Here is a 288,358-nt window from a genome sequence, read left to right on the forward strand (position 1 = left end):
AAAAGGCCTGTGTAATTATGCTTAGTGTATAATTCATTTATCTTTTCAAACATGACTAAGTGAAGATCACTTAATACAACCTCAAGTTCTGAATGAAAACTAATGGCTTCAGTATCTTTTAATTCAGAACAAAAATAGTTATGCATTATTGAAAAATAAAAATTGCTTCTACTTGTATAATCTTAAACCTGAATACAAAAGCAGAAACACAGAAACAGAGACATTTTGAGAATCCATTGATGGGCTTCTGGCTTAATAGAAAATGTCTGATAACCATACTCATTTGGTTCTCTTTAATAAACATATTTGTCACTGGCAGAGGACCTCAGGTGCTGTAGTGGTCATTATTATTTGTATTTTTTTTTTAAAGGCAGGATAATTGCCCTGAACTTTAAAGCCTTCAAAATGTCACTGCATGTGTGAGAGAAAAAAATATATAATGGACTGTACTAAAGCAGTGTAACTTTACATTTTGTTTACAGTGTACCCTAATACTGCAACATGCTTATAAAATGATAACTGACCCATCATTATCCTTTTATAACCATGTTTGTGGTTGCATTCGACATTCTCAGCATTGCATCGTCATTATAACACAAATATGCACATCATTTGAAACTGCTAAATAGACAAAAATAATTTAACATTTTATTTGATGAACCTGGATATTTGAGTGAATATGATACCTTGTACCTGCAAACTGTGACACAAAGAAAATGTCATTGATTTATTTTATTTTTTTTCTCTTGGGTTAAAGGTAACCTGGATCGTTCTGCTCAAAGGAAATAGACAAGTCATATCAATATCATCCAGTGGCCTCTCTCCTCGGTTTCTCCAGGATTTCCTCCTGGCTGGCAGCTGCAGCCACCTGGATGAATTTTTCCCTGGATTTGAAACCCTATGGTGAGATTGAAACCACTAATTAATTATTCAGTGGGGTTCAAAAGGCTGAGTCCACATTAATAATCTGGGATTCAAAATCTAATTTAAACCTGGAAATAAACAGAAGGTTTTAGGATTTAGTAAAATAATAAATAATAATGATAATAAGAAGAAGAAATGTTCAGACAAAATGAATAAGAAATATTACTATTTATAAATGTATATATTTAAGTATATACAGGGCAGAAAACTTCTACATAGCTACTGTATGTTGGTGACACACAGTGAGTGTATGTGGATGCAGACCTTCTCTAAGAATATTTCACTCTTCTTCAGCTGCAGGACTTTGGATAAATAGCGCACCAGCTCCGCATTGACCTCTCCGTCTGTCTGTGGTGCGACAATGGCGACACCCACCGCCTCCATTGAGACATCTATCACAAAACAACAGGGGAGATTATGCATGCCTCATGACACACAAGGGCTGGATTATTTCTTTATTTTCATATTTATAATATCTAACCTGTGATTGCATTCTGTTTGGCCCCGGGTTTGGCATGTATCACGATTGCAATTTCACCGCCGGGCGGTGTCTCCGGTTGCTTTGGGTAGCTTTTGCTCTAATAGAGGAGGAAAATTTAATATTTTAATCTCATTAAGTAACGTAATTAAATTATATTTAGCGCGAACATGACCGTAAAGCGCATCAGAGCATCACATAGTTACTTAAATGGAGTACTTGAGATATTATTAAACAAATATATTAATCATATGCATGAAAAACACAATGTAATATGTAATGAGCCCTACCGTTTTGTCCTTTTTAGGCATCGTGTTGTATTGTGAGTAAACGCCCCTATTAGAACTGTGTAGCGCGATTTGCCTAGTCAAAAGCGTCCGACTAAACAATACGAGGTGTAAAAGTGGAAATGAAGATATTCGTATAATAATGGAAAATATTGGAATGCATGAGCTAAAAGATATCAAAATATTCATACAAGGATCGTGAGAGAAAGGCATAACTTCAACTTGCTTGTGAAAACAGCAGTTCACATCGCACACGCATGACAAGAAATGTAAATACATTTGGAGCGTCAAATAAGCGCACTAAATGCGCAGAAAAGGAAAAAATATTTAAAATAAGACTTTATTGGTTCAAATATGATGTTAAATGTACATTTTTATTTACTACTACTACTTCTTATGATAATAATTGGCTAATAATAACGTATTATTATTCATATTATCATCACCACCTACAGCAGTTGCCTGTTTCTCTTGTGTATTTGGCTCTCCTCTTTTAAGACAGCGTTATAAAAATGCTAAATATTGAATACTTTTTAAAATCCTAAAATTAAATATTTGTATTTAATCATGATTAGCCTATTATTATTGTTATTATTATTATTATCATCAGCAGCAGTTGCCTACTTGTAGTAGTAGTAGTAGTATTTTCTCTTGTGTATTTGATAATAATAAAATAATTATTAGAAAACATATTAATAATTTTGGTAATATTGTTTATTTATTTTCTTTAATTATTGTTATTTAATATTTATTTATTTATTTTACTATCAACAACAGCAGTTTTGTACTTGTAGTAGCAGTAGTATTTTCTCTTGTGTATTTGATAATAAAATAATTATTTTAAAATATAATAATTGTTGTTAATATTATTTATTTATTTTCTTTAATTATTGTTGTTTAATATGTATTTATTGATTTATTTTTATTATCAACAACAGCAGTTTTAAAATTGTAATAGTAATAATAGTATTTTCTCTTGTATTTTTGGTTCTCCTTTTTTGTTACAGGGTATTCCTTTCCAAAACAGTAATCCCTCCTCCAAGATACAGTTAAGTTCCTCCTATTTTTATCCAGCTAAAAACTGGCTATTTACACTGAGACGGGCTCAAACTCTTTGTCTGACTGTGTGCACTGCCAAAGACTCATCTGCACAGTCTCCAGATGTCGGACAAACGACGTGGATTTCTTAAGACTCAGTGATGATCGGAAGTTTTATCATGGAGAACAACTTCAACCAAGAAGCTGAGGAAAATCCTCATCTGTGGTAAGACATTTTTTCCTTTAGAATATACAGAAGTCAATTATTTTTGTTACTCCAAAATATATTGTCATTAAGCACTTGGACAAATCTTTTAGATGAGCTGACAACTGATAGCAGATTCAGAACTCACACAGATGTTTCTCACAGCTGAACTGCTCTTCCTGACTGGACTTGTCTCTATAGAGACAATCTTGCTTTGATCCCAAGGTCCTATTTCAGTGTATCCACAAAAAAGTTAACTTTCAGAAATCATAATCAAGTAGGATATATATATTTTAATGCCTAAAGGCAAGTTCCCTGTTGAAAAAAAAACATGCGTGTCTGGCTTGCTGGTTTTAGACACTTTCTAGGGGTTTTGGGCCAGCTAAGACCAACAACAAAAACATTGGCTGGATAAACTGGTAAAAGCATACTTTTCAAGTAATGCATACTTAAATACTTTTGGTTATGCATACTTGAAATGAAACAAAAAACCTGTGCGAGCAGATAATATTTTTTTTTTCTAGTTTCCAGAGAACACCATCTCTTAGACGCAAATGGAGAAAACGTTATGGAGGCCTTGATGGTAACAAACTACTGGAGCCAAACAAGGAGGAGGACACCAGAGGTACATCTACAAAACATTACAACATTTTAACATTGTGTGGCTGTGCACTCATAGTAGCCTCAGTTGTTATTGCTCTGGGAAAGTGTTCCCATTTTATACTGATCATGGTTCATCCAACACCTCCCAAATCCAAAGTCTAACCACTGTGAGAGAGACTGCAACACTGATCTCATATCAGCTCTGGACAACTTTCACCAACTTCAGTGCTCAAACTAGGCCAACTGAATGGGACAGTTTTGAAGACATTCTCATTTAACTGGGCTTGTGGTCTGCATCTGGGCCATAAAAAAATGTGCAAAGGCAGAGGGTGTGATTTGGAAAGAAGTGATGTGGCATTTGTTTTTAGTGTGACTGAGAAACACATCAGCAATATAAATCTTTTGAACCTTTGTTACATTGTTTCCTCTTTAATTTACATTGATTTGTAATTGACTGTAAAAAAACATATATATTTTAGTATAGAAACGAAGATTGCATCAGCACTAGTTCAAAGATATGTAGCTAATCACCACTCAACTGTCCTCAGAAAGCTGATGACATATTATGAAAGAATTTAATTTAGTGGAATAAAACTCTAAGGGGGAAGTTTGTTCTGCAAATTATACCACTCAAGCTGTGAATACAGTCCTTTAACAAATTTTTGAGCCTAGTTTAGACAGTGATGGATTTCATTCCAATATGCCCTGACTGTTTTGTAAACCATATTTATTTTATGTGGGTTTCCTTTTAAAGAAACCTCATTCGGTGACTTCTGTGTTTCACATTAAGGAGTGGTTGTGCAGTCTGCATAACTTTGTCTAGTATGTACCACCCCAACTGGGCAGAAAATCAACTTACTGATAAGAGGAGGATGTCTCTTTATTATAATAATTTTACTCACAATGCTTTAAATCTACGATCCCTCAAAACTGTGCAAAACCCTGTTGTTACAAAAATTGTTTACATGTCTACATGCTCTTCATGCTGTAGCCATCTTGTACATATATATACAGTACATATTTATATACGATTTAGTTTATAGGGTTTTTTTTTTATTATTGAAGATTGTGAGTAAAAATAGAAAGATTGCAACCATCCCTATCCAAAGCACCATGTTTTCAAATGTTTTAGCTCTCCACTCCAAGAGTGTTACTGTGTGGTATTTGCTGAGGTTTTGGGCAGAGAGGACAACACAACACAAACAATATCTTAAACCTGCTGGGAATTTAGTGTCCTAGATTCTAAAATAGCCTCATGTACATTCTTTACTGAGGCAATGCTTAACTTAGTGGTTTTCAGTTTTGAAAATCCTTTTTAAATCTTGCACTTACAAATAAGCACTAATCTTAATCTTTAAACCTCTCTCTAAAGTCAGCAAAGGAGTATCTTTCTCATCCTGGATTTTTATTCTTTTTTTCGCCCCAACTCATTTAGAGAATGGAGAGATGACAGATGCTCTCCCAAAGAAGAATGCCAACCCTGTGAAGTTTACTGCAACTCTGGTACAAGCTCGGTCCTGTATTACTCCCTTAACCACACCCACACATACACAGTACACTATAAAGCAAACCTGGGAGTGGAGACTACAGTATAATGACCACCCTGGGGTGGACCACAATTATTACAAAAACTTAGCAGTACAATATCAGCACCTGTCAAGAGATGAGGGACATTTCAATAGTTCTGGACTGTTTTACTGCTCTCTGAAATAGGACTTTTAAACTGAAGTGTGTAATTTCTTCAATGTTAAAACTCTTTCTGCTATCCCAGCTTAATATGCAGAGACAATTAAAGAGATAGTTCACCCAAAAATGAAAATTCTCTCATCATTTACTCACCCTCATGCCATCCCAGATGTGTATGGCTTTCTTTGTTCTGCTGAACACAAACAAAGATTTTTAGAAGAATATTTCAGCTCTGTAGGTCCATACAATGCAAGTGAATGGTGACCAGAATTTTGAAGGTCCAAAAAGAACATAAAGGCAGCATAAAAGTAATCTGTTGAGTGGTTAAAGTGGTCCAGTGGTTAAATCCATGTCTTCAGAAGCGATATGATAGGTGTGGGTAAGGAACAGATCAATATTTAAGTGCTTTTTTACTATAAATCTCCACTTTCACATTCTTCTTCTTTTGTTTTTGGTAATTTGCATATTTTGTGCATATCACCACCTACTGGGCAGGGAGGAGAATTTATAGTTAAAAAAGGACTTAAATGTTGATCTGTTTCTCACCCACACCTATCATAACGCTTCTTAAGATATGGATTTAACCACTGGAGTCTTATGTATTACTTTTATGCTGCCTTTATATGCTTTTTGGACCTTCCAAATTCTGGTCAACATTCACTTGCATTGTGAGGATCTACAGAGCTGAAATATTCTTCTAAAAATCTTAATTTGTGTTCTGCAGAAGAAACAAAGTTATAAACATCTGGGATGTCATGAGGGTGAGTAAATGAGGAGAATTTTCCTTTTTGTGTAAAGTATCCCTTTAAGTAAGTCGTACAGTAGGTTGATTTCTCCGAAAAGTTTAAACTTTTGAGTGTCCAGACCAGCCCAACATAGCAACATTGGCTCAACAAATAGAGTTTGGGGCAGGACGTTTTGTTTTTCTGACCAATTGCAGACTGCGCAGTGTTTGGGAAACCAATATTTATTTCAAAACAAGCATTATTTTTGCAATTCCCTTTGGTGACGCTAGTGGCACAGAAATTACACATTTTAAAAATACCTTGGAGTTTCAGTTGACATTTCAAAAAGTGCTGCTTTGATGTAATCACAGAGGAACTATGTATTGGACATAGAAGATATATTGTCTCCGTTGCTGAATGAACTTAGCATAACATGTCTGTGCAAAGGCAATAAGTAGATAATAATTTAATATGTACTTCACCTGTTATAAAATACCAGCCCTCCAGACGCTGTTTCTGCTGTGGGCCAACATCTCACATTTGTTGGCTGCCATGCTGACATGAGAGGGTAATATGTCTCAATATGTTTCCTTGCAATGCTAAGCACCTGCAATTAGTTAGACATCAAAGACACGTCTGGCACCAGCATTAAGGACAATTTACTGTGTACGTTGTATTTCATCAGGCTTCAAAAGCTGTAAAACACTTACGAATAACACAAAAAAGCTAGTTCGCTTTTGGTTAAAACAAACAAGAAAATATTTAAAAGACAAAATCTGAATCGTTTATAAAAGATAACACTGTTTGCTTTATAGTATATTTAGAATAGGTATGTAGACCTATATTTAGATAAATATTCGCAACTAAGCTTTTAATGTTTTTATGTTACTAGGAAACAAAAGCCCCAGGGAACATTCCACAATCAGTGCCAAGAAATACCTTTCCATCCCAGAGGCCAGTCAATTACGTTCTTCCAGGCTCCACAGGTGAAAATAAAACAACATGTGCACTTATCTCCAGTGGCACACATTTCATACTGTTCAATCCCTGTCACTTTGATGTACCTTTGTACTTTGTTCCTTTTGTATAAACTATTAATAAAATACTTAATTAATGCCCATTCTATTCATAGGCTTGTCATCTTTAATAAGCAATGGAAGCACAAAGAGAGCAGTACCAGAGCAGGACAAAATTCATCAAGCCAGCCAACCATGGCAAAACTTGGGCCAACAAGAGGCCCAACAAGGTCATTTTAAGAAAAAAGTGTGAGTCTCAAACATACATTGAAATACATAAGGGCAGCTTTTGCTTAACATAGGCTATGGACCCTTTTCACATTTCCTGATTTGCAATGTGAAAGTAAACTAGAGCAGGGTGAACTTCTATAGAGTGAGACCATAGCAAATATTATTTTTGCGTTCCCATTTCCTCCAACAAAGTATAGCGTTCAATGTACATTAAATTGTTGAAAAAATGTCAAATAAAAAAAAGTTTGCTAGAATTACGCTGCTAAATGAAGGCAGAAATGCATCATCACAGTCTGTGAAAAGGATCCATAGGCACAGTAATCAGAATTTTTTCCATTCAAATGTAATTCATCCTAATTATGTAATTATGCTTCAAACTAAACTATGAAGGGTAAATTTACCTAACTGTTACGGAATTTTTGCGATTGGCCTTTCAGCGCAAAAACCTGCATCTTATTCACTGACCACTTGCAATTTAGTTTAAGCAGGTGTAATGGTGGCCAGCTGATAGATAGCTGTGCAATGTGTATAAACCTCACTCTCCTGACCTCAAGAGATGCACTAGCGACTGACGCTAGAGGCTGTAGCCTTTAGCCTCCTTGTTAGCACACCCGCCTCCCATGCCGGAGACACCAGTTCAGGTACCATACGGAGCGGGTAGAACAGGAGTGTCACAATGGTGCCGTGACCCGGATGGGAGTGAGGTTTAGGGGGGTGAGTGTAACGGTGGCCAGTGATAGATAGCTGTGCAATGTGTATAAACCTCACTCTCCTGACCTCAAGAGGCGCACTAGAGACTGACGCTAGTAGCTGTAACCTTTAGCCTCCTTGTTAGCGCACCTGCCTCCGATGCTGGAGACGCCGGTTCGAGTCCCATACGGAGCGGGTAGGATAGGAGCGTCACACAGGCGCAATCAGTGCTGAAATAGCACTGCGTCTTTAATATTTAAATGAAGTCTTTGACAATTCTTTCCACGTAGACACGCCTCCTTTTTATGTAAATTAGGCTCATTACAGATTATACTTCATTCACAAAACTCCATGCTATTTGCCCACCGCAATTAACATCTCGCTATAACCGCCTGAGGAAAGCAGTCGGTAAACGTATTATTTATTTATTTTTTTATAACTATATAGTACTCAAACCGGCTCGCAAGATCGGGATTACTTTGGGCAAATTGCGTTTAGCACAGACATTGCGGGTTTTGGCATGTTTGCAGCATTGCCTTATTTGCATAATTTCTTTAGTGAATCAGGTGCTAAACCAGCGAATAAAAAAAATAAATAAAAAAACTCATTCCATTCTTAGTAAATTCCCTGCTGAATATCTTTCAAATGGTATATATATCCAGTTTTTCAGTTTAGTGTGCAATATGCATCACACGGTCAGTAAACAAAAATGGTTGTCTAAAGCTGAGTTTATATTTACACTGACTGTATTTACTTTATATATGTTGTCCAAATTGCTTTCCCAAAAGGGCTGCAGATGTGCTCTTTGATTGTTTTGCCTCTGGGGGAAGAGTCAACACCAATCAGTTTTTTGAGGTACTTCAATCAACAATACTTGAAATTCATCAATGCCTAATATACATTTAATGACGTGGGTTGTAAGGGTTATCTGGGGATCTCCGTGTGAAAGGGGCTTGTCTGTTCTTTGGTAGGCTTTGTGGAGCTCAGGAATCATTCGAACAGATCCACGTATTAAAGACTGCTACAGCCTGATGCGAAAACTGCAGGAAGCAGATGGCACAGTTGACAGAAGCACCTTTCACAGGCCAGACAGGATTTTGATATCTAGAGTCTAATTTAGAGCATCTTAAAGGAATATTCTGGGTTCAATACAAGTTAAGCTCAATCGACAGCATTTGTGGCATACTATTGATTATCACAAAAATCTATTTTGACTTGCCCCTCCTTTTCTTAAAGCAAAAATCTGGTTTCCTGTGAGACACTTACAATGAAAGTGAAAGGGGCCAATTCGTAAACATTAAAATACACACTATTTAAAAAGTATAGCCACAAGACATAAACAATATGTGTGTTAACATGATTTTAGTGTGATTAAATCGCTTACTAACCTTTTTTGTGTAAAGTTATTTCCAAATTTACAACTTCGTTGCCATGACAATGTAATGCCAACAAACCCTGTATCCCTAAAATGACTGTAAAAATTGCGATTTAAACTACTTTACTGCTCAAAATAAAATTTAATAAAATTATAAGCTTCACATTTCTGCCTTTAAACCCTCCAAAAATTGGCCCCATTCACTTCCATTGTAAGTGCCTCACTGTAATTTCGATTTTTGCTTTTTTTTTTTTTTTTTTTTTAAGAAAAGGACGAGTCAAAATTATTTTTTGTGGTAATCAACAATATGCCACAAATGCTGTCGTTTGAGCTGAACTTGTATTGAACCTGGAATATTCCTTTAAAGGGAAAGTTCACCCAAATATGTAAATTGTGTCATTATTAATTCACCTTCGTGTCCTTTTGTGTCCCAACGAATAAAGACAGTCATACAGGTTTGGAACAACATGACAGTGAGTAAATGATGACAGAATTTTCATTTTGCTTGAACTATACTTTAAATAACATAATAAAATGCCCCTATTCTTTTGTGTTGCTAATATGCTTCCCTTCTGAATGTCTTGCAGATGTGTTACCGGCTTTGTGTCTATCGTTCTGAAGGCATTACAGGGAAGATTTGTCATTCCAGATTTTTCAACTTTCGCAGAGGAAACTCAAAAGCAGTTTATTAAATGTAAACAGCTGTCTTCTGTAAAGGTGTGTTAAATCTGTTTCTGTCATTGTTGCTATTTCTATATAACAGTCTAATGGAAGACACACTAAAAAAATGCATTAAAGTAGCATGGGTTATTTTCTAATTGATTGTTTAAAGAAAAATATCACAAAATGACTCACATCCTGAGTATCTCTGAATAGGAGAAAGATCATGTAAAAGAAAGCAGCACACAATGGGGGATTTCAATCTGTACAGTGGATGGACAGAGGTACTGAGATCCCTCCATTTCTTTTTCAAATGAACATCAAACCATTTCATGCACTAAGCAATGCCATTTTTACATGCTACAGAGAAGCTTTAAGTATAGTTATAATTGTTTAGGTTTGACATAACCAACATACTGATATTGTACATATGCACCTACAATCAAAAGGCAAAATAATGCATGACGAAAGAAAAAAAAATGCTTTTAACAACTTAGGAGTTAATTGTATAAAACCAGTTGGTCAAGAGGTAGTAATTTTGATTAGTGATGAAGAAGACCCACTTTCAGATCCTGACAAATTTGTAATAATAATAAAAAAAAAAATCCAAGCTAAATTGCAACTGAACTTGACAGCCAGTGAACACCAAGCATTCCTGTCGTATTGGAAATAGCAGCTTTTGACATTTTGATAATAGCTCTTTTATGTTCCATGGGAGAAAAGTCTTTGGAGTTTCAAGGGACATGAAAGTGGGTAGATGATGACACAATTATTCAGTTTAAAACAAGTGATCTGTGGAAGGTGTGACTCGGTTAGACTGACCAAATTTAGACATGTGAATTTTTTGCCACAGTTTTAGACGAACACTTTTGGCCAAAGAGCTGACTGTAATTCCTCCTAGAGCTTTCAAGCTATATCCACCAAATTTGGCACAGTATTTCAGGCCGTTGACTTAGTAGGCTACATTTTTCTAAATTGGTCTATGCAGTCAACTCAGAACACCTTAACAACCACTGAGCATCACTCTAGAAACCACCAAAAACGTCATCACAACCGCCTAGCACCCACATAGCTTTCATCCTTCAAATCTCTTTCTTTAAATTGCCAAATAATTAAACTAAGGCCTAAATAACTTTCAAACTTCAAGGCTTTTTCCAACTTTCAAACTAGGCTTTGTTGAGCCAACATTAAAATTCTCTTTCAGCACTCAACTTTAATGATATGTACAAATATGACTATAATACTCAGACACACCTGCCTGTTGAAGTTTAGTTGAGATGCTCTTGTTTTTTGGACCCAAAGACTTTCTTTAGGAGACTGGGCAGAACCTTGCATTCTTGGAGAGATATCTTGGCCTCTCATATACAGTCTTGCAGTGGACCATCAAGGTGCTGACTATGTACACAGATTTGTGGGAATGGAGGAATACTCCAAATATGAGTCACCTTTTACCCTAACCAAGCAAGGTAAACCAGGTCATTTATTTACACACATTCCACTACACTTGATTTAGGCCTGGTTCTGGACTTGAAGATTGATGTTCAGTTCAAAGACTTTTTGGTATTCACTTCAAAGATTTTCAGGCGCAGCAAGTGCTTCTTAAAATAAACATGTGTTACAAACCTCTTCTGTTTGCAGGTGTACCACACAGTCCACTGATTGAGACAGGAGCCATAATCAGCAGCTCGTTATTACAGGTAGCATTTGTTAACAGCAAAAGCAATATTCACATTTCAACATTCACAAAATTCACTAGAAAACAAATAATTTTATTGACTGTCCTAAAACAGCTGGCAACCAGACCAGTCACGGAGGAAGAAGAAAAGTATGAGTCTGTAAGCATTGCTTTTATAGTTAGCAGCAATGTTTGATAGAAAATATGAAATACAAGCAATCAGTTTTTATCTTTAACTATTTTCACACAGGTTCTGAATATCATCAGAAGACTGTGTAACAAAGAACATGCAAACTTAAACTGCACAAGGTATGTAATCTAAACTGACGTTTTTATGAAGAAAAAAATTATTTTCGAATTGTGCTGTTCTGTCCATTTGGTGACGATTGTGACTGTCAGCATTGCTGTTGCAGCTATCAAAACTTGCGAAAGGACATTATTCGACTACACGCCCTTTCGTTTTACCTGCAAGAGAAGAAAGTTAGTTCCAGATAATTCCATGTAGAATAAAAAAAATATATTTTTGCATTCAAAAGTGTCCGATCAACTCATTTATTTTTGGTAACTAAATCCTTCCAGTGCTTTCCAGAAGGTGTGGGGATCAATGCCACGTTGGATTTACTCTTACAGGTATTCAGCTTTACATACTAGATTCTTTATCCAGGTGCATTCAGAATTAAATGTTAATTTTGCACATCTCAGTGTTTATCGACAGAAGTCACTTGCGAGTCTGGAGCAGCATTGGCGGCGAGTCTAGCTAATGGGGGTCTGTGCCCTCTGTCAGGTGATCAAGTACTGTCTCCTCACGCCATCCGCAGCACCCTTTCCATGATGCAGGTGGCTGGCATGAATGATTATTCAAGGACTTTCCATTTCAGGGTGAGTTCTATGAAATGCTGCAGTGGTTTGTGACTAAGCTTGTAAGTAATGAGTCATATTTTGTTATATATTGCAGGTTTAGGATCATTTTCATGTAATTTCCGCAAATCTGCTCCCACATCTCTAGGAGGATTGTTCAAATAATTAATTTGCTCCCCTCTTCAAGTAACTAAATAACTTGGCCTTTTCCCTGCCATGTTAATCACCAATAATGCTAATGATTTTCAATAATGAATAGCAGAGGAAGTGTCCATAAATTGAAAAATACTTAGTTGAGAATTATGTATTACTCTACTGCCCTCTAATGGAGAGAGTCTAGGTTTCTCTATATTACCTGTATTAATGTCCTACATAGATGACTTACAATTTTGAATGTGTATAGTTCATAATGGCTGGATTTTTAGGCTGGATAATATAATTATATTCAGTTTTACTCTGCAATGCAGACATCTGTACCTGGCAAGTCCAGCCGTTCTGGTTTGGTGCTAATAGTGGTACCGGGAGTTCTGGGACTCATGTGCTGGTCACCTGGACTGGATTCCAATGGGAATTCCTGGAGGGGTGTCCATTTCTGTGAGGTAAATGCAGTATGCCCATTTTCAAAGAGTCAAAGGGATAGTTCACCCGAAAATGAAAATTCTCTCATCATTTACTCACCCTCATGCCCTCCCAGATGTGTATGACTTTCTTTCCTCAGCAGAACACAAACAAAGATTTCTAGAAGAATATCTCTGCTCTGTAGGTCCATAAAATGCAAGTGAATGGTGACCAGAACTTTGAAGCTCCAAAAAGCACATAAAGGCAGCATAAAAGTAATACATAAGACTCCAGTGGTTAAATGTATATCTTCAGAAGTGATATGATAGGTGTGGGTGTGACACAGATCAATATTTAAGTCCGTTTTTACCTTAAATTCTACTCCCTGCCCAGTAGTTGGCGATATGCAAGAATAATGCTAATCAGCAAAACAAAAGAAGATGAAAGTGAACAGTCATAGTAAAAAAGGACTTAAGTATTGATATGTTTCTCACCCACACCAGTCATATTGCTTCTGAAGACATGAATTAAAACACTGGAGTCAAATGGATTACTTTTATGCTGCCTTTATGTCCTTTTGGAGCTTCAAAGTTCTGGCCACCATTCACTTGCATTGTACCTACAGAGCTGAAATATTCTTCTAAATATCTTAGTTTAAAATAAATTTAATACACATCTGGGATGGCATGAGGGTAGTAAATGATGAGAGAATTTTAGTTTTTGGGTGAACTATCCTTTTAAGCTTGACTTACTAACATGGTTGCTAATCTTCTGTTTTGTCAAAGGACCTGGTTTCAACCTTCCAGCTGCACAGTTTCGACATTAGGACTCCCTTCAGACAGGTGCTGTCCTACAGACAGTGGAAAGTGGAGTCAGAGGTCTGGTTAGATATTTAAGTACTATTTAAATAAGTAATACAAATTAATGATGCTGTTGGAGATATACAAGTAAAGATATATTTCTCTCTTGCATTACAGGGATACCAAATCATGAATCTCCTCTTGGCTGCTTATAGAGGGGACATGGTGTCTTTGCGCAGGTAGGGTCAAGAGGGGCATTCGTAATAACATATTTTCCCAATGTTGAGAACATCAGTATAATCTCACTAAACATGTTCAAATCATATTTCACAACAAAATTAAGAAATTAATAAGATATTTTATTTTTGCATCATGAATTTAAAGCCTATTTGTGGACTATAAGTGTAATGTGAGAAATCTCATTCTCTTTATTGTAATGCCAAAAATAATCTTTTTTTTGTTTTTTTTATTTAAAGTTAGGTATTATAATGTATTTTTTATTTATATAAAGTTAATTATGTATTTAAAGTATTTATAAATCATAGTATCGTGTTGTACTGCCTTTAATTTATGCTAAATTAAATAAAAATATTTTTTTCTGTAATACAATGTAATTACTGTTTTGCACTATTGAAAATGTAATGAGAATCACCTTTCAGTATAATGGGAATTTTAAAAAACATTTTCTTTATGCAAAACATTGTTTATTTTCCTTTTTCCTTTATTTTAGGGTGAAATGTAATCTGAATTTTTTTATTATTATTATTAGAGTCACACTGCAAGGCTTTTAGCACTGAATTAAATATATTGCTGACCTCCACACCTGGAGTCCTAAGTTTGAATCCAGGGCGTGCTGAGTGACTCCAGTCAGGCTTCCTAAGCAACCAGTTGGCCCGGTTGCTAGGGAGTGTATAGTCACATGGGGTAACCTCCTTGTGGTCGCTGTAATGTGGTTCTTGCTCTCGGTGGGGCGCCTGGTGAGTTGTGCATGGATGCTGAGGAGAATAGCGTGAAGCCTCCACATGCGCTAGGTCTCCACGGTAACGCGCTCAACAAGCCACGTGAAAAGATGCGCGGATTGACTGTCTCAGATGTGGAGGCAACTGAGATTCGTCCTCCGCCACCCGGATTGAGGCGAGTCACTACGCCACCACGAGGACTTAGAGTGCATTGGGAATTGGGCATTCCAAATTGGGGAGAAAAGGGGAGGAAAAAAAGTATATTTCTGACTTTCCTAACCCTTCCTCCACCCTGAACTTATATGGTAAACTGCATTTAAAAGGATAATTCACCCTAAAATGAAAATTCTCTCATCATTTACTCACCCTCCTGCCATCCCAGATATGTATGACTTTCTTTCTTCTGCTGAACACAAACAAAAAATTTTTGAAGAATATCTCAGCTTTGTAGGTACAATGCAAGTGAATGGTGGCCAGACCTTTGAAGCTCCAAAAAGCACATAAAGGCAGCATAAAAGTAATCCATACAACTCCAGTGATTAAATCCATCTTCAGAAACAATATGATAGGTGTGACTGAGAAACAGAACAATATTTAAATCTTTTTTTTACTTTAAATCTCCACATTCACTTTCAGATGTGAAAAAGTGAAATGTAAAAGTGAAAGTGGAGATTTATAGTAATAATAAAAAAAAAGACTTACATTTTGATCTGTTTCTCACCCACACCTACCATATCTCTTCTGAAGACATGGATTTAATCACTGGAGTCGTATGGATTACCTTTATGCTTCCTTTATGTGATTTTTGGAGCTTCAAAGTTCAAGCCACCATTCACTTGAATTGTATGGAGAGTTACGAAGAGTTATTCCACTTTCCTAGATACCTTCTGGCAGGAGCAGATGTGAATACTGTGGATTATGATGGACGATCAGCATTGCATGTCGCAGCCTCAGAGGGACGTCTGGACGTCATCAAGTTCCTGGTGGAGAATGCAAATGCAAACTGCACACTCAAGGACAGGTGATATTATGAAGTTGTGTATGATGTGGCACTTATGTTTTGAGCATGTAGCCTTTACAGAATCATTAGGACTAATCTGTGTTCTGGTGCATTGATATTTACAGGTGGGGTAACACAGCTTTACTGGAGGCCATGAGATGCAATCAAGACCCTGCCATCCAACTTCTGAGAAAGTACACCGATTATGAAGAGAGTTTATGATCAAATATTAAAAATACATTGGATGGGATAGTTGACCCCAAAATGAAAACATGCTATTTCAAACCAGTGTTACTTTCTTTCTGCTGTGGAACAAAAAATGGACAATGTTAGCCTCAGTCACCATTTACTTTCATTGCATCTTTTTCCCATACAATGAAAGTGAATGGTGGCTAAGGCTAACATTCTGCCTAACATCTCCTTTTGTGTTCTACAGAAGAAAAAAGCAATATGGGTTTGGAACTACATGAGTGAGTAAATAATGACAGTATCTAATACTTTCAAGGTTCACATAGAACTACATTTTATTCAGAACGAAGAGGAGGATACTTCTCTACTTGGGTAGAAAACATTAGCCTGTATTGCTGGCAACAGACCCAGTCAACCACTCACTTATTAGAAATGATTAAAAGAGAAATAAACCTTTTTTCTTCAATAAATGCTTGAATAGAAAGTTCAAGTTCAAGTTTACTGTGTTTACTGATTCAGCACTCAAACATAAATGTTTTAATGTGCCACATAGACTTGCAGATGGAAGTATTTCTGTAGTCCAACTGGTAGTTATCCTAGTGACATCAAGATCAGAGGTCAATTTCCAAGGACATTCTTACTGATCAAATTTATACCTTGAATCAGGGCCATAGCAACTAATTCTGGGCCCCCTGACTATATACACTGCCCTGGGCCTCTTACCTTTTAAAATAATACAGTTTTGAATTTGTTGTGGGCCCCTCTGGACCTTTGGGCCCCTAGAATTGTTACTGCCTTAATCCCCACTAGCAACGGCCGTGCCTTGAATGCACTATGTTGGATAAAAGCATCTGTCAGATCTGAACAAATGGATATTTCGATTTAAAATAAAAACAATCGCTGCTCATATTCTGTTATATAGGCTAGCTATTTAGAGAAACAATACGTTTGAGATGCCTCTATGTAGGCCAACACTACGTTTTGCCCTATATCTTCAGAATCTGTGCTCTGAATCACCTTTTATGTCCATGAAAGTAAAATTCTTGCAATAGACACATTACATTTACCGAGTGACCTCAAGGAGCTGCAGGATCTCAGTACAGCCCCACCAGTCAAATCTGGGCAATGTCCCAATGTGCTTATAACAGGATACATTGCGACGGACGGAAGAGGGTGGAGAGCTGTGTGCACTCACGAGGAGTGATAGTACACAACCGCACACTGAGCCATCCCGACACGCAAGTTAATATTAAACATTTCAGGTTGAAGGATAAGGATGTCAGTGGCCGGACTGAAGAAACAGTTTCACAAAGCCAGTCAGGTAATGCGAAGCTTTCGTTTGACGATTCAAAGCAGATATATGTCACCGTGTTCGAGTCATTTCTTTAAACTGATTCAGCATTAAGAACAAACATTATTAACAGTGATTTAATTCGCGCTTAAAAAGACTTTTAATACTATTGCTACGTTTGTTGACGGTGTGGATATTTTAGCTAACATTTCTCAGTGCGTCACTTTTCAGGCTGTTTCAGTATCTAGAGCGACTGTACTGAAGCCAACTATGTATGACCTAATGTGATGGTCCAGTTAAAGAAATATTCCGGTACTAATAAAAGTTAAGACCATTTGACAGCATTTGTGACATAATGTTAATTACCACAAAAATTATTTTTGACTTGTCCCTCTTTTTCTTAAAAAACAAACAAACAAACAAAAAAAGCAATAATCTGGGTTACAATGAGGCACTTACAATGGAAGTGAATGGGCCCAGTCCGTAAATTTCAAAATACACACTATTTAAAAAGTATAGCCACAAGACGTAAACAATATGTGTGTTCGCATGATATTAGAGTGATAAAATTGCTTACTAACCTTTTCTGTGTAAAGTTAGACAATTTTGCAATTTTGCTGCAATGGCGACAACTCTGTAAAACCTAAAACCCCTAAATTGACTAAAAATTATGATTCTAACCACTTAGCTCAAATAATACACTAGTTCTAACAGAAGAATTCATGGAAGTGCTTTTATAAAATTATAAGCTTCACATTCTGCCTTTTAAACCCTCCAAAGATTGGCCCCATTCACTACCATTGTAAGTGCCTCACTGTAACCCAGAGTTTTGCTTTTTTTAAAGAAAAGGAGGGACGAGTCAAAATATATATATATTTTTTTTTTTTTTGGTAATCAACATTATGCCACAAGTGCTGTCGATTGAGCTTAACTTGTATTGAACAAGGAATATTCCTTTAATGCTGGGTTGTCTTATAAGTGTTCAGAAGCACTAAGCAGTGACAGTCATTTAACAGTAAAAATACCCTTAAACTTGTAATCTCCAAAAAGAGGTTCTGGACAGTAAGTTATGTGCAAGAGTTTTCTAATTGTTTAAAAAATACCAATATTTGAAATTATCTCTGAACTCATGTAAAACATTTGCATTGTGCATAAAAACCTCTTACTTGTGGGAAAATAAATCACTGTAACGCTCGGACATGAGTGGCTTACCGCTTTTTTTAAAACAGCGGCAACAGCAATATGATGAAAGACACCAATACAGTTACAGTGAAGCACTTATAATGGAAGTGAATGCGGCCAATCTGTAAACGTTAAAAACTCACTGTTTCAAAAGTATAGACACAAGATATAAACAATATGCATGTTAACATGATTTTAGTGTGATAAAATCGCTTACTAACCTTTTCTGTGTAAAGTCCTAGCCAGTTGTACAACTTCATTGCCATGACGACATACCGCTGTAAACCCTAAAACGACCATAAAAAATGATGATATAAACAAGTTTACAGCTCAAATAATACACAAGTTTTAAAAGAATTAATGTAAGTGCTTTTATAAAATTATAAGCTTCACATTTCTGCCTTTAAACCCTCCAATAATTGGCCCCATTCACTTCCATTGTAAGTGCCTCACTGTAACCTCAATTTTTGCTTTTTTTAAAGAAGAGGAGGGATGTCACAATTAATTTTGTGGTAATCAATTATGCCACAAATGCTGTCGATTGAGCTTAACTTGTATTGAACCTGGGATATTCCTTTAAACATTTGTGCACTTAATATTTTTAGTATGTGGTAACCATTTTTTGAAAGCAGTAAGGCACTTGAGGCTGTGCAATATTGTGAATATATTCACGGCTGAAGGGGTTATTCTGCTTTACGTTGTGCTTAACAACGCCCTTCAGACGTAACTATATTCACAATATAGCACGGCCTCTCGTATTGTTTAAATGTGCTATGCCAAGTGTGCTTTTATATTCATTTTACAATGCTATGAACACTGCTCATCTAATCAGAATTCAGGGTCGCAAACTATCTGTTTTATAAAGAGAAATTGCAGTACTGGCAGGCTAGAAGTCTGTTGCTCAGCTCGCCTATGAAATCAAACTTGCCCCCGTCACCTTGTATTGCTGTGTCAGGCCTGTTGGGTTGAATTACTGCAGAGGTGAGGTGAGCTGCTAGAAGCTAGGAGTTTGCTGACAAGAAAGCTAGTGAGACACACGCACAAGGGTGTTGTCTTTTTCTTGGATACAAAGTCCATCTACTATCTGCTAATGTTTTTGTTCATATCGAGTTTATTGTGGATAATAAATTCTCCTGAAATCTCTTGCAGAGCCTGAGCAGTCACTCCTGCATAGTTTTTGTTTACAGTGCATTAGGGACAGTTTAGGTCCCAAGCCACGAAGTATGATTATTAAAAAAGTTTCCAAGGTCACATTCTTTCTAGTCATTCATGGCTGTTTTAATCCTCTTAGTGTTGTAGAAGCATTGGCCAAATCACTGAACTTGATAAAGAGTTTTTTCTTATGGACTAGAGGAAACAGATTCTCAGTCATCACAATGTGTTAAAAATGGCAAGGTCTGATTTCCTGGTTTTGTTTGGGAATGTATCTCTGTTCACCTGAATTGTGTTGTGGTCAAACTATCATTCTCGTAATCATGTAAAGATTGCAGTTAAACCATTAAGGAAACTATGATCCTAGTCTTTTTGTATTGTTCTTGATACCATTATGTCATAGTTATGAAGAATACTTATGTAGTTGGACTTTGTGTAAAGAAAAAGAAAAAAAAAGGAAAAAAATAATACTGAACCCTAAAAGCTCTGAAAGTGTTTTTAAAGATGTCCTGTTTTAGTGGCATGCCAAAAAGGATTATAACTCTACAAAAAAACAAAACAAAAATAAAAAAACAAAACAAAGAGGGTCAATTGTTTGGTAGTCTTAAAGAAAACTTTTCATATTTTTAATTAAATAGATTATTATGAATTATGAGATTCTCAGCCTAAGAAACTGCTGAAAAATCAAAAAAAAAAAAGACTTCCAACCATACTTTTTTCTCTATTTTGCTAATGTGACATTATGTTTCTCAGGGTGTAAATAATGTAGCTCCGAAAAACTGTTTTTGTTCAGTACCCAATCATGTCACATGTAACTGAGTAAAATTTTGTGTTAATACAACAAAGCAATCAAAAGTTATAGCATTATAAAAATTATCCTAGTGTCCAAAAACATTTCCAAGTGTCCAAAAGCCTCTCCAAACAAATAAAACATAATAATTGTACATAAGAACTAATTACAGATGCAAATACAACAATGACTAAAGGCTGCTTTCACTCCAAAGCATGAAGGCATGAGTAACAAGATCCCATTCTATTCCATTCTGTGTCATTTGAGCCATCATTGAATCTGTGTCATGTACTTGGCGCCATCTCCTGGTGGCCATATGTAATTAGAGTGAACGATCCTCTCTGCCCATATTTGTATGACTTTCACCTCTGGTTGCATCGATCTGAATCCTAAAGCCCAAAGTATACTTAAGTCAGATGCGGACACTCGTACGGGACGCGTGACACAAATATCGTCAACAGCAGAGTGCACAATCACTGAACGAGCGCAGCCCGATTCTTCTAAATGCGCATCTTTGAACTAATATGTGCGTCCGCAAGGTGGCATCACTTACATTTGAGCCATTGCTGTTATGAAGAAGTGCTAGAAGAAGATGAAATTGCTGCTAAACATCAGGAGATGAAGGTAAAAACAACAACAGTGGATGTACAAGTCAAGAGCGCATGTGTGAGGAGGTCTGGAGATACCTGCATTTGTATAGCTGGAGTCTGAAGGAATATAAAATCATCTTTATGGTTCTAAACTCCAGAAGAGAAAGTCCAGTGTCTCATAGCAGTCGTAGCCCGCATGCACCAACCACCTTTGTATGCGCGCATAGTTATATGGAGTATACTTTGACAGGCTCGTGTTTGACCAGATGCTAAGCGTTCACGTCAAAATGAAAGTATACCTAAGGCTTGATACGATTGGTTTAGCGTTCCATGACGTACTACATAATTTCGATTAAGTCACCTGCACCAGGAATGCTAATGTGTTTATAGCCAGATAGCACATTATGTGCTATGTGCACATTGTACTTGGTGTGGATTATTATATGATCTATACATCTGATTATGTTGTATGTGGGCTCGTTGTAACAAATGGACTTGAGTAAAAAGAAAAGCTGGTTGTATTCAACTCTCTGAGAGCTTTCCAACAACACAAAATAAGGCTATTTTATCAGTTTGATGTTTTTACAGATTACAATAATATGTACAGTACAGTGCAAAATGATTAACAAATTATCAAAACAGAACACTTCTGATTTGTCTACAAATTTTAAACCACTTGTTCAGTTCTGGTCATAATGCCTAAATGTTTAAAACCAGTGGGCCCATCCGAGCTTAAGAGTTAAAGCTTTTGATTCAAATCACCTAACCTGTTGATGTGCATGCCCCCTCCCCCCAGAACTGATGTTACTTTGCTTAAATTAGTTCAAATACACTGTATAGTCTAGTCAAAAAAAGAGTTAATAATGTTGACATATTATAAAGATGTATAATTTGTCAACATTATGAACAATTTGGAACAGCACACTATATGGTAAATGTGAACTAATTTAAGCAAAGTAAAGTCAGACCCATGGGTGGGGTCAATGAGCATCAACAGGTATGGTCAACTGTTTAATTTCTGAACCCATTTTCTTAACTTATTGCCCACTCTGTGCTGACATATTGATAACAAATAAGTTGTTTCTTTTTTTCATCTTTGTTTATACTTCCAGTTACTAAAGGAAAAGATCAATGGGGTTGAAGGGACAAAGCTGGATGAAGAATTCCTCAATATGGAAAGGGTATGAATAATACATGGATAATGAAAAAATAATGTTAAATTGAAATATTAAGGACTTTGTTGCATCAAAATGCTTTTTCATTGTGTATTTTATTGGTTGCTTTATTGTAGAAAACGGATATTACTCACAAATTGATTCTTGACCTTGTTCCGAAAACAATAGGATATCTTCAGCCAAACCCAGGTATTAAATAAACCATGTTTTTTAAAGGTCATTCTTTAAAGTTTAGTTAATATGATTTTTTTTAATCATGCAATTATTATTGACTTCTAGCCTACAGAGCAAAACTCAGCATGCTCAACACAGTCTCTAGAATACGCGGGCAGATGAAGGCTGTCGGTTATCCACAGACTGAGGGCATTCTTGGAGATTGTATGCTCCGCTATGGCAGTGAGCTTGGAGTTGAGTCTGGTTTTGGTATGTTAGAGACAACGAATGAAACAGAAATGATGTTTTTGAATATAGATTTCAAAATAGCAGTTTTTATGTTTCTACAACTGTAGGTTTTGCTCTGATTGAAATGGGAGAGGCATTGAAACAAGTAGCCCAGGCAAGAGACTGTATGGATGTCCGAGTGAAGCAAACCTTCATTGATCCTCTGCAGTCACTACAGGACAAAGAACTGAAGGAAATTGGGGTATGGGGTCATAATGTTGTTAAATAAGCATAATGTAACTTGGATTCCTCTTTGGGTTAATTCAAAAAGTTGAGATTTCCTGTTATTTTGCAGATGCATTTTTTTTTTCACAGCATACTAATTGCAGGGACAGTTAGCCTGGATAAAAGTGTTGTTAAGTGCCTTCTTCAAAACATGCATTTATGTTTGGGCAGGGTTACCCAATCAGGGCTTTTGAACCCCTATAGGGGATTATGAGATTTACATTTTGCATTTAAGCATTTGGCAGATACTTTTATCTAAAGTGACTAACAGTGCATTCAATGTATACATTTTATCTTTTCATCAGTTTTTGTGTTCCCTGGGAACTGAACCCACGAACTTGGCATTTCTAGTGCCTGGAATACAGGTTGTGATAGAAAGATTTTAAATACATTTATAATTACAATATTAAATATATATATATATATATATATATATATATATATATATATATATATATATATATACACTATATTGCCAAAAGTATTCGCTCACCCATCCAAATAATTGAATTCAGGTGTTCCAATCACTTCCATGCCCACAGGTGTATAAAATGAAGCACCTAGGCATGCAGACTGCTTCTACAAACATTTGTGAAAGAATGGGCCGCTCTCAGGAGCTCAGTGAATTGCAGCGTGGTACTGTGATAGGATGCCACCTGTGCAACAAGTCCAGTCGTGAAATTTCCTCGCTACTAAATATTCCACAGTCAACTGTCAGTGGTATTATAACAAAGTGGAAGCGATTGGGAATGACAGCAACTCAGCCACGAAGTGGTAGGCCACGTAAAATGACAGAGCGGGGTCAGCGGATGCTGAGGCGCATAGTGCGCAGAGGTCGCCAACTTTCTGCAGAGTCAATCGCTACAGACCTCCAAAGTTCATGTGGCCTTCAGATTAGCTCAAGAACAGTGCGTAGAGAGCTTCATGGAATGGGTTTCCATGGCCGAGCAGCTGCATCCAAGCCATACATCACCAAGTGCAATGCAAAGCGTCAGATGCAGTGCTGTAAAGCACGCCGCCACTGGACTCTAGAGCAGTGGAGACGCGTTCTCTGGAGCGAATCACGCTTCTCCATCTGGCAATCTGATGGACGAGTCTGGGTTTGGTGGTTGCCAGGAGAACGGTACTTGTCTGACTGCATTGTGCCAACTGTGAAGTTTGGTGGAGGGGGGATTATGGTGTGGGGTTGTTTTTCAGGAGCTGGGCTTGGCCTCTTAGTTCCAGTGAAAGGAACTCTGAATGCTTCAGCATACCAAGAGATTTTGGACAATTCCATGCTCCCAACTTTGTGGGAACAGTTTGGGGATGGCCCCTTCCTGTTCCAACATGACTGCGCACCAGTGCACAAAGCAAGTCCATAAAGACATGGATGAGTGAGTTTGGTGTGGAAGAACTTGACTGGCCTGCACAGAGTCCTGACCTCAACCCAATAGAGCACCTTTGGGATGAATTAGAGCGAAGACTGCGAGCCAGGCCTTCTCGTCCAACATCAGTGTCTGACCTCACAAATGCGCTTCTGGAAGAATGGTCAAAAATTCCCATAAACACACTCCTAAACCTTGTGGAAAGCCTTCCCAGAAGAGTTGAAGCTGTTATAGCTGCAAAGGGTGGGCCGACGTCATATTAAACCCTATGGATTAAGAATGGGATGTCACTTAAGTTCATATGCGTCTAAAGGCAGATGAGCGAATACTTTTGGCAATATAGTGTATATATATATATATATATATATATATATATATTTAAAAATAAAAAAATTATAGTTTAAAACAAAAAAATACTAAGAAAAATAACAAGAAATATTTCACAAATGTACATTTCTTTTTATTTGTATTCTACACTCAAAAACAAAATAGCTCTTTGGCTGAACTTGATTCAGTCGTGGACAGTGGTTTCTCGTGTTTGAAATTAGTTTTGTTTTCTTAACTTAAAACTGCTATGTAATCTCAACACAACACTTTGTTTAGAAGGAACCTAGTTGAATTGGGTAAACTCAACAAAATTAGACATCTCAAAGTAACTCAAATAAATCTCTTATTTCTTTATGTGCTAACTAGTAAAAGTTAATGTTAGCTTAGCATGCCAAATACATGCTGGTTAGAAGCACTACAGAGTATAGTTTAGTAACAATGCTATGGTTAGCACAGTATTTGCTCAATGAAGCAAACAATCATTTCGTGTGCTACTTCTACCTGTCCTCATCGTTACCATAATGGTAAACCCCAAAACTTTAACATAACAGAAACTCTTCTAAATATCAACATAACAAACCATTAAACACTAACAAGAATCCCTCTTTATATTCATCTTACACAAAAACACATAAAATAACACTCAATTTTAACATTTACTGTCTCTCTATCGAGTCCCCTGCAAAGCACCTGCCCTGTTTCATCAGTGCTACATTAAGATTTATGTAGTCCCAACTCAAATAGATGAGGTTTTGTCCATTTTACAAATTTAAATGGATAGAACGCAATGAAATCAAGTTTTGACAAAATGTTCTAGAATTGTGTTGCTTTAGTTGATTTTAATTAAGTAAATTGAACAAGCTGCAAAAATCCTTTTTTGAATGTAATCATTCAACATGAATATAAGTGACACATGCATTTTGTTTAAAGAAATTATTTTTGTACTGAACGAAGAACTTACCTTCTTTTTCTGATTGTCAGTACCATTTAAGAAAACTTGAAGGCCGTCGTCTAGATTTTGATTACAAGAAGAGGCGTAAAGGCAAGATCGCAGACTCTGAGATAAAGAAGGCATTTGAGAAGTTTGAAGAATCCAAAGATCTGGCTGAGAGAAGCATGTTTAACCTCTTAGAAAAAGATGTAAGCCAAAATGACATTTTGTCCACCAAATACAGTTCTTTGTTTACAGTACTTACAATACTGCTTTAAAAGCATTTGTATATTTTTAACTTAGTCAGACCTTGTTTTCCAATGCATTGTTAATGGCATTTATTGTGTTTTAGGCAGAACGGATGCAGTATCTCTCAGGTCTTACAGAAGCAGTAATAGACTACCACCGCCAGTCATGCCAGATTCTAGAACATCTCAGGAGCAATTTGCAGACCAGGTCAGAATCATGATTTGTTCATAGACCTCAACTCATATTAATTAAGTTCTTAGATCTATTTAATTGATTACGGTGCCCTCTTATTGTGTCCCTGTCTATAGGATAACAGATGCAAGCAATCGACCCAAGAGGGTATTTGCATCAAAATCAGTTGCAAGCACAATGTGCTACACGGATATTTATGGTTTTTCCACTTGCTCTTCCGGACAGTCATCAGGTGTAGTGTTTAGTTGTACTCTTATGTAGACTGAAAGAGTCTTGGAACATGTAAATGCTTCTTGGTCTGAAATATTATATTATGTACCACAGCTACTGAGGTTACTGAAGCTTTGAGTGAAAAATGTAAGTATTTTAAAAACCGTATGATACACATCTGTCACTTAGATGTACCACACAGCCTTATATTTAATAGACAGGAAGGCCAAGCTACAGTAGGTTTGCTACTAATGTCTGTCAACGGTTCTTTGCCAGATGCTCCTGTTGTTATTCACCCCCCTGACAAGGAAGCCATGAAAACCCAAACTTCAGTGAATCCAGTCAGCAACTGTGAGTAAAAATCATTTTGACACTTAAGCAGATGTCAGAAATGGCTGCCGCTATGAGGGTGTATAGTGGAAAAGAATTTGGACTCATAGCCACCTCTTTAAAATGTCTTTGCATTATTTAACTTTTCAAGCAAAACATTGAAAAAAAAGATATGCTTGTTTCAAACTATAAAACAATAGATATATTGTTCAAAATTAAGATCAAACAAATTTTTACATTTTCTTGTTGTCAAACTAGTGAAACATAGTTAATGTGATGAACTACACTTGTGGTTACTCTTGAAAGTCCTTAAACAATGTAAAATAGTTTTGAGAAAAGGTCTAGCATTATTTGTTTGTAGATGCCACTTTGTTTGATATTTTGTTATCTAATGCAATTAAATTAATACATTTTAATTGTTCCTTAGTTGTCTAAAAGTGTCCAAAACTTTTTGGGTCCACTGTATAGATTTTTTAATTTTGCTATATTATACGTTCATTCTATATATACTATATTGGCTCTTTATGAACATTAAAAACTTAATAAAAGTTGGAATGTGTCAATGTTTGCTAGATGACAGTGGTTCCCCATTGGATCAGCCTTGCTGTCGGGCACTTTACAATTTCCAGCCAGAAAACCAGAGAGAGCTGGGCTTTAAGGAAGGTGACATCATCATTCTGACCAGCCAGATAGATGAGAACTGGTATGAGGGTATGCTCAGAGGGGAGTCTGGCTTCTTTCCCTTGAACTATGTCAAAGTCCTTGTACCTCTGCCACAATGACAGCAGGTTGACATTGCAGCTGGACAGCATGAACTATTCCTGGTTTCAGAGATTCAGAAACTTTAATTATTTGATGAAGTTTAATGAAGAATATTTAAGCTCTTGCTGTATTATCTACGTATGTTATCACTATGCAAAGTCATGTACCTAAACCTTGTATTCCTCTATTTCATTATTTTTTTTTTTACAAATATCTAAATGCAATGTACATTGGAGCGCTGCTATATTAAATGTTTATCATAAATATCCTCGATATGTTCACACACATGAATGTTGCTATGAACCTGCCTGTGTTTATTTTTTTACTTTTTATTTAATAGCACTTGAAAACTTTGAACATATTCCTTCTCAGGAGTGCTTACCATTGCCTTGTATTTCTTTTTACTTCTTTAATGTTTTAAATAAATCCCAAGATGTAGTATACACTAAAGCTGTATTATAGCAATACTGGGTGATTCTCACAAAACCTGTCAAAAAATATCCTAAAACAATACAAAAAGATTATGAAATTACATTTTGCATAAAGAAAATGAAGCCTACATTTAGGGACATTTTTTGTGACATTATTTCCAGGACACTCTCTAGTTCTCATTAACATGTCCAGAAGTTTTACTTTTACTATTCCCATTGTATTCAATGATGATTCTCATAACACCGTCATTAGTCACAGTCAGTAAAATAATTGAAAATTAAATACTTTACAGATTAAAATATATATATTTTTTTATTATTATTGCGGTAATGAGAATATCACTATGACCATCTTTTTTTCTGCATTGTGGTAATGAGAATTGGAGTGTAAAATTTACAGAAGTGTCATGAAAATAATGTCAGAATGTAAAATAATAATAATAATAATAATAATAATCTCAATGGCCCCAAAAATAGGCTTCATTTTCAATAGGCAAAATATTTTTATATTTATTTCTATTGGTTTTGGAGTAAAGAAGAACTAGGAGATTTTCTTGACAAGTTTCGTGATAAACACTACTATCTTTAAAGCATAGCATCACATAACCAGGGGTTCAATTAAGATTTTTGTGGAGGGACCTTTCCTACTCAATTTAAAGGGATAGTTCAACCAAAAAAAAAAGACAATTCTGTCATTTACGCACCCTCATGCCATCCCAGATGTGTATGACATTTTTCTTTTGCTGAACACAAACAAGGATTTTTAGAAGAAGCTCTGTAGCACCTTACAATTCTAGTGAATTTTGACCAAAACTTTGAAGCTCCAAAAATCAAATAAAGGCAGCATAAAAGGAATCCATATGACTTCAATTGTTTAATGTGTGTCTTCTGAAGCGATGCAATCCATTGGATGAGAAACAGATCAATATTTAAATCATTTGTTTTTACTATAAATCTCCATTTCACATTTTTTAAAAGCGAAAGTGGAGATTTATAGTAAAAAAGGACTTACATATTGATCCGTTTCTCACCCACACCTAATCATATCGCTTGTAAAGACATAGATTTAACAACTGGAGTCATATGGATTACTTTTATGCTGCCTTTATGTGCTTTTTGGAGCTTCACAATTTTGGTCACTATTCACTTGCATTGAATGGACTTATAGAGCTGAGATACTCTTCTAAAAATCTTCGTTTGTGTTCTGCAGAAGAAAGAAAGTCACACATCTGGGATGGCATGAGAGTGAGTAAATGATTAGAAATTTTGGGTGCACTATCTCTTTAACCCCAGATCAAAACTATCCTGTGTGTTCTCGCTATGAATGTTGATCTAAAAAATATAAAAGTGTGGGCTATGAACCTATTTAAATTTGTACCTGCAATTTAACAGCGCTACAAACATTTAAACGCATATTCTTTCTCAGGAGTACAAACTTAGACACTCAATGAATTGTAACTCCTCTCTTCACATTGGCGTTGGTGTATTTCCGAATGTTTCTTGTTTTTTGAGCACAGCAGCACGCCGTAGTGGCGGTTCCTTACTGGAGCCACGAATTTTTCAAACTTTGGTGATATGACAAAGTTTTACACTTAAATAAAAGGACACATTTATTCAGTCTCCGTGGATGTCTTGTGAAGTTTTTACCAACATATCCTCCTGAATTTCCACTCTTTTTGTAGTCTAAACGCAGGGTAAGTAGTTAGCTCTTGCTAATCAGCTGTTGAATACAGGAACTGTTAGCATAACAATATAAACAAAAAGTAGTACATACGCATTGGAAGCAAAGCCAGTTAGATAACTAGCGTTTTAATGGTTTATTTCAGACGTTTTTGTTCAGAATTAGCTGTTGAAGTCACCTGCGTAAATAAATTTTATTATACTCTAAAGTTGTCTTCAACTAGCTTCATTGCTGGTTTGCTAACTTGGTTTCATTTAATAGAAGTATTCAAAAACATTTATACTTGTTGTTAAGGCATAATTCAGACTAAGAATTGACAGTTATCTAAACAAATACGGGTTTCATCTTTCTGTGAGTGTTCGTACAAGTAACAATAATATCATAGCAGTACTTTAATGTGCAGCACCATAAGATGTCATGACTATTTCAGACTAACTGCCTGTAGAGCTTCACGTGAATAGGAACATTATAGCGTGTACGCCTGACAGATGTCCATCTTTTGTCTTTTGGCAGCTGTTGCTATGGAGGACGTCACACGACTGGTGTCGTCAGGTGACTGCCTGAAGATCTGGGACTCGACCTCCATGACGGTGATGGAGCAGTTCAACCCGCACAGTGCCACACATCCGGTGGCTCAAGTGTGCTGGAGCAGCAGCAGTATCCTCTGAAGTTGATGGGCATTATTGGCTTCATATGTCGACAGCATATTTGAGCATCATAGGCATTTTACACATATTTACAGAAAGGGATTCCCATGTAGTTATGTTTTACTTAAAAAAGATCAAGCCCAGTCTTGTAGTGTTGAGGTTCTCAATTGAAATTCCTCTTATATCCAACATAAACAGGACTGGGTGGCTGTTATACATTAAACAGTGGGATAAATTGCAGGTGTATTAATAGAGGTAGTATTTAGTGGGTTGTTTTTACAGCTAAAAGATCTGCCTTAACGATGTTCAGATCAGTACCTGGTCAGTGCCAGCAGTATAGGGGACAAACTGGTGGTTTCCAGTCTCAAGTCCTCACCAGCTGTAGTGATGGAGCTTGGGGAAGGGGTGAGCTGTCAACCTTTTGTTATTAGCTGTCTCAAAAATAAATTGTAATGTGTGAAATTTAATGCTGAGTATGTCTCATAATGGGCTTTTATTTTTAAGAAAAAGCAAACCCGCGTCAGTCTGAACTCCACGTCACAGTTCCTGGTCAGTGGAGGCCTGGATAATACAGTTAATATCTGGGACCTAAAGACGAAGAGATTGCACCGTAGCCTCAAGGTTTGGCACATTTTCAAACAGTGTTTAGCTGTATAGCTAATGAAAGATAACAAGCGTGTCTGCCTCCAATACCATCAAGGAAGTTTCAAAGGACACTCAGAGGGGCGGTTTAGATCTTTTTGACACAAGTTTTATGTGTGCTGATCATTCCGCTTAGGATTGAGACTAAAATCTAAAAACAAATAAAAAAATAAAAAAACTGAAATCTGTGGAATCAGCCACATCCTAACCCATTTCCTTTGCGTCTTTCTGGTTAGGACCACAAGGAAGAAGTCACATGTGTGTCTTTTAATGGAGGAGATAGCTACATAGCATCAGGCTCTACCAGTGGAGATATCATCCTCCACAGTATTACAACCAACCTGTCTAGTAAACCCTTTGGTCATGGGCCAAATGTGGTGAGTTTGTTGGCACAGGACATTTTCTTCAGCCATACAATAAAGCAAGTATACTATACCAGTCATGTAAAGCTTGTGACTGTCCACTGTTAAACTCTTTTTAGAAAGCACAATTTGTTTTCTCTTTAGCCCATTCATGATCTGAGATACTCACTGGTGAAAAGGTCTCTCCTGGGCACCGTGTCTGATAGTGGCTCGGTGGCACTGTGGGATGCCAACACTCAAAAGGAGCTGCACTTGTTTGAGGGGGCACACAAAGCCCCATGTTCAGGGCTGGCGTTCTCTCCTGCCAATGATTTGCTCTTTGTTACTGTGGGGCTGGACAAGAAGATTGTCTGCTATGACACCTCCAGCAAGATGTAAGGCATTATTGTTCCATGCTTGGCACTATACAGTTTGGAGATTACAGCCATTGGAGGTTAATGATTGAAGTATGAATGTCTGTGAAGAATGAATTTCTACATTCAGATTCAGTTGATCAGATGCTAAAGCACATTTGTATATGTGTGCATGTCTCTACAGGGTCTTTCGCAATAAGCAGGTGGAGTCTCCGCTCACAGCCATCGACTTTACTCCAGACGGGGCTGGATTGGTTGTAGGCTCCACACAGGGCAGAATTTACCTGTACGATTTGCGCAACCTCAGTGCACCGGTCAAAATCACCACAGCTCACAAGACTTCGGTTACCTGCATTCGCTTCCAGAACTCTACGTCCAAATTAAAGGTACAGTTGCCGCTGTGACATGTATATAAACATTTGTACCAGCTCACCCTCTGTTACATGTTACGTTGAACTGACTTTTCACCACATCAGTTATAGTCAGGGTCAGAAAGTGGCTAGAAAGAAGATGGTACAGATATTCAAAATGTAGTGGCAAAAACTGCCCCTGTAATGAATTCGGGGTTCCCACAGTCATGGAGTACCTGGAATTTTAACTCTTTAAAACCTGCAGATGTTTGCCACTGAGACATTGGTATGTTATCCGTTAATGCAGCATTGTGTATTGAATAAACAATGAAATTGCGATATAGCCTATGATTACTGCTTTTCTGCTTTTTTGTTCTTTTTTTGCCGATCAGATTCCTGAATAAGGATGACATGCAGTTTGTTTTTATATGGTTGGAACAAAATGTCCACTTAAAGCTGAACAATGGCCCTTGAAAACCAGTTCTAGGGGCAAATATTTTTAATACATTTTTACTTAAAAAAAAAAAAATAAATAAATAAAAAGTAATTTCTGACCCTGGTTATAGTGCATATTTAAAAACAAGCCCTTTTTCCATAGTCCACTAAAACATCATCCAGCAAGTCTTCCCAGTCAAATAAGAGGGTCTCTGTAAAGCTGGGCGGTCAGCAGATGGGGCCTTCCACTCAAACATCTACAGTACCACCTAGTGTGGCTGAATTTCCTGGAGAAAGAGGAGATGGCCAAGCCCAAATCACAGGTCAACTTTTCCTCTTTAGGGCTATATAGGATTTAGCTCCATACTCAGTCATAATTGGTTTGTTTATAGCTTTTTGTAATGTTTTTGGTTCTATAGTTACTGAATGTGTTGTGTGTCTGTAGGTACTGCCGGGGAGTTGTTCTCCCGAGAAGCAGAAGGCCAGCACAGTCAAGATCAGCTGCCGAGTGTGGAGAAGTTTAGTAGTATCGGCCGAAACAGCCTCAACCTGGATATTTTTTCTCCTCTTAATGATGGTAAGTCATCGTAGTGTCCTTGATTTTTAATTTTATTTCAAATCATTCTCTTGTCATCTTTCTTTCTCTGCCTTTTATGGTCTCTTAATATGGTTTTCCATTCACTGTACAGGTTTCAAGACACATGGATTTGGTGATACCCCAACTTCAAGTAATGGTTGGTATTTTCTAAAATATTTACGATGTTCAGTCATATACGGCAGAGTTCAAAAGGTTTTGAATATGTTGTTCAGTAATTACATGGCTAAATGGTTGTTTGACATTAACTGTGAGGTTACTCTATTGTTTCTAGGGGGCAGTATAGATGTGTTCTCAAGGGAGGCAGAAGGGCAACACAACACAGACAGGTTCAGGGTCGGCCGAAACAGCCTAGACATCTTCTCACCTGTGAGAGATGGTGAGAGAACATTTCTATTTTGTGTTATATAGCAGCTTACCATCTGTTTTTAATAATCAAACCATAATTTTATCTCAAATTATTCTTATTTTATTACATATTTATGCATTTATATTCAATTATAGACTGATGTACAGTGACAAGAAAAGTATGTGTACCCTTTGTAATTACCTGCATTTATGTATAAATTTGTCTTAAAATATGGTTTGAACTTCATCTAAGTTACAATAATGAACAAACACAATCTGTTTGAACTGATGACACAAATTATTGTATTGATCTTGTACATATTGAATACATTATTCAAACATTCACAGTGAAGGTTGGAAAAAGTATGTGAACCCCTAGGCTAATGATGTCAACATAAGCTAATTAGAGTCAGGAGTTGGCAAACCTGGCATCCAATTAATGAAACGAGGTTGGAGGAGTGGGTTAGAGCTCCTTTGATTTATAAAAAGCACTCAAACATTTTGAGTTTGCTTTTCACAAAAAGTATCTGCTGACGTGGACCATGCCTCGCAAAAAGGAGATCTCAGAAGATCTATGATCACGAATTGTTGCTTTGCATAAAGCTGGAAAGGGTTACAAAGTTATCTTGAAGAGCTTAGATATTCATCTGTCCTCAGTTTGACAAATTATCTATAAATGGAGACGATTTAGTACTGTGGCTACTCTCCCTAGAAGTGGCCGTCCAGCCAAGATGTCTCAAAGGGCACACCGCAGAATGCTTAATGAGGTAAAAAAGAACCCTACAGTGACATCTAAAGACTTGAAGGTATCATTGAAACTGGTTAACATCTCTGTTCATGAGTGTACTATACGGAAAACATTAAACAGGCATGGTGTCCATGGCAGTACACCACGAAGGAAGCTGCTGCATTGTTGCATCAACGTAAATCCACTACAGAGTGGCTTAAAAAAAATCCACCTTTTGGAGTGGCCCAATCAGATTCCAGATCTTAACCCAATAGAGATGCTGTGGAATGACCTCAAGAGAGCTGTTCACACCAGACCTCCTAAGAATATGGCTGAGCTAAAGCAGTTCTGTAAGAAAGAATGTTCCAAAATTCCTTCTGAACATTGTGCAGGTCTAATCTGCAGCTACCAGAAACACTCGGTTGAGGTTATTGCTGCCAAAGGAGGATCAACCAGTTATAAAATCCAAGAGATCACTTACTTTTTCCACTGCACTGTGAATGTTTAATGGGATGATAATGAAAGATTATAACTGATTGTGTGTTGTTAACTTAAGCGCATTTTTTTGTTTGTTTTTTGTCTATACTTGTGACTTGGATAATGATGAGATCACATTTTATGACCAATTAATACAGAAAACAAGCTAATTCCAAAGGGTTCACATACTTTTTCTTGCCACTGTATGTAGTCTTCAATGCATTTCACCAATGTTTGACCATTTTTCAATAATATCCTTTTAGATTACAAAGGCCACAGACTGAGTGATGCATCGAGTGGAAAGAAAGGCAAGATCTGTGTCTCAATCTACTGTTGTGTACATAAAAGGAACATTAAAACATGATTCATACATGACAAAACAGCACTGTTGTATTCAGCAATACAAACACTTGTATTTACTGTGTTACTAGATTTTGAATACCTGCCTAATTTCCCGGGTGGCTCGTCCCAGCGGAAGACCCCACTGGGCACTTCAGGCAGTCGCTGCTACAGTCCGTCTGTGGTTCAGACTCCTCCACCAATAAAAGAGGAGGAGCCCATCACTACCCCACCACAAGAACCAGATATACAGAATGGCACAAAGGTCCATTTCTTTTTGTTCATAATTAAAAAAAACTGAGCTGATAGGAGTTTTCGGAAGAATTACTGCTGTTCTGTCCTCTCGTATCTATAAATTCACCTCACTGTCTCTGGATTATTGACAGGTGGAAAAGAATAATGACATTCGGCAAGAGTATGATACCATAACTTCACCTCCTGCCTCTCAGAGCACACATGTTCAATCAGTGCATCCATTTAACACACCTGAGCCCACTCTGAGGAGAGATCTGCCCACCCAGCTTACCTATGATTCACCGGTCATTAGATCCCCTCTTGCTGCTGCACCAGGTATGTTTTAAAGGGTGGTAAATTGGATTCATATTTGTTTTTTTAATTGGACATAATGTGTGACTGATGTTTTGAAGCTCCAGCAGCAGCAGCAGCAGTTAATTCTGGAGCTGAGGGCCGTGAAGCTCCACTCACCTCTGTTCAGATGAACTTTGTTCGTAATATGATCCATGAGGCACTGGAGGACTTCAGGTGAGCCACCACACATCCATTAAACTGTAATCTAGAGATCTTAAATGTGGTTGATTGCAGTGATCCAAAGTATCTTGTGTAAACTGATGAAGTATTTTTGTAACTCCCTCCAGGGACACCTGTCATAGAGACATTATCAATCTACAGGTGGAAATGGTTCGGCAGTTCTATATTCAGCTTGTAAGTTTGTTTGACCGTGTCCTGTTGACCAACAAGTATTACAAAAATGAGTCATAAAACTAAAGTTCTTGTGATATGCTAACATTGCTGAATAAAAATCCAGTTTAACATTGTTAATCATTTTTCAGAATGAAATCCACGGTCTGATTGAGAGGTACTCTGTGAATGACACACTTGTCGAGGAGATAGAAAAACTGAGAGAAGAAAACAAGCGACTACGAGCCAATTATTAACAACATTCATGGACATGCTTCTCTCTCTGCATTATGAAGCCTGTGACAGTCCGGGAATACTGACCGAAGTGAAAGAGGGCGGAGAGTAGCTTATTTGTTTCTACTAGTGCCTTAACTCTGCACACCTCGCCTCAAGACCATAGCCCGCCTTTGCATTTGTTATAGTGGCACACACTTTTGTATTTGTTTTCAGGTTGTTTTTTAAGATTTCCTTGCATTTAAAAAACAAATAGCAAGGAAGAGAACACACTTTGTTTTTTTTTCTCAAAAGTGTGTGTTTTGTATGCTGACTATTTTACAGGAAAAAAAATAGATTACACATATTGGCACTTAGGACCTAAAAGCCAGAATGTGGTATAGTGACAACATCTTAGTGTGCATTTTCCCACATATGGATTTTACTCTTTTGTAAATGTTGTCCCAATTATTTTTACAAACCATAAGCCAAAAATTGTATTGTTGAGTTAGAGTAGGTATGGTATTAGATATTTCTTAGCGTTACGTGTATATGGGGATTATTTGAATGCCCTTACTTCTGGTTATAGATCAGCAGCAATACTTGGCATCTCCTTTGAATAAATTTCATATGATCTTGGCAATACATTTGAAATTGAAATGCAAATGACTGACTTAGAATCATTATCCTGTATACTGTGCTCCTAATCCACTTTTGTAGATGTCTTCCTATGGACTGGCCTGAATAAATTATTGCATTTCATGCTTTGCTGTGGTTTTCTGTTGAATAGCTGTACACTCCAATAACTTTGTACTACTAAAAGTATGCCGGTAGCATAATATAAGCAGGGTTGGAAGGGTTACTTTTGAAATGTATTTCACTACAGATTACAGAATACATGCTGTAAAATGTAATTTGTAACGTATTCTGTTAGATTACTCAAGGTCAGTAACGTATTCTAAATACTTTGGATTACTTCTTCAGCACTGGTAGATTTTTTCACTTGTTTTGACTATAAAAACTCTGCCAGTACAGTAAGACAAAATACACATTAAAAATTAGTTCTCTGAAAAACCTAAATATCTTATGCAGTGTTGTTTCTAAAATAAATCAAATTGATATTGTTTTAAGGATTTTTAGATATTTTTACAGGAAAACAATATCAAAATTATTATCAAGAATAAGATTTTTTGCCATAATATCAAAGGTCTTACTAGAAAAAAAAGAAATTATGATCCAACGTGAATTTTCTTGATTAAAACATATGATTGTGCCTGGTAACGTGCATGTAAAATGGCTAGAAATAGCATTTTAGCTTAGCATAAAGCTGACCATTTACACAAGGTTTATTTCTATTTTCTTCTGCTCCAAACTTACTTCAAACATACTTCTCTGTCTGCTCGTATGAATGTAACACTTCATAAGAAATTGTTTCACCGCTGTTCAAATGCACTTTGGATCACATAATTTATATGTATAAATGTTTTCCATCTGAAAGGACTAAATATTAAATGAAACAAATGACAATAAAATGCAAAGTAATCTCTTCAGTAATCAAAATACTTTTTGAATGTAACTGTATTCTAATTACCAATGATTTAAATTGTAACTGTAGTGGAATACAATTACTTATATTTTGTATTTTAAATACTTAATCCTGTTACATGTATTCCATTACTCCCCAACCCTGAATATAAGAATAAAAAACAATTGTTTTTGTTCAATGCACTTTAACTGGATAGTTCACCACGAAATTCTCTCATCATTTACTCACCCTCACGCCATTCCAGATGTGTATGAATTTCTTTCTTCTGCTGAACACAAAGATTTTTAGAAAAATATCTCAGCTCTGTATGTCCATACAATGTAAGTGAATGGTGACCAGAACTTACAAGCAGCAAAAAGTACAAAAGCAGCATAAAAGTAATCGATAAGACTCTAGTGGTTTAATCCATATCTTCAGAAGCGATATGATAGGTGTGGAGGAGAAACAAATCAATATTAAAGTCCTTTTTTTTTTATTTTTAACTATAAATCTCCACTCATCTTTTGCATTTTTAAAGTGAAAGTGATTTATGTTTTTTTTTTTTTTAAAAGGACTTCAGTATTGATAGATTACTTTCATGTGACCTTTATGTGATTTTTGGAGCAAAGATATTCTTCTAAAAATCTTTATGTTCAGCAGAAGAAAGTAAGTCACACATCTGAGATGGCATGAGGTGAGTAAATAATGAGAGAATTTTGTAAAGTGGCTTTTATTTTTGGCTAGGAAATAAATGAACTAGTATTGTTTAATATTGTACGTAAATATATTGTACGGTGCCTGCCTTTAATTATAGCAATAACAATTTGTAAGTATAACCATTTAAAAAAATAAAAATAAAAACTTTTTAGAGGACATTTATTTTTACTTTATGCTTTTCAAAGACCGCTGAAGTTGCAGTACTGATCGTTTTCAATATGACACGGTAACAGGTATATTGAAATTAATGTACGATTATGCGGTATTTACGTGTTACAATTTTAATCTTCTCAGGATGAATCACTGTTCTTGGCTCTTAAACCCAAGCATGGTTGAGTTTTAACAGGTCAACTGAAGAAATGGCCAACCCGCTCCGAGGAGATGTAGTGCGACTATACAAAACTGTGAGTACGCTGCCCTCTTCTGCTTACAAATTCAGTGGGTTTATGGGAGATAAATACTCCGTACAGAAGAGACCTCTAAATGGAAATAACACAAACAATTGCTAAATTATATTGTAGGGTGCTTAAAGGTATAGTTCACTCAAAAATGATCATTTTGTCATTATTTACTCACTCTCATGTTGCTCCAAACCCGTTTGACTTTCTTTTTTCCGTGAAATACGGAAAAAGGGCAGGCAGTATGTTAGTCTCAGTCTATACTGTTATTATACTATTCAGTCACAATTTTCAATTATGATATTGTCAGAATAACACATTAAAGTATGCCATATTAAAATTCCATGCTTCACACATCTGTGACTCTAGGGCTAGGCAGTACAAAATCATAATCCTTTCTTTCAGGTTGCTTTTTCTTGAACGTGAGTACCCAAAAGGCGCAGAATATTTCAGAGACAGACTGAGGGCCGCTTTTGCCAAGAATAAGGATGTGCGAGACCCAGAGAAGATCAAAGAACTCATCAGCTGAGGAGAATTTGTGGTGAAAGAGCTGGAAGTGCTGTATTACCTACGAGTGATTGCTGAATAAAATCACTTTGTAATGCTTTGCCTGTAATTTCCTTTAACAACAGGTTAAAAGTGGTGGTAAAGAAGCTGTGAACCCTAAAGATATCTTTACATTTCTATGCAATAACTTCACGAATGTAAAATCTATTGTAGTATAAGGGGAAATCAGTCTATTTAAAGGGATAGTGCACCCAAAAATTCACTCATGCCATCCCAGATGTATTTTACCTTCTTTCCTCTGCTGAACACAAAGATTTTTAGAATATTTCAGCTCTGTAAGTCCATACAATGCAAGTGAATGGTGGCCAGAACTTTGAAGCTCCAAAAAGCACAAAGTCAGCATAAAAGTAATCCAAAAGACTCCAGTGGTTAAATCAATGTGTTCAGAAGCGATATGATAGGTGTGGTTGAGAAACAAAATTCATGTCCTTTTTTTTTTTTTTACTACAAAATGTGAAAGTGGAGATTTATAGTAAAAAATACTTTCAATATTGATCAGTTTCTCTCCCAAAGTGGTTGCATTGTTTCAGAAGACATGGATTAAACCACTGGAGTCTTTTATGACATGGATTACTTTTATGCTGCCTTTGTGATTTTTAGAGCTTTAAAGTTCTAGTCACCATTCACTTGCATTGAAAAGGACCTACAGAGCTGAGATATTGTTAAAAATATATATTCTTCAAAAAAATCTTCCGTTTGTGTTTTGCAGAAGAAAGTCATAAACGTATGGGATGGAATGAAGGGTAAGTGCTGAGAGAATTTTCATTTTGGGGTGAACTATCCCTTTAAATGATAACATAAAATATAATATTTTTTACAACATTATTGTCAAAGAATGGTGCTTTAAGAAAATAGACAAGCAGATTTTTAGAAATTGAATTTATTTGAAAATCAGAACAAAATGCAAGTTTTACTGTTGCTAACTATTTTAAAGGGTTAATTCACCCAAAAAATGAAAATTATTTAGTCATTTATTCAGCCTCATGACGTCAAAGAAAGTCAAATGAGTTTGGAAAAACATGAGGGTGAGTAAGTGATGACAAAATCTATTTTTTTAGGTGAACTATGCCTTTTAACAAGTTCATTGCTACTGGTGTGATACAATATTGCTGTGTCTGATGTGTTTTAAAAGGATCTTTCTAAATAATAAATCAGCTTCTTGGCAGTGACTTGTTTAATGTTTGAACCAGCATGTTATACATTTAAAAGTGTTTAACAATACTCCAAGTAAGACTTCACAGTAACATTAAAATTCAGATAGGGATCACATGACCAGCTCTGAGGTAGCTCTGAGGAGTCCTGAACTTGTGCGTTCTTAAGAAAAACCTCCACATTTTGATATATCTGCTCTGCAGATGGGGCAGGTGGCATTCTCCTGTGAGCAGAACACAAGACAGGATGGTAGGATTGTACATTTAGCAAAATACTGTGATTGTAAAATGAATTATGGTATTGTGTTTTCAAAATGATCCACACCTTTAACCAGCGGTCAATGCACTTCACGTGGTAGTCATGGAGACACGGAAGCATTCGGAGCCGCTCGCCTGCTTTGTACTCACTGAAACAGATCTGACAGCTGCGAAGAGACAAAAAGGCCATCAAAACTTCCCTTCTATGGACAACAGTTTAAAAGAAATACAGCTGAATGCTGTTTAAGATTGAAACATTATAGTATGGTAATCCTGGCATTCTGTTCTTTGACTTACTCTGTCTTTCCTGCACTGTGTGAAGGATCATACGCTTTTGTGGGCAGCCTTTCGATCTCTGCCTTGCTCAGAGTGTTTTTGGCTACAGCACCTTGTTGCTCCTCAAACGCTAAAAGAGCCTTTAAAACCAAAAGAGAAATGTTGAGAAAACACATGTTGCGAAAGACAGGCATATTATTACTTTCAACTAGCATAACTGGCATTCATAATTAAAACCTCGTAATTATTTCCCTGCGAGTCATCAAACATGTCCATATGCAAGTGAGAAGGTTGGCGGCGACGTGAATTACGAGTTCTGCCAGTCTGACGGTGTACCTGTTGTCTTCCTGTCCAATGAAATAATTACAATCAGGGGCAATAACACGGTAATGACATTTAAACGATCACTGTTGAATTTTTAACAGTGGACAATTAACATTTTGTAATGGAAAATCATGGGTCAAAAAGGATGGGATACTGGCAAATTACATAATCGGGACAGAATCAAGTGATTTTTCAATCCGAGCTGATATATTTGGATTATATGTGACAATTAGAGATGACTTACGGGGTTGCTCTCCAAACATGAGCTGCTGCAGCTCTGAAAACCCAGAGGCTCCATGTGAGAATGATGCCGAGTTGATCATTGAGGCCCAGGGAGAGATCCAACCCAAGCCAACATAAGGATCAACCTGCAGGAAGTGTATAAAACAAATCACTTTCTTCCTGAAATTCCACAAAAATTATCATCACACAATCATGCTTCAATTCTCTAAAGAAAACTAGCAATAAGAATACCGCAAACAACTCAACTGACCATTTGGTTGGTGTTATTTCTACTTGGTGATCTGGACTGTTGCCTCCGCTGCTCCTGCTCCATTTGCTCCTCTATATCAAATTGTTCCTGCATACACAAAGGGTAACTCAGTTGAATTTAGAAGATAATAGCACACTGCTGCTCAACAAGTCGCATGATTTCAGGTATCATTCAAGTTCTCAGCAAAAACAGTGCAGGATAAGTTACGTGCCCAAGTATAATACTTAGGGTTGGGGGTTTGTTTAAAGAGCAGCTATTATGGTTTTTAAACATGCCTAATTTTGTTTTAAAGGTCTCATACAATTGATTTACATGCATCCAAGGTCAAAAAACACTTTAATTTGCTCATAATTTAAACTGCAGCATTACCTTTTTTTCCCAGTGTCAAAAATGTCTCGTTCAATGATCCGTTCTAAAGGATTCATTCTAAACTGAATTCTAAACTAAACTGCCTACTCTGCTCTGATTGGTCAGATGTCCCAGTCTGTTGTGATTGGTCTACCGCTTAGTGTAGCGTTTGAGGGCGGGTCAAAGTTGTTCGAAAGCAGCCAATAAAGACCAGAGGCGGGTTTTTTGTTACCAAATTACGTAGGTGAGTACAGGAAGTAAGTCTGGAATTACTAAAGACTCGTTTCAGGTGTTCAGAATCGGTTCTTTCTTTTGGGAGTCAATAACTCCATTTGTCGTGCACTTTGATTTTTGAAACTTTGCAGACTTTTTTACATTCACAAACAGCTATATAACACACTACATGAAAGGTAATATTTGAAAAACCATAATAGGTGCTCTTTAAATCCCTAACCCTAAGAATGAGCAAAAATAATGCTGAAGTATATAGTAGTTAAAGACGCCTAGTATAGTGGGTTCAAAATATCTTTATCAAAATGTCTGTGTAAACACATCACTTGCAAGAATCTGTTCTGTTAAAATGAAATGATCATAATTTGGTAACACACTGCTGTGGGCAGTAAATCCAATAAGAACTGCATTTCTTGTTTCCAAATATTTATTTCTCAAAAGTACTAAAAGAATCATTGCTGGAGCCATTAAAGCATTATGAGGAATCAGAGCCAGAATCATTATATTCATCATACAATTCCGATCCCTACATGCATGTATGTGCTCAACCTTTCCATGTTTCTTGAAAGGTACTAGGAAAACAAGTCCTACCTGAAGGCTTCTGGCGTATGCCTCATCCTCAGCCATCTGAACTGAACGGACCATAACATCACCTGCAATATCATCAGCGTCATCCTCTATGATGACAACATCTTCTGGTATCTGACATATGGACGTATTTACTGGTCCTCGTATTCTCTCCGCTGTGGGTGTGATCACCAAATAAACAAACAAAGGTTCATAAAGGAGTAAAAATGTATTAGCAAAATCCTGATCTTTAAACCTGTGTATGAAAATAAACTGCAAATGCTGATTGAGTGCAATGCACAGCACAACCATTATGACGTCACAACAAATGAGCAAACGTAGCAATTACACAATTATGACCGACTGATATCGTGCCCTAGAAATCTGTCCTAAGACAGACTGGTTTGGCTCAACTATGCTCGGATTCAGAGAAAACGAAGTGAGACTATTTTATTATATAAACTGTATGGACAACCAAATAACTTTGAAGCAAATTACAACCTCTCGAGTAAAGAAATGTCATTTATCTCGCTCTCTCATTATGGTGCTACCACTATACTCATTAGGTGATACATACCTGCATCATGCTGTAAATTATGTTCCTCTATGGCAAGTAAAGGGAAGTCTGTCTTTGACTCCGCTGATGTAGTTATAGAGGCTCTAGATCGATTCATGCTATAGATAGTCTTTTTGGATCTCTGTTCCCTTCCATTGCTGGTGCTAATCGTCTTCTGCTTAGAGGTGCGACCCATTCCTAAAAGCTCATTTAAACATGTCTGATCACTAATTGGATCCAGTGCACATGCTGAAGACCCAGCAGAAGAAGAGGGTTTGGAAGAAGCGGGAGGATGGGAAGCCGAGGAGGTTGCTGGGCGTGGAGACTCTAGCCATGTAAAATGAGATGGTAAAAGAGATGAGGCAGTTACAAATCCATTCACTTCTGGTGTAACGGTGGAGTTTCCATGGACTGCTGTGCCTGCATTTGAATCCTCCAGTTTACGTCGCTTGATTGTTCTTTGGGAGCTTGGAGGCGTACTGAGGTATCCTGGAACATTTTCTCGTCTTTCCCATTTTCTACCATCTGAATGAAACGATGTAGCCTACAAATAAGGACAACATGGTGAGAATTTGTTTTCATGTGGCACTAAGCATAACAACATTTATGAATATAATTTCAGAGCTTGGATATTTCCGGAATGGAATATTAGCATACTGCTTACTGTATTACTGCCTCCCATTAGGGTTGGGTATTGATACAGATTTCCCAATTCGCTTCCGATTCACAAGCTCTTGATTCGATTCCGCTTTCAATTCGATATTGATTCATATGGGTATATTTCAGTTATAAATTCCCTTTTGCTTACATTTGACAGAAATTATCTCCCAGCTAATGCTGTTAATTATACAGGGGACCAGGGGGGCCTTAGTAGCTCAGTGAGTAAAGACGCTGACTACCTCCCCTGGAGTCACAAGTTCGAATCCAGGGTGTGCTGAGAGAATTCAGCCAGGTCTCCTAAGCAACCAAATTGGCCCGGTTGCTAGGGAGGGTAGAGTCACATGGGGTAAACCTCCTCATGGTCGCTATAATGTGGTTCTCGCTCTCGGTGGGGCGCGTGGTGAGTTAAGCGTGGATGCCGTGGAGAATGGCATGAAGCCTCCACACGCGCTCTCTCAACAAGCCACGTGATAAGATGCGCGGACTGACGGTCTCAGATGCAACTGAGATTCGTCCTCCGCCACCCGGAATGAGGCGAGTCACTACGCCACCACAAGGACTTAGAGCGCATTGGGAATTGGGCATTCCAAATTGGGGAGAAAAAAGAAATTATACATGGGACCTTTTAACTAGGTACATTATGAAAATTAGATCATTTTGGTCATATTTTGCCTTCTTAAAAATGAACAAATACAAGTATTTAATCAATAAATAAGATATTATATTTAATATATAATTTTCTGTTGCGTGTGTATCGTTTAATTGCATAATTGATACGATTTGCAAGTATTTACATTGATTTGTTGAGAACGTGCTAAAACCGGTACTGTCTCTTTAACAAAACCGGCAGTTCTGTAAACAGCATCTGTAGATGAATGCATGTTAACGAGAGAGACTCTGATAACTTTATCTAACCTGTGGCATGCATTATTAGAATTAAAATGTTATTTTTTGTCATTTTTGATCAACAACTGACTGCAGAGAACAGAAAGGGTATTAAAAGAGACATTATTTAATGACAAATGGGTGTCGTGGATCTCGTCTTTGGACACAACTTTTACTCTCATCACGCAGTTCAAGGATCTCGCTTCTGAATACTCCATAATACTATACAATTACTGGTGAGTGAAATGTAAACACTTACCAGCTAGTTGCGATATAAATACATTTTAGTTGCATAGCGTGAAATTTGGTTGTAAATGCGAGTGATTTCCTCATTGTAGTGGAGGGTTGCTGCATTGATCTTGGGATTTAAGAATTGATATCGAGATCGTTCAAATGCATCAGAAAATCTATATATTTACCCACCCCTACCTCCCATATTTTTTTTTAAATGGTATGTGAAACACTATTGCAGTATTATGCAACAATAAATATTTAAAACTGCAGTATTCCACATTGTTGTCACTTGATCTCATTGAGTTGCATGTTTAATTCAGTGAGTGCCGCCGTTATTATTCAGTTATTCTGCAGTTTATTTCCAATTTTGTGTAAAACTCTGTTAGTCCGATTGAAAAATTAGTCAAAAAGTAGATGTTAAAAATTGCAACTGATATTACTTTGTTTATTCGTCAAACTGGAATATAAGCTAATCATACAGAAAATGTGCGTACTGTGCACAGTAAGTACACATTATGCAAACTACAGAAATAGTAAGAGTAGTATGGTAGTATGCCAACCCTTTTCTCTTACCACGTCATCATCTTTTGGGGAATGCCATTTTCTTCTTTGAGTCATGGGACTGAAAAGGAAAGCTAGATACTTGTCATTGCGGCCATTAATGTGAAAAAGTTAACAATGCACAGTGATAAAATCTATTGCGTGTCAAAAACAAGTTCCTGCTTATAACAAACATCTCCACAATATATTTTATATATCAGAAATGATACCTAGGGGTTTCTGGGATGATAGTGGAGGACAATTCATGAGAAAGCCCAGGGTCTTCCAAAAGAAAATCGCTGTCATTCAACAAACAGGCGTTGTTGAGGGAGTCTGGAGTGTCTGGCTCCATCCAGGGACGGTAAAGAGGACTGCTCGGCTCTGAGTTCTCCTGTACGTGATCCATCACTTCTGATTATAGCTTAATGAATTCGTCCTTTGGCTACAGTTGACAGCTGATGTGCTGATAAATGTAGAAAGAGAAACATAAGCATTATAGATACATAAAAGCCTTTATAAACCCACAAAAACCATGAGTTAGGAGGCTTAATAGTTATATGCTACCTTTTTAAAAAATAGCAATCCAAATATTTTATATTTTAGTTTTTCGGTAGTGAAACTGTTTTTATAATATTTGTTGACATACAATCGTTATCAATATGGTGTTGGTACAATAATAAAATTATTGAAGTGTTTAACCGATCTGTGAAATGTTGGATTGAACGTTGAATAAGAGAAATTGGTGACCGGTTAGCAAGCCACATTACATTAAGATCGTTTTAAGAACAGAGTTTAACACAAATCTTCGCCAGAGCGCAGTTTTTTAATGAAATGAAAATACATTTCTTTTACTTACCATCTTGCCACAATATAAAAACGTAAAACGCATTTATTTCGCTTAGATACCGCATTAGCGATGACTGAAATCACTCTGGAAAACACCGCCATAGAGCTTTCAGTTTATTCCGGTTATGTCACTTCCGGCACATGGTTCGTTTGCCATATATTTAAAGGGATAGTTCACCCAAAGATCTAAATGTTCTCATCATTTACTCACCCTCATGCCATCCCAGATGTCTATGACTTTCTTTCTTCTGCTGAACACAAATAAAGATTTTTAGAAGAATATTTCAGCTCTGTAGGTCCATACAGTGGTGAACAGATTTTTCAAGCTCCAAAACTCACATGAAGTCCACATAAAAGTAATCCACATGACTCCAGTTAAATTCATGTCTTCAGAAGTGATATACAGGTGCATCTCAATAAATTAGAATGTCGTGGGAAAGTTCATTTATTTCAGTAATTCAACTCAAATTGTGAAACTCGTGTATTAAATAAATTCAATGCACACAGACTGAAGTAGTTTAAGTCTTTGGTTCTTTTAATTGTGATGATTTTGGCTCACATTTAACAAAAACCCACCAATTCACTATCTCAGAAAAATTAGAATACATCATAAGACCAATAAAAAAAAAACATTTTTAGTGAATTGTTGGCCTTCAGGAAAGTATGTTCATTTACTGTATATGTACTCAATACTTGGTAGGGACTCCTTTTGCTTTAATTACTGCCTCAATTCGGCGTGGCATGGAGGTGATCAGTTTGTGGCACTGCTGAGGTGGTATGGAAGCCCAGGTTTCTTTGACAGTGGCCTTCAGCTCATCTGCATTTTTTAGTCTCTTGTTTCTCATTTTCCTCTTGACAATACCCCACAGATTCTCTATGGGGTTCAGGTCTGGTGAGTTTGCTGGCCAGTCAAGCACACCAACACCATGGTCATTTAACCAACTTTTGGTGCTTTTGGCAGTGTGGGCAGGTGCCAAATCCTGCTGGAAAATGAAATCAGCATCTTTAAAAAGCTGGTCAGCAGAAGGAAACATGAAGTGCTCCAAAATTTCTTGGTAAACGGGTGCAGTGACTTTGGTTTTCAAAAAACACAATGGACCAACACCAGCAGATGACATTGCACCCCAAATCATCACAGACTGTGGAAACTTAACACTGGACTTCAAGCAACTTGGGCTATGAGCTTCTCCACCCTTCCTCCAGACTCTAGGACCTTGGTTTCCAAATGAAATACAAAACTTGCTCTCATCTGAAAAGAGGACTTTGGACCACTGGGCAACAGTCCAGTTCTTCTTCTCGTTAGCCCAGGTAAGACGCCTCTGACATTGTCTGTGGTTCAGGAGTGGCTTAACAAGAGGAATACGACAACTGTAGCCAAATTCCTTGACAGGTCTGTGTGTGGTGGCTCTTGATGCCTTGACCCCAGCCTCAGTCCATTTCTTGTGAAGTTCACCCAAATTCTTGAATCGATTTTGCTTGACAATCCTCATAAGGCTGCGGTTCTCTCGGTTGGTTGTGCATCTTTTTCTTCCACACTTTTTCCTTCCACTCAACTTTCTGTTAACATGCTTGGATACAGCACTCTGTGAACAGCCAGCTTCTTTGGCAATGAATGTTTGTGGCTTACCCTTCTTGTGAAGGGTGTCAATGATTGTCTTCTGGACAACTGTCAGATCAGCAGTCTTCCCCATGATTGTGTAGCCTAGTGAACCAAACTGAGAGACCATTTTGAAGGCTCAGGAAACCTTTGCTGGTGTTTTGAGCTGATTAGCTGATTGGCATGTCACCATATTCTAATTTTTTTGAGATAGTGAATTGGTGGGTTTTTGTTAAATGTGAGCCAAAATCATCACAATTAAAAGAACCAAAGACTTAAACTACTTCAGTCTGTGTGCATTGAATTTATTTAATACACGAGTTTCACAATTTGAGTTGAATTACTGAAATAAATGAACTTTCCCACGACATTCTAATTTATTGAGATGCACCTGTAAGTGTGGGTGAGAAACAGATCAGTATTTCAGTCCTTTTTTACTACAAATCTCCATTTTTCACTTTCTGAAAACCTTCTAAAAATGTATTGAAATATTGATCCGTTTCTCACCCAAAGTGATTGCATTGCTTCAGAAGACATATATTAAACCACTCATTGTATGGATTACTTTTATGCTGCCTTTATGTGAGTTTTGGAGCTTCAAAGGTCTAGTCAGTGGTCAGTAGAAGACAGAAAGTCATACACATCTGGGATGGCTTCAAAGTGAGTAAATGACAGAAAAAAATGAGGAAATTTTCATCCCAACTATCCCTTTAAATGACCCAAAACATCTTTCTTCCTTTTCATTTGAGGAAATTGTCTCATATTACTCACATCAAAAATATATCTTAGATCGATTTAAATATTCTTTTAAAATCAAAGACACTTAACAAGAAATGTGTGAGGCCTATCAATTCAGTCTTTTTCAAATTGACCGTTCAATTGCTATTTTCAGCATTCTTGAAGCTGGGGAAAGGAGTTATAAGTGAGTGTCATATTTTGTGAAGGCAAATACTGAGGTTATGTAACTTTGTATAAAAACACTGGGATCAACTTACAATCTTTATCAATAAGTAGCATGGGAGCATGTTTTGAGAAAGCTGACCTTGAGGCAAATGTTCTTATTTTTTCAATGTTATTTTAATGATTTCTACAAGCTATAAAATTAAAAAAACAAAACAAAAGCAATACCTTGAAGAAAAACATGGACTTTTTTATTTGGGTTGTAATGTGTTGGAAAAAATACAAAAACATTTTCTGGGGTATATTTATATTATTGCCTTTCTTAGGGTTAAACTGTAATAATAGGGAATTTCTTAGATTGGAGCATCAGGTTGAAACTGGAATTTGCATTAGAATGAAAAAAGAAAAAGAGAAAACAGTAGCATCTACTTCAATAAAAAATGTATATAATACAACAGGACAATTATTGATTTAAATTAACAAACTGATGCAAAAGAAACTCAGTATAGAGATAGCTGAGTCATATTAACTTAAAAAAAATATATATATATCAGATAACATTTTGAACGGCTTAAATCATCCACAACACCTGTAACATGTAATGGTAACATAAGAATGGAAAAACATTTTCAGAAGAGCATGGAATGAAGGGACTTCCGAACAGTGGCCATCTCCTGTTGTTGCTGAAAAAATAAAATAATAACAATTACTGTGTAAATCATTCATAAATCCCTGCATATGCAAATTGTTGCTTGTGTTTCAAAAGTGAGGCCCAATAACAAAACCAAGAGCAATCTTCTTATTAATAGGCTCACAATACCTTTTCAATTAAAAAGCTTTACAAGACAATGAAGATTACACCATATGTTACATTGAAAGACATCCAGAAGAAACCTATTTGTGGTGGTGTGAAATCTCCTTTGTAAATGCACTCACTATGTTTCCATCCAAGAGCTTTTTTGCGACAAAAGGCGTAGTGCATAAAAAAATGTACCGATATAGCTGATGGAAACGCAAATTATTGCTACAATTTCACAAATGTTGACATAATATTTTTCTGTTTAACTCTAGCACATAAAATCTATGTCGATACTCAGGGTTGGGGAGTAACGGAATACATGTAACAGGATTAAGTATTTAAAATACAAAATATAAGTAATTGTATTCCACTACAGTTACAATTTAAATCAGTGGTAATTAGAATACAGTTACATTCAAAGAGTATTTTGATTACTGAAGAGATTACTTTGCATTTATTGTCATTTGTTTCATTTAATATTTAGTCCTTTCAGATGGAAAACATTTATACATATAAATGATGTGATCCAAAGTACATTTGAACAGCGGTGAAACACTTTCTTATGATGTGTTACATTCATACAAGCAGACAGAGAAGTAAGTTTGAAGTAAGTTTGGAGTAGATGAAATAGAAATAATCCTTGTGTAAATGGTCAGCTTTACGCTAAGCTAAAATGCTATTTCTAGCCATTTTACATGCACGTTATCAGGCACGATCATATTTTTTTATCAAGAAAATTCACGTTGGATCATAATTTATTTTCTAGTAAGACCTTTGATATTAGGGCAAAAATCATATTCTTGATGATAATTGTTTTCCTGTTAAAATATCTAAAAATCCTTTAAACAAGATCAACTTGATCTTGTTTTAGAAACAACACTGCATAAGATATTTATGTTTTTTTACATGTGTATTTTGTCTTACTGTACTGGCAGAGTTTTTATAGTCAAAACAAGTGAAAAAATCTACCAGTGCTGAAGAAGTAATCCAAAGTATTTAGAATACATTACTGACCTTGAGTAATCTAACAGAATATGTTACAAATTACATTTTACAGCATTTATTCTGTAATCTGTAGAGTAATACATTTAAAAAGTAATCCTCCTAACCATGTCGATACTTCAAATGCTGCGAAAAACTGGTTTGGAAACACTTTTTGTTGATAAAATTGGCATTAACGCAAAAATATAGTGTCACATGACACAATTTACCCCAATCGTTAGCCTGTGTTAATCATGACAACAAGGTATATATCCTTGAAAGCCAATTTATTGTATGTGAAGAATTACTCGCACTGATATGGATTGGTCTTAATGCATACCTGCACAGATCCAATGCTGCAAACAGATCTGCGTCATGACACTTTCAGGAGTGCCAACACAAATATCTCGTATCATGCACCTGTCATCGACAAGTGCACGGAGAACAAATGAATGGCTACTGTTTGCGATTACTTTAATCGCGGTAGCCATCCGCTTATTTATTAAAGTTGCTTTTCCACACCATTCACAATAATAGACGGCAGTCACGGAATTAGCCCACAATACAAAAAAACATATAATTTCTGTGCACAAAGATGTTTTAAATAAAAAAAATAAAAAAAATACACACTAGGAGAAAAGCACTATCATAGAGCCCGATTCTATACAATTATTGTTTAGCTTAATTTTCAAAAAATGCCAGCAAAATGCCCTGTATTAAATTAATTACCAAATGAATAAAATATTAAATTAAAAAAAATAATTACCAAACGAAAAAATCATATTGTTAGGCTTATATAATTGCCTTTTCTTTACACAAATTAAATTAGCCTTACCCTGTTCTGTAGATGAAGAAGTCTGAATGACATTCTCAGAATGTTCTACACTTTTTTCAAGACTATAAACTATCAGAACTATTTGTCCAATGCTGAGCTCACTTTTCACTTTTGAACATTTTAAAACTTTTAAATATTTTAAATCTAACCCTCTTTACCTCGGATTTCAGATGACAATCAAGTTCAGTTGGTCGTTAAAAGTTGCTGGACAAATATGCGGGACATAATGCAGTTGTGATGATAATGCTTTAGATTAGATGATTATTCAAAATAGCCTATTGAATATCAGGAATGTATCATATGTAAACCCTGATATTACACCACATACATTTTTCTTTAACAGCTGTGCACATAGCATATACACATCGATGGATGGTCCTTATACTAAGATAGAAAGTTTCCTCCACTACTTGGTGCAGGTTGCCAGCTTGAACAGGGCCATGACGATTCGCTTTCGGGTCGGAACCGGTGACAACCTGCGATAGGCGCAACATCAGGACCAATATTACAGTCCTATCAGAAGGGCAACTGCTCCCTTTTGATTGCAATTCCTCATAAATTTCATTTATTTGTGAAATTAAAATGACAATAAGCTGGCTAATTTCAGTGAATTGTCTCAATACTCTCCCCATTTTACAAAGACTTTGGAGAAAAAAATATTAGGGACATCTGGGAGGCGAAAGGTACACAATTAGCGATAAACACACATTTCTGTATGGAAACAGCTTAAGGGCAGATTTATTTTGCGATAAACAAAAACGTATGCGACAAAGTGTTTTTTTAGGCATGACGTCATCACGCACACCATTTTTATCGATAAAAAGCCATTTGAATGGAAACAGGCAGAAGACGGCAAATTTCGCAAATATTTTTTACACATTTTCACTGTCGATAACAAAACAGCTCGAAAAGTGGATGGAAAATAGGTTACTGTGTCCATCATTATCTTCTTCTGCAGCAGGGCCATTTCCTTTTTAAGCTCCAGCTGAGTGCCCTGTAGGAAAGCTTCATGGCCTTTTTCCATCTCTTCCATGTTCTGCACAGAAATTGAAGATTTTATTTGGTCAGATGAAAAAAAAAATGTTGGTCATGCTTCAATTCCAAGTACTTAAATTGATAATGGCATCTCTAACCTTGACAAACTGTTCATACAGGTCTTTGATTGTTTTAATTTTTTGGTTTTGCACGACCCTTGCCTGCTGGAGCAGCTTCTGCTGCTGGCGAAACAAATTCTGTAAAAACAGGAATGATAAAAGTTCAAAGAAACAGTGAGATATTTATGTCAAACACCTCTAAATGGCTGCTCAATGTCATAAAAGGTTGCATTATATTCTACTCAGTGTAATGTGCCCGAAAATGATATGTTACAACTTTTAAACTTCTCGGCTACATTTTAATGAGGAAAACTCATTGAAGTCAATTGTTAATTCTGTAGTCTTTCATCTTATGTCCAGCACTCACGTTCAGTTTCTCCTCCTGTTCCTCAGATTTCTGAGCATCGGTCTCCCATTGCTGAAGTACAGAGAACACCTGCTGGGAATACTCTTGAGTCAGCTTCTGCCTGCAAAAGGGCAATCAAATGTTATGTTTCTGAACATCAGAGTGGAAGTGAATAAAGAAGGACGTGCCATTTTCCATACATGGAGAGCAAGAGCCACTGCTCATTTACCTCTGATTCTGCTGGGTTTTCCACATCTGCTCTAGTTTCTGAGTGCTACCCTTTAAAGAGTTTTTAGTAAGAGCCTCCAAGCGCTTCCTTTTACTCTGCATGGCCTTGCTGATGTCCGCTAAACAGCCAATCATGTGTTTTTGAGCATAAAACATTTTTTCTTGAAATGCTGTATTCATCTAGCAAATATTTAAAGACCTTAATACAGGAATACATGGCAATATTATCAAAGTGACATCGGTGAGGCATCAATGCATAGTAAACTTCACTTACCACCAAATCTTTCCAGCATTGACTGAACCTCATTTCTGGGATAAAGCACAGTAAATGAGTACATGTTTGTGATTTTTCTCTTCAGAGAAAGGGCTTTATAACTCTGGCCAAGAATAAATGTCTTAGTACTCACCCCACACCTACACTTAGGTCATCATCATCAAATGTATCTGCAGCTCGTTTCTTGGCCAGTTTGTCTATGATTGGAGTTTCTAATGCAACAAAATGAGAATTATAGGGGCAAAATAAAAAAAAAAAGCATATAAATGCTCCCTTGTCATATAACTAGGGATGCACTGATGTATCGGCTGCTGATATTTGTCGGTCAGTTATTGATCAAATTAAAACCATCATCATATCGGTAATTAATAAGTAACACACTTTGTAAAAACTCTGAATTCAAATGCACAATCCAGAAATAATAATAGCCACAATATACAGAAGGCTTGGCACTCTTAAGAACATGCAATATTTAATTTGTATTCTTTCTCGTTCTCACATTAATCCGGAAAAAACACCATAAACGGACGTGACAGTTGTGAAAGCGGCACATACCTATAGGTAACATGATGATGGAAACCATCTAAAATGCTTTGAAACTAACAGATTTTGACATCTCACATAAATATATTGATTCTGAAGTTGTTCTTTATTTATTTATTTATTTTTTACAAGTGATCTTATTATTTAGATTACATGAATATTAATGCATCTCACAAGCTTCGAAGTGGAAAAAAAGAATTATATTAGCGAACTGTTCGATGGCACAGGAACTATTTTTTCTTCTGCTCATCTTGACGTACAAAAATGCTAAAATACACTAGCAGTCACAGACAGCGTTCACACTTTCAGTCATAATGCTCATTCAAAGAGGGAGCAGTGCTTTCCTGAAGTAATGACAGAAAAACAGCATCTGGAGTTATTCACACTAAGTAATGACAAACCTAGACGTAACATGTATTATAATGGTCTAGTGTGACCATTTTTACAGGTTTATTTAAATTCAGAGTAGTTAAAACATGGGTAATGATCTTTAATCCTTGTTAATAAATGATACCCTTTTGAAAACTACCCATGGATTTACTGTAGTAATATTGTATTAACCAAGACTGTAGTAACCATGTTTTTTTTCTTCTTCTTTTTGGCAGTAACCAAGGTTTTGATACAATTAACCATGGTTTTACTACAGCATTACTGTAGTATCCATATGGTAAATTGGTTTTAGTAATAGTAACCATATAATAATGTCGATGGTTAATTCTGAGGTTTTATATGTTGCTTATACTTAATAATTTTTAAAGGGTAAACAAAGCAGCCTAATAATTTTCTGTTTAGGCCCATAAATATTTATAAAAATTTAAGTAATAATAAAGTTACTCAGTTTAATAGAGGTATCGGTATTGGTATCGATATCGGTGATATTGGCTTTAAAGTATTTGGTATCGGATCGAAAAGAAAATAAGTGGTATCGCCCATCCCTACCTTGTACTAAACCTTAAAAGGCTGCGTTTTAAAATATAGTCTGCAGTCAGGGCTTCTGTCAGCAGAAGAACAAAATAAAAAAAAAATCATATTTTGTTATTTTCTTTATCTTTTTAATATTCTATTTATCTTTCATTGTGGCTCTCTTACATTTTTTGGATCAGATCCAATACATATTCAATGGAAATTATCACTAGAACAGTGAGAAACCTTTTGTACCTCTTTGTAAATTTTTAAAGCATAATTCCTAAGTAAAAATATGATTTAAATCTGAAATATGTGGCAAAATATCAGTATTGGCCTATAGTTTTTGGTTAAAATCAGTATCAGTATTGGCCAAAAAAGGTCACACTGGTGCATCTCTAAATATAACACTTGTATTTTTTTTTTTTTTATTATTTCAATATTACTCAATCTGAGCTATTAGAGCTTAAAGGAACATTCCTGGTTCAATACAAGTTAAGCTCAATTGACAGCCTATGTGGCATAAAATTAATTACCACAAAAAATAATTTCAACTAGGCGGTTATTTTCTTAAAAAAAATAAAATCTGTGTTCCAGTGAGGCATTTACAATGGAAGCGAATGGGGCTCCAAACTAACAAAAAAGTACATGGTAATAATATGGTATTTAAATATGATAATTATTCAGTGCCATCTAATTACCATCTGATTCCATAAATGTACCTCGGGACAACACACACACACACACAAACTTGTTTTTATATAATTGTGGAGACTCTCCATAGACTTCCATGCATTTTATGGATTTTATACCGATTTCACGATAATTTCTATCCCCTAACCCTAACACTAAACCTAACCTTCACAGAAACATTTTTGCATTATATATTACAAAATAATAATAATAATAATAAATTTTTTAGTATGTTTAATAAGCCATTTCCCTCGTGGGGACCGCTGCCTGGGCCCCACGAGGTAGGTGATCTCATGTTTTACTATATTTGGTCCCCACAGTGTAGGATAAACATGTACACACACACCGTCTCTTGTATCATCGTCAGATCCACTTAGTACTTTCTTTTCCTCGTCTGTCTTGAAGTCAAACGCGCTGAGTTCTGCAGAGTTATCAGCGTGTTTGGTCTTCTTGTTCTGTTTCCTCCCTGATGTGGCCATAGTCCTGCGGTGTAATGAATATTTGGTGGTAGCCTGACCTGTTAAAGTATTGATAAACGTCAATAACAAATACCCACCTGTTAAAGAGAAAGGATTTATCATCGAGAAAAAGAGATTATTACCATCAGAGATTACCAAGAGTAAATATATTTGTGACAGCTTACCGTCAATTGCAAAAGTATTTGAAAACCATTTAAACGGGCCTCCTCGAATCGACGCGGTACCTAATATAGTCAGATGTTTTATTCACGAGTTAAAACGTATTTTAAAAATAGATTAGATATATTTTCCTGTGAGAATTCGCTTTACCATACCTGACAATCTCACGTACACACTCGTCAATCACTTCAGCCTATGAAACGATACAAACTTAAACTATTTACACTAATATCAATTTACTACGCCAACTAAAAAGAAAACACCTTTGTTAATCGTTTTACAAACGGAAACCTACGTTTGGCGTCGTTTTGTCAGCGCGAGTCTCTGAAGCAGTTTTCCCGCTGTTTTCAACCTGCGCGCGAGATCATTATTTACCGCGGGAATCTCTCGCGCTGACCAAATGAGACACTTATTTAGGCAAACGATTAAGGAACATTCCAGGTCGAGTACCACTTAAGATCAATCAACAGCATATGTGACTATGTTGATTACCACAAACATAATTTCGACTTTTCTTAAAAAAAAATAAAATAAAAATAAAATCTGGGTTACTGTCAACAAACCCTAAAATGACGATTTAAACAACTTTACAGCTCAAATAATAATAGTGTTTTAACAGAAGAATTAATGTAAGTGCTTTTATAAAATTATAAGCTTCACATTTCTGCATTTAAACCCTCCAAAAACCTGAAACATGAGCTATCAAGCAATTACAGAATCAAAACAGCAGCAAACACTTGGTTCAAGACGTTTTTGAGGTCATTTCTCACCATCCTTGTGGTTTCAGTTACTTGGTCTTACATGCATTTAGCTCACAGATTAGGTAAAAAGTACTTTTATTCCTCCAGTTTAACATTATTTGTATAATGTACAATATATGCAACAAAAGAGACAAGTTTAAAAAAATAAAAAAGGACACAAAGTTATCACATTCAAACAGAATAGTTCAAAGCTCAGAGGCTTCTTTCTAAACACCAAGTATTAATATGAATCAGTCAGTTGTTGACAGGATTTTAAGCGATTTGAGGACTAATTGTCCTACAAGTAGTATGAGCAGTGTTTATTCCATTTTCTGTGGCCATTGACAGCATTTATTAGCAGATTAAATATCAAACTTCTCCTCGCATACATAATGGCCATTTTCATCGTAATCCTCTCTAGTGACCACCATCTCTTCAAAGTCAGGGTTTTCTGCCAATAGCTTTCCTCCTTCCCACGGGTAGCAAATGGGACTGAGCACAAAAGAGAAATGAGGAGTCAACGACCAATATACAGACCAATTTTAAAAAAAATTTTTTTTACATTTTCAAAACGTACTTTTGTGGCAGCACGACAGAAACTTGATATTCTACGGGAGCGAGTGCACGGACTTCTTTGTAAACACGATCCCTGAATCCTTGGAACAAGGAGTTGCCACCAGTAAGAACAATGTTCTTGTAGAAGTGGGGCTGCATCTCTGGACATTAAGAACATACATTTAATAAAAGTATTTTCAAAACAGTACAATATTAAACCACAAATACATCTTATGTCATGAATGTGGATGACCCCTCCTACCTTCTGGCATGTTGTTAATGGAGTTGACCAAAGCCTCTGGTATGCCCATCTCCTGAATGCCAATGTCAGAGGGGTGAAAGAGCATCTCTGGGACAGCAAACCTTTCATTGGTTAGACGCAAAATCTGCTCCCCTGTCTTGTATTTGCCTGTGAAATTCATCTCCTCTCGTGGCTTTAAAAAAAAAAAAAAAAAAAAAAAAAAAGAAGAAATTGCTAGTTGAGCAATTCAGAGAAAAGAGAGACATGCTTTTACACCATAGCATAACTCTGAGAATCAAAAAGACTAAAAGCTTAAAATGGTGTAACAGAATTGAACTCTTATACACTGAAATGTTTACCTTACAAAATCCCTTTTTGATGGAGCTGAAGTCCGGCAGTACGTAGTCCCTCATCACAGTATTATCTTCTCCTTTCAATCTGTCAGATCACCAAAATTATCAACAGTTCTCTTCAATTATACAGGCTTTTCAATTATTTCACATCCAAAGAAGAACATCAGACATAACATAATGAAACTTATCAAGTTCATGGGTTGTTCACAAACTTACAATGCAATATCCATGTCCTTATAGAAATCTTGTGATACGTAGCACACATCTTCCTTGACCTGATTGATCACATGGGTCTCATCCATAACATGTAGTTGCCTTTAAGACAAAGAATGAAAAATAATAAGAGAAGGTATCAATGAGATCATAAATGCAATACGGTGCTTACTGTTATGTAGTCACCCCAGAGTACAAATCTACAGAAAGGTATAAAGAACTGTTCACTAAAACACTAAGCATTCCTACCTGTATGAAATGATCTCCTTCAAATGGTTGGTGAGCAGCTTTCCTCCAACATTTATCCTAGGATTTTGAGAAGGTATTGAAATCAATAAAATTATCTTCAGTGCATGACTATGCATTCAAATTTATATTAGCTCACCTGCAGATGCCCTCCTTCATTTTCCTTCCCCTGCAATACGGGACAATGTGTGTGAAGGAGAAGCCACTGTCCACCACAATGCAACACAGCTCTGAGTTATTCTCATGGAAGTATCGATGTGCACTCAAAGATCCAGCTGAAACAAGATATTACATACACACTGAGTCATATACTTGCATGGCAACCATTAATCCTTTGTCTTATTACATAATATGAATTTGAAAGTTTCTCTGAAGCAAATCAGTGGACTTGCCATTAATTCTGAGGGCTGCCTGGAACTGATATTCCTCAAATAGAATCTCATTCATCGTCTCTTGAATTGAGGTGAAGTTAAAATATGGTTCTGTTATAACAATATTGGTATCAGCAAAGTCCACCTGTAATCAAAGGCATTACAGTTGGCACAGAATTGATATGATGTACATATCAGATAAATCATTAGATGTTGAACCTGGTTATTTCATTCGTTTTTTTTTTTTTGTGTGTGCAGACTTACATGCCTTGCTCTGTATTGTCAACCAGAAAAATTATAGCTGGTCTTAAATGCTTCAAATATACAAGTACCTTAAACATTTCCTTTCCAAACAGGTGATCCCAGACTTTGCGCTGCACATCCCAATTTACAAGATACCCCTAAATTTATGCAGAAAAACTGAAGTGAGAAACAAAACTTAGTAAAGGAATATTCCACGTTCAATACAAGTTTAGCTCAATGGACAGCATTTGTGCCATAATGTTGATTACCACAAAAATCATTTCAACTTGCCCCTCCTTTCCTTAAAAAAGAAGAAAAAATCTGGAATCCAGTGAGGCACTTACAAAGGAGGTCAATGTGGCCAATACAGTAATACTTACTGCTTCAAAAGTATAGCCTCAGGACGCAAACAATATGCGTGTTAATATTAGTTTATTCTGATAAACCTTTTCTGTGTAAATTTATATCCTTTTTTACAACTTTGTTGCCATGACGACGTAACATCGGTTGACAAATAACTAGTTCATCTGTCTAGAACAGTAGTCTGACGCAAAAACAAAAATTAAAACTTTACAGCTCAGAAATGAACTAGTTTTAACAGAAGAATTAATCTAAATTAAATTAAAGAATTAAAGTTCTTTTATAAGGTTATATGTCAAATTTCTTTCCAAATATTGGCCCCATTCACTTCCATTGCGAGTGCCTCACCACAACCTCAAAAAAAGGAGGGACGAGTCTAAATAAATTTGTGTCGCATTTTTATGCCACAAATGCTGTTGATCAGTCATAACTTGTATTGAACCTGGAATATTCCATTGAAGGCGAAGTGAGTCATTTCTTTGCCACGTGTAATCAAAAGCAAAAAAAATTTGAAATAGCAACTGTTTTCAAACAGGTTTCCCAAACACTCCCCACCTGCCGTTGATAACACAAAGACATAGCCCTGCTCCAAACTTATGCCATAGGTTGAGCCAATGTTGCTGTGTCAGGATACTCAAACAAACAGAGCAATGTTTTGATGGCGCCACAGAGCAACAGTGTTTAAACTTTACAGGGGAATCAACCATTAATGAATTGCTTGCTTACAGTTGTCCTTGCATATTAAACTTGGAAATGAGGAAGTACGTTAACACCGAAAGCACACACTTCACCTTTAAATATAAGGCAGTCACATGTCTCTTATGTTTACAATTAATTTCGCACAATACCTTTTGAAACGGGAGGATATAGAAGAGCCCAGACGGGTCTTTGATTTCATCCAGCTGATTGGCTGTGAAAGTTTTCAGCCTGGAGGTCTTCGAACGGAATTGGCAATTTGGAATAACACTAAATAAATAAACAACTCTACATTTAGTTTAATACGAACACCAGAAACAACTTAAAATAATACGTTTGGAATAATAATAGTAGTAGTAGGCATAGCCAGTACATCTCACCTGACTTTCTCATGGCTGTACCCGATTTTAGCCAAGTAGGCACCATTGTCCAATACCAGTGTTGACATTTTTAAAATCTCAGTTACTCAAACACACTGGTTTAATCTCAGGATAAAATGGGCCTTGCCACTATCAAATATATTAAGACAATTTTAAGGTACAAAATGCATTTTGAATTGAGTTGTTTAAATAAACATCGCATCTACTAAGATGTTCATGCCGCTCGATGGGCGCCTTTCTCTACACTGCTGATGGTTATGGTGTAAAACATACAATGACTCAATACCGCCACCTACTGTATGGGAGGATATATTGACCTTTTGGCAAGGCTTAAACAAAACTAAACAATTACACATACAAATTACCAATGACAAAATAACTACTTTCACTACATTGTAAATTTAACACATTTATTTGTACCTTTAGGGGTGAAACAACAACATTCAGTTCTAAAAGATGAGCATAATTTAATACAATCATATAGGACTAACACAAATAAAATAATTTCACAATCAAAAACAAAGCACAGCAGCGTCCACGCTCCATCTTTAGATTTTTTTTTTCAGCAGTTTTTGAAATGTTCCAGTATTATTTTTTCATGCCATAGTTCACAGTAATTTTGCAGGTCGTTTAAAAAGACAAGTCAATCAGCGGCGCCACATTCTCAGTATTTTCCTTCTTGTCCTCTGGACTCCACTTGATAAGAGGTGAGCTCAGGTCAATTAACTGGGGGAGGGAGGGATAATTTGTGAACAATTATTACACATTTTAATATTTAACAGTATACATACTTGAAAGCAGTATGTTCAGAAATATAAAAATGTTCTCAAATGCTCTTTTAACACTTTATTATTTCATAATGTGTAATTAATAAATCTTTCTCTGTGTAACAGTAGAGTACTAATAATATCAGAACTTATCCTGTATCTATCCTCATACATTCCTCTCACCTGTCCACCCCAGGGCTTTGTAGAGGAGGTTTTAATCAGGTCTGGGGAATTGGAGAGATCAATTAATGACTTTTCCGCTGGGCGTAGTGCAGGTGCAGGAGCGTCCACTAACAAAACCTATAAATGCAACACATGCAGATTTGTTTAGCTTTTCTGCGAACTTGTGTGCCAGGGGTACATTATTAATATTCATACCTTGGGAATAAGGCTACAAATGCAATTTGAGATAACATTTCAAAGCTTGAAAGAAACTTTCAAAGAGACCTTCCTATTATATCACCTCTTTAACATCCTTCGTCTCTGTATTCTTTTGCAGGTAGTCGTCTTTGGTGTCCACCAAGTTTGGGAGTGTTGGGGGAACCATGTTGATCTGTGAAGGCTCTGGATCACATGAGGAAGGTTCAAAGGAATTCCCCACAACTGTTGGCTCACAGGAAGGAGGTCCCTCAGGCTCATCTTCCAGATTGAAAACTAGAGAGCAGGGTTGGAGATCTGCTGAAGGGAAGGTCTCCTCACCGGACACTGGAGATGGCTTATCTTCGTGATTCTCACTCTTCTTAAGGTTCGTTGGACTACATAAAGAAATACTGAATTAGACTTCAACTTCTATGAAAGAAAAGAAGGCCAATAGAATATGAAATGCCACTCTGTATATCTTATAGTTACATTTTGGAACTTGTATTGAAGCACTTGTTTCCCAAACACTAGTTTAACAATAAAATAATTATAAAACAAGTCACCTTGGATGCATGGCCTCTTGGCTGGAGACTGATGCGTGCTCCGTGTTCTGGTAAGGCTTGCTGAGGCGTGACACACTCCTGGGAGTGAACGTGGGGATGCCAGATATACGACGGTTGGCTGGGGTGGGAAGAGCAGAGGGTCTCCGCAGTTTACTGCCCATAGCCGACGGGGTCAGGAGGCCAATAGGTACAGGACCAGCTAGATTATCTGGAATACTTCTGCGAGATGAGAGTTAAGAGAAGCTTTTAAAATAAACCAATTGTTTTAAAAATGCATTGTAAAGTTTAGTGATAGACCGATATATCGGCCAGTCCGAATAATCGGATGATATTTAGCCATATTGCGATTACCGGCATCAGCCGATAACAGTGTTTGCTTGGCCCATTAACAGAAGTGTTAACTTTCCCTTGTGTCATTTCCAAAATCTACCAGTAGATTTGTCAATGGATAGTCAACACTTTGTTTTCAAGGTTTTTCTTTTCAAGTGCGCATTTGAGAAAATACTGCATGAGATATGTTTGTTTCACTTTAGAAAATTTGTGAACATCTGATTCGCGGTTGTTAAATTGTATCATGTTTATCGCCATTTATATACTCTTTACATATTGGTATCGGCCATTGAAAAACCCATATCGTTTGACCACTAGTAAAGTTACCTCTCCACACTGCATGCAGACAATAGTCTCTTCGGCTTCATGATACGAGAGACATCAGGCGAGGAGCAAACTATAAAAATCAATGGAACTTAGTATGTAAGAGAACAGATGACTCAATGTAATAATGTCATAACATGTACAGGTAACATTTCACCCCAAAATCAAAAGAAAATATAGTGTGCATATTGTGCATAACACAAAGAAAATGAAGCCTATTTTAGGACCATTAAGAATTTTTTTTTTTCAACTCAGCATAGTCCACCTCAAATTCTCTTTATCAAAACGCACCTGGACATTTTTTTCAGAAGTTCTTTTTTTAATAATTAGCATTATTTTCAATGATGATTCATATTACTGTAATACATTAAATGGATCACACACCTTTTTCTATTATTTTAATATATTCCTCGAGTTCACTTATAATATTAGTAAAGATTATTGCACAAAAAACAGCCATATATTTGTAAAACATGATCATTTTCCACCCTCATTCTGGCCCTCTGTCAGAAACGCTCAGATTTTGTGCTGCTTCTCCTTTAAGGCTTGAGAAATGGCCACTGTTATGATTGGCTCTCTGCTCTTGCCTGATCTGCTCTCTCTACTTGCCATCTCACTGCTCACCGCAGCTAGGTGGGCTACACAAGTGATAAGGTAAAGTAGGAGTTGATGTGTTGTTGTGGAGGTGGTCAGATGCAAATGTCTATACAGTGTGACATCACAATGTGGAGAAAGTAGAAAACGAGTCATTTTGGCAGCTTGGTTTCAACAAATGCTCTTTTTGCCATGAGGAGGAAGTTTTGAGTTCTGAAACTTACAGTATGTTTTTATAGTACAATGACCTCTTCTATGTCAAAAGATCAAGGAAACTTTGATTCCTCATGTCATGACTCCTTCAATTATTAGTGTATTACATTTCGACCAAATCATTGAAAAGATCTCAAAAGAACGATGGCTAGTGAAAAGTTTTTACTCTACTTAAGAGCACTATCTCCCTGATATTTCCAGGTTTTCCATTAACGTGGAAAACCTGTAAATATATATTTTTTTCAAATTACAGTAATGAGACTTTTTACGTGATGGTCCTAAAAAGATGCGTCATTTCTTTGAACAAAATATAATTTCTAACGCTATGTGGCCAAAAGTTAGTGGACACCATGTGTGCTTGTTGCACCAAAGTTAAAACCAAACAATGCCCTAGTATGCCATTGTATGCAGATGAATTATGATTTGTCATCACTGAATTTAACGGAGTAACCAAACTCGTTAATTAGAAGGGGGTGTCCACATACTTTTGGGCATGTAGTGCATTTCTTTTTATGGTTTTGGGGTGAGGTTCCTCTACACTAACATCAATAAGGTGTTCTCACCCTCTGATTTGCGCACTCCCTTCAGGTAGTTTATGGGTGTTGGCACCACTGGAGCTTTAAGTTTAGGGTTACCCCTAAGAGTACTTTCAGTCTTAGCAGCAACTGCAGGGATGTTGGATGTAGAAGTGGTCTTTTCTACAGTATTCTTTGCTGGAGTCTGGTGCGGAGTAGGAGGACCTGGATCCAATTTTTTAATGGGTGTGGCTTTGACAGGTCTAGGGAGAAGATCTGAGCCCCTCCGCCCCTGTGTCGAGATGGAGGTTCGCCTACTGACGGGGGGCTCTGGGTTTCTGGTAACAACAGAGGATTTTCGACTGGAACCTGGCAACCGACTCACACTGCTGTGCGAATGTCTACTGATGCTGTTTGTGCTGGAGTTCAGAGATGAATTGAGTTTGGCTGGTGAGAGAAAGGGAGTTGAGAGTAATTGGTAACATGACCACTAGATAGCAGCAGATACCCGAAAATGACTGCCATTTAAATGGGACAGGTCACCCAAAAATCTAAATTCTGTCATAATTGACTCACCCTCATGTCGTTCCAAACCTGTATTGTGTTCCACAAAGGAAAAAAAAAGTCATATGGGTTTAGGACAACATGAGGGTGAGTAAATGATAACAGAATTTACATTTCTGAGTGAACTATCCCTTTTAAGAAAGCAAATTTAGGGTTCAATGATGCAAAGGAGCGGTGTCTCGCAACATGCGTAATAGCTTCCCGAACTTATGTGAATTTGAGCTTCCCTGACTGTAAATAAAGCATTTTGAGAAGTAAAAACAATTGTTTGGGTTTAGAATAAGAATGACAGTCACCTTTGCCTCCTGGAGAGATAGTTAGACTAGAGTTGATGCTGGACACAGAGGAGGAAGAGGACGATGTGTTTCTCCTTCTGTCCATGACTCTCGAGTTCTGAAGTGAAGGAGCTTTAAGTGCAGACGGAGCTCGCAATTCTGTCTACATGATTACAAAGAAAATTGTGTGTTGAGTGATGAATCCCAATTTGTAGAACTTTAAACTACTTCGTATTTTCAAAAACCTTAAATTTGAGCAATGAAAAAAAGTTTACATTAAGCACACAGTGTAAAGCTAAAAAAAAAAAAAAAAAAAAAAAAAAGGTTGTTCATTCATCAAGATTCCCAAATCTATTGAACAATTAATTTCCATGACTTTTCTGGTCATTTATGATCGCTGGTTAAGCTCTTTGAATATTTTATAGAGACTGCCCTCACAAAGAGCAATTTCTAGCTGATGAAACATTTTACAGCTGAGCATAACTAGAAAACTGTTTATTCATCATGGAAATTTCCATGATTTTTCCATGACCATTTCCTTAACTCTTTCAGCCCTGAAAATCAACTGTAAAATGTCCTCATAATATCCACCTTTTCCATGAGCATGGGAATCCTAACTATTATCCAACTCTTGAATACAGAGTATTCTATTTGACACACTAAATACAGCAAATGTTTTGAAATTTTAAGCTGTCATCATTTTAAAAATACAACTACTCTTAAGGCCAAAGTATACTTTGGTCTTTATGCGTATGCTAACATATGTGCACATGTAACCCACATTTTCCTGTGTCTGAAATCATGTATGGTCACAGTATGTACTGTCTTTGATGAAGGACACACTTCTCAGCTGGTAAAACAGTATGTTCTTTAGGCATGCATGCTTGTAGTATGAATAGATTCTGGACATACTTCATCCGGGGATGTGCGTATTGTACAGTGACCCCAATATATGACATTATCACAACAATTATTTACTCTGGTTTTGTTAAACAATTTAAGCACAAGAAACAACTTTCTTGGTATATAATGTATATAATTTACAGTTTAGAAGAGCCGTTCGACTCATGGTTCTCCGCTGTTCTTTTAAATCCAATGTTTTGAACGTGACGTCTCCTCAGCTGCCGAGAGATTATGGGATCATAAAGTGTCCAGTCGAACCGCACTTCAGAATTTCGCCGGAAATAGTAGGTCAGCCGGGTATTTCTCGCTTCTGAGGATTCGGATATACGTCTCCATTGGCATACTGTTTGGCATTCTATATAGCAGGGAAGTATGGATATTCTGAGTTTCAGACGCAGCGCATTTTGAATATATTAGTTGGTCCTCATGGTGTCAACTCTCACAGTTGGGCTGTTGCTTTCACAAAGTTGTCTAAGAAGACTATGTAAATGCCAGTGAACAACAGGAGATCAAGGTGTCGACAACAACAGTGGATGAGCACGTCAAGAGCGCGTGTGATGAGGTCAATAGGAGAAACCTGTATTTATAGAACACGAGTCTGTAAAACAGTGCACTGTCAAATGGAGTATACTTTGAAATGTTAGAGTGTTTGACAGTACGAGTACACAAGCGTACGAGAAATAACCGAAGTATACTTTGGGGTATACACTGGTAGTATATTACACTGACTGACAAATAGTTTTGATTTTACATTTCCATTATAATGTATTGGTTTTATATTATGCTGTTATAAACAGTACTAGATAATGAAACGTTTTTGCCCTTTTTACCTTGCTCCGAGAAGGAATGCTGCTTCTGGTAGTCCAACTAGTGTTAAATGAAGAATCGCTGACATCAGAAGCGACACTGGTGTTATCAGAGAGAAGATCCTCAGAAGATCCTCCTCTACTTGTGTTTCTACTGCTGGGACTGCGTTTCAGCCCAAAGTTACACTGAAAGATATAAATAAAACCAAAGTTAAATCCTTTTGTCAAGTTCTTACCAACAACAAAAGCATTTTCTACAAAAAGGAAACTAGGGAGCCATACTTTGCTGGGAGGAGCAAGTCTAGTCTTGGTTGCAGGTGGTGGTTTTGTGCTGGAGGAAAATCGTGAACTTCCTTGGGCTGTGGGCTTGCTTGGTAACACCCCACTATTTGCCACAAGGGCTTTGCCTCTACTAGCCATCTTAGGCTGCGTCACAGCGGGTCTGACTGGACTTGACGTACTGAGGCGTGGCTTTCCAAACCTGGTTGCCCCGCTAGTCTTCAGCATACGCTTCTGAATAGCAGGTGGAAGCTGCTTCATTGGGCTGTCCTGCACAAGAAAGGTCTCACGTTTTATGGGACTGAGAACGTGGGCTGGTTTGTCAAACACACTCAGTTTGGCAGTGGTGTCCTCCTCAAATGTCTCAGTGTCATCAGCTTGGCTCGAGGAAACCACATTGGTATCAACAACAGAGTCCATGATGGTTTGCTCGAGGTGGCTGGCGAGTTGATGAGCCTCTTTGCAGATTTCTTCAAACTTCTCTCCTGTGAGTGGACTCCAGCTGGGCTCCTCTCCCAGAGACAGCCCACTGCTCAAACTCTCTTTCGCGTGAATCTCAACTCCATGGGAAATGCATTTCTCTTTATGACCAACTGGACCCAGGAAGACTTCGTCCTCAACATCTGGGTCTCCTTTGGAGCTATGAGGAGATATGTTTTTCAGAAGAACTCTGAAACATCCATTTGGGTGTACAATGCCATTCAAAAGTTTGGGGTCATTTGACTGAAATCGTAGAAATCTTTTGATCTGAAGGCGTAGTCTTAAATGTTTGAAATTAGTTTTGTAGACAAGAATATAATCGTGCCAACATATACATTTTTTCATTACACAACTAAAATAAAAAAAATAAAATAAAAAAAATTATTTGAAATTGATGACTTGGACCAAATAATAAAGAAAAGCAGCCAATAAGTGCCAAACATAGATGGGAATTCCTTCAATACTGTTTAAAAATCACCCCAGGGTGATACCTCAAGAAGTTGGTTGAGAAAATGTCAATGTCTGTCAAAATGTCTGTAAATTCTACACAAAGGGTGACTACTTTGAAGATGCTAAAATACAATATCGTTTTGATTTATTTTGGATTTTTTTTTAGTCACAACATAATTCCCAAAGTTTCATGTCTGTTATTCCATAGTTTTGATGACTTTACTATTATTCTAAAATGTGAAGAAAAATAAATAAAGAATGAGTAAGTGACCCCAAACTTTTGAACAGCAGTGTACATTGCCTAACTGACCAACTCATAATCATAAAAAAAGGCACTTTTATACCATTATTTAAAAAAATATATTGTATTTACTGTCCTTCAATTCCACTCTGCTGTAGATTTGGTAACATTATTCTAGTTTCCTGTTGCATTTAATTATAATTGCATTGCTAATATTGCTTGTTTTTCCTCTGTTTTTAAGTTGCAAGTTTAGATGTAAGTTAATATATAGGGGAGACCAGGGCAAGTTGTCACACTTGGGGGAAAAATGCAGTTCACTAAAAACATATTGCCCTAACAGCAGGGCATGTTGTCACACTATATGGGGTACATTGCCACAATGGAAAAAAGGTTTCTCGGCCAAATTTAAACAGTAAAAACAATGTGTGCCAACTAGCCCTGGTCTCCCCTAAGTGAAACAAACCTTGCTGGTGACAGTGAAACATCGAAGTCAAATTTCTCCTCAGCCAGTGAAACAAAATCTAGAAGAGAAACAGCCGCAAAAATAAATAATTTACTGTTCACAACATGACATATTAACATGCACTTAATGCTAAAAAAAAATCAGACTAGATTATGATGTGTTTATTCCGACTAGTTCAGATAGAAACATCTTTACCCCTATGAGTGAGTGATGCCATCTTCAACCAGGAAAACGAACGGAGGCCACAATCCTGCTAACAGTTTTGAGTCAAAGTGGGAAAATTTCGATTTCAGCACATACAATTTTATTCTATGGCAGTTTAAACCCTCGACACATCTATAAAAACCCTATAAAACAAGTATCTTTATCGAGGTAGCAATGTATAAAGATAATGAAAGTCATCGAGCTCGTGCAGTCATACGGTTTATTTGCCGATTCAATCTTAATTTGATAAACAAAACAGACTTTTGCCGCTACATATGACCAGACATACTCACTGTTTGTTTGTCAAAGTCGAACAGTTATATTTGTTGTTTGTAGTGTTGTCTGATCACAGTAAATAACAGGAACGACCGAGCTGTTTCCACATTTCAAATTTCGTGGGCAGGCTGAGTTCGAAGATCACATGACCAGAATGCTGAAACGTGATTGGTGTAGGACGTTTTGACGTTGACGTTGCGCATAATAAAAATAACATTTTTAAATCATATGGCAGGCGTTCAAAGATAGGGGTAATTAACCTATACCTGCCAACGCTCCGGATTTTTTAAGGGTTTCTCCCGTTTGTCCACCCCTCCTCCCGATAAACTCACAATTTTCTGCATTCACTTTGCTCACGAGTATGCATTACACCAGAGATTATTTAAATTATTTTGATAACACTTTACGGTCAACTACCGTGTTACGACTGTAAGTCACCGTTTACGAATACCATACAAATGAATGGGGAGAGCCGTAAACTGACACCAACCTGTCGCAAAATCGTCCGTGACTTCTCTTATAAAACATAATTTTATCGTTGTAAACTCCACACATAGTTCATCCCAAAAGGATTTGTAGTGTAAAACATGTTGAAGATTATCAGGCAGGCAGGCAGTCACTTAATTAAGTGATGAGCTGTTTCCTCACAAAAGCAGTTTATTCAGCAATGAGGCATCTCCTCCATAGACGTGTGTTGGCACCTGCAGGATTTAATCTGTGGGTACGCACAGAAATCTGCCTAGAGGTCTGCACGGGCCTTAAAATGAAACCCAACCCGAGACCGTGTGGCCCGACCCTACCCGGCCCGAACGATACCGTCAGATTTTAAGCCCCAACACGAAATCGCTTACTATCTAATTTCTTCTCCTAGTATAGCTGTATTTTATGTAAGCATATAGGCAATATTCTTAATAGTACTGAAACAGTAAACATACACAGTTTTAACAAGGCACGGCAGCCCCTTAGTACACTAGAGCAGAAGGGGAAAAAAGCATTGACTAACCATTTATTTGCTGAAACTTCACCTGGTGCAGAACAATCTGGAATAATATGAAAAAATGCAACAGTCCCCTCTATGCAACCTGAACTTGTTCATATTGTTGAATCTTCGTGACAACTGCTAAAACAGTCTAGGCGCAGCGCAAAGAATGAAACAGAGCGCAGATGTCTCAACTTGCGTTTTGAACTTGAAATGGTGTTTAAAATGTGCCGGTCCTCCACGAGACGCTGAAGAAAAAGCGAGACGCGGTGCAAATGTCAAAGACATTCGTCCAGCAAGTGTTTAAACAATGGGAAAACAGAAAAGATGTGCGCATAAACACATTCTGTGAGAACGGCCCCTAACTCCTCCGTTCGCGCGTGTCTATGAGCGAGAGCGTGTGCGTGAAACAAGTTAGGTAAACCTGTTTATTTTTTCATTAAATACAAACCTGAACCAGGGTTGCAGACCTCTAAAGCTGCATAATAAACATTATATCTAGGGGAGTCCTGGGGCATGCTCACCTGTGAGATTTTTATTTATTTATTTATTTATTTATTTTGCAAAAAACAACACCAAAGAAAAGAACCGACTCAGAAGAATTATACATTCGCAAATTGGGCATTGCTAGTTCTTTTAAACAGCCAACAGAAAAACGGGACACATTTCATGATTGGTGAAATATTCTGAGAGTAAATGTTTCTCATTTCAGTTGGAGCGCTCAAATATTGATCTGTTTCTCACCCACACCTATCATATCACTTCTGAAAGAATGGATTTAACCACTGGATTCACACAAACTCCATGAGCGGGGCGTGAGCAACGAGTCACATTTGGACTTTTATATTGGCCGTGCCTCGTTTCTAGGTTCCTATGGCAACGGTGGGCGGTCACTTACACTTGTTTATCAGCCTACTTGGAAGTGATATATGAAAGCCCCTTTAAAGGCAAGTCAGTCCACTCTGTGGTCATCTTTGAAACGCTCTCGGACAGGCTGGGCAGCTTTTTCTTTGTAAACAAGTGGCATAAATGCACAGCTCCTATCTACTTGAATGGGGAAAGACTAATATTTCCAAAATGGTTAGTCATGATTACGATCAAAGAACATATTTAAAGTCAGCAGTAAAATCTGACAACAAAAGTACATAAATTGTGCTGTTTTACTTCAGATTACGCTAAAAAAACGGGTTTTTTTCAGGCTAGATCGACTAATGCGTGAGTTGATTGACAGGCGATGTCTATATCTAAAAGGTGATTGACTCTTTTACCTGTAAGGGGGGCATTCCAATTTCTCCCTTTCATTGTAATACCAGTGGTCCATCTCTTGTAAACTGTCTCTGTATATATACAACACAGGCAAAAGTCCTGGAGTTTATTTATTTATTCTTTCCTTTATTTAGTTATTTTATGTTTGTTTGTATGTGGACCGAAACATTGTAGCATATAGTAGGTTCGGTTTAAATATTGGGTCTAATCTGTTAACATGGGCACCGAAACGAAAACGTGCTGCTCACGCCTCGCCCATGCCCTGCTCATGGAGGATATGTGAACCGGCGTTATGGATTACTTTTGTGCTGTCTTTATGTGCTTTTTGGAGCAAAGTTTTGGTCACCATTCACTCGCATTGTATGGACATACAGAGCTGAAATATTCTTCAAAAAAATCTTAATTTGTGTTCTGCAGAAGACAGAAAGTCATACACATCTGGGATGGCAAGAGGGTGGGTAAATGAGAGGCTATTCATTTTTGGGTGAACTATCCCTTTAAGGCCTTTTTTTTTTTTTTTTTACTATCTGAATGTACACAGATTAATTATTTTGGTAATTATTACACAATGTTGCTAATATTGATTAGGATCCTATTGTAGTCAAGATCTGAATTAAAACCAATAATAAGGTTAAGCTAAATATTAATTTTTTATTGTCAAAAACCATACACATAACTCAAAGATTTTCAAATGTAAATTAAACCAAAATAGCCATTTACATTTCTCAAGTTTAACAGACATTAATTACTTTATAACCAAATTTACAATAGAAAAAAAATCATAATCCATAAACAGATGGAAAAAAAAATGCATTCATAAAATGGGAATGAAACTACAGCAAAATAACCAAAAATGACCAAAGAAATCTCACCAATTTTCTTTCTTTCCTATTTGTTAAACTTATATTATTTAATGTGTATACATCCAAACGAGCCTACATACTAATTCTTGTTTAAATCCTACACCACACTCTGTTGAAATGATTTTTCATATTCCCACAACAAATAATAGCTCCAATAATGAATAAATACACTTCACATTATTATCACACTATTTCATAAAGTGGCATTTTGACTAAAAACTGTTTATGCTATGGTGTTTATATTATAATCTGTTGTTTTGGGGGGGTGGGGAGGATCAAAATGAATAAAACAAAAAAAACACTCTAAAATGAAAATACACTGCTACATTTTAGGCATGTGCACAAAGCTCTTAGTGTGCCCTCTGTGACCTCACTTGTTTTTCATTTGGTTTCATTCAAAAATAGGAAATAAAAAAAATACAAAAAGTTAAATATGTTTTTGCCAGAGCAAAATTTACAACAGTAAATCTTATGGACAGACAGCATTTTATTCCCTTTGCCTTATATTCCTGTCCAAATGCACACAATCACTCTTTATTAAACAAGAAGCCCAAAACCAATCTGCCATACCCTCTTAAGTTGTGTAAAGGTGAGGCATTGCGGGTATATCTTTTCCCATTTACTGTAAATTATTAGACCACAAGGCTTATCAGGTAGTTCTTCTAAGGATTCCTAGCTGCTTTCTAAAAAATAAATAAAAAAAAAACATACAACTTAGAGGCCAATAGTGTACCTTATGTTCAAAAAAGTGTGTTCATAATGAAACTGAGCAGCAACTAGAATAAATTGCTTTGAAGCAAGGAAAACTCACTTTAAAGCTGACTTCAATTTTTACCCACAAAAAAAACAAACTGGAAATTAGTACAACTATATGAAAAGCCAATACCAACATATCAAGCCAATACCACATATAAAAAAATATTTAATTTGAAAAAGGTAGACAATTTCATCTTTTTAGATGCAATAATGTCTATTATCAAACCACAACTTTTCCAGCAAATAAATAAAAAACAAACAAAACCAAGATTTGCCAAGTTTCGCTATCTTGCCAGTTCCAATTTCCAGACTGACAATGGACCAGAACTCCAGACCTTGTCCTTAACATTCCCAAGTCTCAAAGAATCACTGACATGGTCTTGACGCGTGTGATACTGGATTAGAGAGAGGTCTCCAGGCTGTGCAGTGGACTTCCAGGAGTTGGAGGAAGGATAGTCTTTGCTAGATCTTTATGGTGATGGAAGCTCCTGTTATCAGAAGCATTATTGTTTTGATTAGGAGAAGACAGAATTGGAGGCAGTGGGGGAGGGATTGTGTTGCGTTTAGTGGGGGCATCGTCCTCAGGGTCTGTGTCGTCGATAAGGGGGATGGCCGACTCTGAATCCTCAATACGGAATTCTGGGTGGCTCATGAAGTTGTGAATGGAGCTGCGAGACTCTGGTGTCTCCAGGCCTTCGTAAGGGGACATTGAATCCCGGAAAGCATTCACCACACGGATCTGAAGAGAAAAAGAGAAGATTTTTAGTGGTTCTTTGACAAAACTTCTCAAAGGAGAAAGATGAGTGAAGATGGCATCTTGTAAATCTGATGACAAATAATCTGTATAAGTCTTATTGTTCAGAACCTCATTAGAGTGGAGAGCATTACCTGTGTCTGGATTCTGTTGAGACCTCTACACCACAGAACCTGCCCCCTTCTCATCTCCATTTCGGCATGGTCAATTTCATCCAGGTCTTTCATCTCCTCCAGCTCCTCTTCAGGGATCTCCTCCTTCTGGGTTCCATGACCTGCTGTCATCAGGAATTTCAGTCGACTCGTGGGAATGGTGGTGATCAACTGTGGGACAGAGGGTTTTAGTGAGGATATATCGCTCTTTGAGGTATTATCATATGTCAACAGGGGTAAAAATGATCAAAGGGGTGCGTTTAAAGGCCTACCTGACCCCAGAGAAGACAACCAAATCCAAGGAAGACACACCACAGCCACTGGTCAACTGTGAGACCTACACAGCTAAAAGGCTTCCCTCCAAACTGCACAATTAGGATCTAAAAAGAAAATAATTTGCCAATGTGGTAAAAAAAATAATATTCTCTTAAAAAAAACTTGCTTCTCATGTGAATTGATCTTGTTTTAAGGATGTTTAGACATTTTTACTAAACATTTGGCATACCTGGATAACAAAGGTCCCGAATACAATTGTGCAGAAGACCAAGTTATTGAAGATGCCCTCAAAAACATTTCTCTCGCCGTGGATCTTTCGAGCATTGATTTCGTTGAAGAGCTGCATCATCACAAAGGTGTTGAAGACGATGGTGTAGTGCTCTGAAGGAGGGGCATGAAGAGGTGCATTCCTGCCATTGTCAATGTCAAAAATCTGCTCACCTGTGAGTTAGGTAAATAAAAAAAATATATGAGCCGATTTCTGTTTAGCTTACTCTGCTTGGATCCCCTAGTTACAGTATCTTGGGACGGTGCTCACCAGCAAACAGCAGAGTGAAGATGATGGTTAGCTGATATACAGCATGTCCAAGGATATTCTTCATCATGGTGCGGGAAATAAGGGGCTTGTTACGGCCGTAGGGTTTCCGCAACAGTAAAGCCTCAGTGGGAGGCTCTGTTGCCAGCGCCAAAGATGCAAATGTATCCATGATTAAATTCACCCATAGCATCTGTACAGCTTTGAGAGGGGAGTCCTATGTGGAGAGTTGGAGTATGAATGTTCAATTCAAGGGAACAAACAGCATAATGGAAAGTTAAAAAAAATAGTTAATACAATTTTGTATTTTATTTAACCTGTATGATGTTATTTCTGTGAATAATTACTTAAATACCAGTATGTTCCTCACCCTAAGCTATCGCTGACTTCAGAAGACTTGGAATAAAAAGACTGAGGTTCTTTTATGGTGTTTTATCGTTCTTTTTGGAGCTTGACCAATGTGGTCACTATGAACTTGTATAGAAAAAGCTACGTAAACTCTTAACTCTTACGAAAAAATAACTATACTCTGAAAAATAACAGCATATAGGTTTGGAAAAACATGAAGGTGAGTAAATAATGAATATTTCATTTTGAGGTGAATTATTCCTTGAAAGGAATGGGAAAGACTTAGGTGTTTGGGCACAGACACAAGATACATGGAAGAAGTATTGGAAAAGTTGAAACAACTAAAGGCCCAGCATACTCCAGGGAAGTTCTTTGTTCTTCGCTCAGAGCCAAAGACACTGGCCACACCACTGTGGGAGGCGTTTTGAAGTGCATTTATGTAATTTGTCGTTTCATGTAATTTGTCATGTTTACATTCTACATTCATGGTGCTAATGTGCTAACACTCTATACGCTGCCATAATATGCACTGATTACACTCTGTAATTGTATTTGATGATGACACTGATACCAATGCAAAGATGGTTTTATAAAACCATCTTAATGGGCAGAATACATACAAAATAATGATGACAGGCATACCTTACTATGGGCAGAGGTGTGAATGGCTTTCACTGCAGATGGCACATTAGTGAAGCAGCATATAAAACAAATGGGCACTTAAGAGTAATTGAGTAGATTTGATTCCTTTTGTAGACTATTTAAACAAAAAAACTGTATGACATGTTCTTGGAAAGTCTCTCTACGTGAATGATTGTACAGATGTAGGAAAGTTTGCACCAGTTAGCTAATAAATGTTTATGTTTACTGACTTAATGTACTATTGAAAAATCTGTCTGCCTCAAAGTAGGTGGAGCTTCAGGTCACACCAACTGATGACATGGACCAATGGCAGTAAGAAGGTGCTTAGCAGCCGGTACAAAGTTTTCCTGAAAGTTTGCACTGGCGAGCTGTAACAAACCACCGAAACAAACTCAAAAACACATTTGTTTTGGCCAGATTTATTTAGAAATGACATCACACCCGTTCGTTCTTCGATTTCGTATGAAGTGTGCTGGGGCCTTTAGACTGGAAGAGGAGAAAGAAATTGAATTCTAAGGTCTGACCTGTGTGATACAGGCTCCAGTAAATGCCACAATCACAGCCACAACATTGACAGTCAGCTGAAATTGGAGGAACTTGGAGATGCTGTCATAGACGTTCCTTCCCCACATCACTGCTTTTACAATGCTGGTGAAATTATCATCTGTCAAGATAATGTCTGATGCCTCTTTGGCCACATCTGTACCAGCAATGCCCTAAGAGACAAATCACATCAAGCTCAACATGACACATCACTGTCAAATTTGATTAACAATGTGTCATGTGTTTCTTCTTTCACTTGTCATAGCTTCAATAATCATTTTCATGTGCATCTGTCAGGTCTATTACAGTGTTGGTTTAGTAATGCAAATGTAAGTTTTTTTTTTCCCCACCTAATTTGGAATGCCCAATTCCCAGTGCGCTTTTAAGTCCTCATGGTCGCATAGTGATTCGCCTCAATCCGGGTGGCAGAGGACAAATCCCAGCTGCCTCCGCGTCTGAGACGCCAGCCTGCACATCTTATCACGTAGCTTGTTGAGCGCGTTGCCACGGAGACATAGCACGTGTGGAGGGTTCATGCCATCCACCGCAGCATCCACGCTCAACTCACTACGCGCCCCACTGAGAACGAACCACATTATAGCGAACACGAGGAGGTTACTCCATGTGACTCTACCCTCCCTAGCAACCGGGCCAATTTGGTTGCTTAGGAGACCTGGCTGGAGTCACTCAGCACGCCCTGGGATTCGAACTAGTGAACTCCAGGGGTGGTAGCCAGCATCTTTTTCCACTGAGCTACCCAGGCCCCCATGCAAACTTAAGTACTTTATGTATCTTCTTTGGATAAAAAACAGCTTTAGACAGCTTAATAATCTGAAAAGTCTTACCATTGCAAATCCAACATCTGCTTTTTTCAACGCAGGGCCATCATTGGTTCCGTCTCCTGTGACAGCAACTACTTGTCTTTGTTCTACAATGGTGCTATCGATTATACCTTTGAGAGAAACCAGAATGCTTCATATGCTTCAATCATTCAGATCATAATATACGTATATCACAAGAGTTAAAGGTATAGTTCACCCAAAAAGGAAACTTTTGTCACCATATACTAACCTTAATGGAGTTCCAAACCCGTATGACTTTCTTTATTCCATGGAACACAAAAGGAGATGTTAATCAGAATAATATACTAAGTCACCATTCACTTTCATTGCATCTTTTTTATTTTCATACAAAAAAAAGTGAAAAGTGAATGGGGACAGAGGCTGTCATTCTGTCTAACATTTCTGTTGTGTTCCACAGAAAAAAGAAAGTCATACAGATTTGGAACGCGATGAGGATGAGTAAATACATTTTCATTTTTGGGTGAACCATCCCTTTAAAATGTGATGCAGATGAGCTTATTACCTTTTACCAAAGTATGCTTATCAGTAGGAGAAGATCTTGCAAGTACACGCAGTTTGGGCCAGATCTTGTCAATACGTTCTTGCTCGATCTGAAAAGAGGGTGAGAGCTTTGCTGTTGAGCTTCCATCTCAATAAAGAGTACTAAATAAAAAGCTTTTGTTACCATCTCACCTCTCCCAGGTTATTGCGTATCCGCCTATTGAACTCTTTTCCTTCAATGCACAGGAAGTCATCGCCAGGATGGAGAATACCACACTTGGTTGCAATAGCTCGAGCTGTGTTAATGTTGTCCCCAGTGACCATGCGCACAGTGATGCCTGCTCGCTGGCACTTTTTAATAGCTTCTGGGACCTGTGATGATAATATCACCCAGGAGTTAAGTGTCAACAACCACATGCTGACTTTGAGCACCGAGGACTCGCTTAGGCAAACAAGTTTGTTATTTGGAGTTGAGACAAAGGTTGTCTCTATTTAAAGTAACAGTTCACCTAAAAATTAAAATTCTGTCATCATTTATTCACCCTCATGTCGTTTCAAACCTGTGGACATTTTTGGGTGAGCTATTCCTTTAAGGATCACTTTTACTGTATATTTGAAGCATATGAAAGAGAATTCGTCTGGTGAGCAGTTACCTCTGACCGAACAGGATCCTCAATGCCCACTATACAAATGCATGTGAGTCCAGTCAGTATATCTGTCTCATCGTCCCAGTCTGGTTCCCCATCTGAGAGAGGAAAGTCCCTGTAGGCCAGGCAGATGGTCCTCAAGCCCTCTGAGGCCATGGGCTCAATCACCTTTTTCACCACATCTTCCCGATCCCTGGGCTTAAAGACTTTGGCGTCGCCATTGGCTGACAGGACTTTACAACACCTGGGAAAATATTAAATGAATAGATAACAAACATCTATAGATATACACAGAATAATACAGTCTTCATTGATTATTTCAAAACAATTAGTATTACTGAGCTTTCATTAGTTAACCAGCATGCTATTATTTAGTGGTTCCTCTTTAAAGGTGAAGTGTGTAATTTCTGTTCCACTGGCATGTTTTTTTTTTTTTCTGAACATCTTCCATTGGTCAGCCAAGCAGATAGCCCCGCCCCGCCCCAAACTCAGGGCATCGGTTAAACCAATGTTGCTGTTTCGGGCTGGTTAGGATCCTCAAACAAACATGTTTTGATAGTGTCACAGAGCCACAGTGTTACCAATTTTCGAGGAAATCAACCTACAAAGCCCTTACTTGTAGTTGTTTTTGCATATTTAGCTGAAATAGGATGGGAGAAAGTATTTTAACATTGAAAAACTTACACACTTTACCTTTATGGAAAGAAATACTGCACTGTAGTTTCTTAACCAGAGAAACATTCTTGTCGAAAATGCATACTTACTTCTTCAGGAGGATTTCTGAGGCTCCTTTGCTGAACATACGGTAACTTCTGTCAGAGTTTTTTAGGACTGTGCTCATGGATTTCCTCACTGAGTTAAAGGTGTATACTTTGAACAGTTTTTCCTCTGGATATTCATTGCGAATCATTTGGTAATCTTTTCGTAAGTCAAGGGAAAACCCCAGCAAGGCACATTCTGTTTTGTTCCCAATTTGACGGGGCAGACCGCCGTCTTTCTCAGGAGGCTAGAGAAACATAAAAGGTTAATTTACAAAAGTCTAATCCTACAAAAAAAGATCCAAGGGGGCCTGGGTAGCTCAGCGAGTATTGAAGCTGACTATCACCCCTGGAGTCGCGAGTTCGAATCCAGGGTGTGCTGTGTGACTCCAGCCAGGTCTCCTAAGCAACCAAATTGGCCCGGTTGCTAGGGAGGGTAGAGTCACATGGGGTAACCTCCTTGTGATTGCAATGAGTGGTTCTCACTCTCAATGGGGCACATGGTAAGTTGTGCGTGGATCGTGGAGAATAGCATAAGCCTCCACATGCTGTGAGTCTCTGCGGTGTCATGCACAACGAGCCACATGATAAGATGTGCGGATTGATGGTCTCAGAAACGGAGGCAACTGAGACTTGTCCTCCACCACCTGGATTGAGGTGAGTAACCGTGCCACCACGAGGACCTAATAAGTAGTGGGAATTGGGCATTCCAAATTGAGAGAATAGGGGATACGTTTTTTTTTTTTTTTTAAAGATCCAAGTCCTAATATAAGACTATTAAAAAAAGATATCATATTTCTTTTTTGTTATAAAGTGGGGTCCAAAAGTGTGAGACCACACTGAAAATCTGGTATTCAAAATCGAAATAAACTGTTTTAGGATTTTTTTAATGTTATGACATAAAATATATAAGAAATATGTAAGATTCTGCACTATTTTTGTTCACTAATCAAAAGTAAGCAAATTTGTGACACTGACCATGTTAACTCTTTTGTACAAAAGGCCAGATTTTCATTGCTTCCATGGAACATTCACAAATCATGCTGGAATAACATGGATCATTAGGTTTTGCACAAATGTGTGGAGTTAATGCCAGCTCGATTGAAGCAAAAGGGGGGCATACCAAATACTAAGAAATTCTGAAATGTCTTTACATTTTTCGACTCATATTTCTGTGCAGAACATATAACAAAACATTTGGTTTTTTATGTGAAAAATGCTAAATAGAAGCATTTTCACTAATGGTCTCTTTTGGACCACACTGTATTTATAAATATTTCGATTTTAGTTTTTTAGGACTCAAGACTTTCACATATAATATTCACACAATATATAGTTTTTACCATGATATTGGAAGTGTATGCACAGTTGACACTGATGCCTGTTGTAAGCAGGTTCATGATTTTGCCTGGAATCAGATCAGGCTCTGGGACCTTCCTGTAGTGTCTGTCTGCAATATACACCTGAACCACCGTCATTCTGTTCATGGTTAAGGTGCCCGTTTTATCAGAGCAGATTGCAGTGGCATTGCCCATCGTCTCACAAGCGTCCAGATGTCTCACTAGGTTGTTATCCTTCATCATTTTCTACAGGGAATAACAAATGAACAGAAAGATATATTTACAATGCAAAATGATGAGAACATTTATTGATAGAAATGATGCAATCTATGTCAAAATTAACTTTTTCTTTTTTTTTTTTTTTTTAAGAAATATTGCAGGCTCAATACAAGTTCGGCTAAATCTGCAGCATTTGTGGCATAATGTTGATTACCATCAAAATTACCTAACCCTAACCTTTTTCTTAAAAAAAAATTAATAAATTGAAGTTACAGCGAAGGACAATGGAAGTGAATAAGACCAATTTTTGAAGGGTTTAAAGGCAGAAATGTGAAGCTTATAATTGTATAAAACTACTTACATTAATTATTCTGTTAAAACTCACGTATTATTTGAGCTGATAAGTAGTTAAAATCATTGTTTTAACAGTCAATTTAGGGTTTTAGGTTTTACGGCATTAGGTTGCCATGGCAAGGAAGTTGTAAAATTGGCTATAACTTTAATCAGAAAAGGTTAGTAAGTGATTTTATCACACATAAATTATGTTAACATGCATTTTGATTATATCTTATGGCTGTTCTTTTGAAACAGTGAATATTTTAATGTTTACAGACTGGCCCCATTCACTTCCATTGTAAGTGCCTCAGTGTAACCACAATTTTTACTTTTTTTAAAGAAAAGGAGAGGCAAGTCAAAATTAATTTTGTTAATGAATGTTATGCCACAAATGCTGTTGATTGATGTACTTATTTTAAATATTTGGGTCAGTTTTGTCACTTTATGTGGCATTTTTACCCAATTATATACAGTAGCTAGATTCATAGATTCAATAAACAAATTTGACATAATCACAGTCACACCAGTTCAGCAAGATCATTCCCATTAACACAGGATACAGAAAAACAGCCCACATACTTTGACAGAATAGGCTAATGAGATGGTGACAGCGAGGGGTAGGCCCTCAGGCACGGCAACAACCAGCACAGTGACACCGATTATGAAGAATTTAACAAAGAACTGAATGTAGATGGGAGTGCAGTCTTTGGTCCAGGGAAGCCCCTGAACCCAGAAAGTGTCCAACAAAAAGAGCGCCACAAGAATGAGGACCGTGATGGCTGACATCAAGAGACCTGGCAAATAAACATATCAACATACATAGCCGTAAAATACAAAAGTTTTTGAAACAAGGTAGCATTAATGAATCAAGACACCGATGCCAGGTCCAATGAGTACAAATCGTAAATCTATATTTTGTACCTGCTTTTCCAATTTGTACGGCTAGTTTGGTAAGCTTCCCTTGAAGCACAGATTTCTCTTTCTTTGGTAACTTAGACTTTTTCTCTTCTTCTGCTCCATCATCACTGTTGAGGGGCTCCATCTCCACCGTACCTCCATCCTTATCTGAATGAAACACAAAGTCAAAACTATCAATCTGACCTTTATACACGTGTTTAGTAAAGGTTTTACCATGCTTTAGCATTTCATGTGTTGTCTGACTCTATTGGGCCATTAATGAAAATGAAAAAACTCCATTACTTTATTCTATTAAACATGCTTTTATTGGTGTATTTGAAATGCATCTATCAAAACTGGCTTCCATTGTTGGGAATGCCAATAGCTCTGTGCATTTTAATTACATTTATATGCACAAATTAATTTGCTAACCATTGTACACTGAAATAATTTGACATTACACTACCTCTTTAAGGGATATTTCGGGTTCAATAAAAGTTTAGCTGCAATCAACAGCATTTGTGGCATAATGTGAATTACCACAAAAAATCTTTTCTACTCGTCCCTCCATTTCTTTGAAAAAAAGCAAAAATGGAGGTTACAGTGAGGCATTTACAATGGAAGTGAATGGGGCCAATTTTTGGAGGGTTTAAAAAAAAAGATTTGAAGCTTTTAGTTTCATAAAACCTCTTGCATTAATTGCTCTGTTAAAATGTGTGTATTATTTGAGCTGTAAAGTTGACTAAGTCATCGTTTTTGCACTGAACTACTAATTTACCAGGATTACAGGATTTTCGGCAGGTTTCCATTGTCATGGCAATGAAGTTGTAAAATTGGACATAACTTTACACAGAAAAGGTTAGTAAGCAATTTTATCACACTAAAATCACACTAACAGACATATTGTTTACGTATTATGGTTATACTTGTGAAACAGTGAGTATTTTAACGTTTTGGCCGGATTGGCCCGATTCACACTTCCATTGTAAGTGCCTCACTGGAACCCAGATTTTTGCATTTTTTTCACAGAAATGGAGGGACGAGTTGAAATAAATTTTTGCATTAATCAACATTACACCACAAATGCTGTTGATTGTGCTAAACCTGTATTGAACCCGAAATATTCCTTTAAAAGATGTATATTTGACAAAAAAATAAACTGGACACTTTGTCTAAAGCATAAGCTCAGTGAAGAACCAGTTTAAAATGCCTTCTCACTTTTTTTTTTACAAAGTTTCCTAAATCATAGATCTTGATTGAGATGTTGTTGATGAGACACACGTTTTATATATTTACCATTATACAATAATCATTATAGCACATTAATGTACACACTGAAATACACACTGGAGGTTTATGTGTCAGTCTGTCTGTAAGTGGACAAGAGGAAAAAGCAACACTGTCAGACCAAAGACGCTAATCTTCTTATTGCTAATCACCATGAAAAGAGTGAAGAGCACCTGTCATGTAGCCACTGGTTCCAGCCATATGTTCACAGGACATTCTCTCAACTTACACACTCAAGACACCATAACACAAGAAAGGCACAAGCTAAGGGCAGTACAGCAGCTACTGACTGAACATTGTCAATGAATGCTACTTCCTGTACTATTCTTACAGGTTATGAATGGTCTAAAGGAAATGTGAAGACGTCCAATTCAAGCACTTTAAGTGCTGATCCTCACCTTTATTTTCATCTGTTCCGTCTTGATTTTTGTCTGTAGGAAAAAGAGATATGTTGATAAGAAATCTACTATTTTAGAAATGTAAGAATCAGGAATGTGATAAGACTGAGATATACGTATATGAAGCTCCATAAAGTGGGTGAAGGGTATCTTAAACAGTTTTATGTTTGCAGAGTCACTCAGATCTGTTACACCATCCCTAGTCAAATAGTCTGCATCATTGATTTTAAAATTAATTTTTTTAAAAAAAGAGCTGAAGGGGGAACATGAGACTAACATGACTAAATCTTTAGTAATACAACGATAGTCTTTTGGAACCCTATTGGGAATGCATTTCAGAAACGTACGTTTCTTTTTTTCTTTTTCATTATTTTTCCTCTCATTTTCTCTCTTTTTCTCTTTCCTCTCTCTTTTTTTCCTCTCCTTCTCTTCTTTTTTCTCCTCATCATCATCATCATCATCTTCACCACCTCCAAGCAGAGTGAAGATGATGCCAGTCTGAGAGTTCACCCCTACTGCAGTGACCAGCATTTTACCCGAGCCCTCCATCACATGTGTGCCTGAGGTAAACATGGTAAAATGGGGATAAGAGCAGATAGTTTGGACAAATAACTGGACTTAACATGACCATATAAATAACACTTAAAGCCAAAAGAGTGACATATTGTAGCCTCATTTTTAATAGGGGTGGTAGGTACACTGCAATGTCTTTTATTAAAGGAATATTCTGGGTTCAATACAAGTTAAACTCAGTCGACAGCATTTGTGGGATAATGTTGATTACCACAAAAAATAATTTCATTGTATCCCTCCTTTTCTTTTTTTTTCTTCTTTTTTTGGATTTTTCCCCTTTTTCTCCCAATTTGGAATGCCCAATTCCCAGTGTGTTTTTTTTTTTTTTTTTAAATCCTCATGGTTGTGTAGTGATTCGCCTCAGTCCAGGTGGCGGAGGACGAATCCCAGTTGCCTCTATCATGTGGCTTGTTGAGCATGTTGCCATGGAGACATAGTGTGTGTGGAGGCTTCATGCCATCCACTGTGGCAACCACGCTGAACTCACCACGCGCCCCATTGAGAACGAACCACATTACAGCGACCATGAGGAGTTTATCCCATGTGACTCTACCCTCCCTAGCAACTGGGCCAATTTGGTCGCTTAGGAGACCTGGCTGGAGTCACTCAGCATGCCCTGGGATTTGAACTAGCGAGCTAGCGAACTTCAGGGGTGGTAGACAGCATATTTTACCACTGAGCTACCCAGGCTCCCATCCCTCCTTTTCTTTAAAAAAAAGAGCAAACATATGGGTTCCAGTGAGGCACTTACAATGGAAGTGAATGGGGCCAATCAGTAAATGTTAAAATACTCAATGTTTTAAAAGTGTAACCACAAGATATAAACAATATGCGTGTTAAAATGATTTTAGTCTGATAAAATCGCTTTCAACCCTTTTCTGTGTGAAGTCAGCCAATTTTACAATTTTGTTGCCAAGAAGATGTAATGTCAACAAACCCTAAAACCCTAAAATGACTGTAAAAATGACAATTTAAACTTTACAGCTCAAATAATACAGTAGTTTAAACAGAAGAATTAACGTAAGTGCTCTTATAAAATTATACGCTTCACGTTTATGTCTTTAAAACCTCAAAAAGTGTCCCCATTCACTTCAGTTGTAAGTGCTTCACTGTAACCCAGATTTTCGCTTTTTTTAAAGAAAAGGAGGGACGAGTTGAAATTATTTTTTGTGGTAATCAACATTATGCCACAAATGCTGTCGATTATGCCTAACCTGTATTGAACCTGGAACATTCCTTTAAGGGGCAATTTTTGCCTCCTGGCATTTTATTACAACCATTTATGTTACAGTAAACACTTCAATTAGTTATATTGATTATACCAAATTAGATGTATAAATTAAATAAATAATGGCTATTACTTATAAAATCAAATCATCACCAAATAAAAAGGTAGCAGTATATAATGCACAAGATATCATAACACAATAAATGCTCTGCTAAAATAGATGTTAAATAGTTGCCCGTTCCCTGTGTTAGATTATACAGTTCTCTACTATCTACAGTCATGCCAGCAATAACAACATGAGTATATTGCACTTTAGTTTAGATATTTGATCAACTGAAATGTATCAAATTTACATGGTGTACTGTACACTTATTTATGTGTAACATGCTGTGTATTTCATTAAATAATTCAACAAATGTATAGCTATAATAATGTCAAACTTTTATTTAACGTTTTGATTGATACCAGAAATTTAACATTGTAATAAATGAAGTGTATCAAAACCTGAAAGCAGCATGGGGTCTTTGTCCAAAGTTTTTTTGACATGGTCTGACTCTCCAGTGAGCGAGCTCTCATCAATTTTGAGATCGTTCCCTTGGATTAGCAAACCGTCAGCAGGAAGGAGGTCACCTGCAAGCACAGAGCATTGGACAGATGGTTTCGTCTGAGACACAACAGACAGATGTTTGCACTAAAGCACTGCCAATGCAACAGAATAAACAACAACAACAAAAACAAACCAACGACTAAACTGTATTTTACATACTTTAAAGGAATAGTTCACCCGAAAATTTTAATTCTGTTCTCATTTACTCAACCTGTAGGACTTTCTTTCTTTTATGGAACACAAAAGGAGTTGATAGGCAGAGTTGTATTCTCAGTCACCATTCACTTTCATCCATACAATGAAAGTGAATAGTGACTGAGGCATTCTGCCTAACATATCCTTCTGTGTTCCATGGAAGACAGAAAGTCTTTTAACATAAGGGTAAATGATTTTCATTTTTGGGTGAACTATCCCTTTAACAGTACTTTGAATTCATGTTCACAGGAAATACATAAAAATTCAGATTTTCTGTCACTTTAAAACAGGGGTATTCATCCATTTTGAGGCTATGCATGTATCCCTTGGTAAACAGAGAGAAGAGCAGGGACCCCTTGTTACATATTGTACAAAAACAGTTGCATTTTAAGCCTGGCCTATAATAACATTCATATTGTACCATATTTATGTACTTACATTGTTATGATGGCTACATCACAAAGTCATTCAAACAATCAATGATGTAGAGTCATATACTTGTACACTGCATTTTAATCATTTTACTTTTAATTCATTTTAATATGGGAAAAACACTGAAACATTTAGCTGAGCTTTAGCTTCTTTAACTTTGGTTTTTCTTTAACTTTTATTCAACTCATACTTTTTTCACAGAAATTTGTTTGAGTTCAAATAAGAATTGGTTGGCCCCTGCAGTACCACCATGGACTCCTTGTTGAAGACACCTGATGTTAAATGAAATATTGTTACTTTATTAAGGGGGAAAATATGCTAGTCTGATTACATGGTGTTTAGTTTAGTTATCCAAATACCAGAAATACAAGAGATGAATCTCAAGGAAGACTATATTGTTACCATATTTTACTTGAGCGATGTCTCCAACCACAATCTCGGCCACAGGAATCTGAATGACCTGTCCACCTCGGACCACAGAAAACTTCTGCTCTTGTTCAATGCGGTTCTGCAGCCCGCGGAACTGCTTCTCTTTGCTCCAGTCATTAAAGGCAGTGACTAGAACCACACAGATAACGGACAGGAGAATGGCAGCACCCTCAATCCACCCTGCCTCTGCCTCACCATCATCCTCAACTCCTCCAGCCGCGCTGCCACAGTCTGCACCAATAACACACACACTTGAAAATAGGCACATTAACGACTTAAAGTCTTAAAGGAATATTCCAGGTTTAATACAAGTTAAGCTCAATCGACAGCATTTGTGGCATAACATTGATTGCCACAAATATTATTTTGACTCGGTCCTCCTTTTCTTTAAAAAAAAGCACAAATTTGGGTTCCAGTGAGGCACTTACAATGGAATGAATGGAGCCAATTCGTAAATGTTAAAATACTCACTGATTCAAAAGTATAGCCATAAGACATAAACAATATGCGTGTTAAAATGATTTTAGTGTGATAAAATCACTTACTAACCTTAATTTAATTTATTAATTAAATTAAATTAATTAATTTTCTGTGTAATAGTCAATTTTACAGCTCTGTTGCCATGATGATTTAATGTCAACAAACCCTAAAACCATAAAATGACTTAAAAATGATGATTTAAAGAACTTTACAGCTCAAATAATACGACTTCTAACAGAAGAATAAATGTAAGTGCTTTTATAAAATTATACGTTTCACATTTATGTCTTTAAACCCTCCAAAAATTGGCCACATTTACTTCCATTGTAAGTGCCTCACTGTAACCTCGTTTTTTTTTTTTTAAGGAAAAGGACAGAAAAATCATAATCTTTTTTGTGGTTCAACATTATGCTACAAATGCTGTTGATTTAGCTTAACTTGCATTGAACCCGGAATATTCCTTTAATGTGGTCATTTAGGAGATACTGCTGTTTTAAATGAAAAGTTAACATTCCTTTAAAATAGAACAGAATATTGTGTCCACTCCACTCTTTTTCATATAATGAAAGTGAATGAAGACTGGGGCTGTCCAGCACCATAAAAGTAGTCTATATGACTTGTGCAATATATTCCAAGTTTTCTGAAGCCATATGATGGCTTTGTGTGAGGAACAGACATACATTTATGCCATTATTTACTGAAAATCTTGACCTTTGACCTAGCTCTCCTTGACGAGTTCATGAGAGAAGTTTAACTCACTGACTCAATGATCTGGTCACAGAGGTTAACAGCTCACTGGAGGGGAAGATTATCAGTGAACAATGACTTACATTTTGGTCTATTCCTCACACAAAGCGATCATATGGCCTACATTTTTTATACTTTTATGGTACTTTTTACCACTTTGGAGCTTGACAGCCCCATTCCTAATTCACACTGGCCAGTATATTCTTCAAAACTTCACCATTTGTGTTCCAAGAAAGTCATACATGTTTGGAACAACATTAGGGAGAGTAAATGATGACAGAATTAAATCTGTTTTACTTTAAGGACCTTCAGTTGCACTTGTAACTAAATAACTAATGTAGTGAGATTATAGGAGTATGATTTACTGAAAAAGAAAACTGTACAATTGAAAACACACTAAACAGCATGATTTACAAGATTTTACCGCTAAATATACACCAGAGCTCAGGTAAAAATATTTTAGAAAATATATTTTGCTAAAAAAAAAAGAAAGCCTGAGTGAACTGAATACATAATAGCATGATGTCCCCTCTAGGCCATGTTACAATTCCAAATTCATGGTCAACAGAAGCACTGAGCAAAAGAAATCAAGGCATATTATTCATAGCAACCTTAATGCCCCTGCAATACTCACGTTCTCTCTCTGCATCAGGAGGTTTATAGAAGGAAAGGCCTAAGGATATAATGGCTGCAACTTCCAAAATAATTAGAGTCACATCCTGCAATGCTTCCCACACTAACTGAAGGAATGTTTTTGGCTTTTTAGGAGGTATAACATTATTTCCAAATTCTTCTTTTCTTCTTGCAATGTCATCAGAATGACCACTTAACCCTAGAAGTCAGGAAAGAGCAAAAGAAACATTACTATTGCTTTGTTCACAAAAATATATTGACTTTAAGAGCAAATAACCTGAACAAATATGTAATATTTATTTTATATTTCTAATATATAATAATCTAATTTAATAATCTAATCTATATTATTAAAAGTCAAATAATAACGGTTCAAATCGTAAAAATTTTATACCACCATTGCAACAAGATGATTTTTCAATAGCTCTATTTAACACCCCTGACTTTGAGCTAGAGATGTCCATTTGATTCTTAGAACAGTGGTTCTTAACTGGTGAGTCGTGACACAAAAATGGGTTGCAGGCAGGCCCGGCTTCATAGGGGGGCATGAGTGGTCCTCAATAATGAGCTTGGCCCACATTGGCAACCACACCCCCACCTACCCCTTCAACTATTCGGCCAACCCGGAGGGTCCAATGGCCCACCTTAGATCTTAGAGCTGTAGCCGTGCCTGGTTGCAGATCTGTTCTGATAGGGTCATGAACAGGAGGGAAAATCCATGCTTAATGCAAATAATAAAGTGCATCTAACCAAATGATCGAGCAAAGTTAGGACAGCAAGATAAATAGGCTTATCAATTTTTAAAAGGAAGGAGAAAACACCATGACTTTGTTGTTGATGTCAAAGGATGTACGTCTAATCAAACTCTACGATATTTCTGTCACAAATTTTGCAGATGCCAAAATGAACAGGTTGCGACATGCCCTCATCTTAAAAAAAAAAAAAAAAAACATGAAAAAAAAAAGTGGATGTCTAAATATGAGTTTACTCACAACAAGGATAAACATACTGAGAGCATGAAACCATTGAAATTCAATTTTGTGGTACTGTGTTGGGTCACTATTTGATCTCCACTGTAAAATCTGGGTCTCAAAGCAAAACCAGTTGAGAACCATTGGTTTAGATCACCTAAACATCTCTTAATCAACTCGTAGTCATAGCTATATAGTTTGAGTTAGCAATTGTTACATACATTTTTTTTTAAATAATACAGGGGCTGTAAAACATGCTGATTGAACCATTTTCTAAAACGACAGATTAATGTGCATTATATTGCTTCATTATATCTCAAACCTAGAATTTTTCTTGAAGGATATAGTTCACCCAAAAATGAAAATTCTGCCATCAATTCATTTATGAAAAACATGAGGATTTAAATTTTTGGGAGATCTGTTCATTTTAACCAAAAACAATTGGATTGATTTTTTTTAATTTTCAACCCTTGAGTGACCAAGAGCACAGCATGAACAGCCACAAAGTGTAATCCCTCTCTTCCTCCCTTTGCTCGATTACGAAATGCTATTTCTCTGCCCCCACAAAGGTTTTACTCACTGTTGGCAAGGGCAAAAATTAATGTAAATTCTGTGCAGCAGAGATGCAGCCAGTGAGATTATAGCATGAAGCAGAGCTACAAAGAGCCTGTCTTAGCACCACAGTTTGAGGCGAGTGGGATTACATGAGGTAAATCAATCTGCTTCCACCTGTCACAACTACAGCTGATTGCTATGGCACATAACAGAGCTAAATGTGTCAGCACACAGGAATAAACCAAGGCATATCAAACTCACTGGAAAATATTGATGAGCTAAACAAAATCGAACTTAAATCAGACTTATAAACCAAAAATCAAGAGATACTGTATGATGTGTATTTATAATGCACAAGAGTAGAGTGTAAACATATTTTGCTGGAATTATCAAGGGAAACATAAGCTGATCATGGTGTTAGACAAATGATTGAAGTTGAGCATGCTGAAATCATATGAAAAGGGATTGATCTAAACTGGAAACAGTCAGCAGATGAATAAAATCAAAAAGGGTGAAATGTTATTAAAAAAAAAAGAGAGAGGAACTCTAGAATCCATGACATGATGGTGACCTTGATAACCCTGATAACTTGTTCCAAAATTAAAGGAATATTCCAGATTCAATATAAGTTAAGCTCAATCGACAAAATTTGAGGCATAATTTTGATTACTGCAAAACTTAATTTCGACTCGTCCCTCCTTTTCTTTAAAAAAAAAAAGCAAAAAATTACAGTGAGACACTTACAATGGAAGTGAATGGGGACCAATGTTTGGAGGAGGCAGAAATGTGAAACTTATAATTTTATTAAAATACTTACATTTATTCTTCTGTTAAAACTGATGTATTATTTGAGCTGTAAAGTAGGTTAAATCATCATTTTTACAGTTTAAGGTTTTAGGGTTTGTTGACATTAGATTGTCATGGCAACAAAGTTGTAAAACTGGCTATAACTTTAGACAGAAAAGGTTAGTAAGTGATTATGTTACACAACAATCATGTTAAAGCGCATATTGTTGCGGATACACTTTTGAAATAGTGAGTGTATTACTGTTTACAAATTGGCCCCATTCACTTCCATTGTAATTGCCTCACTGTAACCAAGATTTTTACTTTTTTTAAAGAAAAGGAGGGGCAAGTCAACATTATGTTTTGAGATAATATTATGCCACAAATGCTGTCGATTGAGCTTAACTTGTATTGAACGTGGAATATTCCTTTAAGCAAGTAAAACCGGGTTCACACAGTACAATTTTTGACACGACTTCACCAACTTGTTGTAGGGTAAAATGAGCAGACTTTGATCGCTTAGTGTGACTTGTTTACCAACAGCCGATTAATTGCGATGATTCTTATTCTCAAATGAAGTTCTGGCAATGTCAGAAAATTTGCACCACTGTCGTGCGGTAACTGCTCCTACAACGGTCAGATGAGATACAGTAAAATACCCAGTCAACGCTGTCAATCGGGTGGATTGGGACCAAAGTCTTGGCTACAATGTGCATTGAACAATACAGTCTGACATAATGTCGCACAGTGTGCCATGGTTTTTACCCAACATCTCACTGGGATTATATCATACAATCTGAAAAGCAACAATCATATAAGATTGTAATAATCATACGTGTGCACCTGGCTTTAGAAATAATTCAAGCTATACTGCCAGACTGGCAGTAATGTCCCAAACATCTTTTTGCAGACAAGAACAAGAACAGCTGTAATTTACCTAAAAGTTTATGTTCTAGTAGGGCTGCACAATTATTAGAAAAACTAATCGCGATTACGGCTGTCACGATTATGTCATCGTGAAAGCTGATGATAATTCAATTTAAGTCTACTGTTGCGTTAATGGTTTCTATTTAGAACGTGTTTTTGCAGCGGTTCAGTTTCTAACCAATCCCAGACGTGTGCGTTGAGCAATGAAACGGCAATGGCCAATCAGAGACGCAGTGAGTCTTCAGAAAATCAGTCATGGCAAACAATCCTTATGCACAATTTTTAAATAGTCTGATGTCCAGATGCTTGCTTACACTATGTTTCATCTCTGTTTGCGATGGCAGAAGAAACTTAGTGCTAAAGAAAAATCATCTGACACTCTAAAAGAAGCTGAAGAACAAAGGTGTGCAATTTTGAATTATTTTCAATTCGTTGCATGTAGGGTTGCCACTTTTGAAGGTTTAAAAAAAGGAAATTTAAATGGGGGGGGGGGATCACGGCCCCTAACCACATCCTCCATAGTTTTAGCAATAAATGCATTGATTTAATATGCGTTATTAATAAAAAATGTATATCCTTTCTTATATGCTAAAATGAGAACTTTCCTGACCCATGACTTATAAAAAAATACATCATTTATATGTTAAAAATATATTTATTTAAATTTGTTTGATTATTTGTCTTCTTTATCTTATTTATGTATACATTTTGGATGGTTTATACTCCACAGTTTTACCACCATTTGTGGACTTTTCAGACAGTCCCTTACCACCCTCCACAGTATTAGCACATTTTAGCACAATGTGTGGACATTTCAGACGGTCCCTTAACCACCGTAGGCAAATTTTCACCGTGACGCCATCTGACCAGCTTAAATACGGGACAAATCACGTCCTGTATTGATTTGCATTGATTCAAAATGGGACGCATCATTTTATCTTTAAATACGGGACGATCCCGTATTTTATGGGACGGGTGGCAACCCTATGTCGCACCGTTTTATTTACCGCAAACTAAAACAATCCCGACCGTTGTAATCGAGGTACAGACAGGGTCTAAATAACTGATTTATTGTGTTGTTTAAACACCTATATTTATTATGAGAGCATTTGTGAGCGCAGAACTCTGTGTCAGTGAGCTCCTGAACTGCAAGGCTCAAACAGTGAGTGACAGCTTCAGTCATTATAATGGGAGAGTTTGAATACTGTTGCGTTCCTTGATTTTTGTGTACAATTTATTAAAAAAGTATAACAGTTGTATTTATGTATTAAACAGCTATAAAGTTATAAAATGGCTTGTTTTGGACATAGAAAAAGTCTTGAACATCATATTTCATGGACCATCTTCTTTGTTATTGTGTCTGCTTAAATAAATACCTATTTGACACACAACTGCTGTTGGTAGATTTACATTTTAACAAATCACACAAACTCGCAAACCAGCTGATCTTACCTTTCAAAGTGCAACCACTGTGACAGATTTGAGGCCAGATATGATTTAACAATGATCTTATGTGAACAAGTTCACTATACGAGATTTTAAATGCAGTACCTTCAATCTAAATTGGCTGCTCAGTTTGACATTTTTCAGGCTTTGGAAGTGTGTTAAATGTGTGAGGATGTGAATACATCAACATGATACATGACACACAGGCATATTGACTGAAATTAAAATCTGGTTTGTCAATAGTTCAAAAAGAACCTACATATATTTCTTAACTTTAAATCATATATATACCTTTATAATAACCTTTAGTAACATTAACAAACATAATTAAAGTAAGTATTGCTTACTGCAGAAACTGCAGAGCTGCCCATAACCTGCTGTTCTGAAGAACCCGGAAGCACGGTTGCCTGCTTACTGACATCACAGTAATTTCATCAAATAAACATAATTAATAATCGCGATTACAATATCAAGGGCAATAACTGACTATTATGATTTTTGTCATAATCAGCAGCATTATGTTCTAGGTTAATCAGCCCTCGGATACCAATATATTGTGTTCATTAATCAATTCATTGAAACAAAATGCTCTTTCAGAAATCTCATTTTGAGATCTAGTTTGGGATCTAAAACACTGTGGTCAGTGTATCTTATGCAAAGACTGCTTAATAGACCTTAGTCAGTGCTGATGCCGTATATACAGTTGAAGTCAGAAGTTTACATACACCTTAGCCAAATACATTTAAACTCAGTTTTTCACAATTCCTGATATTTAATCGTAGAAAACATTCCTGTCTTAGGTCAGTTAGGATCACTACTTTATTTTAAGAATGTGAAATGTCAGAATAATAGTAGAGAGAATGATTTATTTCAGCTTTTACTTCTTTCATCACATTCCCAGTGGGTCAGAAGTTTACATACACTTTGTTAGTATTTAGTAGCATTGCCTTTAAATTGCTTAACTTGGGTCAAATGTTTTGGGTAGCCTTCCACAAGCTTCTCACAATAAGTTGCTGGAATTTTGGCCCATTCCTCCAGAAAGAACTGGTGTAACTGAGTCAGGTTTGTAGGCCTCCTTGCTCGCACACGCTTTTTCAGTTCTGCCCACAAATTCTCATGATGCCATCTATTTTGTGAAGTGCACCAGTCCCTCCTGCAGCAAAGCACCCCCACAACATGATGCTGCCACCCCCATGCTTCACGGTTGGGATGGTGTTCTTCAGCTTGCAAGCCTCACCCTTTTTCCTCCAAACATAACAATGGTCATTATGGCCAAACAGTTACATTTTTGTTTCATTGGACCAGAGGACATTTCTCCAAAAGGTAAAATCTTTGTCCCCATGTGCACTTGCAAACTGTAGTCTGGCTTTTTTATGGCGGTTTTGGAGCAGTGGCTTCTTCCTTGCTGAGCAGCCTTTCAGGTTATGTCGATATAGGACTCGTTTTACTGTGGATATAGATACTTGTCTCCCTGTTTCCAACAGTATCTTCACAAGGAACTTTGCTGTTGTTCTGGGATTGATTTGCACTTTACGCACCAAACTACATTCATCTCTAGGAGACAGAATGAGTCTCCTTCCTGAGCGGTATGATGGCTGCATGGTCCCATGGTGTTTATACTTGCATGCTATTGTTTGTACAGATGAACGTGTTACCTACAGGCATTTGGATTGCTCCAAAGGATGAACCAGACTTGTGGAGGTCCACAAAAAAAATTTTCTGAGGTCTTGGCTGATTTCTTTTGATCTTCCCATGATGTCAGGCAAAGAGACACTGAGTTTGAAGGTAGGCCTTAAAATACATCCACATGGGGGCCTTGGTAGCTCAGTGGTAAAGACGCTGGCTACCACCCCTGGAGTTTACTAGTTCGCTAGTTCAAATCCCAGGATGTGCTGAGTGACTCCAGCCAGGTCTCCTAAGCAACCAAATTGGCCCGGCTGCTAGGGAGGGTAGAGTCACATGGGGTAACCTCCTCGTGATCACCATAATGTGGTTCGTTCTTGAGCGTGGATGCCGCAGTGCTATGTCTCTGTAGCAACGCACTCAACAATTGGCCATTCCAAATTGGGAGAAAAAGGGGAAAAATACAAAAAACAAATACAAAAAAAATAAAATACAAAAAAAATACATCCACAGGTACACCTCCAATTCAGTACACCTCCTATCAGAAGCTAATTGCCTAAAGGCTTGACATCATTTTTTGGAATTTTCCAAGCTGCTTAAAGGCACAATTAACTTAGTGTATGTAAACTTCTGACCCACTGGAATTGTGATACAGTCATTTAAAAGTGAAACAATCTGTCTGTAAATAATTGTTGGAAAAGCTACTTGTGACATGCACAAAGTAGATGTCCTAAACGACTTGCCAAAACTATAATTTGCTAATATGAAATCTGTGGAGTGGTTAAAAAAATGAGTTTTAATGACTTCAACCTAAGTGTATGTAAACTTCTGACTTCAACTGTATAAATGAAAATGAGGCTGCGAGGGAAAGATGTACAGTCAGTTTGGGATTTACATTGTTATGGTCGTATGCTATGTCTGATTTTAAAAACCAGACATACATTTTCAAAAGAGTTTTTTATCCACTGAAATTTTTCTGGTTGATTGATCGACACCAAGGTACACAACTCACTAATCAGACTGTACATTTATCCCTAACCAGAGGTGGATAGTTATGCGCTACATTTACTCCATTACATATACTTGAGTAACTCTTTGGAGAAAATACTTTTAAGAGTAGGTTTAACGGTGGGTACTTTTTACTCTTACTCAAGTAATTATTAACATTAGTACTTTTACTTCTAGTTGAGTAATTTTATTTTTTTAAACACTTAGTACTTTTACTTGAGTACAGTTTTTGGCTACTCTACCCACCTCTGTCCCTAACATTTTTATTTGTGTAAAATTAAATATGACATCTACCCTGATTTAGGTCCATTGCTATCAAAAATGTAGAATCAATATACTAGATCATAGTTTGATAAGAAATATGGCATATAATCCTCATTCACTTGGTCAAAAACAGCCATGCTAATAGATTAGCAACTGGCTAAATAAAAAGGTGCAATCAAAGGACACAAGATAGAAGCTGACAACATCTTACAAAGCTAAAATATGGTTCTTGATAAAAGCTACAATGCTATTCACATAAGTGACTGAAAAGGGATACATAAAACTACTGATTACAAATTAGTTTAGTTGACACTTTCTTCCGAAGCAATTACAGTATAATTGTTAAAGGGACAGTCTACCTGAAGTGACCTGAAGATATGTGTTATGCTCAAGCACACAATGGTGATAGTTCATTGATCAACCTTAGTGGGGTTTGAACCTACAACCTTTTCATTATCAGCTTAGATCTTTATCAATTAGGTTACACCACCCCCACCTTCACTATATACCTTTGGCTTAATAGGACCTAATTGAGGTATGAATGATATTCTTCATTTGTCGGTTTCCCAACAAATATAGATTTTCTAACATAACTGTGTCCATTTGGACCAAGGAGATTTCACAATTGGAGGGCTACTCAGTGCAACGCCACAGAAATATAAACCAAATAATTTACAAAATATCCTGTTGCTTCACGCTTTTTGCATTATGTTAAGACCAAATCTCATATTTACATTGATAAAGCTTGTTGCTTTATTGCATCGCACCTGATCACAGTGTTAGGGGCCAACGCATTCTTGTGCTGAAGAAAGCTAGACACAACACAAGGAATAGAACAGAAGGCAGGTGTCTCGAGCTTCGTTTAAAAATGTCTTGTTCTTTTTAACCTGACAAGGAGTCTAAAAAAACGTGCTGCTCCTGCACAAGTCACTTAAAAAACAACAGAGAGACAAGGTGCAATGGTCATAGACGTTCATCTAGAGCATGTTAATAAAGAAAAAAAGCATATGCAGGAATGCACTCTGTGAATGTCAGCTAAGACACAAAGTAGGCAAGTTTTGGTAATAAAAATGACTTAGTGCATATTGTCGATATTTAATTTTATGCAAAGCACTGGTAGCAAAAGTAATATATACCATCTATTGGTGATGATTTCAGTCTGGAGCAGAGGCCCTGAACATCTCCATAACATTCCTGGATTCTTTGTAATCCATCTGCCCCTCTGAGTTCCATGAGAGAGCGAAGCTCTTTGATTGTGCAGCCAAAATCAACATCATGATTGGCTTCTGCCTTGTACTTCAATCCACGGAATGAGTTTCTAGCCATGATCTCGCTGAAGCACACCAACAAATGGTGGAGAAGTTGCTTCCCCTGGGGCAAGCAAAATCCTCAGTGACAAAATCCAGAATTTCTCATAAACAGATGTAATTCCTCAGGGATGTAAAAAGCAACTCTCCAAATGACAAACCAAGTGTACTTGAAAAGCCATTTTCATTGGATTTTTCTGTGTAGCTTCTCTCATCTTGGTTGGATCAGTGTCATCAGGTGCACACCATGTTACAACTGAAACAAAAACAAAAATACAGAAACTGAATTAATTGCAGTTCACTATAGCAGAATTGAATTAAGAATGCCTATTAAATTTGAATTGAGGTGGCAAACAGGATGTAGAATTGTAATTGTAAATTGAATTTAAGGAAGTCGAATTAAAATTTTGTGTAGTTTTTAATAATACATTTAATTTTTAGTATGAATTACCCATAAACATGTTATCATACACAAAACACAATAAATGATATTAATAATCAATGTTAAAAATGCCACCTTTAGAAATTTGTATTCAATTCATATACATTCATTATATTCAATAAACTTCCATTTTATGGACCATCAAATAAATGTTCATTTAGGGATGCACTGATATGAAAATATTTGGCAGATACGATACAGATTTTTTAAAAAACATTATAGGCCGATACCGATTTTTTGCCACTTACCTTATTTTGTCATCAGATTTTACTGTGGAATTATGCTTTAAAAATATACAAAGAGGTAAAAAAGTTTTACTTTTCTAAAAATAAATAATTTCAATTGAACATGGTTGGATCTGTTGAACTCATGACAAAATTTCTAAAGAGAGCCACAATGAAAGATTAACAGAAGATAAAACAAATTAAATGACTAAAAATAAGAACATTATGATTGATATGAAAAAAGGTTATTTTGTACTTCTAAAACATTTATGCACTTCATATTTTGCAGTTTAATACAAAAGTACATTACAATAGAAATAGAAAATTCACACTATGCACATGTTGGGCAATTCCACATAAATGTCAACCACATCATGGAAAAATAAAACATTTACTACTGTTATTGGCTATTATTATTTCTGGATTGTGCATTTGAATTCACAGAGCTTTTACAACGTATGTTACTAATTAATTATACATAAACCATCAGTTTTTTCATAATTACAACCGATATGCCGATGGTTTTAATTTGGCCAATAATTGGCCGATAAATATTGGCAGCCAATACATTAGTGCATCCCTAAATTCCCAGCATGCTTAAATGTAACCCAAAATCTTCAAATGGAGCCAAACATCATGAAAAAAGCTTATAAAATGGAAACATTAAACTAAACACTAAAGAAGTTATGTATTATTGTCCATCTCACACATTGTGTTGGAATAATGCAATTCCTCTATTGTGTGACAGTGTTGTTGAAATTGTTTAAATCACAATTCAGTAAATTCTGCTTCCTTTCATTCCAATTCAAATTCAAATGCAATTCAAATTCAAACTCATCAATGTAAAGGGAGCTAAATCATAAATTCTGAATTTTTAATAAACAGATGCAGTGTCAACATATGTGAATGCTGAGCACCTGAAGTCAAACAAAATGCATTTGATTCCCTGTATCCCTTTTGCTGTCAAATCTAAATCCAAATAAAGTGTGTAAGTACTGTCACAAATGCCAGGTCAAGTTACTACTTGTCACACTAGTATGTCACTGTTTAAAGATGGTTTTGATAGGTATGGAAAGTGACAATCAGCTTTTATAATGGCCCTTCAGTGGAACTGCTTAAAGAACGAAATGCTAAAATTAGTTCTATTACATAAAACTGGCATGCTTCTCTAGAAGAGAGTTGCAAAAAGCCAATAGACATGACTCAAAAGTTGTTTTGAAGCAGTACATTATTTCGGAGAGTGAGACTTTTAGAGGGCATTCAAAAGAAAGTTTAAATGAACTAGAGTTGCACTTCCTGAAGGGAATACTATAGGGCTTGTAATGCAAAAACGGATCACTGTTAAAGTTTTGGCAAAGTGATAGAAGCTGAACATTCCATCAATGGAAGTCAATGGGGGATTTTCAAACTTAAATCTTAAATTAAAAATGTTAGTACACAGTAGTATACCGAAGGCTTGTAGTGGTAAATCTCAACTGTTTGCAGTGACATCTAGCTCTCTCAAAGGTCACAGACACCAAAGTTAACTTGAATAAGTTTCAAGATGTCAAAGCTGTTTAGCTGCTTAAAAGCATGTTCCCAATACTAATTTTATCAGCATTACACGACCTCTTTCCTACCAGCTATTGAAGAAAACAACAAAATCTAACCTGGACTAGCTAATCACAAGACTGAAATAATTATTTTACAGAAGTATACACCAAAGAATGTCCATTATAGTCCATGATGGAATATAAAAGACATACTTCAATTCATTAAAATACAACAGATGGAAAAGTACTCACAGATTTGTTTTACATATCCATTCCTTCAACAACAAGAGACAAAAACAGCACCTATACCAACCGAGGCCTCAGGTGCTGCTTTCAAAGGCTATGTTGACTCGCTGTCACTTACAGTTACTCCAAACAACATAAAGTCTGTTACAAACTTACACTTCATAAATCCTCCTTTACTTAAAAATCGTAAATATGATTTGACCTTCAGTAAACAGTCTTGAGGAACACTGTCTCCATTAGAGGAAAAGGCTTGCTGAATGATTATCTCAGGAAAGCTTCTTGCTTAATCTAATTAGTCAATCTGTGGCAGTAGTGAGACACAGCCAGGACTGTTGTAGAGATATTGGGGATGTATGCACTATTAAACACAGACAAACACATTTACCCATTCATTCCCAAATATCCTCAGTTCATTCAGACATCTAAGTGCACCCATAGCTTGGGGCACAAGAGTTGCTCTTCTGTATATAAATAAGCTTTCTTTGAAACACCAAAAAGGGGGATTTCAAAGAGAACAGCGTGCATATTCATGAAAGAACAACTTGGATGTAATAGTACCTTAATTTTCTCTAAACTCTCTAAAAACTGCACTATGATAAAGCTAATGGGAAAAGAAGGCTATCCCATACAGAAATATTATATATGACAAAATATGTATATAAAAAGTCACATACTTACATACAGTATATGCAAAATATATTTCAAAATACTAAATGTCATGTTTGTAACACCCAAATAAGAGTGGAGTTTGAATATGCAGACACAGTATATGCCCAAATATATGAAATATAATTGTAATAAGCATATATACACAAAAAAAAAAAAAATGATTTTGTGGTGAAGTAAATATGGCAGAAAAGATAAGTACTTTCTACAGCAAATAAGTTAGTTTAAACGTGAATTTGAAAATATTAAGTAAATTCTACATTTGTTTTCAATTCAAACATGTAAAAATGAATGCTCTAGTTTATAAGTAAATATTATTTATGATTGTTTGTTATCTTTACAATGCGTCATCATGTTTCAATCCTAAAGTAGAAAATCTTGTCATGTTTATTTGCTTATTTGAGTAAATTCCATTTGTGAATAAAATAAGTACATTTTACTAATCTTTTCATAGCTGGTGTTTATGGGCAATATATCGAATATTAACGATATGATCGAGATAATTTTGCTGATGATGTAAAATTGACCAATATCGTGAATATCGCGATGATTTTAATGTGCTTTCATTTGTCCATTAAATTCCATTCAGAGCGCATCAGTAGACTAATTTCACGATCCTTCAGGGCTACACAATTAATCAAAATAACATCAACATGGCGAGTTGGTCATATGTGTTTATTAATCCAAAAAAAGCTGTGATTTAAAGACAGATAAACATGGTCTGTGTGTGATTCAGAACAAACCACGTGCACGCGCATGGCGGCGCTCTCAGATCAGTTCACTGCATTGTGAAATCAAAAGTAATGCAGGTTCAAGCATTCACGCACTTCCAAACATTAGTAACAGTAACAAGCTATTATAAAAAATCTACAAAAGTGGCACAGAATAACAGAAAAGGAGGAGATTACAGCGTTTCAGGAAATGCAGAACTTTGTAAAATGTCAAATACACATTTGTCTTTGCTGTGTCGAAATAAAAGCTCCTCGTGATGTTGAAATAAATACGACAGTACTGTCAGTGTCAAAATAAAAGCCCATAGGTGAAGATGAAGTAAACAGGACAGAAATATATTACTTTTGTATAATGCAAATTTAATAATCAGAATAATAATTATAATTATAATAATCATCCTGATGTGTCCCACAGTAATAATTTAGTATTATGCAATGTTCAACTGGAGTTTCAAAAATATGTCAGTGAAGTAGCTTTGCACAGTAAAAACATTTGAAAAACATCATTGCGTATGAAATATAAATATAAAGTGCATATCAGTGAAAATTATTGAATTTCATTCTCCTCTGAGTTTATTTAATGAAAAACGAATTATTATATTTTTATTTAATGTCTTTAAAATATTTAATCTACTTTGCTACAATGGATGATTGGATGAAACGATGGTAACTATGATAAAAAACAAACATAAAAAACCAAACACTTTTGAGTTATTTTAGAGCAAATACATAATTATTGAGATATATATGGAATATCATCAATAGGCTGAAAAATATAGAGATATAATTTTTTAAGGCATATCGCCCAGCCCTACTGGTGTTCCCAGCAAAAACTGGGCTTGAATAATTAATGAGCTTGCATGGTTTCACTGTTTGAAAGTTTATATACACCATCTATTTTTATTATTGATTTTGTTGTTATGTTTGGTAACTTTTTGTTTTGTGGAGTCTGAAGAGTTAACTGTAATACAGAATAATTGTAATGCCTACAGGTACATTCAACTGAATTTTTTATAAAGAATATCTACACAATTGTTAAAAAATAATATATATATATATATATATATATATATATATATATATATATATATATATATACAGTGGTGTGAAAAAGTGTTTGCCCCCTTCCTGATTTCTTATTTTTTTGCATGTTTGTCACACTTAAATGTTTCAGATCATCAAACAAGTTTAAATATTAGTCAAAGATAACACAAGTAAACACAAAATGCAGTTTTTAAATGAAGGTTGTTATTATTAAGGGAAAACTAAATCCAAACCTACATGGCCCTGTGTGAAAAAGTGTTTGCCCCACCTGTTAAAACATAACTTAACTGTGGTTTATCACACCTGAGTTCAATTTCTCTAGCCACACCCAGGCCTGATTACTGCCACACCTGTTCTCAATCAAGAAATCACTTAAATAGGACCTGCCTGACAAAGTGAAGTAGACCAGAAGATCTTCAAAAGCTAGACATCATGCCGAGATCCAAAGAAATTCAGGAACAAATGAGAAAGAAAGTAATTGAGATCTATCAGTCTGGAAAAGGTTATAAAGCCATTTCTAAAGCTTTGGGACTCCAGAGAACCACAGTGAGAGCCATTATCCACAAATGGTGAAAACATGGAACAGTGGTGAACCTTCCCAGGAGTGGCCGGCTGACCAAAATTACCCCAAGAGCGCAGCGACGACTCATCCAAGAGGTTACAAAAGACCCCACAACAACATCCAAAGAACTGCAGGCCTCACTTGCCTCAGTTAAGGTCAGTGTTCATGACTCCACCATAAGAAAGAGACTGGGCAAAAATGGCCTGCATGGCAGAGTTCCAAGATGAAAACCACTGCTGAGCAAAAAGAACATTAAGGCTCGTCTCATTTTTGCCAGAAAACATCTTGATGATCCCCAAGACTTTTGGGAAAATACTCTGTGGACTGACGAGACAAAAATTGAACTTTTTGGAAGGTGTGTGTCCCATTACATCTGGCGTAAAAGTAACACCTCATTTCAGAAAAAGAACATCATACCAACAGTAAAATATGGTGGTGGTAGTGTGATGGTCTGGGGCTGTTTTGCTGCTTCAGGACCTGGAAGACTTGCTGTGATAAATGGAACCATGAATTCTGCTGTCTACCAAAAAATCCTGAAGGAGAATGTCCGGCCATCTGTTTGTGACCTCAAGCTGAAGCGAACTTGGGTTCTGCAGCAGGACAATGATTCAAAACACACCAGCAAGTCCAGCTCTGAATGGCTGAAGAAAAACAAAATTAAGACTGTAGTGGCCTAGTCAAAGTCCTGACCTGAATCCTATTGAGATGCTGTGGCATGACCTTAAAAAGGCAGTTCATGCTCGAAAACCCTCCAATGTGGCTGAATTACAACAATTCTGCAAAGATGAGTGGGCCAAAATTCCTCCACAGCGCTGTAAAAGACTCATTGCAAGTTATCGCAAACGCTTGATTGCAGTTGTTGCTGCTAAGGGTGGCCCAACCAGTTATTAGGTTTAGGGGGCAATCACTTTTTCACACAGGGCCATGTAGGTTTGGATTTAGTTTTCCCTTAATAATAACAACCTTCATTTAAAAACTGCATTTTGTGTTTACTTGTGTTATCTTTGACTAATATTTAAACTTGTTTGATGATCTGAAACATTTAAGTGTGACAAACATGCAAAAAAATAAGAAATCAGGAAGGGGGCAAACACTTTTTCACACCACTGTATATATATATATATATTTGTGTGTGTGTGTGTGTTGTTGTTAAAGGAATATTCCAGGTTCAATACAAGTTAAGCTCAGTTGACAGCATTTGTGGCATAAAAAAAAATAATTTTGTTTCGTCCCTCCTTTAAAAAAAGTAAAATGTTGATTCTGTGTATATATGTTTTGCTTTTCTTTGTTATCTATATGAATCAATAAAAAAATGTTAATCAGAAAAAAAGTACAAATCTGGGTTGCAGTGAGCCACTTACAATGGAAGTGAAAGGGGCCAATCCATGAACGTTAAAATACTCACTGTTTTAAAAGTATAGACACAAGAAACAAACAAAATGCGTGTTAAAGTGATTTTAGTGTGATAAAATCGCTCATTAACCTTTTCTGTGTAAAGTTATATCCAATTTTACAACTTCGTAACCATGACAACGTAATGCCATAAACACTAAAACAACCGTAAAAACAATGTTTTACAGCTCAAATAATACACAACATTTAACCTATTTTGTTTTTAGTGAACTATTCTTTTAACCTATTTTTATAAGAATTAATGTAAGTGCTTCAATATAATTATATGCTTCACATTTCTGTCTTTAAACCTTCTAAAAATTGGCCCCATTCACTTCTGTTGTAAGTGCCTCACTGTAACCTCGATTTTTGCTTCTTTTTTTAAGAAAATGAGGGACAAGTCAAAATGAATTTTTGTGGTAATCGACATTATGCCACAAATGCTGTTGATTGAGCTTAACTTGAACTGAACCTGGAATATTCCTTTAAATGGGACAGCGAGTTACATTATGATGATGCTCTGGAACTGAAATATGGAGTCTTACTGTCTAAAGGGGGCAACAAAGTGAGACGTCTAAATGAATGTGTAGGTATAATTTGCCATTTTAAATATCTCTCAATTTGGACAGGACATTCACCATTGAATCATTTCTATACTCTAATAGTATATTTTTGCTAAATGACAATAAACCCCAAATAAAACCATGCCAGAATTTAAGCTATTTTATTAACCAAGAAATAACTTAATCTTCTTTTCCCATAGCTCTATCATCATAATGCACTTTGTAGAGAGTTCAGGTCCAATATAAAGAAGGAACATTCTCTTCATTTGTTATAAATAATTGCTACAGCTAAATGACTCTTGAATGACTTCCATTCATTTATGGAGGAAACAAGAATAATAAAACTGATGATGTGAAACAACAAAAAGGTCAGATAGTGTATGTTGAAACGGATACAAACACTGATGTTTCAATTTAAGCATGATATCAGCTGAACAAGCATAAACGCAATGACCAACAAAGCAGAAAGCATGTGTTACAAGGCAGTTATGAAGTCATTGTGCCATCAATGCAAAAGCCTCTTGGCGACACAAACAGCACTGCGCGCGTAATGGGCCCCAGTGATCCCTTTGTCGCGAGGGCTTAACATGAGCATGAAGTTTACAATAGAGTATACGACACAATCATGTATTCTGATATTCCGGTATGTATCCTTTACTTCTGATTTACGTGTAAACAAATGTTTTAACTGGCATGCGCAAAATCTCTCCAAAATAAGCCGTTAAATCTAACTGCACACATACACCTGCACATATGTATACATAATATACACGGGAATATCTGTATGTAGAATGGAGAGAACAGTATTGACACAGTAATTACGTTTCTAATGTAAAAAAAAAGAAAAAAAAAAAAAGGTAATGCAAAAAATTTACTTTTCGCACCTGTCACGCGTTTTTATTTAATAAATGTCAAAATTATTACATTTATTCAAAATAGTAATTATATTAAACTCATAACACTTATAACACTGATATTAAAGCTTAGGCAACATGTGAAATATCAATCAGTGACTACGCTAAAAATGTTAACCTAATAAATGTGCTTAATCTAAAGGTTTGATTCAAGTCCGAAATATCATTTAACATCACTAAATCAACCTGAATACATTAGGTTGCATCAACAAAACTAATTTTAAGGGTTTGCTCAAGTAGAAATAGCACCTCGAGGTAACAATTGCAGGTATCACTTTTTACATTGTACTTGGCATTTAGTAGAAAAAGCAGTTTGGTCCCTATACTTCAAAATCGGAAACAAAACCATTATCTAGACTACAATAATGCGTTACGGTTATACATTACATGTGTACTCACTTTCAACTGATGCGCGTCAGTTCCACTTGGTATCAGCAGTCTCGCGCCGCACATCTACAACTCTATCCTTCAAGACCCGCCCTCCGCGCGCTAGTCTGTAGAAGGTTTACGTCAGATGCACGGCTCCCATTGGCCAACACTTGTCCTAGGTACATGTTGAAGCAGCTGTCAACTCCAGCGAACAGCGAAGGTACCTCAAGCCAAAGATAAATAAGAATGTCGTGATAAAGCTGACGTTGTATTATTGGCTGCGAGACGAGGGCCATATAGTAGAGATGTACAAATCATTATCCTGTTGGATGCTTTAGCTCCATTGTCCAGCCACATCTGATATTAGATTGAATGAGTAGATAAGAGCAGATTTTCTGACAGGAAAGTACAGACTTATAGAGTCGTTAATTCAAAACACTTTTGGAGATAATCTGTTAAAAACGAATATCTCAAGATGGATCAGTGCTTTGCCCATTTTATAATAAAACAAATGACAACATCAAAGTTCATGCTTGGGTTACAACAACAGTGTAATCTCAAAATTGTCTTTCGTACACAAGGAATACATTGTATAGGCTACATCGAGTACAGAAACTGTAAAACATGTAAATAGTGACAATCCAACTTCACTTTATTGCACAAATAAACACATTTACAGCAGTGCTTTGGAAATGAAACCTGGTGCATCAACTGTGTCTGGCGTTGCAGATCCATCCTTAAAGGTGCACTAAGTAATTTTTTCATCATTAAAAAAGTTTAACTCCTAAAGACATGAATTGTAATGTTGCAATATATGTTTGAAATCATGACCACTCACATTAAAATGAATACTCCAGTCATATCAGTAACCTTATAAAAGCTGTTTTATTCTACATGGAAAGGGTCCGCACATGGGGGCCGTCATGTTAGAATCACATGACCAGCCAAATACTACTCACTTAATCTCAGGGTACGTTTACATGACAACAATGTACTAAAAAGGAAATGTTTTTCCTTTAAGTTTTCAAAAAGTTTTGCGTACAGACGACAACATTGTCAAAAAGATCCCCGTTCACAAGGATCCGTGAAAACGACTAAAAACGCTGTATTACGCATGCCAGGCCAGTAGTTGGCGATGTCACTTTGTAAAGAAACACTACGCGCCTGCGCACATAAGCATTCTTCCACAGAGCGGTGAATACAAACAATGAAGATTGCAAAAGCAACGAGCAATTTTGTCTGGACAGATGATGAAGTTGCTTTATTACTACAATTAATTTGCTGGAGAAGCGTCAATAAACTCAAAATCTTGAGCAGCACAAACACAGTCCTGTAGTCCGCCATTGTAGTTTTGAATGTGTTGCGCGTTGTTTTGAAGTACTCGCACACATGCCCATAGAATGAACACATAATACGTGTGCGCATGACGTCATCATTTTCACAAATTCGCGTTTTTGCATGTTTACACGGAGACAATAACGGCATCGTTTTCAAAAACTTGCACTTTGAAACCCGTTTTCAAAAGTTTGCGTTTTCAGGCCCCAAAACGCCATTGTCGTGTATACGAACAGCCAAAACGCCTAAAAAGTTTTCTGTTTTTAGTTGAAAACGTTGTTGTGTAAACAGCCCCTCAGTAACCGTCCTGTTATTTGACACTTTCACCCACTGATTAAAGTAATCATGGCTGACAGTGAATACTACATTTCTACAATGGCATCTGACACTGAAAACTATTGATTTTAAATGGTGCTGCATCGAAGCCACTAGGTGTCAGTGTCAAGTCCAAGATGACACAAAGACAAAAGTTACTGAGTGCACCTTTAAAGGAATATTCTGGGTTCAGTACAAGTTCAGCTCAGTTGACAGTATTTGTAGCATAATGTTGATTACCACAAAAATACATTTTGACTCATCCCTTCTTTTCTTTAAAAAAAGCAAAAATCGATGTTACAGTGAGGCACTTATAATGGGAGTGAATGGGGCCAATTTTTGGAGGGTTTAAGGGTGGAAATGTGAAGCTTATAATTTTATAAATGGATTTACATGAATTCTTCTGTTAAAACTCATGTATTATTTGAGCTGGAAAGTTGTTTATATCATAATTTTACATTCATTTTCATGTTTTAGGGTTTGTTGACATTACATCGTCATCGTCAATTGGCTATAACTTTATCACACTAAAATCATGTTAACACACACATTGCTTACGTCTTGTGGCTATACTTTTGAAACAGTGAGTATTTTAACATTTATGAATTGGCCCCATTCACTTCTATTGTAAGTGCCTCACTGAAACCAAGAAAATTGCTTTTTTTTTTTTTTTTAAAGAAAAGGAAGGGCAAAGTTGCTGTAATCAACTTTGTCACAAATGCTGTTGATTTAGCTTAACTTGTATTGAACCCGGAATATTCCTTTCATTTTGGTGCTTGTTTTTGAGATTACCATTGCTAAAATAAACAGAATAAATCCCTATATCTTTATATGCTAAATAGCCTCTATATACTATGTTATAGTTCTAAGTTCCATTGTGTCTGTGTGTATAAATGTCTATGTAGACCAGATTAGTTCTGTTTTTGATAGAATGAACTAAAAGCTCATGTAGCACCCCTCACATGCTGGCACACCAGTGTTTAACTCTACTGCTCTGTCTCAGGGACAGTGGAGAGCACGACCTCGCTTAAACAGGATTAGCTATAAATAGTGCTGCCTATCCACTCGGCTGCAGAGTGGTAGGTTCTCGCGAGTCATACAGGTATGGAACAACATGAGGGTGAGTTAATGATGGCAGAATTTTTAGTTTTTGTGTGAACTATCCCTTTAATACACAATCTTCTGCTGAAACCAAGATGTCTACCAAAATTTGAGACCAGATTTGCAGATTTCTTTTAGAATAGTTAGTTAGAACAACTGGTCTGAAATGTCATTTTTTTGTTTCTTGTGTTACTGCCTTCATCCTAATTCTCCGGCTTGCCATTCCTAACCAGTCATTACCCTCCCCCAGCAACGCCTCTGGAAAATTAGAGATCAAGCCAAATGTTTTTGCTGATCCAGGCCCTGCCCTCCAGTATCACCTCACCATGGCGATGACACTTGATGATGTCAAATCGTGCCCACACATGGTGTTGTATGTGTATGTGTGCATCCGTGCAGTCATACGCCGTGAAATGATGCTAAATGCACAAGGCATGTAGGCCTTAACATTCATAACCATTCACATGCACAAATGCTCACAGTCATAGGATTACACCGAATACACACACACACAGCAGGATTACCAACACAGTTCCACACAAACATAGCAAGATTAAGGAGACACATACAACCCCCCTTCTAACACACACAAACACAGGATGCAGACAGCAGGATTAGAGAGACACGGATTTACATGGAAATTACAATAAAGTGCATATCAAAAACTCTCTTCTCAACATACAGAGCGAATATCAAATGCATTGTTGAGATTGAAAACATCCCCCGTCAAACACATACAGTACATAAGCCTATAAGATCTTAATCACATATCAGACCATTACAGTAATAACATGCTAAATAAGTATGCTTTTCTGATTCTGTCAAGACCCAGATGTTGATTTTAATTAGTTTGAGCTGTTTTTGCCGCTCATGTGATAGTTGCAACATGCAAGGGAATTCTTTTCCTATTAGAAGATTGGTGAGGATCTATGGTGCCTTGATCCCGCCACAGAATAGTAATTAAAAAAAAAGTCTCACAATCTCACAATTGTGCCTTTATTTCTCACAACAGCGAGTTTTATTCACGCAAATGTGACTTTATATCAGGCAATTGTGTGATTAATTATCACTATTATTATTTTTTTATTCCATGACAGGATTGGATCCATAGAGGGATAGTGTTTGTATGTTGTAGCTATACTGGGATACTTGTATATTGAGTATACTTGTATACTAAGGAACAAGTGTTGAATGAGCATAAGTATTGAACTTGTAGTATCCTTCACAAACAACATGGATGCACACACACAGAATAGAATGGGGAAGACAAAAAAACTTCTCCCATATACACTTCATTTGTGTGCACATACACACCGTCACTGTATAACCTCATTAATGTTCTCTCAGTGGTTTAAAGCAGCTGAAGAGGCTTAATAATTTAAGAGGAAAACAGAATCAGTGCTTTTAAGGACAAATGCACAGAGATTAGCCCCTTGCTCCACACTGGACAGCACTGATAACAAAGACACACTTTCACATTGCTAAATTGATGATACATAATATATTCCAATATCAATACGACACAAATCCCTTAAGGAGAGCAGCCAGAAGACTGATGGAACATAGTTGTGTAAATACAGGTACAGTACATGAAACAGAAACACAAAAGGAGATGTCAGTCACCATTTACTTTCATTGCATCTTTTTTTGCCATACAATGAAATTGAATGGGGATTGACTTTAAAATGTTGCCTAACATCTCCTTTTGTGTCATACAAGTTTAGAATGACATTATAAAAAATAAATTCATTTCTGGGTCAGCTTTCTCTGTAAAAATTTCCAACTCTGTGGTTTCCACACATAAAGGTGCACTCAGTAACTTTTGTGTCATCTTGGACTTACACTGAATGCAGCATCATTTAAAATAAATATTTTTCAGTTTCAGATGTCATTGTAGAAATGTAGTATTCACAGTCAGCAATGATTATTTTAATCAATGAGTGAAAGTATGAAATAACAGGAAGGTTACTGAGATTAAGTGAGTAGTATTCAGCTGGTCATGTGATTCTAACATGATAGCCCCCATGTGCGGATCCTCTCCATGTAGAATAAAACAGCTTTATAAATGTTACTGATATGACTGGAGTCTTCATTTTAATGTGAGTGGTAATGATTTCCTATATATATTGCAAAATGACAATTCATGTTTTTAGGAGTTAAACTTTTTAATGAGGAAAACATTACTGAGTGCACCTTTAAAAGAGATGATTTTAAATGTATTTGACAGTTTAATGCCACACTGTTGCGGCATGCTTGATCATACCATACACCTGGCCACATCTGCGTTATTCAATTATTTGTTGACAATTAATTGATGAATTGTATGTTGACACTCACAGCAGGTCTAAAATCAATTGTTGACTGTTTCTTCATTAGGGAAGAACCATCTTCTATAGGTGGAGAGCCCATTTCTCACCTCCACCCCCCGGATGTATGAAGAATAAGTACAGGCACCTATTTCATTCAACTTTGAGCACTGATTCTGCAACTGTGTTGACTCCTTAAGATTTCCAGGTAATGTGTTTTTGCTAAACATTACTGGACATTAATACATGTCTGGTTGCTATATATTATTTTGGTCAAACATTTCTAAAATCAAACAGGTTAAACTGGCACCATCCATATTTGTTCACAGCTTGTGGCACCCAAAATTTATGAAAAAACTAAATAATTAAAGTTATATAGTGAATAATAGCATAGTGATGCTTCAAAGTTACTAACTTCAAACTTCTTACCAGACTTACAAGTCACATATATTGTATTTGTAATAATCAAAGTACAGTGAAAAATACTCATCTAAAATGAATTACCTAAAACACAGCTGGATGTTGTGGATTACTTTGTTCAGTTGTTTTCTTCCCTATACAAAAGATAGAAGATATAAATATATTCTTGTCAACAGATGAAGTGTGCCTTATGTAAAAATCATTTGAAGGATTAATTTAATTAATTGTGAATATTTAAACTAGATCCTTTAGTTTCTCTCTGCATGATATGAAACCCAACCCAAAATCAACAGAAGAACAACTACAATGATGGTGCACCCAATGTTCATGGATTCAATTTGTCCACTGAAGGAGGAAAATATTCAACACAGATGCAAAATTACATTCTACAATTACAGTTTTTCTCAATCGCATTGGCTCAATTCTCGAATGAGAATTATTTTTTTCAAAACAATAAGTTCAAATTAGTTTCTTGTTCACACCAGATTTGTATTTCTTATTCATTTAAGCAGATCACACGTGTTTTGGCACGTGTGCAAAAGAGTAAGTACAATTGTCTACAATTTGCACAATAACTAAATGACTTGCTGATCAAAACTGATGAGTTGATTCTCAGTGAAATTGTCATACTCTTCACAACTTCTAAACATTCTTTCATCGTGTGAGCCATCACATGCAAAATGATTAATTCAGTTATCAAAATCTGTCATGTATATTCCATAAATATCTATGACATGGAAAATTTGTGATGTCTACTAAATCTCTGGCCAGACCAACAAGAGCGACAGGATGTCCACCAAGAACTTGTAGTGTTACGCACTGTGAGGAGGTACAATTTATTGTTTTTTTTACAGAACTACCACAGGCTTTTGCATTGTTGCAGGATTTATTTTTATTTATTACGTTTTTGCATGGATGTCATTTTGTGGCAATTTTCTGTTCACTGTATATGACTTTACATGTAAGAAATGTGTAAAAATGGACATGCAAATGAGAATTTTCTGTTTACATGTAACACATTGCTACAAAAATAAATGTACTTTATACATACAAATGTGCATATCCTTTTTATGTGTACTACAGTATTGTACAGTACTGACTTTTCCCAGTAAAGTTTTACCTACTGTTGAAATTGGTATCTAAAAAGCTCAGTGTGATATACAATAGTGTCAACAAGTCAACAAGTCAAGTCAGTGTCAACAAAAAAATAGAACAAAAATGTAATTTGTATATAACAAACATTTCCAGGGTTGACTGCCATGGTGAAAAAAAATCTAAACTTTTGACCAGTACGGCTCACACAATGACAATTGTTTTTTTTTTTTTTATTTTGTTGGCATTGGCCAATTTACTGACACAATAACTAGGTTTTGAAGCATGAATTAAATGTTTTGGGTGAGTTACTACATTTTGCAGACATGCAATAGAGTTGTGATGTCACATAAAACAGGAATATTCCAGGTTCAATACAAGTTAAGCTCAATCGACAGCATTTTGTGTTATAATGTTTATTACCACAAAAATAAATTAATTTTCTTTAAAAATAAACAAATAAAAAAGCAAAAATCTGGGTTACAGTGAGGCAATTACAATGGAAGTCAATGGAGCCAGTCCGTAAATGTTAAAATACTCACTGTTTCAAAAGTATAGCCACAGAGGAACATGGACGCCATGCATGGTTCAGACGTGTGAATGGCGAGCTCTGCGCACTTTGCTAGTTTTAATACTATTAATGTCATAAACCAGTGAGATTCGATACACTCTGTTCCATAACTGTTCTAGGAGGACAATATGTCAAAGAATAAAAAATCCTCAGGATCTGGAGACATTAAAAGACACTTAGGTGCTCAAGCTGACACCACCGAGCAGCAGACCGCGAGCTAGGGAGCCAATTTGGTGCAGGAAATTCGGCAAGAAATGTTGAACATGTTGGCAATGCTGACGAAGGTCGTTGCTGACTTGGAGGATCTTGCTGTAATACGTCGATCGATCACTGCCATGGAGATGAAATTCACTGAGATGGTTACAAGAGTGGGGGATGTCAAGAAACGTATCGATTATCTGGAGTCATTGGAGAGGGAATTATCTGCTAATCCGCTAGCGACTAAGGTGGATTTGGAGCATGTCTGGGAGAAGTTGGAGGACTTGGAGGACCATAGCCGGTGGAATAACGTCCGTATCGTTGGAATTCCTGAGGCTAAAGATGGTCAGGATATGGTGAAATTCCTGTACGGGCTCTTTCCGAGTCTGCTTGACATAACAGGCCATAAGCTGGAAATCGAGTGAGCTCACAGGGTTACGGCTCAGTGATCCGCTGAGGGAGACAGGAATTCTGGCCAAATTTCGGAGATCATCCGATAAAGAACTCATGTTACACGAGGCGAGGAGTAAAGGAAGGCTTTCTTGGAAGAACCACAGCATTTTCTTGTTCCCAGACTTTGCGAATTCAACAAGAGAGAAACGTGATCAACTCAAGGAATGCAAGAAACTCTTACATCAATGGAAGGTCGCTTTTGCACTGAGTTCCCGGCCAAATTGAGAATAGATGCTAAGGATCACTGTAAATATTCACATGTCCCCAGCAAGCGATGTCCTTCATAAAGTCAATGGAGTGAGTAAGTTATTTTGTGGTACTCACGTTGCAGCCGAGTGGACCAGCTCACTGAACATCCACTTGACTGTCTGAGGAAACAGAGCGTCTTTTTTGTTTCTTTTTGTGCTGGTACCGCCTAGCGGCTGGAGTTGTTTTGTGGAGGGACACACCTTAGGGACAGTTATGTGGATGAATCTACACATTCTTTGTGTTTATTCTGCCTATTGGCTGGAGTTTGTTTTATAGATTATCTTTTGTTGTGTAATTCTGTCTCAAAAATTTTTTATAGAAACACCAGACTTGACCAATCCGACGGCAAAGTTGTCGCAGGGGCTCTCGTAGGCGTACATGGACTGTTTGAGTTTAGAGGGATGGACGCCAGTTGGTGCTGTCGTGCACAGGGTTAATGCACATGTTTTTCTTTTTTCTGTTTATTTGGTTTGGGGGGAAGTTTGGGGTTTGATTGTTGCACTAATGTTGGAATGTGATCTTTATAATTTTGTTTTTGACATACAATCTATTTTTTCTATTATGTCAAAATGTTAAATGTTAATATGAGTGGATTGTCTCTCTCCACGTGGAATGTGAATGGGTTGGGACACCCCATAAAAAGAAGGAAGTTTATTTATCTTCTTAAGCGTAAAAAATATGATATAGTGTTTCTTCAAGAAACGCATCTTTCCCCGCATGAAGCTGAAAAATTTGGGAAGATATGGGGTGGACATGTTTTCTTTAGTACTGGCCCAAGTAAGAGCAGCAGAGTCATTACACTGATAAGTAAGCATCTATAATTCAAATGTCTCAAACAGATTAAAGATAAATTAGGAAGAGTCATTATTATTTTAGCAAAAATTCAGGGGCAGAGTCTTATTTTGGCTAATATTTACGCACCTAACTTTGATGATCAGGGCTTTTTTATAGATCTTGAAGGGATGTTGCAAGCCGCTGGCACCCCTCATGATATAATATTGGGAGGTGACTTTAATCTTTTGATGGACTCAGTCTTTGATCATAGTGAAGCAAAAGTGTGTAAGCCCCCTAGAGTAACATTGATGCTTCACAGGATGTGTAAAAATCTTGGTCTTACAGATATTTGGAGACTTCTGAACCCATCTAGTAGGGACTATACATTTTTATCATCAGTCCATAAGATTTATTCTAGAATAGATTTTTTTCTCATTTCCCTCATTTCATCTGTTGTTGATTGCTCAATGGGAAACATTTTAGTCTCAGATCATGCTCTGGTGAGTTTAGAGGTGTTGCCACATATGGAGAGAAGGAAATCATATAGTTGGCACTTTAATGTATCCCTTTTGCAAAATCCTAAATTTCAACAAATGTTAAAGGCTGAAATCAATGTTTATATGGAGACCAGCTGGTCCTCAGTATCCTCTGTGGGCGTGGCTTGGGAGGCACTTAAGGCGGTTCTTAGGGGCCGGATCATATAGTATGCCTCATTCACCAAAAAAATCCTGTAAGGCTGGCACCAGGATGTCTACACCCAAAAGGTGCCATTTCCGATAAATGTCAAAGAACTCTGCGAGAATCAATGTCATAGAACTCTCTCACAAAAGCTGAAATCTACACCTGAATATCACCACGTGTGATAAATTGCAAATCACCTTTGCATTGTTTCACAAAGCTGAAATCTTCACCTATATATCACCACAGTGTGATAAATTGCAAATCACCTTGCTGCCCCCTCTTCTCTCTCCCCCTTCTCCACTTCAACAGCTCTGGACCAACACAAAGACACAAGATTTATATGTAAAATATAACAAATAACATGAAAACAAAGAATGCAACTGTATGTGTTTGATATCATTTAAGAGGTCTCTGTGCGACTGGTATAGTGGGCTTTTTCCTATGTTGATAAAACTAATGGTAACAAAGTTATACGGTCTTTGCCAAATACTGCATAATTCTGGAGGTCTATCCCCCTCCTTGACTTACAATTTAAATTATCTCCTGTATGTTAACAAGGTTAAACCCCAGGAAGTCAAGAACCCATTCACCCCCAAATTCTCATTGTTCAAAGGATAATGCCATTTGGTACACAATATTTATTCTGTCTGGGTATTTAAGGAAAGTTGGCAAGAAGCTTGGGGAATCTGTAGACAGATCTCCCGCACGATCACTGTGTTCTTAAATTCTTAAATTCCTTGATCTCTGAATTGTTGATATTGTATGTGATTGGCTAATGATTTTATTCTTTGAATTGGATTATGAATTATTGTTTTGTTACCTGGTTAATAAATTGTTTTGTTTAAAATTATTCTAACTGACCTTGTGTTATTAACTCTAGTAGTCCATAACACCACAAATCTATGTTCAGGTTAGTAACGGAGTAAAACACAGCTTCGGTGGAGCAGAGGGGCACACAGACTGATGTTTTAGAGCTCCGACTAACACATTGGCATTAGTCATGTATACTTAGACTGTAGAGGCTAATAATGGGTTTTTCCGTTTAGAACAACAAGGTGTTGTCAGACCAATCTAAATAGGGGTGAGCCTCAACCTCTGATTATTGTAATATTATTTTAACTAAGTGTACGTGGGAAACCATGGCATGATTATACAAAGTTATACAAACCATTAGAAGAAGTTAAGTTGGTCAGCTTAGTTCTATGGTAATGGTCATGACCTCTGGTTAGATATAGTCTTACCTTAATTGTTCAGTTCAAGTGTTCAGATCTATGGGGACTAGATAATATATTCTAGAATGAGCAAAGTGGAGTACGGCCGTCTAGGATATTAGTCACTCGCCTCTGTCTAATGACCAAGACTGACGAATTTGTGATTATGAGATCGTATACCCGGCAGGTGCGAGACTCAAAGTGTTGTAGGAATCCGGATGAATGAGTGTAGAATGTAAAGTAAAGTGTTAAATAGAATAATCAAACATTCACCTAAATTTAATGATTAACAAACATAATTGAAACCTTTTTTCATTATTGGAGTCAGATGAAACAAAGAAGTAATACATATAAGGAAATGTATTTAATTTAATCTTGTAGTGTTGCGTAAAAGGAAAAACAGTAACACGCAGATACCCTTCTACCGCGCCATTGGTTGCCGTCCTTGGACCAGTGGGCGGAACCTGCAATCCAAAGCACAAGAACTCGTGGAGTTGGAAGGGAATATTAAAAGTGCCGAGGCAGAGCTGAAGTGCCGAATGTCGTTTGATGGCCTCAGAGAACTGACCCTATTAAAATACAGATATAATACTATTTTGTCACAGAAGGTGGAGTTTTGGCTATTCAGGGCAAGACAGTTATACTTTGAGTCAGGGTACAAAGCAGGAAAACGTCTGGCTAGATTATATATAAAACAGAGAGTCTTTTTCTACCATTGCCTCAGTGAAATCTGCTGGTGGTGAAATATTTACATCGGCCATTGATATTAATAATGCTTTTAAAGAATACTATCTTGATCTCTATAGTTCCACGTCTTCGTCTACTGATTAGGATATTAGAAACTTTGTGGAACCATTAGAACTTCCTAAACTGACGGCTGAGCAAAAAAATTCTCTTGATTCTGAGATAACCTTGGAGGAGCTTGGCGAGGTAATTAAGGCCTTGCCTACAGGCAAGGCTCTGGGGCCAGATGGCTTTGCTGCTGAGTTTTTTAGATCTTATGCTACAGAATTGGCTCCACTTTTGCTAGAAATTTATACGGAATAATGGAAAGCTTCCGCCAGCCATGACGCAAGCCCGGATCAGTCTGATTCTTAAAAAAGACAAAGATCCAAGCAACAAATGTAAGAGTTACCATCCAATTTCCCTGATCCAGCTAAACATTAAAATATTGTCAAAAATGTTGGCTAACCGATTAAGTAAAGTTATGACATCTCTTATACATATAGATCAGGTGGGGTTTATTTGGGCCCGTAGCTCTTCTGATAACATTAGGCATTTCATCAATATCCTATGGTCAGTGGTGAATGATCAGACTCCGGTTACAGCCATCTCACTTGACGCCAAAAAGGCATTTGATATGGTAGAATGGGATTATCTTTTTAATATTTTGGAAATGTACAGGTTCGAGAATACTTTTATTGGTTGGATTAAGTTACTTTATAGACACCCAGTAGTGGCGGTACAAACGAATGAATTAATTTCAGATTATTTTTCTCTGGATAGGGGCACCTGGCAGGGTTGCCCTCTTTCCCCATTATTGTTCTGTCTTGCTCTGGAGCCATTAGCAGCCGTGATAAGAAAGGAGGGTTTTCCAAGCGGGTGGCGCTGTCTCATTCAGCGGTTCTGACGCTGGGGATAATAATGACAATGTCATGTCTCTCGCTGCATCTGGCGAGTGGTAAGTGGATGATGCTGCCGCCCCTCCCCCCAGCAGGGCAAGGAGCGTGCATGCGCCACTGACAGAAAGATGTCCTGCGTCCTTACAAGGGCAGTCGAAGAGCTTCACCTTGAGTGGTCTCCCCAAGAGGAACCTGAACAGTCTTGCCTCGATGAATGGTTCCTGCAGTCCGGACACCGTCAAACGGCAGCGTCCCGCAAATCTGTCTCATTCTTCCACGAAGGTTATAATGAACTGTATAAGTCCTTGCACACTCATGCAGTGATGCCATCCTCTCTAATGTGAATCACGGGGAAGAAAACTGTTATTCCCAACTACCCCCTGTGGAGGAGGCGGTAGTGGCACACCTCTGCCTAGTGAGTAACGGCGTGGAAATCACGCCCCATACATCCTTCCAAACCATTTCAATAAATGTCCGCACTGGTGGGAAAAGCTTACTCAGTGGCAGGACAAGCTGGATCAACACTCCACACAATGACGGTGCTCCAGGTATTTCAAGCCAAGTTCCCCAAGCAAATGGACAAGCAATGCTTCGATCCAGAGACATTCAAAGAGCTCTGCACCGCTACAGGCTTAGCGCTGCATGCCACGAAAGTCACTGCACAGGCCATCGGCAAGTCCATGGGCAACCTGGTAGTTCTGGATAGACATATATGGCTGACCCTCACAGAAATTAGTGATAAGGAAAAAGCCACTCAGGCGTGATGGGATTCTGTTCCCCATATGCTTCAATAAACGCAATGTCAAGTGTACTGAGTCGTAAGGGAACGTCTCGGTTACGTACGTAACCTCAGTTCCCTGAGACGAAGGGAATGAGCCATTGTGAATGCTAGCTGCACTACAAGACTCAGCAAGGCGCTCCTTGTTCTCAGTCAGAAATTCTGAGGAAATGGTGTTTGTGCACCTTTTTTTTTATAGCGGACAGTTTCGTGCCAAAACAGGCAGGGCTCAAACACCATAGCCAATATAAGAATATTGGCGTGATTGTAGAGGTTTCAACTAGGTCGTGTAAGAAGGCACAACCCATATGCATTAATAAACGCAATGTCTCATTCCCTTCGTCTCAGGGAACCGAGGTTACGTACGTAACCGAGGCGTTAATGTTTAACATGGATGTGTTTTTTTTATAATTATTATTTATTTTTGTATATCATTTAGCAAAAAACTTTTAACCACCTGTGTATTTAAGGATACTTTTCATTCCTAACTCAATGAAAATGAAGTCCTTTGTATTTTCTGCGCCTTACTTTGTGTATGTACAGAAACTTTTGCCTTGATTTCTTTCATTAATGAACTCACGCAGTTCATGTTTAATCTTAACAACACCGGTTGCCTTTTATATCTCCATTACATAGATAGATAGATAGATAGATAGATAGATAGATAGATAGATAGATAGATAGATAGGTAGGTAGGTAGGTAGGTAGGTAGATAGATAGATAGATAGATAGATAGATAGATAGATAGATAGATAGATAGGGAAGCAGACGGAATGACACTATATATGTTACAAAGTATATTTAAAATAAATAAATGAATAAATAAATAAATACAAGTTTTATATGTTGTACATATACTGTATGTACTTTTTTGTGTCCTAAACGTACAGTTAGTCATCTTTACCGTTGTCTTCCGTCAGGGGGCGCAGGACTGGATATACAGTCGAATCCAGCTTTGAGTTAGTTAGTCACCTTTTGATTTTATTGGATATATTTCTACACAAAAAATTATAATCGTTTAAATCGAATAATTTCAATGATTAGCGCCTGACATGCAAATTTAAGTCCGCTCCAGCAATCTCTATAATATGACATAAACAAAAATCCAAAAATCCATCCCAGTAATCACAAATGACGGTGATTGGTTCGTTCTAAACAGCACTGAGTAAAGTAACAGTTATCACATGACAACGCCGACAAGTGCCTCTTCAGGAGCGGTCTGGATAATATTTTGAACCTGAATAAAGACACTGTGCAACTTTAACAGTAGTTGAATTAAATACACAGTCAAAAGCTCAAATAGAAAAATCATAATTCGGATGTATCATTCTTGACCAATCAAAGACAGCCTCCGGGTCGCTACGCCCCTCCCCGTTTCATGATAATTACTATTCTCATAGAGTTTGGGGAGAGAAAAAAATGTAAATGAGTTCGAGTTAAATGTTCTAATCACACGTAATAATTCTGTTTGTGGTCAAACTAGATTTACCACTTCGAGAAATATCTTTGTATATGCGCTTTCAGAGCGCATACTCTCAAAACGCGCTCAAAACGAGGGCACTCTGTAGGCATCCTATGTAGGCGGTGCTCGACGGCGCCATTTTTACTGAGAGAGAACGATAACAGAAGCACACTGCATGCGTGCACTATTAAGGGCCCTAGAAATCTATTTTACAAAGTGATATAAAATATGGATCCATTATCGAGCAGCTCTAAACTCATCTATAAAAGTAAGTCGTTCGTTTTTGCGTAAAATGAATTACTAGCGTGATTATCAAGCTTACTAATGGGCTGGTTTGTGTTTTTGTGTGCACTAGTGTCTGACGAGGACATCAAAAAACTGATTCAGTTGCGTTCAAGCAACTCAGCGCTGTTTGACGGGAGGAAAAATTCTTCTAAAACAGCGTGGAGGTCCGGGATTTTACCGTTACAAACTGTAAAATTGCACGCTTATAGCCTATACTCTTATTTAAAAAGTTTATTTGATTTTGTTTTTTTCAGTGCAATTATCAGAGAAATGGGGCTTGAGGACAAGGTGACAACTGACCAGATGGCAAAAAAATGGGAAAACCTGAAGGCAAGATATAAGGTTGGTCCCATTGCCATTTGATGCTCACCAAATTGTGTTTTTCAATTGTCAGGACTATTCTGCCAAGTTTCACTTAGACAACACAGAACATTAATGCTTTTCACAATTTATTAAAAGGACGCAAAATATCCTCCCAGTGGTGTGGAGAAGAACCCCACTTGCTGGAGATGGTTCAATCTTATGGATGATGCTCTGGGTGAAGATTTTGAAGAAAAGATCAGCCACACAGTGACCCCATCAATTGGAGGCAATGAAGCACCTCAGCCTAGTAAGAGGTTACGTCAGATCAAAGTTGGAGGGGAAATATTGGAATTCCTGGAAGAGGAAGGAACTGCGTTAAATGTAACACCAGTCTCCAGACCACGTTTGGCTACGCAGGGAAGACAAAAAGGCAAACAAACGTCTGTGGACGTTATGAGAACAAAACTTCAAAAAGACAGACAACTTCTGGAGAAGGAACTCGGAGGCCTAGACAGAGAGAAAGCTCTTCTAGAGCGGGAGAGGGCCCTTGCAGATAGGGAAAGAGCAGCGATTCAGAGAGACAGAGCCCAGTTAGAGAAGGACAAAGCTGCCGTCGGACGAGACAAGGCATCACTGGAACAGGACAGAGTACGACTGGAAAAAGACAAAGAAGCTTTAGAGAGAGATAGAGCTGCCCTTGAAAGAGACAGAGTATCAGCAGATTTCACAAATCATGTGAAAAGCAACACAGAATGCAATGGACATGACTGTACTCACGAGAAGAACAGAGAAAAATTAATATTACTACTTGAAAAGGTGATTAAAAAAATGTGAAGCAAGTGTGAGAGAGAAAAGGACTATTTGCACGTACTGCAATGAATGCTGTGAGCTTAACATCAGAATGCTCCTTGGGTTGTTGTCTTTTTGTTGTTTAGGGATACTTTTGAGCATCTAACTTTTGTATTTCTTACTCCAAAACTGATCACAGATTTCACTTGCCACATACAAAGTGACAGGGAGCATAAGCAATGTTAAAAGTTTGATGCACCTCTGTTTTTGGAGGTTTTGGGGTTTGTTTACTGATTTGTAAATGTTGATGAAAGACTTTTAAGAAATTTGGATTATGACACTTTATCCATATCTCAGAGAAAAATGAAAAGAAACATTGGTTAAGATTGTCAAAAAAAGTGTCTGCAAGTAAAGTATATGATTTGTGCCATCAATAAATGTCAAAGAAGAATACAATATTCAATTTTCAAATTATTGTCATTCAGGGAGAATTAAATATAGTTTGACCAAGGGGAGAGGAAGCTGTTGAAGTAGTAGTGGTATGTGAATAGCAACTATCATAAAACATTTTTGGGATGTGCCATGGTGGTCGACTAATCGGCAAGCCGTCTAAGCATTTTTACGTGATGATAACTTGCTGTGTTTAACAGTGAATAACAGTCAGCACAGTAAAACCCTCTGCCAGAAGCTTCGTCTCTTTAATGCTTTAGGTGTAGTCTTTTAATGCACCACTGCTGTTACAGCAAAGCGCCGCACCAACAACACATTACAAGACGATCACTCTCGATGTTAAAGGGATAGTTCACCCAAAAATTTACTCACACTCATGCAATCCCAGATGTGAATGACTTTCTTTCTTCTGCTGAACACAAATGAAGATTTTTAGGAAAATAATTCAGCTCTGTGTGTCTATACAATGTAATTAAAGGCAGAAGTATAAAGGCAACATACAAGTAATACATTAGACTCCAGTGGTTAAATCCATATCTTCAGAAGCGATATGGTAGGTGTGGGTGAGAAAAATATAAATATTTAAGTCCTTTTTTAATATAAATTCTCCTCCCTGCCCAGTAGGTGGCGATATGCACAAAGACTGTGAATCGGTAAAAACAAAAAAAGAAAGTGAAAGTGGAGATATATAGTAAAAAATGACTTAAATATTGATCTGTTTCTCACCCAAACTTATATCACTTCTGAAGATACACTGTAGATTTAACCACTGGAGTCATTTTGATTACTTTTATGCTGACTTTATGTGCTTTTTGGACCTTCAAAGTTCTGGCCCCCATTCACTTGCATTGTATGGACCTACAGAGCTGAAATATTCTTCTAAAAATCTTAATTTGTGTTCTGCTGAAGAAAGAAAGTCATACACATCTGGGATGGTATAAGGGTGAGTAAATGATGAGAGAATTTTAATTTTTGGGTGAATAAATCTTCTGCTGTGTGTAATGTTCCCGTATTTGTGAGGTGCTTTGGAGTGATTAAAGTATTTTGCTGATTCTGTCTGACACTGCTTAAATAAACAGTTGCAGTAAAAAGGTTTAAACTGCTTGATGTTGTGAACTAGATGTGTATACCCGCAATATATAATCTTGCAGTTCTGCACTTTTGAATGTGCAGCGAGGATCGCCCGGAAGCACTCTGCTTACATTGAAGCGTGTCATTGTGGATTCAGGATGCCCATAAGCGGTTTTGTGCCACTCCGTTTTGGAGCTTTTCTTATTTCTTACTTTTCTTACTAGTTGTTCAAACAACCAACCAACCAGTGGTAGTGCACATCCCTAAAAGAAACAAATCATGCAAATGAGCAGAAAACCAAGTGCATACACAGGCATTAGACATTATTACACAGACGTTCTAACGTAAACATAGGTGCAAAGAGTTCAGTACCATATGTAATGCTACAATTAAAGAATACTCCAGTCTATCATTCTATCAGCATGCTATCTGAAGTAAGCATGCCAGTTCCAATGCCAGGCAATATGGCAGCATGTCGGAAAGCTCTCGACAGTACACTTATAAAACCTGAGGAAGATGGGCGTTAGTAGTCCAGGTCTTTTCAGTCTCCACAATATTATGCCTTTATTTGGCAGTGTAGCTTGCCTATTTTTCTGATTTTTAAAACTGTGTTCATGTCATGTTACACTTTTACACAGTATTGTATGTATCGCTAAATATTCTGTATCAATCTGGCCCGTCTAATTTCCTCTCTGAAAAATCTCACCATTGACTTCAAGACCCAGCAGTGTTTTGGAAGATTCAATTCATCATAACACTTGCACATTTGCGGTTTATAACTACACCTCAGCGTAAACTGATGGAAAGATGGTGCTATTATTTTTATAATTTAGTCAGTTTTCCAGAGTCTCTCATCAAATAACAATGAGAACTGTGAGCTATCGATTCTCCCGAACACCAGAGGGCCGTATTCTGACACTATTCACCCATCTGTGAGAAACAGAGAAGCTGTGAAGAAGTACCATTCACCATAAGTGGTGCAATTTCGGACATTTGAGGTCCCTTACTTTAAACAATGGCGCAATCAATTCATCCATGTGAGTGTAATGTTGTAAACCAGCATTGTGTGTGCACGCTCAACTTTCGCACGTTTCTGGAACTCTTCTTATAATGCAGTACGAATTTTATACTCAATTCAGTTTAGATGTAAAGCACTTGATATTTGCTAAAGGTTTAGGGTAAAAAGTATAGATTTATTACTATTGATACAGGCTGACGTTTTATTGTCAGTGTTAATGTTTTGGTTTGGACTGGAGTGGTTTGTTTTGCATGTGCGTGTATAATCATGTTACAGGAGCATCAAACCTTCAGGCTGTTTTGTTTTCACGGCTGTTCTCTTTCAGGGTCTCACAAGGACACAGAGACACTGATCAGGTGGCGGATGGACCATGAATTTTTATTCTCTGGTTGGAGGAACACATGCAGAAATGGCTGGCAGTATGTACTGATTCATTTGTCATTAGTAATAATTTTATATTTTTGCATACTAGGTGTCTGTGATGTTTCTGATTTGCAATAAGGTCTTTTGTTGTATATGAAGTTAATGACAAAAGGAGAGAAACTGTTTCTGTTACAGGCAGTTTATACATGACACGATATTAGACCTGGATGGACCTATAACTGCACTCAGAGCAAAAAAGAAGTGGGAAAATTTAAAATGTAAATACAAGGTAAGATGGGAGCAAAAAGTGAATTAAATTGGGTATTCATTTGTAACATTTCTTTAGTTACTGTACCTCCTATTGGCTCCATTACTGAAAAAGTCATCACAGCTGTCATAACTGCAACATAATTCTGACTTTTTGCCATTATTTACAGTCTGTTCCAAATGACTCCAATTACCTTCCGGAATATAAGTAGTTTTTTTTTTCCATCATCTGAAAGGTTTTACGACTTAGAGTCCAAAGCGACTAATTTACATAATTTATACGAAATTGATGTCGGCAGTCAAACACACTGCACTCCAAAAAACACATGCTTTCACACATACAGATGAAAACATCAGTAAAACATAGTAGCAAAAATTCTGTCCACCATAACATACTAACAAACTCTAGACCACCTTATACATTCACTAAATGACCTTTCATCACACTCGGAGTAAAAACATTCAGTCAATGAACCTGATAATTAATGCATAGCAAATAGGGTTGCAAATATCAAAAATATCCATGATTGACAGTCATTAAAGTTCATGAATGAACAAAATGCAAGCATATAATTTCACTCACAGACTAAAAGCTGATTATTTGTATACAGCATAGTTACATATGTTTATACTGTATATTATTTATCTCATTTGTAGTATTATTTGCTTTTTCATCATGAATTATAAACAGAATATGTAAAACTTTTACACACGATTACTAAAAGCAGATGCTCCTGATTAAAACAAGCCAAAACACAATGTGATCCGATGTGTAGATCATGAGTTTATCTTCATGGAGTGCATCTTGACATGCTGCCAAAGCAGTGCTCTCACTACACGTCGCTAAACTGCTCATACTTAACGATTATCACCAACCGTAGCGAGCACCGATTTGGTGACGATCCGGGGGTTTTGTCGCAGACCTCAGAAATCTATCTGAGACAGCAAAATTCCAAGCAAAAATCATGTAGTGAGAGCACCGTTTAAGCAGCTGAAGGGAAGTCGGGCAGCTGCTCCTGGGTCCAAATGCCTTCTGCATGCATAGTCTGTCAGTGCAACTTAAACACAGATGCGACCCTATCTGTTTTCAAAAAAGGAGTTGGAAAATTTTAAATGCAAATACAAGGTAAGATGGGAGCATAACTGAATGAATTATATATTTATATATTGTAACATTACGGAAAGATTCCGTTCATTTCATTAGCTTTTCTGAATGTTAACACAATCTAACTTTAATGTTTCATAGTTTTATGTTGGTGTACCTCTATAGCTGCATTATTGAAAAGGTCATCAGTACATCTGTTTTAATTGCAACATGACACTTATTCTTTGCCCTTGCCCATGGTCAATAGCTATTCAAAATACCAATTATTAGTAATCAGTGTTGGGTAGGTTAAGATAATGCAATCCACTACAATTTGCTAATTTCTTGTTTATAATTGTAATCAGATTACTTTAATGATTACTTATTCAAAGAAGTAATTATGTTATTAATTACTTAATTTTCTGCTCAACAAATTCAAAATAATGTCTATATATCCTCTGTTCATTGTTGCACACACTTGAGATGTCACAGAAACACAAACAAATGTACATTTAAATGTAGTACACAATGTTATTTTAGAAATATGTAACCCATGTAATGTACTTAAAAGTAATTACCTTAATTGCCGGAAAAGTCAGTAACTGTAATCTGTTTACAAGAATAAAAAATGTAGAGTAATTTACTTTGTAATCAGATTACACCCAACACTGATAGTGATGCATGCAAAGGTTTTTCAGTTGCTCATAATTAGGGATAGGGATTTGAACAAACAACAAATATCAGGTAATAGTAGGAGTGCATGCATCGATGCATTTTCACACCCCTAATCATAAGATATGTTTCTATCCAAGTTGAGAATTTAATTTATGCGAAAAAACATATTGCAAAAACAATGTGCGAATAAAGACTTGTTTCCATCCCATGTGTTCAAAAGAACAAAATCGTCACTTGCAGAGAAAATTTAGCCAATGTGACTCATTTATTAATAAAATACTTGTGGTTTAGAGCACACAGACAAAACACTCTCTAGTAGAACTTGTCTCATGTCAGGGAGCGACAGCATGTCACACAGTTCTGGGAGCACTATGTGTGTGCGTTCCTCCTTCCTTATCTATTTGCCGTGTGGCTCTGTAATATCTTTTCAAAAGTGTCAAACATGCTCTTGCGCATAGTTCAAGTTTGTATTCAACTTAGTTGCTCTACAAACTCTATGCATGCTTTGGATTTTCAGAATGACCAGTGCAACATTTCAGGTGTGATTATTGGTCTGCTGGTTAGTCTAGTTATGAACTAGTTATTCAGTCACATGACTTTTTATGTGCATCTTGTATTCCTAATAAATTCAATAGCAGTTTATTAGGTAAATGTTCTTCCATGATACTTTATGTACATTTCTTATCAAATACAAAATTTGTCCACCTCAAGCGAGTGTATATGTTTTTTTTTATGCGCATTTTGGAGATTTTATTCACATCTTGGTGTTTCCATCCAGCAGTTTTTCTGCGATATATCAAAATGTGCATAAAAATATGTGGATGGAAACCCAGCTATAGAGACCAGAATATAAAAGAGATTTGGGCCAGTAAGCAGCTGCTCAGAACACCCTGGCTACCATCTAGCAATGCCCTCTTAACCACATAGCATTACAATAAAACCACTCGGAACACCTTAGTAGTCTTTGAATAGCAACGCCCTGACATTACAGTGGTGCATTCTGCACAGCATTTGCAGTTGCCGTGATGTAGTTTTGTCTTGTCTACCTTTGGCATAGGTTTTAAAAGATCTGGGGAAGGATGTTGCAACGGTGAAACCTGAATCCTGGCGATGGTTCAGACTAATGAAAAAGGCTGTAGATGGGGATCCCACTGAGGTCGACCCATCTGAACCAACCTTACTGTCCAACCTAGCAGATGATGAGTCTGAATGTGTAGCTCAGCCCAACAAGAACATGTATCAGGTGGAAATGGGAAGTGATATTCTAGAATTACTGACACATTCAGTAATCGATGTAAAATCTCAAGCAACAGTGGCGGATGGAGGAACCTCGTCAGATACGTCTGAACGTATGAGTGGGAGGCCGATGGAAAGGAGCCCCTCAAAGAATCAAGACGAGATTGACATTAAAAGAGCAAAGATTAGAAGAGAGAGAAAGCTTCTGGAGAAAGAGCATGTAGAACTGGACAGAGAGAGAGTGCTTCTAGAACGAGAGAGAGCCATTGCTGAGAGGGAGAAAACAGCATTGGAGAGAGACAGAAAGCAGCTGGAAAAGGACCGAGCAGCAATTGACAGAGAACGAGCATCACTGGAACAGGACAGAGCAAGACTGGAGCGGGACAGAGCAGCACTGGAAAGAGACCGAGAGACTTTCACTGCCATGACTTTGGGGACAAACGGCATAGGACACGTTGAAGCAGACTCTCCTTATGTAGAGGACAGGAAAAGATTAATATTTTTGTTTGAAAAATTAATTGAGAGATTTTGAGATCATTCATGTACACAGAAAAATGTCAGTGTTGTTGGTTCTATGGGTAACAGTCTGTATGTGGCAAGTGAAAACCATTCTATGAGTCACTTATGTGCACGTTCAAGAAATGTGATCAGTTTTGGAGTTTGAAATACAAAAATTGTACATTGAGAAAGGTTAGATGTTCAAATGTCTCTCTAGATCACGAAAAGACAAGAACCCAAGGAAAATTTTGATGCACCTTATTCACTTAGCGCTATCTTTAATTTATTATAGGAATGACAACAAGGCTGTGAGGGATAGACTGTGCTGTTGTTTTGGATTGTTATGCTGACGAAACATTGACAAAAACATCTTTTCAAGAAATTTCAGTTGACAAAAAAAACATGAGTTGTGGAAAATTAGATCTAGGAGCTTTATTCAGTGGACGCCATTGAAGAGAGTGCCACACGACCTCGTTTTTATCCACGTCAGAAATCAAATATGGCGCTGCTGTGTGTGAATAGGTGTACCTTTCATAAACCTTGGAGATTTACAATCTATAAAATAAACAAAAACCAAACACAAATTAATGGGAAGACGGCCCCTTCATTTTTATCATTTAGTTTATCCAAAGTTACCGCAGAAGTGACAGCAGGCACGTGAGTAATTGATTCTCCCGAACACCAGAGGGCCATATTCTAACCCATTCACATATCTATCAGAAACGAAAAAGCTGTGAAGAAGTACATCCACCACAGAGAGGCAATTGGTATTAGTTGGGGGAGGCTGGAAAGTTAGAATATTTATAATATTGTGTATCTCACAAGCGCAGTGTCGGACATTTGACATCCCTTACTTTAAACAATGGCGCAACCAAGTCAACAATGTGAGTGTAATGTTGTAAACCAGCATTGTGTGTGCACGCCAAACTTTCTCACGTTTCGGGAAATCTTCTGTAATGCAGTACGAAGTTAATTCCCAAGTCAGTTTACATTGAACTCTTATTTAAACACGTTATAATTGCTGCAGCTTTAGAGTAAATTAAAAAAAGGAATCCTAACAGTTGATATAGGCTGACGTTTTATTGTCAGTGTTAATGTTTTGGTTTGGACTGGAGTGGTTTGTTTTGCATGTGCGTGTATAATCATGTTACAGGAGCATCAAACCTTCAGGCTGTTTTGTTTTCACGGCTGTTCTCTTTCAGGGTCTCACAAGGACACAGAGACACTGATCAGGTGGCGGATGGACCATGAATTTTTATTCTCTGGTTGGAGGAACACATGCAGAAATGGCTGGCAGTATGTACTGATTCATTTGTCATTAGTAATAATTTTGTATTTTTGCATACTAGGTGTCTGTGATGTTTCTGATTTGCAATAAGGTCTTTTGTTGTATATGAAGTTAATGACAAAAGGAGAGAAACTGTTTCTGTTACAGGCAGTTTATACATGACACGATATTAGACCTGGATGGACCTATAACTGCACTCAGAGCAAAAAAGAAGTGGGAAAATTTAAAATGTAAATACAAGGTAAGATGGGAGCAAAGAGTGGATTAAATTGGATATTCATTTGTAACATTACTTTAGTCTTTAGTTACTATATCTCCTATTGGCTCCATTACTGAAAAAGTCATCACAGCTGTCATAACTGCAACATAATTCTGACTTTTTGCCATTATTTACAGTCTGTTCCAAATGACTCCAATTACCTTCCGGAATATAAGTAGTTTTTTTTTCCATCATCTGAAAGGTTTTACGACTTAGAGTCCAAAGCGACTAATTTACATAATTTATACGAAATTGATGTCGGCAGTCAAACACACTGCACTCCAAAAAACACAAGCTTTCACACATACAGATTAAAACAAAAGTAATAAACATAGTAGTAGCGTTTTAAAGTAGCCTATTTAGAGTATTTGGTTTTTACTAAGCATTTTATGCAGTCCGTATAACGATTCTGTCCACCATAACATACTAACAAACTCTAGACCACCTTATACATTCACTAAATGACCTTTCATCACACTCGGAGTAAAAACATTCAGTCAATGAACCTGATAATTAATGCATAACAAATAGGGTTGCAAATATCAAAAATATCCATGATTGACAGTCGTTAAAGTTCATAAATGAACAAAATACAAGCATATAATTTCACTCACACACTAAAAGCGGATTATTTGTATACAGCATTGTTACATATGTTTATACTGTATATTATTTATCTCATTTGTAGTATTATTTGCTTTTTCTTCATGAATTATAAACCGAATATGTAAAACTTTTACACACGATTACTAAAAGCAGATGCTCCTGATTAAAACAAGCCAAAACACAATGTGATCCGATGTGTAGATCATGAGTTTATCTTCATGGAGTGCATCTTGACATGCTGCCAAAGCAGTGCTTTCACTACACGTCGCTAAACTGCTCATACTTAACGATTATCACCAACCGTAGCGAGCACCGATTTGACGACGATCCGGGGGTTTTGTCGCAGACTGAAATTATCTGCGACAGCAAAATTCCAACCAAAAATCGTGTAGTGAGAGCACCGCTTAAGCAGCTGAAGGGAAGTCGGGCAGCTGCTCCCGGGTCCAAATGCCTTCTGCATCCATAGTCTGTCAGTGTGACTTTAACACAGATGCGACCTATCTGGTTTTTTTTCTTCTCTCAAAAACGAGATTTTTACCTCGTGCGACTTTGTCTGGAAAATACGGTAGTAATGTATGCTAAAGCTATTGTTGTTTCCTTTATGTCGTTTTGTCTCTACTTTTGGCATAGGTTTTACAAGCTCTTGCGAAGGATGTTGCAACGGTAAAACCTGAATCCTGGCGATGGTACAGACTCATGAAAAAAGCTGTAGATGGGGATCACACTGACATTGCTTCTCCCAAACCAACCTTAATGTCCGACCTAGCAGATGATGAGTCTGAATGTGTAGCTCAGCCCAACAAGAACCTGTATCAGGTCGAAGTGGGAAGTGATATTCTTGAATTACTGACACATTCAGTAATCGAGGTCAGCACTCAAGCAACAGTGGCGGATGTAGGAACCTCGTCAGATACGTCTGAACGTATGAGTGGGAGGCCGATGGAAAGGAGCCCCTCGGAGAATCAAGATGAGCTTGACATTAAAAGAGCAAAGATTAGAAGAGAGCGAAAGCTTCTGGAGAAAGAGCATGTAGAACTGGACAGAGAGAGAGTGCTTCTAGAACAAGAGAGAGCCATTGCTGAGAGGGAGAAAACAGCATTGGAGAGAGACAGAAAGCAGCTGGAAAAGGACCGAGCAGCAATTGACAGAGAACGAGCATCACTGGAACAGGACAGAGCAAGACTGGAGCGGGACAGAGCAGCACTGGAAAGAGACCGAGAGACTTTCACTGCCATGACTTTGGGGACAAATGGCATAGGACACGTTGAAGCAGACTCTCCTTATGTAGAGGACAGGAAAAGATTAATATTTTTATTTGAAAAATTAATTGAGAGATTTTGAGATTATTCATGTACACAGAAAAATGTCAGTGTTGTTGGTTCTAAGGGTACTTTAGCATTAAGTATTTAATAAGTATTTAATTTAAAGCATTTCAAAGTTAAGTTCTCGTTTATTTAAAGGGGTAGTTTACCAAAAAGAGAATTCTGTCATCATTTACTAACCTACATGTACTTTCTTCTGTAGGTCACAAAAGGAGATGCTAGACAGAATGGGACTTACAGTCCTCATTCATTGTATAATAAAAGAACATTCATTATTGTGTTCCTCGGAAGAAAAAAAGTCAACCAGGTTTGGAATGACATTTGGGTATTTAAATGACTGAATTTTAATTTTTGGGTGAACTATCCCTGGTAGACATGGTTTTGTTTGGAGAAAATGTTCACAGTTGTATGTAGGGCATCAGAAGTGTATAGTTCATTGTAGTTAATTGAGAACAAAACACAATTGATAATCAACAATGTTAAGTTTATTCCCACCATTTTCAGGCTCATGAGTGCATTGAGATTAAAGTTAAGTTTCGGACTTTCAAATCGATCACATTAATTGAGTTCTTACAAAATCAGTAAAATATACTTTCTTTGATGATTCCCATCCTCAATTATGAGTGGGTGTTTCTTTTTATGGAGGACAAAGGTTTATCTTAAATACAAATCCTCATTTTGCATTATAGGCCTCAAAGAGCTTAAGTGACTAAAATATTTCATTTTGATCACATTAATGATAATCACATCTAATAAAAAATAAAAAAAAATTTATATACTAAATATTGAAGGATTTATTCATTGTTTATTTACATTGTGTCAGCCATTAACTTTTTGTCCACATTCTGCACAGATGATTTCATATATCAGAACCCTTTAATAATTTGCAAAATCAAACAAAAACATTCACTTATGCAGTCCCACAAACCCAGAGACAGTCCTGAATGAACTTTATTGTAACTTAATGCAAATGATTTACTGAAACAGTATGCCAAATGCAAAAATCTGTCCTTTTTTAAGATTTTGCAAGTCAGCTTTTGTCAGCAACTACTTCCTCGTCCTTCATGTCCCCTCAAAATTATTAATGCTTAAATATATACAGTGGCCCTAAAAACTTAAGCTACACTTAAAAATAATTGAATGTCATTGTATTGATTAGATAACAAATTACCAACACAAGTGGCATTAATTTTAAAGCAAGATAGCACAAGGAGACTTTTTAAAGGGATAGTTCACCCAAAAATGAAAATTCTCTCATTTACTCACCCTCATGCCATGCCAGATGTCTATGACTTTCTTTCTCCTGCTGAACACAGATGAAGATTTTTTAAAAAGAATATCTCAGCTCTGTTGGTCCTTTCAATGCAAGCGAATGGTGGCCAGAAATCTGAAAGTCCAAAAAAGCAGATAAAAGTAATCCATAAGACTCCAGTGGTTAAATCCATATCTTCAGAAGCGATATACGTGTGGGTGAGAAAGAGATCAATATTTAAGTCCTTTTTTACTTTAAATCTCCACTTTAACATCTGAAAGTGGAGATTTATGGTAAAAAAAAAAAAAAAAACGGACTTAAATATTGATCTGTTTCTCACCCACGTATATCGCTTCTGAAGACAGATTAAAACGTTGGAGTCGTATGGATTACTTTTATACCACCTTTATGTGATTTTTTGGAGCAAAGTTCTGGCCATCATTCACTTGCATTGCATGTACCTACAGAGTTGAGATATTCTTCTAAAAATCTTCGTTTGTGTTCTGCAGAAGAAAGAAAGTCATACACATCTGGGATTGCATGAGGATGAGTAAATGAGAGAATTTTCATTTTTGGGTGAACTATCCCTTTAAGTAAACCATTTTACAAAAATAAGTTTGTTAGGTTTTAAATGATACAACTATAGATATGCTGTTCAACATGAAAACAAAATGTATTTGGACACTTTCAGGTTGTCAAATGTTTGTGGAACATGTCTATAGTTAATGTGATGAACAACAACACTGTGAACTTGAGGGGAACTGACTTCATACATTCACTTTAATGACTTTGAGACCAGCTGGTTAAAAATAGCTTAGATAAATGCAGTTAAAGAAAAAGGTCTAGCATTTGTTTTCAGATGCCACTTCATCTGATATTTGTTATCTAATGCATTAACATTAATACTGTACACGAAGTGTGAATTGAATTTATTAAATACTTTTTGGGTCTTTCATTAGTTTACTAATAGGAAACCAGTGGACGCACATACACACAGTTAGTGCTTACGCTGAATATGCATTTATCCAGATCTATTTGCATTCTTGTCTTCCCTTAAATTTTTTTTTTTTATCAGATCAAGGTCATTCAGTGATGACAAGTGCTGACCATTTCCTTTTTGTTTAATTAAATTTAGCTTATGGGCGATAGCCTATTGTTCCCATTGCAACTCCCCAAGACCCCAGCCACTCAAAAACCTATATAAGGTTCATTCAATTAATTTGAGACTGATTTGCTGCGACTGATTGTCTGAAGAACCTTTACGTGAATTCTGAAATATCTGCATCAAAGGTAGGTTCTTTGAAAAATTCTATGATTCATGATACCTGTGTTTGGACACATTGAATAGATACAAAACTGTAATAAGTCTCATATTAACACATTTAAATCAATAAAAATGTTAGCGCTTAAAGAATTGAAATGGCCATAGACAGATCATGTGTTTATGATTAAAAAGGAATCAGTCACAGTCACCTTATCTGAATACTTAAATGGACTAAGTAAGTGAGATTTATTTAATTTTAGTAGTTATGGACAGCTCACCAGAACTTTTGGATTTTGATGCTTCAGATGAAAATGGGTAAGAAAGATCTTGGTTGTTATTCTTCATTTGCAGTCCAAAATGAAAAATAGCTCACTTTTCTACAATCAACAACACTTATAATTTCGAAAAAAAATACAGACTACCAACATTTTAAACGTGTTTTGTGTGTGTTTAATCAATTCGAGTCCCGAGAACAGTGGAATATTTCTGCGACAGTGGGATTCACAGGTTCGGCCCTACATCGAGATGATTGACTTCATGAGGACAATTGGCATTGAGAGGGAACTTGCACTGCCATCCATTGCAGTGGTTGGAGACCAGAGCTCAGGGAAAAGCTCTGTTCTAGAGGCACTCTCAGGAGTGGCTCTACCTCGTGGCAGTGGTAAGTTATACTTACAATATTTAGTGGCCACAAGAAATGCAAACCAAGTGGCATTCATTTTAAAAGTGCAAGCACAAAAAGATGTTGTGATTTAGAACTTTAAAACAAAATTTAAAATTAAAGGGATAATTTTTTTTTTTGGGTGAACTATCTCATCATTTGCTCACACTCATTCCATCCCAGATTTGTATGAATTTCTTTCTTCTGCAGAACACAAATGTAAATTTTTGGAAGAATATCTCAGCTCTGTTGGTCCATGCAATGCAAGTGAATGGTGACAAAAACTCTAATTGCTCCAAAAAGGAGATAAAGTCAACATAAAAGGGGTCCATAAATCTCCAGCAGTTTGATCAATGCCTTCTGATCAAACCGTTAGAACAGACCAAAATATAACTCCTTTTTCACTGTATATCTTGACATCAGCACTCCTTTTGGCAATCATGATTTCAGGCTCGATTAACGCCATCTTGCACTCGTCATCCGTCAAGCGCTAGGAAGTATAATCGAGCTTGAAATCATGATCGCCAAAAGGACTGCTGATGTCAAGGTGTAGCTACAGTGAAAAAGGAGTTATAATTTGGTCTGTTCTCACCCAAAATCAGCTGGATCACTTCAGAAGCCATTGATTAAACCACTGGAGTCTTATGGATCATATTTATGTTGATCTTATCTCCTTTTTGGAGCAGTTAGAGTTTTGGTCACCATTCACTTGCATTGTATGGACCAACAGAGCTGAGATATTTTTCTAAAAATCTACATTTGTGTTTTGCAGAAGAAAGTAAGTCATACACATCTGGGATGGTATGAGGGTGAGTAAATGATGAGAGAATTCTAATTTTTCAATTTTCAGAATTATTGGAACAGATGTAGTGGATGTATTGTTAATGTGGTAAACTACAATTATGGTTGCCCTACTAAGACACATGTGAACTTGAGGGGAACCGACTTTCACTAAAAATAACCTTTTTTTCAACCAACACAAGTTGCTTACCTGTAACTAGATCTAAGAAAATGTCTTGTGTCATTTGTTTGTAGATGCCACTTGGTTTGATACTTGGTATCAAATGCAATGAAATTCATTAAGTCTGGCTTAACCGTCGAAATACATTTTGGGGCCACTGTATGTACGTTATGACAACCCTAGAATTTCATGAAGATCTAATAATATTTTTGCCATTTAATTTTTCCATAATTTGAAGAGACTGCATAAACCTCAGATTGATTTATCTCTTCATAATAGCACACTGAACCTAAATATTCTTGTAAAATGTAATCACAATTTGGTTCATTTAGGTATTGTCACTCGCTGTCCACTGGAGCTTAAACTCAGGAAGCTGAACAATGGGGGAGACTGGACAGCCGTAATCTCCTACAAAGATGTGCGAGAGACATTTAATGATCCCACAGAAGTTGAGAGTTATGTCCGAAGGGGTGAGAAGTTAATATCTATAAAACTAAATATCATTATAAGTCTCATTTATATGGTACAGAGCAGGATGACAGTTATACTGTACCAGTTAATCATTACTTGTTTTGATTGGATTGAATTGAATATAATAGTTATATCACTGATGAATGAAATCCAATGGAACAGTTACATGTTATAGTAAGTATATTTGTCTTTGTAATATTATGTCTATTACAGCGCAGAATATGCTTGCTGGAGATGGAGTGGGAATCTGTGATGATCTTATCAGTTTAGAGATCACATCACCTGATGTGTGTAACCTCACACTGATCGATCTACCTGGTATAACAAGAGTACCAGTGAAAGGTCAACCTGAGGACATTGGAGACCAGGTAAAAACAAAAATGACTTAATCAAATGATATTAAAGTATGTGTCCCAGGTAATCATTATCTTCTAAATTAAGCTTTGATTAATTGCAGATTAGACACCTAATATTGAAATTTATTGCAAAGAAAGAAACCATCAATCTGGTTGTTGTCCCCTGCAATGTTGACATAGCAACCACAGAAGCACTTAAAATGGCACAGGGTGTGGATCCTGATGGCTCAAGGACTTTAGGTATAACTTCTTACATTAATCTGTACATGTCAATGACCTAACACAGGGTCCCATGAATTATAGTGAGGCAAATATACACACTCATTGAGCACATTATTAGGAACACCTATACACCTACATATTCATACGATTATCTAATCGGCCAATCGTGTGGCAGCAGTGTAATGCATAAAATCATGCAGATATGGGTCAGGAGCTTCAGTTAGTGTTCACATCAACCATCAGAATGGGGAAAAATGTGATCTCAGTGATTTCGACCGTGGCATGATTGTTGTTGCCAGACAGGCTGTTTTGAGTATTTCTGTAACTGCTGATCTCCTGGGTTTTTATGCACAACAGTCTCTAGAGTTTACTCAGAATGGTGCCAAAAATGTCCAGTGAGCAGCAGTTCTGCGGATGGAAAAATCTTGTCGATGAGAGAGGTCAACAGAGAATGGCCAGACTGGTTGGAGCTGACAGAAAGGCTACGGGAACTCAGATAACCACTCTGTACAATTGCAGTGAGCAGAATAGCATCTCAGAATGCACAACATGTCAAACCTTGAGGTGGATGGGCTATAACAGCAGAAGACCACGTCAGGAACTTTATTATGACCATAATGTTCCTAATAAAGTGCTCAATGAGTGTACATATTGGTGTTTGAAACTTTGATTTTCTACTTACTCTTATGTCCAGATTTAGATCTGTATTCACTAATACTGTAATCATACCTCACAATAACCTTTGGTAACTTACACCTCTGTGTTTGTGGTGTAATTGTGCTTGAATTATTAGCGCTGACATAATTGCATGATATCATTCATGTCTGTTTTCTTTAAAAAAAAAACATTATTACCTCAGCAATATTGACAAAGCCAGACCTGGTAGATAAAGGAGCGGAGGTTGACATCCTACAAGTACTTCAGGGCAAAGTTGTTCCTCTCAAAAAGGGCTACACCATTGTCCGATGTAGAGGCCAGAGTGATATCAATGAAAACGTGTCGTTGGCTGAAGCCACACGACAGGAAAAAGAGTTCTTCACGAACCATGCATACTTCAGGTATTAAGCAAACTATTTAAAGTTAGAGTTTTGTCGCTTTTAGTCCTTGGCTGTTACCTTTGAGGGCATTTAAATGCTACTGTATTCCTAAACAATGACTAAATTCACTTTTAGCAGGTATACTGGTATACACAGCTGAAGTGTGTAACTTTTTCTGTTAAAATACTTTCTACTGTCCTAGCTTATTATAAAGAGACAACTAAGTATGCCATTCATAGGTTAATTTTCTCGAAAACTGTAAACACTGTGTGTCTCTCTGTGCTATAAAAATTTCTCCATATGTTTTGAGCAGCCCGTCCAGCCTGATACAACAACACTGGCTCGATCAATGGCATGGGTTGGGGACGGGACTATCTGTTTGTTCGATCAACAGAAGACGGGGCGTATTCAGAAAGCTGTTTTAAAACATTTTTTTTTTTTTTTTCAATTCCGTTATACACTTCAGTTTTAAAATGTATTTTTTGTCTTTCTGCAAAACGGTCTCAAAATACTGATGACTCATCTTGCACTTCACAGATTGTTTGGCCAATCAAATGTGCTCTAAAATAAGAATATCCCTTCCCTTAATACCATTTGCAACTGATTAGCAAGTAGCAAATCATTATTCATGGCTGTGATGTAATTAAAGCCCATTACCTTTTTAAAATAAAGGAATGAGTCCTTTGATACGCATTGCCCAAATCTCCTGTTTCAAAAGGAAACACATCAACACAGGAAAGAAAACTGCTTGTCGAGTAATTTCATTGGGTCTTTAAGTGGGTAAAAATTATACATAGTAGTCTGTTATCTGTTATTTTATGTAACGTTCGAAGCCATTGAGGAGTGTTTTTGTTGCCACCAGTTATCTTCTTGATGAGGAGAGGGCCACAACTAGCTGCCTTGCCACAAGACTCACTAAGGAGCTGGTCGAACATATCAAGGCAAGTCTAAACATACTGTAGCTAAATATTCTGAAACTTACCTTGAATAAGTAGTCAACTTAACAGTAACTCCTCTTCAGGCTTCCCTTCCATCATTAAGAGAGCAAATTCAAATCCACCTTTCTTCCGTGAGAGTTGAGCTAAAGCGTTATGATGAAGGTCCTCCTTTAGAACCAAAACGGATGGGGCCTTATCTTAGCAAGGTAAGCATAAGCATCATTTGTTCCTTGGTGGACAGTAGCCAGACTGAAATGAACACCTCTGTTTCACTGTATGTGCAGAAAATATTGGAGTTCAGTGACCAGATAAGCGAGTTGTGTAGAACAGGGGAATCAGGAAATGGAAACCTTTACTCTCTCCTTCGACCAGTGTTCAATCAATGGGAATGCCACCTGAGTGACTCCAAATCATCCTGTACGTAAAACAACAGTATTTAGAACCAATTTTTGTTGTTATGTTAGGGTTATTGGTTTTTTTTGTTTTTCACATTTGTCTGTAACCAGATGCATGGATATAGTAAAACAATGCATGGAAAAGCATGTCAGAAACGGTCTGCATTCCGAGTGAGTTTGATCATCTTGTTAATGATTTATATTGATACATTGATCTTCTTGTTAATGATTTAATGCATTGAACACTGCTGCACGTTTTATTAAACACTTTACACTGCAGAATGTATGTTTTTAGTGATGAGAGAACTGATTCCTTGTCAAATTGTAATGATATCTTAATTTTACCGGTATTAGATCTCATCTGTGTCAAATTTTCAAAGGCTATGACCAGACCTGCAGTCTTCCAATAACATTACAGCGACAAACAGTAGGAAAGCACACTTGCGGATCGCAGAGTCTAGCGACACCAAGCCACAAAGTCGCTGGCGGTGTGAACGAGGCTAAAGCTATCAGATAGCTTCAAAAATGCTTGGAATATAATGCATGAGTTGTATTTTTGGAACTTGATGGGCCCTTGTCCCCATGCAAATTGCATGGAATAGGCCCCTCAGAGATTTTGCAAAATTTCTCCTTTGATGTTTCAAGAAAGAAAGTCATACAGGTTTGGAACAATCTTTTCTGGGTGAAGTATCCCTTTAACCTTAATCATTTGAGTCGACTTTTGTACGTTGAATTTTATTTTAGTCAGAGAGTTAATAAGGGAGATGACTGAAAAATATGATGAGGTCCTTCGCGGGAGAGAACTGGTGACCTTCAGTGACTACTGTGCGTATGAATCAATGGTAAAGAAACATGTTGGAGACCTTAAACAACCAGCTATGGATACATTGAAGCTCATCCGAGGTAGCTGTCTGAACTTTTAATGGACTTTTTTTGTTTTTTTGTTGTTGTTGCATAAAATGATTACATTTGAAATTATTAATAATAATTTTATATCATTTAATATTATCCTAGGTATTGTGCAGAAGGAGTTTAGGGTTATGTGTGAGCTATGTTTCCCAAATTTCCCTCATCTGAGACACATAATACTGGTGGGTTAAAGTTATAATCCACACAAATCAGTTTAATAGATAATAGAAGTCTTAGGGTGGGTTGAACCGATAAGGATTAATCTTAAACCTAGATTAAATCAGGATTTATTCAGCTACACCAAACTTCAAACCTTGTTTAAACATAATCGGTGTTACATTTAAAGCATCATTGTGATCCTGGTTTTAATTTGACAGTAAACCAAGATCAAATAATCCTGGATTTAATCCATATTGATGCAACCCTCCCTTAAACATACTACTATTATAATTTTTCTGATATGTATTCCTGTAGAACCTGATTGATGACATTCAGTCAAAGCAAGAAAGCAAGGTGGAGAAGAGGATCCATGAGTACATCAACATGGAGAAACTTGTTTACACACAGGATCCCATTTTTACCCAGAAAATTGTGGATTTTAAATTTGTGGAAAGGAGACAGGAGTATGAGTCGGTTTGTCTAGATACTGGAGAGAATGCAACCTCACCCAAAAACTGTGCTGTCTTTGACACCAGGAACCTGACACCTGATAAACTTATCATCTACTATGAGGTGTGAACTAAAGTCAGTTAAAGGAATTGCTCAATCAAGGAATACTTAAAGGAATAATTCACCCAATAATTCTCTCATCCTTTACTCACCCTCATGCCATCCCAGATGCGTTTGATTTTCTGTCTTCTGCTGAACATAAACGAAGATATTTAGAAGAATATCTCAGCACTGTAGGTCCATACAATGCAAGAGAACTTTGGTGGCTAGAACTTTGAAGGTCCAAAAAGCATATAAAAGTAATTCAAAAGACTCCAGTGGTTAAATCCATACAGTATCTTCAGAAGTGATATGATAGGTGTGGGTGAGAAATAGATCAATAAGTCCCTCTTTACTATAAATCTCCACTTTCACATTCTTTTGTTTTTGGCAATTTGCGTTCTTAGTGCATACCGCCACCTACTGGGTAGGGAGGAGTATTTATAGTAAAAAAAGGACTTAAATATTGAACTCTTTTTCACCCACACCTATCATATCGCTTCTCAAGATAAAGATTTAACCACTGGAGTCTTAAGGATTACTTTTACGCTGCCTTTATGTGGTTTTTGGACCTTCAAAGTTCTGGTCACCATTCACTTGCATTGTGTGGAACTACAGAGCTGAGATATTCTTCTAAAAATCTTTATTTGTGTTCAGCAGATGAAAGAAAATCATACACATCTGGGATGGCATGAGGGTGAGTAAAGGATGAGAATTTTCATTTTTGGGTGAACAATCCCAGCTTCTTAGTCACATTGTAGTGTAGGTCACATTTGGAGCCCTGTTTTTTGTCCAGATTTTTTTATTTTGTAATGTCTCATGTTGCTTGTTAAATGAAACACTGTAGCGTTTTGTTCTTGAAGTGAAACTGAACTGAAACTTTTGAATTATCATATTTTGCATCTTTTACAAATCTCACTTTTCTCCACTATTAATAATAATGGAGAGTGATTTTGATTACTTTAATTTTTGAGTTTTGATTTTTGGTTTTGATTTTCAAAGTGCACTAAAAGCCTCCCACATGTCCTCTCAATCAAAATAGATTGTGTATCAGCGTCTAGCCGACTACATTCCCATGGTGATCCTGCTCTTTATACTGAAGGAAGCTGCTATGATGCTGCGGTCTCATGCTATGGACTTGCGGGATGGAGCAGATGTTGTGAAACTGCTCGTGGAAGATACAGAAGCTGGGCGACAGAGAGCAGACTTACACCAACGCATGGAGCGACTGCGCCTGGCCCAAGAAAGGATCAGTATATACCTCTGAGACAGAACTTGATTCTGGACCAGCAATGCCCTGTCTTATTTCCTTACATTTAACCACTAAAATACAATAGGTTAGAGCTGTTTGAAAGTAAGCAGCAAAGGAAAGTTCATCATTACAATCATAACAAAGTTAGTTTATGGTAATATTGTTTCTTTTAAATTACATTTAAAAAAGAATTCTACTGGGGGTGGGGGGGGGTGGCTGGGTAGCTCAGCAAGTAAAGACGCTGACTACCACACCTGGATTCGCAAGTTCAAATCCAGGGCGTGCTGAGTGACTCCAGTCAGGCTTCCTAAGCAACCAATTGGCCAGGTTGCTAGGGTGGGTAGAGTCACGTTGGGTTAACCACCTTGTGGTCGCTATAATGTGGTTCTCGCTCGGTGGGGTGCGTGGTGAGTTGTGCGTGGATGCCGCGGAGAATAGCGTGAGCCTTCACACGTGCTAGGTCTCCGCGGTAACCCGCTGGACAAGCTACGTGATGAGATGCATGGATTGACGGTCTCAGATGTGGAGGCAACTGAGATTCGTCCTCCACCACCTGGACTGAGGCGAGTCACTACGCCACCACGAGGACTTAGAGCGCGTTGGGAATTGGGCATACCAAAAAGGGGAGAGAATCCCCTCCCCCCCAAAAAATAAATAAAAATAAAATAATTCTACTTGTTACAAAGTGTTCTCTTTATGTGAGCTTGGTGTTATCTTTGAAGGTGTGATTTTATCAAATGTGTGAGAAGTCTCTAAATAAAAGACTTTAAAACATTTTTTGTTATCTTCAATTTTCAGGAAACTTCCAATACATTAAATCAGAGGTGCCCAAACTTTTTCCTACGAAGGGCCAAAAATCAAACTCGATTGAGGGCCGTGGGCCAAAAGTAAATGTTGCATTATAACAAACCCATCGCCTGAAATTAAGTTCTGAAAATGAGGGGGAATAACCCCCTTACACAACTCATATGGAGGGGCATTTGTTACCTTTACAAAGGTAATTTATTTCTAACCTTATAAAGTGATTCTGTTATTCTCTGTCAAATATTTTAATTTAAACAGTTACATTTTAAAATGTCATGTTTCAATAATTCCAGAATTGCATGATCTCTAAATTGTATGATGTGCATTGTTACTGAAGCAAAATATTTTTTTCTCATTCACATATTTCCAAATCTTTTGGCTATTAAATTAACATAGCCTACAAATTTAATGCAGGACACAGAAGAGGAGATGATGGCATTTCTCCAAATTTGGAATAGGAGCTTATAAAAAAAAACTTTGCAACTCCTGCATGGCAATTTAATAATAATAAAAATAAATAAACACTTAAGAGATATGATTCATACACTAAAAGTGGTTAATGTTCTGTCAAATTATTATTGTAGGCCTATTATTGATAACGTTTTATTTAACATCAAGGGTGTTAAACACACCCAGATATTATTTTTGTTAATATTATTAACTACATTGTAGAATTTGATCATTTTAGCGTGGGATCACGGCAAAGAACTGAACCGGAGTGACCATCTGTGCGCACTTATGGTGCGAGCATCCTCCACTGACTCTGTAACATCTGCACAATGGACGTCACGAAACAAACATGTATGTATCTGGAACTATATCAGATTGCGGGGGAAATATTTCACCCAGAGCCCCCGTTAATTTCCGACCCTGGATGGAGATGAGAGATGTAACTGGTGTTTAAGCATCTCTCAACATCATGCAGATGGTACATTACACAAAGCATTTTTGCTATTTCTACCTTTCTTGCAAATTTGCTACATTATGACTAATAAGGGAGCGTGAAGATATGAATGGCGGCAAAACTATATATCAATCGCTCCAACGTCACGCTCGCTTACGGAGACGAGGTATAACGCATGTGATTTGCATGTGAAATTAACAGGTTTAGAAAGGTTTATTCAAGTAACATCTTAAGTTTAGTGTCTATGCAACAAAGAGCTTCCTCTTCACACTTCTGACATTGCTGACAGCTGCACGAGAGAGAAAGTGAGAGACAGAGTGGATTTACTCGCGCAGCTTCTGGAATTACAGTTTGATACAAAAACAAGTTTATTGATTTGATTTGATCATCTGTATCTATTGGTTTACTAATTCGCAGCTGCACTGTAAAGTGATTAAAAGCATGCGGGGATTTCCCACATTATGGACACGGAACTTGCCGGAATGATAAAAATTGTGCGCAATACCCACAATCCCGTGCTGAATTTCAGGCCCTGCAAACTGTATTATATTAAAATATGAAAGTTGCCCTGGTTCTTGTCCTTCATGATTTCATTATATATATATATATATATATATATATATATATATATATATATTACTGTGCAATCTGCTAGATTAATGCAGTGAAAAGCTGTGTCAATAGCATTTTTTTTTTACATTTCATTTTTTACCCCCTCTTGTCATATATGTTAAGGCCGGCCAAATCAAAGGTCATGGCCGCCATGTAACGGGATTATGTATTTAAAATACACAATATAAGTAACTGTATTCCACTACAGTTACATTTTTTAATAGTTGGTAATCAAAAGTTACACTGAAAAAGTATTTTGATTACTGAAGAGATTACTTTGCATTTTATAGCATTGTGTTTCATTTAATATTTTGTCTATTCATTTGAAAAACATTTATCCATATAAATTGTGCAATCCGAGGAGCATTTAAACAGCGGTGAAACACTTTCTTAAGAAGTGTTACATTCATATTGAAGAGAACTAAAAGTTTGAAGTAAGTTTGGAGCAGCCGAAATAGAAATAAACCTTGTGTAAATTGTCATGTGAACATTTACCTTTACGCTAAGCTAAAATGTATTTCTAGCCATTTTACATGCACCTGTTACCAGGCATGATCATATTAAGAAAATCCACATAATTGTTATTTTTCTAATAAGATCTTTGATATAAGGGCAAAAATCTTATTCTTGACGAGAATTTTTGTGTTGTTTTTCTGTAAAAATATCTAAAAATCCTTAAAACAAGATCAAATGACTTTTCCTTGTTTTTCAAGCTACACTGCATACAATATTTAGGCCTTTTTCAGAGAATGTATTTGTAAATATATTTTGTCTTACTGTACAGGCAGATTTTTTTGCACTTGTTATTAACTTGTTTATTGTCAAAACAAGTGAAAAAAATCTACCAGTGCTGAAGAAGTAATCCAAAGTATTTAGAATACGTTACTGACCTTGAGTAATCTAACAGAATACGTTACAAATTACATTTTACAGCATGTATTCTGTAATCTGTAGTGGAATACATTTCAAAAGTAACCTCCCAACCCTGTATATCAGGAATGTTTTGCAAATCTTAATCAAGGAAAGAAAATTATATAATGCTTGAGAGTCTACTAATATATGAGATCCCCCAATTAAATGAATATACCTCAGGTTACTATGATTCATATGGCATTTGTTGTGAAGTGTGACAACAGGAGTTCTTTCTGGTTGTTTGATGACATTAACCACAACATTTCTGAGAGAAATACATTTTTTGAGACAGGGAAAAAAAAACAAAAAACATTTTTTAAAGAAAAAATAGATATTTTTGAAATAAATTGTTTTTTGGAAATATTTCTTTATTTTTTATTTTTTTGGAGATAATGTTTTTTTTTTTGGATAGATTTATTTCTTTGAGAGAGGTAAGAAAACATTTTGAGAGGAAAAAATGTTTGAGAGAGAATACATTTTTTGAAAGGAAAACATTTTGAGAGAAAATAAAAAAAAAATTTTTTTTTAAAGAATTATGAGGTTTATGAGTTAATGAGGAAAAAACAATTTGGAGAGAGATTTTTTTTTTTTTTTTTTTTTTTTTTTTATTTAATTTTTTTTGCCTGAAATTAATCATTTCAGTTATGACAACTTTCTGAATAATTTAGCATGTTAAAAGTATAGTTCACCCAAAAATGAAAATTCTCTCATGCTATCTCAGATGTGTTTGACTTTAGCCAGGACAAAGGAGTTACACCCCTACTCTTTACAAGAAGTGCCCTGGGATTTTTAATGACCACAGAGAATCAGCACAACAGTTTAATGTCTCATCTGAAGGATGGTGCCTTTTTAAAGTATAGTTATCCAACATTATACTGGGACCAACACAGACTGAGCACCCCCTGCTGGCCTCACTAACAACTCTTCCAGCAGCAACCTTAGTTTTCCCCAGGAGGTCTCCCATCCAGGTACTGACCAGGCTCAACCCTGCTTAACTTTTTGGACAAACAATTTAGAGCTACAGGGTGATATGGCTGCTGTACATACAAAGATGTACTGGGTTAGCATGTGGACATGCTGCTGCTTACAATTAGACAAACACAACACATGCTACACAATTAGACATACATGCTATCCCCCGACAAAGCAGGAAGGCTGCACAAGCACATAAAAAAACACAAACCCCCAAACAATGCAGATCTACCACCAAGAGTTGTGTACTGCTGCTGCTCCAAAAAGAGCCATGTTCACTGAGTGTATGATAACTAAATATGCATGGCCAATTTGGACAAATGGTGAAACGCTAATGTACTAAATCTCTATGTGTGGCTGGGCCAGCTTGGCTTAATGGCTTAAACAACTAGTGACCTGACGCATAAAGTGTATATATAGACCAGGAAAGGTCAGAGCTTATTTAACTAGTGACCTAGCCTAGCTATGTGTTGATTTACATGTATGTATTTAAACTAATGACCTGAGATAGAGATGTGTGCCAGTGCCAGATTTGGCTAAGGCTTACCTTGTTAAAGACGCACTTCTATGTGTCATGGCCAAAGCAGACCTTACCGTGAGCTGATAGAATTTAAACCCCAGCAACCACATGAGCAAATAAAATTTTCAGAGAAAAACTCTAGCAGCGCGCAGCTGCACACTGGCTTATCTGTAAAATAGAGCAATTTAAATGTAGACAAAGAAACAAAACTAAAGTTTATTGGCTAACAGATTTCAAATCAAAGGACCTATCACCTTATCATCTTGTGAGCCGTTTGGCTTAACACATCACATTTGAGCGTGCTGATTGGTTAAAAAAAATACTCAGTTTGCATCAAGTTTCATGCCTGAACTTAGGTCATTTACAAATAGACAATTTGAAGTGATCTTTTGGTGTCGATGGCATAGTTCTGTTCTGGGGGAAAAATCCTCGCCCATCCATGCATCAAGAGGAGGGTGTTAAGTGCACCTTGCATCCATGCAATGAAAAGGCAGCTGAGAGTTTAAATGAATGGAGGACTTTAAAAGAACCGCTCTGTTGCAGTATGTGTTTAAATTATTTTGGTAGGCGTCATGAATCATCTGAGCATCAGTTGATTGCAAGCTTTATTAACGTTACCTGCCTGAACTAACACAATGCTTAATTTTCACCCATCTCGGCCAGAAATCACTGCCACTGCTCGATGAGCATATAAAAAAACAGTTGTGGGGTTTGAGGAAGGAGATCAAGGAGTATGAGGGTGGACCACATCAGACCCCAAGGGGGCAAAACACTTCTTATTAAAGTAAGAACTTTATCTCAAGCCATCATCATCTTCTTGTCAGAAATATCATTACATCTTTGTCTCACTTTTAGCCTATGATTCACATTAGATTAAAAAAAAAATACTCACAAATGATAATTCTCTCTAATGAAATGTGAATTAATAAAATGCAAACAAATAAGCCTCCAATGCGTTGGCATCCTCGTGAACGTTGAATGTTGCAGAAAAGTATTTATCATGCATCTCCATTACTGCACCCCTCCAGCAAATCAATGTTTGTTCTTCTTCTGTTTCTTCTTCTTCTTCTATTTTATGGCGGTTGGCAAAACAAGCTTAACCAAACAATACTGCCACAAACTGAATGTTCATGACGTTGTGAGAAACAGCTTTGAGGCGCTCAGCTCTGGCTTTTTGAAATTCTACAGTTATAACCCTTAGCGGTTTAGAGCTGCTATGACTAATTCACGCGGGGATTGCAGTGGTAGAAAGTATATTCTTGTTGGATAAATACTGTATGTTGAAATTAACTTTAATCAAGATTAATAAGTGCTATAACATATTGCTCATTGTTTGTTCATGTCAACTAATGTTAACAAATGGAACCTTATTGTGAAGTGTTACCAAAGTCATTGTGTAACTCGCGGTGACACATACAAGATGAGACACTTTCTCTAAACTGAAGTATCTAAATACGGCCAGTCACTCAATCGATAATTAAATGTATGAATTTATTTTGTATAATAAAACAGATCCCAGATGAGGACTGGTAAATACAGCTTTCCAATTTTACCCACCAGTCATTGTGTGGGTAAAAGGAGATTTTTTGTGGGTGTAAAGCAGACAATATGCAACTGTAACAGCCACTGTCATGACCATGGGTTACATAACAGTGAAGAGGAGACACATACATTTGTATATATGCGTGTCAAATCGCTGTAACTGCTGTCAGTTCAAATGGGAGCACTGCATTGTGTCTCTTCTCTGATCAGCACTCCTTTTTACTCCAATTACATCAAGAAAAAACACAAATGAACATCAGAGGGGAATTAGAAAAATAAAGTGCAAATGGCTAAAATGATAACAACTTTCACCAAATGGTACATTTTCCTCAGGAAAGTTATCCAATGTTCATAGATAGTAAGCTTGAAAAAAAAAAAAAAAAAAAACTGAAGAGAAAACTGCTAAACTTTTAAATACTATCACTGTCAGAGATACAGCAACAAATGGGGGTCCCCGTCTGAAGTCTCGCAGGGCCCCCAATGTTTGAAGTATGCCACTGACCATTACTAGATTGGTAAAGTTTTGATGTTGGCTTGACAAACCCTGTATGAAAGTTTTAAAAAGTTTAAAAAGCCTTAAAGTAAAAACTAAAGGTAGACAGACAGACAGACCATATCTGATCGAGCAGAAAGAAACCGACTGAGCAAAACAACAAACCAACAAGGTTTCAGGCTGAATTCAAGGAGTGGAATGATCATCTTAACAGGACAAAGACTTCCTGTCAGTATAAGCAATATACTTACAAGTTAGAATTCAGTGTTGTACATTACTGTGGCCTGTTTCACACTGCACACCAAAGCAGCACATATTTATTGTGCCACACATATTGATAGGGTACTGCATTTACGTTATGCAGTAGAAACACTGTCAGTGTGAAAGCACAACTCAAGCCTGCTGACTGTAGTCACTTGTAAGAGATATAAGTTCATATGAAAGCCAATTAATTTAATAAGAAATCTTGTTCCCAAACAAGTTAATGATTTGACTGATGATATAAAAGAGTGCAACCAGAGATACAGAGGGAGGGAACTGCTCGGTTACAGCAACTACTGAGTGTTTGAAATGGTTCTGCAGGACCATGTGGCCAAACTTAAGGAGCCAGCCATCGACTCACTCAGTAACATAAAAGGTAGCATCACACATCTTCATGCAGTGGCGGCTCTGGCTTACTTGGTGCCCCCCCTTAACTTTTCTCACCCACACATATCATATCACCTCTAAAGACATAGATATAACCACTGGAGTCTTATGGATTTCCTTTATGCTGCCTTTATGTGCTTTTTGGAGCTTTAAGGTTCTGGCCACCATTCTCTTGCATTGTACCTATAGAGCTGAGATATTCTTCTAAAAATCTTCATTTGCATTCTGCAAAAGAAAGAAATCCATGTTTCTGGAATGGCATGAGGGTGAGTAGAACTGTATATGTGTATATATATATACACTATATTGCCAAAAGTATTCGCTCACCCATCCAAATAATTGAATTCAGGTGTTCCAATCACTTCCATGGCCACAGGTGTATAAAATGAAGCACCTAGGCATGCAGACTGCTTCTACAAACATTTGTGAAAGAATGGGCCACTCTCAGGAGCTCAGTGAATTCCAGCGTGGTACTGTGATAGGATGCCACCTGTGCAACAAGTCCAGTCATGAAATTTCCTCGCTACTAAATATTCCACAGTCAACTGTCAGTGGTATTATAACAAAGTGGAAGCGATTGGGAATGACAGCAACTCATCCACGAAGTGGTAGGCCATGTAAAATGACAGAGCGGGGTCAGTGGATGCTGAGGCGCATAGTGCGTAGAGGTCGCCAACTTTCTGCAGAGTCAATCGCTACAGACCTCCAAAGTTCATGTGGCCTTCAGATTAGCTCAAGAACAGTGCATAGAGAGCTTCATGGAATGGGTTTCCATGGCCGAGCAGCTGCATCCAAGCCATACATCACCAAGTGCAATGCAAAGCGTCGGATGCAGTGGTGTAAAGCACGCCGCCACTGGACTCTAGAGCAGTGGAGACGCGTTTTCTGGAGTGACGAATCACGCTTCTTCATCTGGCAATCTGATGGACGAGTCTGGGTTTGGCAGTTGCCAGGAGAACGGTACTTGTCTGACTGCATTGTGCCAACTGTGAAGTTTGGTGGAGGGGGATTATGGTGTGGGGTTGTTTTTCAGGAGCTGGGCTTGGCCCCTTAGTTCCAGTGAAAGGAACTCTGAATGCTTCAGCATACCAAGAGATTTTGGACAATTCCATGCTCCCAACTTTGTGGGAACAGTTTGGGGATGGCCCCTTCCTGTTCCAACATGACTGCGCACCAGTGCACAAAGCAAGGTCCATAAAGACATGGATGAGCGAGTTTGGTGTGGAAGAACTTGACTGGCCTGCACAGAGTCCTGACCTCAACCCGATAGAGCACCTTTGGGATGAATTAGAGCGAAGACTGCGAGCCAGGCCTTCTCGTCCAACATCAGTGTCTGACCTCACAAATGCGCTTCTGGAAGAATGGTCAAAAATTCCCATAAACACACTCCTAAACCTTGTGGAAAGCCTTCCCAGAAGAGTTGAAGCTGTTATAGCTGCAAAGGGTGGGCCGACGTCATATTAAACCCTATGGATTAAGAATGGGATGTCACTTAAGTTCATATGCATCTAAAGGCAGATGAGCGAATACTTTTGGCAATATAGTGTATATATATATATATATATATATATATATATATATATATATATATATATATATATATATATATATATACAGGGTTGAGAGGTTACTTTTGAAATGTATTCCACTACAGATTACAGAATACATGCTGTAAAATGTAATTTGTAATGTATTTCATTAGATTACTCAAGGTCAGTAACGTAACCTAAATACTTTAGATTACTTGTTCAGCACTGGTAGATTTTTTCACTTGTTTTGACTATAAAAACTCTGCCAGTACAGTAAGAAAAAATACACATGTTAAAAATACATTCTCTGAAAAACCTAAATATCTTATGCAGTGTTGTTTCTAAAACAAAATAAATCAAATTGATCTTGTTTTAAGGATTTTTAAATATTTTTACAGGAAAACAATACAAAAATTATTCTCAAGAATACGATTTTTGCCCTAATATCAAAGGTCTTACTAGAAAAAAGAAATTATGATCTAACGTGAATTTTCTTGATAAAATTATTATAGTGTCTGGTCTCGTGCATGTAAAATGGCTAGAAATAGCATTTTAGCTTAGCATAAAGCTGACAGTTTACACAAGGTTTATTTCTATTTCTTCTGCTCCAAACTTCAATATTACTTCTCTGTCTGCTCGTATGAATGTAAAACATCATAAGAAATTGTTTGTGCACTTTGGATCAAATCATTTATATGTATAAATGTTTTCCATCTGAAAGGACTAAATATTAAATGAAACAAATGACAATAAAATGCAAAATAATCTCTTCAGTAATCAAAATACTTTTTGAATGTAACTGTATTCTAATTACCAATGATTTAAACTGTAACTGTGTGGAATACAGTTACTTATATTTTGTATTTTAAGTATGTATTCCCGTTACATGTATTCTGTTACTCCCCAACCCTGTATATATATATATATATATATACAGTACTGTGCAAAAGTCTTAACATAAGATGTTTAACAAAAACATTTGTCTTAAGATGGTTATTTATATCTTTAGCTGTCAATAGGTAATATACATTTTAGTCTCCCAAACATTCCTTCTGCAAATAGAATAGAATAGAAGAACAGGGAGCCCTGCAACAGATGGCATTGCCCCCACAGAGCCCCCCACTGAACATCGAGTCAGTCTGGGATAACATGAAGAGACAGAAGCAATTGAGACAGCCTAAATAGATAGAAGAACTGTGGCGAATTCTCCAAGAAGCTTGGAACATCCTGTCTGCCAACAACCAAGACAAACTGTGTCCAGGTGTCCCTAGGAGAATTGGTGCTGTTTTGAATGCAAAGTTGGTCACACCAAATATTGATTTAGCTTTTTTTTATATTTACTAGACTTTGGATGATGTTAATTGAAAAATTCAATTATGGCACTATTTTTGAAGAAAACCTCACTATGCAACATTTTTCACAAATGCCTAAAACTTTTGCACAGTACTGTATGTTTATATATATAGATATATATACATACATACACGGGCGGCCAAAAGTTTGGGATAATGTACAGATTTTGCTTTTATGGAAAGAAATTTTTACTTTTATTCATCAAAGTGGCATTCAGCTGATCACAATGTGTAGTCAGGACATTAATAACATGAAAAATTACTATTACAATTTGAATTTTTTTTTATTTTTTTATTTTTTTTCAGAACTTAAACTACTTGAAAGAGGTCTCATCAAAAAATCCTCCACGTGCAGCAATGACAGCTTTGCAGATCCTTGGCATTCTAGCTGTCAGTTTGTCCAGATACTCAGGTGACATTTCACCCCACACTTCCTGTAGCACTTGCCATAGATGTGACTGTCTTGTCGGGCACTTCTCATGCACCTTACAGTCTAGCTGATCCCACAAAAGCTCAATGGGGTTAAGATCCATAACACTCTTTTACAATTATCTGTTGTCCAATGTCTGTGTTTCTTTGCCAACTCTAACCTTTTCTTTTTGTTTTTCTGTTTCAAAAGAGTTTTTTCTTTGCAATTCTTCCCATAAGGCCTGCACCCCTGAGTTTTCTCTTTACTGTTGTACATGAAACTGGTGTTTAGCGGGTAGAATTCAATGAAGCTGTCAGCTGAGGACATGTGAGGAGTCTATTTCTTAAACTAGAGACTCTGATGTACTTATCCTCTTGTTTAGTTGTACATATGGCCTTCCACATCTCTTTCTGTCCTTGTTAGAGCCAGTTGTCCTTTGTCTTCGAAGACTAGTGTACACCTTTTTATGAAATCTTCAGTTTTTTTGGCAATTTCAAGCATTGTATAGCCTTCATTCCTCAAAACAATGACTGACTGATGAGTTTCTAGAGAAAGCGGTTTAATTTTTGCCATTTTTTACCTAATATTGACCCAGTCTATTGCATACTGTGGCAGCTCAAAAACAAACACAAACACAATGTTAAGCTTCATTTAATGAACCAAATAGCTTTCAGCTGTGTTTGATATAATGGCAAGTGATTTTCTAGTACCAAATGATCAATTTAGCATGATTACTCAAGGATAAGGTGTTGGAGTGATGGCTGCTGGAAATGGGGCCTGTCAAGATTTGATCAAAAATGACTTTTTTCAAATAGTGATGGTGCTGTTTTTTTTTTTACATCATTAATGTCCTGACTATACTTTGTGATCAGTTGAATGCCACTTTGGTGAATTAAAGTACCAATTTCCTTCCGAAACAGCAAATTCTGTACATTATTCCAAACTTTTGAACATCTATAATCCTAACCATTTAGAGCCTTTAGGCTGAGTAGTCTGTCAGGAACAACTCGGGGCACCTTTCCCCCATCGCGATCTTGCGATCTCTGTGTGGGGGCGGGTCACGGGCGGGTGTTGCCGCCCTAGGCGCCTGCCTATATCGCCCATTCCAGGATCCGCTACTGTCTTCATGTCTATGTCCAGTAGCGAATCCTGGCATTGGCGATATAGGCAGGCACCTAGGGCGAAAACTATGGGCAACGCTCTCTGGGTCGGCACGACAGGGTACCTGATCGATCGCCCCTGCATAGAGCTCGCAAGATCTCGATTGGCTAAAGGTGCCCCGAATTGTGCCACCCCGCCCCGAGCTCGCAAGATCGCGACGGGAGAGAGGTGCCCCAAGTTGTTCCTGACAGACTGCTCATCCTTAAAGTCTATAACTGGTTAGGATTATAGATGTTCATAACGCATTCTTACATTCTGAACAAACATAAGATAACAATGATCAACAGTATAGGTACACTGTGACACAGGATCGGCTTGAGAAAATAAGTATCAACCATGTGATTGCTGGGCAGATCTGGCAAAGTCGTTGATGATTTTGCATCAATGAAAACTAGGAAGAGAGGGTTAAATTTGAAATTAGGAATTATGTGTAATAGCAAAAGCAGCAATCTGTAAGTAGACCTATTCTGCAATTGTCTTTATTTATTGACTCTATTATTTAATTGTACAAATTAAGATCTGTATATATATGTATACATGCCATATATATATATATATATATATATATATATATATATATATATATATATATATATATATATATATATATATATATATATATATAAATCAGGGAGATGGTCCTGAAAGGACAGATTCAATAGGCCATTGCACTGATCAACTGACTGCATCCTGAGCTGCTGCACACTATCTGTTACCTGTACTTTTATCTTCAGCAACAACACCTGATAGAGCTGATTTGCCTGTGGGAAACTGAAGCCGCACTGGAGTTTGCTCAGACACAGCTGGCTGAACAGTGAGAGGAAAGCCGTGAGTGTCTGATCGAGATGGAGGGCACCCTTGCACTCCTGGCATTCAATAACCTAGTGGAGTCACCCTTCGGTGACCTGCTGAATCAAATCAAGCAGGCTTCTTCCTTGCATCCATCTCCTGCTGCTTTAAGCATGATGTGCCTTGTACATTTTACAGTTCATTGTTTGCTCTTTATCTGATCTATTGAAAATTAATCCTTGTTGATTCATACCTGTTTGTTACCATTTTCTTTTTGTTTTGTAAATTTTACCATTTAAGTTTAAACACATTTAGAGCACAGTGTTCTTTGATTAACTGATTTACTGCAGTAGCTGCAAATGTTTGCCTAGTCCCTTCATACAGTTCACTTTACTAAAACCATAGTGAAACCATAGTGACCTTTACGCATAAACGAAACTTGCACATGGCTGTCATGTTTATGTGTTTTGTTCTTGTGTTCATGTCTTTTATTTTCAAAGTTTAGTTCCTGTTCCTGTCATGTCATGTTATTTCCTGTTCCCTCATGTGATCTTGTCATGTGTTTCCCCTGTTCATATATCTTGTTTTCATTGGTTCATTGTTTGATTACTTTGTTATTAGTCTTGTCTTTTCATTGGTTAAAGTTCATTTAGTTTTGTTATCTTGTTTATAGTTTAGTCTTGTGATTGGTTGTCTTGTTTACCTGTTACCCATGTCCTTGTATTTAGCCCTCATGTTTACCATTGTCTAGTGTCAGGTATTGTTAATGTAACTGTCCGGTCCAGTCCAGTCCAGTCCAGTCCAGTCCAGTCCACTCCACTCCACTCCACTCCATGTTTGTAGTCAGGGTTTTAGGATTCCACATTTGAAAAATAAATTGCACTTGGGTTCGTCATCGTCTTTGCCAGCATCGTTACAATAGTGCTTTTATAGCACTTGTCACCAAGACGAGGGGTTGCGGACCTTCATGAGCTTGGTTATTTTCTGTTTGAGTGTAGCCTTGTAAATAAACAAAATGAAATTAACATTCAATTCTCAAATTGTGATATTTTCTTTTATTTGACATCAAATAAATTGTATCTTGGCTCTATGTGGATGGCTTCCTGATTGCCTATTTATCCTTTTTGGCCTCATTGACAGTCCTAAAGAGATTAAGAAGAGAGATAGAAAAAGTTTTGGTTGCATGTGTCTCAATGTACTAACCAGTTGCAACCCTGCGACACATTAAGCCAATGATAACATTCATACCCAAGCAACTATTCAAAGGATATTGCATCTTGATATGTCCTAGAAATTATGGAAAGCTTATTGCAGTGTTCATTTCATGAAGCTGAGCATGACATAAAATAAAATATACTTTATGCTTCCCACCTTCAAAACACAATAGCCTTCGGTGGGCGTTTTTTTATTTTTTTTTATTTTTTTACAGTGACCAAGGGTTGCTAGAATATGGATTTAGTGTCTTGTAGAAATACTTTTTTGAATCTTATAATTGTCACACTTAAGGACATGACATTTACAATTACATTTAAATTGCTACACATTAGATTCCAAGGTGTAGGTCTAGCTTGTTTCCTAAAACAATTACACAGTTATGTATAATAAAATGAATTACAGATTTAAAACAAATTTAAATGTGTAAAATATGTATTATTCCAAATTAAGTAGTTATTTGGTAGTTGCTTTAACCCTTAAATGCATTCCTCTGGACCTAATTCCACCACCTTTATATCTCATCCATTTTTTTATGCCCATACCTCTTTAGTATTCCTTAGCGTTTCTCTTATGAATAGTGTAACAAGAAAAAAATACTAAAACTGCAAATATATATATATATATATTAATTGCTTAATTACCGAAAGTTTATAGGGTAGTTAGTGACCTGATGTATGTAACAGAGTAACAATATATATTTGCACTTCCATAAATCATATTTTTATGATTATTTCATATCAATATATGTTTACTATCACATAATATCTCGTTATTTTAGTACAAGGCGAATAATTACTATAGTCATACAAATGACTACTATATTGTGTTAATTTTCTGTGCAACGATTTATCAGAATCCCATACACATGTACATACAGTATACATATTATACATGCTATTTGTTACTCAATGTGGCGCTGTTGTTTCAATGATTACCTGATTTACATTTGACATTGCTATTTAAAAAAGAAACAACGTGGAAGTAAACTATAGCAAGTAAAACACATGAACAGAATGATATGACTATTGTCATTTGGGTGTACTACTGAAATTCTGTAAGTTGTGCATCTATTAAGATTTAATAAGTGCCTGAGAAAATACATATGTGAAGCTTATGTTTTATGTGAACTCAATATGTGTTTGACAGCCAATTGTGTCATGAAATTTCAGCATTAAAAAGCAATGAATCACATTCTATAATTTGTTGCATTAGCTCTTTGATATATGAAAAAATAAAATGTCAAAATATAACAGAATATATTTTATTCTATTATTTTCTAATTGTCTTGAAAATTCTTTGAAAATGGAACAATATCTGGGCATTTTGTAGATCCATTTGTGATAGATATACATGCCGGGTCTCTAAAGACCCGATGTACACTCACTGAGACTTTATTATGTACACCTGTACACCTACATATTCATGCGATTATCTAATCAGCCAATCATGTTGCAGTAGTGAAATGCAGAAAATCATGCAGATATGGGTCAGGAGATTCAGTTAATTTTCACATCAACCATTGGAATGGGGAAAAAATGTGATCTCAGTGATTTCGACCGTGTCTTAATTGTTGGTGCCAGACAGGCTGGTTTGAGTATTTCTGTAACTGCTGATCTCCTGGGATTTTCATGCACAACAGTCTCTAGAATTTACTCCGAATGGTGCCAAAAACAAAAAACATCCAGTGAGCGGCAGTTCTGCGGACGGAAATATTTTGTTGATGAGAGAGGTCAACAGAGAATGGCCAGACTGGTTCGAGCTGACAGAAAGGCTACAGTAACTCCGATAACCACTCTGTACAACTGTAGTGAGCAGAATAGCGTCTCAGAATGCACAACAAGTTGAATCTTGAGACGGATGGGCTACAACAGCAGAAGACCACGTCGGACACTTTATTAGAACCATAGTGTTCCCAATAATTATATATAATTATAATAATCCAAATATTATAATGTTTGGCAAAACACCCATGCATTTAAGGGTAACTGGTAATCCAAAGTGACTTACAGAACATTTTTACAGAAACAAACCCCTAGAATGGTTAGGTGCCTTGCTCAAGGGCACAGTGGTGGTAGTTTGTTGATCGCTCCTGATCAGCATCGAACCAGCAACCTTTTGGTTACCAGCTCTGAGCTTTGACCACTACGCTTTTTGCCACACCACACCACTCCTTATAGTACTACTAATAAAGTTCAAATAACAAAGTGATTCTTTAATGCCCAACAGTAATGAATTTTTTTTCAGCACAAGAAATAACAACATGGACGAGGGGAATCTTTCTCCTAAATGACTGTAATAAATAGTTCACAAACTTTATACCCGTCCCTACAGCTCTATAGTCTCCAGGTTTACCTTTGTTCCTTTAGATCTAAAAATGCTGAAAATGGGTGGATCCTGTGCAAACATGCTTATTCATATGTGTGGAGTATCAGTATCAGACATGGCTATGTCGACTAACTAGATAATAAACCTGAAGAACAAGTTTATTAGGTTGGACAGAATGTGTTATATACAAGATCTACCTTTGCACTGTCATTATTCATGTCTAGAGTCTAAAGTCTAGAGTGACTTCTTTAAATCAGATATATAGATCAGCAAGAGCAAGTACAAAAGAGTTGAACACAATTAAAAAGAAGGTTAGAAAGAAACCCAGTTACAGGTTACACATGTTTACTGGTTTACTCTGCTACATAACTTGTTCTTAGATGCCTTCACTCAAAGTGTATCTACGTGTGGATCCTTGTAAGTGAAGACAGTTGTACTTCTGCGAGGGGAGGCAAGCAAATCATTTCAGTCATGATATACATTCGAAGAGGTTGGTTCTCTCCTCTCTCTCTCTCTCTCTCTTATGTTTATGTTGACATTTTTGTTTCTAGTTGGTCCCCTTGTGCTACACAAGTGGCAGAGGGACAAAAATAAGCGACGCTTTTGAAGGCCTAGTACATCTTTTTTGAAGTGTATCGCAGATTTGTTTAAGGAAAATGCCAGCAGGCATTATTTACTTCCCTACTGTAGTTTCATTGTAGTCTTTTCCTATTTAATGCCAATAGTAAACTGTTTAGTCAGATTACAAGTATAGTCAAAATGGAACGTGACTGTGGATGCAAATTTCTCCTTCTTTAAAGTAATATTCTGGGTTCAGTACAAGTAAAGCTCATTAGACAGCATTTGTGGCATAAAATTTATAATGACAAAAATGAATTTTGACTAGTCCATCTGGGTTACTGGGTTACAAGAATCTAGGTTACAAAGAGGCACTTACAATGGAAGTGAATGGGGCCAATCTGTAAACGTCAAAATACTCACTGTTTCAAAAGTATAGTCACAAGACATAAACAACATGTGTGTTAACATGATTTTAGTGTGACAAAAATCACTTACTAACCTTTTTTGTGTAAAGCTGTATCCAATTTTGAAACTTGATGGCATGACAGCGCTGTAAATCCTGTAATCCTGCAAAACATATGATTTAAGCAAATTTACAGTTTAAATAATACACAAGTTTAAAAAAAAAAATGAATGTAAGTGATTTCATAAAATTATAAGCTTCACATTTCTTCCTTTAAACCCTCCAAAAAAAAAAAAAAATGTACAGAAAAGAAAGTACGAGTCTTCAAAGATTTTTGTGGTAATCAATATTATGCCACAAATGCTGTCGATTGAGTTTAAATTATACTGAAGTCAGAATATCCCTTAAACAAATAGTTGATAATACTTTTAGAACATGTAAACAACATGTTAGCAACAAGGATACTGTGAGACCATTGGACCTACTAACAAAAATGGATATTATATTATAATGAGAACTTTATATATAAATATATATATATATATATATATATATATATATATATATATATATATATATATATATATATATATATATATATTAAAAATGAATCAATTGTTTTCACAGATAAACTGAAATTCATTTTCATGGTGTGTGTCCTCATAATATCTGCAAGCTTTGTCTACAGACTTCTACAAACTAATCCTGAATTAACATTAAAAAATGTTGTAGGTGAGTTACACATCTTGGAGATCTGCTGATAAATGTATAAAATGTATTGACTTGACATGAACTTAAACCTTACATGTGCTACATGCATGAATAATTAAGCCTTTAAGGATGTTAAATGAAATTTAATGCTGGCACTGTGATGTTTGTGTCACTAAAATTTCAACTTTAAAGTAATATAGACAATGTGTAGGATGATTCATGTAATTATAGATTGTCCTTTTTGAAAATTCAGATTCAATGGGAAGAGCAAATACTGTCAAATTGAAATTTGATCATCACAAAAATGATGGTAAGCATTTACACAACAATGCAGCACCAAAGTAAGTTCTGTTAAAAGAAAAAGTTGAAGAATACACGTTAAACTGTCTCATGTGGTGTGTTTATTCAGGTCCCAGAGGTGGCAAATGTGGCCTCCCAGCACCATGCCCTAAAAGAGATTTTGCCTTTAAGATTTCCAGTGGTGCAACAAGCATCATTGGACCACAAATATGCTTTGATGGGAAAATGTAAGGCTTCACTTTCATACTTTTCACAAATCATTAAATTTATCAATTTTCCCATAGCCGCTAATCTGGCCACTAATCAGGTAGTGCTGGAGCCTATCCCAGCTGTCTCGGACTGAAGGCAGGGAAACACCCTGGAGAGGTGGACAGTCCATCACAGACGAATCGTTAAATGAATAATATAAGCTCTAAATTTAATCCAATTCTGTTGTTTTGTTTCAGGTTAATAAAAAGAGAGATAAGAGGTAATCACCAAGGAATCAGTGTTGTTGTTATAAATGGTAAGTACGTGGAGATACTGTAAGTAATCATGCTATTAAAAATGTAAAAATGGTACATGTTTTTGCTTTCATTGAATTTCCTTCATAATTTAATATAACGTTCATCAGTCTGAAAGTTACTGTGGAGTCTTCTCATATAAATTCACCATCAATACATTTTTGTATTTATTCACTGATTTTGAGTCTTGTTTTCTTTCTCTTTCATTATAAAAATCAGAAAAAACAGGTGAACATATCACAACTGGCAGCTTCAATATGTGGAACGGAGGTATGTTGTATCTTTATTTCAGCATTACACCTTTATCATTCAATATATGCAGTGGGGTCCAAAACTCAATGACTTAATTTTTATTTTGCAAGTTTTTGCAGACAGTTTTTCTAATTAAATTTTGATGGTATAAAATTCATGAAAATCTATTTAACTTAATGACATACTATTGATTAAATTGAGTGAGTACATTTAACTTAAACGTTTCAAATAATACAGTAACTTTTACCTGCAAATTTTATGTGCATGGTATTAGTCAAATTTAAATAAACATTTTATTTGAACATTTCACATTTTGACCTTTCATTATAAACAAATGTTTATCATGTACCACATTACATATGGAAGCTTTCCACGAGAAACTTATTGCATGCTATGCGGTCTATTAGATAACATTACCTTGCATTACTGGAAATAGAAACAAGACACAAAGCTGCGAACATAGACCTCAACACTTGGTGCACAAAACATGATGAGAGTAACTATCAATAGATCTTTTTTAATTTGCAACATCAGACTTCACAAAACAACAAGTTACCAAACATAAAAACAAAATTAACAATAAAAACGGTGTAAATAAACTTGCAAACAGTAAAATCATTAAAGCTCATTAATTATTCAAACCCCATGGAAGCTGGGAACACCAGCTTAAAAAATGTAAGTAAAATTTACTTATTTTATTTACCACTGAAATTTACTTAATAAATATGACATGGTTTTCTACTTTAGGATTGATACATGGTGATGCATTGTAAAGAAAACAAACAATAATAAATAATATTTACTTATAAGTTAGAGCATTCATTTTTAAGTGCTTGAATTGAGTACAAATGTAGCATTTACTAAATTATTTCAAGTTCATGCTAAACTAACTTATTCAATGACAATGTAGAAAGTCAGGGGTGTAGATTCCAGGGGGGATGGGGGAAGGTAACCCCCCCAATAATCAGAACAAACAAGTACAATGGAAACATGTCACCTCCCCCACTCTCCCCTCAATGGTCAAGCCAAATCTATGCCCTTGCATTCAGTTGGGTTCAAAAGACATAATTACTAATACAAATTCTTCTGTTTTTATTTATTTTTCATAATTCTAAAAAACAAATGTCCCCCCCAGGTTTAAATAAGATTTTGAATCCCTGATTTTCAATGAAGGCTCAGACTGAAAAAAATAAATAAAGGATTTCTGTGGTGAAGTAAATAAAACAGAAAGGATTAAGTACTTGAATGTAATCCAAGCAATGAGTTTGGTAATATATGGGTTTGTAAATCTGCTCTCTGTCATTTTTCCAATGGATATAAATGTTCTTGTTGTTGACAGATGTTCGTGACTTGATTGCATTTCTGAAGTCAATTGAGGATGGTTCACTTGTGTTGATGGCCACTTTTGATGATCCAGCCACAAAGTAGAGAAAACTGATTAAACTGTATCTCTAGTTTGCATCCTTCAGCATCTTATCAGGATGGTGTCTAATCATATCATGATTTGTATGATTCCTTTTATATAGACTTAATGAGGAGGCAAGGACACTTATAACAGAGTTTGGCAGTTCCTACATTTCCAAAGTGAAATTCAGAGATAACTGGGTCTTTGTGGGAGGGAAGAAGACAATAACCCAAGTCTCTTTTGAGCAGGTAAAGACATTCTCAAATTCATCTTTATGTCTCAAACTATGATTAGGTTTGTGTAATGAAAAACCTTCTACTGTATTTTGTTATGGACACAGTTCCAATTAAATTACTTTAATTTTCTGTCTTTTTCAGCACTTAAAGAATGACAAGAAAACCAATAAATATGAAAGCTGGCCAGAAATGATAGAAATTGAAGGCTGCATACCTCGACTGGAATAATATTTCTTACAGCCTCAGATGTCATTTGCTCTAAAAACATTTATTCTGCTAAAAGGACAGTTGCCAACCACTTAATCAAGTCATGCACCAGCAACTATTTCAGGACTATGCACCAAGCTGGACCACAATGCATTTCTGATGTAGTATTTGGATTATTTTGGACAGTGTTCATGTCTTCCCAAAACGTGGCAATTTGTTTTCGTCCACTGTTGTTGACAAGTGTTTTTTGTTAATATCTCTGAGACCATACATGCCACTGTTGCGAGTCCTGGTGTATCTTAAAGAGGTCATCCTGGACTAATATAATATAATATAATATAATATAATTATTGGGTTTTATTGTTAAAAATTAGATTGTAAGATGAATAATTATAAATAATGTTTATGCCAGTGGTGTATTTATTATATCTTCTGAATGTTGCAAAACAAAATTTTTTTTTATTGTTTTTGTGTACCATTTATTAAACAGTACTCTTGTTAACTCGTGTTAGCTTTCATGTGATTGGTTTTGTTTATTTCATATGAGTACTTTTGGCACACGTAAAACGTAATCTAGAGGGCTGTGTAAAGAAGAAAACAACAACTTATCAACATGGCAATGTGACGCAAAACATCACATGCGTAAAGTCTGCGCAACGTTGAGCGCCAGAGCACATATGAAGCCACGCCAGAGATTTATTTCTTTGATATTCTTCAAGATTTTACCATAGGAGAGAGCGTAAGGGTCAACTAGCGTGTTACGACAGTAAGTCACCGTTTGCGGATACCATATGAACGAATAGGGAAAGCCGTAAACTGACATCTACTTGTCGTAAAACTGTCAGTGTCTTCTATTTTAAAACAGCAATTTTATCGTAGTAAACTTCTCACATAGTCCATTTAAAAAGGATTATTTAGGGTAAAACATATTGAAGATTATCGAACAGGTGGTCAATTTATAGTGATGTGCTGTTTATTCACAAAAGCAGTTTATTCAGCACACTGAAGCATCTCCTCCATAGACATCCATTCAAATGGAAGTATCTCCTCACCAGTGTACCGCCCATAGTATGCATTTGGGACCGCCGCGATATGCATTGCTATGCTAACCTATAAGGTTCCTTTGATAGAAGGACTCTGGCCACGCCCATCATTTAATCCCAGAATGCTCAGCTGGAAGACATGGACCAAAATGGTGAGCTAAAACTGATGAAACAAACCATTTTACTGCACCTTTGCGCTTTAAATACTCAAGATGAGTGTGAGTAAATGAAACCCACCTGCCAGTAAGGCAGCAAGCCCCTGGCACAAATAAAACATTTCCGTGAATTGTCAGTAAATGTATTTATTAGCTATATCCTGCTAATCTTCATTAATAAACATGGTGAGAGCAGCGCGCGCCGTTCAACCAGAGCCAGATTAGAATTGACGCTAGAGCGAAAGCCATAATATTAGAGTCAAACATCCAATCAAACACTATTACACTCATTAGTTTAGCGATTAGTTTAGTGTATACCAGTGTTGAAGGCTAAACCTTCCCTGCCCTCTCAAATCCATACACTCTTCCTAGGTTTCTGGAGTTTTTTATGTTTCATAATTGGGAAGCTTTATTGTCATTTTAAGTGTTTTTTTGTTGATAAAATGTTATATTAATTTGTCATTAATCATATTAATGAGGTACGCGTGCTTCCTACAGACAGTGACTTTCAAGGAACTGATGGTTCAGGGTCTCTTGGAGGTCTTGATGTTCGCAGGCAGATCCCAATCAAGTTACTGTCTAAACAGTCGGTAAGAGGCAAACCAGCTGCCCGACCTCAGAGGCCCAATACCAGGCTGCCCTCAAAAAGTGATGAAGGTTGGTCTTAATAAGTGATTAATAGTACAACTAGTGCAGAAGAATTTGTGTCATTACCATTAAATGGTAGGAAGGAAAATTGTCTATTTGACCTATTTATTCTTATTAAAATTTACACATAGTTTTAATGTAATTTCTGATTTGGACGTGAGAAAATCTGCTTTTTCTTTGATTCTAACTAATGCATATATTAGATATGTTAAAGAGATAGTTCACCCAAAAATGAAAATTCTCTCATCATTTACTCACCCTCATGCCATCCCAGATGTGTATGAATTTCTTTCTTCTTCTGAACACAAACAAAGATTTTTAGAAGAATATTTCAGCTCTGTTGGTTCATACAATGCAAGTCAACAGGGTTCAAAACTTTAAAGCTTAAAGAATCACATAAAGGCAGCATAAAAGAAACCCACACAACTCCAGTGGTTAAATCCATATCTTCAGAAGTGAATGAAAGGTGTGGGTGAGAAACAGATCAATATTTTAGAATTTTTTTTACTATAAATTTTCCTCCCTGCCCAGTAGGTGGCGATATGCACAAATAATGCGAATCGCCAAAAACGAAAGAAGAATGTGAAAGTGGAGAATGATAGTAAAAAATAACTTAAAATATTGATCTGTCTCTCACCGACACCTATCATATCACTTCTGAAGATTTAACCACTGGAGTTGTGTGGGTTTCTTTTATGCTGCCTCTATGTGCTTTTTTAAGCTTAAAAGTATTGACCCTGTTGGACTTGCATTGTATGGACCTACAGAGCTGAAATATTCTTCTAAAAATCTTTTGTGTTTGTGGTGAGCAGAAGAAAGAAAGTCATACACACCTGGCATGGCATGAAGGTGAATAAATGAGAGAATTTTCATTTTTGGGTGAACTATCCCTTTAATGTCAACTTCAGCATTTATTTGCTTTCTATAATTTGTGGTCTGCAGAGCATTTCAGCCATAACCAGGAAGAAAGGTCTGAGTGCAAATCTGGAGATGCTTATGGAAATCAACGCAGATTCCCTCAACCAATCTTCTGGGATTATAAGGTTACACATTTATTTTTAACTGATTACAACAAACTAGGCGAATATTAGCTTTTTTAATCAATGTTCTTGCAATTAAGGACACATTTGAAGTGAGATGATCTTATTTCCTCAGCTCAATTTGGTTGGAGAAAAAGATGACACGCCAGTTCATTTTTGTGACAAGTGTGGCATGCCCATTAAGACTTATGGGCGAATGGTAAGAAAGATGTTCAGTGTTGTCCCTAAACCTTGCTTTTTGTTGTTGATCTGTCATTGATAGAGCAGGACTCTGATCATGTAATATTTTTGTCTCTTGTTTTTTTTTCTACCAAGATTCCCTGTAAGCATGTTTTCTGCCATGATTGTGCAGTTCACTACGAGAAGAAATGTGACAAGATGTGCCCTGGGTGAGTTTTGTCCTACTACTATTTGCTTAAGATTGTATCTTGTTGTTGGCATAATGGTTTTAATAGTTAAGTCTCTTAATTATTAGGATTTTTGCAGTAATTCTTCTAAACACATTGTGTCCATCCTTTATTTTAAAGGGGTCATGAAATGCTCTTTTTTTTATATAGTTTTATTATCTTTCCTGAGGTCAACTGATCATGTTAGTAAAGTTTTTTTTTTGCATTAAAACAGTCACAATTTAGTAATATATGATTATTTTTTACCCTGTCTCTGGCCCTCTGTCTGAAACGCTCGGTTTTGGCATAAGCGCCTCCTTAAAACTGCAACGTAAACGCCCACTGTTATGATTGGCTAACATCGTGCAGCCCCTCGAATAGAACCATTTTTGAAACTCAATAGGAAAAAACTGAATAAGCACCAAAACATTATAAAACTAAATGTCAGGGTTTACACATAACGCACATCCAATACATTTCATCTGAAAATATTAAATTGTTCATCTCAAGCACAACAGCTAACACTCACACCCTGTCTACACCGGTCACGAGCACGTCGCATCAAGAACAATAGAACCCATTATAATCATGATGCGTCACGTTGTGCCAACAGTAAACAGATGTCCCATTCCATTTTGTGCTGCATGTGCTGGCGCTACTACTGCCAACAACACAAATATACAATTTAGAAAGTTTGTGTCGATGCGCCCGATGTAGACAACCTCAAGCCGCTGCATTGCGTCGCGTCAACGAACGCGCCCGGTGTAAACAGGGTGTCAGCACGTCAATCATGATGACATGAAATATTCATGAATGAAACTGTTTACTCCTACTGTTTTTAACTGCCACATCCTTCAATAACAGTTCATTTGCAAAGATTGAAAAATAGCGCAGATGTGTGAAAGCGTCCATTATGCGTTTTTGCTCAAAACAGCAGGGCAGCAGCTGAATGACAGACAGCTTCTCCTCTTCAGAGTTGTAAGTTGACACCACGTCTTTTAAAAGCGGCCCGAGATATGTATCAAATGGTCAAAGATGTCTGTCTGTGCTTGATTATGTAGAAAAACATTTAAATCCAGACAAGCACATGAAGGTGTCCTGTGTAAGACCACTTTGGATGAATCTCCCATGACAGGCCCCATCTCTCTCCTCTTCACCTGTATGACTGACTGAGCACCAGTGGGCGGGGCCAAGGGTGCAATGATGGAAAAATAGGCATTGCATATGCAGATGTATTTGGTCCATGTGACGTCACAAGTTTCACGAATTCCAAACAAGACGTTTTTGCAGCTTAGTTTAAATAAATGCTCTTAAGGAGGACATTTTCAGTTCTTAAACTTGTTTTTATGGTACAATGACCTCTTGTATATCAAAAGATCAAGGAAAATTTGATTCCTCATGTTATGACCCTTTTAAAATCTTAGCGATATCAACTTCAAGCAGTGCCCCCTTGGGGTGCTTTTTTGGAATGAGACTATTTGCAGTTGCTTTGGTGGTACTCGCCTGTGGGATGCAGCCAATCTGAGAAATTTAGCATGTTCAGTTCCCTTGGTAACGCCTGTAGGTGTTGGGTGGATAAGAGGATTTTAGCTGACTTCGTGTGGTTCAGAGAATGCACATAGTCTGCAAACTCCTGGGTTGTTATGGGAGTTGAGCAATGAAAATTGCCTATTTTTACACAAAAATTCTTGACAAAACGGACAGGTGTTAAATTTGAAACCATGTATTTTGTATGAAGACTTTTTTTGTTGCACAGATGAATCATGTACAAAAAGACCAGGAATGCATTGTAAAGTAATATTTTTTTTAAATATTTTCATATTAAGCTCAGTCAACAGCATTTGTGGCATAATGTTGATTACCACAAAAATTTATTTAGAATTTAGAACTCATCCATCCTTTTCTTTAAGCAAAGCAAAGATCTGGGTTACAGTGAGGCACTTACAATGGAAGTGAATGGGGCCAATATGTTAACATTAAAATACGCTGTTTCAAAACGTGTAGCCACAAGACGTAAACAATATGCATATTAATATGATTTTAGTGTTATGAAATTGTTTACTAACCTTTTTCTGTGTGAAGTTATTTACAATTTTACAACTTCGTTGCCATGACAACACATCACCGTAATCTTAAATACATTTTTAAAATAATAATTAATGCAAGTGCTGTTATAAAATTTTAGACTTCACAATTCTGCCTTTAAACCCTCTGGAAAAACAATTGGCCCCATTCACTTTCATTGTAACCTTAATTTCTGCTTTTTCTTTCAAAGTCGAAATGTAAATTTGTGGTGGTCAACATGGTCACAAATGCTGTCAATTGAGCTTAACGGAATATTCCTTTATGAAAGTTAGAAGAGTGAATTTTGATTTCATGTTGACTTTAAGCTTTGATGCAATATCATGCAAACACTGTTGTGATGCGTATCTGTTACCTTATTAGTGCTGTGACTTCTCAGCTGTTGCAGGTCTTTTATTTCTTGCAGTTATGCCCTCAAACATAAATGGAAATCAGTGTATGTTTTTGTGTTAATGGGTCCACTTCCCCTACTAAATCCTAAGTTCAGTTTATCCCTCTACAGCTGCACAGAACAGGTCCAGCGTATCGAGCAGTGCCAGCGTGGTTCCCTTTACATGTGCAGCATTGTGCAAGGCTGCAAACGCACCTACCTCTCGCAGCGAGACCTACAGGCACACATCAAACATCGCCACATAAGGGCCAGCAAAGCTGGAAGCTCTCGCCCAGAACCGCCACACCCATCCCTAGCCTCAGACCCACCAGACCGCTTTCGGTTGCCACCACCACCCCACCTGCCCAAGGGACACCATCTGATCCCTCCCCCACTGCAAGGTCATGATGGTTACAACCAACCTCCCCCAGTCTCACCCTCCTCTTCCGATCTGGGGCCTTCCCCTCGCTCCCTTCCACAAGAGACCTTCCGGATTGCCACCTTGACTACACGTAAACACAGCAACCTCATCACAGTGCCCATCCATGATGACTCTGGGAGCTCCGGTCCCTCCTCACGTGAGCCCCACCCTCAGACTCCTCCTGGCCCACCTCCACACCACCACCCTGGAGACTACTCCAACCAGTCTGTGGTATCCCACCCTCATCACATAATGCCTCCGCCACAACAGCCACACTATGGGCCTCCACCACCCCCACCTCCCCCTCTCAACATCCCAATGCAGCATCCGCCCCAGGGCTCGGCTGCACCTCACATGGTTTATAACCAAGCACCTCCCATGTCAACTGCTCCCCCACCGATCACCCCTCCACCTGGACACATCATTGGCCATATGCCACCATATATGAATCACCCATCACCTGGCATAATTTCCCAACATGTGGGTCCACCTGTCAGTGGCCCCCCTCCTCACCACTACAACCCCAACTCAATGTCCCAGGACCAAGGCACTCTTAGCCCTCCCTTTACCCAACCAGGGGGCATGAGCCCAGGGATGTGGCCCAATCCACGTGGCCCTCATCCACCTCGTATGCAGGGGCCACCACCACAGGGACAGATGCCTGGGCCACACCACCCTGACCAGTCACGGTATAGACCATATTACCAGTAGCATACTGTCTACGTCAGCTCTGTTGGACAGTGTGAGCTACTTAGTATATTAAAGAACTGAAAAAACATGCAGTTAAAGGGATAGTTCACACAAAAATGTTATTGTTTACTCACCCTCTTGTTGTTCCAAACCTGTATGACATTCTTTCTTAATGGGATCACAAAAGGAGATGTAATTCATAACCATTCATTTCTTTATTGCATTTCGTTTTTCTTTTCAGTGAAAGATGATTGCATGGGTTCAGAACATCATAAGGGTGAGTAAATGATGATAGATTTTAAATTTTTGGATGAACTATCCCTTTAAAACTCTTAATCATTTTGGTTGAACACTTTCTGTTCTTAACACTTCAGTTTTTTGAAAGGATTTTGTACCCAACAAATGCAATAAATGAAACTTGAACATGTGCATTTTATTTCACGTTTTGAGTTTGAATTTCATAAGTTTTTGTGTACAAAGATTGAACCTAGGTAACAATTTTATGAGAATCTATCAGTGTACCCTGTATGTTGTGTTTGTTCTAGGGATGCACCGGTGTATCGGCTGCCTATATTTATCAGCCAGTTATTAACCAAATTATAACCATCGGCAAATCTGTAATAAGCATGAAAACGCTAATATGAAATAACCATGTTTATAGTTAATTAGTAATAGTTTTCAAAAACTCTGTGAATTCAAATGCACAATCCAAAAATAATAATTGCCAAAATTTATAGGCTTGTCACTTAAGAACATGTTGTATTCTGTCTTGTTCCTAAGTTAATGTGGAAAAAAAAGCCATAAATGGACATGACAGTTGTGAAAGCTGCACTTACCTAAAGGCTACATGATGAGGAAAACCATCTAAAACGCTTTGAAACCAGTAGACTTTGACTTCAGATACATCGGTATGATATCCATTAATGCTGCATGATTGATTGAATTAAGATTGAAATTGTGATCAAGATCAAAAATGTTTTAGAAGTACAAAATGACCTTTTTTTCAAATCAATCATTACGCTATCATATTTAGGCATTTTTTTTTTTTTTGTATCTTTCATTGTGGCTGTCTTTAAAATGTTAGCTTGTCATGTGTTCAAAAGATACAATGTTCAATGGAAATTATGCAATTATTTATTGTTAGAACAGTGAAAAAGCTTTTGTACCTCTGTACATTTTTAAGCATTCCTAAGTAAAACAGTGATCTGATGGCAAAATGTCTGTATCCGTATCGTTATAGGCCTACAGATTCTTGTTAAAATCATATTGGCCAACCATTTTTATATAGGTGCATCCCTAGTTTGTTCAGTGATGCACATTCTGGTGTTCCTGAGAGAAAATAATATTTGTGAATATCGGTGTATTCTCTTTTAAAAATAACACCTAAGCTTTTATTTTAAAGTTAATATGTCTCAGAAAATGTATATTCCAGAGCACTGCATTACTTTTTAGCCTTGATTTGTTATGCAAACATAAAGATGTAAAGGCAAGAGTCATGTTACTAAACTAATTTCTGATTGATCCACCAGGGGGCGTACTCAGTCAAGAGCTGCTGTATCTAGATATATGTAAACAAAACAGTGCTCCATACCATTTAGCCTTGTGGCATGGGAAAAAAGTGGAATTAATATGAAAGCAATTTACTTGGTTGACAAATTGTTCTTTAGCTCCTTTCATTGTTCATGAGTAATAAATTGTAAAGAAATAAAGGCTTTATTTAAAAGTCACAGAGGGAGAAAAGAAAAAAGGTACAAAACATGGTTGTTTATGATTAAATTTAAAGGTGCACTCAGTAACTTTTGTCTTTATGTTATCTTGGACTTACACTGACACCTAGTAGCTTCGATGCAGCATCATTTAAAATCAATAGTTTTCAGTGTCAGATGCCATTGTAGAAATGTAGTTTTCACAGTCAGCCATGATTACTTTAATCAATGAGTGAAAGTGTGAAATAACAGGACTGTTACTGAGATTAAGAGAGTAGTATTCGGCTGGTCATGTGATTCTAAAATGGCTGCCCCCATGTGCGGACCCTCTCCATGTAGAATAAAACAGCTTTTATAAGGTTATGATTGGGGTCTTCATTTTAATGTGAGTGCTCATGATTTCCTACATATATTGCAACATTACAATTCATGTCTTTAGGAGTTAATCTTTTTTAATGAGGAAAAAATTACTAAGTGCACCTTTAAGAACTATAATGTAATTTTAAAACTTTGAAACATAAGAAAAAAGGTAATCATACAAGGAATAGACAGAGGAAATGAAATGAAGTACAACAACAACAAAAATGTTTTACGAAATGTCAAAGTGGTTATTTTGAGGATTATGATGGAATTTTAAAACATTCAGAAAATAAAAAAGTACTACAAAATATTTCAATATTTTACAAATAAGGTGGTTACTTAAAGTGAATTTATTTATAGGATTTAATGGAATTTTAAAACTTTACAAGCTATTCGGTTGAGCTCATTGGATATTTCAAATCACAATGCCAGAGTGGGTCCTAGCAGGTTGTTGTGGGAGGGGAGGGAGTGGAGACATCCTCATTAAAACTTAACAGTGCAGCAGTTCTCTGTGGTCTCTGCTGCTCTTCACACACAGAAACATGCTTTGACCCAATGTGCACGTTCACATTACAGGAATGGTTGGAATTTTACAGACTGCATACTTTCTGGATTATTTGGACTAAATTTTCCCAATGAGATGCGCGGTGAGCCATGGAATTACCAATGATATGGGTATGGTTTGGATTACTTATTCATGTCCCACCGTCTGGGTGCTTAGATTTACACCTATCGGAAACCCAACAACCTGGTGCAACTCTAGCAAATGTATCCATCGGACCAGAATGGATGTACAGAATCGACAGAAATCTCACGCCGAAGTTTTTTCGACACTTTCTGAAGATCGAGAAAAGTGATGGGCTGCTCTCACTCGCGCGCAAAGTGGACTGCACGCGTTTACCGAGAAATCCCGTGCCACTGTATTTGCGGATTAAATCACTGCTTTCGGAAAAGTTCATACTGCTTCATTTCAATGCATTCATGCATGGCCAGAACTGCTTAATCAAATACAAGAGAAAACATCTAAATCCAGATGTTTACATGCATCTTCTTTCAGGATACGAGACATGCTTTTCTTTGGACACCTTACCTATAAACATTTACGAGCATTTACCCATGTTTATGCGGAATTCCCAAATATTTCGTGGTAGGTGTGTGGAGAAATACAAGCACCAAGGGGATTCACACGTCTGTCTGCCTCATAAAGAGCAGAATAATGCGAATTTGCTTTGTTTAATGCCTAACTCACATAATAGTTCGTTATTTGTGGATATAAAAGTACATTTAAGCAAAAAACACAGTCATAGTAAACAGTGGTCTTCAGACCCGTGGGCTAAACGTCAAAAAAGAAACGTGAACTCCGCTCCTCAGTTTCAGCTGCCAAACTACCAGGTGTCAGTGCCCGAGAACGAGCCCTCGGGGACGCGCGTGATAACGCTCAAAGCCTTTGACGCCGACGATGGAGATGCTGGTGTCATCGAATACGACATGGAAGCTCTTTTTGACAGCAGATCTAACCATTTATTTCAAATCAACCCCGAGACGGGCGGTATAACCACCCTGCAGCCGTTAGACAGGGAACTTAAAGACACTCACGTGTTTAAAGTAACCGCCACTGATCGGGGAACTCCGAGGAGATCGGCGGTTGCGTATCTCACAATAACTGTTAGCGATACGAATGACCACGCGCCAGTTTTTGAACAAACCGAGTACAGGGTTAGTATTCGGGAAAATGTTGAAGTAGGCTTCGAAGTGATGACTATTAGGGCTACAGATGGAGACGCGCCCTCCAATGCCAATATGATTTATAAAATTGTGAACGATAATGAGGTGAATACTTGTTTTGAAATTGATCCAAGGAATGGCTTGGTGAAAACCAGAGTCAGACCTGACAGAGAGCTCAAATCCCAGTACAAGCTTATAGTTGAAGCCAATGACCAGGGCAAGGAGCCTGGTCCTCGCACTGCCACTGCCACTGTGCACATATTTGTAGAGGATGAGAATGATAACTACCCGCAGTTTAGTGAGAAGAGATATGTAGTTCAGGTCCCTGAGAACATAGCCGTAAACTCACAAGTAGCCCTGGTGAAGGCCACTGACAAAGATGCTGGAAACAATGCTAAAGTGCATTACAGCATCATTAGTGGGAATGTAAAGGGCCAGTTTTACATACACTCCCCTACTGGAATCATTGATGTTACTGGCCCTCTCGATTATGAGATGATAAGGGAGTACACACTACGAGTGAAGGCACAAGATGGGGGGCGGCCGCCTCTTATCAACGGTACAGGTATGGTTGTTATCCAAGTTATGGATGTTAATGATAATGCCCCCATGTTTGTCAGCACACCCTTTCAAGCATCAGTGTTAGAAAATGTTCCCATTGGCTACTCCGTGATACACATTCAAGCTATTGATGCAGATTCAGGAGACAATTCTTATTTGAAATACAAGCTGACTGACACATCCCCCAGCTTTCCATTCATTATCAATAACAACACTGGATGGATTACAGTTTGTGCCGAGTTGGACAGAGAAACCACTGCGTTTTATAGTTTTGGTGTGGAGGCAAGGGACCATGGAGTTCCTACGATGTCATCCTCAGCTAGTGTAACTGTTACAGTATTGGATGTAAACGACAACGTCCCCACCTTCACTCAGCACCTGTATAACCTAAAGGTCAATGAGGATGCGGTGGTGGGCACCAGTGTGCTTACTGTCACGGCCATAGACAGGGATGTAAACAGCGTGGTAACGTACCAGATATCTAGTGGAAACACACGGAACAGGTTTGCCATCACCAGCCAGAGCGGAGGAGGCCTTATTACTCTAGCACTCCCTCTAGACTACAAGCAAGAGCGCCAGTATGTCCTAACCATCACAGCCTCGGATAGTACGCGGCATGACACTGCCCAGGTCTTTATTAATGTTACCGATGCCAACACCCATCGACCTGTGTTTCAAAGTGCGAACTACCAAGTTTTAGTGAGCGAGGACAGGCCTGTTGGCTCAACCGTTGTGGTCATCAGTGCCACCGATGAGGACACCGGTGAGAACGCCCGCATCACATATGTAATGGAGGACAATGTGCCACAGTTCAAGATTGATCCTGACACTGGTGCCATTACAACTCAGATTGAAATCGACTACGAAGATCTGGCCTCCTACACGCTAGCTATCATTGCGCGCGACAATGGCATTCCCCAGAAATCGGATACTACCTACGTGGAGATCATAGTTCTTGATGCCAACGACAATGCACCCCAATTCCTTAGGGATATCTACCAAGGCACTGTTTTTGAAGATGCACCAGTATACACCAGTGTCCTTCAGGTATCTGCTTCGGACAGAGACTCAGGATCTAACGGTAGACTGAGTTACACCTTCCAGGGTGGGGATGATGGTGAGGGTGACTTTTTTATCGAGCCGTATTCTGGGATTATCAGAACGGCCCGCAAGCTAGACCGGGAAAATGCTGCAGTCTATACCCTCAAGGCTTTTGCAGTGGACAAAGGTGTCCCCCCTCTGAAAGCAGCCGTGGACATTCAGGTATCAGTGCAGGACGTAAATGACAATGCACCTGTGTTTGAGAAGGACGAACTGTATATCTACGTGGAGGAAAACAGTGCTGTGGGATCCACTCTTGCCCGCGTCAGTGCCACAGATCCAGATGAAGGCACCAATGCCCAGATCCTCTACCAGATTGTTGAGGGCAATATTCCTGAGGTCTTCCAACTTGACATTTTCAGTGGAGATCTGATTGCCCTTACTGACCTTGACTATGAGGCCAAGATGGAGTATGTAATAGTGGTCCAGGCCACTTCCGCCCCACTTGTCAGCCGGGCCACTGTACACATCCTCCTAGTGGATGTTAATGACAATGACCCTGTTCTGCAAAATTTTGTGATCATTTTCAACAACTACATCACAAATAAGTCAAGCAGCTTTCCCACTGGAGTTATTGGGAAGGTTCCTGCTCGTGATCCAGATGTGTCCGATAAGCTTCTCTACACGTTTGTTGAGGGAAATGAGTTAAGTCTACTCATTCTCAACCAAGACACAGGGGAGCTTAAGCTGAGCAAAGACCTGGATAACAACAGGCCTCTTGAGGCCACAATGAGGTTGACGGTTTCAGGTGAGACCTGCATTATGCATATAATACCAAAATATATAAAGTTGTGGATGATTTTCTTCTGTGTAACTCAAAATGAGATGTTAGACAGAATAAGTGTCTCAGTCACCATTCACTTTCATTGAATGGAAGAAAAATGCAATGAAAGTGAAGACTAAGTGACTTAGACTAACATATTGTCTCCTTTTGTGTTCCACGGAAGAAAGAAAGTAATTCAGGTTTGAGACAACACGAGGGTTAGTAAATAATGAAAGTTAAAGGTAATCCAGTATTTTGGCATGGTTTATGTGCATTGGTTTGAGTAATTTCCAAAATTTGCTTTGCTGGTTGCCTCACTTTAGTTAAAAATGGATTTGTGTGAGGTTTTTTCTTTTGACACTGTTAATTGCTTTTCTTTGGTGCACTTGATAGTAATCTTTTTCCTTCTGTGCTGTCTGGTTTGTTCTTCTATTTCTGGCATGTTCTCAATCCCAAAATTATGTTTATAGCCTTGCTGTGTCTCTGCTTTTGCACAAGAATGTTTGTTACCACTCCCAAGTGAGCATAACCATGGCAACAATTATCACGCCTAAGCTGATTTATTTGCAGCAATTCTAAGATGCTCATCCATTTGCAAGTTTGTTGTCAGTAGTAGATTATTCAGTGATTATAGAATTTTTTAGTTGCCATGCTGCAGCCTCAGTCACCATTCACTTTCATTGTATGAAGAAAGTCATGTGGGTTTTGAACAACATGAATTAAAATTTTTGGGTGAACTATTTGGGTGAACTATCCCTTTAAAGGTGCAGTATGTAAGATTCAGAAACCCTTGTTATTAATGACACCTGTATCCGTTTAGTGAATTGCAGCCAGCTACCTGTTGCTCGCGCTCGTGCACAAACTCCATAGCGACGTGATGAGCGAGCATCGACCAAAACAATGACATAACGTACAAAGAGTCTGAACGTGATCCACAGGCAATCATGCTGACAGATGAGGTAGCATAATTAAAATTACACAGTTATGATTGTTTTACTACAAACTTTGAGACTAAACTAAATCTACTTATCAGCTAACATAGCATACTGATACACACGTACAGCTACATACTACCGAACTATACCAGAGAGTTTACTGTTGCACTGCAGTTATGTTGCACTATTGTATGTTTTGTATGTCATATGTTGTACTACGAATAAGAAACCAGCGTATTTGCTTAAATTTACCCTGTATACCTGACATTTAGTATAAAGAGAAGATCATTGAAATTATTTGTAAGTTACGAAGCAAGGTAGCTTGCAATTTGTCAGCGTTAGCAGGCAAGATCAAGTTAGCTAAAATTACACAGATCAATACTTATGGCACTATATTTCACAATCTTTGCAGTTATGTAAGCTTACCTGTCCAATAAGAAGAATGCCAATTCAATTTTGATCCCCAAAACCGAACGAATGTCCCTCCAGGAATCAAATGCCCTGCCGATGTTCACTCTAGTTTTCGCTTGACCACGATCACGTTCCCGCTTAGCCAGATGGGATTCAGTCTGGCTTACTCTGAGATTGTGTAGGAGTCGGTGTTGTGCTGGGAGCCGGACGTTTGCTGGATTCCATCTCTAAGATAACGTTACCTAGCGTTGCAGTTTGTTGTCGCTGTTGAATAGCAGAAGCACTGAGGCATGGCTCTTGGGAGCGCGCATAAACGTCACATCCTATGGATTTTCCCGGCAAAAGCGACCTGCTCCCTTCGCATGAAAATCAGTCTACAGGCTTTAATAGGCAACCTAGGAAGTCCGGGAAGGTCTCATTTTTTAAGTTGCATTACAAGCCATTCACACATTGGCAAAAGAAGGCGAATATTACATGAAAATTGTAACATATTGCACCTTTAAGGTCTGAATGACTTTGAAATATAAAATTTTCCAAAGTTGCACTAGGGCCACATTTGTATTTCTTGAAAGTCCTTTCTACCACAGTACAACAACAAAAACTGTACTTTGTGGCTCAATTCAAAGAATACATATCTCAAAGCTGCATGTTTTATTGTTGAGTAGACAATATATTTTAACATTTAGAATGTAATATTATTTGTTATTTGTGATTAATTATTTACTTAGCCTCCTGTGGGGCATCTCCTGGTCCATTGCATTGTCCAAAAACAATTGTGTTCTCAAAGCCTAGTGTGACCGCCCCTTTTCCACACTAAAAATTTATGAATGTCATTGCAAAATGTCATCCATAAATGCTTTTTTCATCAACAACAACAAAAGACCTGAATATGAAGCGATATGTTGTAATTGACAAGAAAAATGTCATTCCACAGTTACAATGTGGCCATTAAAAAGAGTGCTCAATTTGGGGCTGGTTTGTGAGAAAGCATCATTTTCATAAAATGCACAAAAAAAAAAAAAAAAAACAGAGAAATTTCTCATGTTAATCTCTAGAGTTTCCTTCCGCTCAGCATCCAGAAAGTTTACAAACTAGTCAGCCATCTTAATGCTTGAATGGGGGGGGAAAAAAGCCAAAAGCATGGCTGACAAGAACTTGATATGTTGTATGCACACAATTTATTGTGCTTATTTGAAACGTATTGCAAGGCTAGCCTTCTATGAACTACAATTATTCACTTTATGAAATGGACGCTGTTGCCTACAAAATCAAAAAATAAGATCACAAGATAATTTAACACAGTAAACACTCTGCTAGAATATATATATATAATTATTTGTCAGTCCCTATGTTAGATTACAGTTCTCTACTGTCGGGGAGTAAAAATTTAAGATTTTTTAAAACAGTTTTTTGGTTGTTGGTTGTCTTCAAGTTCAGTGTTTTTAAATTAGCTCCATATTAATACAATAAACAAAACTTGACTCTGAGACACTGAATACAACAGTGTCTGCAGAGGCACTAAACCCATCACTGGATAGGCCTGGAATAGAATATTATGAAATATATTAAATGTTAGATAACAGATTTTTTTCACCCTATTGCATTTTAAATATGTGGGACAGTTTTGTCATGTATCATTTCCCCCCCTGAGCCCTAGTTCATTTCTGCCCATGATTTATGCACACTTCTCTAGTGCTAGTTACCTTTAGCATAATTCTACTTTCCATCAGTAAACTTAGCTCAATCCCAGGGGTGCATACCAAACATAACAGTGCATGGAGATAACTGCACAAGCCTTATCTGGAGTGCTGTTGGATTTTGAGTGATAATTCGATGCCTAATTCTGGGGAGTGAGCTGCCAGGAAAAGTCCATCTGTGCTTAACTGTTTAGCTGAACTTTTGATCTATGGTTTTATGTCAAAGGTAGGGAATCTCTGATCTTTTCATCTTTATCTTTTGAACCTTTGATATATTTTATTCATCCTCTCTTCATCTAAGTGAAATCTCACGCAGCGGCTGATGCAAAGCATGACCTGCACACATTTCTCCCATTAATAGCAGTGCATATTTCTTTATCCTTCATCACTGCACATTCTAAATCATCTTATGTATGGAATCGTTATCTTGTATCAGCCTTTATACTGTATCTAAGCATCTAAACCATGCAAGGAGCTTGTGAACTATGTAGAGAAGCAGATCAAACCATCACAGTCATTTGCAGGTCAGGTCAATTTAAAGACCCCATGGAATCAAAACTGAACTTTTGTGGCTTTAAGTCTATGTCACATAGTTTTAAGGTCATCTTCATGGTAATGTACTCCTAAACATTGAAAAAAAAAAACAAAAAAACAAAAACAAAACAAAAAAATATATATATATATATACTTTTAGCAGATATACACATTTAAAATTGACAGTACTTCTCTGAAAAAAGACAAAACATATGAATACAAAACATCATCTTGCACTCATCAGTGTTATAATTTTCAAAAACAAAAACTCTATGAAAATGTTTTGTTTTAACTGAAATATTAATAAAAATGACCTTGAATTAATTTTAGTTTGAGTTTTTAATTCCCATTATATTATAACATTTGAAACTAAACTGAAACACTGAAAAAGCAAATAGTCATGAAGTAAAAACTAACGAAAACAAAACTACATTTGCATGACAAATTAAAATTAATACAGAAATAGAAACTATATAACAAATATATAATATCCCTGGCACTCAGGGGCATATACAGTTTTTTGTCCAATCAAATGATCTCTAGAATGACAGTTTTCATTCCATTAATACCACCTGCAACCAACTAGTAATAGTAAGTTGCAAATCAATAGTTTACAGCTCTGCTGTAACCTAAAGACCATTGGCTATATAAAAAAGGATTAGACATTTGATATATCCCACCCTAACTTTTTGTTTCAATAAGAAATACATAAACACATGAAAGAAAACTACGCTCGTCAAGCCATTCAATGGGGTCTTCAGTGCTAATATACTGAACTACTACATACATTTAAAAATTCATTTTTAGTCTTAGTAAAACAATAATTAGTTATTTTTTCAATTTCATGTAAATTCTTTAGTCCGACTAATATCGTGTCAGTCCGTCTTTTGCCAAGTCGGACAGACAGACCTAAATATTGTGATTGTAGCTCGGCTTCATCCAGCATACACATTAATCAGTATACAGTTAGCATCGGCATTGTGTGCATGTTTCAATAGACAGAGGGATATGCGATGCGTATATAACTCAGAAGTCGAACGCAACAAAAACAAGGTAGAGGTATTATAAGCAAAACAGAAAATGTACATCTTATTTGTACCAAAATTAAAACGCAAAGAACGTTATTAATGGACAGGACTGTAAAGTTTTCCATGTTGTGCTGGTTGTGTAAGTGTTGCTGTTGAGAAGCTTAAGAGCTGACTTCTTTCATTTGGTTTTATGCGCTAATATGACAAAAGGTCAACTGGAAACCTCTACATCACTTCTTCAGCTGACGTACGTACTTCAAATATTCGATTACACATTTTGTCATGCATACTTGGACAGACAGATGAAAACTGTAGCTTGACTATGACAAAAGCTAGATTATGTATACAATATATAACGATAGTAATGTTCACAACTACAGCTTGAGTTAAGCAAGCATATCTCCTTCCGAATCCTATGGTAATGGAACTGAAGCATTCCATTGGGTTCCCTCATAGACGTCCTCCAAAGGAAGTCTAGGAAAAAGAGTTTGAAAAGCTCTGGCTCTCCGCTGTTGTTGCCATGGTGAACCAGGGAGCATTGTGAAGCTCTTAAGTGTTTTGTGGCAAGCTAGGGGGTTGAAGCATGGGCCCCTTTTGTGAAGTGGGGTATAAAGGAGGGAAGGGGGTGAAATGTGGGGGGCTTCCTAAATTCGAGGAGGAGGGACACATTGTCCACATGCAAATTTCTATCACTGAAGACAAAGTTGTTTGTGTGTTGAGACCTTCAAGGAAGGACACAACTGAAAGAAGGGACATTTCTTTATTCTTACTTGTTGTCTGTCTGGTGAAAAATCAGAGATCAGACATGGATCAGAATTGCATCCTTGCAGCAACTGCAAAACTTGTCACTCATGCACACAGTATGTCTGTACAAGTATTCTGCCAGAGGAAATTTGTATTGCTCAGAGGCTGCTCTTTCATTATACAGAAGACCTAATGGAGTCCTCAGTTACTGTATGTCTCATTTAAAGTGATAGATTACCCAAAAATAAAAGCTTTGTCATCATTTACTCATGCTCATGCTGTTCCAAACTCATAGAATGTTAGCCTCAGTCACCATTCACTTTCATTGTATATATAAAAAAAAAAAGCAGTGTCAACATTCTATCAAAATGTTTGTACTGGACTGGATGCACATTTGACAATACAACAATATCCCTGATTCTCTTGGACATTGCTTGCATGAAACATGCATGATTTTTTTTCCATCAAAAGACAGTGCATGGTAATGACTGCTGTGATAACTGAAGAGCTGTTCTTAATTTTCATGCACAAGCAGTTGCCTTTGGACACCAAAGGCTATTTAACAAAGAGTCAGGTCATGGTGTATAGAGGTTTTTCATTGGACTGCATGAGTACTAAGGGCCAATTGGGCATTATATTCTGTAGGCCTAAAGCCTAAATTCTTAACGTAAGACCTTAAATAGAATGAAACAATAATGCATTGTAGGTCAATAAGTGGGCATTGAAACTGGAATTCTTTATTCCATCTTAAGTATTTTACAAAATTGATGTCCACACTATAACCTGCATTGTTTTTAGCGCTGAACAATGCAAGTTCTTGCATAGTGTCTCTCATATCGCACATGAACGTGCAAAGGACATCAAGATATTCACTAAAATATAACTTAAATTCTGGGTTGTTTCTTACCGAAACCAATCATATGTCTTAAGAAGACTTGTAATATTATGCATGGACTAATTTTGTGATACGTTTGGGTCCGTTTTGAGGCACCATCCACTATCATTATATTGAAAAGATGGAGTGTTATATTCATTAAAATGTATCCTTTTGTGTTCCGCATAAATAAAAATGTCATACAGGGTTGGAACAATATGAGGGTGAGTAAATTATGACAGAACTTTCATGTTTGGGTGAACTATACTTTCAAGTTTTAATTTTTTTTTCTGTAAGAAGCACTGGACAGAGCTCAGCTAAATCTTACCTAATGCCATGTAATGAAGACTGAAACCAGTATTTGGTAGCTTCAGCATTCATGTTCATTTAAAACAGAATCAGTTGCCAAGTAGATAGAAAAACTTTACTTGAAAGTGCACTGTCACACAAAGGCTTTTATACTCAGGCTAAGTCTATGCTTTATCAATAATTTACATTAATGCTTCAGACTGTTCAACCTCAACAACCTCTAAAAGATACTAAGGCATAACCAAACCAGAAGCCCCTTTACATGTGTCTTGGCCTTGGGGCAATGTTAACAACGAAACCCATAAAATCCACACTCTAGTTGCAGATGATCCATTTTGCAGTGCTCCCCTCTGTTTTGTGTCTCTGCTTGGAGGGATCAAACCAGACCTGCCACAGATGATGTTAACTTGAATCACAACAGATTCATGAGGCGGACAACTAAGGTGTGGTCTCCATTATCAGACACTTAGACCATGCACTCTGTGGAGAGAAGCTTTGTTCATTAACTTCTCTTGAGTGCAACTTACCACATTCCACAGAAGCCATGCCAGGGCAAAAGCATTTAATAGGCCTAAAGCAGGAATGCTGTGCTTGAATGGAAGACAGATGTGTGTGAGAGAAACAAACCAAGAAACAAACAATCAAGCAATGAAAGCAATTTGAGCTAAGAGCTGGTGTTACTAATGGCGACCTCTGACCCTTGTCAGATAGAACTGTTATCTAAATAGACTTCTGGGTTTGAATTTTATTTTAATCAGATTAGAAGTGACATGACTTAAAGGAATAGTTGACATTATCATGAATTTATTATCTCTGTGAAACCCAACATGAGATAAATGCTAAAAATGTTTTTCATACAACGAGAGGCAATATTAACCAGGGGCTGTCAAGCTCCAAAAAGTACCATAAGATAGTTTGTATGACTTGTTCGCTATATATATTCCAAGTCCACTGAAGTCATACGTTAGTTTGAATGAGAAAATTCCTAACAACTTTTCTGTTCGGGTCTATAAAGACCCCATAAGGTACAGTATATACAGCACACCTCCCTTTTGATTCTAAATATGAACACTAACATAGGCTTGTTTTTCACACTAAACACAAGCATTTATAGTAGCATTTCATCTGGAAAGAGTGTCACCTATATGTCAGTGGTGGTACTATTCTTTTACAGTAGATTATACAGTAAACTTTTCATTTTAAGTGAAAAAAAAGCTGATAACAGAATACTTACAAATTTTATCTGTTTGAAACTAATTCAGAATCTTGGTTTGTATTCAAAAATAATGTTTCAATTTGTATAAAACCCCATACACTTCCACTGAAAAAGTCCTCACTCATATCTAGGGATCAGGATATCTTAGAGACATGACAATGGTCTCTATTAACTTGTTCCAGTAACACAACTATGTAGCAACCATTAAGTAATGCCCCAGCCACCACATAGCAACGCCCTAGCAACCACCTACAACACCCTGAAATTGCATAAATACAAACAACTTTTTCCTTTATGCCCCGGTTTTAGAGAATCCAAAGGCATTTTTACCAAATACAAGATTAAGAGTTTTCCCACTGTTTTTATCTTTTAAATTACGTTTTCTTTTACTAAAAATCTTCTTTCCACTGTAGCTCTCAAATCTTATTTGCGTTTGCACATATTCAAACTTGCAGTGTTACGACGCATCACACTACATTTGATGACACCACACGAAATTGGTTCTCATGTGTCTCATAACCAATCGAAATGCACCAATTTTGAATGTGCTAAAGAGTAAGAGTTTAAGAGCTATGGTCAAGATTTTCAGTAAATATCAGCCTCTGGTAATTGATAGTTGCAATGTTTCTGAACAAGAGTAATTTCTTAGCTAATGCTCCATAAAGACATTTTAATTTGATTTTAATGATTTTTAATTTTAATTTATTGTTTGCCCATTAGGTAGCTGAGTCAGTTCATCTCAAATAAACCTTTTTGTCATGAGGAGTGAAACCTTCTCAAACACGTTGTGGTGAATTATCAGAGGGGCACAGTTCTACCCTCATTGCCCGTGTGCACTCAGTAGCCCCTCTCTTAGCTGGGCCTGTTGTATGACGGGCATCAGTTGGCTCGGCTTCACACATATTTAGGCCAGCCATCAGCCGTGATGTTGCCTTGGCCACTGCTAGTGAGGCAGGACATGTATCTTGGCGTTAGCTAACTGATGCTCTTGGATGTAGTTAGTCTCTGCTACTGTTGCACCAGCCAACTGCCAATCAGTTCCCACATGCCTTTGGGGAAGTGTTTTAGGACAGACAACTGATAAGAGACAAATAAGTCTGATGTGTTTTGTATTCTCACTCCATGGCATGCCACATTTTAAGGGTTAGTTCAGAAAAAAAAAAAATCTGTCATCATTTACCTCCCCTCGTGTCATTCCAAACCCATAATGACTTGCTGTCTTCTGTGTAACACAAAAGGAGAAGTTTAGCGGCATGTTCGCACTGCTCTTTTCCATACAGTGACAGCATACAGCGACCACAGGCTGTCAAGCTCCATAAAAAAAATCACCATAAAATTAACATTTAAGTAATCTATACTACGTTTGTGCTATATTCCAAGTCTTCTGAGGCCATAGGATAGTTTTGCATGAGGATCAGACGGTAATCAAGTCATCATTAGCTGAAAATATTTTTCTTTGCTGTAGCTCTGAAATCCTATTTGCATTCGCAGTGCATTTGCAGGAAATTTGCCATATGAACACATGTGGCACCGGCATTGACATCAGTGATGGTAAACACCATTGGTTTTTGCAAATTCATGTGGTTTAACAGAATACAACCCATCTAACAGTACATTGTTAAAATGTTAAGTATATAGTGTCACTTTCCTGGAATGGCAAAACAATTATAGTATTGGCATGAAAAATTGTTGGCAATTTTCATCTGCGATTCACATCGCATAGTAGCTACACTCTTGGTATGATTAATTCTAAACTCATGTTTCTGATTCATGGTTTCCCTCTTTCAAAATTAGTTGGTAACCAGGAAACCGAAGCAGACATTAATTATGAGACAACAGCTGATAACCTCTAAACATCCCACTGTGTTAGTTTGCAAACAGCTCTTGCGAGTGCAGAGTGAATGTCTTTCGAATGTGTACTTAAACTGGTTGTAAAGTACACTAAAGTTTCATCTTTACACATATAGTTTAGCCTTTCCCTTCAGAATTACACAGTGTCGAAAAGCTGCTGCGTAAGTTTGCCTTAGCTCTCAGATTGTTTGAAAAGAAAACTGAACATGACACTCTCTACAAAGGCTGTAAACTGTCACAGCTCAGTGGTCATGTAAAGAATGTGTTGCCAAGTGAAACTGTGAAGAATTCTACTTAGTTTACTTTGCTAATACAACAATGTCTTCAAACTGTTTTGATGAATTCGTAGGAGCTGTTACTTCCTGTGGCACAGTGCTATCTGAGTGATTTTCTCATTTAAAAATGTGATTATACATTGTTTTGCTTGGTTTTCTTGTTCTAAAACTCTGGAATTAGTTGGTACAGTTACTGCACAGGACCACCCATGCTTGTGTATAATATTAGTATTAACACAGTGATTCCTATTCGACAATGTAGCCAGTTTCGGAGTCTTACCATTCTGTAGAACAAGCTTTTTGCTGGAGGGGTTCCAAAAACATATCTATAGGCCTATTTATTATGTGTGTGACAACTTTGAGAATGCTCTATTTGTTTATCACCCTTTCTATGATCTTCCACCTTAAAATTTAGTGTCAGGGTAAAGCAAATTTAGTTTAAAAAACATTTAAAGTGCCTGGATCAGTTTTCATTAATACTTTGATTTATTGTGAAGTGTCTGTAATATTATCTAATATTATTTTTGACAGTGTTTGTTATGCTTTAATTGCAATTATTGATAAGAGAATAAACAGAAAAGCAGTGAGAGAGAGAGACTTAATGCATTTCAGAGTGGCCTGATATACAGTATAATGTTTTATTGCACACCTCAATAAACGAGACAACAGGAAGCAGCACATACAGTACATTACTGCCCAAATCTGAATATAGCTGAGAACAGATTTCTGTTAGGATTTAGCAAAGTTTATTAACAAAATTTGGAAGAAATTTCCCATTATTAGGCTGTTTCCCTTTTGGAAACTGTTTATTTGTGCCAAACATGCAGTTAATATGTGGCAAATTTGTGATTGCAATGTTCGCCAGATGTATGCCACAGGGATTTGCCAAAATATTAGCTTTATTTTTTGGGGTGCAATGTAGAAACTTTGGCTGATGATGTTAATTGCCGTTAAGTAACATAAGATTGCTGATATTATGTAAAATAAAAGATATACTTTATTAAAATCTATACTGGTTGTACAGGTTCATCACATCAAATATTATATAATGTGAGTGAGAAAGATGAAATCTGTCAAACCTTGCTGTTTAACCTTGTGTGACCCCGCATGGACATTGTATTTTGGCTTCGCTATATGTAGCGCATAATTTAAATGAATTTAAACTGACTGATCTCAGTTCAGGACACACTGTGCTGTTAGTAAAGGGTTAAATTTTCGACGTACTGAGTCATGTGACCAAAGGACATGGCACTGACCACAGCAGAGTTTTCCTTTGGGAGAATCTGGCAAGAAACCTAATCAAGTTTTTACATTGAAACCTGTTTGAGTCAACAGATTAGAATCTCTAGTATCATCTGATTTGCTGTTTTTAAAATGTGAATGTTTTATTGTGAAAAGCCATGCTGCTAAACACAATGTACACTAATCCTATATTTACTGTGTATTATCAAATTGAGAATCAATGGGTTCATCCAAAAGCTAAAACTGTTTCCTTTCAGAGGCTCCATATGGAGTTAGGATAAAAATAAGGTGCATTTCGAACTGTTTTGAGACCAATGCAGACAGACAGCACACTGGAGGTTAAGTCATTCCCTAAAAAGGGAGCAAGGGCTCTCTATGCAGCTAAGAGCATTCAATCCAAACTTCCTATCAGAAGTTCAGTTTCAGGCTGCAGATGATGTTTGGACCACTCAACATGTTTGGCAGACATGGGACAATGGTAACAGTACATACTGTAGATTCAGATTTTATAATGTATAATTTTATTTTAACATGGTTGGTTGTGATTGGATGATGCTGGCCCTTACTTTGAATCAGAATGAATTATGCTTATTTCTGATGTAATGTCTGTAACATCTCAAAACATGAATAACCAACACTCCTGTAAATATAATAAACAATTTGAAAAATAAAATCTTACTTTCTATAGTTTGGTATTATTTACAATTTCACAACTTACGTAGTCCCACTGTCCACATATGTTGCCATACATTTTTTGGAAAACTATTTGCCCTAGAATGTTTTTTTTGCATGTTTATTAGATGCTACTAGTTACAAATCAAAAAGGGAAATGGAAAATGCACACTGCAGTCACGCATGGGTCTCAGAAGGTTAAACGGCACATCAGAGTAGTGGTAAACTTTGTTTGCAATAACTGAGACTTGAGAAAATGTTGTATTTGTGTGTGTGTGAAGTATGAATTATTATGCAATTAATGCATTTATGTGTATTTTTTCATGTCAGTAAACGGGTATGTCTGTGCATGTGCAAATGCGTGTAGAGCGAGGAACTCCTTGTTGTGTCTGCAACTCCTTGTCTAGCTTTAACTGACTGTATGTGAAAAGACTGTGTGTAACAGAGTGGAAACTTGTCCTCATTGTCCTGCAATTATAGCTCTCTCCGTTCATATGATAGAGGGGCCCATTACAATCAGAGCAAGCAGTTGGTGGCAGAGAATACACAGGGGCCTGAACAATGCCTGCAGACAATAGGAAAGAGCAACCGTAACACAGTGGCCAGATGTAGAGAACAGCTCTTAGACGCTTTTTCTCAGAATCAGAATGAGCTTTATTGCCAAGTATGTTTACACATACAAGGAATTTGTCTTGGTGACAGAAGCTTCCAGTGCACAAACAATACAACAAGACAGAGATAATAAAAATAGAATAAAAATAAAAAACAAATAGAAAATATAAGTATATACAGAAATAAAATTAAAAAAAGACAAAAAATAAAAAATAAAAAAAATGGATAGCATGAGGGAAAAACTGTTCTTGTGACTGATGGTTCTGGTGCTCAGAGCTCTGTAGCGCCGGCCAGAAGGCAACAGTTCAAAAAGGTAGTGGGCTGGGTGAGTGGGGTCCAGAGTGATTTTTCCAGCCCTTTTCCTCACTCTGGAAGTGTACAGTTCTTGAAGGGAGGGTAAGGTGGCAACCAATAATCCACTCAGCAGTCCGAACTGTCCTTTGTAGTCTTCTGATGTCCGAATTCGGAGCTGAACCAAACCAGATAGTTATTGAAGAGCAGAGTACAGACTCAATGACCACTGAGTAGAACTGTGTCAGCAGCACCTGTGGCAGGTTGAACTTTCTCAACTGGCGATGGAAGTACAACCTCTGCTGGGCCTTTTTCACAATGGAGTCAATGTGGGTCTCCCACTTCAGGTCCTGTGAGATGGTAGAGCCCAGGAACCTGAACCTCCTAACAAGTAGTGCTGAAAGACTAAAGAAAGGTATTTTAGTGTCTGTGTGTGTCTCTATTTACTCTGTATAAAAATATATGGGTGAATCTGATGAAAATGTTTCCAAGTCAGCTTAATTGCAATGACATTTTTTTTACAGTGCAAATAATCTTTATAGTCATAATAATAGGCTTCATTTTCTTGAAGCAATAAATATTTAATTTCTTTTTATTTTATTTTAGCATTTCATGACATTCAGCCATATACAGTGCATCCGGAAAGTATTCACAGCGCTTCACTTTGTCCACATTTTGTTATGTTACAGCCTTATTCCAAAATGGATTAAATTCATTATTTTCTTCAAAATTCTACAAACAATACCCCATAATGACAACGTGAAAGAAGTTTGTTTGAAATCTTTGCAAATTTATTAAAAATAACAAACAAGTATATAAGTATTCACAGCCTTTGCTCAATACTTTGTTGAAGCACCTTTGGCACCAATTACAGCCTCAAGTCTTTTTGAGTATGATGCTACAAGCTTGGCACACCTATTTTTGGGCAGTTTCTCCCATTCTTCTTTGCAGGACCTCTCAAGCTCCATCAGGTTGGATGGGGAGCGTCGGTGCACGGCCATTTTCAGATCTCTCCAGAGATGTTCAATCGGGTTTAAGTCTGGGCTCTGGCTGGGCCACTCAAGGACATTCATAGAGTTGTTCCGGAGCCACTCCTTTGTTATCTTGGCTGTGTGCTTAGGGTCGTTGTCCTGTTGGAAGATGAACCTTTGCCCCAGTCTGAGGTCCAGAGCACTCTGGAGCAGGTTTTCATCAAGGATGTCTCTGTACATTGCTGCATTCATCTTTCCCTCGATCCTGACTAGTCTCCCAGTTCCTGCCACTGAAAAACATCCCCACAGCATGATGCTGCCACCACCATGCTTCACTGTAGGGATGGTATTGGCCAGGTGATGAGCAGTGCCTGGTTTCCTCCAGACATGACGCTTGCCATTCAGACAAAAGAGTTCAATCTTTGTTTCTCATAGTCTGAGAGTCCTTCAGGTGCCTTTTGGCAAACTCCAGGCGGGCTGTTATGTGCCTTTTACTGAGGAGTGGCTTCCGTCTGGCCACTCTACCATACAGGCCTGATTGGTGGAGTGCTGCAGAGATGGTTGTTCTTCTGGAAGGTTCTCCTTGCTCAACAGAGAAACGCTGGAGCTCTGTCAGAGTGACCATCGGGTTCTTGGTCACCTCCCTGACTAAGGCCCTTCTCCCCCGATCGCTCAGTTTGGCCGGGCGGCCAGCTCTAGGAAGAGTCCTGGTGTTTCCAAACTTCTTCCATTTACGGATGATGGAGGCCACTGTGCTCATTGGGACCTTCAATGCTGCAGAAATTTTTCTGTACCCTAGATCTGAGTCTCGATACAATCCTGTCTCGGAGGTCTACAGACAGTTCCTTGGACTTCATGGCTTGGCTTGTGCTCTGATATGCACTGTTGACTGTGGGACCTTACATAGACAGGTGTGTGCCTTTCCAAATCATGTCCAATCAACTGAATTTACCACAGGTGGACTCCAATCAAGTTGTAGAAACATCTCAAGGATGATCAGTGGAAACAGGATGCACCTGAGCTCAATTTTGAGTGTCATGGCAAAGGCTGTGAATACTTATGTACATGTGATTTTTTTCGTTTTTTATTGTTAATAAATTTGCAAAGATTTCAAACAAACTTCTTTCATGTTGTCATTAATGGGTATTGTTTGTAGAATTTTGAGGAAAATAATGAATTTAATCCATTTTGGAATAAGGCTGTAAAATAACAAAATGTGGAAAAAGTGAAGCGCTGTGAATACTTTCCGGATGCACTGTAGTTCCAGGGATTTTGTCCTGAGACTCTGTACCTTGACATCCACCCCCACTCTCAAAACACAATTTTGAGCAAAGTATTCTTTTTGAGGTCACTGCTGATACAGTGCGATGCTTCACAGGAAGCTCTCTGGATTGCTGTCCAAACAGTGAGAATAATGTACTTACAGCCATCAAATTTTAATCTATATTTTATTGCTTGTGCATGCATTGACATTAAATACATACATGGACATATCTTCATTTACAAAAAGTACCATTACACCATGGTAATACCATATTTTTGGGCAGGTACAATGGTAATACTATAATATTCTTTGAAGTACCTTGGGATACCATATAAATACCATGGTACATAAATATGGTAATTATTCAGTACAATGGTACATATAATAGTACCATTGCATGACCATCTTTCATCATCACTGATGTACATTAGGACCACTTAAATTCTTGTTTTTAAGGGTTCTAAAAATATACGTAATATCTCTTTATTTGGCAGAAAAATTTATCCAAAGCAGTTTACAGTGCATTCAAGATATACATTTTATGAGTATGTGTGTTCACTGGGAATTAAACCCATGACCTTGGCATTGCTAGAGCTAATATTCAGTAAATAATGACTTAACTTTCATATGGCTTTAGAAAACTTGAAATATAGGGCATGAGTCTTCTGAACTACTTTTCTGAAGCATTTATGGTCCTTTTTGTCCTTTTTAGAGCTTGACAGACCCTGGTCCCCAATCACTTTTATTGTATGAAACAGAACAACGTGAAAAGTCCTAAAAACCCCTTTTATGTTATACAGAACAAAGAAAGTCATACGGGTTTGGAATGAGATGACAGTGAAAATATAATGATAGAATTATTAGGTTAACTATCCCTTTAATGTTCATTTCACTCACAAGAATGTAAACTTACCACTACCAGCCCCCTATATTGCATTCATTTCTGTATAAACAAGAACCAATGAATCCCTCATTGTCACTTTGTGTTTTCTCAGATGGTCTCCACCAGGTCTCAGCCCTCTGTACCCTCCGTGTGACCATCATCACGGACGACATGCTAACAAACAGCATCACCGTACGTCTGGAGAACATGTCTCAGGAGCGTTTCCTCTCTCCTCTGCTCTCGGTCTTTACCGAAGGCGTAGCCGCTGTCCTCTCCACCAGCCCTGATGGTGTATTCGTCTTCAACGTCCAAAATGACACGGACGTTACTGGTAGCATTCTCAACGTCACTTTCTCTGCCCTGCTTCCAGGTGGAACTCCAGGACGGTATTTCCCATCAGAGGAGCTACAAGAACAACTGTACCTGAATCGCACTTTGTTAAAGTTAATCTCAACTCAGCGTGTCCTGCCGTTTGATGATAACATCTGTCTGCGCGAGCCCTGTGAAAACTATATGAAGTGTGTAGCTGTTCTAAAGTTTGACAGTACGGCACCCTTCGTGGCATCCAACACGGTACTTTTTAGGCCCATACATCCCGTAAATGGGTTACGGTGTAGATGTCCTGATGGTTTTACGGGTGACTACTGTGAGACGGAGGTGGACCTCTGTTACTCAGGGCCTTGTCAGAACAACGGGAAGTGTCGCAGCCGAGAGGGGGGATACACCTGCGAGTGCCCACAGGATTTTACAGGTCAGTATCTGTTTGGCTTTTTCGGCATATTTTTATTTGTACTCTTAGGACATGTCCACACTAATCCAGAGTATTTATGGGATTCTATATTCCAGTATTCAAAAATTTATTTTTAAATCATAGCTTCAAACTAGATTTGTACATTTTCTGAAGAAAATGAGTGAGTGATCCTAGTCTGAGTAGAACTCGCCGCCATTATCCTAGAGTGTTGTGGGTGGTTGTTTGGGCTAAAGGTGATCTGAGTGTTTGTACACTGTAAAAAATGCCTGTTGTTTTTACATAAAAATAAAAATAACCTGGCAGCTGTGGGTGCCAGAATAATTATGTAAAAAAATACAGTATAATTTTAAACAACTTTACAGAACAACCTGTACATTTTGCAGTTTTAATCTGTTGTAATTTACATGACCACGCTGGCACTGTTAAATTTACAGTAAAAAAACATCATAAACTTGATATTAACCTTCTGAAACTGTAAAAATCTGTTTTTTACTTTATAAGGTATTGTTAATCACCGTAAAAATTACAGAAGAGCACATGATGACATGAAGTTCACCAATAGGGGCTCTTTGAGGAGCACTGACCAATAAATATGTAGAGATGGTGCTCAGTTGCACTCACACAAACACTAAACACCATCAGGGTAACACCTGTAAAATTCTGTAGCATTTTTACAGTCTTTTACCATTAAAATTACAGACATTTTTTATAGTGTAGCAATTGCTATGTGGTTGCTTGGGTCTTTTGGGTGGTTTAAGTAGGCTGCTAGGGTGTTATAGGTGGTTGCTTATGACTGTAGGTGTATGGAAATAAGGTGATCTGGGTATTTTTCTATGCTAGCAACCTTCTAGCATATTGCTAGAAGGTTGCTAGCATGTTCTTGGTGGTTTCTGTGAGGTTGCTTGGGTGTTATGGGTGGTTGTTTGGCATTTGCTTACTGGGTGTATGGGCATAAGGTGAACTGAGTGAATTAGCGCATTACTGTGTGGTAGCTAGGGTCTTCTGGATAGTTGCTAAGAGATTGCTAGGGTCTTCTGAGTGGTTTTTAGGTAATATTTCTTCAAGCCCAAATCAGGTTTACATAGTCGCTAGATATAGCTTGGGGCCCCTCTTTCAGTGTAAGTCTATGGGTTTTTCAACTATCCTTTCGTCTTCAAACCAGAAATCTGATCACTTAAAGTTATATCAAACCTCTCCTCAACAAGACACATGATTTGCAGCATCATTCATGTTTGTCGCACAAATAAAGCCAGACGAGTTACACATAGTTTAAGATTTAAGATTTACACTACATTTTTCAAATCCCTTACCCTGATCTTAGCAATTGTAATAGTGATACTTGCCTTACCAAGCACCACTTATAACAATTATCTATGTTTTGTTTGGATAGTTGATTCCAGATTGGTTGCAAATTGTCACCTTCTCTTGAGTCTCATTAGTTTGGCTTCTGTCATAACATGAATGGAGATCTGCTCTTTTAGCAAGGAATGATCTTGTTTGACAACAGGAATCCTGAGGTTTGCAGTTCCCGCTCTGGATCACTCACTTCGACAGATTCTGTCTCTGTGTCAGCTCAGGTTTCTAAACTACAGTAAAGAAAAGTGAACCTCTGCCCTCTCAAGCCCTCAAGGTAGTATGTGGTCATAACTAGAGGTGTTGACAGTGGCCTCTGTAGTTCCTCTCATGGGTTTCTCTCATTACAGAGTAATGTATCCTTGTAATTCCTCAGAAATGAGGGATTATCTGACCGACATTTGGATCATTACCTCTTTGGAACCTCTTTTGTGTGTCCCAGCAGACATAGTTCCTCTGGGCCCAGATCTTGTCAAGGTAATGGCAGGTACACAATGAGCTGGCCCCAAATCAGAGATACAGGATTACAAGCGCAACAAGGAAAAGTCCTCCAAGCAAACTTCAGATGTTTGTTCCGGGGCTACTGCATTTGTCAGCTTGGTGATAGATTTTTGGGAAGATCATTATCGTGCTGTTTCTTTTCTTTTCACTTTTCTCTTTTTATGTACTGTGTGGGTTTCCTTTAATTTGTCCATCTGAGGTGAAAGCAAACCACACACTCAGCTACTGTATTTACACACAGAGGGTATAAAAATAACACACACCAAGTACCAAATGTGAGTAAAAATTGGCTTTAGCGGGTAAATTACTCGCCAGTAGAATTAATTCTACGTTTATCTAGGATGCCTAAAGAGTTCTCCAGAACTCTGTGTGGCGACACATTGGTCGAATACTGCTCACTTTAAGCCACCAAAACGGAAATATGGGGAACAAAATTACAATGTTTCTGAATGTTTTAGGACTTGTGCAGTTTAATCGAGACGGTAACTGACTTATCTCACATATGATGATGAGAAAAGCAATGACTTGAGCTGTTTGCCACAAATAGGTCTGGATAAAACAGATAAATAATTTTATTTTCATCAGGACAAAAATCTTTAATTTTAAATAAAAATAATGCAAGATACAGTACAGTTTCATGGCTGGTAAGCAATAATATGAAGACTTTACAATTAGGTTGCATATGTTAACAAAGTAAACGCAATAGTATAAATAACAATAAATAATATTTTTACAGCTTTTATTAAGATGGTTAATGTTAATTTCTACATATATTAATACATTATTAACATTAAAAGTTGGATATGTTGACAATATTAACAATATATATACAGTATATATATATATATATATATATATATATATATATATATATATATATATATATATATATATATATGTAGTATATTTATCTTTAATCAGATACTCAAACACAATCTTAGGTTGTTTTAGTGTGAATATGACTTAAATCAAAGGAGCCCTCTGCCAAACATCTACATGTAACAATGTGAATGATGTCACTTTTACTAACAGCATCTTCCAATAATGAGCTGTCATCAGTTCACCACAGATCTCATGTCCTGCTACAAGGCTAGTGAAGCATAACAGGTGTCTTACAGACCACCAGGGCTCCTTCATTGTTCTTCGGTTGCTTAGCTGTGGTCCTGTTGCTTTAGATTATGAACAAATGTTAGTCTGGGTCAGTGAGCACAGCGGCCCTCCTGAACAAACTAGAAAGAGAACATGGTGCTCAATGCTCTCTCTTAAGTCTTTCGTATTTAGACACAACTGTGGGCTATTGTTTTGTAAGAACTAAAACTAAGCTTGCTTAACTGATTGGGTTAGAACAAGGGTTCTTAAACTTTCTCGGCCCAGGACCCAAATATGACATTTTGTGTTTACCTGGGACCCATACTAATAAAACTGTGCAATATGCTGTCACTATATCCAATGATTTATACAGAAACACACACACACATACAAAGACAGACTCTAAATAAAACCCTTACAAAAATTGAGAGTTCATGGCAAATTTGCCACTGATTATTTTCACATGCAAATGAGCTTTGCGGCAAATTTTCCATTGTTGCCAAAGGTTTGCTGTTTGAAATCGTGAAGAAAGAGCATGCCTGTCAAATGATATGGCGGAGTCCTGGCCAGCGCAACAGCATGGAAGAGTGGACTGAAAAGAGTGCATTCGTTCTAAGACATTTCAGTTACTTTTACTAGAGAAATAACTGCACATTTATTAAAATATGCCACGACCCAACATTTATGGCTATGCGTCTCAATTTGAGTTTCAACCTAGTGTTTAAGAAATGCTGAGTTAGAAAGCTGGGGTTGGGAAAAAACATTTCAGTTAATGTCTGAAATATCTGGTGTGTCAATGCAAAGCTTCTTAAACTAGTCTGTTGCCTCCCTATTCTACCTTTAAAGTACTTGAGGCAATTCTATTTTGTGAATGCAATGTACAGAGTTCCTTAAACCCTTTCAGCCACAATTATACTTACAAAATAGTTCTGAAACCTTTAGGGCTTTATTAGCTTTAAAACTGGTTATTACGTTAAAACATTTTAAGGACATATGTTCATTAAAACATGAGTTTATCAAGCAAATTCATTAGGCAGCATCCTTGTACTAGAAAATATGTTCTCTGACATGTAAACACTAATAGAATGTTATTTATTGAATGCTGCAGAGTGATATACACAATAGTTAAGTGAATACATTCATATTTTAGCACAGCTGTAATGCTATATCAACCAATCAGTACTATTCGTTTCATATATATATATATATATATATATATATATATATATATATATATATATATATTTTTAGAACAGTAGTGTTAGAAATGAATAACAAGCAAACCAAGATGCGAAATTTGTCATAATTGTTCAACTTCAAGTTTTGGTTATTTTTAAGAACCTCCAAGACATCCACAAGCTTTTGTATTCAGTTTCTTTCATTGTACAAAAGTGGTATCCTGCAGTTGTAACCTAAAATAAATATTTCTACTTGATCTAACCTTTAAAATTAGTAACCAAAAGTATTCAGGTTGATTCAGTGACGTTAAATAATATTTTTGACTTGAATGAAAACTGTTAATTTAAATGTTACCACATGAAGCACATTTTTAGGTTAAAATGTTTTCAGTGTAGCACCTTTCTATCCTCATAAATGGCAATAAGCTCTTCAAAAAATGACATTTTATTTAATCATTTAATTGCTACTTGTCCCAAAAATACTTTGCATATTTTAGTATGGGATTTTTAGTATACTATTTCTCTCATTTGTTTTTTAATTCTATGGCTTATTCTTTTTTTAGGTGAGCGCTGTGAGGTGAACTCGCGCTCAGGCCGCTGTGTTCCCGGTGTATGTAAGAATGGAGGTAGGTGTTTGGATCTGCTGGTGGGAGGTTTCCTGTGCCAGTGTCCTGATGGAGAGTACGAGAAGCCTTACTGTGACATGACCACACGCAGCTTTCCTGGCCAGTCCTTCATCACCTTCAGAGGCCTGAGGCAGAGATTCCACTTCACCCTCTCCTTCATGTCAGTAAAACCTCTAGAAATACTCCATGCATCCATCCATCCATCCATCCATCCATCCATTTCCCTTCTCTTGTTACAATGAGTCTAATTTTGAGAGAATAGACAAGAAATCCACAAGTACTGATCCAGATGGGTTTTGTTAATTTTAGTTACAAATTATGCACTGTAGGTAACAGTTTTGTTACAGTTTTTTAACCTTACAAAAATTACAATGGCAACCTTAGTTTCTGTCAAAATACCATTGTTACTACAATGAAACTGTAATACCTTTTTTGGTAAATTTAAAATAATTTGAGAGACAAAACAGATCAAATCAAATACCCCAAAAGTTTGATTAGTGGGTATAAAAACAAATGGTGGAGATGCCCATTAATGCTGGAATTTGAATTGATCACATACATTTATTATAAAATTTTAAATGTTTTTCATATCATGAATGTAAAAAAGTGATTACATGCAGTTGTTACCTTAAGGATTTATTTCTACTTGATCTAACCCATAAAAATGTATTTCGCTGTTGTAACCTACACTGTAAAATGTGGTAACTTCCAGTTGTTACCTTAAGAACTATTTCTACCTGATTCAACCCTTAAAATTGGTTTTGTTGGTGTAACCGAATGTATTCAGGTTGATTCAGTGATATTAAATAATATTTTTGAATATATTTCTATCAACAGGTTAAATTAGATTTTACCACAAGAAGCACAAAAACCAGTTAATTTATTATAGCAATTTTTTTTTGGTTACCTGATAAACATGTTTTACAAAAAATATTCTTGATGACAGTGGTGGCTAATAGCAAGTTCCTACTGTGTAAACCCAGTAACATACACATTAGTGTCTATGGTGTTTTGGAATAAACTATGGTTACCATGGTAAATTTTTCTAATGGTAAAACACCTGTATAACCTTCACCATCTCGTCACTTTACCATAGGCTTTTATTAAAGCATGTTTTAATAATCATGTATCTGGTTTACCAAATTATACACTATCACATACCAACCATACAAGTTCCTCTCATGGCAAACATGAAAACAGGATGACACATGTGGTGAGGCATCTTTGTTCGTTTTTCCTGTGTGTTTGCCCCTTTGCCATGTGCTATCTGACACCTTCCCTGCAAAACTCCCAGGTGCCCTCAACACAGGGTTAAGCGAGATATTAGAGGTTGGCAAACATCAGAGGATCAGTTTCCCCATCCATTACAGCGTCATTACCTCTAGCTGTGTCTCTTGGCAGCTTTTATCTTTTTACTTCCTTTTCCTCCACTCCCTATCTTTTTTTAATGTTCTGTTATTACTCTGTCAAGCATAATTTTTATTGTCAGTAATCTTAGAATGTTCCCAGGCTACTTTCTTGCACTTGATATATGTATCAAAAAGGAATATTCATTAAAAAAAAAAAAAAAAAAAATGAATGTCACTTTAAAATATGATGTAATACAAATGGCCTTTGTACAGACTGATCTTGCTGGAAATTGGCAACAGCAGGTCACATTTTTTATCTTCTTAAATCAGTTTGCTTTCCGAAATTTTCAAACTGTCCCCTGTGGCTGCAGCTGGAACTGCAGTTGAACGCATGAACACCTTTAAATTTGTGTGCAAAAGAATTTAAAACGAATGCGAATATTTCCTGCGAAATTGGACAAGTTATGAACAAGTTAATTATGATGCATTACATTTTAAAAAGGACTGTGTTTCTTTTAAAGGTTTGCTACCAGGAAAAGAAACGCTTTGCTGCTGTATAATGGGAGGTTTAATGAAAGACACGATTTCATTGCCATTGAAATTGTGGAAGAACAAATACAGCTGACATTCTCTGCTGGTGAGTAGTTGATTTTAATCTCAGTGCTGTAGTTTTAATTTACTTTGAATTTTCCCACAGACAATTGATTTAGCACCTGTTTCATTTTAATAACTACTACCCAAGCAACCAATAAATAGAATAAAGAAGAGTTATATTTTGATTGATGACTTCAGAAATGACTTGGAGTTTTGGAACTAACCTATAATTTCTTGAAGACATTAATCAGGTCTTTCTCAAAATAAAGTGACTTTTTGACTTACAGAATGTGTATTCACATTCATGTTTTGACTTCAATTTTCTGATATATAAGCTGATGTTTAGTATTTATTCACATCTTGACATTATTACTATTTATAAAGGACAAATGTGAATTTTGTTCTTAATTTATTGTTTTATTTTATTTGCAATATGTCATCAATAGCACCTCAAATAAATGCATAAATTACTACATAAATACATAGATAGATAGATGTCTGAAAAGTCAAAGGAAATGTTTCCCAAATTATCAAATTTATTTGAAGTATAAGTACAGTGTGAGAGTCCTGCCTATTCAGACCCTTTTTTGAGCTTCATGTCCCAAACATAATTACTGTATATATGTGTGTATTGCGAGTTTTGCCAAAGGAAACAGGTGGCCAAAGATCACTCAAACACACTTCCTCTGTGTACCTGTTCCTTTGTTTTGCCAAACCTTACACTTCAACAAGTGTTACTGTCCAGTCAGTATATGTAAAATACCACCTCCCGTCTCTTTAACAGGTCAGAAGTTTTTCCAAAGGAAACACAATAGTGGAATTTAGCCCTACAGTGCCTTGGTATGAGATAGATGCTTGTTAAATACAGCACTGATGGTCAACAGTCCACATTAGCTGAGAAGAAAGACAGTGAAAGGCATTTCCTCTAGTGGCATATCACTGTCCAGGAATGTAAAACTTCTCACAACACCATGATTCGGGTAAATGATAAATACACAGAGGGCAAAAGTCAATCCTCCCAGCTTACTAGCCATCATTCAATGTTATTAAGGCAGATAAGGACATAAACAACTAAGATATTTTACAGTGCATGCACCGATGGCCAGTTCTGTCATGGGGGGTCCTGACATGTCATTATCCCCTCTATAATGATTCACTTATCATGCCCACTAGACTGGAAAAATGGCACACATATTAAAATTCTTCTTGTGTGTTTAGCAAGGTGCCTTGAACACATTTAATTAGTTTGGAATTATGTGATGTGGGAATTTAGAACGCTTTATTGTACATTGTGTTAACCATGTAACATATTTTGGTTATCTTTACAACATTGAGTAATGCTTTCACACCACTGGACAATGTGAATTACCATCATTCTCAATGCAAACAGACTAATAGCATTAGGGGCCATTCACTCTGAACTCTTTTTCTGCATCCGTTTGATTTGTTTTTTAATAATTTCTATGTAAGCAGCATTTGTTAGACTGACGCCTTTGACCGTTGTGGCACATCTCGCTGTTTTTTTCAACGTCTCGCACAGGAGCGCTGTGTTTTTTAGATGCTTCGTCAAGTTAAAAGAACTTTAACTTTTAAAACGCATCTAGAGACACCTGCTTTCTGTTCTGTTCTTTGCGCAGGATCTTTTTTAAAGCAAGAACGTGTTCGGTCTGAACGGCCCTTAACTCTTAAATTTCACCTGTTATCAGTAAAACTGGTTTCATCTGTCCCTCAGGAGAGTCTAAAACCACAGTGGCTCCATTTGTAACTGGTGGGATTAGTGACGGACAATGGCACACAGTACATCTACATTACTACAATAAGGTAAGACACAAGTTCTGGGCACAACGGCCCTGTTTACACCTGCTATTAACATTTGTCTTGGGTGATCTGATGACAAGTGGCAGTGGCGCCTGCAGCTGTATGGCCGTACGCACTGTGCGTACCAGGAGTGCTCCGTCTGACCTGAGAAACATTTACTCTCAGAATATTTCATCAACCATGAAATGTGTCCCATATTTCGTTTGGCTGTTTAAAAGAACTAGCGATTCCCAATTTGCGAATGAATAATTCTTTTGAGTCGGTTCTTTTCAGTGAATTGGTCAAACGGGCTTGCAAAACGGTCTGATTCGATTCGTGATTCAGTACAATTCGATCAGAGTGCTCTCTCACTGAATCATTTGGAGTGGAAATGTACCTACAATCAACTGAGAGGTAACTTTGAGAAACTTCAGCTAGTGCTGTGTCTGTGAACAAGAGGCTGTTCAAATCGAACGTGTTTTTGCGTCCGCTCGCTCTGTTTTTCAATAGTTTTCCGTGTAAACATTCGCTAGTGTAACGTATGCTGGCTGCTGACAATGATGACAATGACAAAGATGACGTGAAGATGAAGAACCCAAATGCAGTTTATTTATAAACGTGATAACCAATAACCCTGACTACAAAACATGACACATGAACATGGAGGGAAAACAGAAATCACATGACTAGGGAAACAGGAACACATGACATGAAACAGGAACTAGAATTTCAAAATAAAAGACATGAATCAACAGAATACACCTGACAGCTAGATGGATGTCTTTTGACAACTGCGTCACATTTCACTGTGTTTTTAGCATCTCTCGTGGGAGCGCTGCATTTTTAGACGGTGTCAAGTAAAAAAGTAAAAAAAATTGCGTCTCGAGACACCTGCGTTCTGCTCTATTCGTTGTAGTGCGTTTTGCTTTTTTTAGCGCAAGAACACATTTGTTCTGAACGGTTACTGGAAAAAAAAGCTTTTAGCCAGTAGTTACATGAACGCTACTCATACTCGAGAAAAAAATACTTCTCTCAAAGTCCCCAAATTTTATACTTTGTGTTGTTTTTGCAAAAAAATTCTCCCAGGGGAGCATGCCCCCAGACCCCCTAGATATAAGGTTGATTTGGGCAGATTTCTAAGCCTAATCTCAGATAAAATCCTGCAGATGCCCATGACAAGTGGTCAGATTGCCGTTTATGCCAATTACATGTGTCTTAAATGCGTTTCCTGTGACTTTGATTTAATGACTATAAAAAAAATCACTCACTACATCAAAAAAAAGAAAAAAGAAAAAAGAATGCATGAATTAAAAATGAGTGCACTGTATGTCCCAAATATACTTTAAATTTAATCTCACCTCAAATGTGATTTCTCAGTTATTTTAGAGTACTTATATTGAGTGACCTTCAGATGTATGTGCTTCTCATTTGTGTCACTGTATGTTGATACCAGGTATACTTAAGATGTTTTCTCATTGGATGGTTGTATTGCTGTAATATCAAGTGTAAATGGGGAGAATGTAGTGTCTTCCAATTCGTAATTCATGCAATGTGTTTTGATGGTGTTTTGATTAAAGAAATATATATTTTTAATTTAATGATAGATCAAAAAACACAAACAAACTGGCATTGTAATCCATTAGATAGTTCCAATTTTAGGTAGTTTATTGGAGAAAGGTAGCGATTCAAGAGTCCATGTTTCTTAGTGAGATCAGTTCCTCTGGGTCAATATTTTATAAAAGAGGACACACCATCTCAGCTGCATTTGTAGCTGTATCAAAGTTCATAGCATCTTCTAAGAGCTCCTCTCAAAAGAAACAGCTTGTATTTCTACTTCTTTGATCCTTCCAGTTTTCAGGCCCTCGTATTACAGTTTTTGAAATACTGCATGGCTGCAGTTCAGTGCATGTGTAATATTTCATGTGTTATATTTCATAGCTAAAAGCTAGTTGTGTTTTTTCTCTTAAACAGGTATCTTATTACACATCTTGTTTTTTGTGAGAGTATTTAGTGTGTTAATATTATTATTTAAAACAGAAGAAATCTCATTTCAAAAAGTATCCTTGAGGGATGGCAGTCAGCATGCTGTGGCTTTCTTATTTTGATGGTCCATAATTTCTTTGATTTTTACAAACCTCCATTGAAGTTGCATACAACAGATGAAAGGCTGTAAAGTTAGCCAGTGTTATTTAGAGGTCTACACGGGCCTTAAAATTAAACCTGAACCCAACCCGTACCTGAGTACATACGAGACAGATGGCCCTACCAGACCCGAACGGTACCGTCATGCCCAAACCCATCCTGAACCCGAAATAGCTCACTCTCTTCATAATTTTTTTTCCAAGCAAGTATTTCTGTAATAGGCTGCATTTTATTTAAGCATCACAGGCAACATTAGAAAAAGTATTATTGTAACAGTAAAAATACCCCAATTTTCCAGAATATAAATCACGTTTTTTTTTATCAGCAGCTTATTGTCCAGAGTGACATATTTACATTATTTATGCATAATTGATGTCGGCCGGTCAAACACACGCACACCAAAACACATGTGCATACACACAAAAAGATGAAAACATCAGTCATAGAGACAGTAGAAGTGGTTTGAAGTAGCCTTTTCAGAGTATATTGCCTTTACAAAGTACTTTACACAACAAGTTTTAATATTCTGTCCCATCTTAACATTATTGTTCTAACAAACTCTAGACCACATTCAAACACAACTCCTCACATGTCCACAAAATGACATTTCATCACACTCATAGTAAAAACATTCAATTAATGAACTAGATAATTAGTGCATAGCAAAGAGGGTTAAAATATCAGAAATATCCACAGATAGACAGTCGCTAATATATTGGCATAGGCATGTTGTTTTACATGTAGACTAAAAGCAGTTTTTTGGGGGAATCCGGAGCACCCGGAGGAAACACGTGCAAACACGGGGAGAACATGCAATCTCCACATAGAAAGGCTTACGGTGAGCCGGGACTCAAACTAGGGACCTTCTTGCTGGGGGGTCGGGGCCCTTTATTTGTAAACAGCATAGAGTAAATACATTATAAACAGTTATAAACGGCTTATTTGTCGCATTATTTTCATGAAACAAACAGAATATGAAAAACTGTTATACACAATTACTTAAAGCATATACTTCTGATTAAAACAAGGCCAAATAGTGCAATATACGATGCGTAGATCCTGAAATCTCTATGGAGCGCGTTTTGACATGTTAAACGGCAGAAGGGAAGTCGGGAGACTGCTCCCGGGTCCTAGTGCCTATTTCATGCAACCTCTGTCAGTGCGACTTTTACAGAGATGCACTTTATTTCTGAAAAATAAGGTACACAGTTTTAACAAGGCACGGTGGCCCTTCAGCACACTAGAGCAGAAGGGGATAAAACATAGGCTTACTGTTTACCATGCGCCGAAACTTTGCTTGGTGCAGAACAATCTGGAATCATCTGTAACAGTCACATGAAGTCCTCTTCTACAGAACACGAATGTTGGTGACACCTGCGCTAAAAACAAGCTAGACACGGCACAGCGAATGAAAAAGAACACAGGTGTCTTGACATGCCGTTTTGAAACTTTAAGTTCTTTTGAACTTGACACGGTGTCTAAAAAAATGCAGCGGTTCTGCACAAGATGCTGAAGAAACAGCGAGAAGCATGTGTTTACGTTGAAAAACAATGGAAAAACTGAGCAGACACGCGCAAAAACACATTAGTTGTGGATAGAGAGCGTGTGCCACTTGAATAAAACAAGTTAGGTAGGTCTGTTTATTTTTTCCTTAATTACAAACCCGAAGCCGAAGTTATACTTGAAAACCTAGCCCAAACCTGGCCCTGGTTTCTTGAGTCCTTATGAGCCCAGGTTGGGCTGCAGACCTCTAGTGTTATTACACCATTCTCTGGAATGAATAATTCTGACTGGCCAATTGTTGCATTCTGCAGTGAAATATTTTTCTATAATGTCTGCTAAACTGTATAATTGACTGTTGTTACAGGGAACCAGTTTCCTACATAGCTCTGCTAGTTTCATGTATCTAATTTCACTCCATGGTCTCTTTCTTCTTGCATAATTAAATAACTTCAATTAAAATCAGTACGTCCAAAATAAACCCCTTCAGACTGATACAAGAATATCACATTGTTGGGGTTTATTTAGCAATAATGATCAGCTGCCTGTCCATTACCCCTTACTTATTAAACTAGTCTGCCTTTGTACAGGTTTGTTGCTTCATTTACTGTATTGATGTTTTATAGTGACATAAATGTGAATTATATCATATTAGACTGATCATGGCTGTCCTGCTATTACTAATATCCTTTCAGTCACAATCATAAATATTTTAAACATCTTGCTTTGAATAAGTATGGGATTGGAGCACCACTAAAATGCTTATGTGGAAGATCAGACCCTATAGCCATCAATTCGGAATCAACGCCTTCTTTCCCCATGTGTTTGTCGTGTTTGCTCCATTGTGGCTGTAGTAGCCCAGCTCCCCCATACCCCTTTATTTAAGGATTCCAAGTTCAAATGCAGTTCGATTGAGAATGCAGACAATAGTAGACCCCCTGGTGAGTTAATCTGGGGCTACAATGATGCGCTTGGAGTCTCTTAAAGCACCAGATGGCACATGTTTTTTTCAGCTGCACTTAAATATAAAAACACCCAGGCCTATTATTCTAAATCTCTAGAATATGCTTTTTATTTCATGAAGTTTTTCTCCATCTGGGGCCTTGTCCTATATGATAAGATCAGATAAGCCATGGTGAAAGCTCTAATATTGCATACATGCAAGTTCGTGTTCACATGCTGTTTCGGATTCTGAAATCCATCTCTATTTTTATGACAGAAAAATCTTTAACAAAATTTGGTTGAAATTTTGGCCATACTGCATCATGAAATGGTTGCTCAGAAACAGACAGTATAATGCTGTGGAATAGCTGGCCTCACATCTCTTTGACCCCATCGATGTTTGATCATCAGAGTTCAACCTATGTGTTATTTTGACTATGGACTCAACCAGTCTTTGAGGAGACTTTCAAATATTTTCCATGAGTAACAACAAACAAACACAAAGAGATGCAGCTGTAATGTAGTGATGCTTTGAAGTATTAAGTCTCTTCACTTTAAAACATCTCAGCCAGTGCCTACTTAGTGTGATGTTTGCAAACAACCTTTTGATGAATGAAACCTTTCAACTAATTTACAGTTTGCTGGTATTTGATCCTTTAAAACAGTGGTTCTCAGCTAGTTTTTGAACCCAGGCACATCAAGTAACGACTCAATACAGTACAAAACTTGTAACTAAAATTGTTCTTCAAATCACATTGAAGTTGATTAAAATAGCCATAGACCAAACAATATGCAAAATTACTGACATGACAGACTGAATAAGAAAATGTAAAATTTTGTAAATGCATAACCAACAGCATAAGTGTAATTTACCAGTCTTACACATGGACAAAACACTGGGCCAAATATTGTATTTTTATTAGCCGTATTACCATGCAACAGAATACCATAAAGTTTGATTGGATGCCAAATACCATGAAGTTTGATTGAACGGCCAGCTTTTGACAACAATGTTGTTTTTTATGGAATAGCACATATGGAATGGAAAAAAACTTGTGTTTACCCACAGGGATCGACAAACCATTGTTTTGAACTTTGAGAGAAAAAGCCGATGAGATACAAGGTTGGAGGTTAATAGCAGTTGTCATGATATGTGCGCATGCATGTTCCTAAGGGTATTAAGCTTGTCAGTGAGTTCATTCCTTTTGTTGGACATGGGAAATGAGAGAATGCAAAATCATCTAGGTGTTATGCTGAAAATGAGTCCTTATTCAGGAACAGAGATGCTGTTACCTCCATAAGGGGCATCAACACTCAGTTTTCTTTCCATCGTTTTTTTTTTTTTTTTTTAGAAGAAGAATGTCCTACACCTGTTGAAAACTGTAATGGAGAAGTATGCCTGCTTTAATAGTGGTGGAAACATAATATTCTGGTATTCTGTTCGATAAAGGTTAGCTATTAATTTTTTGTGTTTTACCATCCTTTCCTGTCTGTTTTGGCATCTGTGTTTACTTAGGTTACACACAAAGGTTTTCACATCACCTTTAAAGGGATAGTTCACCCAAAAATTAAAATTGTGTCATCATTTACTCACACTCATGTTGTTCCAAAACTGTATAACTTTTCTTTGTTCACTGAAACAGAAAAAGGAGATGTTGGGCAAAATATTAGCCTCACCATTCACTTAAATTGTTTAGGAAAAAAGGTGAAATGAGAGTGAAATAATGACTGACATTCTGCTGTAACGGCCTGGCTTTTGATGTCAACAATTTTTTTTATGGAATAGCACATAAGGAAAGGAAACAACTCATGTTTACCCACAAAGATCTATGAGCAATTGTTTTGGAACAACATGAGGGTTTGTAAATGACAGTTTAAATTTTTGGGTGAACTATCCCTTTAAAGGTGGTATGGAAAACTTTTTGTGTAACCTTAGTAAACACAGATGCTGACACAGACAGAAAAGGATGGAGGAAAGCAAGTCATACGAGTTTGGAAGAACATGAGGGTGAGTAAATTATGACAAAATTTTCATGTATGGGTAAACTATCCCTTTAAAGCAGTATGACTGCTATTGATTGGATTGCTAGCTTTAGGCCTTGACCAGTTGGATTTATTCCATGATACTTGTGTCAGACTGCAGGAATGCTCTTATTCATGGCTTTTCTTGTTGACCAGTTAATTTCCTCTCTGTGCCAACAACTGAGAGGTATATTGAAACTGACACCAAGTTTATGAAGTAATACATTTTCTTAGAGGTCAAGTAATAAAAGACAAAGTGAACAAAAGGGCAGCTGCCTGGGACATTGTCATAGTTGTCAGCTGTGAGAATCCCTGATAGCATACAAAAGATGTCAATGTTTTCATCTGGAAGATGTCAATTTTATTTTAATATTTTTTATTAAAATAATAACAAAATAACACTTTATTTTACAGTGTCTATTACACATATTATTAAATACATATAATTAAATAAATTACTTGTGTAGGTAGTACTTATGTAATTAGGCTCTACTATGAACACTAATGTAAATAATAACCCCATATTTATATATTTTCTCCCATGAAGTCCAGTGACTGCTTTAAAGTTAGGTATAATGTATTATTTCCTTGGAGCATTCCATATAATTTAATTTTGTAATCAAATCCTTGTCTTGTTTAAGCAGAAAGCTTAAACTTGTTGTGATAAAGGAGAATAACACAATGTTGGACTAGATATGAAATACCCTCATCATATTCTGTACTTGGACACTCAATAACATTTACACTGTGGTACAGAATATATCCATCTATCTATATATCTATATCTATCTATCGATCTATCTATCTATTTCTATATCTTCTGTCTGTCTACTTTTTGTCTTCATCTGGTTATAGTCATACTTATATATATATATATATATATACTCATTGTCCTCATCTAGTTATATAGTCATATTTATGTATAAACTCGTTGTCCTCATCCTGTTATATACACAGACAACTTTGTTATATGGACATAGTCAGCTAGTGTGGATGTATATTGCCATTGTAAAAGCAATTTTTTTGTGATGGACAATCTAAAATGTCCTCACGTTTCCCACCAGAACAAGAAAATATATCAGACTGTAATTGGCATTAGTTGCACATAAGGTCTGAATGATGGCACTATCTGTCACTTTGACATTCTTAACACTGTTGGGCCTCATGTGCTCAAATAGGAGACAAAGGCAGGCCTACACACAGCCATAAAGCCTGACTGAGGCCTGTAGGAAAACTCAAAGCCTGATAACACAAAATGGCACCAAAATCAAACAAAGGGAGTCCAAACAGACTACAAAACCCATCAAGCCTTGCTCACTTTACACCTAGGTGTGAAATTCTGAAGGATCGAACTCTCAACTCCTATTGGATGAAATGCACGTTAGAACACGTCCCTCAACCATAATGTCATCGAGAGTATAAAACCCTGGAGATTCCTCCAAAGCTTGCTTCCAGCGACAGTATTCGCCACGTCTAGTTGCAGCCCTGCTGCTCCCAGGTGTAGCCTTGCTGCCCAAGGTTGTAACGTATGTACCTGAACTTTGGCCATACAATCTCCATCTCGCTGGACAAGCCAAGATTCTCTGTGTTCCACCGAGCATGCTAACGGATCCGAAGGATACCACTGAGCAATCCGCATCTCACCCTTTTGCCTGCAGATTTCTCTTCCTTCTTCAACCGAGTCGACTTCGCTGATTTCTCCGCCAACCCGCCGAGAATCAGCCGCCGTACCGCATGCCGACAGAGCGAGTAAACGGCCTTCCGTCATCACCCGAGCTTTGAGGAAACGAGTCAGAGTCAAACGATGGACGAACACATTCTACCTGCTCTCCTCACGTGACTCAAGTAAGAGGTTTACGTCTGGGCAGAGATAGATTATTATAGTGTGTTATTCTTGTGTATCAAGGTTATTGCTTGTACAGTTTACAGACTGCCGAGTCCACTCATTGCTGCTAATAATACTCAAGGTATTACTGTAACTTACTGTTACCACAAATTAGATTTTCTGTGTTGTCATCCAACCACGTTGGGCTGTTTGTGCATTTCCACCATCGCAGGTGAGACCGACACACTGAGTTTATCCATTAAAGAACCAATGACCGCAGCGGACGGATTACGAACCAGAGTTTCACAGAGTTTATCTGAGTGATAAAACTAACGGTTGCTGTCTCTCCCACGATCGCTAAACCGGCTTCGGTGCCATCACCCTGTTCTCTCTCGCTCGTACTAACCGCACACACACACACACGACCCCTCACAAATATACCCTCACACACATTTGGCGAACAGATAACTTGGCGATAGAACCCAACTCTGTCCGTAAGTTATTGTACCAGGGGAGACACGTGTTAAACGGGTCGCAGCCATATTCTCTGGCCAGAAACCTCACGTGACGCACTCTCCACAAGAGCCACGGCCGCCATTTTGTGCACTCCTTCTCTCATTACACACGCACACACATACACCCATTCACACACACATCTACCCTCCTCTCATGTTTTATAGGCTTATCTGTTACCATATCTAATCATGTTACTGTTTAGTTTGTAGTCTGAAGTTTATTGACAGTATTGTATTGATTATTAATTGATATTACTGCATCAATAAACTTTGTTGTACTTTAAAGTGAAGTGTTTTGGTATTGTTCTGCATGCACCTGTGCCAAGGGCTGGCAGGGGATGTCAGTGCTCGGATTCAAGCCTTCATTGTTCCTCTTTTGAATGTCGATGTTCTCCAGACATCGACTTTCTTAAGAGAACAATCCTATATTGAGACTGCTATACTGTCTGGTTATTAGTCCCTGATTCCAGGGTGGTGCCCCAGCAATATTAATTCTTATTAATATTCTATTGATTTTGATAATTGATAGTTATCTTTGATGATTGTTGATTTGAAGGATTAATAAGCTAATGTTGATTCAAATCAATTGTAACAAAGCTGCTGCTGGTGCTGACAATGATGAAGACGATGACGATGGAATGAAGAACCCAAGTGCAAATTTATTAATAAACGTGAAAACCAAAAACCCTAACTATAAACGTGAAACATAAACTTGACTATAATCTTGACTTGACATAAACTTGACATAGGATAAACTTGACTTGACATAACACAATGTTACCAATCATCTACAATACTTGACAAAGGACAATGGAAACATGAGGGCTTAAATACATGGACATGGGAGAACATAACCAATGAACAAACAGAACTCTAAACAAGATAACAAGACAATGAACCAATGAAAACAAGACACATGAACATGGAGGGAAAACAGGACATCACATGACTAGGGAACACATGACATGAAACAGGAACTAGAATACAAAATAAAAGACATGATATACATGAACACACACATTAAACATTACATAGTTCCAAAGTTCTGTAGGGAGCTGGGGGGGGCTTGAGGCGTGGTGCATGGGACCAGGGCAGAGTCAATGGAAGGTGGGGCCCTGAGAGGCTCGAGGGGCGGAGCCATGGAAGGTGGGGCTGTGAGAGATTTGAGGGGCGGAGCCATGGAAAGCGGAGCCGTGAGAGACTTGAAAGGCGACACCATGGAACTTGGTACCCAGAGAGTAGCCGAGGACTCGAAGGGCCAGGGTGGAACCGATGGCAGGGAGGACCAAGGCTGCACTGGAGGCTCGGAGGACCAAGGTGGAGCTGGGGGATCAGAAGACTGAGGCGGAGCCGGTGGGACTGAGGACCGAGGTAGAACCGTAGGGAAGGAAGTCCCCGGTGGAGCTGACGGATTGGAGGGACGAGGCGCAGCCAGAGTTTCGGAGAGCCGAGGCGGAGCCAGGTGACCGACAGACCAAGGAGGAGCCGGAGGGACGAGGGACCCCGGCAAAGCTGACAGGCTGAAGGACCGCAGTGGAGCCGAGGGAATACAGAGCTGAGGCAATGTCGAGGGACCGACAGACCAAGGCGGAGTCCAGGGATCGGAGGGTCCAGGCGGGGTTGGAGGGTTGAAAGTTCCCCTTGCCTGCTCAGGAGAACTAAGGGTGGGTACAAGGGCGGGAACCATCTCCAGGTCCAACTGCTCAGATGTGGCCATGACATGGCGTGGAACAGACTCAGGCGTGGCTGTGACGTTGCATGGAGCAGGCTGTCGTGGAACTCTGGCTCGGCATCCGCCTCCTCCACAGTGAACGTGGAACCAATAATCTGTAGGGCGAGGTCGATATATTGAGCCAGGCTGTGGGTACTCTGACCGCCTGGCATTAGCAAAGAGATGAGCTCATTCATTCCAAATCGGAAACAGTCCTTGAGGGCCACCTCATTAAAATCCACCTGGCATGCCAGAGCACAAAAATCCTCCACGTAATCCTCCAGGGGACGATACCCCTGACATAGACGTAGGAGCTGGATTGCTGGGTTCATATTTGTCGGTCAAGTATTTCTGTAACAAAGCTGCTGCTGACAGCGATGACGATGGAATGAAGAACCCAAGTGCAAATGTATTAATAAACATGAAAACCAAAAACCCTAACTATAAACGTGAAACATAAACATTAACTTGACTATAATCTTGATTTGACATAAACTTGACCTAGCATAAACTTGACTTGACATGACACAATGTTACCAAACATCTACGATACTTGACAAAGGACAATGGAAAACATGAGAGCTTAAATACATGGACATGGGAGAATATAACCAATGAACAAACAGAACTCTAAACAAGATAACAAGACAATAAACCAATGAAAACAAGACACATGAACATGGAGGTAAAACAGGACATCACATGACTAGGGAACACATGACACGAAACAGGAACTAGAATACAAAATAAAAGACATGCTATACATGAACACACACATTAAACATTACATCAATGTTCTATTGATTTTAATAATTAATAATTATCTTTGATAATTATTGATTATTGCTAATTACCAAACCTGCTCTTGAATGAAGCCCCAACAACACCACAGGGCCAACATCAAAGAGCAGCTCAATAATTAATGTGGTAATGTTCCACAAAATCCATTTTAATGAGTTGAGAACATTTTAAAGGGTGTTGCCAGAAGATAATAAAATTTTTTGCTGTGTTGTGGAAACAGTTTGGGTCTCTGGGGAGGTTTGACATGGAATGGTGTTCTTTCTGGTATCTCCTCTGTGCCAGCATCTAGTTTGCCTAATCCAGTTAGGTGAGGTTGAGAAGGCCAAAATGTCACAGAGTAGTAAACAATCATCTCATGCTGTGTGTCAGAGATTACATAGAAACAATGCCTGTTATCTCCACCTATACAAAGGTGTAAAAGTCAGTGCATTCAAGCTCCACAGACAGATTTAAAAACGAATTGGGTTTTTTAAGAAATAAGAACAGTGGCTCAAAAAATATTTGCACATTTAAATCATACTCAAAAATGTTTGAATTTCACTGCATTAGCTACCAAATATTAAGCTAATTGGCATCTGCAAATAAATGATGGTAGAACTATTCTCAGGGCCAACTTCTCTTATCCATTTTGCCATTACTTCTAACCTACTGATCCCATGGGGATTTTTTGTGGAATTTAGTTCCCCTCAAGCTTTAACAGGTTCTAGAAGTGACCACAGGTGTAGTTCCAGAGAGTGTCCAAATACTTTTGTCTTAATTTTGAACAGTATATCTATTTTTGTATAATTTAAACAAATGTCTTAAAATGTCTTGTTATCAAATGTTTTGCTTGAAAATTTTGCTTGTGCTATCTTAAAAAAAAAAAAAAAAAAAAAAATTGGTTTGATATTTTATCTAATGCAATGACATTCATACATTTTAGATGTGGATTCAGTGTCCAAATATATCATTCAGAAAGGACCCACAAAATAACTTTGCACTGCATCAGATCATCAAATCAAGTTCAGTTGTGAAAGTTGGCTTATTGTTTCCTCTTTTTTTCTCTTTTATTTTTTTAAAGCCCAATATTGGCCATCTTGGCATCCCTCATGGCCCCTCTGAGGAAAAGGTTGCCGTAGTTGCGGTCGATGACTGTGATGTGGCAATGGCTCTACGTTTTGGGGGACAGATTGGGAACTACACCTGTGCAGCCCGCAGTACCCAAACAGGCCAAAAGAAGTAAGTGTTTTCTTCAAATCAACATAAAACAGCACTCACAACCCATTTTTCTTCTGTAATGTGATATATTTCTGAGTGAAACAAGATAATCAACAAAAAAAAAAAAAATATTTGTTGGATGGGACTTTAGTTTATCCATCAGGAATTGATTGGATTGTGAAAAGTAGAGTAGGTGTTACATACCACAGTGGAGCTGGGAGGTTGGAGGCAAGAGGTTAAAAAATAGTGGACTTGGTGATGTCAACTAAAAGGAAAAATCTTTTTAGAGGCAGAGCAAGTTATTACATTTTGATTAAATATTATGAAGACAAACATGCACAGATTTTACGGCTGTAAATCGCTGGTTTCTTCATGATACGATCTTATATAGATTCTTTTAGCCAGCGATCCAGTGTTTGCTTATACCTCAGAGTCTGCCGCGATGCAATTTATGTTCGATTCAGGGGCCTTTGATCAATATTATGATATTATGTGCTGATTTTACACAATCAATTACATTTATTATCTCACAAGTGCAACCAAAATATAATTTTTATGTTTTATTGAGCTCTCTGAAAAGTGCAAATCCAGTATCCACATTGGGACATCCACATCAAATTAAGGTTCTTAAGTTGTTAAAAAAATAATACAGAAAAATAAATAATATTAAAAATAAAGTCACATACTTATGGTCATCAGTCGTTTGATTGCAGCTCATTGCCTTAAACACTACAGTGACACTTTGTCATCTGTACAACAGTCAAACAAGTCTTTCAGTCCAAAATACTTACATACCAACGACAAAAGAGTAAGAGCTATCTGTGTTTTTTCTTGGCTACAACTTCCACAGTTGTAGAAATTCTGTAACAGTTTACTGTGATAAATGTTAGTAAGGGTGTTGATGTGAAGATGTGAATAGTCTTGTAATAGATGTTGGTGCAGGGCAGGTGTTTTCTCTTTCCCTCTTCAGTACTGTTCAGAATATTGCAGCTGTTTAGCCGTTTGATGTGGTTGAAATGCTACAAAGCACTTTAAAATAAAAAAATTCTCATGTTGAATTCAAATGGGTCACATTCGGCACTTTATCGAGAGAAGCCGATTTAATCGCACATGTGAGCCACTCTGGGCTATCCTGTCACCGGAGCTTGAATTTTGAGGGGAGCCCGGTTGACATGCGTGCACAGATAGAGCAGAGCGCAACTTAAGGCTTTTATCACTCCGCGCACATCCTTGTCCCACATGAGAAGCATATTTAGTGCTTATAATGCGAGATGAATATCATAAGGTTGCTGCATTCCACGGATGAAATAAAGCCATATGTGTTTGCAAAAACATGAAGGTAAGTGATGACAGAGTTTTTATTTTGTGGTCAACTATACCTTTAAGAGTAGTGTTATCCCTTTAATATGTCAATGCTCTCCAGTTTAAAGTTGACAGAATCCACTGAAAATGTACAGATGAAATCCTGAAAGAGGAGACTTTGCTGCTGAATCAGTTATGATATTTATTGAAAATAGAAAATAATATGTAGTGTATAAGAAAGATAGATAATAAGATTATATTTTAAATATTATGCATACATATTATTAATAATATTGTTTTTATTTTATGTAGATCGTTAAACAGGCCTGGTTATTATTAAAATTACTAATTCACAAGGCAGAGAAAATACCTGTACAGGTCAGATGGAGATGAGAAATGTGTCATGTGATTAACAGGATGAAGTAGTCTGAAGTGTTTTTCTTCACCCTACAGCTGTTTAGGAAGCATTACACACAAAGCGTTTTTGCTACTGTATTTCTGCCTTTGTTATCAAAGCAGCTGTAATATGAGCAAACACAACGATGTGACGAGGCAAAATGATCGCTCAGATGTCACATGCTTGCATTGTTGACAGCTAGTTGATCACAAAACGGAGCAATTGTTTATCGCATCGCTCATTTGAAGAGACACGATATAGCAATGTGCTTCCTTAACTCACTGTGCATTTGTCTAGCGTCCAATGAGCAGCAGAATGCTGCGTGCATGAGTGACAGAGAGAGACAAAACGGCAGTTTATTATTACTTGTTACTATTGAAAAATTCATGATATTCATGTCTTTAAGAATTTTTATACGCAGTTTTGGATTTTTTAAAAGTTTGAAGGATTTTTCACAAGGCACCCCTGATCTAACCAGATGGCACCCTGGTTGGGAAACACTGCACTAGAAGGAAGATGGCTTCAAAAGCGAATAGGCGTGGACTAAAAGCAACAATACTTCAATTTTGATTTCATGGGGTCTTTATGAGAGTCATTATTTATTTATTTCAATTTTACTTTAAACTAAAAAATATTTGTCTAGATACCTACTTAAATCACAACTAGTTGTCCTGTCCCTTCTCTCTTTCTTTTCTCATTCTCTCTGTCTTTCACATTCATTCATCCCTCCACTGTCCCAAGTCCTCAGGGCATAAAGTATTGCACTGAAAGGGAGAGTGTGATGGGGCAGAGGAACTTGAGCACGCATAGGCATTCTAACTGCAGACTGGTGTTGAATAGCTGATCATTACAGGAGATTACACAGCATTCTGCTATTCCCCTCTTACTCAGCTCCATCTTTTTTTTCTAATCTCCACCAATCTGCACTCTGTCTCATGTCAAACAAGTTTTATGAGCTCTACACTGGAACCACACTCCCGGCTTATCTGCAGCTGGGATTTGCCATTGTAGGCTAATTGTGTTTCTGTTTCGAGAACAGTGCTGTTTGAGATGGTTGAAGTTCATCTGAGATAAGTGGAGGTATGGTTGGTAAAGCCTCGCAATGCAACTGCTAGGGTCTGACCATATGCTCACAGTAAGTGCTGACCCATAAACCTGCAGATCAACCTGGATTTATGGGTCACAACATGAATTGTAGATGAAAGGCACTGCCGTCCTCAATTCCGTAAAGCCACGATGTTGGAAAGCCACAACTACAGCATATTCTGGCTAAAACACTTTAAACACTTTTTATAAGTAAAAAATAATATATTATATTTCAGATAATGAGTCATAAAACTGCAAAACATCAGTACACAGCTTTTAATAGCTCGGCACATTTTATGTTTTAATGCAATGTAAGCTGCTTTGTATTTCCGTGAAAGTAACTTTAATGTTTAATTTGACTATGTAATCACACATAAGAAGCTTGCACAGCTTGCATTTATGGGTAGTTGACATTAAATACTTTTTGGGAATTTTGATGTCTTGCAGCAGACATGCTATACTCCATCTGAAACTATTTTAAACAGCATTTTGCTAATTCTTGTATTATAATTATTCATGCAGCATAACATTTAATTAAGAATTAAGATATAGTTTCCTTTATACATTCATTTAAATTTTAACCTAAAACGTGGAATTAAGCTACAGTGAGGAAAACTGTATATAAATAGTTGTGAATGGGAGACCACAGCAAATATAATTTTTGCATGATTGCAAATATAATTTTTACAAATATTACATTTACACTAACCGCAAAGGAAAAAATCCACTGTTACATTTCCATAACATTCCAGAAGAGGAAAAAAATAGAGAGTGATGGACTACGGCAATCAGAAGAGAGAAAGATGCCAAATTTACTGTCACTCCATCAGCAGCTGTATATGAAACCCCATCAGAGCAGTGTTAACTAGTTATTTTAAATGAATGCCATGGTAAATAAATAAATTAAATGCTAAATAATGTATGTGTATATATATATATATATATATATACATATATAAATTGCTAGATTTATGCTGCTAAATAAGGCAGAATTGCAGGCTGTGAAAAGGGTCCACCCTCTGCCTACTAATTTTCAAAAGTATAGTATAATGCCTGTGAATCTTTTAAACCTTATTACACCTTATATTGTGTCACATAGTTAGTGGAGAATGTTTTTAAAGTGTTTGGGTATAAGTTTCAGGGGTCTTTCCATGTCTATTCAGGTCACTGGATCTCACTGGACCTCTGCTCCTGGGTGGGGTTCCAAATCTGCCTGAGGATTTCCCTGTACAGAACCGAGACTTTGTGGGTTGCATTAGGAACCTGACAATCGACAGCAAGCCCATAGACTTGGCCGACTTCATCGCACACAACGGCACCTTAGCAGGTTAGTAACTGTGTATCTCATGAAAATACAAGGTTTTTCATGAATGGTTGCACTCATGAAAGCCTACATTTACACATCAACGACATATATTCTGTGTTCAGCAACTTTGCCCACCTAGACATGATGAAGTAATAAGGAGGAAATAAGATGGATAGCTACTACTCCAAAAGGTGTGTGGAAAGTCTGCCAAACCTTGTGCTGTTCTTGGCTGTGTGTAGCATTTGCCGCTCTGCATTTCTTTTTGAACACCCCTTTAATTACAAGGGTTTCATTGTAAAAGAGATTGGAAATGATCATGAAAAACAAAGCTATGACTGCTTTTGGCACAAAAATCTTGACAACATTATAAGTGGACATCAGGGTAAAAAAACAAAACAATTTGTGTTATGACCCGTTAATAGAGGTGATGTTTTTTCAATGTACAATTCAGTTAAAGTTTTTCTTTATTTTAGAACCATCCATTAGTAGATGCCAAACTTGGACCCTAATATTTAAAATAAGTCTTTCCTTTCTATTCAGGTTGTGCAGCAAAACGTGACTTTTGTACCAAAGTTGTTTGTCAGAATGGAGGAGTTTGCGTGAATAAATGGAACACCCACATCTGTAACTGCCCATTAGGCTACGGAGGAAAGAATTGTGAACATGGTAAGATAATCCTCTTTTACTCTTTTATTTCTTTGTATTTCTCCACCTTTGACTTCATCTTGCTTACTGGACATACACACCCACAGACACACCTCCAATACATTACCTGAATTTGCCCTGGGCCTCCTTGAAATACCAATGTGTACACAAATCCACGACTCATACTTGTGACTAAGACACCTATTGAAGAATTGTGGCTTTCCCTCAAAATGTTTAATATTTCTTTGCATTTCATTACCCCTATAGCCTACTTTGTAACTTAACTGATTTAGCACAATATGTAGTTGGTTTTTCTTCACTTTTTTGCTACCCTATATTGTCAGCCAAGTTGCTTAAATGTTTTGGTAATTAGTATGTATATTTAAATTTCTGAAATACTACAGGAAAAAGTGCTGAATATTGTTGGTTCTAGTAAATTGAAGTATTTTTTCCACTGCAAATCTATTTGAGTAAGTACATTATAATCACAAAGGGTCCACCTAACAGGGAGTGAAGATTTGAAGTAGGAAATGGGATTGCAACTGGCTTAACATTTTCTGCAAGCTTAGTTTGACCTAATTTCCTGTAGGGAAACACGGTTGAACTAGTATGTTCTATTTATTTGTGCTTATCAATTGGATGAGGGGATCGCACCATGTTATGAGACTATAAGAACATAAAAAAGCTGTAGTTATTACCTCCAATGCCAGTGGAACTCAAGATGTTAATTTGATTATTTTAAACTGCTTCTTAAAATATATTAAAAATTAGGTCTTGTACAGGAGGTTTACTTAATATGATTAAGTAATCCTCACTGTTATTTATGGGTCTTTTTAATAATATCAATAATTACCTATGAATTCCATGCCATTTTCACTGTTCTGTTTAAAGGGATAGTTCACCCAAAAATGAAAATTGTATTATTAGTTACTCACCCTCTTACCAATTTTGAATATTTACATTTATGCATTTGGCAGACGCTTTTATCCAAAGCGACTTACAGTACCCTTATTACAGGGACAATCCCCCTGGAGCAACCTGGAGTTAAGTGCCTTGCTCAAGGACACAATGGTGGTGGCTGTGGGGATTGAACCAACAACCTTTTGCTTACCAGTTCAGTGCTTTAGCCCACTACACCACCACCACTCCATATGCTCAAGAACGTGTTTCACAGAAGAAAGTCATATGGGTTTGGAATGACATGAGGGTGAATTTTAATTTTTGGGTGAACTATCCCTTTAATGATTTTTTTTTTTTAAATGCACTTAAGGAAATACTGAAAAGAAGGTCCAACCATTAATATCACCCATTTTACTGTCACTCTACCAGGATGGGGTCTAAGATATACTACTGTTATTTCTGTAAGTTCAGCCCTCACATAGAGCAGTAAAATATTTGCCCTTAGGAGAATGGTGTGTAAGAACGTTCGCCATTCTTCATTAACAAATCACCTGGATGACTAGGAAGCATTCCTCGGCACACGAATGATAGTGATTATTTCTGCCTTGTGACAGAAAAGAACGTGAAAGCATCAAGCGGCATTTCCCTCAGCATGTGTTTGTTTAATTTAACAGATTTAATCACTTAATAAAACAACTTTGTTTTGTCTGGTTGTCATCCAATCTACGTTGATTGTTATTTCTAGAACTATTTAGCTTGTCTGATGGTCTTCTTTCTGTAGTAATGCCCGCCCCCCTGCATTTCGATGGCCACGCCCTGGTGTCATGGAGCGAGACTGATATCACCATTGCCATCCCCTGGTACATGGGTCTTATGTTTCGCACACGAAAGAGTACTGGCGTTCTGTTACAGGGCAGCGCTGGGGAGTTCTCTAAGATTAATCTGATGGTGAGTATTATGATTCAGTGACCCGTAAATTATACTATTATCATTACAATAATTCACTGCATCTAGAAATCAGCCCGTTGAGTTGGGAAAAAAATAAAGACTTGAAACTATTGTTAGTAAAGATGTGGTTGGTGAAATGGGGACCACATTTACCTTGCAGGTTGGATGTTCTACTTGATATACTGTATGTCTCCTGTTAATCTAACAAGATTTATCCCTATAGAGCTGTGCAGTCGTGACGTCAGTTTGTAGGCAAACCCGGAAGTCTAATTCACCATGGGTTCCCTCTGGATTTTCCTGTGGGTTTTTATAATGGGGTTTTTCAACTTAAGAGTAAAATAAGGTCTGTGGTAAACATTACTTGACAATACGTGGACGTTTTGTTCTACAATACAAATTACACACTTTCATACCTCAAACGTGAATTATGAAGCTTCAGTATGATTCAGTAATTCAATACGGCTTCAAAATTCATGTTTGAGGTATGAAAGTGTGTAATATATGTTGTGGAACAAAACACAGACTTAATTTTACTTATAAGTTGAAAAACTTCGTTATAAAAGCCCAGATGGAAATCTAGAGGGAACCCATGGTGAATTAGACTTCCGGGTATTTGGACTACAACCTGAACAGCTATATTTTTCCCTTTTTTCCATTATATTCCACTAATAATATCAAGTGTTCTTGCATCAACAGCAGACATAGATTTCATTTTTCATGACCATTTCCACCCTAATATTGGTACTTAGAATTAAAAAGCAGGGACTAAAAACAGTTCAAGGAATGAAAGCGAACAACATTTTTAGCAGAACGTAACGGAAAACTGGAACAATGTGATTTTCAGTTATTTTTAAATGCTGGTAACCGGTTATAACTGGTTAATATGGTTCTGATAATTTTTTCATGAAACCAAAGTCCAAAGGGTTTATCACAGTACATTTTTGGAAGTACACCACTTCAGGCTGCCCGAAAAAATTAAACCTGTGCTTTGATCCTGAAGGAAACTGCTGCATCACACATTTCTTTGCCTAATTACCTTATCAACAACTATGTATAAGTACTACATACAGCATACATGCACAGCTAATCCAGATACAAGGAAAACATTATTAGAGGTAAAAAGTACTTTTCTCAGTTGTTTCCAAGTCTTTACTGAATTATAGTTAGATATGGTGCATTAATACAGATTTGATGCTGCCAGGTTTGACTGAGAAGCAGATCTGTAAATAAAATTATACTTAACTGTTAATTCACTGCTTGTTATGATTTCTGTGCCGATAAATCCACCACACAGGAAAAAAAAAATTAAATAGCTTATTTTAGCTTCCATGCATATCTCAGCCACTTTCAGTGTATAACTACATGTTATTCCAGGTGAACAACAGCCATTTAAGGTTCCAGGTGTTTCTGGGTCTGAGACGGGTGGCGCTTCTGGATTTCCCTCAAGTCCGTGTTGAAGACGGCAAGTGGCACCATGTACTTGTCGAGCTCAACAGTGGAAAAGATGGCAAAGACATCAAATACGTGGCTCTCGTGTCTTTGGACTACGGCATGTTTCAGGTATATCATCCTAATATTTATTTATACATATCCACTCTGCTGAAACAAACACCCTAAACCAGATTTGCTGATCTTAACTGGTCTCCCAGACTGATCAGGCTGGTCTGTTGACAGGGTTTGGAGGGGTTTTGGGCAATTTTCAGCTGGTTAGCCTGGGAGTCTAGCTGGCCGCCCAGCTAAACCAGCTGAACACTTAGCCAGGCAGGGAGAACAACTTAATCCAGCTAAGACCATCAAATATCCTGGTCCACATTAAGACAGGGCTATATGTGCAGTTTTAGTTTTCTTTGTATTTATAATTTCTGATATTGTTTTGATGTGTAGAGAACAGTGGAGATCGGCAATGAGTTGCCTGGACTTAAACTGAAGAACTTGTTTATCGGTGGACTGCTTAAAAAAGACGGCACAGTCCAGGGTGGATTTACTGGTTGCATGCAGGTAAATCACACACACAAACACAGAAACACATACAAACTGTCTGTTTTGTGTTGTTCATGTGATATATTATGTGGTCATCTTGCAGGGTTTGCGAATGGGCGAGACCTCTACCAATACTGCCAACATTAACATGCGGCAGGCAGTGAAAATTCGTGCTAAAGATGGATGTAATATACCTGATACATGTCAGTCCAATCTGTGCCCAACACACAGTCACTGCAGGGAAAACTGGGCCTCTCATACATGTGTCTGTGTACCAGGTAATGCCACCAGTTCGCCCACAGAACTGCCACTCGCTGGATGTTTTTTGTTTTCCGCACCATTCTCTCTACACTGTAGAGAGAATTGCGCATGAAAATCCCAGGAGATCAGCAGATACAGAAATACTCAAACCAGCCCGCCTGGCACCAACAAACATGCCACGGTCTAAATCACTGAGATCACATTTTTTCCCCATTCTGATGGTTGATGTGAACATTAACTGAAGCTCCTGACCCATATTTGCATGATTTTATACATTACACTGCTGCCAAACGATTGTCTGTTTGATAATTGCATGAATAAGTACAGTTGTGCTCAAAAGTTTGCATACCCTTGGAGAATTGGTAATATATGTACCATTTTTAAAGAAAACATGAGTGAGTAGGCAAAACACATTTCTTTTATTTCTTATGGGATTCATATTCAGCTGTAGGTTATAACAGAATGGCACAATCATAAAACAAAACATGGAAACAATGAAAAAATGTAAATGACCCCTGTTCAAAAGTCTGCATACCCTTAGTTCTTAATACTGTGTATTGCCCCCTTTAGCATCAATGACAGCATGCAGTCTTTTGTAATAGTTGTCTACGAGGACCCAAATTCTTGCAGGTGGTATAGCTGCCCATTTGTATTGGCAAAATGCCTCCAGGTCATGCAAAGTCTTTGGTCGTCTTGCATGAATTGCACGTTTGAGATCTTCTCAGAGTGGCTCAATGATACTAAGGCCAGGAGACTGTGATGGCCACTCTAGAACCTTCACCTTTTTCTGCTGTAACCACTGGAGGGTGAACTTGGCCTTGTGCTTAGGGTAATTGTTGTGCTGGAAAGTCCAAGAGCATCCCATGCGATGCTTTCGTGCAGAAGAATGCAAATTGTCTGCCAGTATTTTCTGATAACATGCTGCATTCATCTTGCCATCAATTTTCACAAGATTCCCCATGCCTTTAGAGCTCCCCCGCCCCCCCAAAACATCAGTGAGCCACCACCATGCTTCACAGTGGGGATGGTATTCTTTTCACTATAGGCCTTGTTGACCCCTCTCTAAACATAGTGCTTATGGTTGTGACCATAAAGCTCTATTTTGGTCTCATCACTCCAAATTACAGTGTGCCAGAAGCTATGAGGCGTGTCAAGGTGTTGTCGGGCATATTGTAACCGGGCTTTTTTGTGGCATTGGCGCAGTAAAGGCCTCTTTCTGGCAACTCGAACATGCAGCTCATTTTGGTTCAAGTATCGTCTGGTTGTGCTCCTTGAAACAACCACACCGTCTTTTTCCAGAGCAGCCTGTATTTCTCCTGAGGTTACCTGTGGGTTTTTCTTTGTATCCCGAACAATTCTTCTGGCAGTTGTGGCTGAAATCTTTCTTGGTCTACCTGACCTTGGCTTGGTATCAAGAGATCCCTGAATTTTCCACTTCTTAATAAGTGATTGAACAGTGCTGTCTGGCATTTTCAAGGCTTTGGATATCTTTTTATATCCTTTTCCATCTTTATAAAGTTCCATTACCTTGTTACACAGGTCTTTTGACAATTCCTTTCTGCTCCCCTTGGCTCATTGTCTAGCCTGCTCAGTGCATCCATGTGAGAGCTAACAAACTCATTGACTATTTATACACAGGCACTAATTGCAATTTAAAAAGCCACAGGTGTGGGAAATTAACCTTTAATTGCCATTTAAACCTGTGTGTGTCACCTTGTGTGTCTGTAACAAGGCCAAACATTCAAGGGTATGTTATCATTATGATTTAAAAAGGAGCCAAACAACTATGTGATGATAAATGGCTTCATATGATCACTATCCTTAAATAAAAGACAGTTTTTTTGCATGATCAGTCATATTTTCAAAATCAATGCCAAAATTTCACAATTTCTGCCAGGGTATGCAAACTTTGAGCACAACTGTAGTTGTACAGGTACAGGTGTACCTAATAAAGTGGTCAGTGAATGTATATATATACTGTATATGTATATATACTGTATATATAAATTAATTACAATTTAAGTGTCATGTTTTACTGTATATCTTTGACACACGCTCACTTTCTCTCTTTCTCTTTTTCCCATTCACTGTGCACCAGGTTACTTTGGGAGAGATTGTGTGGATGCATGTCTCTTAAATCCTTGTGAACACACTTCCACCTGTGTGCGCAAACCCGGCACCAAGCATGGCTACAGCTGTGAGTGTGGACACAATTACTACGGCCAATACTGCGAGCACAAGTGAGGCTTTCTCTTATGTTTTGGCTCATTCATTCATTCATTCATTCACTCATTCATAGGGTTGGGAATCAAGAACCAGTATAAAAAGCTAGACAGCATAACGTATAGAACAGAGCACAGGTGTCTCCAGAAGTTCTTTTTAACTTGAAACAGCATCTAAAAAAATGTAGCGCTCATGTACAAGATGCTGAAAAAACAGCAAAGTAGTGCAACAGTCAAGGACGTCGGCCTAGAAAAACAATTGAAAAACAGTGCAGATGGATGCAAAAGTGTGTTAGGTGTGAATGGCCGCTTACTGGGAAATGTGTACTTAAAGGGATAGTTCACCCCAAAAACAAAAATTCTCATCATTACTCACCCTCATGCCATCCCATATGTGTATGCTATTCTTTCTTCTGCTGAACACAAGCAAAGATTTTTAGAAGAATATTTCAGCTCTGTAGGTCCTCACAATGCAAGTGAATGGGTACCAAAAATTTGAAGCTCCAAAAACCATATAAAGGCAGCATAAAAGTAATCCAGTGGTTAAATCCGTATCTTCAGAAGTTATATGATAGGTGTGGGTGAGAAAAAGATAAATATTTGAGTCCTTTTTTTACTATAAATTCTCCTTCCTGCCAAGTAGGTGGCAATATACACATATAATGCAAATCACCAAAAACAAAGAAGAAAGTGAAAGTGTAGATTGATAGTAAAAAGGATTTAAATATTGATCTGTTTCTCACCCACACCTATCATATCACTTCTGAAGATATGGATTAAACCACTGGAGTCTTATGGATTACTTTTATGCTGCCTTTGTGTTTTTGGAGCTCCAAAATTTGGTACCCATTCACTTGCATTGTGAGGACCAACAGAGCTGAGATATTTTTCTAAAAATCTTCATTTATGTTCAGCAGAAGAAAGAAAGTCATACACATCTTGAATGGCATGAGTGTGAGTAAATGATGAGAGAAGTTAAATTTTTGGGTGAATTATCCCTTTAAAGGTGCTGTAAGCGATTTTAGTGAAGCGTTCAGGTGACTGAGCCGTTGATTTAGCCACGCCTCCTCATTCCAAAACTCCAAAGATAATTCTGAGACAAAAACAGAGCAAAACAGCAGCATTGTTTGTTCCTGTGTTTGTCAAATTCAACAGTGACACCATAGCGCCCTCAATTGACAAACATTATGAATCATAGCCTCAATGATCCGCATCAAATGAGAAGGAGCTAAATGATAGGCAGGTGACAAGCGACGTTTTTATTTGCTGTTTACAAAGTCTACAGCTGTCACAGAGACCGGAGAGATATCTCGGGACACTTATTTCATTAATATCTTTAAGGGAGTATGAAAATTGTTTGCATACTTTTCCATGAAAAAATCGCTTATAGCACCTTTAAGGTTTGTAAAACTTAAATCAGTCTATGTATTGACTTGTTGTTGATACTGTATAACAATGTGTAGTCTAAGATTCAGAAAATGTTTTTGTAGTAATAAATTATACTTTGATTAAAAAATTTAATCTTAAAATATAATACCAAAATGTGTTTTTGCTCTGTATATTTGAATATACAGAATAGTCCAGTATATTGTATAGACCTTTTTTTGAGGTGGGGATGTTTCTTCAAAAGTACTAAAATAATTGTTAATGAAATCATTAATTGGAATTGAAATCAGTTGTTAAATTCCGTACAATTACCATCCCTTTTAATTCATTCATTCATTCATGCATGTATTCATTCCTTCATTCATTCAATCATTTATTCATTCATTCATTCAGTCATTCATTATCCTTCATCTTCCCTGCCTAACTGGCAAGAAATGCATGCCTCTTAATTTCAGGACTTTAACATAAAAGAAAAGATCCATGTTAACATTTTAATTTTTAGTTTTGTAATTGGTGAGGATTAGGAAAGTACTGGTGGACCTAAGGCATGGTACATGCTGAAACATGCTCACTGAAAGCAGCTTTACAATTTGATGGTCTGTTTCTTAAATTGCCAGTGCTTAACAAATCAAACAAAGTAACAAACACTCGAAGGCTATGCTAGGAGGTGTTGAAAGCTGTCACAGCAAATGCTGCAAGTGTTTGTGAGGAGCTTTTAATTCTGGCCTTGTTATTCAGGATGTCTCTGATGCCCAAACTTATTTTTTTATTTTGCAACACATAAAAAAGACAGACTGTTGGAATGAGCCAGTACTTGGCCAGACTTTCATCCATTAAAGATAAGCTGTTTTTTTAGCAAAGCCCCTTGAATTTTAAATATTATTTAAAAAAAAACCTTTTGAAATTATTTAGTTTCAGTGACTTTTTAAAAAATAATGAAATATTCTATTATAAATTCTAAAAAAGAAAGAAGGCTTGGAATGATATATTGCTTTTGCACAGGCAATTCCATGTTTGCCTCCCAGTCAGATCCGTTTGCTTTGATTTTACAGTCCAATTTTATGTCAGATTTCAAAGCAAATCCTTTTTCAGTTCAGTCTGTTCAAGCTGTGTCTCAGTTCTTCAGTGAGAATTTTACACTGTCTGTGTCTCATTCTGTGAAGTTTGAAGTGCATTCTGATTCATCTCTAATTTAAATGGTCTTTTGCTAGACACTATTGCACTCTTATATTTCTCTTTCTCCTTTGCGATTATGTGCGCACACACACAGAGGGGACCAGCCTTGTGCTCGTGGCTGGTGGGGATACCCGACCTGTGGGCCCTGTAACTGCGATGTCAGCAAAGGCTTCAAAAGGGACTGTAATAAAACCACAGGAGAGTGTAGCTGCAAGGTACATTGCAAGTGATTACATGCTCCAAATTCAAAAAAAAAATTCACAACACAGGAAGTGGAGTGACAGTAGGCATTTTAAATAGTTTATCAACAATCCTCTAGCATCTTAATTTTACTAGAAACAAATTCATATTATTTAAAGTAGTGTCATATATTGAAAGAACTCAAACTTATCACTATGTACAACAACATTTAAACAATTTTTGCTTGTCTTCCTTAATCACAGGTTAATACTTTTAAGATATTTTTTTTTTATTCATGATTTTTCAGGACAATTACTACCTGCCTCCTGGTGGGGACACTTGCTACCCTTGCGATTGTTTCCACCTTGGGGCACATTCCCGAACATGTGACCATGTGACTGGTCAGTGCGCCTGTAAGATGGGTGTGGTGGGCCGCCAGTGCAACTGTTGTGACAACCCCTTCGCAGAGGTGACGGTCGGGGGATGTGTGGGTATGTATGCAGTCAATCACCCAAACACTCAAATAGTCCATATGACTAAAGCAAAACTTTAACGTTTAAAAATGCACTGTATAGCAAAGGCAGAATTTTCAGGAATTATGTTGGACAGCCTTATAACTGAAAATTATAAAGCAAAAAAATATAAAAGCTGTTTTTGATTGTAGATTATATATGCATGCACAGCATGACAAAAAGTAAGTGCAATAATCTCTTTATGAGTGCCTTCTCTAATTATGAGCAGAAAACTTTCATGTCAGGATGGAGTATGTGTAATGATTTCTCAGAGCAGAAATGACGGCCATCATTAAGACTTCCAATCACAAGGCTTGTTAGTGACACTAAACAACATCTGTTAGGCCTGATTTTCCTTGCTCTCTCTCCGTCTCAGTTTCTCTCTATTTTATGTTATTTAGTGGTTTATGATGGCTGTCCCAAAGCCTTTAAAGATGGTATCTGGTGGCCCAGGACTAAGTTTGATGGCCCTGCAGCCACTAACTGCCCAAAAGGATCCAGTGGTGAGTCAAAACTTTAGACAAATGTTTCATGTACTAATTCAAGAACCTACACTACCAGTCAAAAGTTTGGACACACTGACTTTATGATTTATCTGTGTGGTCTCACAGGCACAGCTTTCCGTCATTGCAGCAATAATAAAGGTTGGCTTCCACCAGAGCTCTTCAACTGCACTTCCCTCAGCTTCTCAAAGCTGAAGAAAGAGGTTTGTGTCTCCTTTTTGTGTGTTGATTCGATCCTGAATTGTAGTCAAGAGCATCACAAAGAATCACAAATAAGAAGTTCAATGTTTGATTGTGCATTGTCATGGGACTCTTAACATTTAACGACAGCTTAAATGATTCTAGGAGTGGTCAATGTTTCTTTTTTTGGGTAATTTTTTCTTTTTTTGACTTAGAGTGAGGATCTTCATACTAATGCTTCTCGAATGGATGGAGAAAGAACAAAAAGCCTGGCAGGCCTGCTGCACTCTGCCATTGTCCACACTGATCGTCTTTTTGGAAATGACGTGAAGACCGCCTATCACCTGCTGACCAGTGTCTTAGAACATGAGAGTCTGCAGCAGGGCTTTGAGCTCACTGCCACTCATGATTCAGACTTCAATGAGGTACAGATGCACTTTCAGCACTTTCTTTTTTGTATTTTTGATTTTTTTTTTTTTTAACAGTTCGAACAGGTGTGTTTTACACTTGAGAGTATGGAACACAAAATTTATTTCTTTGAATTTTAAGTGCATTTTAAAAGATAGCCTTGCTGGAAAAACAGGTCATAACAGCATAAGGTGGTCTAACTGGTTTTGGAACATGGTTTGGAACGTGGATTGTTTCAGGTCCAAAGTGGTCTTCTAGCTCCAACTAGCCTGACCAAGATGGTCAACCGGTACAGCGATCTACCATTTAAAGCTGGTTTTGCTGGATTTTCCAGCAGGGTATCCTTTACAGTTCATATCTAAAAGAAATCCAGTGCCCTAAGGCCAGCACGTATATTGATATTTATATACACTAACTAAGGACTTTATTAGGAACATTATGGTCCTAATAAAGTGCCCGACATGGTCTTCTACTGTTGTAGCCATCTGCCTCAAGGTTCGATGTGTTGTGCATTCTGAGATGGTATTTTGCTCACGACAATTGAACAGAGCAGTTATCTGAGTTACCGTAGCCTTTCTGTCTGCTCGAACCAGTCTGGCCATTCTCCATTCACCTCTCTCATCAGCAAGGCTTTTCTGTCCGCAGAACTGCCGCTCACTGGGTGTTTTTTGTTTTTGGAACCATTTTTTAAAATTATTTTTTTATTTATTTGGAATGCCCAATTTCCAGTGTGCTTTTTTTTAAGTCCTCGTGGTCGCGTAGTGATTGGCTTCAGTCCGGGTGGCGGAGGACGAATCCCAGTTGCCTCCGCGTCTGAGACCGTCAACCCGTGCATCTTATCACGTGGCTTGTTGAGCATGTTGACACGGAGACATAGCGCGTGTGGAGGCTTCACGCCATCCACCGTGGCAACCACGCTCAACTCACCACGCACCCCACCGAGAACGAACCACATTATAGTGACCACGAGGAGGTTACCCCATGTGACTGTACGCTCCCTAGCAACTGGGCCAATTTGGTTGCTTAGGAGACCTGGCTGGAGTCACTCAGCACGCCCTGGGATTCTAACTAGCGAACTAGCGAACTCCAGGGGTGGTAGCCAGCGTATTTTACCACTGAGCTACCCAAGCCACCCGTTTTTGGCACCATTCTGAATAAACTCTAGAGTTGTGCGTGAAAATCCCAGGAGATCAGCAGTTACAGAAATATTTAAACCAGCCCATCTGGCACCAAAATCATGCCATGGTCGAAATCACAGAGATCACATTTTTTCCCCATTTTGATGGTTGATGTGGACATTAACTGAAGCTCCTGACCCATATCTGCATGATTTTATGTATTACACTGCTGCCACACGGTTGGCTGATTAGATCATTTCAGTAATAATTAGGTACACAGGTGTTGCTAATAGAGTGCTCAGTGAGCATATTTACAATATTAACATAAAACTGTTGGAAGTAAAATACATGATACCTATTTGATAAACCTTCAAGTTCTAGTGATGGAGATTTAGATTTATCCCAGTGACTTTTTACCAAATAGAATCGTTTATTGATCCGTTCATTCACTATTTCTGCAGAGTAGCGAGTAGGTGGTGACAAATGAATGTCTTTTATGTGTTATTATGAGCGAGTCAAAACACATAATTTTTTATTAAATTTATTTGTTAATAACAAATGAGTTGTTCATAAGCGAAACATTGGAAGTGAACGTGAATGATTTGTTTACATTAAAGATTCGTTTTAAAACAAATTCTTTCACAAATGAAACACTACATCTTTCACTTCACAAGAATCTGACACAAAGTGCAATACTTAACCCACATTTTTAGAGATTACAGTTAAATCCCAAAGTATTTTTCAAGCTTGTAAATACTTCTAAAATTGTGCTTTAGCTTGTCGCCAATAACTACAGCAGGGCTCTTTGACTATCCAATTCTGTTCAGTTAATAATTTGTACATGGCACATCAATTGATTTAGATGAAATTGCTGTGCTGCTTATTAACATCAGTATGCTCTCTGTGCAAAACTCAGCAAAGCTATTGCCAATTAATGGACCACAGTCCATATTAAGATAGGAGCCAGCATGTTGAAGCTTTTTCTGGCCATATTTCAGCTACCCTAGTTTCCCAAACATGACCTGGCACCGTTTAGGCGCACATACAGTACAGTATTCATGTCTCATTCAATCAGATGTATTTTAGCTGCTAATCTCCCAATGTAGAGAAGAGATGAGCCACAGCAGTTGATACAGAGGTTTGTCAGCTCATTAGGCACAATGACATGGATGTTAATGTCTGATAATTCCTTTAGCTCCATTTGTGCCAAAGTTTAAAATATTTTCAGGACCAGGAAAGGCCCCAATTTCCTTACTAAATGGGAGTTTTAGGAAGGAGTAAAAAATAAACATTTTACTTATATTCTGTGTTAAAATTATTTGTGACAAGTAACAATTCTGCATTAAACTGTCTTTATATCTGGATAATCTGGCCCTTGAATGAAAGTACACCTGAGTGACAGGCTTTCACTAACTATAGGCTTTACTCAGTGGCAGACTGGGAAGAGAAATCGGCCCTGGATTTTACATAGAAACAGGACCAAAAGTTGTTGAGCGGGCGGGGGAGTTCCTCGCGGTGCCGTTTTGTGGCCCTCTTCAGCCTGTCGCGGCCCATTCAGCATAACGCGGCAGCCTGTTTCAGCTTATCGCGGCCCGTTCAGCACCGTTTTGTGGCCGGCCCACTTGGAGAAGTCCCGGTTCTCCCTATGGCCTGTCTGCCACTGGCTTTAGTAATTTATTTATGTACACTGCCTGGCCAAAAAAAGTTGCACACTCTAATATTTCGCTGGACCGCCTTTAGCTTTGATTACGGCGTGCATTCGTTGTGGCATTGTTTCGACAACCTTATGCAACGTCACAAAAAAATTTTCTGTCCAGAGTTGCATCAATTTTTGGCTGAGATTTTATTGATATTGATGACAGGAGAGTCGAACGACTCCGTAAAGTCTTCTCCAGCACATCCCAAAGACTTTCAATGGGGTTAAGGTCAGGACTAAGGTGGTGGCCAATTCATGTGTGAAAATGATTCTTCATGCTCCGTGAACCACTCTTTCACAATTTGAGCCTGATGAATCTTGGCATTGTCATCCTGGAATATGCCTGTGCCGTCAGGGAAGAAAAAAATCCATTGATGGGATAACCTGGTCATTCAGTACATTCAGGTATTCAGCTGACTTTATATTATTGCTACATAATGTTGCTGAGCCTAGACCTGACCAATGGAAGGAACCCCAGATTATAACGATGCCTCCAGAGGCTTGTACTGTGGGCACTATGCATGGCAGGTGCATCGCTTCATGCACTTCCCTTCTTACCCTGATGCGCCTGTCGCTTTGGAATAGAGTAAATCTGGACTCATCAGACCACATGATCTTTTTCTATTGCTCCACAGTCCAATCTATATGCTCCCTAGCAAATTGAATTAAGTTTTTCCGATTAGCATCACTGACAAGTGGCTTAATAAACAGGTTCACTCTTTAACATTTAACAATAAGCAATAAAAGAAAAGAAAAGAAAAAGTTTTTTTTATTTATTTTTTTATTTATGAGGCATTTAGCATACTTTTAAGGATAACATTTTTAAGAGGTCATAAGCATCCTAAGTGCAAAAATAGATTTAAACACACGATCTTACTTACCATGCACACAATCAGTTGAAATCTTGTTTATACTGTATATCTAGGAGATGTATATTAACTAAACGGTATTTTGAGCCCAAAGTGGGTGGTAATTGGCCAGTAATATTGAATTATTATTATGTAAACTCTTAAGTTTTAGCTTTTGGTCTTGTGAAATAGATCCTCACATTTGTTTGGTTTGTGTATTTTGTGGTAGAACATTATTAAAGCTGGAAGTGCGATCCTTGACCCGGTCAACAAGGAGCACTGGGATAAGATACAGCACTCTGATGGGGGAACGCCCTACCTGCTGCGCCATTTTGAAGAGTACGGCAACACTCTGGTACAGAACATGAGGAAGACCTACCTTAGACCCTTCACCATCGTCACTGACAACATGAGTTAGTATTGGATCCTTTTCCCATAACCTGTCTTGCTCAGTATTGACTGTGTGTTTAGAACAAATATATTTACTCACTTTCTTCATGTTTAAGTTGTTGCTGTAGATTATCTGGACTCTACCACAGACCAGGCTAAGATCCCTCACTTTCAGGAGATCAGGAAGGTGTACTCAGAAGAGCTGGAGTCATTTATTCTCTTCCCAAACCTAATTGCCATGCCAAAAAAGAGCAAAGGTTGGCACTTCACTCCAACTAGACTAATTTCCTTATGTTGTCAGTAGTATTAATGGAAAAGTGCATTGTTCAAACAAAAACATTTCAATTTTTTAATTATTGAGTAAACTTTAGTTGCATTTACTATAGATCTGTTCACCATGGAGCCCCCATCCCAGATTGAAGCAACCAAGGCTTACACTTTTGAAGATGGGTCAGATTTTGTTGATCCAGCACCATCCATGAAGAAAAGACGCCATGCGGAACCAACTGACCCACCTGCTGTAGTCATGGTGATGATCTACAGGTCTCTGGGTCGGCTCCTTCCAGAGAGCTATGATCCGGACCGGCGCAGCCTTAGGTACAACTTGAGCCCTATGATTTTACATAAAAACAACAGATTTCCTTATCCAGTAGATGCAGTGCTAATGAAACCAACAACTTATATCAATATTATTTCAACAATAATGTCATGACAATGGGCTGTTATAGATAAATGTATGCTTGAATACTTAAAGGAACAGTTCACCCAAAAATGAAAATTATCTCACCATTTACTTACCCTCATGCCAAATGTATATGACTTTCTTTCTTCTGCAGAACACAAAGGTTTTTAGAAAAATATTTAAGCTCTGTAGGTCCATACAATGCAAGTGAATGGTGACCAATATTTTGAAGCTCCAAAAAGCACATAAATGCAGCATAAAAGTAATCTATAAAACTCCAGTGGTTTAATCCATGTCTTCTGAAGAAATCCAGTTGGTTTTGGGAGGAGAGAGGACCAAAATGTAATTCAGTTTTCACTATATATCTTGACATCTGCAGTCTCCTTGGCGATCATGATTTCAAGCTCGATTACACTTCCTAGCGCCAACTGGCGTTCTGCGCATGCGTCAAGCACTAGGAAGTGTAAATGAGCTTGAAAACATGATCATGCCTAGAGACTGCAATGGTACAATGCACATTGATAAAGGAGTGACATTTTGGTCTGATCTCACCCACAGTCGATTGGATCACTTCAGAAGACATGGGGTGTTTCTCAATTCTAAGAACGCAAAGAACAGACTTGCATTCTCGTGGAGACCGGTCTTGTCAAGCACCTTGGAAGAATGAACTCGGAATGACAAGAGGACATATAACGCATCTATTGCGAGCTTTGAGATGTGCTGCGATCTCCCTGCAATTAACCGTAACAGCACATTTGAAGCCAGTGAGATAATTTCTGGCATTATCACACCAGTGACAACATTATTATCATCCCACCAGTGAGGTTTTGAAGGACTAGTGACACGTTAAACACTTGTTTCCTTCATGTGTTTATTGCTATATTAAAATAATAACAAAACAACAAATGTTGACGGAGTATGACAATACTCAAAAGCTGTCTGACTTTCGCAAGATTACAGTGGGAAACTGTTGAGGTAAAACCACTTACAGTATATATGATATAGTGGGTAAAATACAATGATAAATGTCCTTTGTCTGCCACCGTAGTACCGGGTTCTTGCCCACAAGTCACCATCCAATGCATCCTTGATATTCGGCCTTATCAAGAACACATCCGTGTAATATTATGCATTCTCTGTACTTGCATTCTTGAGGATTGGAATTGAACTTCAGCAGTGGATGATGATGTCGAACGAGTCCACGAGAATGTAAAAACACAAAAGAACGCACAATGAGAAACAGCTATGGATTAAACCACTGGAGTCGTATGGATTACTTTGATGCTGCCTTCATGTGATTTTTGGAGCTTGAAAGTTTTGGACACCATTCACTTGCATTGTATGGACCTACAAAGCTGAAATATTCTTCTAAAAATCTTCGTTTGTGTTCTGCAAAAGATGAAAGTCATACACATCTGAGATGGCATGATTGGGAGTAAATGATGAGAGATTTTTATTTTTGGGTAAACTATTCCTTCTATTACATTAATGCATAGTATGCATCCAGGATAATACTGATAGATTAAGATGTCTGGTCCTCTACATGTCCGCAGACTGCCCACTCGTCCTGTCATCAACACCCCTATAGTGAGTGTGGTGGTCCACAGAGAGGGAGAACCAATAACTAACCCCCTCCAAAGACCCATCACTCTAAACTTCAGGCTCCTGGAGACCCACGAGAGGAGCAAACCTGTGTGCGTCTACTGGAACCACTCCATCCTGTAAGTAACTATAGTCTTTAACTATGTCATTCTGTCACACCTAGAAGGAAATTGTCTAACATTTTTTAGTTTGGAGTTTTAGTTTTCTGTTTTATATTTATTGCTGTTCTTTGTTAGGGTTGCTGGTGGAGGCGCCTGGTCTTCTAAAGGCTGTGAGCTGGTCTTCAGGAACTCAACTCACATCAGCTGTCAGTGTAACCACATGAGCAGCTTTGCTGTTCTCATGGACATCTCTAAACGAGAGGTAGGACAAAGATTTAGGAGATGTCTCCATAATTAGTTGTGGTTAATGTGATTGATCTAATTGTATATGTTAATAAATAGGCATTTCATGTGGTTACATTAGTAAAAGCATTTTACATTATTGCCAGTTTCATTTCATCAAACAAGCTTCGATCTATAAACATAATCTTGTTAACTTATTGCATTGTTTTTAACACCATCATGACTGAACCCTTTGTCTTCTCATCCTTAGCATGGTGATGTTCTTCCTCTGAAAGTGGTGACTTACACAACAGTGTCTTCCTCTCTGGTGGCCCTTCTCATCACATTCCTCCTGTTAGCCATCCTCCGCAAGCTACGCTCCAACCTGCACAGCATCCACAAGAACCTGGTGGCCGCCATCTTTCTCTCTGAGCTCATCTTCCTCACCGGCATCAACCAGACTGATAGCCCGGTGAGCAAACAATGAGAGGCTTCAGAACACTAAACAATGAAACCTATTAGTCATTGTTATTACTTAACCTCCTAAGACCCGAACGTGACTGTTGTGTGCATTTTCCATTTCCCTTTTTGATTTGTAACTACAGTAGTAGCACCAAATAAACATGCAAAAAAAACAAAGAAAAAAAATTTCTTGAGCAAATAGTTTTCCTAAAAATGGATGGCAACATATGTGGACAGTGGGACTAAGTTGTGAAATTTTAAATAATACCAAGCTACACAAAATCAGATTCTTTTTTTTTTTTTTTTTTATCAAATTGTTTACTATGTTTACAGGAGTGTTGTTTATTCGTGTTTTTGAGACGTTACAGACATTACATCAGAAATTAGCATAATTAATTCTGATTCAAATGAATGGCCAGTATCATCCAATCACTGCCAACCCTTTTAAAATAAAATTATATATTATAAATTACTGATTACCATTGTCCCATGTCTGCCAAACATACTGAGTGGACCAAACATCATCTGCATCCTGAAACTGAACTTCTGATAGGAAGTTTGTATTGAATGCACTTAGCTGCATTGAGAGCTATAGGTTGCTCCTTTGCTACCTATTTAGTGAATGACTTAACCTCCAGTGTGCTCTCTGTCTGCACTGGTCTCAGAACAGTTTGAAATGCACCTTATTTTCATCCTAACTCCATATAAAGCCTCTGAAAGCTAAATTTTTTTAGCTTTTGGATGAAACCATTGATTCTCAATGAGATAATGCACAGTAAATATAGGATTTCTAAGGAAATAATGTGCTAAAGTACACATTAGTGTACATTGTGTTTAGCAGTGTGGTGTTTCGTGATAAATTGCTCAAATTTAAAAAATGGCATATCGGATGAAATTAGAGACTCTAATCTTTTGACTCAAACAGGTTTCAATGTAAAAACTTAATTAGGTTTCTTACCAGATATAGTTTTGTTGGTGTTTCTCCCAAAGACAAACTCTGCTGTGGTCGGCGCCACGTTGTTTTGTCATATGACTCAATCCGTTGAAAGTTTTTACTTTTTTTTTTTTTTTACCTTTACTTGGCAGCCCAGAGTCTCCTGAACACTCAGTTTAAATGAATTTAAATTATGCATTGCATATAGTGAAGCCAAAATACAATAACCACGCATGTGTACACGGGGTCACATAAGGTTAAAAATAGGTCTTAAAGATCAGAGTTTTCTGAGATAAAAACAGCACTTATACTAAATCCCTTTCTTATCTGATTTGTAGTTTATATGTACAGTAGTGGCCATTCTGCTACATTATTCCTACATGTGCACATTTGCCTGGATGTTTGTGGAGGGGCTGCACATCTATCGCATGCTGACTGAGATGCGTAACATCAACCAGGGCCACATGCGCTTCTACTATGCTATCGGCTGGGGCATACCTGCTATTATAACTGGTATAACAGTCATATACACATACGAACTCATTCACTCACCAGGTCATGTCTTGAATCAGTTGTACCCTTGGCTTTATCCTCTATTTGTCTCTGTTAGGTCTGGCTGTGGGTTTGGATCCTCAGGGTTATGGAAACCCTGACTTCTGCTGGCTCTCTGTTAATGACACTCTCATCTGGAGCATCACTGGACCTATCTCCACAGTAGTGCTGGTAAGCATGTGTGTGTGATAATATATGTGTGTTTTAAAGGAATAGTTCGCCCAAAAATTAAAGTTCTGTCATCATTTACTCACTGTCATACTATCCCAAATCCATATGGCTTTCTCTCTTCCATGGCACTCAAAAGTAGACATTTTGAAGACTGTGCTGGTTGTTCTTTTCCATGCAAGTACAATGAATGGGGACTGAATCTTTCAAGCTTCAAAAAGGACACAAAAGCACCATAAAAGTGTCTACATGACTTGTGCTCTATATTCCAAGTCTTGTGAAGCCATACAAAAAAATTGTGTGAGATATACCGAAGTTTTTGGTGGAACAACTATTCCTTTCTTTTGCACCTCATGGTGGATATTTTCCTTTCCTCCAGCCCCTGTTCTACTAACTGAAGATGTTTTGAACAAAAATCTCTTTATTTAACAGATTAACATAGTTCTGATTGTGCTGGCAGCAAAAGCTTCATGTGGACGGAGGCAGCGAACAGAGAAGTCAGGGGCAATGTAAGTTCCACAAGAGAGTTCACACTTTAAACCGAACAACCCTGTTGATTCAACTGAACCTCTACCAATGTTACAGAGAACACATACAGTTGTGCTCAAAAGTTTGCATACCCTGGCAGAAATTGTGAAATTTTGGCATTGATTTTGAAAATATGACTGATCATGCAAAAAATGAAATAAAAAGTATTTTATTTAAGGATAGTGATCATATGAAGCCATTTATTATTACATAGTTGTTTGACTCCTTTTTAAATCATAATGATAACAGAAATCACCCAAATGGCCCTGATCAAAAGTTTACATACCCTTGAATACAAAAAAAAACCCACAGGTAACCTCAGGAGAAATACAGGCTGCTCTGGAAAAAGACGGTGTGGTTGTTTCAAGGAGCACAATACTTGTTGATCCCTCTCCAAACATAGCACTTATGGTTGTGACCATAAAGCTCTATTTTGGTCTCGTCACTCCAAATTACAGTGTGTCAGAAGCTGTGAGGCGTGTCAAGGTGTTGTCGGGCATATTGTAACCCGGCTGTTTTGTGGCAATGGCTTCTTTCTGGCAACTCGACCATGCAGCTCATTTTTGTTCAAGTATCATCGTACTTGAAACAACCACACCGTCTTTTTCCAGAGCAGCCTGTATTTTTCCTGAGGTTACCTTTTCTTTGTATCCCGAACAATTCTTCTGGCAGTTGTGGCTGAAATCTTTCTTGGTCTACCTGACCTTGGCTTGGTATCAAGAGATCCCTGAATTTTCCACTTCTTAATAAGTGATTGAACAGAACTGACTGGCATTTTCAAGGCTTTGGATATCTTTTTATATCCTTTTCCATCTTTTAAAGTTCCATTACCTTGTTATGCAGGTCTTTTGACAGTTCTTTTCTGCTCCCCATGGCTCAGTATCTAGCCTGCTCAGTGCATCCATGTGAGAGCTAACAAACTCATTGACTATTTATACACAGTCACTAATTGCAATTTAAAAAGCCACAGGTGTGGGAAATTAACCTTTAATTGCCATTTAAACCTGTGTGTGTCACCTTGTGTGTCTGTAACAAGGCCAAACATTCATGGGTATGTAAACTTTTGATCAGGGCCATTTGAGTGATTTCTGTTATCATTATGATTTATAAAGGAGCCAAACAACTATGTGATAATAAATGGCTTCATATGATCACTATCCTTAAATAAAAGACAGTTTTTTTTGCATGATCAGTCATATTTTCAAAATCAATGCCAAAATTTCACAATTTCTGCCAGGGTATGCAAACTTTTTAGCACAACTGTAGGTCTCAAATCAGACATGATTTGAAAACAAAAATGTTTTGTTCTGTTGACCAAACATTACATTTTCTTTTCTCCAGCTCTGCTTTACGAGTGGCCTTTCTCCTTCTATTGCTCATCAGCGCCACCTGGCTGCTGGGTCTAATGGCAGTTAATAGTGATGTGCTGTCCTTCCACTATCTCTTTGCCATTCTCAGCTGCCTACAGGTACAACCAACTAAGTCATATCTTGCATGAATAATATACAGTGTTTGTAAGGACATAAATTTAAACTTGACCAATTTGGGCATGTTATTGTCCCAACTGTATTTTTAGACATGCAGATACAGTAGGTGTATCTCTAACAAACAGGGATGTTTGTTTATTACTAAGAGATATATATATTTTTAATTTCAAGTGAAAAGTATATGTATGTAAAGTGAAGACTCCTTAATTTTTTCTATTCCAGGGTATTTGCATCTTCTTTTTCCACTGTGTTTTCAACAAAGATGTGAGGAGAAACTTGAAAAGTGTCTTTACAGGGAAGAAAGTACCAGTTGATGAGCCCAGTACAACACGAGCTACTTTACTCACTGTGAGTTTGACAAGTTCATTTCTAACAGCTATTTAATCCTTAAATGCATGGGTGTTTCGCCAAACATTATTACATGACTCGGCATGTATATCTATCACAAATGGATCTACAAAATGCCCAGATAGTGTCAAATTTTCAAAGCAAATATTCTGATATAGTTTGATGTTTTATTTTTCATATTTCCAAAAGATGATGCAACAAATCACAGAACAGGTTTCATTACTTCCACACTGAAATTTCATGATACGCAACTGGCTGTCAAACACATATTGAGCTACAAATGACATGACACATAATCTACACAGAAGCTACACATAAGTATTTTCTCAGGTGCATATTGAGTAAAAACAGATGCACAACTTACATAATTGCAGTAGTACACCCAGAGGACAATAGCCATATCATACTGTTCATGTGTTGTACTTGCTTTGTGTGAATGACCCTATGCACTTTTTGTAATTAAGCAATTATAAACATTTATTTTTTGCAATTTTGTCTTTTTTTTTTCTTTTCTTTTTTTTTTTGTTACACTATTCATAAGAGAAAGGGTGAAGAATACTAAAGAGGGGTGGGCATAACTCCAAAAAATGTAGAGTTACAGGGAGTGAATAAGGTCCAAGGTATGCATTTAGGGTTAAATAGCTTTTTTTATGTTTGAGAAAAACATAATAAAATACTGACTCCATCATTCTAGCGTTCTCTGAATGGTGACACCTTCACAGAGGATGGAGGTTTGTACCGCACCACCATTGGAGAGTCCACTGTATCTCTGGAGAGATCTGTTAGATCAGGCAAGAGCCATGGCAGCAGCTACCTCGCTTGCACACTCAGGTAATAAACCCTATTAAGGTTTGATAGTTGATACACTGATATCTTTTTATTGTTTTCTCTTTTTTAGCTCACATTTGGTGCTGTTTGCTAAGGCAAGCATCACTATTACTATTGCTCATACAGTTGTTAGGATTGGGAATTTTTCAAAACCCCTAACCTTAAGCAATACACTTTGGCACATAATTTGCTCTGCGCCATTTGTGATGCGAACATGGATGATACCTCAAATTGTGCACCTTGTTGAACGTTTGAACTCTGAACTCATATTTTCATTAACCAGGTCTCTGCAATATGGCCTAACTAAATTAACCTCAGGAATTATTAAACTTAAATAAACTCTGTGCCATTGGCTGAAGAATTTGTCTGCAGCTGTGCTAGCAGTTGTTTCAATAACCTATTTGCACCAGTTATTTCCTGTTATATTGTAAGTTTATAAAAGGGGCATTAGGTTTTTAGGTCTACTGAATGTCTTTAACTCGTCAAGACTAAGTACATTTTTAGTATCAATGGAGCCCCTTATCTTGTAGTCATTGTATTATTTTTATTAAAAAAATGTTTGTTGTTGTTGTTGCCATAACCACTGATAGAATTCCAGTGTTGTGAAAATCCCCTCATGAGTGAAGCATTGAAGGTGCACTAATTCACAACACTGTGTTATGTATTACATGTATTTTTGATCTAACATGTATTGATTAATTGTGTAATATGTGTACTCAAACAAACAATGACTGTAAAGCACAGAGAAAATCTTATTAACTACAAAGGAAAAAATCCTGGTTGTCATATTTATCATATTGCTTTATTGCCAGCTGCATTTGGGAACATGTTACTATCATCTTACAGTCATTAAATGACCTTAGTGTGACTCCAGTAGAGCTTTTCAGTTTGTAGTCCTAAATTAGCATTTAGCATGGGTTGCCTCTAAATTTTTTTATTTTTTTTTTGGATATTCTCCACTTATCTCCCCAATTTGGAATGCCCAATTCCCAATGCACTCAATGTCATTGTGGTGGTGTAGTGACTCACCTCAATCCGGGTGGCGGAGGATGAATCTCAGTTGCCTCCGCATCTGAGACCGTCAATCCTCGCATCTTATCACGTGGCTTGTTGAGCGCGTTACCGTGGAGACATAGCAACCTCCCTAGCAACCGGGCCAATTTGGTTGCTTGGGAGACCTGGCTGGGGTCACTTAGCACGCCCTGGATTCGAACTCGCGACTCCAGGGGTGGTAGTCGGCGTCAATACTCGCTGAGCTATCCAGGCCCCCCTGCTTCTGGTATTTCGAATATTTTTTTAGGGGCCAAGCACAGAAGGTGCATAGGCACCTACTGTAGTCTATGGAAGCCCAAAGTACTGTACATAGGAAAGTTATGAAATTTGGCACACTGATAGAGGACTCTCTTAAGTGTAACTGACCCAAATTTGGGCTCTCTAACTCAAACCCGTTAGCCCCATCAACTGTTCAAAATTTCACAGACGCTTCAGCCTATAATCGATTATAACCATTATAATTCCCACCCAGCTAGATTTTCCACCCTTTAGAATTTTCAGAAAAACCTACTTTTTCAAGCTCCTCCTAGATCGTATGTGCAATTTACTTGAAATTTGGCTTGTGTTATCTATAGACACTCATGACAAAAATTAATGGAATTCATGATGATAAGCCAAACTGTTCTCGAATACCGCATCAACGAATTCGATGGTGGGGCAGAATGGATGTGAGACTGTATATTCGCAACGCTTTGGCATTTTGAAACAAAAGTTGGTATATAGCATAGCCACCATGCCCTGAGGGTACATGAGATTTTTTCGGCCACAGTGCCACCTAGTGGTCAATAAATATGAAAAAGTCTATTTTTTGCTCATAACTTCTGAATAGTTTGGCCTAAAATTATGAAATTGGTTTCTTCAGATTTCTTAGGCAATTGCGAGTCGAATGATACCCAATATTCCTGTATATCCAATAATCCCGTATTTTACAAATGCATTGGTGTATAATTATGAAACTTGGTTTGCATCATCGGTACTTGCCCTGAAGGTGCCTATTAAGTTTGGGGCCAGCCCCACCTTGTGATCAAAAGTTAAAACAAAATGCATGAAAATGCTTATAACCTTTGATTAATTTCACCTATCGTCCTGTGACTGCTCTCTTTAGATTACTTGGGTCATACAGAGTACAATGATACCTAATTTGCCATGGTCAGCCATATTTCCTGTCCGCCATTTTAAATGTAATTAAAAACCTACTTTTGTTAGCTCCTCCTAGGCTGTACATCCGATTTGCACGGAATTTGCTGTGTATAATTTAGGGACAGTCTTGGCAATAAAATTATGACAGACCAAACACATCAACGGAAATTGACCTGAGGCTGTATCTCGGAAGTGCTGTGGCGTGTTGACATGAAACTTTGTTTGTGTCATTGTTACCACACACTGACAGCATCATATACATTTGGTCAAATGTTAGATTAGATTGCATTGTAATATAAGCAATTCTACTTATGTTTTTTATGCCACTTTTCTTAAAATCATAATCATTGATGTCCAATCATACTTCCTTACATGCCCTTGGTGTGCTTGGCCCTATAATTGCTGCTGCTTCCTGTTTTTCTGTTCTAATTATGTTTTTTTGAGGAAAATAAGGTCTGTCATTAACATTATTTGAACTTTGTTCTACAACATAAATTACACAGTGATCCCTCAGACATTAATTTTTAAACCATTGTGTGCTTTAAAAATGTTAAGTTACTAACAAGTTTCTGCATAAGGGCTAAAACGGTTATCCAATAAAGTACATGTCCTTTGTCAAGCACATAAATTTGACCTTTGATTAATGAAGTGTAATTCAGCAAATAACCATTGTGGTCCTTATGTAGCAACTTGTTAGCAACTAATGTGTTACGATATTGTACTAATCGAAAACCGCTATTCTAAAAACCTATTCGAAATTCCACAGGAACTTCTTACAAAGTAACCTTCTGGATTTGCCTACAAAAAAAAATTCACATCATGACCAAACAGGTCTAATAATGTTTTACGGTAACAATGGGAACAATTTTGCAATATATCTTTAATGTTATGTAATTTAATGTATTATCATCATTCTATTGTTCTTTTCACACAGGGAGGAGAAGAAACGCAGTGTGTTCTCTAACGGTGGAAAAGTGGGATGTGATGAAGGAGACTCAACACTCTTCTTTCAGAGTAAAAAGGCAGAAGGTGAGGGTGGAAATAACACCCCATGTGTTTTAGATTGTCCTCACTTTTGATTTTAAAGTCACTTAATTGGAATATATTGGATTGCACAGTCTACAATGGAATGCACTTCTGTTAAGTAGTATTTAATAGCAGATCATCAGAAAATACCCAATGAGATTTTCATGGATATACCATTGCACCTGTCTATCTTGATTTTTTGACTGACCCGACTTGTCCGTGTGTATCTATTTAGACTCTGATTCAGACAGTGAGCTCTCGGTGGATGAGCACAGCAGCTCTTATGCCTCCTCCCACTCCTCGGACAGTGAGGATGAGGCCAGACACTCCAAGACCAAGTGGAATAATGAGAGAACGCCCACCCACAGCATGCCCAAAGGTGCCCACTGCCTCTTCATTCACCTCTGAGATGTTTTATTACCCAAGCAATGTTCATTTATTCTTAATTTATTAAATGATTATGAAGCAAATTTGATGAAACACACATTTCTGTAATAAATGCTAAATATCTAACCTTTATTTGAAATTTTAATGGATGTGATTTTACTGTATATTTTACAGTCAATGCAGTGTCCAGTCGTGGGAAGCCATACTGGCTGGAGGAGCCGCCCACAGCCAGTGAAAGTGAGGATACAGGTGTTCCAGAGAAATTGCGTGTGGAGACGAAAGTGAATGCGGAACTTCATCAAGGGAATAAGTTAAATCACAATGGAGACATGTCTCAGAGTGAGAGTTCACCTAGTCAACCAAACAGCAACCAGTTACCCAGGAGAGGTGAGCATTTAACACCGCATGTAGAGAGATGTGAACACACATTATACAGTATATAATGAATATATCCAATATATTGCATACTTTATTCCATTTATTTATTATTATTGAATACTATATACTACTTATTGTATTTTATATTCTATAAATATTATTCAGTATTGCAAAATAATCAAATTAAATAATTTTAGCACCTTGAAAAGAACTTGAAAGCTGGGGCGATAAAAATCGACAGAGATTTAATACATACATAATGTAAATTAGTGTTTCCTAACCGGGGGTTTGTGAAATTGTAACATAAATCCCAATGTCAAATTAATTTGAATAGAAACCTATAGTTTTTAAATAATATATTACAGTGGCAAGAAAAAGTATGTGAACCCTTTGGAATTAGCTGATTTTCTCCAGTAATTGGTCATAAAATGTGATCTCATCTTCAATAAAGTCACAAGTATAGACAAAGCACAATGTGCTTAAGCTAACAACACAAAAACAATTATAATCTTTCATGTCTTTATTTAACACATCCCATTAAACTTTAACAGTGCTGTGAAAAAAAGTGAATCCCAAGGCTAAAGACGACAAAAAAAAAGCTAATTAGAGTCAAGACCTGGCATCCAATTAATGAAACGAGATTGGAGGTGTGGGTTAGAGCTACTTTGACTTATAAAAAGCACTTAAACTTGTTGAGTTTGCTATTCACAAGAAGCATCTGCTGAGGTGGAACATGCCTCGCAAAAAAGAGATCTCAGAAGACCTACGGTCAAGAATTGTGCTTTGCATAAAGCTGGAAATGTTTACAAAGTTATCTTGAAGAGCTTAGATATTCATCTGTCCACAGTTAGACAACCTGTCTATAAATGGAGACGATTTAGTACTGTGGCTACTCTCCCTTATTGGAACTGGTTAACATCTCTGTTCATGACTATACGGAAAACATTAAACAGGCATGGTGTCCATGGCAGGACACCACGAAGGAAGCCGCTGCTTTCCAACAAAAACATTGCTGCGCCTGAAGTTTGCCAAAGACCACCTTGACACTCCACAATGCTACTGGAAAAAATGTTTGTGGACTGATAAAACTAAGGTTGAATTGTTTGGGAAGGACATGCAGTAATACGAATGACATTAAAAAGAGTATTGCATGCCAACATGAAAACATCATCCCAATGGTGAAGTATGGTGGAGGGAGCATCATGATTTGGGGCTGCTTCAAGGCCTGGAACACTTGCCATCATCGAGGGCAAAATGAATTCCCAAGTTTAATAAGATCCTACAGGATAATGTCAGGGTGGCTGTGTGCCAGCTGAAGTTCAGTAGAAGTTTGGTGATACAGCAGGACAATGACCATTAACATAGAAGTAAATCCACTGCAGAATGGCTTCAAAAAAAGAAAATCCACCTTTTGGAGTGGCCCAGTCAGTGCCCAGATCTTAACCCAATAGAGATGCTGTGGAATGACCTCAAGAGAGCCATTCACACCAGACATCCTAGGAATATGGCTGAGCTGAAGCAGTCTAAAATTCCTTCTGAATGTTGTTAAGGTCTAATCTGCAGCTACCAGAAACACTTGGTTGAGGTTATTGCTGCCAAAGGAGGATCGTTCAGTTATTAAATCCAAGGGTTCACTTACTTTTTCTACAGCACTGTGAATTTTTAATGGGATGTGTTCAATAAAGACATGAAAGATTATAATTGTTTGTGTGTTGTTAGCTTAAGCACATTGTGTTTTTCTATACGTGAAATCACAATTTATGACCAATTAATGCAGAAAACCAGCTAATTCCAAAGGGTGCACATACTTTTTCTTGCCACTGTAAATGTATAAAAATTTAACTTTCAAAATAGAAGACTTACATACTTTTATGATCTTATAAAAATTTATTAAATTAGTTTTTAATTATTTGCAAGTAACATGTTCTGAAATGCATATTTATTAGGTTCATTACATTACACATTACTAGACATTTCAGGAGGTACTTCAAGTAAATTTTTTAGGTAACACTTTATTTTACAGTGTCCGTGTTACACATATTACAGTAAATGTTACTATTATTTATTACTATAGTAATAACAATAACAATATGTAAGTACAAGCAGCTCTACAAATTAATTACACAACAAGTACATGTAGTTGATATTAATCAGTAATTACTTATGTAAATACACAGTAACATGAACACTGTAATATAAAATGTGACCATATTTTACGATGTTGGGTTTTAGCTAACAAAAAAGGTTGGAAATGCCTGACGTACATAATATAAATATATTTAGATTAGGTCTGCCCCCTAATAGTCGACCAAATGTTAGTGGATGAGAAGAGTCTTGGTCGACCAAGTTTTGATTGGTCTGTTGGTCACAGAAAAAAAAAAACTCCACAGGAAACTGATGAACACAGGTATTACCGCTGGTTGGATACTAGGTGGTACTATGGGATAATTTTCAATAAGCAGGGTTAGGGTTAAGCCTACACGATAAAGCAAGACACCTTGATTTCAACATAGAACTTTATTTTTTATTTATTTTGAGTTCTCATCAAAAAATCCTCCACGTGCAGCAATGACAGCTTTGCGGATCCTTGGCATTCTAGCTGTCAGTTTGTCCAGATACTCAGATGACATTTCACCCCACACTTCCTGTAGCACTTGCCATAGATGTGGCTGTCTTGTCAGGCACTTCTCACGCACCTTACAGACTAGCTGATCCCACAAAAGCTCAATGGGGTTAAGATCCATAACACTCTTTTCCAATTATCTGTTTACCCACTCTAACCTTTTCTTTGCAATAATTCTCATGAGGCTTGTACCCCTGAGTCTTCTCTTTACTGTTGTACATGAAACTGGTGTTGAATGGGTAGAAACATATGTGAGGACATGTGAGGCGTCTATTTCTCAAACTAGAGACTCTGATGTATTTATCCTCTTGTTTAGTTGTACATCTGGCCTTCCACATCTCTTTCTGTCCTTGTTAGAGCCATTTGTCCTTTGCCTTTGAAGACTATAGTAGTGTACATCTTTGTATGTGTTTATAGAGAAAGCTGTTTCTTTTTTGCCATTTTTGACCTAATATTGACCTTAAGACATGCCAGTCTATTGCATACTGTGGCAACTCAAAAACGAACACAAAGACAATGTTAAGCTTCATTTAACGAACCAAATAGCTTTCAACTGTGTTTGATAAAATGTCAAGTGATTTTCTAGTACCAAATGATCAATTTAGCATGATCACTCAAGGATAAGGTGTTGGAGTGATGGCTGCTGGAAATGGGGCCTGTCTAGATTTGATCAAAAATGACTTTTTTCAAATAGTGATGGTGCTGTTTTTTACATAAGTAATGTTCTGACTATACTTTGTGATCAGTCGAATGCCACTTTAGTGAATTAAAGTACCAATTTCCTTCCGAAACAGCAAAATCTGTACATTATTCCAAACTTTTGACCACCAGTGTAGATATCTCAATATCCAATTACATCGGCAACCCCCGGGCTGAGGATATGAATATTCTTGCTTTTGTGATTTTGCGTTGAAATTAAATTAATTTATTTAAAAAATGAAAAACTTAAATCAAATACATTTCTAAATTCAATTTGCACTCCAAACAAAACAAAAAATCAATTAAAGTAATGAAGTGATCAAAAAAATTATATATATATATATATATAAGTAACCACCTTTCCATTTACCATCCGGCAAGTATCCGTCTAAACATGCAGGTGGAAAATTACTTAGACAAATGAAGACATAATTATAATTATAAATGTAAAATAATAATTATAATGATGATAATAATCACTGAACTATAAATCATGGTCTGAGGTGAACGTGTTTTCGTATTATTTTACGTTTTAATCACAGATGTATAGGCTGCAGAGTTGATCACAATGAACTGCTCTGTGGAAATAAAGTGAACTGAACTCAAAGCACCTCCTGAGCTGAGATGTCTGAGGTCATTTGCAGCACTCATAGACGATACTGTTCTTTAAAAAAAAAAAAAAAAAAAAAAAAAACAGAAGACAGAAACAATGAAAGAGTGAGAACTTTTTAGATGTGCGTGTTCCACGAGACTGCACGCCTCCGTACAAACAGCATGTCATACATGTGCATTGACGGCTTTTCTGTCATCTGTTCTTAATAATATAATAAAGTGTGTTTCTTCACGCGCGTGTCTGTGTGTCTACAGGCAAATTACTTGTAATATTAATTATTATTATAATAATAATAATAATTTTATACTTTAATGGGAAAACGAGACAAATATCGTCTGGACATCATCAAAGGCATCAGTTATTGACGATCACTTTGACCATCGTCGAGATCATCATCTGTCGGCACAACCCTAATCTGCATTTCTCTCTATAAATTAACAAAATGTTCAGACAGTCTCCTCGCTGGTTTTTCCGACACATTCAGAATCATTACCGCTTTTGCCGGTGTCGCTGCGGCTTGCTTCGTGGGTGCGCTTGTAAAATTTATATTTTAAAGACTCATTATTACGGTTTAGTATTTCTCTGTAATGTAGAACAGTGTTAGCCATGTTGCTTATAACATTCTTTCTCAGCCCAGGAACTCAAATCATTTTCTGATGCCCCCCAAAATATATATATTTAAGTAATTAAATTAATATCATAAACATGCGACAACTAGTCGACTAATGGCTCAAACTATCGACTACTAGTCGACTAGGAAAATCTTTGGTTGGGGGAAGCCCTAATTTAGAATTTCAAATTCAAATTAATTTCAAAATGGAAATAAAGAGGTAGCTTTGCTGTTTATTTTGCACAGTACACATCTAACAAGTGCATATGTGTGTGTGCATCTGCTTTGGTCTGATTTAAATGTATTTATTTTTTATTTCCAGTCTCTTTTATAAATTCTTTGCTTGTTTTTCTACATTATTTTTAGGCATTTTAAAGAACAAGATCACATATCCTCCCCCACTGACGGACAAAAACATGAAGAACCGCTTAAGGGAGAAACTTAGTGACTACACCCCACCCCAGATCCCCCGTAAGAGCCTATCAGGTGGGTTAAATGAAGGGGTTCGCTCAGGAACTGAGGCCAAGAGCATCGTCATCAAACCGCCTGCACTGAACGGGATCACTGTGGAACTGGGAACGAGCCCCGTCGCTTTAGCGGATGAAGACTTTGATTCAGAGTGAGTAAATAACAGAGTTCGATTGGGGATTGATTCCCTATGTTACATTGATTTATGTTGATTAATTTTGTGTCTCTTTATTATCCCTTTTTTTGTTTTTCTTTTTTTTTTTTATTAGCGGAAGCAATGAAACTTCAATTTGACCTTGAATTGGAAGCTCACGAATTGGAAGTAATTTAAAGGACCAGTGTCTGTGACATCTCCAGTGTTAATCCACAATATGGTCCTGCCCTGAAGAAAAAGTGTCAGTTGTCCAGCTATTGTTTTTACTATTTATAAAGGTGTTAGTGTTACCTGAGAGGAGGCTACACAGAAGTTGAGCTGGACAAGGACAGAAAAGTTTTCTTCTGTAAGAATGTCCCATTGGATGGACTTGGACAGCATAGTTGCCATCAACATGTAATGGCTTCAAGTTTAGACTGTATCTTTTGGAAAGAACAGTTGATCTGGAGCAACAGTGTGGTAAACAAAGACTGTAAATTTGCACCTGTGTAGTTCCTCTTGGACTTCATAATAAAATTATGACTTTTGATATGTAAGTAGTGTTTATAATTCATTTTGTATTTTAGATGTGTAATAGGGTTATTTGTTAATTGTAAATTAGGATTTAAGTGTAATGCCAAATGAAATATTTATGTTTATGACTTTTGTTTACTGTGATATTTCTATAGCACTGTTTTGAGTGTTGATGTGTTTATATTGTTTTTATTTTTCAGAACTAGCACAGTTGTAGCTTTATTTGTAATATGTTTAGTCAGAAGTTAGTCTGTAAAGTAGTTTGTTTACCACACTCAACCTGCTTGTCCAGTTAAGGTATTTTCTTGTTTCTCCCATGAAAATTGAGCGGAATTATTAGTGTTGAGATGTCCATTGTTCACATTGTCAATCAGACTGGTGGATCCATTGTATTTTTTTACAATGATTACCAATGGCAGTATTTTTTATATGTTTCAGCATACCTTAATGTCTTACTGCCAGTGCTGTACATAAAAAAGCAGTGTTTTGTTACGTTTGCTCGCATCTAAATTACCAACAGATACTCAAGATTCCAAAAGTGCCTGTCAACAAAATACTGTTCTGCCAAACCTATTGTGTTAATAATATACGTGTTCTCACTGACAAATTCAGGGACCCATTCTTTTGTTTATTGTAATGTTAACTGTAAAAATCAAACTGTGTGTAGCTGATGTCAGGCCAGTAACCATGTAAACTGTGTAAACTAATAGAGATTAGAAGCATTTAGCATCAGTTGTCTGTTTGTATCCATGAAATACCTCCATTACTTGTCAATACTCGTAGACATTTGATACCAGCATGTAAAGATAAGGTATTTATATTCTTACTATCGGCACTGATAATACATTTGAACATTGTAAATAAACAAATGTAAAATATTTAAAAGATCATTAGCATGTTGTAGCCCATTTTCTTATTTCCCATACAAAAATATTCATAGACGATGGTATTTACATGATAGAGTAAAACAATATTCATCATTAAAGGAATATTCTGGGTGTAATACTTGTTAAGCTCAATCAACAACATTTGTGGCATAATGTTGATTACCCAAAAAATTATAATCATTTTGACTCGCCCTTCCAGTGAGGCACTTACAATTGAAGTAAATGGGGCCAATTTTTGGAGGATTTAAAGGCAGAAATGTGAAGCTTATCATTTTATAAAAGCATTTACATTCATTCTTTGTTAAAACTTGAGTGTTATTTGAGCTGTAAAGTTGTTTAAATCGTAATTTATACAGTCGTTTTAAGGTTTGTTGACATTACATCGTCATGGCAATTAAGTTATGAACTTGACTATAACTTTACACAGAAAAGGTTAGTTAGTGATTTTATCAGACTAAAATCATGTTAACATGCATATTGTTTATGTCTTTTGTCTATACTTTTAAAACAGTGAGTATTTTAATGTTTATGAATTGGCCCCTTTCACTTCCATTGTAAGTGCCTCACTGTAACCCAGATTTATGCTTTTTTTTTAAAGAAAAGGAGGGTCAAAATATTTTTTTTCGTTTGTAATCAAAAATATGCCACAAATGCTGTCGATTGAGCTCAGCTTGTTTAAACCCGGAATATTCCTTTAAGACCAGGTGCAATTTTTAGTTCCCGGAAGGTTCTGGGATCATAAGTTTGGTTCTCAATTTTTTAAATACATTTTTTTTTTTTTGGTAAGCCAGGAAAGTTTTTTACAGGAGCAGACTGCAGAACGTCCCTTTGAGGCTATATTCTGGTATCCTTTCTGCAACCCTGCCGTACACATGATAAAAACATGATATTACTATGTCCAAAACGTGGTAGGCCTACTACTTGGTAGTTTGTTTCTTTTTCTATTTTTGATAGTGTATATATGTAAAATACACATTCCATTTACCAAGAAAAGTTAATATGTGATAATAAAAAAAAATTTAAAAAAATAAAAAATTGTCTTAAAATATGCATTATAATAGTACCACAAAACAGCATATTCAAAGTACGATTGTGTTTCGGGACTATCAATGTATTGAACAGTCCTTGATCGCCATCTAGTGGACAGTAATAATACAGGAATCGAGGCCAACTGCAGAAACCCCAAAACGAGTCAACATAGCTGTCTCCAGGCACCTTGTGTATCTCCAAGATAAAACAAGACTACTTCAATATTATAGTTAATAACATAATCCCTCGTTTTTTTAAACATCGTATTTATATGACGTAAAAACTTTAAGCGTGGATTTAGAGAGTTATGGGATTAATGTCCACCTCACTTGTTGAGAATAGGCCTATTGTTGCGCTTTTTCATTATTTTAAATACGGCCAATGGAGATGTACATTTGGATTTGACTTTATACTTTAGAACCATTTCTTGAGTGTATTTGGCCGACTGACAACAAGAGGAGTGTCAGTTATTGGCTCCTTTAAGAGCGTCTGTCGTTGTCATTGACGAAATGTCCTGCTGTGTGAAGTGACTCTGGCTGGATATCAACAACAGACTGAAACGGACCGCTAATGATGGTGTGCCGTTTACATTCAATTTGAATACACAATTCCACTGGAAATATAATTTTACAGGTCTGGGAATTGCATTGATAGATCAATGTTTCGGTTCGGACTCGCGAAAAGCGAAATTACGGGGGATTTCTCGTCGAGCTGGTAGCAGGTGATGGCGGAGAGAGGTGAAACTCGAATATTCATGCCTTCCTGTTAATGAAACTCTATCACGAATTCCGTGCAAGGTGGGTAAAAAACTTTGTACTGTATCATTTTCCGACTGTTAATCCCGCTGCGGGCGGGGCGCGTGTTACAATGTATCAAGAAGCTTTTGTTACATTGTATCGAACATTGCTGCTTCGAATTAGAATCCTTCAAATAATTATACCGCACGAATAAGCCAAACCTGCATAATTGCTGGTAGATTTACCAGGTTTACAGCTGCAACACGGTTTCTCAAAAGAACTGCTGTTCGTTTGATATTGTTGTATGTTTATTTCACGGCATTATAGTTGCCAATAGATCAGTGGCTTAATGTGACAACCACCCCATAGCACAGCACAGCGCCAAGAACGAGGTAAGATGACTGGTTTAAAATATTAGCAGGCTTAGGCTACAAAAGCCGCAATTCTACAAGGTATTGCTGAGCCTGGCTATTATTAGAGGAGGTTTGGGTGATAATTGTATCGATCTCTAATTTGTTTCATAGTGACGAGAGGTTTTTTAGGTCAAGGCAACAATCGCTGATTGAACAAATCTAATGATGGTGCAATTGTGTCAACCATCGATGTTTTTATTGATGAGATCCAGCGTGAACTATCGGTCGCTCCCAATAATTCACGGCGAGATGGTGAAACTGCAAAACGCTGGACCTTTTGGAAATGAAACGTGTGTTGCTTGAAATGCAATACATCATGAAATAATAATTATAAAGGTGCGCAAATCTTTGCTAAACATGCTGGAGATAATATGCTGCAGAGAGAATGACAAATTAGGGGCGTGCTGTGTTTGGAAAGAGTGTGGGAGAATAGAGCTGCCTGATACAATGACAGTGTCGGAGGATATGTAGAACAGTCCTGGGAACGGAGCACAGAGCAGCAGTTAGACCTTTTTCACAGACTGTGATGACGCGTTTCCTGCCTTATTTAGCAGCGTAAATCTCGCAAACTTTTTAATGATCAATTTTTTAAATATTGAGTGTAAATTTATAACATTATGTTTTGTGTTATATTACCCTGGAATTCTTTTTTATTATTATTCTGGAAAGTCATTCAAATGTAATAGTGGATTTTTTATTTTGCTCTTGGAACAAATAGGTAAGTGTAAATAATAGTTGATGTGATTTCCCATTCACTCCCATTCACCGCTGTTGAAGTTTACCCTGCAAACGTTTACTTCCGCGTTCCAAATCCCGGAGTGATCTGAGTCGGGGAGAAAGAAAGGGGAGTCTTCCGGTGGCGTCAGTATAGAGAAAATCGTGGTAGTCATGGTGTTTAAACATGATGTAATTGTAATGGGTATTGATATAGAAATGGGTTAAGAATAGAAATTAAATAGAATACAATGGTAGAAGTTTCTGTGTGGGGATTTCTGTTTTCTTTTTGTTGCAAGCTTACAAGTTGTTTATGTTAATTTTATGTACCTTGTTGGGTAGAAAAATTCATGATTATATGTTATTCACTAATATTCAGGCAAAATGTCATTTTCTGTGAGACAAAAGATCAAATGTTGTAAGAGGACAGACATTCTTATTCTGCCACAATTGTAGAAAATAACATATCTCTAAACTATTCAATTATAATTTAGTGAATTGAACCCTTGTGTGACCTTCGGAGCATTTTTGTCTTTTTCATTTTATTTTTTTTTTCAATCATTTTGGCTGTGTTAATGCCAATGGCATAAATGTTTGCCAAAGGTGTGTATTTTTGGGGAATTTTGATATTTCAACCTCAGTTCCTATAATAAATCTATAATACACTATGTACACAAAATAGTTACACTCAGGAACTTCAGGACAAAAATGTCCCTATTGAAACCTATTAAAACAGCAATATTTGATCCCAGTGCCATTGAAGCATAAAATCATGAATTCTATAATATTATGCTTTCGTTCCGGAGCCCTAGATTTTTTTTTTTTTTTTTTTTAACCAAATGGTGCCATTTTTCTCATGTTTAGCCTATGGAGCAAATACATGCTTTTTTCCTATTTTCTGTTTGCTGTATTATAGAGCACTGCAGGCCAACTGAATAAATGTTGCAGCTAAAATTGTGTGGGTGTGTTGGTATGCATTTTTGAAACATTTTATGAAATTTGTGTGTGTTTTTAAAAAAACAACAGTGGCATTATGTAAACAAACTGGCATTTAAAGGGTTAAAATCCTGAAAATGAATGAATATTTGGTAGTTATGATCAGGACTGATGTTGGTTAAAAAATCTAAGTCAGTAAAATTGGAAAATAATGTTAATATATATTTTATGGCAGTTTTTTGATGCGGACATTTTTGTCCTCTAAGGTCCTGAGTGTGTTTTTTATTTATTTAATTTTTAAATCTGACACTGCACAAAAAATAATAAAGCATCAAAATCAGTGTTGTTGCTAATCATAGACACATCCCAGACTGTGATAATCCCAAAAAATATATAATAATAAATAAAATCCCCTTAGCATTTTGTGTATTGAAAATAATTAATTTTTCTGTAAGGACCTCTGAGTAACTTTTTTTTATTGATGCACAAGGGTTAAGGAATATTCTGGGTTCAATACAAGTTAAGCTCAATCAACAGCATTTGTGGCATAATGTTTATTACAAAAAAATAATAATACAATTTAGAATCTACGGTAAGGCACCTACAATGGAAGCAAATGGGGCCATGCATAAACATTTAAATACACAGCCGCTTTTCCACCATGGGAAAAGTGTTCATCATTTCCACTTGAGCATGGTTCATCACGGCACGATTATAAACCGTTCTCGGCCCAGAATTCTCGGCACAGTTAGCTAACCATACTCAACCGTTCTCAACCGTGCTGGTGGAATGGCAATAGTATGTGGCGACTCGTTTAATGTATTGTTATGGTTTTATTATGAACTAGTATTGTAGTCTACATTTATTTTTCTAACCGCCTTTTCCGTCAGGGAAGTAGATTACTAGCTCATATTAACTCAAAATACATCAATATATTCTCATATACTATTTTCATATAATACTTATAAAATATTTTGTCAAATATACTTTTTAGCTAGTCTGGGAACTAACCTTTCTGTATACACATTCACACTTTCACTCACACCCATGGGCAATTTACAGTCTCCAAATGGATATACTTGAAATATTGTGTATTTTATTGTTTATGGACTTGCCCCATTTACTTCAATTGTAAGTGCCTTAATGTAACCACAGTTGTTTTTTTATTTTATTATCATGGGACGAGTCAAAATTATCAACATTGTCACAAATGCTGTTTGTTGAGAATAAAAGTTTTAAAGACTACAAAATGTAGCTACCAGGTGTGTTAGCTTTGCTGTTAAAAACCATAGCTCTTAGGAATTTTTTCCATGCCTAAACTTTGAACTTTTGGATGCTAATTGCTGAGAGAACTCCACACAGAAACTGTCTCGATCACCTGTAAGGTAAATATGATTCATTGTTAGGTAGACTAGTGAGTAGAAGGGAAGTTATGCCCCACCCTAAACAAATCAAACTTGCTTAACCACTTGTGGCAAGTATGCTGATTTTTTTCCCAACATGCAATTATGTTATCAAAAATGTACCAATATGTGCAGTTTCTTTCAAAAACATTTGGCTCTTAGAGATAGTGTATTAATTATTAATGGTCTATATTTGGCTGTCAGTGGTGATCCTTGGTCCCAGGGCCGGATCTGGGCTGTGCTGGGGTGGGCTTTTCCCCACAAGCGAAAGTGAAGCAAAGGGTCAAAATGTATTTAGAGGTCGACTGATATATTGCTTTTACCAATTAATTGGTGATAATAGTTGCTTTTTGGAACAATCGGTTATCGGAAAAAATCAACACCGATATTTAAAAAAAAAACTTTTTTATCCATATTTCTCTGTGGCCAAAACCCTTAATCTGATGAATATATAGGCTATAAAAAGCTTAATTTGGTGAATATTTAAGAAAATGTTTTAACATTTCAATAAATAAATTTTAAAATCTATTGGCTGATTAATTGGTTAACAGCCTTTTTACCATTTTACTTATTGTATCAGCAAAATCCACTATTTGTTGACCTCTAATTGTACTGTCATGGCCCCTACTCTATTGAAATGTGCTGGAACTGAAGACACGCACATTTTCTTACACTATGAAACATAGTGGATGTTTAATTTTACTATAGGCCTGATTTACTGTCACTTTGCACAAGCAAAAAAAATAATTTTTTTTTTGAAAGTGTATATAGCAAGATGACATGATTAGATTTCATGTTTAACACACTCAAATCATGTTCTATAAAACATCATTGTGATGGTTATTAAACATCGTAAATCTGACAAATCTGGACAAGAGTGTTAAATACCATCTGTTCGAGACCTTTTCATTGCCTTGTGAAAAAGCCTGCCAACTAACTCCATAAAACGCCTGCTTACTGTCAAGTCCCTTTCCAGTTCACAGGATGCCAAGTTCAGGTCTTTTACGAGCAAGAAGGTTTGGCGCTAAAACCTCAGTTCTGTCATTATCATGTACAGCATGTTGTGTGTGCTCAGGAGGTGAAATGAGAACTCTGTTGGAGGTTTTGAGTGTCTAGGCACACATACATTTGTTTTGTTCCCAGGCCTGCTTTGTTTGCTGTAAGGTCAACTAACTGCAGGGAATGCAGAGTTTGGAACACCAACAACCATTCTTTGTACCCCACTGTGAGTCTTTGGTTTCTAGAGAGGTTTTGAAGGTTTTTCAAACATATAATCCAGTCACATGTTGCAAAGCTGTGTAAGTGTTTTAGTCTCCACATATGCAGAAGTGCTATCCCGAGAAAGAGCACAATATTTTATGACTGGCATGTTCACATGACAAATTGTGTAACAGTTTGAGCACACTTATTACAGCACCACTACCACCACAAAATAATAAATAAATAAAAATAAAAAATCAACAGTGGAAAATGTTTTTGCAATTAAGTTTGGGGGTCTCTTCCCCTGACCCACATACTGTACAGAGCAGAGTGCTGGACCGTTCTCACACTATTCTGACATTAGCTGATCTCTCTGCGATTGTAGCAAGTTCTCACAGTGTGTTCCAGCAGCTCAGCAATGCCACTACAGTTCAAAGACCTCAGTACCCAGTTCAGATAGACTAGGGGCCGTATACACAACAACGTTTTCAACTAAAAAGGGAAAACTTTTTATGCGTTTTGGATGTTCGTTTACACGACAATGGCGTTTTGGGGCCTGAAAACGCAAACTTTTGAAAACGGGTTTCAAAGTGCAAGTTTTTGAAAACGATGCCGTTATTGTCTCCGTGTAAACATACAAAAACGCGAATTTGTGAAAACGATGACGTCATGCGCAGGCGTATTACGTGTTCAGTCTATAGGTATGCGTGCGAGTACTTCAAAACACGCGCAAGACATTCAAAACTACAATGGCGGACTACAAGACTGTGTTTGTGCTGCTTAAGATTTTGAGTTTATTGACGATTCTCCAGCAAAGTAATTGTAGTAATAAAGCAACTTCATCGTCCGTCCAGACATAATTGCTAGATGCTTTTGCCACCTTCATTCACCGCTCTGTGGAAGAATGCTTATGTGCGCAGGCGCGTAGTGTTTCTTTACAAAGTGACATCGCCAACTACTGGCCTGGCATGCATAATACAGCGTTTTTAGTCGTTTTCGCGGATCCGTGTGAACAGGATTGTTTTGACAACGTTGTCGTCTGTACACAAAACTTTTCAAAGACGCAAAGGAAAAACTTTTCCGTTTTTAGTACATCGTTGTCATGTAAACGTACCCTAAATTGTGCAAGCGTGTGCTTGTAAGTTGCACATTATTCCTAATCAAACTCCTTTTGCTCAGAATGGTTGGCCTTGTCTTACTCTGTCAATAGATTTCACTTGCACAGTGACAGTATATCACAAGAAGTATGTTTTTGTATTCTTTATGGGTGTAAATGGATGTATTATTCCTGTTGCAAAAATTACATAATCGCCTGATTGCTGTTATTTGTTCTGATCGAAATAACCGCAGTTATTATACACTTTAAATTCCAATCACGTTTTGCAATCAAAATAAGGGCATTTTTAAGTTAGACGCCATCTCAGAAGATGTGCGATTCACTAATAACCAAGATTGTGTGTTCAAACCCTGGGTTCGGCTTTATTACCCCGTAATTCTACGTGAATGTTTTTGGCCACTACAGGTTTCCTTGCAATATTAACACACATTGGCACAGAAGTAGAGAATTCTTTAGGTTTGAAATGAGGAGATAAAAAAAATGAGCCTATTAAAAATATCAACAACACATAAACATTTTTTGTCTTCCTGCATGCAAATCATAACTCCAACGGACCATCTTGCAGTGTTGCATGGACGTTAGGAATTTAACACAAACATATTACTATTGCATGATAATATTCTAATATTCAAAATTCTTATAATAACAGTCTATTTCTTTTAGTGCTGTCAGTCGATTAAAATTTTTTTTTAACATAATTTTTTGTAGTTAATCGTGATTAATTTCAGATTTTGAAAGTGCTAAAATTTGACATTATATATACATATTTTCCTGTCAAAATGCATTTTATTTTCCATTTAAGTAAAGACAATACGTAACAATATAATGCTTTAATAACATTTTCCAAACAAAGTCTTCCACAGTATAAAGATAGAAATGCACTAAAATAGCAATAATTCAAGTAACATTAAATGTTTCTAGAAAGTCTAAGTGGGAGCTTGACTAACTGAAAGAACTAGTCTACCATAGGTTGCATTTTCATTGCAATGGGCATTAAATCTCTCAATCTCACCCTCCACAATATTAATCTGCCAGTAGATTGTGGCTATCTGCTTTCCTACAGCAATCGTGAAGCTGCTTTCATGAATAGTGTCAGAGCTTCAACGCCAGCATTAAGCGCCGCTTTGAACTCCACATGAAAAGCACCTACAGACAAAAACATCTCATTCTTCATTTTGATGATTAGTTAAGACTTGACGTGCTTCTATGGTAATTAAAATGTGGTTTACATAGGCTGAAAATACTTGATTTCTATCACAAGTCCCATCTGTGCTGTTCTGTATATCAAATAGCATTAAGAGCTCCTTTCTCCATCATTTTATCACTGACATGGAAGCGCTGTTGTGTGTGTGTGTGTAAGTGTGCGTCAGTATAATGACTCTGGGTGCACACATTACAAAGGTTCCATCCTTCCAACCAGTGTTGTCTGGATTATGGTATTTTAATGGTAAATGCGTTAAACGCGATTAGGAAGAATTTACACGTTAAACTTTTTTAGATTAATCGCTTGCATTAACGCATTAAATCTCTTTACTATAATATTCAAGTTGGCTTGTTTCCAAAAAACAACAGTATGGAAAGTGGACACAATTTTGTTTATATTAAAATATTTCATTAGTTTAAATAGTACTATTCATATCATTTTACCCTGTGCAATATTTGTTTACAAATATTTGCTTTTAAGAAATAATACATTTCTTATCTCACATTTCATAATCATGACTAATCATGGTACTCTCCATATTCAGCATGCGTAACCAAGATATGAAAAGATGTTTTAAAAAACAGAACTCGGTTGCGAGCATTTGCATTGTGCAGATCCAGATAACAGAAGCTGTGGCCTTAACAAAGGTTTTCTTACAGTCAGTGCTTGGCTTGTTGATGTTTACCAAGACATATTATGCAGTTGGAATACTACTTCATCACTGCACAGTTTAATGTCAACACGATGATTTAGTAGCATCTTTTGTTCCCACAGGGTTGCCACCCGCCATGTTAAGATAAAGACACAGATCACTGTGTTGAACATGTTAAAGCGATTGGATAAGATAAGGTTCAGAGGACCCAAGCGAGATGAGTTCCTGGACCTTGCCGAGTCCCCCAACGCATCTGACAGCGAATGTAATGATGACGTCCCGGTAAAACAGCGGAGCTCCATCAAAGACACAGAGGAGCTGAGAGACCCTGTAAGTGGTGTTCCTTCATCTCTGAGAAAATCGTTTGGAAAGAAAATATGTCAGAAAGAGCTTTTTTTTATTTATTTATTTTTTTTTTTAAGTTGTGCTTTAGTGCTGTGTTTTCTTTGTAGTTCATGTCTAAAATGCTAATATGATCATGGAAGGGCCATTTTGAAATGGTCCTCTCTTTCTACTTAACACCAGTTTTAGAAAACCATTAATGATATATTACTTTGGTTATCTTCAACTCAATTGTGAAGCTGTATGATTGCCAATTCAGATTTCTTGAAGGATTATTCCAGGTTAAACACAAGTTAAGTGGAATTCAGGTACTCCATTTATAAAAAATAAATAAAATAAAATATAAAAAAAAATGTTTGACACCGCATTTAACCAATAATAAAAGTTATGTCTTCCATGTAAATCTTGAGTTTTTGCCAGTATGAGTGACAGGACATTTTGTCCATTGCTTGGTAACTATTTCTTTGGCGTTGTTCTGGGTAGTACCACCTACAGAGAAATCTTATTGATTCAAAATCCTGCTTCACATAACTGTATATTAAACATCAAATAGCTTATGATTAGCTGTGATTGTGCTGCATCATGCAGCAGTTTCACTTTCATTGAGGACAGGCAAATTCCTTGTCGCTGAAAACTTGTCGCATCATGCCTGATTAGGACACAGTGTGACATAAATGCCATCACAACAATTGTATATTTATCAATTGTATACTGTATATGCAACCAATAAATGCGGACGTGTCAACACAAGTTGAGGAACGGGTAGAAATGTACTTCCTTGGAATATTCCTTTAATGAGTTTTATGAAGATTGTGAAAAATATTCTTTCTGTAATGACCTCTTCCTGTTGTTGTAGCTGAAATGGCCCTCTGTTGTAAACTATTTCTAGGGGGAAAGCTATAGCTATCTAAAAAAAATCTTCAAAGACTTCTTTTTTTGTAAAGCTGCAGTGGCTTTTTCTGTCACTGTTCATTCCTGGAGGGCACTGTGTTCTGCATTGACCTTTGTATAATGTTTAGATGAATGTTAAAGGAATAGTTCACCCAAAAAACTATTTACTCACCCTCATGTCGTTCCCCATATGGCTTTCTTCCATGAAACATAAAAGGTGAAGAATATCCTGGCTGAGGTTTTCCACATAATGAAAGTAAAATGGTTTATCCATTTAAAAATAATTTTCTGAATTCCATGTTTTAAAGTTTAATGACATTTTATCATTAAAAAAACTCTAATCAAATCAATTCATAGAATTTTAATCAAATGAAAACAGAAGTTACTTTTCAATATACCATTGAATTATTTATTATTAAATGAAGTACGGATGGGATCGGGTACTCGGACATGGCAGCAATGTTTGATCATGAAAACGATGATCGATGTTGATCATGCATGATGTGACTTTTCACTTAATTCGAAATTCAGTGACAATTACCTGACAACTAAGCACAAACGTGTCAAAGAGGGAACTTATTTTAAATTTTGAGATTGATTACGTTGTGATTTTGAGGGGTACATTGATTGTCAAAGATGTCTCATAGCAACGAAACTGATATACGACGCTGCAATGCTAGCATTATGATAATCAAAAGAGTGTGTAATTAACCGTGTTTTGAACACCTGTCTCTGCAAAACATTTGCTAAACACATTTTATTATCATTTCATATAAGAACTTTGACTTGTTAATGGATATTTTTTAATAAAAGTGAATGCTTGTCACTGACTGTAGACCTCCTTGCCCTGGGTGCCAAAATGTTTCCGTGATGTAACACACATCTGCATCTCGACGAAATGGGAGTTGAAGATTTCCGCACAAGTTTCTAAGTTAGAAGTCCGACATAAAGTTTCATTCCATTGCACTTTCCCCAGCAGAAAGGTGGAAATTCCGACTCTCCGAGTTGAATGGAACACTTCATAAATTATCACAGGAACAACAATATGGAGCATCATGGCTTTCCCCACAGGAGTGAGCGAACACACACACACACACACACACACACACACACACACACACACACACACACACACACACATCAGGCATGTGGCAGTGGACTCAACATGCTTAAGAAGCACATATACAGCAGGCAAGTGTTTCAAACAGCTAGACAAAGTGCAGCTAAATGAAACAGAATACAGCGTCTTCAGAACTGAACTTCAACTTAACACGCATAATAAAAACGCGATGGTTATGGCGTCTTCTGTTAAGCCAACCGCTATTTGAATATAGACGGTTCAGACAGCCACTAAAAAACTGGTGCGTTTGCTAAGATTACTACGGTAACCTGAAGGGAGAACAGACAGACGCACGTTGTGCACATTCTTTCACTGAGTTGGGCAGTGAATCTTCACATAATGACAAAATATGATGCATTATATTTTGATTACGCAATCTTTTGTACGTTTTGTAACAGATTATTTTATAACATCCTATAATAATGAATAAACGATACACTGGAACAACAAGACACAATGCAGCAGTATAATATATATAATATAATTTATTTTTGGTCAAATACAGTGCTGCACAGTAGAGCATCACAGTATTAATGAAAGCAGTGATAAAACTTGCTTGAGATATTACCTAAATATAATGTAATTATTATTGATGTATTATTATTATCATTATTACTATTACTACAGTGAATATAAAATTTTACTAGACAGAAGTAATATATTTCTGTCGCATTTTATTCAGTTTCTTGCGTCTAGTTAAATGGAGCTTTTATTTTGGCATTTTGGGGGAGAACCGTATGTTTTGACAGCTTCACTTCTCGCCTCCAAAAAAACAGCTCGCTATATAGGTTAATGTGCTTATTAAACAGCAAAAGGCTATGATTTAATTATAGTAATATATAGTCTGCATGTGCTATGCGCTTCACAGTGAATAAAGTGCTCTGCTCTTTGTCATTTATACACACACAGTGTGCACGTGATGTTAATGATCCGGTTAGTGTATGAGCGGTCGGCTTCTCACATTCACTTACATTTGTAGCTCATGCAGACCATGTTTCTTTAATTAAATCACAGTCTTTTGTGGTTTAATCATCACACTAGGACATATCATGATTTTTATTTGATTTATTGTGCATTTATACATTCATTTCATCCCACAAAGTGGAAATCATAGGGCCCTATCTACGCACCATTTTTGTAGTCCATAAGACTTTTGTAATTGATTTCAAGAGAAGATTATCTTAAATTCTTGAATAAGGACTTAAATTTCAGTTCCTCATACAAAGCTATCGAATGGCTTCAGAAGACATGGAATATAGTGCATGAAGTCATATGAACTACTTTTAAGATACTTTTTTGGTGCCTTTTTATTATTATTTTGGAGCTTGTAAAAGCATCCAGAATATTCTTGGAAACATATTTGCTTTTGTGTTCCTCGGGAAAAAAGGGAATTAAATGGGTTTGGAACAACGTGAGGGTGCATCAATAATTTTGATGAATTTTCTATTTTTGGTTAACTATCCCTTTTAAAAGGGAAGAAATGATCAGAAACCATGTTTAGTCAAAATAATGTTCTAAAAGTGCTTTTATCAGTGGCAGCCTTGTCTAAGCATGTTTTCAAAGAAATTTAATTTACCTGTTATAATTTGATAAGGAGATCTGCTGCGTCTGTGCAAGCTTATGAGCTGGTCGCCATGGTTACAAAAGCCACACAGTCGTTTGATTGGTGACTAGAGCCTTTTTTTTTTTTTTTTTGTAGAATCCTTTTCAACCTGGACTTCCGAGAAGGCAATGCTGTAATGTCTAGCAGTCACGAATTTGTAACGTCTATGGAACAGCACATATTAATGGACATTCATTTGTCAGACTACATAGACTGTAATGTGGTAACCATATTCTGTAGATTGTTGGATTGTATTGAGGACAGTATCCATTAGACTATCATTTTGATATAGTTAAATGAACTTCAACAGCATTCTAATTGTTTAGATGTTAGCTGTCATTGCGGTCTTTATTCATGTTCTGCAGTTTCAGCGGTTGTCTCTGTTCATGAGGTAGAAAATTAAGCTTTTTCATACAATTGCTCTTTCTGATTTTACCCAGGCTGGTTCAGGGACTCTGACCATGTCTTCTGCCATCCAGGACTACCAGAAGTGTGAAACAGACAGACTCAATGAGGTCAAAGGTCATCTGGAGATAGCCTTACTGGAAAAGCACTTCCTTCGTAAGTAACCATTAAACAATTCCCTGATTTACATTCTTTATTATGTTGTTCTGAATAATTTTTAGAACTCTCTTGATGAATATCTTCTTGCTGATTTTGTGGTTCTGTTGCGGTTTTTAATTATCCAGCTATTGTTGTTGTCCGAGTTATTTCTTTTCTTTGGGATTTTATGCACAATTATGGCACCATTATCATTTTTGAGGTGTTTAATAGGACAGTGTTGAGCTGCCTAATGATTTTGAAGCTACTGTTCACACAGGATACGCTCTTGCATTCTTTTTTTTCTCCCAATTTGGAATGTGCAGTTCCCACTACTTAGTAGGTCCTCCTGGTGGCGCAGTTACTCACCTCAATCCGGGTGCCTCCGATTCTGAGACAGTCAATCCGTGCATCTTATCATGTGTTTCGTTGTGCATGACACCGCGGAGACTCCCAGCATGTGGAGTATCATGCTACGCGATCCACGCACAATTCACGATCCACCACGTGCCCCATTAAAAGTGAGAACCACTAATTGCGACCATGAGGAGGTTACCCCATGTGACTCTACCCTCCCGAGCAACCGTGCCAATTTGGTTGCTTAAGAGACCTGGCTGGAGTCACTCAGCACACCCTGGATTCGAACTCGCACTTTTCAAACTTTTTCATTGTTGGTACAAACTGATGTCTTTAGTACCATGTTTTTAAGACACCCTTACAAATTTTGAAAAAGACATCTTCAGACCACTTTTCAGTTCTATGTTGCGCACAATCCAGCTGTTTTTGAAAAAAACATGTAAAAGATACTTTTTATCGCATCACTTCGCATCTAGTTAGGACACAGTGTCAAGCTTGATTTCGTGTGTTGTTGCGTTCCAAAATGTTAGAGACGTAGGGCTGGGAATTGATACATATTTCCCTCTCTCTATCCGATTCCGATTCATATGGGTATATTTAAGTTATAATGTCCCTTTTGCTTGCAAATAAAAGAAATGCTCTCCCAGCTAATGCTGTTAATAATACAGGGGACCTTCTAACTAGATACATTATGAAAATATTAATTTTACCATTTATATTTGATTAGTTTTTCATAATTTTTGTCACATTTAGCTTTTTAAAAATGAACAAATCCATCTATTCAATCAATAAATATGATAATATATTGCATGTATTTTTTGTTACATTTTTATTGTTTAATTAATAATTTGTAGTATTTACAGGTATTTACATTGATTTGTTGAACATGTGTTAAAACATGGTACTGTCTCTTTAAGGAAAACTGGCAGTTCTGTAAAGAGCCTCTGTAAATGAGCGCATGTTAATGAGAGAGACTCAAACTTTTTTTTTATTTATTTTTTTTTTTTTTATATACTGTATGTTATTTAAAAATGTTCAAGATTTTCACAACAAAAGTAAAAAAAAAAAAAAAAAAAAAAAATGAACACAAGAACAAAACAGAAAAACAAAAAAACAAGCAATAACAGCAGGACTGCCCTGTGTACCAGTACAAAGAAAGAAATTATTAAAATACACGAGATTCAAAATACAACATTCACAGTAGGCTTGTTCTGCACCATGGAGGAAAATGGAAAAGAAAAAGGTTTAAAAAGTACAAACATTAAGGTTCTTCCAAATAATCCAAGAAAGGCCTCCATGTGGCTTCAAAGAGTTTTTGTGAGCCAGACTCATTAAAATGCAACTTTTCCATCTGAATAATATAGAGCATCTCTTAAAATATGGAGCTTGTAGAGATTTCCAGTTGAGGAGTATTAACTTTTTGGCAACAATCTTGCCCACCATTAAAGCCTGCTGATTGTGGGGAAGAATGCCTGCCAGGTCAGAGTGTCCAAAAATCACCAAATTTTGATCAGGTTAGATGTCTACTCAAGATGCTTTTGAAGACAATTAAAAAAATGTTTGACCAAAATTTCTGCAGGATAGGACAGAACCAAAATAAATGCGCTAGTGTTCGCTCTGTTACCTTTCACTTGTCACAATGTGACAATACTGAGGTAAATATTTTAATCAATTTAGTTTTCGAATAATGAAGCCAATGCATAACTTTAAAATGCATTAATTTATATCTAGAATTTATTGAACAACTTTTTATTCTGGACAAGCCCTCTTCCCAAACTTCGTCAGACACCACATCATTCAGCTCGTTGGACCAGGCTGCTTTAAGGTGACTAGTATTCACAGAAGTTGTAAAAGCACAAACAAAGCGAGACACCAGGTGCCTAGTTTCCGGATTAGAAGAGAAAAGGTCATAGATCACATGATTCTCAGGTTTATTTATAAACTGCGGAATGTGTTCTTTTACATAATTTCTCATTTGCAAATTCCAGAAAAAAATGGGAATACTGAACTTAGTTGCATAAAAGATGCAAATTGATCTTCTATATAAAGATCACCTATACAGCACAGCTCCATTCCCCTCCATGCAGAAAACACTCCATCAATCTGAGAAAGCACAAAAGAGTGAGTGTGTGATGTTGGTGCATTAATTGAGACTTTTGGCAGTCTGTAAAAACTTTTCATCTGATTCAAAATCTTCAGAGAATTTCTCAGAACATAATTACCGCTTACTAACTATTTAGCAGGTTTCCCTTCTGAGAAGAGTAAAGCTGGGAGGGATTTTGGTATTGACATGGCTTCTGCTCTAACCCACAGAGGGAAAGGATCAGACAGCATTTCATCCAGAATGACCCACTGCCAAAAAGTGAGAGCCCTTCCATTTCCTGCCCAATAATAATTGGGTTAATCTGAGTTTCTGTAGATGGGCTTTTGCTATACGGGTGTCTTATAATTCCAAACAAATGCAAGAATAGTTTAATCAAGTTGCTTAACAAAAGGCTGCAGGTAAATGAATAGGAATGTTTTGGAAGGTATACTAGAACCTTGGAAGAGTAACCATCTTTATTGCGTTCAAATGACCAAACAGTGACAAAGGTAGTAGTCTCGAGCTTTCAGTGTTTAATTTGAGTTTATCAATCATTTCCCAAAAAAAACAACAAAAAAAAACCTTTTATTTAAACAGATTTTTCTTTTTTTGGAGGATTTTAAGGCCAAGATATATGAAGTGATCCTCAACCAATTTGAATAGTATGCTGTTCAAAAAGCTGGTGCTCAGATTTTTTGTAAGGGGTATAAATTCACTTTTACTCCAAATAACTGTGTATCCTGAAAGTCTACTAAATGAGTCAATGTAATCCAATTATTTAGGGACAGTAACAACAGGATCAGTGACACATAATAACATATCATCTGCATATAAATTTACAAGACTTTCAGTGCTGCCTAATGAAATGCCATGAATATGAGGGTGGGCTCTGATCCCTATTGCCAATGGCTCTAGTGCAATGCCAAATAGAAGGGGAGATAAATGGTTGCCTTGTCACACACCACGATGTAAATCAAAGGCACTAGATCTGTCACCATTAGTCGATATGGACGATGCTGGACACAAGTAAATTATTTTGACCCATTCAATAAAGCCATCTCCAAATCCAAACTGTTTTAATGCTTCAAACATGTATGGCCATTCTATCTGGTCAGATCACTTTTGGGCATCTGAGATAATGGCTGCAGACTTGTCAGCTAACCATCGATCCGTATAAAGGATGTTAAGAAGCAGATGGACATGGAGATGGAGAATGAATATCTTCCTGGGATAAACCCAGTTTTATTAGTATGGATAACTGTTGAAATATGTTGTGCTAGCCTGGAAGACAATATTTTAATTATACCTTTTTGTTTAAGAGCGCTGTAGGCCTGTAACTCGCTGGGTCAGTCTCTGTTTTCCCTTTTTTCAACAAAACACAAATATTTGCCTCATATAAGGAGTCAGGGAGTTTCTTCTTTTTAAATTAATCTTTCACCATTCTCAGCATAAGGGGAGCTATCTTCTGATTACAAGCTTTATAAAATTCACAGCCAAACCCATCAGGGCCTGCAGCTTTGCCTGATGGAAAGGCCTGAATAGCATTAAGTATGTCTGCAACTGAAAATCAAGATCAAGATCATACCTAGATTCACTTAGTTTTGGGAGGTTCAAATTTGCAAAAAAAAAAACTCATAATTTGTGTCTGTATCTGTACATTTTGAAGTGAGTGAAATCTAAACATTTACATGTTTCCAATATAAATTGTAGTTGCATAGCACAAAGTTTGGTTTCTAATGCGCGTGATTTCCTCTCATTGTAGTAGGGCGTTTGCAACAGAGTAAAAGATCGATCTTGGGATTTAAGAATCGATATCGAGATCATTCAAACAAAGATCGCAATGCATAAGAAAATCAATATTTTTACCCACCCCTAGTAAGACAGCAATTCACAACACATCGCAAGTAGGCGTTGCAATTACAGCATTGACATGAGGCACTGTAGTGGACATTAGCATAAACTGTCTGCTTCTACAGTGAGTTTTCTCTTAAGTCAACTACTATAATGGTGGAGCAATGACTTTTAAGTCAATATATTTACAGCAACTTACTTGAATAATAACATTTTTGGTTTTATGGCGCAAATCTTGAAGGTAACTATTGAGCTAGCCGCATATCACCCAGCAGCTCTCACCTGGTTACCCACTGAAGCTAAGCAGGGTTGAGCACTGCTAGTACTTGGATGGGAGACCTCGTGGGAAAAACTATGGTTGTGGCTGAAAGAGGGGGTGCTCACCTTGCGGTCTGTGTGGGTCCAAATGCCCCAGGATTCTGATTGGTATGCTATACTGTAAAAAGTCACCATCTTTCAGATGAGTCATTAAAATTAGGTCTCTGTGGTCATTAAAAATCCCAGGGCACTCCTCGTAAAAGATTACGGGTGTAACCCTAGTGTCCTGGCCAAATTTTCCCATTGGCCTCTATCCATAATGGCTTCCTAATAATCCCCTATATATATGAATTGTCTACATCACTCTGGCACACTATGGCTGCCGTCGCATCATCCAGATGGATGCTGCACACTGGTGGTTGAGGACATTCCCCCGCAAAAGTGCTTCGAGTGCCTAGAAAAGCGCTATAAAAATGTAAGGAATTAATACATTTTAATTATCACCCCCTTAAGTACTGAGGTTTGAGTATGCACACAGTAACACAAAAATGCACATTAACCATGTTCAACGGGACTGTGCATTGGCAACAGGTTGATCAAGCGCACGCGTTTGCGTACTTGCATAAAGTTTATGTTGAATGCAATACTTCTATAAGCACAAACAATTCATAGCACACACAAATATTGGCTATAATAGTCCATTTTTAATTATAGTTATTTTTCATTGATATTTTTCAGTACTGAGTATAATACATACATAGTTATAATCGACATTTCACGTCCGCCATCTTGGATGATTTATATTTAGCTAATTGTAGTGAATTCTTGGATTGCCTATTCTGTGAAAGATACATGTAATAATGCCATTCTATTTGGCTGAAACAAAAGATTGAATAATACATCATTATTATGCTGCCTACTGTTTAAAAAAGCTTTTGCAATGAAAATTGTTCTCCAGAAAGAAAAGGCGAGTCGACTTCTCTGGGCTTCAGACCTGCAATATATCATGGCTTAAATGGCTGTTCAGTCAGCTTGTCTGTCGGTTTATCACCCTAAGCAGTGGAGTGAGATCACTCTCGTTAGCACTCGTACAACCTCAGCTGTCCATACAGTGATAAACCCACCATGTATATGGCTGATCTATGTGACCCATACCAATTTTCTATTAGTGTGGCTCTCGGAGGCAGAGATTAGCCCTCCACTGGGGTCAGTAAATACACACATACAAAATCCTGTAGGTAATTCAGGTTTATTATAGTTTTCGATTTTATTTTCAATTAGTTATTTCAGTTTAGTTTTGGTTCGTTTTACATTAATTAATATTGTTTAAATATGTTAAACATTGTTCACTTTTAATAAAATTAATTTTATTTATTTTTTATTTCGTTTAGGAGTCATGACATTTTAGTAACATTTCAGTTTTTCCAAAAATGTTTTTAGTTTTTATATCCGTTGAAAATATGTTTCCATTTAGTTTTTGTTTTAGTTTTCGTTAACATTAATAACATTGGTAAGCGTTTCTGTAATGTGTCTTTTATCTGTCTCCTGATGTTTTTTCAGCCTGTTGCAGCATAATAATATATAGTTTGCCACATGATAACATTTTCTCTTTTCACTCCATATACTGGCTTTAACAGTACATTAGTTGTGTATTAAGAGGCTGGGGGTGTCTGGTCTATTTTTAGACTTTGTGTTTGTATTAGTATGCGTGTGTGCACATTGACCTGAAGTACTTCAGTATTGCGGAGAAGCAAAAGGTCAGACCAGAACCATCAAACTATTGCTGCCCATAAAAGCAGACTGGGCTTATTAATAGGATGTTACACAACAGAAGCCACTGTGCTTAGAAAAAATCCCAAATCTGATGAATAATGTCTTCATCAGGACAAATAGGTAGCATTTAGGGCTGGGGTTTCCATTGAGGTGGATTTTTATATTTAATATTCAGATTAGTTGTGCATTAATGTGGGTTTTAAGGGCATATTCATAATCCTTTTGATTTTGGTCCTCCCAACCTTTAGTCTTTGCAAAGAATAGTTGTGTGATAATATCTACAGCAGAAGTTTGTCTTGAGATGTGGGTACTGTATTTGCTAGGGGCCAGTAGCAAGCAGTCATAAGACAGGACTGCATACTTCTCTTTTCCCTCATGCCAGTGTTATTGGGTCATATGATGACCTGTTTGGAAGCTGCATTAGAGATTTTACAATAGAGATGTGATGGCCCTTAGTGACTACTTACAAAGTCAGAACATAACAACAAGAAATATAGCAATAAATATCAGTAAGAAATGGCTGAATTGCATTATGAATTCACCCTGTTTGACTAAACTCTACAATGTATTACTTATGTGGTAATTATTAAGGTATTATAAAAGTATGTGACCCCCTAGGCTAATGTTGTTAACAAAGGCAAATTAGAGTCAGGAGTTGGCAAACTTTCCATTCAGTTAATCAAATGAGGTTGGAGGAGTGGGTTAGAGCTACTTTGACTTATAAAAAGCACTTAAATATTTTCAGTTTGCTATTCACAAAAAGCATCTGTTGACGTGGACCATGCATCGCAAAAAAAGAGATCTCAGAAGACCTACGGTCAAGAATTGTTGCTTTGCATAAAACTGGAAAGAGTTACAAATTTATATTGAAGAGCTTAGATATTCATCTGTCCACAGTTAGACAAATTGTCTATAAATGGAGACGATTTAGTACTGTGGCTACTCTTCCTAGAAGTGGCCGTCCAGCCAAGACGACTCAAAGGGGACACCGCAGAATGCTCAATAAGGTAAAAAAGAACCCTTCAGTGACAGCTAAAGAAGTGGTTAACATCTCTGTTCATGAGTTTACTATACGGAAAACATTTTACAGCCATAGTGTCCATGGCAGGATACCACAAAGAAGCCACTGCTTTCCAACAAAAACATTGCTGCACGCCTGAAGTTTCCATTTTCCACACTGGGAAAATGTTTTATGGACTGATGAAACTAATTAATTTTTTGGGAAGAACACGCAACACTATGTATGGCATAAAAAGGGCAGTGCATACCAACATGAAAACACCATCCCAACAATGAAGTACAATGGAGGGAGCATCATGATTTGTGGCTGCTTTGCTGCCTCGGGGCCTGGATCGCTTGCAGTCATTTAGGACAAATTAATTCCCAAGTTTATCAAGATATCCTACAGAATAATGTCAGGGTGGCTGTGTGCCAGCTGAAGCTCAGTAGAGGTTGGGTGATGCAGCAGGACAATGACCTTAAACACTGAAGTAAATCCACTACAGAATGGCTTCAAAATGAGAAAATCCACCTTTTGGAGTGGCCCAGTCAGAGCCCAGACCTTAACCCAATAGAGATGCTGTGGAATGACCTCAGGAGGGCTGTTTACACCAGACATGCTTGGAATATGGCTGAGCTGAAGCAGTTCTGTAAGAAAGAATGGTCTAAAATTCCTTCTGAATGTTGTTAAGGTCTAATCTGCAGCTACTGGAAATGCTTGGTTGAGGTTAATGTTGCCAAAGGAGGATTGACCAGTTATAAAATCCAAGGGTTCACTTAATTTTTCCACAGCACTGAGAATGTTTAATAGGATGTGTTCAGTAAAGACATGAAAGATTCTAATTGTTTGTGTGTTGTTACGCGCATTGTGTTTTTCTACACTTGTAACTGATGAAGATGAGATCACATTTTATGACCAATTAATGCAGAAAACCAGCTAATTTCAAAGGGTTCACATACTTTTTCTATAAGGGTATAACTAGTATGCTAACTAGCGGCACCAAATGCTCAACTTTCCATTAGAAAATATTGCTGTACATATAAAGATACACCAAGAAAAAATCTGTACTGTATTCATTACTGTACATCAAATAGCAGCTATATGGCTTGATGAGTTAGCATGGAACATTGTTTCGTGTAGCCTTCACCATTGTGTCCATGTTCTTTTTGGCAAAGACAAGCATGGCTGATTGTGCGAAAGATGTGAATGGGAGGCTGTCGGTCACTCAGAAAGGCTCTTATACGCTTAATTGCTTTAGAATAGATGGCCCATCTTTCCTTTCTCATTTTTTCTGGTTTAGCTAGTTAGCATGCACTGAGGCCCAAGTTTGTATCTCATTCACTCAGAGAGCACTGCCAAAATAAGGTGACTTGTGTTCAGCAGGTTTCTTTAAACAAGCTGAGGTTTGATTTCAACAGTCAGGGCTTTTAGTCGAGGACAATGGACCAAGTTCTTATCTGACAAAACACAACTCAAGCATCCTTATCAAACCATATATATTTCAAGTTATTTCTGCATAGTAACCACTTGAACAATCTTGCACATGTTTACTGTGTTCTAAAGATTCTCATAAAATATTAAACAAAGGTCATACAGTTTCCTGTCATCATTTTCTCACCACCTCACAATGTTGTTCCAAACCTAAATTACTTTATGTCCATTGAGCAGAAGAGGAGATGTTTGGCTGCCAAAGTCACTGTTCACTTTAATTACATCTATTTTCTTTACAATAAAGTGTGGTCCATGGAATAAAGTAAGTCGTATGGGTTTGGTACAACATGAAGGTGAGTAAATGATAATATAATTTTCATTTTGTGAAGTGTGTAATTTGTTAAAATACTAATATTTTCTCCTATCCCAGTTTAAAAGGCAGGGAATTCTAATGCGTTTTGAATGTCTTGCCAATTATTATTTTTGCAATTCCCTTTTGCTGCTACTATTGGTGCAAAAATTACACTTCACCTTTAAACGATGTGTAAAGGTAGTTCTTGTGACTACTGACTACTTAATGTTTTAATGCTGTTTTGTTGGACAGATATACTGAGTATGTTATTATATTTCCCTGTTGACTTAAGGGTTAATGGTTTGCAGTTAGTTAACTTTACGTGTACAGTGAGTGACACTGGAGTCCAGTTCCTCATTTGTACTTTATAAAAAGATGTCTTGCTACTAGGATTTTACGAATAATCTACTAGCACATAATTGTATTTGAGCATGTGTAGAAACTGAGGTAGAGTTTGCATACCAGAGCGGACAAATCTCACGCAAAATCACAAATCTAGATCTCGCAAATCTCACTAAATGCTAATATGTTCCCACAAGGATTATTCATGTAAAGCTCCTCAATATTCACCAGGCACTACATGTAACAGAAGTTTAGGACTTCTTTAAATGTTGTGTTTTATCATACTGTAGTTTTATATTAATTTTAAGGAATAGTCAACCAAAAAGTCTTTAATAATTTACTCACCCTCATGTTGTTATTTAATGCAGAATTTCCAAACTGCTCCTTTCCAATTAATGTGAAAATCAATGTCAAAGTGAAAATTATGACATCTGTTGCATCGTGTTCATCAATGCTTGAGAGAAGTTTGTTCACGCAAAAACTTTCTTTGTTTTTAGTGCTAAAATGTTGACTTTGTGAATGCCACTTTGAACAAGCTTCTCCCATAGCACTCATAAACACGCAACAGACGTTAAGTTTTTCACTTAAAAAATGACTTAAATTTCAGATTGCTTCTGGCCAAAACCTATCTAATGCCTTTAGAAGACTTGGAATATGATGCACAAGTTGCATGTACTACATTTATGAGACTTTGTTGTTTTTTAAGATTTAAAATTAGGCACAGTCCATTGCCTTTGTAGTGAAAAGACTGACCACAATATTCAGTAAAACATCTCGTTTTGTTTTACGCATAAGAAAGAATGTCATATAGGTTTGGAACGACATGATGACAGAATTCTTTTTTTTTTTTTTGGGGTGAACTGGACTATATCATTAATTGAATTATTTTTAAACCATTGAAATTTGTGGAATCCCACAAAGCCTTGATAAACCATTATTAGAATCATCTTATTAATCGTACTGTTATTCCTCAATTGTACTGTAAATATACCTTAACCTCCTAGATGCTTGACATTCCAACCTGGTTTTAAAGTATAGAATAACATCACTGGACAATGGATTGGATTAGGTTATAAATATTAATTTCACTCTATGGTAGTATCATTGTGAAACACCTTGTCCAGTCCTTCTGGTGGCAAGCTCAATGTTTGGGTTATGGCACCTGGGGTCTTCATTGATCATCTGGATTCAGATGTCTTCTTTCACACCTGCCCTTGAGCCAGCAGCAGGGGGTCTCTATCTTGGCTATAGCACCTCTGCGGGAGACTCAGGAATTGCTGAATTATTAATGAGAATAGGCTCGTGTTCAAGGTAACCTTGAGGCAGGTATTGTACATAGTACAGGGCAGACAGTAAAAGCTGCTTTTGTATTGATGTATGAGAGTAGAAAAGCAAAGTGATTTTTTAAGAAAACATGCTGTGTAGATGTTTGTTAAAACTGTAGCCATCTTTTTTTTCCTGTCAACAAGAGAGGGGATCTGTCTCTTGAAGCAGTTTGTTAGTAGCTAAAGTGCATATCTGTCTGAATCAAGAGTTATAAAGTTCTCTTATATTGAGAAAAGTCAATATATTGTTCCTCTGATGAGCTTTTTGTCCTGTGAGATGGCTTATTTAAGTGTTATCCCAGTGATGGGTGAGATTATGAGCAGTCTACACAACAAATATAATTGGTTGAACTGGAGCTACAGTACTGTACATACTCAATCCATTTTGTCCAGTTGTAGTAATAAATCAATCTCCCTGGAGCTGTAAGCAGATTGTTAATGCTTGATGAAATGTGCATTTTTAAACATATTTATTCAGACTCTTCCATGCATTGACTAAATGTAGAACTTAAAATGTAAAGTCTAAGAGTTCTTATAGGATCTTTTCTAATGCGTTTTGAATGTCTTGCCAATATCCTTTAATAGTAGGACAATCCCAAAAAATGTGCCGTTCTGTACCGATCCAGGCTTGTTGACATGGTTACAGTTCTTTTTCCATTGTGGTGCTGCGAAGTGAGGATTAAAATGGACCAATTAAGCGTCGCCACATCACAAAAGCCATTCCACCAGCTCAGGCCTTAGTACGTGCTGATAAATTTGTCTGGGGAACAGTTTGTAATCGTACCGTACCAAGCCGTGCTCAAGTGGAAATGCTCAGAACCGTTCGGCTCGATGGTGAAAAAAACGCTTATAGATTCTCCCATTCATTTGTTGATAGTGCTTTACCACTGTCTTTTCCTCATTTTTCTTTAATAAATGAAAAAAGTGTACAGTTTACATGTGGACATGGTCATGTGCAATGAGTACATTGAAATTCTTATTCCTCTTAGCTTATCTAGTTACATTTAGCTGAAGAAAACAAGTATTATATCACATATTTTACATATTTGATATCTGGGGCCAAGAAATCTGAAGCTGCTGAAGTCTATACTGAAACCACACCAGTGCTAAATGATGTTTAACTTCCTCCTTGTTTCCTTAAATCAACAATCTCCTTTGTCCTTCAGTCATGCAATTTTAGTAAATTAACTGTTTTTCTCTGTTTATCTCCTACAGAGGAGGAGCTGCGGAAGCTTCGGGAGGAGACGAATGTTGAGACACTGAAGCAGGATCTTGAGAAAGAGAAGTCGAAAAGAGTTGATCTCGAGCAGAAAATGAATGAAATTCTCAGATCCAGGTACTGTATGAGAGGTGACACTCTTACAAGGAATAATCATTTCGCATAACAAATGAACTCTTTGTTATTACTGTTGCCAGATTTGCAACTTCTATACATCTGTAAGTAAAGAGATATACACTCACTGAGCACATTTTTAGGTACACCTGTACACCTACTTATTCATGCAGTTATCTAATCAGCCAATCTTGTGGCAGCAGTGCAATGCATAAAATCATGCAGATACGGTTTATGAGCTTCAGTTAATATTCACATCAACCATCAGAATGGGGAAAAATTGGATCTCAGTGATTCGACCGTGGTATGATTGTTGGTGACAGACGAACTGGTTTGAGTATTTCTTTAACTGCTGATCTCCTGGGATTTTCATGCACAACAGTCTCTAGGGTTTACTTAGAATGGTGCCAAAAACAAAAAACATCCAGTGAGTGGCAGTTCTGCAGATGGAAACACCTTGTTGATGAGAGAGATCAACGGAGAATTGCCAGACTAGTTAGAGCTGACAGAAAGGCTACGGTAACTCAAATAACCGCTCTGTACAATTGTAGTGAGCAGAATAGTATCTCAGAATGCAGAACACCTCGAACCTTGAGGCAGATGGGCTACAACAGCAGAAGACCACGTTGGGCACTTCATTAGGACCATAGTGTTCTGTAACAAGGTTAAGATGGGCAAGGAGGAGGCGGGAACCGGACGAAGCTCCAAAGTAATATTTTAATGAAAACTTAAACAAAAAGACACAAAACACAAACACACACACGGCAGCTGCGTGTGGCTTTCTCTCACCCGAACTGCCGCACAGGCGTTGACAGAGACCGATCGATGGGAAAGCGACCCTCAGACAGGCGTGGCCCCTCATGTCTCTTCACAGTGCCAGACTAGAGTCAAGCTCAACAGCGTCTTCTTTCCCCGCTGATTCTGCCAAGCCCATTCCCTTGGCTGTGGTTTTGCTTGATAGTAGGTAGGGACAGACGGCTGGCAGCGACTAGTTCATCCCCTAGCAGATGACTGCGGCTTCTCCTTCGGGCAGACGGCAGTGGCGAGGACTCCACAACAGTGCATCCCTCCTCCTTCCTGGGTTTCGGCACCAATGTAACAAGGTTAAGATGGGCAAGGAGAAGGCGGGAACTGGACGAAGACAAGAAGACACAAACACCCACACGCAGCTGCATGTGGCTCCCTCTCTCCCGAACTGCCACATCCGGCTTGGTCTTATCCCTCTCCTCGGCTGATTAACCGGATTGGGGGCCAGCCATGCGGACACACGGCCCGGCCCCGCCTGGCCCTCCTCCTCGTCACATGTTCTTAATAAAGTGCTCAGTGAGTGTAAATAGCTTGAAATCTTGAATAGAATACAGTAGGCCAGGGGTCGGCAACCTATGGCACTCGAGCCATCGTTGGTACGTTAATGTGTAATCACTGGCACGCGACAGCGTGAAAGAGGAACTAGTATTTTATTTATATATAGTCCCTCGCACCTGCATGTCAATCTACCTCTTGATGTAATCCTCCCTCATAATCATGCAGTGTGTTTTATGTGATTATGAACTGAATGGGAAGCTAAACACTATTAAAGTGTGACAAGACTGCGCTAGTCAGCAGACGAACAAAGCGCGTGAAAACCATTCGTCCATGATGAGCTGCTGATACCGATGTACAGCACTTGTAAACGTGTCCGCTTTGCATCGGTCGATTGACATCTTTCATTTTCTTATTTATTTGTTTAATTTTGCTTCTAGAACAATACTTGATGTAAATAAGAAGATACGCTTTCAATGTTTGAGATTTCCAACCCAATTATTCTCTATGGAACATGCACAAATCATGCTGGATAGCATGGATCATTAGGTTTTTCCCAATTTTTGGTAATATAATTTGTAATAGAAAAAAGCTGGGTTGAATTAGAAAAATGCAAAATAGAAGCATTTTCAAGAGTGGACTTAAACTTTTGAACAAATACAGTACATACACTGACAAAAATGTACCTAAAAAATGTGCTTATGTGGTAACAAAATTTAACTGGTTTGATTTAAGTAAAAATATAATAAATGTATTAATAAATATGTTAAACATTACTGAATTAACCTTTATACATTAGGTTAAACCAACAAAACAAAATTTAGAACAAGTAGAAATAGTTACATACACTCACTGAACACTTTATTAGGAACACTATGGTCCTAATAAAGTTCCCGATGTGATCTTCTGCTGTTGTAGCCCATCCGCCTCAAGGTTCGACAGGTTGTGCATTCTTAGATGCTATTCTGCTCAGAGTGGTTGTGCATTCTCCGTTGACCTTCCTCATCAACAAGATGTTTCCATCCACAGAACTGCAACTCACTGGATGTTTTTTTGTTTTTGGCACCATTCTGAGTGAACTCTAGAGACTGTTGTATGGGAAAATCCCAGAAATACTCAAACCAGCCCGTCTGGCACCAACAATAATGCCACGGACGAAATCACTGAGATCATATATTTTCCCCATTCTGATGGTTGATGTGACCATTAACTGAAGCTTCTGACCCATATCTGCATGATTTTATGCATTGCTGCCACACAGTTGGCTAATTAGATAATCGCATGAATATGTAGGAGTACAGGTGTTGCTAATAATGTGCTCAGTTAGAGTACAATCGTAGCATTTTTTTTTTTTAAATGGCACATAATGTGAAAAAAGTTGCCGACCTTATTGGAAATATTTGTAATCAGAATGTGTGTTTGGTTCAGACTAGAAGATTCACCGCCTCCACCTACAAAGCCACAAGTTACTGCTGTCAACGGGACAGGTAAAGCTCCAATATACTCCTCTATCAAATCAGCATCCATGGGGACCCCCCCCCCCCCATGTTCAGATTAGTTGCCGACAAGTGTAGGTTTTTCAGTGCTTGATTCTTTAAATTATTACACTCCTGAATATGGGGTTACATCCTTGTAGGCTCTTGCATTGATTCCTATTTCCACAGTAAAAGCACCTTCTCTGATTGGTGGTTCTCTCTTTAGGATTATGGGTAGTGTAGTTCTTCACTTTCATTTTTTATTTTTTTTTACCTTACTGTCACACAGTTGATGTTCATATTCTGAATCAGTTAACTGTTAATGTGACATTGCTAAAGTGTTACCCTGTGTTTGAACTGATAGGGGACAAACAGAAGGAGATGTTATGCTCTCGCTTGTGGAAATGGCTCTATGAGCGCTTTGGTGTTTATATCGAAGACTTTCGCTTTCAGCCTGAAGAGAACACAGTTGAGACTGAGGAACCATTAAGTGCTAAAAGGTGACCAGCCCAAATAAAACCTCTTATGGTTTGTCTTTGCTTTTTTGTAAATAAGATAAATTATTTACAAATGTTAAATAATTAAAGTTTTAATGAATGTTTAAAAGAGAACCTATAAAACAGTGGATGCAATTTTGATGTTAGGGGTGAAGAAACCATTTTTGAATCAGGTTTATGTAATTTGTTTTATTTTTATATATTATTTATATATTTTTATATTGTATATTTTATATTGCTTTAGTGTTGAGGTGGGTAGGACATTTTCAGCCTCATGCCTTAATTGTAGGGTGCCCACCTAAGATTCTCAATTTTCATGCTATTTCTGGCATTTTAATTTCACCCTCTGACAGATCTCATTAAATAATTAATTTTCTTTTCTCCTCTTTGCAGATTAACAGAAAATATGAGACGACTAAGTGAGTATTTTCATACCCCAGCTAAACTACCGACAAGCTATAACGCTAGACATTTTAACAGATCTAAGTCGTTTTAATTCCCAATTAACCTCTTTTTAACTCTTCTCGCCTATGCTGTGTCACTGAATTTATACTAAACATGTTTTGTTTTGCATATACGTGTGTGCTTGTGTGTTTGTTTTCAGAACGGGGTTCTAAACCTGTAACTAACTTCATGAGGAACCTTTCTGCCTTATCCAGCTGGCACTCTGTCTACACATCAGCCATCGCCTTTATTGTGAGCACAGCTCACCTCCCACACAAACCCATTAAACACTATTCATCACTCTTTATCATGTGTAGCCACCTGAGTCCAAAGTTTGTTTAACTACCATAATTAAGGCAAATAAAATGCATTGCCAAGCTCATTGTTGACTGTACGTCACCAGACACAGAGTTAAACTGACCTGTTAACAGCGTCTGGATAAACCAGCCCAAATTATGTAATCAAAACTTTAATCAAAATTTAAAGGGATAGTTCACTGAAAAATGAACATTCTGTAATCATTTATTCACCCCCTTTTCATTCCAAATACATTCCTACAGGTTTGGAAAACATGAGGATGAGTACATGATGAATTTTCATTTTTGGGTGATCTATCCCTTCAATGTTTATCAGGTCACCTATTAGGAATGTGATAAAAGTTGACAAGTTACAAAACCATAGAAGCATAAAGCTAGCACTTTTCCAAAATTGTGGCTGTATAGTGACTGAAATGGTTTTAACATGCTCAGAAGCACACTTAACACTGTACTATCACTGATTTTAATGTCTTCTTCCCTCTCTTCTTTTCCACAGATCTATATGAATGCTGCCTGGCATGGCTGGGTTATCCCCATGTTTCTATTTTTAGCCATTCTGCGGTTGTCCTTGAATTACCTCATAGCAAAGTACGTTTGACATAATCAATCACTACCACTAGTTTAACTCAAGACTGGTTCACAAGCCCAAGCGGTGCCTGCACGACATGGGGTCTATTTTATAATTATATATTAATTATATTATGTGGCATGAGATGATTTATTAGATGGAATAAAAAATAATAAATTAAAAAATATTTTTAAATTTATATTTAAATGTTTAAAAAACTTAAAATGTTACATTTAAATATATAATTTAAATTTTAAAGACTTAAAGGAATAGTTCAATCAAAAATGAAAATTATCTCATAATTTACTCACACTCATGTCGTTCCAAACCCGTATGACTTTTTGTCTTCAGTCGAATACAAAAGGAGAAATTTTGAAGAATGAACTTCGCGCTTTCCCTTGCAATTACAATGAATGGTGACTGGAGCTTTTAAGTTTCAAAAAGGACTATTCCTTTAAAATCAGTTGTTAGTGAGTATACCAAAAGTTTCATAGGTCTGAATTATACACACTAAAACCCTTCCCATCTGTATTTTTAGAGGTTGGAGGATACAGTGGAGCATTGTGCCTGAGGTCTCAGAACCTATGGTAAATAAGTGTTTTTTCAAATGAATGACATCAGTTACTACAAGTTAAGCTCAGTCGACAGTATTTGTGGCATAATGTTGATTACCACAAAAATGTATTTTGACTCGTTCCTCCTTTTCTTTAAAAAAATGGAAAAATCAAGGTTAAGGTGAGGCACTTTCAATAAAAGTGAATGTGGCCAATTTTTGGAGGTTTAAACACAGAGATGTGAAGCTTATAATTTAATAAAAGCACTTACATTAATTCTTCTGTTAAAACTTGTGTATTATTTGAGCTGTAAAGTTGTTTAAACCGTCGTTTTTAAAGTCACTTAAGGGTTTTAGGGTTTGTTGACATTACACCTTCATGGTAACAAAGTTGTAAAATTGGCTATAACTTTACACAGAAAAGGTTTGTAAGTGATTTTATCACATTAAAATGTTTACATGCATATCCTTTGTGTTGTGGCTATACTTTTGAAATAGTGATTATTTTAACATTCAAAAATTGGCCCCATTTACTTCCATTATAAGTGCCTCACTGTAACCCAGATTTTTGCCTTTTTTTTTTTTTTTTTTTTTTTTTTTTAAAGAAAAGGAGGAACGAGTCAAAATTAATTTTTGTGGTAATCAGCATTATGCCACAAATGCTGTCGATTGAGCTTAAATGGTACTTAACCCAGAACATTCCTTTAATTTGCTTTATCGCTCTTTTTTTCTTCAGGAACCTCCAAAGGAAGATCTAACAGTCTCAGAGAAGTTCCAGTTAGTCCTGGATGTTGCACAGAAAGCACAGGTATAGATGTTGTTCTCATTTTATGCTGTGATAAGAGACACTTGCCTTGGTTCACATATAAACCTGTCAAAGCTCACAAGTGATCTGTTTTCACAGAATCTATTTGGAAAGATGGCAGACGTATTGGAGAAGATCAAAAAGTGTGTATGTTAGATATTAGAGCGCAGGGCTGGGCGGTATGATGGCATATACAATGCTGCGGTAGAAATGTATCATCCGGTACAGATTGTGCTATACCATTCAAATTGCTACCTATCAAAATCTATCATCAAGCAGAAAATAGTTTACTCTGCAAAATGATAGGCAGACAGATGCTTCCACAATTGACAACTTTGTTGATTATGATGCGATCAATTTAGTCTACGTCCACATTAATCTGAATACATTTGAAAACGCTGTTTTCGTTTTCGAAACGCTCTCTGTCCACTCTGCCGTTTTCAAGCGTATTCCAAAGGCTGCTCATCCACACTGAAACATATGAAAACTTAAATATCCTTACTGCGCATGTGAAAAATCGCCGTTCCTTGTACAGTCTGAAACGCAGTTGTCCTCATGTTTGGTCGCGGGACAGCAATTCTGAGTAAACTTCCCGTCGCCTTTGAAGGGAATGCAGTGTGATGGATTACAAAGTAACATTTATCTTTAACAACACTATCAAGGGTCCTGGGTAGCTCAGCGAGTATTGACGCTGACTACCACCCCTGGAGTCGTGAGTTCTAATCCAGGGAGTGACTCCAGCCAGGTCTCTTAAGCAAACAGATTGGCCCGGTTGCTAGGGAGGGTGGGGTAACCTCCTCGTGGTCACTATAATGTGGTTCTCACTCTCGGTGGGGCGCGTGGTGAGTTGTGCGTGGATGCTGCAAAGAGTAGCGTGAAGCCTCCACATGCGCTATGTCTCTGCGGTAATGCGCCCAACAAGCCACGTGATAAGATGCACAGTTTGACGTTCTCAGACGTGAAGGCAACTGAGATTCATCCACCGCCACCCGGATTGTGGCGAGTCACCACACCACCACGAGGACTTGGAGTGCATTGGGAATTGGGCATTCCAAATTGGGGAGAAAAGGGGAGGGACAAAAACCCACTATCAAAGTGAATAGCAGGCACAACACCTCACAACAAGGGCCGCCAACTTGATTGTTTTGGGTTTCCTGTCCAAACTACAATGTGAAGACGATGTTTTCAAATTTATCCACTTGAGAGAGTGTATTCGAAAAGCTCCTTTCTCGCTGTCAAAAACGGCACCTCAGTGTGGACGGAAGGACAAAATGTAGAGAAAAACATGCGTTTTCAAACGAAAACGTATTAGTGTGGACGTGACCTTTAGTTTTTCACGTTACAACATGCTGCTCGTGTCTGGATCTTTTGGTTTGCATTCAAGTTCCAAATAAGAAAAATAGACAAATTAGATAAACTACCATTCATTTGTAAATGTTTTTAATGGACTGAGTTATCAAAAATAGTGATTGTTATATGTTTATTTAATATTTAAAAAATACTATGTAATGGTAATATAAAATTTCTTACACCAATACCGATGATTTTGGTCATACCTCCCACCCCATTATAGTGAATATATATTATTATATAAATACAGTAAACAGTATGTATAATATATGTATAATGGTGTCTATGTTGCAGCCTGTTCATGTGGGTGCAGCCTGAAATCACACAGAAATTGTACATTGGTTTGTGGGTAGCCTTCATTGCTTCCTGTTTCCTGCCATACAAACTCATGGGCTTCATGATTGGTAAGCAATTTAGTATAATATGCTGTCTGTTTGGCACATTTGGAGGATCTATTAGACAGGGTTCCAATAGTCACGGAAAACCTGGTATTTTTAAAATTGCGATTTCGAGGCATGCAAATGACTTAAACATCAAAAAGTCAACATACTGAGTTATCTCAGCTAAAATTATTTTGTTAGCTAGTAATTGGTCTTTGCGAATGCGATCTCTATTACACTGCCTGGCCAAAAAAAAGTTGCATACTTTCGTTGGACCTTTTTTAGCTTTGATTATGGTGTGCATTCGTCGTGGCATTGTTTCGACAAACTTATGCAACGTCACAACATTTATTTCCATCCAGAATTGCATACATTTTTGGCTGAGATCTTGTATTGATGACAGGAGAGTCGAACCACTCCATAAAATCTTCTCCAACACATCCCAAAGACTTTCAATGGGGTTAAGGTCAGGACTCTGTGGTGGCCAGTTCATGGGTGAAAATGATTTTTCATGCTCCGTGAACCACTCTTTCACTATTTGAGCATGATGAATCTTGGCATTGTCGTCCTGGAATATGCCCGTGCCATTAGGGAAGAAAAAATTCATTGATGAGATAACCTGGTCATTCAGTACATTCAGGTAGTCAGCTGACTTCATTTTATTGCTGTATAATGTTGCTGAGCCTAGACCTGACCAATTGAAGAAATCCCAGATCATAACACTGCCTCCAGAGGCTTGTACAGTGGGCACTACAGTATGCATGATGGGTGAATCGCTTCATGCGCTTCCCTTCTTACCCTGATGCACCCATTGTTTTGGAATAGGGTAAATCTGAACTCATCAGACCACATGCTCCCCAGTCCAATCTTTATGCTCCCTAGCAAATTAAAGCAAATTAAAATTGGAGTAGCCTCGCTAACAAGTGGCTTTTTTGTGGCCGCACAGCTGTTTAGACCCAATCCTGGAAGTTCTCGTCACATTGTGCATGTGGAAATGCTCTTACTTTCACTATTAAACAAAGCCGTGAGTTCTATTGTCGATTTTTGTGACTTTAAGTGTTTTAGTGATCTCCGATCACAATCATTCAAGATTTTTTTCCAACAACATGTCTTCCACGAAGCTGACGGCTCATCCTTCCAGTTTTTAATAATGCGTTTGACAGTTCCTAACCCAATTCCAGTGATTTTAGCAATCTCCTTAGTTGTTTTCTTTGCTCTATGCCAGCCAATAGTAACATCTTTTCCATGAACATGGGATACATCTTCCGACATGGTTGTTTAAGAAATGAGAAGCTACACACTGCATCAGTTATGATAAAAAGGATCGTTGCCAGCTAAAACATATTAATCACTGCAATTATGATCCAATCATAGGCTCTTAAGTATCTGCGTATTTAAAGGAATAGTTCACCCAAAAATGAAAATTTGCTGATAATTTACTCACCCTAAGGCCATCCAAGATGTATCTGAGTTTCTTTCTTCATCAAAACAGAATTTAAGGGTGTGTTCACACTTGTAGTTCGGTTCTCTTGGTCCGGATCAAAAAAGAAAATGATACATTTAGTCTTGGTTCGCTTAGCATTCACACTGGCATTTGTAACACCAAACCTAACGATACAAAACCGAAGGCATCAGGAAAAAGATTGGACAGCTTTTATGACGTATATTTTTTGACGGAACTTGCCAATCATCCAAAACAATGCTGGCTGCTGGGTGAAATGCGCTCGTTATATTTATATATGTATATATGGTGTTTTTTTAACCAGCTGAGAACAAACAAAGAGCTAATAAAATGTGTAAAGGAGTCAAAACAGCACCAGGAATTCCTCCGTTGCACACACAAACGAATATATGCTGTGGGGATGGCTGACGGCGGTTCCGACGCCTGTACCGAACTGTAATGGGCAACATAGCTCCTATGATGAGAAGAACCAGGTATGCTTGAGGTCAGTATTAGGCAAATTACTTCCTGTTTTTGGTCCGTTTAGACGTCTTTGGTCCATGCTACGTTCATATATCAATCGAACCGCACCAGAGTTCAGTTGGAAGCGGACCGAGACCCACTATTCAGGCGGTCTCGGTCTGCTTGTTTGGTGCGCACCAAGGTTCGGGTGACAGCGTTCACACTTGTTCAAATGAACCGCACTAACAGAGCAATCGCACCAGAGTTCGTTTTAATCTAACCAAACCTGCCAAGTGTGAACACACCCTAAGACTTTTAGGATTTCATTTCAGGCCTCCTCCTCTAAACAATGCAAGTGAATGTCCTCCATTTTTTGACGGTCCAAAATGCATATTTAGGGTGCATCAAAATAATCCACACGACTCCAGTCGACAAATAAAGTTCTTCTGAATGCAAACAATTGATTATTTTTAGAAACAAAACAATACTT

General features: G+C 37.2%; 16 protein-coding genes across 49 annotated transcripts in view; 10 read left to right on the forward strand and 6 right to left on the reverse strand.

Moving 5' to 3' along the window:
* Positions 1 to 635: 635 nt before the first annotated feature.
* LOC127436125 (UPF0235 protein C15orf40 homolog) lies at positions 636 to 2,288 on the reverse strand. Its single transcript, XM_051690072.1, has 4 exons — positions 1,693 to 2,288; positions 1,406 to 1,502; positions 1,189 to 1,316; positions 636 to 898 (listed from the first exon to the last, which is right to left on the reverse strand). The coding sequence occupies exons 1-4, from the start codon at positions 1,966 to 1,968 to the stop codon at positions 806 to 808; spliced, it is 594 nt and encodes a 197-aa protein (XP_051546032.1). The 5' UTR covers positions 1,969 to 2,288; the 3' UTR covers positions 636 to 805.
* A 309-nt stretch (positions 2,289 to 2,597) lies between these two features.
* glsl (glutaminase like) lies at positions 2,598 to 16,447 on the forward strand. Of its 5 annotated transcripts, XM_051690068.1 has the most exons (22): positions 2,598 to 2,737; positions 2,830 to 2,953; positions 3,457 to 3,557; positions 4,971 to 5,038; positions 6,839 to 6,932; positions 7,079 to 7,211; positions 8,672 to 8,738; positions 8,855 to 8,967; positions 9,846 to 9,975; positions 10,135 to 10,202; positions 11,221 to 11,384; positions 11,557 to 11,615; positions 11,709 to 11,753; positions 11,844 to 11,902; positions 12,007 to 12,073; positions 12,173 to 12,223; positions 12,296 to 12,472; positions 12,919 to 13,050; positions 13,795 to 13,887; positions 13,987 to 14,048; positions 15,649 to 15,789; positions 15,894 to 16,447. In XM_051690068.1, the coding sequence occupies exons 2-22, from the start codon at positions 2,889 to 2,891 to the stop codon at positions 15,988 to 15,990; spliced, it is 1,986 nt and encodes a 661-aa protein (XP_051546028.1). In that variant the 5' UTR covers positions 2,598 to 2,737; positions 2,830 to 2,888; the 3' UTR covers positions 15,991 to 16,447. The 5 variants fall into 5 exon arrangements, with proteins under 5 accessions (XP_051546028.1, XP_051546030.1, XP_051546027.1 ...); XM_051690067.1 differs by lacking the exon at positions 2,598 to 2,737 and having other exon boundaries at positions 2,751 to 2,953; XM_051690070.1 differs by lacking the exons at positions 2,598 to 2,737; positions 15,894 to 16,447 and having other exon boundaries at positions 2,746 to 2,953; positions 13,795 to 13,892.
* A 670-nt stretch (positions 16,448 to 17,117) lies between these two features.
* sh3gl3b (SH3-domain GRB2-like 3b) lies at positions 17,118 to 29,221 on the forward strand. The gene is made up of 11 exons (XM_051689838.1): positions 17,118 to 17,278; positions 22,075 to 22,143; positions 22,254 to 22,326; positions 22,417 to 22,560; positions 22,647 to 22,780; positions 25,476 to 25,634; positions 25,778 to 25,881; positions 25,983 to 26,098; positions 26,191 to 26,223; positions 26,353 to 26,427; positions 26,980 to 29,221. The coding sequence occupies exons 1-11, from the start codon at positions 17,234 to 17,236 to the stop codon at positions 27,186 to 27,188; spliced, it is 1,161 nt and encodes a 386-aa protein (XP_051545798.1). The 5' UTR covers positions 17,118 to 17,233; the 3' UTR covers positions 27,189 to 29,221.
* On the forward strand, positions 28,825 to 36,448 carry nedd1 (NEDD1 gamma-tubulin ring complex targeting factor). The gene is made up of 17 exons (XM_051689837.1): positions 28,825 to 29,293; positions 29,794 to 29,937; positions 30,238 to 30,332; positions 30,432 to 30,548; positions 30,806 to 30,946; positions 31,076 to 31,305; positions 31,469 to 31,670; positions 32,233 to 32,392; positions 32,515 to 32,646; positions 32,759 to 32,803; positions 32,939 to 33,043; positions 34,480 to 34,524; positions 34,648 to 34,820; positions 34,942 to 35,125; positions 35,203 to 35,317; positions 35,431 to 35,497; positions 35,626 to 36,448. Exons 2-17 carry the CDS (start codon positions 29,802 to 29,804, stop codon positions 35,728 to 35,730), a joined length of 2,052 nt encoding a protein of 683 aa, XP_051545797.1. The 5' UTR covers positions 28,825 to 29,293; positions 29,794 to 29,801; the 3' UTR covers positions 35,731 to 36,448.
* Positions 36,449 to 39,784: 3,336 nt separating this feature from the next.
* On the reverse strand, positions 39,785 to 46,396 carry si:ch211-59o9.10 (uncharacterized protein LOC561841 homolog). The gene is made up of 11 exons (XM_051689556.1): positions 46,273 to 46,396; positions 45,647 to 45,879; positions 45,450 to 45,498; positions 43,119 to 43,641; positions 42,566 to 42,717; positions 41,396 to 41,482; positions 41,147 to 41,270; positions 40,816 to 40,925; positions 40,600 to 40,718; positions 40,370 to 40,469; positions 39,785 to 40,268 (listed from the first exon to the last, which is right to left on the reverse strand). The coding sequence occupies exons 2-11, from the start codon at positions 45,820 to 45,822 to the stop codon at positions 40,209 to 40,211; spliced, it is 1,500 nt and encodes a 499-aa protein (XP_051545516.1). The 5' UTR covers positions 45,823 to 45,879; positions 46,273 to 46,396; the 3' UTR covers positions 39,785 to 40,208.
* Positions 46,397 to 48,999: 2,603 nt separating this feature from the next.
* Positions 49,000 to 56,451, reverse strand: sycp3 (synaptonemal complex protein 3). 5 transcript variants are annotated; one of them, XM_051689765.1, is made up of 11 exons: positions 56,389 to 56,441; positions 56,249 to 56,286; positions 56,099 to 56,158; positions 55,802 to 55,972; positions 53,450 to 53,528; positions 53,317 to 53,351; positions 53,044 to 53,161; positions 52,836 to 52,935; positions 52,508 to 52,606; positions 52,306 to 52,410; positions 49,000 to 49,442 (listed from the first exon to the last, which is right to left on the reverse strand). In XM_051689765.1, the coding sequence occupies exons 4-11, from the start codon at positions 55,932 to 55,934 to the stop codon at positions 49,389 to 49,391; spliced, it is 723 nt and encodes a 240-aa protein (XP_051545725.1). In that variant the 5' UTR covers positions 55,935 to 55,972; positions 56,099 to 56,158; positions 56,249 to 56,286; positions 56,389 to 56,441; the 3' UTR covers positions 49,000 to 49,388. The 5 variants fall into 5 exon arrangements, with proteins under 5 accessions (XP_051545725.1, XP_051545724.1, XP_051545726.1 ...); XM_051689764.1 differs by having other exon boundaries at positions 56,249 to 56,439; XM_051689766.1 differs by having other exon boundaries at positions 56,057 to 56,158; positions 56,249 to 56,439.
* Positions 56,452 to 56,915: 464 nt separating this feature from the next.
* On the reverse strand, positions 56,916 to 60,738 carry actr6 (actin related protein 6). The gene is made up of 11 exons (XM_051689557.1): positions 60,492 to 60,738; positions 60,264 to 60,381; positions 59,145 to 59,213; positions 58,834 to 58,957; positions 58,581 to 58,716; positions 58,445 to 58,501; positions 58,199 to 58,297; positions 57,989 to 58,067; positions 57,651 to 57,822; positions 57,411 to 57,549; positions 56,916 to 57,325 (listed from the first exon to the last, which is right to left on the reverse strand). The coding sequence occupies exons 1-11, from the start codon at positions 60,557 to 60,559 to the stop codon at positions 57,196 to 57,198; spliced, it is 1,191 nt and encodes a 396-aa protein (XP_051545517.1). The 5' UTR covers positions 60,560 to 60,738; the 3' UTR covers positions 56,916 to 57,195.
* Positions 60,739 to 60,906: 168 nt separating this feature from the next.
* On the reverse strand, positions 60,907 to 70,456 carry gtse1 (G-2 and S-phase expressed 1). 7 transcript variants are annotated; one of them, XM_051689948.1, is made up of 12 exons: positions 70,102 to 70,455; positions 68,814 to 68,868; positions 68,619 to 68,676; positions 66,988 to 67,624; positions 66,730 to 66,891; positions 65,018 to 65,159; positions 64,206 to 64,604; positions 62,839 to 62,908; positions 62,182 to 62,400; positions 61,722 to 62,013; positions 61,442 to 61,558; positions 60,907 to 61,217 (listed from the first exon to the last, which is right to left on the reverse strand). In XM_051689948.1, the coding sequence occupies exons 1-12, from the start codon at positions 70,102 to 70,104 to the stop codon at positions 61,122 to 61,124; spliced, it is 2,250 nt and encodes a 749-aa protein (XP_051545908.1). In that variant the 5' UTR covers positions 70,105 to 70,455; the 3' UTR covers positions 60,907 to 61,121. The 7 variants fall into 7 exon arrangements, with proteins under 7 accessions (XP_051545908.1, XP_051545907.1, XP_051545909.1 ...); XM_051689947.1 differs by having other exon boundaries at positions 68,814 to 68,871; XM_051689949.1 differs by lacking the exon at positions 70,102 to 70,455 and adding an exon at positions 69,116 to 69,885.
* Positions 70,457 to 72,009: 1,553 nt separating this feature from the next.
* On the reverse strand, positions 72,010 to 106,445 carry atp2b1b (ATPase plasma membrane Ca2+ transporting 1b). Of its 2 annotated transcripts, none has more exons than XM_051689942.1 (21): positions 106,364 to 106,445; positions 97,478 to 97,904; positions 88,763 to 88,960; positions 86,875 to 87,132; positions 85,743 to 85,868; positions 83,785 to 83,997; positions 83,438 to 83,470; positions 81,777 to 81,920; positions 81,435 to 81,649; positions 80,304 to 80,546; positions 78,967 to 79,208; positions 78,209 to 78,446; positions 77,748 to 77,927; positions 77,578 to 77,665; positions 77,058 to 77,164; positions 76,194 to 76,385; positions 74,683 to 74,896; positions 74,374 to 74,585; positions 74,141 to 74,248; positions 73,851 to 74,039; positions 72,010 to 73,701 (listed from the first exon to the last, which is right to left on the reverse strand). In XM_051689942.1, exons 2-21 carry the CDS (start codon positions 97,665 to 97,667, stop codon positions 73,363 to 73,365), a joined length of 3,729 nt encoding a protein of 1,242 aa, XP_051545902.1. In that variant the 5' UTR covers positions 97,668 to 97,904; positions 106,364 to 106,445; the 3' UTR covers positions 72,010 to 73,362. The 2 variants fall into 2 exon arrangements, with proteins under 2 accessions (XP_051545902.1, XP_051545903.1); XM_051689943.1 differs by lacking the exon at positions 106,364 to 106,445 and adding an exon at positions 100,099 to 100,200.
* Positions 106,446 to 121,035: 14,590 nt separating this feature from the next.
* zgc:171459 (uncharacterized protein LOC562056 homolog) lies at positions 121,036 to 123,183 on the forward strand. The gene is made up of 4 exons (XM_051689763.1): positions 121,036 to 121,169; positions 121,257 to 121,350; positions 121,441 to 121,528; positions 121,646 to 123,183. The coding sequence occupies exons 1-4, from the start codon at positions 121,130 to 121,132 to the stop codon at positions 122,321 to 122,323; spliced, it is 900 nt and encodes a 299-aa protein (XP_051545723.1). The 5' UTR covers positions 121,036 to 121,129; the 3' UTR covers positions 122,324 to 123,183.
* A 1,552-nt stretch (positions 123,184 to 124,735) lies between these two features.
* zgc:113426 (uncharacterized protein LOC562128 homolog) lies at positions 124,736 to 133,688 on the forward strand. 11 transcript variants are annotated; one of them, XM_051689751.1, is made up of 4 exons: positions 124,736 to 124,836; positions 125,143 to 125,236; positions 130,376 to 130,469; positions 131,724 to 133,686. In XM_051689751.1, exons 1-4 carry the CDS (start codon positions 124,815 to 124,817, stop codon positions 132,432 to 132,434), a joined length of 921 nt encoding a protein of 306 aa, XP_051545711.1. In that variant the 5' UTR covers positions 124,736 to 124,814; the 3' UTR covers positions 132,435 to 133,686. The 11 variants fall into 11 exon arrangements, with proteins under 11 accessions (XP_051545711.1, XP_051545708.1, XP_051545709.1 ...); XM_051689748.1 differs by lacking the exons at positions 130,376 to 130,469; positions 131,724 to 133,686 and adding exons at positions 125,376 to 125,469; positions 128,264 to 129,524; XM_051689749.1 differs by lacking the exon at positions 125,143 to 125,236 and adding an exon at positions 130,143 to 130,236 and having other exon boundaries at positions 124,740 to 124,836.
* A 1,173-nt stretch (positions 133,689 to 134,861) lies between these two features.
* mxh (myxovirus (influenza virus) resistance H) lies at positions 134,862 to 143,615 on the forward strand. Of its 2 annotated transcripts, none has more exons than XM_051689741.1 (14): positions 134,862 to 134,957; positions 135,192 to 135,246; positions 135,396 to 135,592; positions 136,886 to 137,023; positions 137,238 to 137,392; positions 137,482 to 137,620; positions 138,462 to 138,660; positions 139,502 to 139,580; positions 139,661 to 139,783; positions 139,862 to 139,994; positions 140,717 to 140,875; positions 140,987 to 141,063; positions 141,356 to 141,613; positions 142,632 to 143,615. In XM_051689741.1, exons 2-14 carry the CDS (start codon positions 135,197 to 135,199, stop codon positions 142,854 to 142,856), a joined length of 1,932 nt encoding a protein of 643 aa, XP_051545701.1. In that variant the 5' UTR covers positions 134,862 to 134,957; positions 135,192 to 135,196; the 3' UTR covers positions 142,857 to 143,615. The 2 variants fall into 2 exon arrangements, with proteins under 2 accessions (XP_051545701.1, XP_051545702.1); XM_051689742.1 differs by having other exon boundaries at positions 134,879 to 134,957; positions 135,195 to 135,246.
* Positions 143,616 to 159,248: 15,633 nt separating this feature from the next.
* Positions 159,249 to 164,102, forward strand: zgc:101783 (uncharacterized protein LOC447883 homolog). Of its 3 annotated transcripts, none has more exons than XM_051689815.1 (9): positions 159,249 to 159,518; positions 160,620 to 160,724; positions 160,957 to 161,013; positions 161,113 to 161,230; positions 161,450 to 161,508; positions 161,726 to 161,776; positions 163,098 to 163,182; positions 163,285 to 163,411; positions 163,541 to 164,102. In XM_051689815.1, exons 1-9 carry the CDS (start codon positions 159,500 to 159,502, stop codon positions 163,625 to 163,627), a joined length of 708 nt encoding a protein of 235 aa, XP_051545775.1. In that variant the 5' UTR covers positions 159,249 to 159,499; the 3' UTR covers positions 163,628 to 164,102. The 3 variants fall into 3 exon arrangements, with proteins under 3 accessions (XP_051545775.1, XP_051545777.1, XP_051545776.1); XM_051689817.1 differs by having other exon boundaries at positions 160,681 to 160,724; XM_051689816.1 differs by lacking the exon at positions 160,957 to 161,013.
* Positions 164,103 to 164,669: 567 nt separating this feature from the next.
* Positions 164,670 to 172,767, forward strand: LOC127435965 (E3 ubiquitin-protein ligase Hakai). 3 transcript variants are annotated; one of them, XR_007896315.1, is made up of 7 exons: positions 164,670 to 164,801; positions 165,303 to 165,461; positions 166,395 to 166,495; positions 166,608 to 166,691; positions 166,808 to 166,881; positions 169,448 to 170,718; positions 171,222 to 172,767. XR_007896315.1 is itself a non-coding variant. In XM_051689813.1 (6 exons), the coding sequence occupies exons 1-6, from the start codon at positions 164,789 to 164,791 to the stop codon at positions 170,460 to 170,462; spliced, it is 1,446 nt and encodes a 481-aa protein (XP_051545773.1). In that variant the 5' UTR covers positions 164,670 to 164,788; the 3' UTR covers positions 170,463 to 172,767. The 3 variants fall into 3 exon arrangements, 2 of the variants coding, with proteins under 2 accessions (XP_051545773.1, XP_051545774.1); XM_051689813.1 differs by having other exon boundaries at positions 169,448 to 172,767; XM_051689814.1 differs by having other exon boundaries at positions 169,463 to 172,767.
* A 394-nt stretch (positions 172,768 to 173,161) lies between these two features.
* On the forward strand, positions 173,162 to 252,271 carry celsr1b (cadherin EGF LAG seven-pass G-type receptor 1b). Its single transcript, XM_051689812.1, has 35 exons — positions 173,162 to 176,642; positions 192,579 to 193,217; positions 197,902 to 198,124; positions 199,835 to 199,950; positions 201,640 to 201,728; positions 214,223 to 214,380; positions 218,308 to 218,471; positions 218,991 to 219,116; positions 220,777 to 220,943; positions 222,318 to 222,503; positions 222,828 to 222,941; positions 223,027 to 223,201; positions 225,283 to 225,424; positions 228,063 to 228,183; positions 228,456 to 228,639; positions 229,062 to 229,163; positions 229,272 to 229,366; positions 229,559 to 229,768; positions 233,643 to 233,826; positions 233,920 to 234,060; positions 234,190 to 234,400; positions 236,039 to 236,206; positions 236,324 to 236,450; positions 236,682 to 236,882; positions 238,145 to 238,319; positions 238,417 to 238,529; positions 238,959 to 239,035; positions 240,396 to 240,522; positions 240,764 to 240,889; positions 241,584 to 241,720; positions 244,845 to 244,939; positions 245,172 to 245,315; positions 245,498 to 245,710; positions 250,613 to 250,865; positions 250,984 to 252,271. The coding sequence occupies exons 1-35, from the start codon at positions 173,162 to 173,164 to the stop codon at positions 251,006 to 251,008; spliced, it is 9,009 nt and encodes a 3,002-aa protein (XP_051545772.1). The 3' UTR covers positions 251,009 to 252,271.
* Positions 252,272 to 253,828: 1,557 nt separating this feature from the next.
* gramd4b (GRAM domain containing 4b) overlaps positions 253,829 to 288,358 on the forward strand; it is a 47,007-nt gene continuing 12,477 nt past the window's right edge. For all 4 annotated transcript variants that reach the window (XM_051690062.1, XM_051690063.1, XM_051690065.1 and 1 more), the window contains exons 1-13: positions 253,829 to 254,094; positions 261,796 to 262,003; positions 266,070 to 266,190; positions 278,157 to 278,277; positions 281,005 to 281,063; positions 281,416 to 281,551; positions 281,942 to 281,967; positions 282,153 to 282,244; positions 282,806 to 282,897; positions 283,416 to 283,464; positions 284,167 to 284,238; positions 284,335 to 284,378; positions 285,880 to 285,989. In XM_051690062.1, the coding sequence (XP_051546022.1) occupies positions 254,066 to 254,094; positions 261,796 to 262,003; positions 266,070 to 266,190; positions 278,157 to 278,277; positions 281,005 to 281,063; positions 281,416 to 281,551; positions 281,942 to 281,967; positions 282,153 to 282,244; positions 282,806 to 282,897; positions 283,416 to 283,464; positions 284,167 to 284,238; positions 284,335 to 284,378; positions 285,880 to 285,989 (1,159 nt within the window). In that variant the 5' untranslated portion in view covers positions 253,829 to 254,065. The remainder of the gene's footprint in view (positions 254,095 to 261,795; positions 262,004 to 266,069; positions 266,191 to 278,156; positions 278,278 to 281,004; positions 281,064 to 281,415; positions 281,552 to 281,941; positions 281,968 to 282,152; positions 282,245 to 282,805; positions 282,898 to 283,415; positions 283,465 to 284,166; positions 284,239 to 284,334; positions 284,379 to 285,879; positions 285,990 to 288,358) is intronic.

Source organism: Myxocyprinus asiaticus, chromosome 46, assembly GCF_019703515.2.
Source record: "Myxocyprinus asiaticus isolate MX2 ecotype Aquarium Trade chromosome 46, UBuf_Myxa_2, whole genome shotgun sequence".
Lineage (NCBI taxonomy): Eukaryota > Metazoa > Chordata > Actinopteri > Cypriniformes > Catostomidae > Myxocyprinus > Myxocyprinus asiaticus.

What these genes read in the sequence shown, in the direction of transcription:
- sh3gl3b (XM_051689838.1), top strand. Translation starts at nt 17,234, where the DNA reads ATGTCAGTGGCCGGACTGAAGAAACAGTTTCACAAAGCCAGTCAG. An exon ending in AGGAGCAATTTGCAGACCAG is followed by an intron (nt 25,882 to 25,982) that starts GTCAGAATCATG and finishes CCCTGTCTATAG; the next exon opens with GATAACAGATGCAAGCAATC. An exon ending in AGTGAATCCAGTCAGCAACT is followed by an intron (nt 26,428 to 26,979) that starts GTGAGTAAAAAT and finishes AATGTTTGCTAG; the next exon opens with ATGACAGTGGTTCCCCATTG.
- atp2b1b (XM_051689942.1), bottom strand. Translation starts at nt 97,667, where the DNA reads ATGGCTAGAAACTCATTCCGTGGATTGAAGTACAAGGCAGAAGCCAAT. An exon ending in AGGATCCTGTTCGGTCAGAG is followed by an intron (nt 77,928 to 78,208) that starts GTAACTGCTCAC and finishes TTATCATCACAG; the next exon opens with GTCCCAGAAGCTATTAAAAA. An exon ending in TACGCAATAACCTGGGAGAG is followed by an intron (nt 77,666 to 77,747) that starts GTGAGATGGTAA and finishes CCCTCTTTTCAG; the next exon opens with ATCGAGCAAGAACGTATTGA.
- LOC127435965 (XM_051689813.1), top strand. An exon ending in TTAAGACTTATGGGCGAATG is followed by an intron (nt 166,692 to 166,807) that starts GTAAGAAAGATG and finishes TTTTCTACCAAG; the next exon opens with ATTCCCTGTAAGCATGTTTT. An exon ending in TGTGACAAGATGTGCCCTGG is followed by an intron (nt 166,882 to 169,447) that starts GTGAGTTTTGTC and finishes TCCTAAGTTCAG; the next exon opens with TTTATCCCTCTACAGCTGCA.
- nedd1 (XM_051689837.1), top strand. Translation starts at nt 29,802, where the DNA reads ATGGAGGACGTCACACGACTGGTGTCGTCAGGTGACTGCCTGAAGATC. An exon ending in TGCATCGAGTGGAAAGAAAG is followed by an intron (nt 34,525 to 34,647) that starts GCAAGATCTGTG and finishes CTGTGTTACTAG; the next exon opens with ATTTTGAATACCTGCCTAAT. An exon ending in GGCAGTTCTATATTCAGCTT is followed by an intron (nt 35,498 to 35,625) that starts GTAAGTTTGTTT and finishes ATCATTTTTCAG; the next exon opens with AATGAAATCCACGGTCTGAT.
- gtse1 (XM_051689946.1), bottom strand. Translation starts at nt 67,809, where the DNA reads ATGAAAAAATGTATATGTTGGCACGATTATATTCTTGTCTACAAAACT. An exon ending in GCATTCCTTCTCGGAGCAAG is followed by an intron (nt 65,160 to 66,729) that starts GTAAAAAGGGCA and finishes GTAATCATGTAG; the next exon opens with ACAGAATTGCGAGCTCCGTC. An exon ending in CAAGAGGCCATGCATCCAAG is followed by an intron (nt 62,014 to 62,181) that starts GTGACTTGTTTT and finishes TTCTTTATGTAG; the next exon opens with TCCAACGAACCTTAAGAAGA.
- zgc:113426 (XM_051689744.1), top strand. Translation starts at nt 125,085, where the DNA reads ATGTTACAGGAGCATCAAACCTTCAGGCTGTTTTGTTTTCACGGCTGT. An exon ending in ACATGCAGAAATGGCTGGCA is followed by an intron (nt 125,237 to 125,375) that starts GTATGTACTGAT and finishes TTTCTGTTACAG; the next exon opens with GCAGTTTATACATGACACGA. An exon ending in ATTTAAAATGTAAATACAAG is followed by an intron (nt 125,470 to 128,263) that starts GTAAGATGGGAG and finishes CCTTTGGCATAG; the next exon opens with GTTTTAAAAGATCTGGGGAA.
- actr6 (XM_051689557.1), bottom strand. Translation starts at nt 60,559, where the DNA reads ATGTCAACACTGGTATTGGACAATGGTGCCTACTTGGCTAAAATCGGG. An exon ending in ATGAAGGAGGGCATCTGCAG is followed by an intron (nt 58,502 to 58,580) that starts GTGAGCTAATAT and finishes TCAAAATCCTAG; the next exon opens with GATAAATGTTGGAGGAAAGC. An exon ending in TCAAAAAGGGATTTTGTAAG is followed by an intron (nt 57,823 to 57,988) that starts GTAAACATTTCA and finishes TTTTTTTTAAAG; the next exon opens with CCACGAGAGGAGATGAATTT.
- glsl (XM_051690068.1), top strand. Translation starts at nt 2,889, where the DNA reads ATGATCGGAAGTTTTATCATGGAGAACAACTTCAACCAAGAAGCTGAG. An exon ending in CGTTCTTCCAGGCTCCACAG is followed by an intron (nt 6,933 to 7,078) that starts GTGAAAATAAAA and finishes TTCTATTCATAG; the next exon opens with GCTTGTCATCTTTAATAAGC. An exon ending in ACACCAATCAGTTTTTTGAG is followed by an intron (nt 8,739 to 8,854) that starts GTACTTCAATCA and finishes GTTCTTTGGTAG; the next exon opens with GCTTTGTGGAGCTCAGGAAT.
- LOC127436125 (XM_051690072.1), bottom strand. Translation starts at nt 1,968, where the DNA reads ATGTATTTACATTTCTTGTCATGCGTGTGCGATGTGAACTGCTGTTTT. An exon ending in TGCCTAAAAAGGACAAAACG is followed by an intron (nt 1,503 to 1,692) that starts GTAGGGCTCATT and finishes CTCCTCTATTAG; the next exon opens with AGCAAAAGCTACCCAAAGCA. An exon ending in CAAACAGAATGCAATCACAG is followed by an intron (nt 1,317 to 1,405) that starts GTTAGATATTAT and finishes GTTTTGTGATAG; the next exon opens with ATGTCTCAATGGAGGCGGTG.
- si:ch211-59o9.10 (XM_051689556.1), bottom strand. Translation starts at nt 45,822, where the DNA reads ATGGATCACGTACAGGAGAACTCAGAGCCGAGCAGTCCTCTTTACCGT. An exon ending in CATGTTTGGAGAGCAACCCC is followed by an intron (nt 40,926 to 41,146) that starts GTAAGTCATCTC and finishes TTCATTGGACAG; the next exon opens with GAAGACAACAGGTACACCGT. An exon ending in CGCAGGGAAATAATTACGAG is followed by an intron (nt 40,719 to 40,815) that starts GTTTTAATTATG and finishes TTGGTTTTAAAG; the next exon opens with GCTCTTTTAGCGTTTGAGGA.
- celsr1b (XM_051689812.1), top strand. Translation starts at nt 173,162, where the DNA reads ATGGAATTACCAATGATATGGGTATGGTTTGGATTACTTATTCATGTC. An exon ending in TCAACCAGACTGATAGCCCG is followed by an intron (nt 236,883 to 238,144) that starts GTGAGCAAACAA and finishes TCTGATTTGTAG; the next exon opens with TTTATATGTACAGTAGTGGC. An exon ending in CTATCTCCACAGTAGTGCTG is followed by an intron (nt 238,530 to 238,958) that starts GTAAGCATGTGT and finishes TTTATTTAACAG; the next exon opens with ATTAACATAGTTCTGATTGT.
- sycp3 (XM_051689767.1), bottom strand. Translation starts at nt 55,934, where the DNA reads ATGGCCACATCAGGGAGGAAACAGAACAAGAAGACCAAACACGCTGAT. An exon ending in TGTATGAACAGTTTGTCAAG is followed by an intron (nt 52,411 to 52,507) that starts GTTAGAGATGCC and finishes ATTTCTGTGCAG; the next exon opens with AACATGGAAGAGATGGAAAA. An exon ending in AGAAGATAATGATGGACACA is followed by an intron (nt 49,443 to 52,305) that starts GTAACCTATTTT and finishes TTATTTTTTCAG; the next exon opens with CAACAACAGGAGATGGCCAC.
- zgc:101783 (XM_051689815.1), top strand. An exon ending in AACATTAAAAAATGTTGTAG is followed by an intron (nt 160,725 to 160,956) that starts GTGAGTTACACA and finishes TTGAAAATTCAG; the next exon opens with ATTCAATGGGAAGAGCAAAT. An exon ending in TTTGATGATCCAGCCACAAA is followed by an intron (nt 163,183 to 163,284) that starts GTAGAGAAAACT and finishes CCTTTTATATAG; the next exon opens with ACTTAATGAGGAGGCAAGGA.
- mxh (XM_051689741.1), top strand. Translation starts at nt 135,197, where the DNA reads ATGGACAGCTCACCAGAACTTTTGGATTTTGATGCTTCAGATGAAAAT. An exon ending in GGCTCTACCTCGTGGCAGTG is followed by an intron (nt 135,593 to 136,885) that starts GTAAGTTATACT and finishes TGGTTCATTTAG; the next exon opens with GTATTGTCACTCGCTGTCCA. An exon ending in ACGAACCATGCATACTTCAG is followed by an intron (nt 138,661 to 139,501) that starts GTATTAAGCAAA and finishes TGTTGCCACCAG; the next exon opens with TTATCTTCTTGATGAGGAGA.
- zgc:171459 (XM_051689763.1), top strand. Translation starts at nt 121,130, where the DNA reads ATGGATCCATTATCGAGCAGCTCTAAACTCATCTATAAAA. An exon ending in CTCTAAACTCATCTATAAAA is followed by an intron (nt 121,170 to 121,256) that starts GTAAGTCGTTCG and finishes TGTGTGCACTAG; the next exon opens with TGTCTGACGAGGACATCAAA. An exon ending in ACCTGAAGGCAAGATATAAG is followed by an intron (nt 121,529 to 121,645) that starts GTTGGTCCCATT and finishes ATTTATTAAAAG; the next exon opens with GACGCAAAATATCCTCCCAG.